General features: G+C 38.1%; 1 protein-coding gene across 1 annotated transcript; it reads left to right on the top strand.

Annotated features, from left to right (window-relative positions):
* Positions 1-84,734: 84,734 nt before the first annotated feature.
* On the top strand, positions 84,735-260,271 carry PARP8 (poly(ADP-ribose) polymerase family member 8). The gene is made up of 27 exons (XM_087958448.1): positions 84,735-84,858; positions 85,648-85,749; positions 86,691-86,745; positions 169,491-169,528; positions 175,153-175,242; positions 177,952-178,022; positions 182,506-182,583; positions 189,980-190,074; positions 196,829-196,889; positions 199,131-199,221; positions 208,314-208,380; positions 209,489-209,614; positions 214,278-214,857; positions 217,551-217,604; positions 217,707-217,802; positions 232,866-232,958; positions 241,168-241,293; positions 242,749-242,814; positions 245,448-245,515; positions 246,220-246,268; positions 250,659-250,771; positions 250,931-251,003; positions 251,846-251,915; positions 253,345-253,421; positions 255,112-255,181; positions 257,763-257,847; positions 259,867-260,271. The coding sequence occupies exons 2-27, from the start codon at positions 85,659-85,661 to the stop codon at positions 259,967-259,969; spliced, it is 2,586 nt and encodes an 861-aa protein (XP_087814574.1). The 5' UTR covers positions 84,735-84,858; positions 85,648-85,658; the 3' UTR covers positions 259,970-260,271.
* Positions 260,272-267,425: the final 7,154 nt, after the last annotated feature.

The following is a 267,425-nucleotide window of genomic DNA, read 5'->3' as shown; positions in this document are numbered from 1 at the left end:
ACAGGAAGCTCAAGGGCAAGGCCCAAGAGAGGGTATAAATAACCCTCAGTCTCACTGCATGTTGTCAACTGCACTCCATGTTAACTGCTTGATGGTTCTGCTCCATTAAACCATCTTTCCTATCAGCCTCCATATTTCCAGTGTCTTTCTCCTCACTTGGAACAGAACCAGATGGATATTTCTTTCAACACCTCAGAATAACTAAATAGGCTCAATTGTGATTTGATGGCAAGTGCACTGTTTGGTTGTGTCCATGAAGTCACTAGGAGTCATGTCTGAATAAAGAAACATTGCCCTTTATCATTAGAAGAGCGTAGGCAAGCAGAGTATATTAGTGTTCATCTCTTTGATGTATATCTTGCTATCTTCCCAAAATAATGTTCATAATGTTAACAGTTCCTTGATCAGCCTTTTAAATGATCAGGAGGGATCCTTGGATTTTAACCCTTCAACACTTTAGCCAAAAACAGAAATACATTGGCTGGATTAGAGGTTTAACTTTTTTTTAAAAAAAATTGGGTTGTACATAATTTCTCAAGTTCAGGCTTGACAGACCTGTTGCCAAAGCTTTTCCACACCTGAACTAAAAATGGCCTTTTGTTTTTCAAATTAAATGTGCAACAGGTACATTTGCCATTCCAAGAAGAAATATGCAATTCTACTTGGCAGTGTAGTATAGAATTCAAGTAATTGCAGAAGTGTATAGTGTTAGTTGTTTGTTTGTTTTTTTAAGTCAACTCTACAGTGAGAAAGTAAAAATAAATTTAAATCCCAGCCAAGTGCATTAATTTCAGGATTAATCCCTGAGAAGTATTCCAATCTGAAACCTGTAGAGCCGGTGCCTGTTGGCTGAGGTGGTATTAAACTTGATTGGCAAATGTCCAGCTCAATATAAGAAATCTTCTTGTATTACTAGTCTAGAAAATGAGAATGTTATGTAAAATTGTCAAGCTTATAGATCAGGTGGCCAAAAATCTTCAGTATCATTCTTAAGGTTGCTGGGCTTGATTTCAGTTATGGGAAATGACACTGAAGACAAAAATAATAGATAGGATATGGGGTACAAAGTATGTACACAAATCCCAATTACAATCTATTTTGAAACCTCCCATATTCCACTGCCCCAGAACAATTGCTGCGAATGCTTGTTTTCCTATGTTGCAATCATATGCATATTTACCCGGATGGAACCTTAATTGTGTCAAATTTGGGGGAATGGGAGGAGAGGATTGTTATCCTGTAACCAGAAATAAGACATTGTTTATTTTACTGTTTTATTAAAAGGTACCACTAAAAAGATACAAACTATACAAACTAAGTGTATAAAAAAGAAAAAAAATAGAAAGTGCAGAAAAGAAAAACATAAAAACAGAGAAGAAACAAAAACAATGAAAACATAGTAAAGAAAAAGAAAAGAAATATATAAATTTCTTCATCACAAGTATGAACAATTTTAATACCTTATCACCTTCTCTTGAAATACAACAAATGAGGCCTTCTTCCTGTATACCCTCACTTGTGGATCTTGAAAAATTGAGCATTGTCTGGTCTGTTTAGACAAGACTTAAGCAAGATTATTTGGAGAAAAGATCACCAGCTTTAGAATGGATTGGGAAGTTAGAAATCAATAGCAAACCACTTCTATATATGGCATGTATTTTTGCATGAAGTTTCTAGGAGTTAAGGGCTAATTGAGAAAGTAATTTATTTATTTATTTATTTATTTGATTTGCCAATTGTTTACAAGATAATAAGTATAAGTGTATACATAGTTGTGAATACATGAAATGGGTACATATAAGAAAAAAAAAACAAGAATAAGAGAAACAATAGGACAGGGACGGTAGGCACGTTGGTGCGCTTATGCACGCCCCCTACAGACCTCTTAGGAAAGGGGTGAGGTCAATAGTAGACAGTCTAAGGTTAAAGTTTTTGGGGTTTGGGGAAGAAACTACAGAGTCGGGTAGAGTATTCCAGACATTAACCACTCTGTTGCTGAAGTCGTATTTCCTGCAATTGGTGCGGTTAACTTTGAGTTTGTATCTATTGTGTGCTCTTGTGTTGTTATGGTTGAAGCTGAAGTATTCATTGACAGGTAGGACATTGCAATGTATGATTTTATATACCATGCTTAAATCAGACCGAAGATGGCGTAATTCAAGGTTTTCTAGTTCTAGAATTTCAAGTCTGGTGGCATAAGGTATTCTACAACGAGTAGAGGAGTGGAGAACTCTTCTTGTGAAATATTTCTGGACTTTCTCAATTGTGCTAATATCAGATACGTAATGTGGGTTCCAGACTGATGAACTGTATTCGAGTATTGGTCTAGCAAATGTTTTGTATGCTCTAGTTAGTAGTGTGATATTACCAGAGAAAAAGCTACGTAGGATTAGGTTAACAACTCTTAATGCCTTTTGGCTATGTAGTTGCAGTGGGCTCTAGCACTTAGATCATTAGAGGTGAGTATTCCAAGGTCCTTTACAGAGCTTGGGTCATCAACGAGATCTTGACTATTCAGCTTGTATTTTATTTTCTGATTTTTTTTTGCCAATATGTAAGACAGAGCATTTATTTGTTGAGATTTGAAGTTGCCATTTGTTTGACCATTCTGATACATAGTCAAGATCTTTTTGAAGGGTAGCAGTATTGTCTGTGGTATTGAACAGCTTTACATCATCAGCAAAAAGAACGCAGTTGCTCTTAATATGATCACAGAGGTCATTTATGTAGAGTATGAAGAGAGTTGGTCCTAGAACACTGCCTTGGGGGACACCACTATTGACAGGTACAGAATTTGATAGGACGCTCCCAATTTTGACCATTTGTTGTCTGTTTGACAGGAATGCTTCTATCCAGTTATGCAGTTGTCCAGAGAAATTATGTTTACATTGTCAAAATAGTTCTCAGGGGAAAAAAATTGCTCCTAGACCATTGGATATTTCTTTGCTTTCCTCCCAGCAATTAACCTAGATAAAAACACTACCTTTCTCTTTTGGCAGCCAAACTCAAAACAATATACATGCTGATTTCTGACAAAGGACTTTTCTACACTGAAGCCTTCAGTGGCCTGTCTCTCATACAAAAGCTGGATGCAAATGAGGTCAACTTAAGAAATTCTTTTTGGATTTCAACCCATTTCTTTATTTTTACTTGATGTTTTGTATGCACCATGCTTATTAATAGCCCTAGCTGGAGATTCTTCTATTTCCTTACCTGACCTGGGAAGAAGAGAAGAGACTAAAGAGACTATAGGATTACCATGTGTGGCTAAAGGGAAAATGGCAGGCTTCCTTTCAATTTCATTGGTTATTTAAAAAAATAATAAGCCAGACCAACACATTCCACCAAGGAATTTGTTCATTGTTTTTTTTTTTTAAATTGAGGACAGTGACTAGTGACTGAAAAGTAAAGGCATTTCTACTACAGCAGTGTTTCCTAACCTTGGTCATTCCCAGGCGTGTAGACTTCAAGTCCAGGAAAAATATCAACATACCTGAAAATTGCCAAGATTGGGAAACATTGCTGTACAAACATCAACTGGATTGCAAGAATTTGCTTACAAGGAATTGTAGTATGATTTGCTTACAAGGAAATGTAGTAAATTATGTGGACCTGGACAACACAGGCAAAAGTTGAGTTAAGAGTTATGTAGTTGGGGATTTGTTGAAGGTGATGTGATATGTTCCTACTCTCCAGAAATGGTGGATGTTTCACTGTCATGTTGGGGTGAAACTGGAGGCATGGATCTACCCAATGATGCAATCCTTATAGCATGTTTAACTTATTCCGGCAATAAGACCAACAGAAAAGTCACACTTTGCTCTATTGAATCCACACATTTTATTAACTATGGTTTATTGAAGGCTGGATTTAAACAAAAGTCAAAACCACATAATGAGTTTCTCTGTTTGGTAAGCACAGTAAAGATTAATGAGTTTCTCTGTTTTGTAAGTACAGTAAAGATTAATGCATAGAAGTATTTGTCAACTGTTGTTTAATGACAACAGACAACAGGATTGAATAACTAACAGAAAGTATTCAATAGACATAGTTTGCAAAGGTGCTGGCTGCCCTTTCTTTCCATAGCCAGATTACCGATTAACAGTCAATGGGAAACTGTTAGGTTTTAACAATGGGAGATAATGGTTAGGAAATAGAGTTCTTAATAGCTGTGGATACCAGTGAGATACCCATCAGAGCTTGGAAAAAGCACTTCCTTCTAGCCTCTCCTTTCTGCCTCTCCTTTGCTGCTAAGTCTCTAAATGACTCAAATATTAGAAAGTAATTTTCAAACTGCAATTTTGTCTTAATCTGAAGAAACAACCTACCAGTGCTGTCTTTAGAAAAACCTCTTCTTAATTATCTTGCCAGTGGGGAAAAAGCAACATAACAATCCAAGCATCTATCAAAAAAAAAATGCAGAAGGTTCTCTCTCTGTTAGATAATCAAGAAGCAATTAATTGGCACTTGCTGCATTTTACAAACTCCAGCAAAAGCACCATGAAATGATACTTGCCCTGTTAAATGATACCAATTTTCTAAAACAGGAGGTGGATCCGAATAATAATTTTCATAATTTTTGAAAAATTTCAGGATGACTGAACCACAAGTTGCTTTTCTGCCTCTTCCTGTACACATGGTTAATTATTAGAGTATTTGGGTGGAAAAGCCATAATTGTGGTCAACAACACAGTTCAAAATGAGCAGGAAACACTCCTGGGGGAACAATATGATTCTTCCACAACACAAAATGTTTTAACACTGAAACAACAAACTGTAGAAAAGTATATGCAGCCTAGGGAATAAAGGATAATCAAAGAAAGGCATTAAAAACAAAAGGAATGCATACTAAAAGGAAGGTACAAGTACAAGAAAACATTTCAACTATTAATTGTGTCTGTCATCTATCTATCTATCTCTATCTATCTATCTATCTATCTATCTATCTATCTATCTATCTATCTATCTATCTACTCTCTCCATCTCTCTCCCTCCCCATACATTTCATCCGTATAATCTATCCTCCCTAAAATACCATAACTTACTACAGAAATTAATGCATATATTCCCTATTACAGGATTGTCGAACTTCATGTTGTCATGGCATTGTCACATGACATATCATAAAATTTTCCTCCCTTCGCTAAACCAGGCATGGGTGTGGTCAGCGCGTGATGCATCTGACCCATGGGCCGCAAGTTTGACAGCCCTCCCCTATTCATTTCAGAGAATGCAATATTATATAAAATCCAGAGAATAACCTGGCCAAAGAAATCAAGGAATGCAATATGGAAAAAGGAAAGGAAGTATTGCTACATTTAGTTTACAACACTACCATTCATTAAAATTTTTAATAATATTCTTTCTTTGCAAAGTATTCCTGCTTCTATCACATTCATATGTTACTGCATATATTGTCTTTTGTTCTCTTAATGATTCACCTCTCTCTTTTTCAGGATTTCATCCAACTGCAACCCTAACCCTAACCTTTTTTTAACCATACAATTTTCTCCAGAATCTCACTCCTAATGCACATCTTATTTTTCCATTTCTCTAATAAAGTCAATTCTTACTTGCATTCAAAAAGTGAGGGATTAAATTCTTATAGACAGAAACATTTGCTTCTTTCAATAATTTTTACTTGCAATAGTTATGATATTATTTATTATCTTTTTGCTAATATCTGCACCATCTTAACATTTCTCCATCACTTTTCCCTATCTCATCTTGAGCAAATATATCATGAAAGTATAGATTCATCCAATTTATTGCCATTTACATATAACTTGAATTGTTCACTCTTTTCCCTATCAAACAGTGTTAGATTTCTTTTTCCAACAGTTTTAGATTCACATTCTTCTCCTGCATCATAATCAATCAAACCACCCATGCTTTAAATTTATATTATTTCTTCTGCAATACATACAAATGACTAGACTTACATTTAAACTATATGCTTGAGTTAAATAGTTTTTTCCTAACCAGATACTGACCATTCATCATTCTCATTCATTCTTAGGACAATGATTGGTCCAATGTCTGGCTTGTCTCATTCCCACCCATGTATTCATTTCTTCTGGTAAAATAATTTTTCTTCCTTGATCACATTGATGCAGAATGATTTTTTTTTCCCAAAACTTATATCAGTTTCTTATCAGCCTTCACTTGAGTGTGACTTGCAACTTTCACCAACTTATTGATTCCTACTTTTATAAACAGATCCTACTTTCATAAAGACATAGCCTCAGCCCTAAGATGTCCTGGTGTTGACCTGTTTATCACTATCTGCTGCAACTTATTTATTTATTTTTATTTATTTTATTTATTTGATTTGTCAATTGTTTATAAGATAATAAGTATAAGTGTATACATAGTTATGAATACATGAAATGAGTACATATAAGAAAAATAAAAGAAAAATAAAAGAAACAATAGGACAGGGACGGTAGGCACGTTGGTGCGCTTATGCACGCCCCCTACAGACCTCTTAGGAAAGGGGTGAGGTCAATAGTAGACAGTCTAAGGTTAAAGTTTTTGGGGTTTGGGGAAGAAACTACAGAGTCAGGTAGAGTGTTCCAGACATTGACCACTCTGTTGCTGAAGTCGTATTTCCTGCAATCAAGTTTGGTGCGGTTAACCTTGAGTTTGTATCTATTGTGTGCTCTTGTGTTGTTATAGTTGAAGCTGAAGTATTCATTGACAGGTAGGACATTGCAATGTATGATTTTATATACCATGCTTAAATCAGACCGAAGACGGCGTAATTCAAGGTTTTCTAGTTCTAGAATTTCAAGTCTGGTGGCATAAGGTATTCTACAACGAGTAGAGGAGTGGAGAACTCTTCTTGTGAAATATTTCTGGACTTTCTCAATTGTGCTAATATCAGATACGTAATGTGGGTTCCAGACTGATGAGCTGTATTCGAGTATTGGTCTAGCAAATGTTTTGTATGCTCTAGTTAGTAGTGTGATATTACCAGAGAAAAAGCTACGTAGGATTAGGTAACAACTCTTAATGCCTTTTTGGCTATGTAGTTGCACTGGGCTCTAGCACTTAGATCATTAGAGGTGATATTCCAAGGTCCTTTACAGAGCTTGGATCATCAACAAGATCTTGACTATTCAGCTTGTATTTTATTTTCTGATTTATTTTTTTTTTTGCCAATATGTAAGACAGAGCATTTATTTGTTGAGATTTGAAGTTGCCATTTGTTTGACCATTCTGATACATAGTCAAGATCTTTTTGAAGGGTAGCAGTATTGTCTGTGGTATTGAACAGCTTTACATCATCAGCGAAAAGAACGCAGTTGCTCTTAATATGATCACAGAGGTCATTTATGTAGAGTATGAAGAGAGTTGGTCCTAGAACACTGCCTTGGGGGACACCACTATTGACAGGTACAGAATTTGATAGGACACTCCCAATTTTGAGCATTTGTTGTCTGTTTGACAGGAATGCTTCTATCCAGTTATGCAGTTGTCCAGAGATACCATAGGATTTTATTTTTAGGAGTAGTTTGTCATGTACCACTGAATCAAAGGCTTTACAGAAGTCTATGTAGATTGCATCTATTGCTTTGCCCTGATCGAGTTGTGTCGTCCATATGTTTTTTGCGTGTAAGAGTTGCAGATTACAGGATAGTTTTTTTCTGAAACCAAATTGTTTATTGGAGAGTAGGTTGTTTGTCTCTAAGTGGAGGATGATGGATTGGTTAATAATTGATTCCATGACTTTACAGGTGACGCAGCATAAGGAGATTGGTCTGTAATTTTCAACTAGGCTGGGGTCTCCCTTTTTGAAGATGGGGATGACCGTGACCATAGGTTAGGCATGGAGCTGGTCCTGAAAGATTTTTCAAAGAAACAGGTTTTCAGCCACGCTTCTCAAAGAATTCATATAATCAAGGACAATATATTCAGTGTCAGGGACATGTGTTCCTGCACATTGACTGAATGATTGCTCCATCACCCCATTTTCAAAATTTCCATCTGGGGAATCAACAAAGGGCAGGAGGTCATTCAAAGAGGCTGAATGGGAGGGTATTCCACAGGTAAAACCAAATGAACCTGTAAAATTGATGGCACAGAACACATTATTTCAGCCTCCCTCCCTAATGTGTATTGCACACATGCAGTGGCTTGGATAATAGGGAAACACCACTTCTGGAACATAACCCTGAAGTCATTTTTGGTAATGAGAACGATCACCCTGAAGCCATCATCAGCAATAGGAGGACACTAAGTACAAGTAAGAGATAGGAAGTCTTGTACCTGGACAACAGTTAATGGATTGTCTTTACAGTGAGGTAAGGAGTCTTGGATTTGCTCATAGAATAACATCCTGGAAGAAGGCAATGGCAAATTGGTCAATGTACTATTGTTAGCGAAACAATATGATCATGAAGACTACAGTTTAATATGAGGAATTTTTGTGCTACCACTGAAGTAGACACTGGAATCAGCCATGGACGAAATTAGTTACATATTTTTAAATCTCTGTTTAACTAAATCACCTCAGGTCAGAGGCAAACTTCAGGCTACACGTAGCACCCAAATCTCTAAAAGTTGCTAAGTAACTTTTATGTGTGTTTAATTGGGAAGATAGGCAAATTACCTCTGACATGCTTAGTTTTTGTTCTCATTTTATTTGTTGGATCTAATAAGTGTTACCTATGCACACTGGGATAGCATTAAAATTAAATAAATAAAAGTAAATAGTGAGATGAATAAAGTTATTTATAAATAACATTATTTATAGATGATCAATAAATGATGTCCCTATTGTAAACTAAAGGAGAAAAATGTTCTAAATATTATATATATTTAATTATATTAAATATAACTTTAAAAATGGAATGTTTTCTCTTTCTTTCATTCTCTTTTTAGACCTACCTATATATTCCTCTAAAGGCATCATATTTAAACCCAACCTTCTGCAACTTAAAAATATATAGATAGTCCTTTTTGGCAATCACAACTGCAATGGTAAGTTCATCGTTAAGAGAAGTGATCACTAAGTGAAACCACAACTGCACCTATGATGCTTTCCTTTCCTGTACAAACTTGTGAGGTTGCAAACATGACAATTGGTTGCGAAGTTACTTTTTCATCACTGGAATAACTATGAATGCTCACTAAACAAAATGTCCCTAACCAAAGACTAGCTGTAGATCAAGATTCCATAGAATGATTGTTTGAAGGATATACATATATATTTGCTATACATTATTTTCTTAGTAAGTTTTGAAGTCATTCTGACATTTATTCAAAAGGATAGCAGTGAATTATTTTGCCATTTTTGGGGTCAGAATCTTGGGTTCTCAAATATAAAAAGGGTAATAGCAGTAAATCAAGAAAAAAGCAAAATTAGTTGTGGGATGGAAATAATAATAATCAGGGATTAAAAATAGCTCATGTTCAGATTGAAATGACTAAGTATTAAAAGGCATACTAACAGCTTATAACCTCAATTAGAGAATAATAAAAGATGTTGTCTTGTATATAGCAGCCGTGAAATTCAACATTTTTCCATACTGGCTCTGAGGGTGTGGCTTGGTATAATAGTAATAGAAACCAGGGGTGATTTTTTAAGATTTTTTTTACCGATTCAAATTGTCCCTACCACCTCTCCCGAGGTATATAGCCTATACACAAATATATACCAATTAATCAAGAAACATAAAAAGGATTAGGATGTCTTATTCAAGTATCCGTGATCTTAATATAAAGTCTTTCCACTGAAATAAATATACTGCTGTTATCACATATACATCCCTTTCACTTTCAAAGAATCATTTGGAGAAGAGATTCCTTAGATCTTATTAAGGATTATGGGTGAAGGTTTGTGTGTATGACAATAAAAATGGATACAGTATGAAGAAGGTTTACGTCCCATTGTTATGCTGTAATGTTTTTTATACTGTAGAAAAACAAGCACTTAAAATGTTCAGCGTGATTCACATTTATGCCACCTAGGGGCCAAATGATACAATTAACAGAAATCCCAAATTGTTTCAGATGGAGGAAGCTAATGCATGTGTTAATTTATTATGGAATACAGTTGAGCAAAAAGTTTTCTATCTTTAGAATGCTTTTCATATTTTGTGAACATGTAAATAATTGTGGTATATGTAAGTACTGCACAATGATTAAGGGTTTAAATTTAAGAAAATCCAAATTCTAGTCTTCATTTGACAATACAGCCCATGGTGTAATTTTGGGGCAGACTCTTTCACTTAGCCTAAGTCGCAAGGTTGAAACATCGCAAAATTATGAGGAATCGCCACCTTCTGTTCATAAAAAGTTATAACATAAATGCAATAAATAAATATGATTGTTCTTACAATCTTAGTCAATACCATTTCAGCCACTGAATTCAATATCCCTCTCAGGGCAGAAATCCAAATTAAAGCAACCCAGGGAGAAGCTGCTCTAGTGTCTGCCTGGATTGTACGAGGAAAGAAAGTTCACCTAAATTACTCCAGTAATAGTTTCTGTTGTCAAACTGCTGTTAGTTCTTATAATTTTTTTCTCAAAATCAAGAGGAATCTATATTCCAATATTGCACATTTTACATTCTGGACAAGGAAAAAAAAAATCAAGCCTGACTTTTTTTCTATCAATTTTTAGACATTAGAAGAGTTATGATTCCAGGTTCTTTCTTCACTGAACTTATTTTCAGTTCTCTTCACCAACTTTTTTCCCTTTTCTGAACTTTTGCCAATCTATTTATTTATTTATTTATTTGATTTGCCAATTGTTTACAAGATAATAAGTATAAATGTATACATAGTTGTGAATATATGAAATGGGTACATATAAGAAAAATAAAAGAATAAGAGAAACAATAGGACAGGGACGGTAGGCACGTTGGTAATCCTTCTTAAATTGTGGAACTAAATACAGTTACTCACTGGAATCTGAGTAAAGCCGAATACAGTTGAACAATTAACTTCCAAGATTTGGAAATTATCCTTGTGTTAAATAGCAGCTTAAAAATTGTATTTGCCTTTTTTGCAGTCAAATCTCAGCTATGACTCATATTCACTTTACAATCCACTATTATTCCAAGTTTTTTATATATATAAATGATTACTGTCTGTCTATATTGTCTGTTGATCTCACATTTTTATTGCCATCCAGGAGAACAGAGGAGGAGGAAAGGAGCCATGTTAGTTTATGGTGCAAAAATTCAAGAGGAATCTGATAACATCTTTTCTAACTGATACATTTTATTAAAGATGCAAGCTGTGAGCCAGCTTAAGACACAAAGGTTTATGCCTTTTAATAAAATTGGACAATTGGAAAATGTGCTACTAGATTCCTTCTGATATTTTGCCATCCCATACCTATTTGATTTTCATTTCATTTATTACATTTATTGGCTCATCTTACCACATTTGTTTCCTTGGTGAAATATGCTGCATTTGTCACTGTTAAATATTATTCTAATATTCTCAGTGCATTTCACCAAGACATTCAAATCATTCTGAATTTTATTTCTATCTTCTAGGCTGTTAGCTACCCCACTCAGTTTTGTTTTATCTTAAAATGTGGTGTAAATCACATCCAATGCTTCACCCAAGCAATTAAAAAACCAAAGGACACAGGATTGATCCCTTTGGCAGACATCCTTTTAGAGTAATTTCATTAAAGGCTTTTCATTATCACAGAAGCTTCTAAACACTATAGAGCAGTGGTTCTCAACATCAGGAACTCCCAGAATTACCCAGCCAGCACCCAGAATTCACTGCCTCTGATGTCTGAGGAAGTCTGGGAGTTGAAAGCCATGCATCTTAAAGTTGCTGAGGTTGAGAAATACTGTTCTAGATGTTTATGTAGGGTGAGAGCTGCATGCTTCCCACTTGAATGCCTAGACTCTATGTACCTATCATATATATTAGAATATGGAGCTTTATGTGGCATAGCAATTACTATATAGCAAGATCAATGACAATTGTTGTGAGTAGACAGATCCAGTCATGCTTATCTGCTTTGATTTGACAATGAATGATAGAGATGTCTTGAAACTTACTCAAAACATATCCATCTTTGGATGATTCCACAAATCATATCAAATATCCATATGCAGAAAAACTGACCATCTCTCTTAATTCTGGAAACATTAAGATCAATACTTCTCATTCTATATCCTGCAGTGAATGACATGAATTAAAAAAACGTTGCAGCTTTATTTTAGCTAAGACAGACAGTAGTTTTAGGTAAAGTTTTAGGAAAATGGGGTGACCAGGAGGTCCTCCTTGGATAAGTAAATACTGGTTGGAGTATGCTGGTGGACTAATAAATAGCTAATAATCATAACATATATTTCTCAACCTTTAAAGATGCACTACTTTCCCAAGATTCTACTCATGACTAATCCATAGGGATGAGCAGATTTCTTGTAAACTCCTTTGATTTATTGTATAAATAAATCCTTTGATATAATATATAAAGAAGAGGGAGTCAGCCTACTCTCCAAAGCACCTCAAGACAGGACAAGAAACAATGGGTGGAAACTACCAAGGAGAGACACAACCTAGAACTAAGGAGAAATTTATTAACAGTTATGAACAATTAATCAATGGAATGACTTGCTCCCAGAAGTTGTGAGTATTTCATCATCGGACGTTTTTAAGAAGAGATTGGACAACCATTTGTCTGAAATGGTATAGGGTTTCCTACCTGAGCACAGGATTGGACTAGAAGACCTCCAAGGTCCCTTCCAACTCTGTTAGTCTTGCTGCAGCAAAGTTGGCAGAGCCAACCAGCTTTGATTGGCTTATATGCTTAACTCAGAGATCTCAGTTTGCTGAAAAGTCTAAGTACAACTCCAAATATCTGTGCAGCTCTTCTGATCAAGGGCAGTCTGGTCACATAAATCCCTCCATGAAAGTGAGAAAAGCACCAGGCCTCTGTGTTTTAAGCAGGTGAAATAACGTTTTGGTGGATATGAAGTAGTGGCACAAAACTTTTAAATCGTGGCCTGGGGATGAAATAAGATCAGAATCCTGGAATGAAACAATACTTGGATTACCAGGGGATTTTATAATTGGGAAAAACTGCAAATGAGAAGTGGGGTAAAGACAGGAATTACATTCCAATGAAACTGGAGGGTTGTTGTTTGGGAAGGCTGCAAGCAATACTGGAATTGGGATTAAGAGCCCTGTAATTAAGATTCCAGGGATCTTGAGCTGTAGATAATGATAGGACTTTTTACAAAGAGATACATTCTCTGAGAGTATCAGAGTTTTCTGTCTATCTGACTGACAGCCAAAGCGGTGCCTTTTTTTATGACTAACAGTTATCCATTAGGCAGACAGATATTAGGTGGAACAAATTAACTTGATTAATTTATCCGCAGCCTTCATGCAGAAAAGAGGAAGCAAAAACCAGCATGAAATAAATCATAGAAGTCATGTTTTCATAAAATTTAATAAAATTTAATATTAACTTAATAAAGCTTTACTTCAGCATACTAGATTATGCTAATCCAGTTGTTTCTGAATTGTGGTTTTCTGGAAGGCAATTCTTCTGGACCAGAAGCTTTTGGCTTTCATTCACATAACAAAATCAGTGTTGCACTGTCACATCGCAAGCTCTATACCTTTAAGACATGTAGAGCACAATTACAAAAGTGGTAGGGCTTGGAGCATAACATTGCTTTCATCATTTGGCCCCTGCTTGATCCCCTGCCCTCCATGAATGCTATATTTGCATATGGCTATGGATTATTAAAAACCCCAAAACCCAAAGTCACCTTAAAGTCTCATATTTATTGCTGCATAATATTTTATGATCTGTAAAAGCAACCTTTATATGAAATGACATTCTTGGGTTTTGCTTCAAAATAACCTAACACATTCAACTCTCTGAAAAACAAAGAATTAATCTGCATTAGAGTACGTTGGTGGTTAGGTAAATGTGTCTCAAGGTAACCTTTCAATTAACCCAAACAACTATTAGAAGATCCTTTGTAGTAAAACTTAGGAAACAATGGTCAATTAACAAGAGACAGAGAAAAACAATGCATTCTGCTGACATGCAGCTTTACATATTAACTTGACAAAACCAATAGAAAAATCCTCCAACTTCTTCAGTTAGCTAAAAGAATCCTAAAGCAATCCTGTCTTCCTTTGATCAACATATGACCCGAGGAAAGTTTGGTCTTTTTACAACAAAACAAAAAAAAAAATTGCAAATCAACCCAATAATCTGTTTTTGCAAGCAAACAGTATCCTTTGGCGAAATAAATCCTATTTACAGCATACCTTTCAGTAAGCAAAACTGGGAAACTCTGGTTTTCAATCAGGCTAAAGTTAGGCAGTCACATTCCTTCACTGCCAAATATAACATACAAAATTATGTGGCTAACAAATATAAACTTAACTCCAATCCACATCCCCCCCCCGCCCCCAACCCAGTCAAGTAATCCCAGCTCTTCTTCAGAAATTTTCTCTACATATTGGGCAGCGTCAAATAGACCTCAAACTTTGAGGTCATGTCCATCATACACAAGGAGGTACCTAAAATAACGGTGTAGGTATCTGTACACTATAAGCTGCCCATTGTCTACATCAGTGCTGTCTTTAGATTATAAACCACTTCCTGCAGAGGAAACCAAGGTTTTCAGTGAAAGCCAAGGTACTTTTGGAGCCAAGCCATCTTAGTCTTGTTATATGAATCTGAAACAGAGACTCTGAAAAACAGACCTACATACTGTACTGTAAGGCTGATGTATTCCTAATGAAGTTGCCTATGGCAGTGGTCACCAACCAGTGGGCTGTGGGCAACTGGTGATCTGCGAGAAAATTTTGGTGGTCTGCAGAGAAATGTCACCCCAGAGCACCCCCCTAAGCAATTAATCCAGACTGTGCGGGAACAAGGCTGCGCCACCCACATGGCCCACGGGAACACAAGGCTTGCATCAGATACAGATAATCAGAGTTGGAAGGGACCTTGTAGGTCATCTAGTCACTTGCATTGTGAATAACACGAGGTAGTGACAGGAGGTGGGAAAGGGCAGCGGGGGAGATCTTACCCCACTCGCTCCACGTGCCTCACCTGGCCACCGGGCTGCTTCTTTCCACTTCTTTCTTCTTCTGCTTTTGGCTGCATGCAAGGAAAGCAGCAAAAGTCTTTCTGCCAAACTCTGCCACGAGAGAAAGAAAGACTTCTGCTACTTCTGCTGCTTTCCTTGCACGAAGCCAAAAGTCTCTCTTTCCCCTGAAAATGGAGCTGGAAATTGTATCATGCGATCCTAAATAAAGAACGATCGATTGGTAGGAGAACGAGGTGGGGGATTTTCCTGCAGACTTTTTTGGGGATTTTCCCAGGGTTTCTGCAGACAGAGACCCTGGGAAAATCCCAAAAAAAGTCTGCAGGAAAATTCCCCACCCCGTTTTGCTACTGATCGCAGAATACTCTCTCCCTCCCTTCTTCCCTCCCTTCCTCCCAACCTTCCTCCCTCCCTCCCCCTGAGAATGGAGCTGAAAAGCAGGTTAGGAATGTGGCTGCCATTTGTTTTCATTGTCACCAGCTACATTTTGCTATTTTTACTAACAAAATGAAATAGATTTAGCATGATTTTGAAAAAGGAGAGTTTCCTTAACCTGTTTTTTCTGCTCAAATGGGAGGTAATGGTTCAAGCTTTAATTAGAAGTGACAGAACAGAGCCCCCTTTTATTACTTCTCCAAATCTCAGCAGCTTTCACTGAAGGCTCTTCCACAAAGAGCCTTGCTGCTATAATGTGAGAGTTATGTTAACTGGAGGAGGAAGATGTTCTTATAGCAGGAGTGGGTAACTATGGTTCCTTCATGACCTGCTGACTTCAACCCCCAGAATTCCTGAATCAGCAAGGCTGGCTCAGGAATTCTGGGAGCTGAAGTCCACAGGTTATAAAGGGCCATAGTTGCTCACCCCTGTTCTATAGGAAGTACATGATAGATCCCAGTTAGTAAAGACAGTTTGTGAGTGTACAGATTGTAACCAGGCATTATTAAACAATATGATTATATAGACTGTTCCTGCACATCATTAAACAAAAAATGCAACAAAAACAAATAGTAACACAATGGTCCACAGAAAATAATAGAAAAACCAAATTCATCTTCAATAATATACAAATATTGACAGACATATAATTTAACTTAATTAACATAAAAATAAAAATATGTTTATAAATGAAAGAAGCACAGAAATTGTTCTTGACCATTCTTGTCAGGAAACCAACAACTAATTCAAATGCTGATGAACAGCATGAGAAAAAAAAAAGTAGAAATACACGATTTTTCTCCCATTTCCATGGAATATAGTTAGCCGGTTTCAGTCACAATACTTTCCTATGTAAGAAAACAAAAACCCACAGAGGTGCCTATATCATCCCACATGAAACAAAACAAAACAACTTCTATTTCTAATTGCCACAAGATGGCATAGTAGAGGTGTAATTGTGCTGGTTTGTAGGAAGTCTTGGTTACTTACAGCTGCCTTCTTCACAGTATAAAAAAAATGTCTCTATTGAGGCCAGAAGTGATACTGTAGATTAAGTATGCATTTTCTCCTTTGAATATATTGTCTCTTGCAGACTCATACTTCTTCCTTTCCCCTTAAAAACTAGAATGAAAACACTGTTCCAGAATCTTGCTTGACGACAATTTATCACTGCCTACACAGGTCTGCAGACTTGCCGGTTGGCTCATTTTGCTATGTCCCTATATAAAATATCAGTCCATTTCTGGCTGAGGGCAGCAATGAAAGATTTATGTCCTGCTTTTATATTCTATTATTGAGTATCTTTGGGATTTCATAGTTAACACATCTCTGTAAATTAGTTCTGATGCAATCTGAATCACCAGCTTGCTTAGAAAATCAAAGTTGATTCAAATAATTGTTTTGATTTAGAAAAAGGGGAAAGGGTTGACACAAGTGAAGAAGCCCATCAAATTGATTGGTAAGCATCCACCTTGGAATTAATTTGATCATTAAATTTGATGGTCACTCCCACCATTAATGCTCACAATTAATTTAACCATTAAATTTGAAAGTGACTTGATTCAGAAATTGTCTACAAACTGAACTTTTCAAGTGAATCTTGCTCTTCCAACTGGAGAAGTTTTGCATTTATGAGGCATTACAGAAGCGATGACAGCGTGTGATGCTGCCCTGTCACCACCTCCTTGTACAATTTTTGAATTTCTACACACATTTTCTTTAGTCAGAAAAGCTATCATGCAAATGCAGGAAAAGGCATGACCTCTTCAAGTTACTGCAGACACTGAGTCAAGAGAGGCCACCTTTGCTACATCAGGATCACCTTTGTGTCTGCTTTAGATTTAAATGCTGCAAAACTGTATACTTAGTATTCATGTCTGAACATATACTATATATATATAATGTTTTCTTAAGTTTTCGCGGCTATTTATATGTATGGTATTCAGCTTTGTTCGGGGTATTTTCCCACATCATTATGGTTGTGCTTTTAAAGTTGTAGCAATGTTTCGGCGGAATTTCATCTGCCATCATCAGGCCTCTGTACTGTGTTCTTCCGTGAGTCAGACTTTTTCCGCCGTTTCTGTTTTAAATTTGGTGCTAGCCATCTGTTTTAAATTTGGTGCTAGCCATCTGCTGTGCCAGAATGGTTTTTTCTTCATCCTGATTGGTTGGGAGTCTTGGTCTGTGTTTATTGGTCTTGGAGTACATCAGGCCAGTACATCAGGAGATGTGGAGGAGGCCGTAGGAGGGCAAAAACCCAGCATCAGGACCACTACCTCTGCCTTTGTGCAAGGAGGGACAGGAGGAGCACTGCCAGAGCCCTGCAAAATGACCTCCAGCAGGCCACAAATGTGCAGGTGGCTGCTCAAATGGTCAGAAACAGACTCCATGAGGGTGGTATGAGGGCCCGACGTCCACAGGTAGGGGTTGTGCTTACAGCCCAGCACCGTGCAGGACATTTGGCATTTGCCAGAGAACACCAAGATTGGCAAATTCACCACTGGTGCCCTGTGCTCTTCACAGATGAAAGCAGGTTCACACTGAGCTAATGTGACAGATGTGACAGGGTCTGGAGACACCATGGAGAACATTCTGCTGCCTGCAACATCCTCCAGCATGACCGGTTTGGCAGTGGGTCAGTAATGGTGTGTAGTGGCATTTCTTTAGGGGGCCACACAGCCCTCCATGTGCTCGCCAGAGGTAGCCTGACTGCCATTAGGTACCGAGATGAGATCCTCAGACCCCTTGTGAGACCATATGCTGGTGCGGTTGGCCCTGGGTTCCTCCTAATGCAAGACAATGCTAGACCTCATGTGGCTGGAGTGTGTCAGCAGTTCCTGCAAGATGAAGGAATTGATGCTATGGACTGGCCTGCCCGTTCCCCAGACCTGAATCCAATTGAGCACATCTGGGACATCATGTCTCACTCCATCCACCGTCACGTTGCACCACAGACTGTCCAGGAGTTGGGGGATGCTTTAGTCCAGGTGGTGGGAGGAGATCCCTCAGGAGACCATCTACCACCTCATCAGGAGCATGCCCAGGCATTGTAGGGAGATCATACAGTCACATGGAGGCCACACATACTACTGAGCCTCATTTTGACTTGTTTTAAGGACATTACATCAAAGTTGGATCAGCCTGTAGTGTTTTTTTCCACTTTAATTTTGAGTGTATCTCCAAATCCAGACCTTCATGGGTTGCTAAATTTGATTTCCATTGATAATTTTTGGGTGATTTTGTTGTCAGCACATTCAACTATGTAATGAACAAAGTATTTCATTCATTCAGATCTAGGATGTCTTATTTTTGTGTTCCCTTTATTTTTTTGAGCAGTGTATATATATATGAATGATCAATTAAGCAAAGTTAAACAAAGCCCCAAATATGAACCAAAAATCTTTGTAGAGAATAGAAACTGTGACATAGTGACCAAAGTATGCAAATTAACTGAAGTGGGTCTCAAATATTTGTCATGGAATTGCACAGTAGGTGTCCAAGTGGAGTCCGAGTCACTGACACAAACTTGTATAAATAAATATATTTTACATCTAAATATACACCAAGCAAGATAGTCAGGCAAAAAGGAGTATCCTGTGGTAAATCATGGAGCACACAGAAGAAGAAGAAAAAAGGGAGAGGGAAAACTCCCCCTCGACAGCAACCAATCATAGAGCATATTGCCTCACACAGGAGCCAGCACTGTCCCATCAATTGGCTATAACTGTGTGTTGTGGGTCACTGCAGAACCCTACTACTCCAGCTACTAAATTTAAGCAACATCTTCAACAAGCATTTTCAGGATCTCCAGCAGATCCAAGAATTGTCTTCCATTTTGAAAACATCAAGGCTATCGGTTCTGGGCCGGAAAATATGGAAAACCACTAGATGGCTGCAAAGTGGCAAAGAAAACTGACTCCATGCTACTACAAGTCTCCTTGCTATCCAGAGCTTTGCAATCTAGAACTTTTAAATTTCACACAGGGTTCCAGAGTCTATATCACACTGTATGCCTGAAGGATACTATTTTTAAAATCTGTTGTTTTGAATAGGAATTTTGATTTATTCCAAATGCTTGGAGCAATACTGACTGGTAGTTTCGTTTCACCATGCCTTAAAGATACCAACCAAGAACATATCCGTGGAAGAAGTGTTCTATGAAACAGCACTTTCATCTGGGCCCTGCCCACTTTAAGTGACCTTGAATAGAATCAACTGAATGCTTTCCAGAGGCCAAGCTGTACTATTTATTTTTATTTATTTATTTATTTGATTTGCCAATTGTTTACAAGATAATAAGTATAAGTGTATACATAGTTGTGAATACATGAAATGGGTACATATAAGAAAAATAAAAGAAGAATAAGAGAAACAATAGGACAGGGATGGTAGGCACGTTGGTGCGCTTATGCACGCCCCCTACAGACCTCTTAGGAAAGGGGTGAGGTCAATAGTAGACAGTCTAAGGTTAAAGTTTTTGGGGTTTGGGGAAGAAACTACAGAGTCGGGTAGAGTATTCCAGACATTGACCACTCTATTGCTGAAGTCGTATTTCCTGCAATCAAGTTTGGTGCGGTTAACTTTGAGTTTGTATCTATTGTGTGCTCTTGTGTTGTTATGGTTGAAGCTGAAGTATAAATATACTGCAAAACATAGTTCTTACTAGCACCCACAATTAATAGCTCACATAGATTCTGTAAACAAAGGAATCAATAGCAGTTAAGATGAAATTAGTTATACAGGACTTTCCTTTCTTAAAGCTACTGTTCTGTGTCTTTGCCAGTCAATCTTCCCTGGTCACTTCCCTGAAAGCAAATTGCTTTGACCATCTGAGGGAAAGAAGCTGGAGTTGCTGTCTGTGGTTAGGGAAAGCAGCTGCAGCCAGGCAGAAGGGATATCCATCCCCAAAGATAGGCTCAGCTCAGGCTTTCTCTCAAAGGACCATAGAGGTTTACAGTCACAGAAACTGGAGAGGAGAAACCTGAGACAGTAAACTGTGAAGGGAGGAGGAGAGAATGAATGCGCTCATTCATTCAATTATTCATTCCCCCTCCCCACTTTACTCAAAGCAACTATCCCGGCAAGTTCCAAGCATCTTGTTCAGTGAGACACACACCTTTAAGAAGATGCCAATTCCATAGGCAGCTTCACCCACCCATCCAAGGCCTTTAGCCTACAAAAGTGTGAGTGTGTAGAACAGGGATGGGGGACCCTGGGTCCTTTTATGACTTGTGAACTTCAACTCCCAGAATTCCTGAGCTAGCCATGCTCAGTATAAAAGGGCCAAGTTTTCCTACCCCTGTTGCAGAAGAAGAAGATAAGAAGACAAAGACATGTAGAGAAGGAAGTGATATCTGGCAATGTATAACTTGTACACAAACAACAGAGCTATCAGTCAATTGCTAGTTAAGTTAAGTTAAAGTAAGCAGCTCATTGTGATGTATTTCCTGCCTGGATTTTGACTTAGAACTTGGCCTGGAGTTTGGTAGCAACTAAACCAGTGATGGCTAACCTTTTTGGTACCAGTGCCCGAAGCACACACATGCGCATACATCCCCAAAACACAATATTGAAAAAAAAGAAAGAGAAGAGATTGATATACCAGTTAATAGATAGCAAAGGAGATACATACCAGGAAATAGAACAGAAAAAAGAAATCATTCATAAATACTTTGAAGATTTATACAAAAGAGAGGATGTCAGTGAAGATAGAATAAGGAATTATCTAGATGAAGTAAAGGATAAGGCAATTGGGGAAGAAATGGCTGAACTATTAAATAAAGACATTACTGAATCGGAATTGAAATCAGCAATAGAGAGCCAGAAAATAATAAAACCCCGGCCCAGACGGGATCCCAGGGGAGCTGTACAAAGCAATAGCAGATCAAATCGACCACTTATGGTGGAAGTTTTTAATGACGTTTTACTAGCAGCCAGGATGCCGGACTCATGGAGGGGGCACTGATTTCGCTGATCCCGAAGGAGGATACAGATCCCAGATATATAAACAATTACAGGCCGATTTCACTTCTAAATACTGATTATAAAATATTCACTTCTATTATAGCAAACAGATTAAAAAGATTGCTAAACTTGTATATACATGAAGATCAAAACGGATTCCTTCCAACTAGGCAAATAAAGAATAATCTAAGAATAGTATTAGACGTACTAGAATTTTATGAAGCCCACCCAGAGAGACAAGTAGCACTCATGTTCCTAGATGCAGAAAAAGCTTTCGATAATTTGAATTGGCAATTTTTAATTCAAAAAATTTATAATTTGAATCTGGGTACCAAATTTGAAAATATTATAACAACTATATATGATACACAACAAGCTAATATAATAGTGAATGGGGAATGCACCCGCCCAATAAAGATAGAAAAAGGAGTGAGACAGGGGTGCCCACTCTCCCCTGCTCTTCATATTAGCATTAGAGACATTATTAACACGAATTAGGCGGAATTCACATATAAAGGGATTAACAGTTAAGAAAGAGGAATATAAATTGCAAGCGTTTGTGGACGACATGATTTTCTTCCTTGAAGAACCAAAAGACGGGACCAAAATTGATGAGTGAATTAGAGAAATTTGGAGCAGTAGCGGGACTTAAACAAAAAAAACACCAAATTAATGACCAAAAACCTAACAGAAAAACAGAAAATAGAACTAGAAGAAATAATGCATATACAAGTGACAAAGAAAGTGAAATACTTAGGAATTTGGCTAACCCCACACTGTAAGACACTTAAAGAAAACAATTATGATAAACTGATACACCAGGTAAAGAAAGATTTAGAATCGTGGGGGAAACTTCAAATTTCACTACTAGGCCGAATTGCTACTATTAAAATGAACATTCTCCCTAAATTCTTGTACCTATTCCAAACGATCCCAATTAAATTACATAAAAAGTTTTTGAAGAACTCAATAGAACAACCCTGAAATTTATTTGGCAAGGGAAAAACCCAGAATAAATGTAAAAGCAATGCAGGATATGAAGAGCAGGGGAGGGTTAGCATTTCCAAACTGGGAGTTATACCATATGGCCACCTCATTAGTTTGGTTGAAGGATTGGGTGAATTTAACCAATAAAAGAATACTATTTCTAAAAGGCCATGATTTACAAAGGGGGTGGCACGCTTTTCTATGGGACGTAGGGAAAACCAGTCAAAAATATTTCCATAGACATTTAATTAGAGACGCACTATTAACAATTTGGAGGAAAATAAGGAAAAACATTATACAAAAGTACCAGTATGGATTTCAACAATGGAGGCAATGATTCACCCAAACAATTTGGAGCTTACCAAAATGATTAAATACAAAGACTTATTAGACCCACAAGGAAATTTGAAACCGAGGCTGGATCTTCAGGAGCAAGGACATAAAATTGATCAATGGGTTTACCTTCAGATTCAAAGCAGATATAAACAAGACAAAAAGAATTCGAATTAATAACAAACTGCAACAGTTAGATAAAATTTTATTAGGATCAAATAAAAAAACATAACAAAATTTTATAACTACTTATTAGAAACAGAACTAGAAGAAGAAATTGTAAAAGGAAATATGATTGCTTGGAGTAAGAACGTAGGGCGCAGCATCACATTAGCGGAATGGGAGAAAGTTTGGGGCAGAAACAATAAGATTACCAAATCGGCAGCATACAAGGAAAATCTTTATAAAATGTTTTATAGATGGCATCTCCCCTTCGAGGTTAGCGAAGATGCACCCCAACATGAGTCCGCATTGCTGGAAGTGTAGGAAAAAGAAGGAACCTTTTTCCATATGTGGTGGTCTTGTGCAGAAACCCAAAAGTATTGGAAGAAAATCAAAACTTGGTTGGAAGAAATCACCAAAGAGCAGATCGAATACAAACCAGAGGCCTTCCTACTAGGGATTTTTGATAAGCAAATTTCCAAAAACCAAATACATAACAATACATATTTTAACAGCGGCCAGATTAGCCTTCGCTCAACACTGGAAAAACATCAAATTCCATCAGAAGAAATGATTATTGAAAAATCTCAAAATGCGCAGAAATGGATAAATTGACTTTGGCGCTAAAAACAAAGACACTTCACTATATTACGATAGCTGGAATTGTTGGTATAATTGGATTGACCAAAGATAAATTATATATCATAAGGCATAAAAGAAAAGTATCAATACATAATAATGAGGTAGCATATAAGTTAAAAACAGGTGTGGTTATATGACACAAGTTAAGGTGATGAAAACAAAAGAAGATCTTGCAAACTGTTAAAATAATAATACTTTTTATCCTGTAACCTCTTTCTTTCTTTCTTTTCTCAAAATTCTTTCCCTCTCTTCCTCTTCTCTCTTCTTTCTTTCTTTTTTTCTTTCTTTTGCTTATTTGTGTATGTATTGTGACTGGTTTTAATTGTAAAAATTAATAAACTATATTTAAAAAAAACACACAATATGTGTGTGTTCTCTGTGCATGCATGTATGTTCTCCACACATGCGCCCCACCTCCTGTGCATGTGCCCCACTCCTGTACGTGTACCCCACATACGCCCTGCCCCTGCGCATACATAGCAGAGACCCAAAGACCAGCTGGAAGGTGGGAGGCGCGTATGCATGCACGGCACAGCTGAGCTGGAGCAACAGCTTGCGCGCCCATAGAAAGGGCTCTGCGTGCCACCTCTGGCATGCATGCCATAGGTTTGCCATCATGGAACTAGACAATGAAGTAAGGTGCAACCCCACCACCAACACAAGAACTTTTGAAGAGATACAACCATTATAGGCTACTTTACAGACTTGGAGACTTTTGTTTGTTTTAAGGACTGAGTATTAAAGCTGTATTTACATATATCAACTTGCAAAGCCTAAAAGCTGGAGTTACCAGAGAAGCAGCCTTTTATTTGGGAAAGGTGTGTGCCACAATAAAGCATTGTGTACAGTTATGTGCTATACTACGATGTGACCAGTCTTTGGAAAACAAAGAACCGTCACAGATCTGTTGTTTCTCTATACCAACATTTTGCTTGTCTGCAGAGTTTCACAAGAGGACCAGTAAAAATAACCATAGCAAGATATTATGGTATCATTTGTAAGTGAAAAGTGGGAGGAGCTTATAAATACAGAAAAATGCTCCAATTTCTGTCCCACTAAGTTTAGTAGGATTCAGGGTGGTATTCTACCGGTTCGGCCCAGTTCAGGGAGAAGTGCAGGACTGCAGGAGAAGGTCAGTAGGAAACCCTCTGTGCGTGTGCAAAGCGCACCCACCAAGCCACGCCCACAGAACCAGTAGTAAAAAAAATTGAATTTCACCACTGGTAGGGTTGATTTCTATTAAGTAAGTGTGAGACTTGAGCCCTAGACTTTTATTCATTCCTACAGAGCTCCAACAATGCACAGTTGTGTCTACATCCCTGGATATAACTTTGGAATGCTATCCAAGTCAAAACATGACTCCTGTATAAAAGTGTGTGTATGTTCATCACCTCTTGTTTAATTAAAATGTATTCATATGCTTTTCTAGCTCAAAATTGATTCTTCAGCTTGAAGAAAATTTAATTGATCTCAGACAGACAGAATCTAAGCATTTATGGAAAGTTTTATATCAAAATATAATTTATGCCTTATACACTGTCTCCATCTTTCCTTAAATATTAACAATCCACAATGGACTGAGAATTAGCATCTCAACTAGATTATTGGCAGTCAAGCTGAAACCAAGTTAATCAAGTAAAAATGCAAATGGGGAAAATCTCTTATTTAAACTTCCTTAAACCCCCAAATAAGTTACCCAGACTTATCAAAGGAGAAGGTCTGTTAACACAAATGGAATTAAAACAGTCTCCCAGTGGAACTACATGTTCACAAGAATAAACATCATACATGACATGTGCCTACACACACCCACACTTTTCAAATGTTACCCTAGAACCAGCACATACACATTTCCACACCCAGGACAAGCTCCCCTACAAAACAACTCTTCTGTACCCCATTTTCTCTGCAGCTGCTCCCATAGCAAACCTCTTTGTTTTGGGGAATAAATAGTTCTCCTTTCCTCACAGCTATCTGAACTTCATTTTTATTTAATCTTGCATAACCCTGGCTTGAGTTGGAACCCCAAATTATTTTTCTAGCACTTCAAATTATGTGGATATAAATGAAGTCTCAGTCTTTTTAAAAAGGTATAAACACAGGTATTACAGGTATAATTAGTAGATACCATCCCATCATTTTTTTGCTTTCCCCCTTTTCAAATACAAGTTGCAGGAACAGATTTAAGTTCTGAGTATTTTTGATACCAACATTTATTGCATGCTTTCTTTTATAACAGAACTACATCTGAGATCAACAGCTTCTTGTGGCCTTTCCATGTCATTATTTATTTATTGCCCTCCTTTTATTATTTTTACAAATAAGTCAAGGCAGTGAACATATCCGACATACCTTCTTCCTATTTTTCCATAGCAACAACCCTGTGAGGTTGTTGGACTGAGAGAAAGTCACCTGGCTCACTTTCCTGGAAAAGTCGGGACTTGAATTCATGGTCTCTTGCTTTCTAATCTAGTGCCTTTACCAGTTGACCAAACTGGCTTTATCATTTTAGAGCAGTGGTCCAAAAGGTAGGTTGGTAACCCTAACCCTAACCAAACCGTATGTTGCTAGCCTGTTGCAATAACAAGGCAGGGCTGGTTATCACTATTCCCACCCAAAAACATGAAGCCTCCAGACCACTGTATTATACAAGAAAGGAGCAAAAGAATAGAATCCATCCTCTGTTATAAATAGGGCTTGCATTTCATATTTGGCAGCTGCTGGCATTCTTTGTAATAATTTCCTTAATTCTTTCAATAAGCACACTTATCAGAGGATTGCAGCCTTCAGATACTGTCCTTCGGGTTTCTGGTGTTTGTATAGTCTGAGAAAAACCTGACACTAACTGTGATTAAGTGAAAATGTAAATGAAATAAAAAAAACAGTGTTAATATTATTTCCCATATCTTTAATGGGGCTATGCAACTGGCATCACCACAGAGCAGCTGCCTGCCTTCTCATGAATACCTGATTGACTTTTGAACTGCTAAACTATAGTCTCAAAAAAGATTTAGCCGCTTCAGGTTATTGCAGATCAGCAATATGTTTATGCTTCTGTTTTCTTTAAAATACGTTTGGATATTGAATCTAAAGCACTGCAAAGCCCTAATATTTAATAATTTTTGACAGGACTCTACGATCTATCCAGAATCCTCCAGGTATGAGGATAGATTAATACATACATCCACAAACCCACTCAGCACTCATTCAGCTCCTCTTGCAACTGATGTCAAGCATTATGCTTACTTCCAAGGTGGAAAACTCTCTTACATCCTATTCCAGAACAGCAAGCTCTGTAATGGCACAGGAACAGCGGAACAAATCTATTTTCTTCTTGTCGGTTGGCAAGACCACCACAAAGCATGTTCAATGTGCATACAGATATATAGTCCTTTTCGGTGGTGGGATTCAATTTTTTTTTACTACCGGTTCTGTGGGTGTGGCATGGCTTAACAAACTACTCCTAAAACTAAGGTCTTATGGTATCTCTGGATACCTGCATAACTGGATAGAAGCATTCCTGTCAAACAGGCAACAAATGGTCAAAATTGGGAGCATCCTATCAAATCCTGTACTTGTCAACAATGGTGTACCCCAAGGGGTTCTAGGACCAACTCTCTTCATACTTTATGTTAATGACCTCTGTGATTATATTAAGAGCAACTGCGTTCTTTTCGCTGACGATGTAAAGCTATTCAATACCACTGACAATGCTGCTACCCTTCAAAAAGACCTTGACTGTGTGTCAGAATGGTCAAACAAATGGCAACTTCAAATCTCAACAAATAAATGCTCTATCTTACATATTGGCAAAAAAAAATCAGAAAATAAAATACAAGCTGAATAGTCAAGACCTTGTTGATGACAAAAACTTTGTCAAGGACCTTGGAGTACTCATCTCTAATGATCTAAGTGCTAGAGCCCACTGTAACTACATAGCCAAAAAGGCATTAAGAGTGGTTAACCTAATCCTGCGTAGCTTTTTCTCTGGTAATATCACTCTACTAACTAGAGCATATAAAACATTTGCTAGACCAATACTTGAATACAGCTCATCAGTCTGGAACCCGCATTACATATCTGATATTAATACAATTGAGAAAGTCCAGAAATATTTTACGAAAAGCATCCTCCACTCCTCTACTCGTAGCAGAATACCTTATGCCACCAGACTTGAAACTTTAGGCCTAGACAACCTAGAACTATGCCGCCTTCGGTTCGATCTAAGTATGGTATATAAAATTATATATTGCAATGTCCTACCTATCAATGAATACTTCAGCTTCAACCAAAACAATACAAGAGCACAAAATAGATGCAGACTAAAGATAAACCGCACCAAACTTGATTGCAGGTAATACAACTTCAGCAACAGAGTAGTCAATGTCTGGAATACTCTACCCGACTCTGTGGTTTCTTCCCTAAAACCCAAAATCTTCAACATTAGACTGTCTACTATTGACCTCACCCCTTTCCTAAGAGGTCTGTAGGGGGAGTGCATAAGCGCACCAAAATGTGCCTACCGTCCCTGTCCTATTGTTTCTTTCTTTTTCTTATTCGTATCCATTTCATGTATTTATAACCATGTTTATACTTATACCTGTTATCTAATAATTGTTTGACAAAATAAATAAATAAATAAAATGGCTTGGTGGGCATGGCAGGGGAAAGATATTCCATTCCCTCCCGACTCCAGGGAAAGGATACTGCAAAATCTCCATTCCCACCCCATTTCTGGGGCAAGGTTACTGCAAAATCCCATTCCCTCCCCACCCCACTAACCTGCTTTCAAGCTCTGTTCTCCTGTGCAGGGAAACCAAAGAAGACCCAGCTGATCAGCTGGGACTTGGGAGGCAGAGACCAGTCAGAGGTGGAATTTGCTTGGAAGGCAGGGCCAGTCAGAGGTGGTATTTGCTGGTTCTCTGAATTACTCAAAATTTCTGCTACCAGTTCTCCAGAATTGGTCAGAACCTGCTGAATACCACCTCTGATCCTTTTGGCTATTGATTATTAAAGATGGGCTGTACAAATCTCTCTGGATGTTCTGGTTGAAGAAAAGACCCTGAGTTATTTTTTGCAGGCTAGTAATCATTTATACTATTCCCACATTTGTTATTATAAATCCAAAGAACACCCTTCTCTGTTTCTTTCTCTTTTTTTAAGCATAGTAATTTCTCTTTACACAACTTTCCAAATTAAAAAAAAAAAACTTCTTTTAGGGATCAAAGAAAGGATCACAAATTTGCTACATATAAGAAACCCTCTTGTACATTTATTTACAATAATTTAGAATTTTGTAAGCTTTCTCTTTTCATGTAATAACCCAGTTCTGATCAAATATTACTGTTAATAACATATATCTAGAGGTACAGACATTAATTTTATCATTATTAAATACTTATAGAATGTTATACCTAACCTGGGAAAATTGACATATTATGTTCCCTAAGATAAAACAGTGCCCATAAAATTGTGTATTCTGTATATTAGAGCGAGCAATGTATAGTCCTCCTCCCCCCAACAAAACCTGTGAGGTAAAACTTGTGAGGTAAAGGGATGCAGAAGACAGTAGGATCATGCTGCTGAAGTTCAGAATAAATCTCTTTCTTTCCAAACTGATGGAGAAAAAGAAAACAAAATAGAAAGGGAGATTTATTTATTGTTTAGCCCTAATCAATAAAAATGTTGGCTGCCCCAGTATTTATCCAGTGAGTAGCCTTTGGATCTCAAACAAGAAGGAGCCTTTAAATATAACATGAGTGTTTGCGCTAGATCCAAAACTGCTTTCCTGCTTTGAATCCGTATCCTATAACCTTCTGGTATGAACTTGTAGATTGCAACACAAATGTTTTGTTTATAAGGCCACTGCTTAATTCCTGTCCTTTTTCCTAGTTCCATGTTTTTTGAGATCCACCAAAATTAACAAGCCCGCATATGGTAATGTTGTTGCTGAGGTTCCATAAATTTGCAGAATAATGCATTTGGTAGTGAATCATTTTATTTTTCAGTTAATTATTTGCTCTTCTGATAACTGTAGATTATATGGGAGGCTTCTGCTCTGTTTTCAGTATCGTGAAGTAGATGGGTGTTTGAACAGATGCTTCCGAATCCCCACTCCCACTCCTTTTGCATATGTATTGGCGGCTATAAAAATTTGCCTGGAAAGGTCAGATTCTTAAACTGGCAGCATATGCATCAAAAATCACTGGAAATCAAGTAGGTTCCCAGGCATTGCCTTCCTGCCAACTGCTTAGCTTTTCTGATTCAGCTCATGAAAACAACATTTCCCCTGTTATGTTGGAAAAGAGAGGTTCACATATCAACAGAGTCATAATTCTACAAGGAAAGGCAGAGAGTGATTCACCAACATACATCCGGAATTATTTTTATATAATTCAAATGAAGCTGCTACATAAAGACAATTCGTCTCACTAGAGTAACACTGTTTGCCCTAAACAAAGTCAGGTGAACATATTTTACAATATTTTACCTGATTGTTCATTTGTTTGTCTGTCTATGTTGCTCTATCAATTTCATTTTTTTCATTAATAGCAATTAATATTGCCGCATCATCAACTGCACTAAACTACAACATATGCTTTATTTAGTTCAAGGGATCAACTCAGCTATTTGCCTTACATATCGTAAACTATGGTTAATGTGATATATGGACCCATGTATAAACGAGGTGATTCCAACTTAGTCGACAATGTTTCATTAAAACAAATATACAAACCTTGTCAGTGTATTTCCACTAACATTTGTCTTTACAGTGCAAATGCATATACACGTAGTCCTTGAGTTATGACTGTAACTGAGCCTGGCAATTACAGTTGTAAACTGTGATGATTGTAAAGTGGGTCATAAGTAACTAACCTGATTTATGACCTTTTTTTCCTGGTGGCATTAAGATGATGCAGTAGTTGTAAAGTGAATGTCAGCCCCGGATCCATCTTGATTCAGATTTAGAGCTGCCACAGCAGGGAGTGGGCAAGCTGTGGGAACGGGAGAGTAGTGAAAAGGGAGGATAGCCACAACAACATTCCTTCACCGGAGCTCAAGGTCAAGTCGCTGGAGTTTGGAGGGGAGTGACTGGACTTGGCGGGAGTTCAGACTTGAAGTGGATATTTAGAGCATGACTGAGGGTCATCGATAGGGGCAGGGTGTGAGTATTAGTATAGAGGGGGGAAATGCAGGAATTCAGATTCAGGTTTCCCCCAGATGTGCCAATATGACTTCTCTATAAATTCTTACTTGGATGGACTTTGTCTCTGAGGGCTGAATTTGGGATGGAGAGTTTGGTTCGAATGCTGACATTGAAACCTTTGTTTGCTATGGGCTGGGTTTTGCCAGAAACTGGAAATAAACACCAGTTTCTGGCAAAAAGTGTCATAAATCAGGGTCACACGACCATGAGGCATTGCAAATGGCCATGAATGTGGGGCAGCTGCCGAATGTTCAAAATGCAGTCCTGGGACCACAAGGGGGGCTTTCATAACTTTAGTTACTAGGTGATCAGTTGTAAGCAGAGGTAAAATTCCAGGCACTCTTAGTCAAATTGTATGTTTCAGTGAATTTTTAAGTGGACAGAAGTTGGTTTAAGTATAATTCTGGTGTTTATATTTAAATATCTAAAGTGTTCCAGTAGCGTTTTAAATCAACATTAAAACACATAAGGCTGGTAAATAATCAAGGGATCTTTTATATTGTTTCCAGTCATGTGTGAAGTTTTCTCTTCCAAAGGCCAAGTGTAAAAGCACAGTTTGTACTGGTATGCTAAATGTTAGTAGGGAAAGGGCCATTTCGTTGCAAGTAGCAACTTGCTCCAAAATAAAACTGCCATTCCCACTTCCTGAAGCAGGCACAGAATCTGTGATGCTTCCTCTAAACTTATCCATACTGGACAGGCAGTTGTCACCTTTACGTCAGCTTGACAAAGTAGTATTTTAATCTACATTGTCCTACCTTGCCTCACCCAAAGGTCTAGTGACATGACAAACACCTATCCTCATAAACTATAAGTTCACTATTTCAGATCATTGGTGCCCTTAAAAAGATTGCCACTTTCAGGGTAAATATCTATGGAGATTCTCAGTCATCCAAGTCAAGGTTCTCCCAAAGGTGCTTTTATTTTCAAGAGGCAACTTGACTTTCTGGTTTTTCTTTGAAGATGTTTCACTTCTCCTCCAAGAAGCTTCTTCAGCTGTGATTGGATGATGGGGAATGGAAGGATTTATATTCCTTACAGACAGCTGGCAATTTGCATTCTTTTAGCAGGTCCTTGAGGTCATGGAGGTTTATCTGTGTTATCAGTGTCACTGGAGTTGTGCAAATTGGTTTGGAGCCTTCTTGGAACTGTTGAAAGGACTGTGTTGTATATTGGAGATAGATGATGTCATATCCATTCTCCACTATCCAGTCAGAGTTGAAGAAGCTTCTTAGATGAGAAGCGAAACATCTTCAAAGAAAAACCAGAAAGTCCAGTTGCCTCTTGGAAAAAAAAAAAAGCACCTTTGGGACACTTTCAGAGTAGTTTCTTCAATCCCATAAGAGAGAAAGAAGAAAGAAAAAGTAGTGGCATGATACACCAGCTGATGTCAAATAAAGCCGATTGTGCATGTGGTGATGCATTGCAATTATTCACACAATGATACAATTGCTGTGCAGCAAAATACGTGTGTTTTTGAATTGGGTGAAGCAGAATGGGCAGCTAAGCCAATTGTTCAGCATAATAAGCACATGCTGGATAACATGGGTTTGAAATTGCACGAGGAAGATTGTAGACATTTGGTGCCAGTTTGCAAGAAAGTGTTTTAAAAAAAGAAAAGAAATAAAATCTTAATTTTTAGAGGTTTCTGCTAATAAGCAAATCAGAAAGTCCTCTAAAATAGCCAGTGCTTGGTATGATGACTTTTCCAGATTGAGAATTTAGACCAGTGTTTCTCAACCTTGGCAACTTTAAGACATATGGACTTCATCTTCCAGAATTCCCTAACCAGCAGGTGAATTCCCCGGGCTGGTTGGGGAATTCTGGGAGTTGAAGTTTACATGCCTTAACGTTGCCAAGGTGGAGAAACATTAGTCTTGAATATTAAAAGAAGGTCAATTGTCCCTTTCTGAAGTAAGAGCATAAATGTCACTTCAGAGTGAAGTTAAAATACAACATAATTGTACCCTACTGAATATATGTCTGCTATTTATGTCCCTGAGGTATTTCCCTTCTCTATCTAAATCCTAAGAAGCTGTTCAGGTTCTAAATCAGTATCTGATGTTAATGATAGACAGGATAAGAGCCAACAAATCAAAGTGAACCCAGATTAAGAAGTAATGTTTTTGGTCAGTTAAAAGACAAGGATTCCATCTTTGTGGCCAGGGGATTATTTGAAACATCTGCACCCTGACATTCTGGCACAGAAGGAGTTATACTAAGTAATAAAAGAGGTGGAGGGGTAGTTTTGTGTCTCTCCAAGGTACCCAAAACAGAATAATCAGAACAGAGCTGGAAGGGATGTTGGAGATCTTTCTAACATGATCTTGATCTTTCTGATCAAACAGGAGATTCTATACCATTTCAGTCCAGTCTCTTCTTAAAAACTTCTATTGATGAAGCACTCACAATGTCTGAAGGCAAGTTGTTCTATTGATTAATTGTCCTCACTGTTAGGAAGTTGATCCTTAATCCCAGGTTGCTTCTCTCCTTGATTAGTTTCTATCCATTGTTTCTCGTCCTGCCCTCTAGTGCTTTGGAAAATAAATTTACCCCCTCCTCTTTGTGGTAGCCTCTCATACTGCTATCATGTCCCCCTTAGTCCTTCTTTTCTCTAGACTAACCAAACCCAATTCCTGCAACCATTCTTCATATATTTTAGTCTCCAGGCCTTTAATCATCTTAGTCATTCTTCTTTGCTCTTCTCTTTTTCCAACGTCTCAACATCTTTTTTGTAATGTGGTGACCAAAACTGGATGCAGTATTCCAGGTGTGGTCTTACTAAAGCTTTATAAAGTGGTACTAATACTTCACATGATTTTGATTCTGTGCCTCTGTTTATGCAACCAAGGATTGTATTAGCTTTTTTGGCTGCTGACTCACATTTAAGTGATTGTCCCTGAGACTCCAAGATCCCTGTCACAATTACTGTTTTTGAGCCAGGTTTTGCCTAATCTGTACTTGAACCTTTGTTTTTCCTGCCCAGCTGTAAAACATTGCTTTTTTGCACATTAAATTATATTTTGTTGGATAGGGCCAATTGTTCAAGTCTGTCAAGATCTTTTTAGATCCTGAGCTTGTCTTCTGGGGTGCTGGCTATTCCTGTCAGCTTAGTGTCATCTGCAAGTTTGATGAGCTCCCCTTTATTTCCCTTTTATTCCCTCATCTAAGTCATTTATGAAGTTACTGAAGAGCATTGGGCCTAAGACAAAACCTTGTGGTACTGCTTGCTTCCCTCCATATAGATGTAGTACCATTAAAACAGATCTGCCCATGCACAAAGCAGGGTTATGACTGTTTCTACCGCTCCCCCAATCTCCTCCATTGCATTCCATTGACATGCCTTGTCAAGCTTTTTAAAAAAAATCTTTTCAGTCACTTGTCATTGAATAGATGAGATAGTTCACTGAAAGTCAGTGGTTGAATTTTATATTTAAGCGGGATTCTGAATCTTTGGACAAAGTGTCCAAAGATTGCCATCAATTTAGAACAATGATAGCAACATTCTTTTTCTGCCAAAGACTAATTTTCCTCAGAGATGAACTATGGAAATCATCACATTGGTCATAAGAAGTTCTGAAGTTCAGTTGTAGGTAGGATATGACACAATTGTAGATAAGATTATCTTTATCTTTTCTCTTTCCCTTCCACCTATTTCTTCCCTTCAATTTCCTTGGCAACAGGTTGCTATGGGAGAATAGATCACTCATTACAAAAGTCTGAATTGTTATTTTACAGATGACTTAGAAAAGTAAGTCAAGGGTAATATGAGATTCTAAAATAGGTGAATATTACTAAACCTCAACTCCCAACATTTCTCATAATTGGCAGTGCTAACTGGATTTGCACAGAATTGTAAGTTGGCCACACCTATGCTAAGACCTATTTTTAGTGTACAAAGGCTCTGTCACCTATTACTTTGGAAAAATTCAAGTGACCTGCAATAACCCAGAACTGAGACAACAGAAGGAAGATAGGATTCATAAACATGAACAACTTTTATTCTGGCACTGACTTCTGTCAATTTGAGAATGGTTGGAAGGCCCTTCACTAAATCTGTATCTGTGATAAACAGTGTTTGTAACAAAACAGCACTTGTCAATATGATGCAAAGAATAAATCCAGCATGAAATAAAGCCTTTCTGAACATAACATTGTGTTACAGCAAGATCTAAAATGCTGCTTTCCTCTCTATTGACATTCATACTGTACATAAGTATAAAATGAATATGTAAATATGATACCTGTAGTGCTATGAGAGCAGTAAGAAAGGGCCAGGGGTGGAACATGTTTTATGAATGGAGATGAGTCATGAAAAAGGCTCATGCCTACAATATTTGAAAAAGGATGTTGCCTTTGGTAGTGCCAAAAGTCTTCTGCCAAGATGGGGGTGTTAGAATGCTTGACTGCAGTAGGATGCAGTCATTATTATTGGTTAAAATGTTACTTAGACTGAGGGCTATCTTTTACCTGATTAAAATGCTTGAGAGCTAAAAGAAACCAGAGAAGTATGCAAAGAAGCTGTAACAATAGGGGATACCATCAGATACCATCCCACGAGGCAGATTTGCTCTTTCTGGCAGGCCCAGATAACTCATTGTATTCTTGGTGCAGAAACTCCCAGTCTCTGCCCATTGCAAATTTACACCTCCCACATACACACATTCAATTCAAAACTATTCTTCAAAGCAGATGCTTCTCAGTGCTTATTCCATTTTAATACCCACCCCAAATTCCAATTAGCTGCAGAATCTCCTCTCCTCCAGCATTTGATTACTACCCAATATAACCATTTAATCCTTGGCTGCTGATTGGATATGGTTTTTTTGCTTTCCCCAACCTTTGCTTCTAGTACTGGGAAGATTTTTCATTTACTTAAAAAAAAACATTTGTAAGGTGCACTGTAGAAGCCTTGCTACTTTGTTTCTACGAAGTTCTTCCTTCAAAAAACAAACAAACACACATTTCCATGTATCTACAAAGCAGCTTATGAATTGTTGGAACAAATGTCCATCTGGGTTCAATTCCAAGTGGGAAGAAAGACACTGGAAACATGGAGGCTGATGGGAAATATGGTTTAATGGTGGACAGGACCACCTGGTTTGAGGTCCTGGATAGCTGACCACATGGAGTGGAGAATGAGATATATTTATACCCTCTCTTGGCTTTTAAACTTGCTTCCTGTTCCTGTGAAAGAAATTACACTGATTGGTTGCCAGACTCCCATAGGGCCATGCAGGGATAACTTTGTAGATTTTCTTGAGTCTCGTGCTTGGTTGAATCTTGCTGGATGATGTAATCTTTCCAGGTGCCATGTGGTGAGATGGGTAGAGGGCTAATCCTATTATGTCCTGAGGGCGAAGGTCTTTTGTGTTGTAGATAAGCTGGCCCAGCCTTTTGTCTTGTAGATAGGATGGCCCAGTCTTTCTGGGACTATTAAAAAAGAGGGGGGCTGCTTTCCAAGAACATGTTTTTCCTTTTCTCATCTAGGAAGCTATAATATTCTGCCTTTTTAATATTTCCTAGAATATTTCTTTCTTCTAGGAGATTGGTAGGTGCTAACTTTCTACAGAATGAAAGTGCCCAGTTCCTTTGATTATTGTAGCACTAGATTGCAACCTTACCATCAGGAGAAAGGAGGAGAAGGGAGAGGGGAGGGGGAGAAGTAGGAGTAGAGAAAGGAGGAGAGAGGAGGAGGAGGAGGAGGAGGAGGAGGAGGAGAAAGGAGGAGGAGAAGAAATAGAGTCTGTGTAAATTTCAAAAGAGATAATGTGGGAAGTGTGTGTGTGTGTGTGTGTGTGTGTGTACATCAAGGCATCCATGAGTGCAAACATTGAGGAAAGCAATGGAAAAGGCTGCGGGCTTATGAGAAAAGACAATTCCTAAAACAAAAATATAGGCAAAGCTTTTTCTATGCAGGGACCTGCTGGTAAAACTGGCTTTCCTTGCACAGAGAAAAAGGGAAAGGAGCAGGGAACCATTAGGTCAACCTTTGTGATCCTAGCTATCTTCAGAAATTCCAATCTGGATTGCAATGGATTGGCTTAAGAAAAAAACAGGGACACCTTTTATCTTTGACCACGATGTGGAATTGTCCACAGACAGTATGCATTCGTGTTCAAATCATAAGGAAGAAACTTTATATCTAGATAATTTAAATGTGCTTAAGAACAGTTAGGAATCAACCAATCAGAAGGGAGGGAGCCTTATATTTAAATATAAATTCAAATGATGTGTGTTGTGAAACAATAGCACATTTTATGTACATCCAGTGGAGTTATTCAACTTGACATGTTGTGGTCTGTTTGTCAAAAACTCCAGTATCCAATTACAAAGAGTAGTGTTAATACCAAGGTCACCAAGTTTAGTGATCAACCTGGAGGGAATGACTGTATTAAATGCTGAACTGAAGTCAACAAACAGCATTCTAGCATAGGTATTCTTATTGTCCAGGTGTGTTAAAGTGGTGCGTAATGCTATGGAAACAGCATCTTCGGTACTTCTTGCTGTAGGCAAATTGGTAAGGGTCCAGTGTAGTTGGGAGGCAAGTTTTGAGATGTGCCAGGACCAGCCACTTGAAGCATTTCATGATTGTAGGTGTAAGTGCTATAGGGTGGTAGTCATTCAGACACTCTGATTTGGAGTATTTAGGCACCGGCACGATGGAAATGGTCTTGAAGCAAGTTGGTACAGTTGCTTGGGAAAGAGACAGATTGAAAATGTCAGTCAAAACCATAGACAACTGTTCAGCACACGCCTTAAGTACACGCCCTGAAATGCCCTCGGGGCCCACAGCTTTACGTGCATTGATCCGGCTCAGAACAGCACAGACTTCAGTGGTAGAGAGTGTGAGGGGCTGTAAGTTTGCAGAAGGTCTGATCTTGGTGACTATCTCCTGGTTGTCTCCTTCAAAGTGAGCATAAAAATCATTTAGCTCATCAAGAAACGACATTAGCAAATGAGGGAGTAAAACGGGCAGGCTTGTAGTCGGTAATATTCTGGATGCCCTACCACATCCGTCGAGGATTGGAGTTAGCAAAGTGATCCTCAATACTTAGCTTATAGCTATGCATTGCTTTCTTAATACCCCTTCTCAAATTGGCCCTAGATGCACTATAGGCCTGTCTGTCACCGGATCTGAAGGCAAAGAGATGTTCAAAACAGATGAGGAGAAGCAAATAAATTAAATGGATTATGTTCACCTCCCTTTTCTACAGGTGACACAGGACAGATATCTGGCTTTTTGAGGAAGGGAACTGGAGCAGCAAATGCTCCAAAAGATGATACTATGGAATATTTGGGGTGAGTTGCATCCCTGGATCCTGGTGGCATTCACCTGACAGTTTTCAAATTCAATTCCAAATATGAAATTGCTGAGTTGCTACAGAACTTTGTACCTTGTCCTTCAAAACAGGCTTAGTGCCAGGGAACCAGAAAGTAATCAATGTGACACCACATTTTTAAAAGAAAAAAACCCCACCCTTTTATTTACTAAATTGAATAGAAGAACAATAGAAAAAAAAAAAGGAAAAGTGGGTAAAATAAAGATAGCTATTCTTCTTCCAGATAACACACACATACACACACACATACACACACACGGCAATAAATGATGCCTGGCCATCTGAATTTTGAATCCAAGTCATAAATCCCTCTTTTCAGGTTAATCATAACTTTGAATGGTTGCTAGCTTACTGGTCATACATCAAGTTGTAATACACAACGATGTATCTATTTATATCAGAGATCTCCAAACTTGGCAACCTTTAAGACTTGTGGACTTCAACTCACAGAATTCCTCAGCCAGCTGGCTGGAGAATTCTGGGAGTTGAAGTCCACAAATCTTAGTTGCCAAGTTTGGGGACCCCTGATTTATATAGTAAGCCCAACTTAATTAGTAGGGCTTTCTTTCAGGGAGGTATTTATGCTTACACTTGGTAATGTATGTCCCTCCATATGACCACAGCTTGTATTATTTACATCCTTTGGCCATGATGGCTGGTTTTCTTGGATGACAAAACAGATCTCTCTTTTGGCATTGCAATATCAAGCTAGTGCCTGGCAACAAAATTTGAACTGAGTAGAAGTGAAACTGTTGAATGTTTCTTCTTTGTTTTCCTTCTCCTGTAAATAATTCCTATCCCTTTTTTTTCTCCTTGCATTTCCCTGTTGTCTAGAAAAAAAATGTCTTCTCCTTTGCCAGAGGCAGCAAAATGTTTACAGTAGACCTGGCAAAATTTTTGATCTAGTCATCTGTTCTGTACAGTAATTAACATACTCGTAAACCCCGCGCCGTGATTGGCTAAAGCGCGCGGTGACCGAATTGGCCGAGCGAGCCGCACTGATTGGCCCGTTAAGAACCTCCCGCGATTGGACAAGCCAAGAGCGGGAGATTCAAGCGATGCCATTGGTCGCAGCCGCCGCGGCTTGGGAATAAATAGCCGCAGTTTTCCCTTCCACTTTAAGTTGTAGCTGGAGCACAATAAAGAGCTGAACTTGTCACTGACTCGAGCTTCCTTCCTGCGCCGGACACGACACTGGCGGCGAAGGTGGGATCAAGGAAGAACCACCAAGCACGTGTCCGGAGGAAGACAAAGACCGACTAGATGGCCGGCATCACACCGCCCGCGCCATTCAACCCGCTACCGAGGACTGGGAATCGTACACAGACCGATTCCTGATGTTCCTCGAGAGTAGCAACTTGAAGGACGCGAACGGACAGAAGAAAAGGGCCGTTTCCTGACACACTGCGGGCCCGCAGTGTTCAAGATGGCAAAAGCCCTCGCAAAACCCGCAGATGTAAAGGCGATGGACTGGGCCGACCTTGCGCCATTACTCCAAAACCACTACGCTCCCACCGTACCCATCCTCATCCGGCGGGACGAATTCTACCGGCGGAACCAGCGGCAGGACGAGAGCGTCCAGCGATTTCATAGCTGATCTGCGGGACCTCGGGGCCTGTGCGAGTTCCAGGAATTAGATGATGTCCTCCGTGACCGCGTGGTCCTAGGTCTCCGGGACCAGGCACTGAAGAGCCGCCTAATGGCGAAGGGCGACATCGATCTCGCCACCGCCATGGCGGAAGCTTCCACAGCCGAAGCCACCAAGAAATCAGCGGCCCGATTGCGGATGGCAGAGAACGGGGACCGCGCCGACAACCCCGAGGCAAACCGCCGAGACCACTACACACCACGGCGACCTGGACTCCGCCTCGGACACCCCGGAAGAAGAAGAAGACGTCCATCGGCTCCAGACGGACGAGACCGACGAGATCAACGGGTCGTAAGTCAGGGACCCAGTGCGCGGGTGCGGGGGCAACCATTTCCGAGCAGAATGCCGTTTCATCGACGCGACCTGCCGGCATTGCAATAAGAAGGGCCACATCGCCCGAGTCTGCCGGCTCAGAAAAACTTACAGCCCCGATGCCGAGAACCGAGCAACCGGAGGCGAGACGGCACACCCCCAGGCACAGAGAGCGCCAAGCCGACAATCACTGGAACCGAGACAACCGGGGCGACGAAACAGGGAAGACCGCCAGAGGGAGGAAACCCATCAGACGGTCACCATTGGCCACGCCGAGACCAACGATGCCCGCAAGGTCTCACGTGGAAGTGAACATCGAGGGCGAGTCCTGCCAGATGGAGGTGGACTCGGGTCCTACCTCTCCATGATCGCCTGGAAAGAAATCAAGCGGCTGGTGCCAAACATCCAAAAGGCAGGACTGGAGAGCCAAAAATTGGTAGTCAAGGACTACCAAGGGAACCGAATCCCGTCATCGGGACCGGACAGTTCGAGGTGACCTTCAAGGGCCGCACCGCAAAACTTCCCCTGACAATCGTGGACCGGAACCGACCCAGCCTCCTAGGACTCCAATGGTTCGCACCACTGGGCATCGAGGTCACCGGAATAAACCACATTGAGGAAGCCGACTGGGAGCAGCAGCTGGCTAAGGACTTCCAAGAAGTATTCGACGGCACCCTAGGCAAATACCGAGGGCCCCCATCTCTTTCAGCCTAGACCCAAACATCGCCCCCATACGCCTAAAACCGAGGCGGGTGCCTTTTGCACTACGGAAAAAATAGACGAGCAGCTTGACAAGCTCGTCAAACAGGGGTTTTGCAGCCAATTGACCACGCCCGTGGGAGACCCCAATAGTCACCCCAGTTAAGCCAGATGGGTCAGTAAGGATCTGCGGGGACTATAAGGCCACCCTCAATTGCGCCTTGCAACAAAGCGCCTACCCCGTCCCAGTAGTGCAGCACCTACTTCACTCACTGGGGGCAAAGTTTTCGTGAAGCTCGACCTGGCGCAAGCCTATCAGCAACTGCCGGTCGACGAAGAAACCGCCGAGGCACAAACTATAGTCACCCACCGGGAAGCGTTTGTTGTAACTGACTCCAGTTTGGAGTCAGCGTGGCCCGGGATTTTTCAAAGCCTCATGGAGAGACTACTGCAGGGGATAAAAGGGTGGTCCCTTACTTCGACGACGTACTAGTATCAGCAGCCAACCGGGAAGAACTAGAGGGTCGCCTAAGGGAGGTACTTGAGAAATTCAAAAGGGCCGGTCTAAAAGTGAAAAGAGAGAAATGCCAGCTTTACACAGAGCAAGTCGAGTTCCTGGGGTACCTCCTAGACCGACATGGCATCCACCCGACCGGAAACAAAGTAAAAGCCATCAAGGAAGCTCCCATCCCCAAGAACAAAACAGAGTTGCAGGCATTTCTGGGACTGCTCAATTTTACAATGTATTCTTGCCCCAAAAGGCGACATGGCGGAGCCTTTGCATAGGCTCTTGGACAAGACGGCAAAATGGACCTGGGGACATGTGAGGACGCCGCATTCAGGAAAACCAAGGACCTGCTAACCTCGGATGCCGTCCTCATACAATACAACGAGACTCTACCCTCGCCGTCACATGCGACGCCTCACCTTTTAGGCGTCGGCGCCGTCCCTCAGCCATAACTCTGCCGGACAGAAAAGAAGCACCCATTGCCTTCTTTTCGAGGACACTAGCAAGCCAGAAAGAAACTACAGCCAACTGGACAAGGAAGCCCTTGCCATCGTTGCAGCAGTAAAGAAATTCCACAAGTACCTTTACGGCCGCCGATTCACCATTATCACAGACCACAAGCCGTTGCTAGGAATCCTGGCGGGAACAAGGCCACCCGAACATCCTATCCCCCAGAATGACGAGGTGGTCCAGTTCGCCGCCTACGACTACCGGCTCACACACCGCCCGGAAGACAATCACCCATGCAGACGCACTGAGCCGCTCGCCATTACCCGACATCGACGACGACCGGCCCCACGATGACCACCTTCAGCATAGAGGCATTGCCCGACCTACCCATAACCGCGTCAGACATTGCCCAAGAGACAAATAAAGACAAACGTCTGGCGCGGTATTGCATTGGGTAGAAAAAGGGTGGCGGAAAAAGACAATGACGAATCGTTCAGGATATTCCGAAACCGCCAAACAGAACTGTCGTTGCAAAAAGGTTGTTTGTAATGGGGGACAGGGTGGTCATACCAGAAAAACTACAAGGAAAGTATTAAAACTTTTGCACGAAGGGCACCTGGGCATCGTATTTAACAAAAGCCTTGGCCAGAAGCTACGCTTGGTGGCCAGGCATGGACAAGGAAATTGAGGCTTGGGTGGCCAGGTGCTCACGCTGCCAAGAAACCAGACCAAACCCCCTGCCGTGCCAATACTAGAATGGGAGACCCCAGGGGGCCATGGTCCAGAATACATATAGATTTCGCCGGACCCACAAGAGGAAACACATTCTTCATCACGGTGGATGCTTACTCCAATTGGCTGGAGGTAAGCAACATGAAAACCACCACAACAGAAGCTGTCACCAGGGTACTCAACAAACTGTTCGCACCCATGGTCTCCCGGATGTCATCGTGTCAGACAACGGGCCCCAATTCACCTCGCTGAATTTGAAAAATTCCTAGCGGAATGGGGCATACGACACGCACTGACAGTGACGGCACATCCGGCGGCCAATGGTAGGGTGGAACGGATGGTTCAATTTACAAAAAACCATCCAAAAAATCGAACACGGGGACATACAAGAAAAAATAAATAAAATGCTCCTAATACAACATATAACCCTAATACAACAACAAACAAAAGCCCAGCAGAATTACTGATGGGGAGGAAACTAAGGTCCCCACTTGACAGACTGCACCCACATACAACCCGGAAAAACCCCAGACTCATCAAGCAAACACCGGCATTTGCACCAGGCGATGCAGTCTATGCAAAAACCTTACCGGAGACCCACTATGGGTACCGGCAACCATAACCCAACTAACAGGCCCCCACTCATACAGACTGCAAACAACGGACGGACAATCATGGAAACGCCACATCGATCAGTTAAGATCAAGGGCAAGAAACACAACCGACACGCAAGCAAGCACAGGCAACCCCATTAACACAAACCAAGGGGGGGGAAGATACAGGGGGCCAAGAAAGAATAGAACATAACCAGCAATACTCACCAGGTAACAGCCAACTCGAAGCCTCACCAGGGAGAAGCAGCCAGGCCAGCTCAACCAACCCGGAAAGACCAGGCGGGAGCGGCGAAAGTCGCAGCCCGACCAACCCCGGTAGACCGGGAGGGAGCTGCAACGACAGGCCAGGCAACACCTTCCAGACGATTCCATCGAAGAGGCCAAGAGACAAAAAGACCCCGACCGAACAGGTTGAAAGCCAAAGAACAACTGACCTGCGCAGGTCCAGTAGACAGGTCGAAGCCCGCCTACTTACGGGACTACGTTCGTAGGAACGAACCAAGAGGGGAGGGGTGTTCTGTACAGTAATTAACATACTCGTAAACCCCGCGCCGTGATTGGCTAAAGCGCGCGGCGACTGGATTGGCCGAGTGAGCTGCACTGATTGGCCCGTTAAGAACCTCCCGCGATTGGACAAGCCAAGAGCGGGAGATTCAAGCGATGCCATTGGTCGCAGCCGCCGCAGTTTTCCCTTCCACTTTAAGTTGTAGCTGGAACACAATAAAGAGCTGAACTTGTCACTGACTCCGAGCTTCCTTCCTGCGCCGGACACGACACATCTTTTCACCTTTACCTCTCCTTGGTTATATCTTGCCATACCAGCTCTCTTACTTCTCTTACTCATTCTTACTCATACATTCTCTTACTCATACACTTAAGCACCTAGCTAGAGTATTTTTCTTAACAATTTTTGAAAGAAACAATGTACCTAACTTCTCTGAAAAGTAATATTTGTTTCTTTGACAAAATCCATCACTCCAATAAAATAAGAGGTGGCTAAACTCTTTTTATTTTTACTCCAGAAGAAGGAAGAGAAGGAAGAAAAGGGAGATGGGGGGAAAAGCAGGAGCTCATGAAATTAAGTTCCCAGGTTAAACTTTAAGAGTTCTAGAAATAAAAATGTTCTATGCCAATTTTAGCTTTGCTTCATGACATTTCAACTGAGTATTGACAAGAGATGTAAAGAAATAATGTCCTGGGTGTTAGAAATGTAATAGTACAATAGTTATTCAGGTAAGATAACAGCTGCATCTAAAATTCTGCTCACTGCCTGTTTTTAAGCTTCACTAAAAATTGCTGAAGTGGTTCTATTGTCAGCAGTTTGCCTCAAATTTTTATGTGTATAATTTATCAGCAGTTTGTTTCTCTTTTAGGTTTGGCAATGATTATTAAAATATTCTTTCCCTAGCAGTAACAATTATTTGAAATTCACTTATATGTTTAACACTCTGGCTAGCAAAATAAATATGGAGTGATGGCGGAGTTAATATAAACTAGGACAGCTGGTATTCCAGATGCCATTTATAAAATGAAGTTGCATTCATGTTGCAATGTGAAACTGGCCTTGTTATCTATTATGCTTCTTGCTCTACACAGAAGAGCTGTCAGCCTTTTCGAGGAGAACAGGTGAGTGGGTTTTTTTTCTTCAAAATGGAGTTATTGGAAACAGGAAACAATTAAACTGAAACAATCTATAAAGATGCTCTGTTTAATCAACATGCTAGTTCATCTGCTAACTTCCACACTACCCCTCAACCAACAAGACTCCTGTCAGTGCGGATGAGACTATCAAAACAGCAGTGCTAAGAAAGTAGTTTACTGGAAGATGCATATTAAAAGTATTTTTTAAAAAAATTGATTAAGAGTCTTTGTCCTTAGAATTCATTCAATATTTTGTTATTAATTTAGTCATGATGATTAATTATGTGCCATTAAGTCGACCTTTAGAAACCATATATATAGATTTTCTCCCTGAAGCTATATATATAGTCTCCGGATTTGGAGCCTGATGCCTTAAACACTTCATCAAACTCTTTCTCTATGTTAAAATATTGCCAAATATCTGTCTGTCTTCTGCTTGCCTGCCTGCCTGCCTGCCTGCCTGCCTACCTACCTACCTACCTACCTATCTATCTATCCTTGGAAGATATGTCCAAGACAAAAAGGTTTCTTGCCCAGATGGGAAAATATAAATTAATATGGGGTAATTTAATCTTTTCATGTAGTACATTAAAAATGGACATTTAGTGGCAATGTTGGAAGACCCCTTCATACTGTCATTAGAGGGTATGTCTCTGACTTGTCTGATTTAAAACATACTTTATGAAAGATGCGATAAATTTTGTTCTCAGAAGAGTTGTGAGTACTAGTGTGAGCAAGTTGGAAGTTGAGAGCATGTATTTATCTAGTTATCTGTTAATTTACTGTACATAGCCAAGCTCCAAAAACTGCTCCCAAGTAATTTATATAACAACAAAAGATAAAAAGCATAAAATCAGAAAAGGAAACAAGGAGAAAAACACAGTACAATTGCATGCAGAAGTTTAAGTATCCCCAGTCAGATTTTACATTTCATTAAATTATCAAGTAGAAACTGGCAGAACCTCCATATGATACAGAATTAGATGACATATTGCAGTATACTATCATATTTACTACTTATGTGTAGTTCTTAACTCCTTTTAAATGCTTTCTATAGCCAGGAATATTCATGCTATTGCTTCTGGATTTTTAGCCTTCACTCTGCTTTGAACTCTTTTAGTTTGAGCATATTCTTGGGTCTCCTTGCCTTAACTGCATGCTTTAAATCTTTCCATGGTTTTTCAATATTGTTCAAGTTTGACGGCTGTGAAAGGCATTTCCAAATCTCCATCCTTCTTTTCTGTAAGATGTCTTATTTGAAGGGGTAGAATCAGTAAAGCTGAAAAAAGATTAGATATTTCTGAATTATACCAGGTAAGTGATGATTAAATAGGGCTAAGATCTTTCACTCCATATAGGGTTATAACTGTCATATCAATCAACCTCCTAACCTTGGCTTACACCTGCCAAGTAGTAGCCATAGGTTCAGGAGGACCTCCCCACATAAAGACACACTCATACACACTACATATTATTTTTTTCAGATGGAGGTGACTTAGTCTAGCATTATCACTGAAGCTTAAAAACAATCACAATCTTCTTTGGGTTTGACTACAGCTTATTTTGTGTCATCCAGATTTCAGAAGCCTATACCAATCAGTTCAAAAATTCTGGGATAGCTCCACTTTAGTCCAGAGTGGAAATACACATCTGACAATCACTAGCGTGTTGATAGTACCTATCAGGACTTTGAGATAGGACTGACAAGAAAACAGACACCATAAGAAATATTCTACTTCACTGATGTAGGCTATAATAAGAGAATCTTGAAAGTTTGCCAGCCTTTCTCCTTCTCTTCCTTTTACGCCAAAGGCTGTCAAGTTAGGGCAGCTTTCTTGTTTTCCTGGGCTGAGCTCATGATTTGTTAATGGTTTCCCTATATCTTCTCTGAGGTGAATTCTGGGCTCTTCTCACTTGAAATGGATCTCTCAGTGCTTCACACAGAGGTTAGCCAGAAAGAAGGAGGAACTTACCCCTGAAGAACTTCACAAGATTTGGTTAATTAGCTTTACAATAAAGTAGAATTAGACATCATCTGATAGGAATACACCCTTTAAGTAATTAGAAATGTATATGCACATGTTTTATGTTTATTGGTTATGTTCTTTCGTCTTGGTTTTGTTTTTAACTAAATGTTTGTAATGGGTAAATACTTTTTAATGTTTAATAAAGTTTATTTTTAAAAATAGACATCATCTGGTCATGTTTCCTATCTGGTGTACCTGAAAGGATAATATCAATCTTGCAAGTTTGAAAGAACAAATCTTTGTCTACTTTATACCTGTGAATATTGGGAATATCCCTTCTGATCTCTCTCTCTCTCTCTCTCTCTCTCTCCCTCCCTCCCCACCTCCCTCTCCTTATTATGTAGCTGTGGGCTTTGCCCTCTCTTATCTGACTGTTCCCTAGGCAGCATCTATCTCTCTCCCTCTCCCTCTCCCCACATCTCCCAATGTCATTCCCACATACCATTACAGATATCTACTATGCTAGTCTTAGTGTAAATATAGAATCTTGGAAACTGCAAAAGGAATTTCCAGCCCTGGTTTATACTAAGTTCATGAAGAAAGAATTGCTTTTATGATTTGAAATGCTGTCTTATACCTAGGCTGTCTTGCAATTTATAAGAAAAACTGCCAAAGATTCATCTAGCTCTTAATTTTTAATGCTTACTTTGCTTTCCATTATTTTCTGAGCCTCTCCACCATCTTGCACACCCTGGGGTTAAAGTTTTAAAGAACCAAAACCGACAAGGGCAAATCTCAGAGAGGGCCACATAATTACCCAACCAAGTTTTGATAATGCGTGCCAGGTCTGATGGCTCATCTACACCAGATTATCAGCTCTTATTGCAAAAGAACCTGGCATTCATCATTGATGGTTTGAAGTCAGAGTAACTAACAATCAAATCTCCTATACTCAGAATGGGGCACTTCATTTGGAAGAGGAAACCCTCTCTAAACTCCCTTCTCACTTAATGTTTTATCCCCCATTTGTTCTTATGAGCTGTCAAAATGAAAACGTATCGCTCTCCATTTTCTATCCTCACCCTACCATGGTCATCATCATCATCAACTGGTTCCTCAGTAAAATTCTGAACCAATCAGCCAAATGTTGATATGGCTTGCAGCTGTGTAACTGGTGGTTGCCTTTGATAGACCAAGCAGTTTTCCATCCTTTAAATATGGACATTTCAATTTAATGTTCCCAGATCCACTCCAAAGTCACAACTTACCATCATCTGTTACACAGTCTTTACCATGGAGGCAACAGAATTCTTCTCTCAAAACAAGGATGCAATTTGAGCTTCTTTGTCAAAGAGTTTTGTATTTCTTGGAAGTCAGTGTTGCTGCCAGTCCATGCTAATCTTCCTTAGATGCCACATTAATTACCAGCACACAACTCTATTGATTAAGCATCTTTATTCTTTATCCTCCTTCTGGAAAATGATACTAAGAGCACCAAGGTTTATAGATGTTTACAAAGAAGCATTAAAATGATATTCTCTCACATAAAATTTTATGTATATATAACATTTTTTCTTTTATTTTAACGACCCACAGAACAATTTGTGTTTCGATCCAAGAGAACTGTGGGCTCCAGCAGATCCATTTTGTTGATTATCAAAGAATGGATGATAGGATAGGACTTGTTGCAATAAATAATGTAAAGCTCTCATACATTTGGGAATATTTATGAATAAATGTAATGCATAAATAGAATAACATATATTATTTGCCTAAACATTAACAGGATTATGCTAATCTCCTGGATCAACTCAGCCATCCAGGAAAGCAAAGGGAGAAAACTTTCTTTGTGGAACTTTTTAAGGGAAAAAAAACTCCAACTACTTCTCCATACTCCCCATCTCTTTTAAGCTCTTTTTGGTTATTGAAAAGAACATAATGGGAGGTACAAATTTTAGCTACAGAAAAAAAAAGATGGAATGTTAAAACTAGTTAGGGCTTGGACTAGAACTCTAGTTTGTTTGTATGTTATGTATGAATTATGTATTAAGTTGTTTATTTGATCTCTTGTACTTCTTTGCTTGTTTTTGGGTGGTCAGAAGCCCTTTTAGTGAAATACCAGACATAGACATGTATTTTAAAGCAGAGATAGCAAAGACTGAAGACCAGTGTTCTGTACTAAAATAGGTCTAGCTGCCTGAAAAAAAGAAGGAAATCATTGATAACTCTGGAAAGTTTGGGAATGGCAAAATAGCAACTGGAAAAATACCAGGACTCAACTGCAAACTTTTAGTAAAGAGCGGTACATGATAGAATGGAGATAGTAAATATTGTTTCCCATCCTGTCTTGTGATCTCTCAGACATAAAATTGTACTTGCAGTTGTATCTAATCTAAGGCTAGTGTGGGGAGAAATGTCCATCTGGTTCAGTTCCAAGCTGGGAGAAAGGCACTGGAGACAAAATGGAGGCTGGAGGCTGATTGGAGAGATGGTTTAATGATGAAGCAGAACCACATGGGTATTTCTGGGTAACTGACCACATGGACTTGAGAGTGGGGGGCTTTTGAGCTTCCTGTTCCTGTACAAGAACAACAGGGTGATTTAGGACAGTGTACCAGGGACCAATTTCATGCAGAAACACTTTTTCAAGGACCGGAGGGGGGAGGAGTCCGAGTTTGGTGGTTTGCTTGCAGATGTTTCATTACCTGACTAGGTAACATCTGATGTTGTTACCTAGTTGGGTAATAAAACGTCTGCCAGCAAACCACCAAGTTCAGGGAGCGCCAATGCAAAAAGAGCCAAAAAACAGACAGAAGATATTAGAGACACCAATCAAGCAGAACACAGCAAACTCCGAGACCAATAAACACAGACCAAGACTCCCAACCAATCAGGATGAAGAAAAAACCATTCTGGCACAGCAATAGGCTGCCCCAAATTTAAATCTGAAACCACTGTAAAAGTCTGACTCACAGACGGACACAATACAGAAGCCTGATGATGGCAGATGAGATTCTGCTGAAACGTTGCTACAACTTTAAAAGCACCACTACTATGACGTGGGAAAATACCGAACAAAGCTGAAGACCATACATGTAAGTACCCTAAAAACTTAAGAATATATATATATATATATATATATATATATATATATATATATATATATATATATATATATATATATATATATATATATATATTCGGCTTGGTTCGGGTATTTTCCCACGCCATTGTAGTTGTTCTTTTAAAGTTGTAGCAACGCTTTCAGCAGAATCTCATCTGCCATCATCAGGCTTCTGTATTGTGTCCCCGCAAAACTTAAGAAAAAATATATATATATATATATATATATATATATATATATATATACACACACACACACACACACACATGTATACATGTATACATGTATACATGTATGTATGTATGTATGTATGTATGTTATTCAGCTCTGTTCAGGTATTTTCCCACGTCATTGTAGTTATGCTTTTAAAGTTGTAGCAACCTTTCGGCAGAATCTCATCTGCCATCATCAGGCTTCTGTATTGTGTTCATCTGTGAGTCAGACTTTTTCATTTTACAGAATGAATGAATACACCCACAGTCCCACCAGACCCACCAACATCTATACACATTCTCTCAGGGGGAACGAAGGAAGTTAAGGAATTAGTGATAGAAATAAAAGTGTTGTTAGATCATACAAAACCTAAGTCATTAGCAAGCAAAGTTGGATTTAGACAGTTTCAGAGATAGAAGGGATGCTGATTCATGGTCACAGAAGAGGGGTTAGCAAAGTGGTTGCTATGAAGGGAGGTAATAGTGCAGCAGGGATTCAAATCCACTTGGGGCAGATTGCAGAGAGGGAGAAGACAAGGATCTGAAGGCTCAAGAGGAACACCTAAATTCTGCTAACCATGAAAAATTGCCAGTTAAATTGTAGCAGAAGTCCTTGATTAACTTTATGGGGAACCTAATAATAACTATATACTTAGCAACAGGCACACACTGACACTGTAGCAGGCAGGAAATTAATCTTAGCCTGGTACACCAAATTGAGCTATATGTAATTTGCTGCATTCTCTTTCCTTCTGAGCTCAACAGAATGAAAGTGGGGAATTTGTTTACCTGTTTGATCTGATTACTTTCTTATGTCCAACTCAATTCCAGGTGACTTCCACTTTGTTTTCTTTGAAAATATGGAAACTGGGTCTCCCATTTAAGTACTAACTAGGATTAGCTTAGCTTAGCTTCTCATGCTTAACAAAGTTAGCTAAGCTGCCATTGTCTTTTCTATAGGCAGAATATTAAACCACATCCATAGTCTTTTCTTAACATCAAGCTTTTTAGACATTCTAGATTTCAGCAACTGGGTTAAGACTAATTTGAATTAACAAGGTGATTTGGGAACATTATTATATCTTATATCAATGCTATACAAGGTTTTCATCCAGCATTCCATTCTGAGGAGTGGTAAATTGGGCAAAACAGAAACAAAAAAAGAATTGTATTTAGTTTACAATTAATTAAGGTTAATTAATTAGTGGTTTGTATGTTTCAAAGCACTGTCTTGTGTCACAGAAGGCTTCAGGAAAATCATCCTTTGAACTATGTTTGAACTATGTTCAACATAGTGTCCTTTCTCTAAATAGCAAAAGTAGAAATGTTTGATGGATCACTTTGCTGGACAACTGTGTTTTGAACATAGGCTCCAGAACCACACACATTCCTAATGTGTAGTAGAATATCCAAGGCAGATCAGGAATATGGTGAAGCACCCTATAAAATCAGATTCCAGGCAAGAAGTAATGTGATTATTCCATCTACATTTCCATTTTCTGTTGTGTCTGAAATTGCAGTTTATGTATAACTTTTAATAGAGGTCTGAGAGTTTCATCTAAGACTTTTGAGAATTCACATATGAATCTAAGGATTCAGGCTACACTCCTGTGTCATAAAATAATAACCATTAACATTTTACTTAAGTTGCTGGCAATAATTTTTGCTATACAAATAAAGATTTCTTTTCTCTCATTTGTGTGGTGTAAGGTAATTGATCCCGAAGGCAAAACAACTGCTCAAATGAGGTTATTAACTTAGCAAAAAACTGCCACAAAAATTAAGTACCCTGGTTAAGTATAATCCAGAAGATTCATAATTAATTTAACACAAAAACAGTACAAGAGTTTAGTACTCATAAACACCAATAACCTCATCTATATTTAAAGAACTGTATATTCTAATTGATATTTATGGCTGTCTTGGTTATCCTTAGCTTGGTTAATTTGTTGTAGGAATGCTACAGATCATTCAGCAGAGGATTGATTACAAATGGAAAATGTATGACCTGAATATGCCATTTCCTGTAAACCTTGTTTAATTCTTAATTAATCTTAATTATAGGAGAAGTGAAAAAAACTGAGACTTTCTGTGAAGATATGCACAATATTTTCATAATTAAAGAATTTCTTAAGAAACAGTAGCATAGTTGCTTATGGTTCATGCATTCCAATCTGTTTGTAGCTCACAGAGAGCCATTAAATATTTGATCATTTGCTTACAGCTTCACACACCTTATTTTAGTGGCAAAATATAGCAGAAAACACACTGTTGGATAGGATTTCTACACACATGGGAAGATGTAATCCAAGTAATATCAGTGCAAGTAGGTTTTAAGACAGAGTTCCTTATCTTAGACCTTAAGGCAGGGGTGTCAAACACAAGGCCCATGGGCCAAATCCGCCCGCCAGACCTCGTCTGATGGCCAGCGTGCCGCCGCCAGCCTTGCAGCCTCCCCCTTTTTTTTCAATGAATTTACTCCGTGCCTGCACGGAGTAAATTCATTTTAAAAATGGCTCAAGTTAAAAAAAAAAAAAATTTACTTACCTTCCGGGACCTGGCCCGACTTCTTCCTGCCCCGCACTGCTCCCTGGGTGTCGGACGTGACGTCATCACGTGGCGTCCGCCCGACATCTCCAGGGATCAGAGGAGCGCGCGGACGCCGCGGAGAGGAGCAAGAAGAAAGAAGTAAAAGAAAGAAAGAAGTAAAAGGTAAGTAAAGTAAATGGAGGGGGCAGATGGCTGGGCACTATAAAAGGGGGCAGTCCAACAGCAGCCTGAAAGCGAAGTTCCAGGATGTGACAGTCGACGACTTTTACCGTCTCCTCCCCCCTGCTTTGATGCCACAGCTCCGACTTCAAGCTGCACGTGTTCTGTCCATGTTTGGGAGCACTTATCTATGTGAACAGATGTTTTCAGTCATGAATCTGAACAAGACCAAGCTCAGATCACACATCACTGATGATAACCTCCATGCTGTTTTGCGGATTGCTACAGCACAAGACCTAACGCCAAACATCGATGGACTGACCTTAGGAAAACGATGTCAGCCATCTAGTCAGTAAAGTTAAAAAAAAGGTAATGCCTTGTGTTTTCCATATGTTTAATAAACAGTGTTTGGCAATATTTGTATGTTTAAAAAAAAATTAATGTTTGTTACCAAAAAACATTTTTCAATACATTGTACAATAATTGTACATTTGAATATATACTTGTCATTATTCTGACTATGTTTCTGCTTTCAGAGCTAGTTATTACTTACATTATTACAAAAAACAGTAATAATTGAATGCAGTGACATTAATTTATGATAATAAAGAGTGGACACATAGACCTACAGATACAACCGGCCCTTTGATGGGGACCAAACTGCTGATGCGGCCCCCGATGAATTTGAGTTTGACACCCCTGCCTTAAGGCCTCTTAAAGCTTTTGGGTGCTTGATAATAGTCTAGAACAAGGGTGTCAAACTCTTGTCACATTGTCGTCATGTGATATATCGAGACTTCCCCCCCTCTTCGCTAAACTGGGTGTAGTACTGTGATCTATATACCAAATGAATGATCCATTGGGATCCCCATATCAAAACAACTTGTCTTATGTGTGGCCAGAATCTGAGAATAACATTTAACACAGCACAGTACTTAAGCAAAATGGTTTGGTTAAGATTTGCGTATGTGGGACTGATTGGAGTAGATTGTAGGGGTGACACTGAAATACAATTTTATCGTATTTTATCTAGATCTTAAATTATTATATTTTATTCCATTTTCATCTTAGATTGTATTTTATTCCAATTTCATTTTAAATCATATGTTATTCCAATTTTGTTTTAAATTGTATTTTATTCCAATTTCATTTTAAATTGTATTTTATCCAATTCCATTTTAAATTGCTTTTATCAAATTTCAGTAATAATTTGTTTCTGGAACTCTGCACTTTGATATGGCCCAAGGGCAACAAACAACAAACAAACAAACATTTCCTTAGAGCAAAATTCTCCTCAGAAGAGCCCTAGCTTTGCAAAGGAAACAAGTCCAGCAACTCAGAAGGAACAATTCCAAACCACAGAATTATTCTTATGCAATGGTGCTGAAAATTAAGGTTTGGGATAGGCCTAAGCAAGGAGTGGCATGTACTGGCTTGACATGACCTCAGGACACTGCAGCCGTCGTAAATATGAACCAGTTGCCAAGTGTCTGAATTTTGATCACATGATTTCAGAGACACCACAATGGTCATAAGTGTGAATAACTGTCATCAGTCACTTTTTTTCATAGCCATTGTAACTTTGAACAATTGCTAAATGAACTATTGTAAGTTGAGGACTACTTGTACTACTATTGTATACTATATAGGAGCCAGGACACATGTGAACATATACAAAAGTCTCAGATGGGTACCGCTCTGCTTCTTTTTTTAAGACATTTCCTCCTGTACCCATCATGTCTTGGGAATAGCCTCGTTGGTATGCTGCTACTGTATATCTCAAGATTAAGAAACTGAACAGAGGTAGAAAATCAAAAGAAGAAAGAAAAAAACATGGAGAGTCTTCTGGAGGGTTGATTTCAATAGGTTTTCCCTAGCCAGCAACATATACAGATAGACGCATCAGAAGAACAATGTGAAACAAAGTATAACAAAGTGAAATAGCTCAAATAATTGTCCATAAAACCCATAAACATTCTCATCTACCTCCAGCCCCGTAATTCCCTAGGTTGCTATTTTTTCCCTCAGGTCTCCAACCACTCTTTAGGTTGGGGCACTACTGCTTGGAGCCAGAGAAGTAAATATAACTTAGTTCTTCCCATAAGAAGAAAAGTAAAACAAAAACAAAATGTTCTCTCTTCTTTTTACAAGTCTATAAACACATTGTTCCTGATTAACTCTTTAGCATTTGACTTTCCCAGACTTTGATTGTCTTTGCCCACAATCCAGACTGGTAGGTTAAATTTGATTGACATGTCAGAACCAGGTTTTCCTTGAACTTTTTGTGTCTGAATCTTTTGGGATGAGATATACTTCAATACCTACATTTACATTTTAGTTAAAATACATGAGTTTTTATCTCATCCCATCCAGTTCTTTGCCCTGTCTCGCCTACTTTAATTATGAAAATATTGTGCATATCTTCACAGAAAGTCTCCGTTTTTTTCACTTCTCCTATAATTAAGATTATATTACAACCACAATATATACTGTTTGGTTGTAACTATTTATTTCTATATTTTATACCTTTTTTATTTGCTTCCTTTTTAATAAAGGAGTGCTTGAACATAATTCTTCAGCAGAAAGTTGTGATGTATGTATAGATACAGATACTTATACAACATATACATTTCTAATCATAACTAAATGTCTAAATCATATTAATACTTTAAAAAGTTCCATATACTATCATCTATCCATCTATCTATCTATCTATCTATCTATCTATCTATCTATCTATCTATCATCTGTCTATCTGCTCAAATATCTTATATAATACCCCATTCTCCATTTTCCCCATAACAACCACATTACTTAATTTGAGCAGAAAGATGCTGACTTTTCTTTAAGTCTAGAAAGTAAATTTTCAATATGTTTAGGGAACCAAAAGCACCTTAATATGATTTCCCACCATTTCCCCACTTTTCTTTCAAGTAGCTAAAAACTATAGCAGAAAATGGTGATTAAAATACTTGATACAGAGCAGAAGCTAACAGTTTAAATAAGTTATTACTATGTCACATAGCGAAAGGTTTGGAAACCAGCCCACAAGTTCTGAGAACAAGCCTTCACCCTCACCCTATACCTGAGTTACAAATATTCACCACTATTGCAAAATTATGTCAATTGTCATGATTAAACTATTTCTGCATTTTGAAGAACCTCTAATAGGATATGTTGTGGTGTCCTCAGCAGTCATAAATAAAATTTATCTTAGTCACTTAGGTTTCGGCGAGTTTTGCCACGTATCAAAAACTGCAGTCAAATACTTTGAACTCAGTTCTTATATAAAATTGTGTCTTAACATCTTTTCTGAAAGCAGAGACCAGTTGGAATTGACAATTGAATAGTGCCAGATGAAGAAGCACTGTTAGGCTTCAAACCAGAATTTGAATCACACTGGCTAAGAGAGATTTGCTATCGATGATCTGTCTTTCTTTTCTGGATTGAATTTTAATTTATTTTTCCTGTCTTATATGACAAACTGCATAGTGCACAAACGTAGAGATAAAATACTTATATATACAGCAGAAACTCACACTTGATGATTTAGATATCCTGTGCAGGAGATTATTTTTTTATTTCTTATTTACACAGACCTTGAAAACAGAAAGCCACACTACTGCTCTTATTTTTCTTTAAAATGACAGCTCAGAATTATTTAAACATTTAAAACCATATATGGTTTAAGATCTATGCATAAAAGCACTGCCTTCCATTTAATGAACCTTGCTAAATATAGAGATCTTGTTCAAAAGCACATTTCTAGGTGTTTCTGTCATTTCATCACAGATGAGGCATCTTTCCTTTTTGCATCTCTTTTTGCATCTCTGTAGATGTTACATCACACCTAATAGGATCATTCATCATGATTAGTATGAATTATCTGATTGATAATTTGAATTCCTTATGCTTTAATGCAATGCAATATTTGTTACTGAAAACTGTGACTAAATAATGAAACCAGGCATACACGTTTTCAAATAAATGAATGCAATTATTTATTGCTTGCAATTTCCATATATCTTTTACAATAGTTGGGAACACTGGTAGGAGCTTTTATTAGTGTGTGTGTGTGTGTGTGTGTATGTATGGGGGGAGGGAGAGAAAAAGCTATATTTTGAAGTATACTCTGTATTTGCTACCAGAATAAAACATAACACAAATTGTCATTTATATAAAAAATGAAAAATGTTGAACATCCACAGCACAATTCATAAAAAAAACTCAGCATGACTTATTTCGCTAATCACAGTATTACAGTATTTTTCTTACATAAAAAAGATTTAGTCCAATAGTCTTATATTTTATCCATGCTTGAGAATTTTATGATTTGCATCTGTTAGCAACTGAAAAGCAAGGAAAATCTTCTGCATGAACCTTGCTGCAGAGACAAAATTAAAGCATGCTCTCTCAGTGCAAATCATGTAGAGAGAAAATGTGAATGGATGGAAATAAAGCTAGAACTGGTTCCTGAAAGAAACCACAGCTTTATTAAATACAATTCCACCAAGACAAGGAAATACAGAGAATGTGACCGCTTGATAGATAAACAAAAGAGTCCACAGATTCATCTATTGGAAAGGCTGGTTATTAAGAGAGCTGTCATGACACACAAGTTGTTGCCTGCACAGTGAGAGGGAGGAGTGAAAAGCAAAGGAGCTGACTTAGCTTTTCTGTGTTTTCTCATTACTGCCATCAAGTGACTGTCTTTTGTTTTCCAAACTGCCTTGACTAAATCATCCATTATTCTCGGTCATTCTGTCATCTTCTTTGAACTTCCATAAAGTCCCAGTCAACTAACTGTATGGAGAGAATGAAAAAGCAATTACATGGGTGGTGAAAATCAGGATGTCAGATTTAGTTGTTACTAAAGGTGGAACACAAAGAACAGTGTCAATGACATAAAGAATAATGAAGGCCATATTGTGGTCCATAACATAATTAACCTGACACTGATCACTGTCTGAAGCATGTATTCTACCAGCACTGCCTTGAAGGTGACTTTCAGTGGCAGGCTTGGTGACTAGCTTACTGTCTCCATTTTCCCCCCAGCTTTTTGCAACATCCTGACTGATGAAGAATCCTTTTGTGTCATTTTACTTGGTCCTTAAAGGGATTATTCCGTTAGAGATGTTGGCCCAATTACACAGCTCATTAATAACATTTATAGAGGTAGTATATTTTATTACTGTATAGGAGGTAACCATAATAGCAACTAAGATTCAAACGAGATGAAATCATTTAGCACTTGACTACATTATTTTACTTTCACTTTCCCACTTGACTCAAGATTAAGTAATTTCCTAACCTAACCTTCTGGGAGTGCAGTTTCCAGCTGTTTTGCTTTTAGCTCAGTTCCTTTTGTTTATGGTCACTCATCTCTATTCTAGCATCTTCTTTTGATTTCTTAAATTCTGCTTTGCCCACTTTAACTTTTCCAAGATCTTCACAGTCAGAATGAAAATAGTGGTTTTCTCTAGAAAACTCTTTAAAGGGGCAACCTTTGCACTTTTACCATTCTCTTGCAACTAGTTATAGTCACCAATAAATTACCAATGTAACAGGTTAGAAGATTTGATTTTCCCTGAACATTCTTCCACATTCTCTCTCTCTGCGATATATCTATAAATACATAAATACTCTCTCTGTGTGTGTGATATCTATAAATACACCTCAAGTAATAGATAGATAGATGGATGGATTCATTAGATAGAAGGGGGGATAGAGGGATAGATGGAGAGAGCAAGAAAGAGAAAGAGAAAGGGGGGAGAGAGAGGGAGGGAGAGAGAGAGATTTTGCGCCTTTGATTCATTGTTGACTCCTGGAAACTCTGTGTGTGGAATATATTTTTTTGGCAGATTCAAAAAGATTTGCCATTGTTTTTCGTAGGATGAGACAGAGTACCTGCTCCAAGCTTACCCAGAGGACTTCATGCCTAACGCACATCATAGTTTCTAGCCCAGTGCCTTAATCATTACACCAAACATACTATAACTGGCTAGTATATCTGTATGATCTGGCAGGATCCCACCCTTTTTAACACTCCAGTAAGCTATCAATATCTGCATTTTACCCAGGAGCTGGAATCAAATGAAGACACCTGGAATTGCTTGGCAGGCATCCCAAGAGGATGACAGAGGCATCATGTTTTTATTTTTACATTTTTATGGTTTTATGGTTCCTGATTTTATTGTTATCGGGTTTTTATTGTTGTGAGCCACCCAGAATTCTGTTTAAGATGGGCGGCCATTCAAAACTTTTAAATAAATATTGTGTACTTTACTGTAGTGTATTTGTACTTCAATCACAACCGTAAAAATGTTCTAGAACTGCATCGAAACTCCAAACCTAAATATATGTTTAAGGATCAAGCAAATTTCATATTTAAATCTATTCCTAAATCCTAAGACTAAACTCTACACCTGGAAATAAGTCTACATCATAACTATCTGCTTTAAAGGTACCTAGAGTTAATTAAGTTTTATACCTGGGTATTTGGAAAGTATTTAGATCATTATTTCAAATATAAGACTTTCCTGTTTTCAGATTTTCTTCTCCTAAAGCTTAATGATTATCAGAACTAGAACTGAGGTGACTAATCTATTCTTACATTTCTTTTATTTATATGTCATGTTTCTAGACCACCCATCTCCCTCAACTTGTGATATTTGCTAGAGCAGGTGTGTCAAACACGATTTGAGGGCCACTTCAGGATTGTGTTTGATCTCAGGGGCCCGGGGTGGGTGTGGCCAGCATGAACTTGTGCTGGGGCACCTGTGGTGTACTTACGACCATTGCAGTGTCCCAGGGCCATGTGATCCCCTTTTGCGACCTTCTGACAAGATCAATGGGGAAGACAGGTTCACTTAACAACAGTGTTACTAATTTAACAACCACAGTGATTCACTTATCAACTGTGGAAAGAAAAATCATAAAATGGGGCAAAAGTCACTTAACAAAATTTCCCAGTTAGCAGCATACGTTTTGGGCTTAATTGTGGTCATAAGTCAAGGACTATCTGTAATAGCTTTCTTGTCTTGAGGAAACCATCTGGAAGACTTGTAAGATAACTTCAGCTCCTTGAAAGAAAAATAAAAGAACATATGAAAAGCACTGCTACATTGAATCTAATTTTATTTACTAAGGCCTTTTGCCATGAACTGCAGTGGCACAATGGTTAGAATGCAATACTGCAGCTACTTCTACTGACTGCTGGCTGCCAGCAGTTTGAATCTCATCAGGCTCAAAGTTGACTCAGCCTTCCATCCTTCTGAGGACCCAGATTGTTGGGGGCAATATGCTGACTCTTATAGGGGGCTGTCAAAGCACTGTGAAGCGGTATCGAAGGCTAAGTGCTAGTGATGATTAGTGTGGTGGCACAGTGCTTAGAATGCAGTATTGTAGACTGCTGACTGCCAGCAGTTCAATTCTCACCAGATCAAGGTTTACTTAGCCTTCCATCCTTACAAGGTCAGCAAAATGAGGATCCAGATTGTTGGGATCAAGAGGCTGACTCTGTAAACTGCTTAGAGAAGGCTGGAAAGCACTGTGAAGCAGTATATAAGTCTAAGTCCATGATGGTGAACCTATGGCACGCGTGCCAGAAGTGGCACACAGAGCCACTTCTGCTGGCACACGAGAGGTCACCCGGAAGACTCCTGCTGTGTATGCATACTTCCCCCCTCCAGCCAGCTGATTGTCAGGTAACTGCCGCGCATGTGTGGGGGGAGACCCGCACATGGGAAATGTGTGCACATGCACAGAGGCATGTGGAAGGTTGTGTGCACATGTCCAGAGGCACAGGAGTCATGCATGCATTGCATCATGGGTGCAGGCACACAAGTGTGTGCACATGCGCACACACACACTTTTGACACGCAACGTGGAAAAGGTTAGCCATCACTGGTCTAAGTGCTATTGCTCCCCACATTCACTTACCCACAGGTTGCCCATTTGAGGTGAAATAAATGGGCTATTTCAAGTGAGGCCTTAAAATAGTTCTTTCTGAAAGGGCCTTTCTCCATTTACATACCAGAACAATTAGCAAAAATTAAAAGCCACTAAAAAGGTGGGTTTAGCTCCTATGTGATTTCTGATTTGCTCCTTAGATCTAAAGCTTTGTAAGTGAAACATTGTCTTTCACTGGAAAACTACAGTTGGTTTCTTCAAGAAACTGACTTCTACTTCAAGTGCTTGAAGAAGGAAAAAAGCAAAGAAGAAAAAGATCAAGGAAGGCCTCCCTGGGAATATCCAAATACAAAGCCCAAATGATGTCTCTCCAAACATTCTCAGGCAAATTAAGTTGAGCTAAAATACAGGACTTTGTTCAGGGAATGAATAATAATAATACTCACACACTCACACGTTAAAGATCACACAAACTGATTCTAAACAATGGCATAACACAATTGCCAAAATTGTGGAGCCTCTGTAAAAATTAAAGATTGGTGGGAACATATTGTTGAAAAAAATTAACATATTGTGAGGTTTTTGAATACAGTTTGATAAAGTTTCATAACATATCAGATATAACTGTGGTTGAAAAGAAGACTTAACTATTGTTGATAAGAAGAACAAAAAAAGTCTGGATAGGGGAGGTAGGAATACCTGGAGACAGCAGAACAGAAGAGAAACAAGGGGAGAAAATTGCAAAATGCAAAACTTGCAAATAGAAGTAGAAGGAATGTGACAAAAGAAAGCAAACATGGTACCAATAGTAATAGGTGCCCTTAGGTGCAGTTTGAAACAACATCATTGAACACTATCAGCACTAACAAAATAATTATTAGTTGGAAAAAGCAGTTTTATTTGGAACAGTTTATTTCCTGCAATGATACCTTTAATATTATTAAGCAACAACATTTGCCTATTCCAGGTCTTTGGAAAAGAATCAGTCCTCCTCCTCCTCTTCTTCTTCTTGTTCCTCTTCCTCTCCTTCTCCTTTTCCCTCTCCTTCTCTTTCTCCTCCTCCCCCTCCTTCTTCCTCCTCCTCCTTCCTCCTCCTTCTCCTTTCTAGTGTGTTCCTGCAAGTGAATGGTCTGCTTTTCAGATCCTTGAATGCCACTTTGCACAATCAGCTGCGTCTCAGCCTGTGGCTTGCATATCTTTGTTGATAGTATTTTGTTTTGGATGCCCACAAGGTCACCGGCCATTGACGTCTAGTTGGTAGGCAGTCTTGGCAATGATGGAAGGTATTGCTCTCAGGACATATCCATACCAGTGGAGTCAGCCTTGAGAAAGACTCAATAGCTAGACACAATGCCAAATTCAGTCTACTCTAAACATCTGGATTACTATGTGATCAACCATAATACTAATTGTTATTTGGATTTCTGTGTATGTTTCTGGCCAAATTCTGTTTCTAATTATGGATACATGAAAAAGTTTGGTAATTATTACTTTAAAAAAAACAAAAACATAATTATGAGGAAACGGGACAAAGGTAGGCAGAATTCACAATGTCAAGGTTATGGAGGAGCTCCCAAATAGAAGTGAATGACAATTGCCTTCTGAAAGGCTCATAAGAATTTTCATTGTTTTGTGGAAACTTCTCTGTGAAAATGTTTGAGAGCAACCCTGCAACACATAAGGTCTTGCCTTCGGTAGTCACTGCTCAGACTCAAACCCAAGGTTTGATGGATGCATTTGTTGACAAGGTTTTCATGGACTGAAAGCTATTTGCCACTCTGTGAGTAATGTCAACATCTGAAGAAAATAAAAGACGGTGGGAAGTTGACTGATGAAAGTTCTTAAAGGCTCTGACTTATGAAACCATGCTGTAAAATTATGCTCCAATTGCCTTGGATACAGAACACAAATAAATCCTTCATAATATTTATGTGTATAAAAGACTGCTAAACAATCTGAACAGTCTCTTTTTCTTTCTTTTTTAATTGTGCATTTTCAATAGCAATAAAAGAGCATCACCATTTCTTCGTGTTTGAAAGCATTATTGCTTGCTAAAACTTTCCAGTGTTATTTTCCCCCAGACCAGTCTTGAAGGCTATATTTGCATCCAATGTAGACCTGACTTCTGCTATTTATACAGTGCAACTATTTTCTGACTGCTTTGTAGCCTGTAGTCCAAAAGAAAGTAAATGTAAAGATATAGTCAATCACGATAAATACTTAAGATCAAGGATATGCAAATTTGGCAAGTTTAAGACTTGTGGACTTCAACTCCCAGAATTCCTGAGCTAACATGACTGGAGGAGGAATTCTGGGAGTTGAAGTCCACAAGTCTTAAAGCTGTCAAGTTTGAAGACCCCTGCCTTAAATGAATATATTACCAAAAGTGTTGTACTTGTTCCAAACAATTCCAATAAAACTGGAGAAAAAATACTTTGAAGATATCAACAAGAATGGATAACTTTAAGAAATACAAGGTTGCCGACACTGGAGGGACATGATTTGCAAATGGGTTTGCATGCATTTCTATGGTATGGGAGAACAGATAACAAATAGTCAGAGTTGGAAGGCACCTTGTAGGTCATCTAGTCCAACCCCCTGCCCAAGCAGGAGAGCCTACACCATTTCTGACAGATGGGAATCTTCTTGAAAGTCTCAAGTGATGGCATTCCCACAACTTCTGAGGGCAAGCTGTTCCATTGGTTGATTTTTCTCACTGTCAGAAAGTTTCTCTTTATTTCCAGGTTAAATCTCTCCTTGTTCAGTTTCCATCCATTAATCCTTGTCTGGCCTTCGGGTGCTTTAGAAAATAGCTTGACCCCTTCCTCTCTATGGCAGCCCCTCAAATATTGGAAGACTGCTATCATGTCTCCCCTGGTCCTTCTCTTCACTAGACTAGCCATGCCCGGTTCCTGTAACCGTTCTTCATATGTTTTTTAGTCTTCAGTCCCCTAATCATCCTGGTTAATCATCTTGGTAGAAGTAAGATACATGGTTATTTCTGAAGACACTTCTTAAGGAATGCTTTATTGTTAGTATGGGGAAAAAAACTAGAGAACATTACTTAAAAATTCCAGTCTGGTTATCAACAATGGAAGCTCTGATACACCCAAATACTGGTAAAATGGGAACTATTGTTAGATATAAAGATATACTGAATGAAAAGGGTGAGCTCAAAACCAAACAAGATTTGAATTAAGGGATTGATATGTATTGGTATTCATGTATGCAAATACAATCAAGATATGAAAAAGATATCAAAGTTGAAAGTATCCATAAGGAGTTGACAGAATTGGACAAAATACTAACAGGAACGGAAGACAAGGTGATTAAAAATTGTACTGTTATTTACTAGGCATAAAACTAGAAAAAGAACAAATAAAGGAAACAATGATAGCATGAGTGAAAAATTTTGGATATATGGTAGAATTAGATAGATGGCAGAAATTATGGGAAAGAAATTATAAGTTAACAATATCAACAGCGCATAAAGAAAATTTGTATAAGATGTTTTACAGATGGCACTTTGCACCAGCAAAATTGGCAAAGATGTTTAAAGGCAAATCAGCCAAATGCTGGAGTATCATCAGACCCCTGGATCATATTACCATATGTGGTGGACATGTACAGAAGCAAAAAGATACTGGACAAAACTCCACACATGGTTGGAAAAAAATGATAAAGCAACACATAGATTTTAAGCCTGAAATTTCTTTATTAGGAATGGTATCTGAAGGTTACAGCAAAGAAAAAGTATATTTGATTATTCATGTATTAACAGCAGCTAGGATTGTATTTGCTCAGAATTGGAAAAGTAATAAAATACCGGCAGAGGGAAAAGTTATAGAGAAAATATTTGAATGTACAGAGATGAATAGATTAACACTGGCAATTAAAGAAAAGGAAGAAACTGAATATTACATGATATGGGACTTATTTTATTAATGGTTGGAAAATAAAACAAGTTAAAACTGAGTAGATCTACTCAGTTTTAACTTGTTTTATTTTCCAACCATTGATAAATATATATAGAGGAATAAATTAAGATTGTTATAAAAGTAATAGATATAAGAAATAATGGCTTATAAATAAAATGTGATTATTATTATATTGATAAGAAAAGTATTAATTACAATTGTTAGTACAAAATATATGTACCCAGTTGACATACTGTATGAATGAAATATGGAATTATTATAAATATTAAAACAAATATTAAAAAAATAAATACCTTAGGTTTTATTTACCTATCCATTTTATTTCATTGTATTTATATCCTGTCATTCTACCAAATAGAAAATGAATAATCAAAATAAAATAAGCCCTATTTTAAAACTTCAGTTAAAAACATGTCCATGTCTTTTAAAATTCCTAGCAAAAGATCTATTTGGATGCCAAGAATTGTTTATCTGATGGTGGAAAGGGGTAGCTTAACTTCCTTTGCTAGGTTGTTGGAAAACCTGGGAATACCCACAAAGGTGAGTCTTACTCATATCTCTGAAGAATGTCCCAAATGTGCTTTTTCAGGAGGCAACTGTACTTTCTTGTTTTTTCTTTTGAAGATGTTTCGCTTCTCATCCAAGAAGCTTCTTCAGCTCTGACAGGAAAGGATGAGAAGCGAAACATCTTCAAAAGAAAAAAACAAGAAAGTCCAGTTGCCTCTTGAAAAAGCACTTTTGGTACAACCATGAGCTGGATGAGAATCTCTACAGACTATCACTGAAGAATGTGCTCTGGTGGAAATAAACTGAAAGAAGAATTTTCCCCCAAGGATTTTAACAGCTGAGCAGAGTTACATCAACAAATATAGTCTTTCAAACAACTTGAAAGTTGGTGTGATGTTTATAGTGTTAGGCTAGAACTGGAGAGATTCAGTTTCTAGCCCTTTGTTAGCTATGGAAACTATTGGATGAATGTTTTTTCTCTGGTAATATCACACTACTAACGAGAGCATACAAAACATTTGCTAGACCAATACTTGAATACAGCTCATCAGCCTGGAGCCCGCATTACGTATCTGATATTAACACAGTTGAGAAAGTCCAGAAATATTTCACAAGAAGAGTTCTCCACTCCTCTACTTGTTGTAGAATACCTTATGCCACCAGACTCGAAACTCTAGACCTAGAAAACCTAGAACTACGCCGCCTTCAGTCCGATCTAAGTATAGTATATAAAATCATACATTGCAATGTCCTACCTGTCAATGAATACTTCAGCTTCAACCATAACAATACAAGAGCACACAATAGATACAAACTCAAGGTTAACCGCACCAAACTTAATTGCAGGAAATACAACTTCAGCAACAGAGAGGTCAATGTCTGGAATACTCTACCTGAGTCTGTGGTTTCTTCCCCAAACCCCAAAAACTTTAACCTTAGACTGTCTGCTATTGACCTCACCCCTTTCCTAAGAGGTCTGTACATAAGTGCACTAACGTGCCTACCGTCCGTATCCTACTGTTTTTTTCTTATATGTATCCATTTCATGTATTCATAACTATGTTTATACTTATACCTCTTATCTTATAATTGCTTGACAAATAAAATAAATAAATAAATGAATGAATGAATATGTACCAGTCATACTTTCTCAACACAACCTTTCTCACTAAGTTGCTATTATTGCGGGGAAAGGAAAGAAGGGGGTGCAGTGCAAATTGCCTTGGAGGAAAAGCAGAATATATATAAAAAAAACATTGCTGGAACTGTGTACAGAAAAAAACAACATAAGTCAATGAGGTCGGAAATAGATCAATAGCCCAGTGACACTCTGTAGAGTGTAAGGGAAACTACCTTGATGGAAATATACAAAAACTGTTACCTTAGGCAAAGAGGTTGAAATATTTCTTTTTTAAGTCCAGCGCAACAAGGCAACATTTGAAAGTGGCTCACGCAGATATCTCCCTAACTCACTGGAATATAAGGAAAAATTGTTTAAAGCAGGACTAGAATTCCCAGTCTTCTGGTTACTAGCCTGAACCTTCACTATTATGTTCTGTGAACCCAACCTATGGATTTCTCTTTAAGTTCATTACATAAAATATGTGTTCCTAACTAAAGCGTAGAAGTTACCACAGCACATTACAAAGCATGATCCAGTCTAGTCTAAAATTTGAAATATTTCATATATTTTGATTTGCAGCTGCTCCCTTTTTTTGGGTGGAAAATACTGGCTGTAAAAGTACATTCAAAACATCTCATTTTGAAACATTAAAGCAGAAAGATCTATTTTTTTCAGACTCATACAGCTGCTTCCGGCTATCTCTGCATATATCATGGGAGCTGCCTAGGAAAGACACCATGGGTTTAACAATTAAAAAAAAAAAGGAAAAGGTTTTTCCTTTGTGATTCCAAAGGTACTTTCAAGGGATTTGCATAGCCTTAAAATATTTCCATCAAACAGGGCAATGAATAAGAACACTCTTCAGCAACATTTAATTCTACGGGTTTGCTCCCTAATAATCTGACAAACCTTAAGAGATATGTGATCTAATTCTGCAGACTCTCGTCCAAGTAAACGTTAAGCTACATCCTTATTACTTTTGTTATTTATATATATTTTTATGTGCTTAAGAAAATGCCTTTGCTCCCCTGTGCTTGACATTAGCAATACATGATTAACATAGACTAGTCTAATGAAAAAGCACTGAGGCAATTGTACTAATGGTGAATAAAACATAGGAGGTGATTAGAAAAAGCACATAACATAATCTACATATATTCCCCTGAATTCTAAAACAAGTATTTCATGATATACTAATTTATTTGCAATTTTTAAAGCAACCACTTAGACAAATAAGTAATTGATTTTCCAGGTGGGAAAGCAAAAGCCTGCTTGAATTTTAAAGATTAATAGTGAACAAATTACACAAGACTATGATGGCACCAGTGTGGATCTAAATACACCAACCATTGAGAGTGAATCCCAAGCCATCTCCATTTATTCCAAAGGAAAACAAGACTGACATGTTACTTCCCTTGTATCTGGCAGGTAAAGGATTTCTGGCAAAGAATAAATATATATTTATTTTTACAACCTTGTAAACTCTTGCTTGAGAGTGGGGTTGGGCGATTCAGTGGAACTGAGAATTTGCTGGCTAGATGTCCTTGCTGATGCCTACATGGAGTTCGCAGCAGATATTTTCTTTGCACAGAAAATCTCTGTCACTGCCTGGGATTTAACTCTCAACCGTCTGAGTGGGAGGCGAGCGTCCTTACCCTAGACCAGTGGCCCCTGGCCTTTTGGGCCCCAGGGACTAGTTCCATAGATAAAGGTTTTTCCGCTGACCAGAGAAGGCGTGGTTTGCATGCTGCCTGCATCCTATCGATGGGGCTTTGCTTGTTTGCGTGGCCCGGCTGCAGGCATGCTGTAGCCCAGTGCTGATCCACGGACCAGGGATTGGGGAGCCCTGCCCTAGGCCATCACATCACACCATTCCTGGAAAAGAATAGAATAATATGATCAATAATAAATAAGGCATTTCAGGAAACGTTCCATAGCCAAAGATATGGAAAATGTCCAAAATTAAAAGCAGCATTTGAAGATGTTTTTTTTTTAAAAAAAAATTTAAATCTCACATTTATTATTTTTTTTATAAACAACTCAAAATGGATTTCATAAACTTATTTGGAATAAAAGGACTATGTGCAAGATATCATCACACTGCCTTTGTCCAATTGCAATAATTAATTCAATTAGATTGATTTGCAATAATAAATTCTGAAGTTGCAGACCATTAGTTTCTTTCCCCAGACTGAAAGAAAATCTCCCCAAAATGCATACAGTTATACTGATCCATCTTATTCTTTTTCTTATCTATTTCTCCCCTCCTTGGTTTGTAAAGTATATTGAGAAAGTCTAATTACACAACTCTCCATCAGAGAGCCTAAACATTTTCATTGAGAATTAACTTCTTTATTCATTTTTTACATTTTTGTAAACCATCTGCTTTTAGTTAGTTGATGGCATGGATACCTTCTCCACCCTTTCCTTTTCCACTTTCTTCTTTTCTTTCATAATAAACTCACACAAATAGCAATATATAATTCTCTGTGCATTTTTATCACAAATACCGTGTTTCTCATATAATAAGGCCAAGTCTTATTTTTTTTTTTGAGCCCCGAAAAAATGGCTAGGCCGTCTTTTTTGGGGGTGACTTAATTCCCTCCCCCTGCATCTTCGGGCGGGCGGGTGGCGACAGCTTGGATGTTGACCTTGGCATTGGTGGGGCACTTCATATCGGGGTCAACGCAGGCAGCACCATAACCGGGTGTGCAACAAAACTACTTCCTAACAGCAAGCCCCCCCCCCCACCATTCCCCCGCCCATTTCGCATGTTTTAATATAGGCCTTAATTTGGGGGGAGGGGCTTAATTTCATTTCATGCCTATAAAACATGCTGGGACTTCCTATTGGGGGAGGCCATATTGTTGGAGAAACAGGGTATTTGGTGTCTATTAATACCTTACAATCCTTTCAATGCTAGATGAAAGGGTCCAAGCACTTGTCCTTGATAAAAATACATTTTCATGATATCTGAAGTTGGTTTCTATCAAGAATAAGCAAAATGTTTCAAAGGAGTGAGACTTTAAATATGTTTTTGCTGTATTGATATGATTTTGTGTGTGTATATCTGTGTCTGTCCGCATGTGCATGTCTACCATTAAATTAACAACTCCTGGCAAATGCCTGGACAAATCCCTACAGGTTTCTAGGCAATGCTTGAGAAATGATTTGCCACTGTCTTCTTTTTCTTCCTAGTGTTGAGAGAGAATGACTGGATCAAGGTCACCCAGATGGCTTTCTGTAAGGTGAGACTCACCATCTGCAGTTTTCTAAGCTGGTACCTGCAAGACACACAACTACCTTTACAGGCTGAGCTTGTATATAATAAGAGAGATAAAATGTGATGAGGGTGAGGAAGTGGAGGAAGAGGAAGAAGAGGAGGAAGAAGATCATCATCATCAAAAATCAGGCCAGATGTTTCAGCTACAAGGTCTGCAGTTCAAACTTAGATATAGATAATTGCATTTTATCTTTCCTAAGGTGTTAGTCCTATTCTTTTTATTCAGTCTATCCATTCAGCTTCATTACTCATCATTCAGAGAGGCATCCAGCATGGCAGTTTTCTTCAACTGAATAGGTCTTAATTGCCCATTCAAGACCAAGCCATCTCAAATTGCTTTGCATTACAATAAGGCTAGCCTTACTGGAAAAAATTCTCCTTTTTCCAAAGAGGATTTTCACTCTAAGATCAGGAAATCAGAAGCTTTGGTGGAGGGAATGATGACCCAGCAACTATGATGGTGGTAATAATATCAACAATATCCAGCATTTTGTCCGTAGCACCACTGGTAAGCCAAATTTAATCATGGTATTCTGAATGAAATTAGCTTTCTTAAAATTATTTGAAGAGCCTTCCAACAATGAGTTAGATCCTAGTTAACAATCAATATGAATTTAATTTAATATTTTAATTTTTCTTATATGTTTCTAATTACATATATATATATTTTAAAAAGCTCTAGTATTAAAGAATCTTGCACTGAATGGCTAGGACTCCACTGAATCCTGTGAGACTGTGTCTATTCTAAGTACTGCCCTTTAAAAGGACCATGGAGAAGGTGGAACAGATTTGGAGAAAAACAACTAGGATGAAAATATGTTAAAAAATCAAATCCTATGAAGAATGATGAAAATTGCTGGGTATGTTTAGCTTGCAAAAGGAAAGACTAAGGAGAAAGATGATTGTGTTCCATGGGTATCTGAAAGGCAATCATGTGCAATCATGGGCAATGAGGGATAGTAGTAGTTTACTATCAAAAACAAATCAAAACTGAGCAGCAGAATGACTTTTAAAAGATAAAAGAGGCTACATACTAGGAAGATTTGCCAGACAACAAGAACAATGCAAAGATCATGGATCATTCTTCACTGGAACTTTCAAAAGGGGGCTGGATTTATTGGTAGGAGCTTAATAGGTTTCTGCAGTAATCAGAGGAGTAGACTAGATATAATAAGGGCCTTCTCAGATCCTACTTTCTACTTATTTTTTAAGTAAACATGTTTTTCACCTTTCTAACTTAGCTAACTTACTGGAAAGCACTAGGCAGTTATTTTTCAGCAACAGTTTTCCATTACAATTGCATGTGTAGAAAGGTACCACCCACCCCTCTCCTAGAAAAATGAAATATTTTGAGAAATATGAAAAAGGCAGAATATTATATTTCCCTGGATAAGAAATGGAGAAACAAGCTCTTGGAAAGAAGCCCCCACCTTCCTTAATAGCCCAAAGCACATGTCAGCACTTAAGAGATAAAGAGATAACTCTATTCATAGGCAAAAATTGCCTGCTGCAAGGTTGAACAAAGGTAGGATTAGCCCTCAGTCATAATAGGAATTTCCCAACATGCTTTAAGAACACAAGCTCCTTCATTGCATCATCTCAGTTGCATCACCCTCTGGGCTTCAATCAAACCTAACTCAGACAACCTACAGAACCAGCTATGACCCCTACAATAGCAAATAGAATATATGTTCTTGCACAGGAACAGGAAGTTCAAGTGCAAAGCCCAAGAGAAGGTATAAAAGCCCCCCACTCTCAACTCCATGTCGTCCGCATACCCAGAATCACAAGTGCTTGGTGGTTCTGTTCATCATTAAAACATCTTTCCAATCAGCCTCCATGTTTCCAGTGTCTTTCTCCCGGCTTGGAACCGAACCAGATGGATATTTCTTCCAATACAAGCATCAACTTTCAGAAATAACAGAACTGTTCTTTGATTAGAATTGAAAAGCAGAAACACAATAATTGAAAGAAACCATAGAAATGCTATTTGTATTATATAAATAAGAACTTTTGAGGGAACCAATTCACATACAGTTCCACTCTTTGATATGATTATATGGACTGTTATGCTTGATCCTGGCAATAAAAGAAATTTGTTAAAATATAATCCCAAGAGTTAATTTAGAATTTCCTGACATACTTCTGTTCACTGGCTTTTGTTGGTAAAAGAACAATGTAAAATATAAAAAAAAACCACTGACTTAGTAAATCCTGAGAAAAATTGAGAAGGTTCAGTAGAAAATATTTTGCTTCCAAGCTCTCAGATTCTGAAAGATTTTACATATAAACAAAGTTTTAAGTAATAAAGCACAGTTTTTCAAATAATTTTGAGACAGCAGTGTTTCTTGCAAAAGGAATAAGACAATAAATCACTTCATCATCAAGTTAAGGAATCCATTATTTATGAAATTTGGGAGTGCTGTGTAGATGCAAGCTCCCAGGATCCTTCTTTATCCTTTCTAATAATCTGAATTTTTCAAAGCCCCAAATCACTTCATTTGAACTTACAACCTGGATAGCAAAATTGAAAGTGAATTCAACAGAACAGTTGAGTTATTACATCAGGTGCCATAAATCAAAATAGAAAAAAAATCATAAGGTAAACAAAGCACAGAAAGAAGAGTTTTAGTGGGATTAATTATACCAGCCATATCTACTTACTCATTGGTGCAAGCTATACCTTGATAGGATGATAAATTGATCAAAATTAATCTATGTCAACAGATAAAGATACAGAGAATCAATCATTGTTTCTTTTTAGGGGTAAAATGGAATTATTTAAGCATTTGAAAACATCAATGACATCAGAAAATACTGACTAGACATCCTACATTGCTTCTAATCAGCTCTTCCCCTTCATTCTATCCTAGTTTGCAAGGGTCTTCAAACTTGGCAACTTTAAGACTTATAGACTTCAACTCCCAGAATTCCTGAGTTAACATGACTGGGGGAGGAATTCTGGGAGTTGAAGTCCACAAGTCTTAAAGTTGTCAAGTTTGCTGTATTGGTTTACCATCTTGCCTGGTGAAAAGTAAATGAATTGCTTTCATAGAGTTGATTGAAACAGCACGTTGCCTTAATATATTTTTGGCTATTTACAGTACAATTAGCTTCTTTAATTGAGTAACCAAACCATTTTATGTGAATATTTATATTTATGGATTGTTTGTAAAAACATATGCTTTCATTACTTAGTTCTTGTCATTTTTAAATCAATTTACAATGACAGTCTTCCTTAAAAAAAAAAAAAATCCTTCCATCAACTATGCCTCAATGAAAGCTGTAGCAGAATCATTAACTGTCATGTCATAATTGAAAGGGTAAAAAAAGTTTTAATTTGCATGACCGTTTCTGGATATTATGATAGATCACCAGACGAATGCAAGCGAACACATGAACTATTTTAGTGCTAACATGAACTATTTTAGTGCTAGCCAAGTGCTCCTTTACTGTATCTGTTGTTGATGGCCAGGAATTCTACCTTGATATCTTAAGTATGACATCTTTTGGTCAGCAAAATGACCATAGTGATTTAGAAAAAACATGCCTTTTTAAAAAATAGCTCAGGATAAATCTATAGCAGGATTATTATTTTTGTCCCAGTCTTTCAATTTTTTTGAACTTCTACAAGTACACTCCCAAAATAGCATGGCTGCTATTGATCAGAAAGTGATCTAATCTCCAGGAATGCTCTCTGCTGTACCCTCCTGGTTGGATACTTAAGAACCCCTAACACATTTTGATAAATAAGTGACTATATTTATACATCACACTTAATTTGGTTATGTTAATTTTTTACACAACACACTGCACTGTGCTAACATGCAGCTCACATCCTCGCTGCCACCAGCTGCTTTAGTTGAATTTCCAATGTCCTATGCATATATTCATTAGTAGCAGCCCAATTGGGATGACTGGAATATGACTCTTTTATGCCAGTGTTTATAGCATTACTATAATTTATATGATCTTTCCTAATCTGATGAAGTGGGCTACAGTCCAACAACTTTGGTAATTATACATTCACTGGAGTGGCATAAGGCATTTGACACTTTTTTTCTGTTATATCCAACATAGACACACCCTGTGTTTCCTTCCTGTTCTCCTAGATTTCCATAACTTCCTTTCAGCTTCCCTGCTAAATTTTATTATCAGCCACTGGGAGACTCAGAAGTAATAATACTTTTACTAATCCCTCAGCTGGGGTCAAAGAACACTGGCCTGAAGCCAGGCATAGAGCAAGTATGGAGAGCTGCCCACATATGTAGTTATGAGCAATAAAAACACGCTCATGAATGCCAGAACTGCTGTGTTGGATCTGATCACGGTCCAGCTAGATCAATTTATCTCCAGCCAGATGCCTAGGCAAAGCCCCAAACCAACCAGCAAGAATAGCTGCGTTTTTCTGCCATTGGTACTCAAAAACACAAAATTAGGAGTGGCCCAGAAGCATGGGATGAAAAGCTGTTACTCAAAATGCCTGGCTGTCAGCTATGATTTCCTTCAATAACTGCATTTCGTTTCTCCACAATACTCAGTCAACATTTCATATTTGATGCTTATTCCTAATTCAATTCTTCAGATACTACTTTCCCCTGAAAGGATTTTCCTGAAATGTTTCTGCAATACTACAGATGCTGGTGTTGTATTTTAAAACCCTAAGATCTGCCTAGGGAATCTGAGCTGGTGGTAACTGGTTAGAAAAAAATGGGAGGGGGGAGGGGGGAGGGAGGGAGGGAGGGAGGAAGGAGAGAGAGAGAGAGAGAGAGAGAGAGAGAGAGAGAGAGAGAGAGAGAGAGAGAGAGAGATTGGAAGCAAGATAGAGAATTCAATGAAAATGTCAATAGAATACAACAATTGAAATGAAGGCAGATTTCATATTGGAATCATCTGAATCAAGGGTATCAAACTTGTGGCCTGCGGGTTGGATGCGTCACATGCTGGCCCTGCCCCCACCTAGTTTAGCGAAGGGGAAAAAAGTCCCGATGCCGCCGTGATGACACGATTTTGACACCCTGATCTGATTGAATGAAAAAAATGCCAATTCCTTCATGCTGTTCTACAAATCTATGGTAAGATTACTCATTTATCTTTTTTTAAAAAAGAATATCAGATAAAGTTCTGATCAACTACACCTGAAAAGTATGTAGATTTGTAAAAGATGTAAAAAGGGTCACTCATATGGTCAGAAAAATTCCTTGATGTAGCTTTATTTAGCTTAAAGCAAAAGGGAGGGCAAAAGCGGTCACAGATAAAGATAGCAAATTATGCATAGGATTAATGAATTCACAGATTTTAGAGTTGAATAAGAACTTGAGCAATTAACACTGATTTTGACCAAGTTTTCAAGTCATGGAAGAAGGTGTTTTTCAGGCCCCAGATAAGTTTTCCTGAAAAGGGAAAGGAAACAAAAGAAAAGATAATTACGATGTCGCAGCCTGGAGCAATGCAGCCATGAACAGCCACAAAAGTGATTGTGCTGGGAAATGACAAAATGTGTGTCATGATATAATCATGGAAATGCTGCAACTTAAATACTGTAATTGCAACAAACCTTGTGACACAAATACTACTGCAGCATTTACATGAGGGTGTTACCACATGTACAGCATCATTTGGATGTCATTGCAATTTAATGCAAAAACTGCTGAACTTCCCAGTGTGAAAACTGGTGTTTTGGATTCTTTCACTTAGAATAACAGCAGATAAAAGAAGACATGTAAAGATATATGTAAACTGTTTATGCAGAAATCTGCCTCTTATTTTCCCTTGCTCTCCCATAAATAAAATTTCAACTGCTGAAGTTAAGGTTGTGGCAAGTTTCTATCCATGGCCTGCATTGTTGTGATATGTGGTGATTTTTGATGTCTGTTACCAATTTCCATGGTTTTAAAAAGGAATTGGCTATCAGAAGATGCTAGAGTTGATGGCATCTGAAATCCAGACCCTTTCTTACCTCCTGATTTACAGGCAGAATAGCTTAAATGTCACAAGCTGGGGGACAACAGTGGAAGAGGGACATCACCAATCCTGTCCATGTGTTAAATGCATGATAAACTATTGTGTGACATGGAATCCTGGTCTGGAATGGTCCTTGTCTGATCAGCATTATGAATCTTCTTATGACAAAAAGTGTGAGAGAAATAAGAGCTGGACTTTGAATGAGTGCAACTATCCAATCTGTGCTGCATAAATACGGGCAAGCATTGGATGCTACCAGGATTTAGTTTTCTGTACCTCTTGTTAGGGATAACATTGTTTTACCCTAACTGTTTTGGGTAAAGATAATAAAATGATGAATCATGGGTTGTCAGATAAAGTGTATGTGACTTTAAGCTAAAGGAATGTAATTAAGGGTGCAGCTGTAAAAGTACTATATAAGCAGCAAAGCACTGTCTGACTCTTACTGGCTGGCTTATTGAAGACTGCGTTCTTGCTGGATCGGGGAGGAGAAGTGTTGGATTACTTTGAAGATATTTCTCAACGGAGAGAAGATAAGTTTTGGACAAATTTATTATATGTGTACTAACACTGGCTATTTGACACGCACTTTGCAATTAGAGTATCCTCGACAAGACTTGACTGAATTTGGTATATGACTAATGCACTGTTTATAATGACTATGCTATAATTCTTAAATGGAATAAATTATAATTTTGATAGCACAAGCATATCTGTATTTTTACTGCGTGTTAACGAGAAGGCTTATCTCACACATTTACCTGTCTTCCTATCTGACTTCGCTGCACATTCTGTTTAGTTTGTTTTCCTTAACACCCGTTGGGGAATCCAGGCTTAACACCTCTTTGATAACATCTAAGAGTCATCTGGATCTTTGCAGGACACATCTGGTAGCACCGTGAAAGAGGCATACTGCAGTTCTTAATTTCCAAGATGACAATTAGTATGGTCAAAATTGTTGCTAGATGAAGAACTAAAGAATTCAAAAAGACAATTATTTTTTTGTAACATAATTAGATGACCCTAGTCCATCTCTTGCATAAAGATACATAAACGGGAGAAAACTGAGCCCAAATATCAACTAAGTAAAAGAACAGTTTGTGACAGTATTAAGTATAGTTTAAGATAAAGCAAGTAGCTATTTACAAAAGCAGTAATAATATCATCAACAATTCCAAGTAAATTCACATGCAACATAATGGGAATATTGGTTGAGACCAGGGTGGGCTAGTGTTTAAGGTACCAGGCTAAAAAATCAGAAAAAGATATCGTCTAATTCTGTTGTCACAAAAGCCAATCTTGGGTCAGTCATTCTGTATCAGCCCACAAGGGCAGGCTCAGGTAACAAGCCAACCAGTAAATTCCTGTTGGAATCCATGCATCAATATTTGGTTAATCTGAGAAAAAAGCAGACCCTGCATCTATGGTAAAAATTCTAGGAAGAAATAAAAAATAGGAATATTTGCTCATCTCCCAATATGCTTTGTGTGATTTGTCAAAAAATGTCCTGCTACAAAGTTTTCAACTTCTATCTGGACACATTTTAACAGAAAACTGAGAGATTTCAAAAAAACCAGCAGGAAAAATGTTGGTTTCTCAACACAATGTCACTAATCAGAACTGTTCTGAGAAGACACATTGAAAAAAGAAACTGACTTTATTGACGAAAAAACAACCACCCTGAATTAGAATTCATCAGAAGATTTAATCCCACTGATGAGACCGAGATATCCAATCATGCTACCAAAGCAGTGGTGGGATTCAATTTTTTTTTACTACTGGTTCTGTGGGCGTGGCTTGGTGGGTGTGGCAGGGGAAGGAGACTGTAAATTCTCCATTCCCTCCCCACCCCACTAACCTGCTTTCCAGCTCCATTCTCCTGTGCAGGGCAACAATCAGCTGATTAGCTGGGACTCAGGAGGCAGAGAATAGATGGGAGCAGGGCCAGTCAGAGGTGGTATTTGCCAGTTCTCTGAACTACTCAAAATTTCTCCAGAACTGGTCAGAACCTGCTGAATACCACCACCTCTGTACCAAAGGTTTTAAGCTCCTGTAGAAGAGCAGACTGCTTAGCAAAGTTGCAGGCATCTGTGTCGCCGTCTTGTCCTCCCATCTGAGCCTTTTCCCCAGCATCAGCTTGGCAGATTGCCAGAAAAGCTGCAATCTTTAAACAGGTGTGGGAGACACAAAAAGAAGCAGCAGTGTGTTTTTGAAGCTCTGCAGCCACCAGCAAACAATGAAAGGAGTTTTTCCTATAAAGGTTCAGAGAAAAAGAAATACAGAGGCACAGCAAGGGGAAAAAAAAATACAAGTATAAAAGCACAACGTTGAAAGGTGCAAGGAGTATATGCTACCAGTAACAGAATAAAATAGCAGAAGGAATTCCAGAGAGGAATTCGGGCAGAACAGTGTTTGTAAAAAGAAATCATTGTTATACAATATTACTAGAGTGTAGTATTGTAATAGTAATTCAATAAATTGTAATTATACAAATTAGAAATAATATTAATACAGGACAGAGCAACAGAAAACACATAGATTTGTACATTTCATATTTTACTCTATCTTAAATAAAATATCTTCCCAACACTATTTCTAGGGAGTTATCAAAAAAGTCACTTACCAATATTTAGGTGCTTTAGATTGGGTCAATCTAAGAATTGGTGTAATTTTTTTTTAAAAAAAACATACGACTGTTTTATTATTGCTGTGCTACTAATTGCACTTTTTTAGTTTTGTGTTTTAAACATATTTTAGTAATTTAATATACAGAGTACTTCAATTATTGCATGAACTATAAACAAACAATGATTAAATGAAATAATAAAATAATTCATCATTGCAAAAAAATGTGTCCTTAGGGTTTTATTAAACTTGTCTTTCATTTTTCTTTCCACATTTTCCCTTCTGCTTTTAAAATTCAGCCATATCTATGTTCTTACTTGCATTCCTGGCAATATTGTTATGTATTGGAGAAATAGAAAGCTTACATTATAATCAGTTTCTTACTTTTTTTAAAAGCACTGTGATATTTTATTTGGTATAAATCAGGGGTGTTTAACAGTGACAACTTTAAGACATGGCCATCTGGAGAATTCTGGGAGTTGAAGTCCACAAATCTTAAAAGTTGCCAAGGTTGGACATCCCTGGTATAAACTTTGATAGACTTCAGTTTTTTCCTATCATTCTATATATGGATTTAACAGGGAAAAGTGGAAGAGAGAATAGAGTTAAATGGCCATCAATGCCCTGCCTGCAATAATATTGAACCATACTTGAAATAATTGGAAAAACTATCATCTCACTAGATAGAGATAAAACAATAAAATGGATTTATATCTGTAGTTTGTCGAACATTGTATTAATAACCAGTAAGCTTTGTTGGACTTTTAGTTGCAGGCGAATGCCAGAGATATGCAAAGTTTAAAACACATCCATTCTTAATCTTAAGCACTTTTATTACATAGAAAACTTTAATTCAGTGTCCCACAACCTTTCTGGCTCGGTGCACCATTGGAGATAGTGGCTGGGGTGTGGGTGGGAGTGGGGATGGTTTAGTTAGTGCACACACATACATGCCACTTTCACAAATGCAGCTGTGCACATGCACACACACATACACAGGTGCCTGCCCACCACTTAGGCAGCCCGGTTCCAAATGGGCTATGGTCTGACAGCAGGCCGGGGGTTGAGTACCCCTGCTTTAATTGATAAAATACCGTAATAAAAATACAACTACCACTAGTTTTTGTGTATTTATTTTATTAAAGGTATTTTATACTGATCAGTTCAATCTGAGCCCTGATAGCAAAGAATAATAACTCCAATGGAAAACTATGTAATTAAACAATAAAACATAGAGTTACCAAATCTAACCAATCACTTAGTCATGAATGCCCAATAGTGTTCTCTTCCTTGCAGGTAGCTAATAGGGTGTGGCAGCTGTGCCTCTAAGGGTGCACAGGAGTATAGAGATAAAACGTGGATCAGGAATGCAAGGAAGAAAATAACTGCAGGCTTTTCTTGAACTTACAAGTTGCTGCTAGAACCATAGGTAAGAACCATGTGGTGCGGATGCCAATTCAGAAAGAAAATAATTCAGTTCTGAGAGAGAAGGTGTGAGAAAGAAAGTCAACGTAAATCTGCTGATTCTGTATGGTGCAAGAGGAGCAGAGGATACCATGGCTGGCTTTCAAGGTTTTTTTCTCCCAATAAAATATCTGTTATTGTACTTTATAACCATAGAGTTCCAGTAATCCTTGTGTTGTCTGCACCCTGGTCTGGACTACTTTAAATAGCTGATAGAAGGCCACAGCAGAGAAGATCAGGCCCTTCAACGTTTTCCAGAGCAAACACACACAGTCCAGCCAGATCCACTTGGACAGAACAGTTCCTAAGGTAGGAATAACCATATAAAGGTAAAGTTTCCCCTCACTCATACATGCCAGTCGTTTCCGGCTCTAGGGGGTGGTGCTCATCTCCATTACAAAGCCAAAGAGCCAGCGCTGTCCAAAGACGTCTCCATGGTTATGTGGCCGGCATGACTAAATGCCGAAGGCGCACGGAACGCTGTTACCTTCCCACCAAAGTGGTCCCTATTTTTCTACTTGCATTTTTACATGCTTTCAAACTGCTAGATTGGCAGAAGCTGGGACAAGTAACGGGAGCTCACTCCGTTAGGCGGCGCTAGGGATTCGAACTGCCAAATTGCTGACCTTTCTGAGCGATAAGCTCAGCGTCTTAGCCACTGAGCCACCACGTCCCTCAATAACCATGTAGGTCTTTATAAATCAAAACCAGAACTGTAAATCGCATTTGTAAACTTCCTGAAAAACAACACAGTAATTTGAGTATCACCTGCTAAAAACCTAGCCATTGCATTTTGTCCTAATTGCAGTTTTTGAATCATTTTCAGAAGCAGACCATTTAGATCTCATTATAATAATCTCCTGGTGAAAGAGGATGAGTCACTGTTGCTAAGGCAACAGATATGTCCACAATTGGCATCTCCTCCCCATGGTTTCTACCTGTGGTTCTAGCAGAAACTGCAAATTTAGCAGGACCCTCAAGCTGCAGACTTGTTTCTTCAGAGGGGCAGTGAACTCTCCAAAACCAACACAGGTATAATTTTGAAACTAGAATGTCTCTTGGCAAACAATAGCTCTTGCTGGAATTTGACCTATCCATCTCATCAGGCTTAGTACAAGAATGATACAAAGTTTCTGCCAAAGTTTACTTCATTTGCTTACACAATATAGACAGAATCTTGCCAGGGTAAAACTATTCTACCCTAAGCTAATAGGTGTACCCTGTGAGATTCTAGAGTGTGATGATTCTAAATCTTTTCCTTTTATGATTCACCTCCAGACTGTGCTGTCTCTTGTCTCGCCCTTCTCTTTGGGATATTTCCTCCTTCCTGAGAACCTGCTGAGTTACTGTAGTCCATAGCACCTCCTCCTTAGTAGACACATTCCATCACATGAACTTCCACAGCACCTCCAGTTTAGCCTGGGGTGGAAACACCCAATTAATTCCTCATCCTAAACGGACTGATAACCTCTTCCCACTTGGTATACCTTAGCCTTTTCTGCACTGTATGCATGTTGGTAATTGCCACAACAGCAATACACAACTTATCTTTCCTTTTGCAGCCCAGAGCAATGTACATAATATACACAATGCAAATTACATAATAGGCAAGGTTGTAAAACAACAACTGGCCTAACACAATGAGCTTCATGTGCAAGCAGGAATTTGAAGCCTGCTTTTCTGCGTCACAACCTAATGTTCTCACCTCTCTCTCCTCACTTACATGCGTATAATTTTCTGATGAAAACCCATTCTGATTAAAATGTGTGTTCTTTAAAAAAATTGTTCTCTTTTTTTCCTAGTTAATTTCCTAACAATGAGGATAATTAACCAGAGGAATCTTCAGAAGTTGCAGGTGCTTCATCACTGGAGGTTGTGAAGAAAAGACTAGATAGCCACCTGTCTGAAATTATATAGGGCAGGGGTCTCCAACCTTAGCAACTTTAAGACTTGTGGACTTCAACTCCCAGAATTCCTCAGACAGCTTGTGGAGACCCGTGGTATAGGGTCTCCTGCTTGAGCAGGGGGTTGGACTAGAAGACCTCCAAGGTCCCTTCAGCTCGTACTCTGATTGAAATAGTTAAATTTAGCAACCTTCCTAAATAGACCTAGAGGCAGACTCGCACCTGCATGTTCAGTTTGCCAACTAGAAACCAGGAAATGATCAGATTTGGAGTAGCTGGAATGCTAAAGTGTTTTTTTTAGTCATTTATGATACAGGGCAGTGGTGGAATTCAATTTTTTTTACTGCCGGTTCTGTGGGCATGGCTTGGTGGGCGTGGCAGTGGAAGGGTACTGTAAAATATCCATTCCCACCCCACTCCAGGGGAAGGATACTGTAACATCCTCACTCCCTCCTGTTGAGGTAATTCCCTGTTAGGAGAATGAGCGCATACAGGGAGACGTATAGAGAGTAGTGTTGGAATAATACACACAGAGCAAACAGATACACTGTACAGTAAATGTAGGTTTTTACTTCCAGAAAAGTTTAAGCAAAGTCCAAAATAAGCAATCCAAAAGTCATTCACAGATAAATCAGTCCGTTTTTCAATCCAGGGATAATCCAAATATCAAATTCCAGTGTCAAAAACAGTTCAGTATCAGACTTACATTAAATTCATGAATATCAGTCAATTAGAAGAAATGGAACAACGGCAATACTTTCCAACAGAAGGAAACAGAGATATTCACTCAGACACACTCTCTTCTGAGACTAAGACTAAACAACCCAGGTTTCTGGCTCTATCTTATGGCTGTTTGAGAAACCACACCCAATTGCATGCTCTTGCATTCCCTTATAGTACTAAAATGTTTATCCTGGTTTATATATTTCTAACCCAAATACCTGTTAGGTGACTTATATTCCTAACACCTCCCCACCTCACTAACCTGCTTTCCAGCTCTGTTCTCCTGTACAGGGCAATAAAAGAAGGCCCGATCAGCTGGGACTCAGGAGGCAAAGAATAGGCGGGGGCCAGTCAGAGGTGTATTCCGAACTACTCAAAATTTCTACTGCCAGTTCTCCAGAACTGGTCAGAACCTGCTGAATACCACCTCTGATACAGGGGCTAAAATGCTGGATTAGGATCATACTGTAAGCAAAGTGAGGTTTTCTGGAGAACACAAAGCTTTCTCTCAGACCAAGTTGGTGGAACTACTGTGCTACTCAAGGAATTGCAGGGGGGGGGGAGGGATCTACCAAAGGATAAATTGGCAGTATAAACTTCCATAAACTTCAGGATAATTGTCGAATGTGAAATGGGTTTACAGACCCAGACATTAGGAAATGTGTTGGTATCATATGCAAAATCTCAGCTGAATCTTAAGGTGCTATGATTCTGAAGTTTCAGATGGGGTAGTGGTGGTTTGAGAAATCTGACCTGACTTTACATTGTCTAATTGGGAGATGGCAGCTCTCCATTAAAAATGAATGTAGCAAGGGAAAACATACAAAGAACTGAGTATATTCAGAGCAAAGAAACACAAATGTAGTGCATCAGGACAAAAAAATATAAAAAAATAAAACAACTCTGTATGAAAAATACATTGGAAAAAAGCAAATGCAAATATTAGAAGAAATGCATACTGAGATGCATAAAGTTTTGTGTGAGTTGTTTCTAACTGTAAACTGATGCAAACAGAAGACAAGTTAAACTGGAAAAATGAGAAACCGAGGAAGCTAAAACTGCCTCATTTGTGCATTCATAATGGAGGCCTGAAACAGATGTAACTTCAACTGCCAACCATAGGTTTGCCACATTAACCCAGCAACATATGGAAACATAACACATCTGCCACCTGGGTTGGCTTAGATATTTGTAGAATTAGTAGAGCAATTAAGTGACTCAGACTGATGATTTCTACATGCAAATGGGTGCCGGTTTAAGGTTTTGAACTTGGGCTGGGAAGACCCAGGTTCAAATCCATGATTTTGGACCAGTCAGTTACTCTCAGTCCAACTTAGTTTGTAGCCATAGGGAAAAATCAAAGAGTTCAAAGTGTGTTACCTTGAGATGCTGAAAGAAAGAATAAAGTAAATATACCAAATGTAGCTTTTCTATCTAAAATGGTGTTAGACATAGCAGAGGGTATTCACTCATTAGATTTGGCTGGTTGCGGCCTTCCACTGTTATTTTAATTCTAGGATTCTGCTTACCTCGTAGTATTTTGCAAATCTGCCTACAGTATTCCCATAAATTCCTTTCCTCTACATATTAGTTTTCCTCAGGGAGACATTAAGATGTAATTGTTATCATACTGATTCATTTGTATCTTTATGTATAGGCAGTCCTCGACTTACAGGTTTGTTTAGTGACCGTTCGAAGTTACAACTGCACTGAAAAAAGTTACTTATGACCATTTTTCACACTTGTGACCATTGCACCATCCCTATGGTGATTTACATTTGCACACTTGATAGCTGAGTCACATTCTGACAAGCCAACTCAATGGGAAAACCCGGTTCACTTAACAACCACGTTGCTAATTTAACCGCTGCAGTGTGGCAAGTAAAATGGGGCAAAACTGACTTAACACATTTCTCACTTAGCAACATAAATTTTGAGCTCCACTGTAGTCGTAAGATGAGGACTACCTATATTATACCAAAATGTTCTCCATTTTATCAAAGGTATCCGGCTGGGGATTTCTTCCTCTTTTCATCCACCTTGCAAAGGAGGATTTTAGCCTTATGACGCCCCTGCAACGTTGGACAGGTTGAGACCACAGGTGAGACCAAGTGACCGAGTGATTTCACGCTGGGCCAAAAAGCCCGTTTTCTCTCCCAGCCCAGAATTTGTCAACTAAACCATCGCCTTAACGTGAACCTTTACGACTCGGCCGCTATCCACCCCCCCCCCCCCCCCACCTCCGCCTCATCGACTGCCGCCGTGCCAAGTCTACAACGCAGAAGCAGGGAGGGCAAAGCGTCGCTGTGAAGCGCCCGTGGGTAGCCGGCGCGAGGCAAGGGCGCGCGGGGGCTGCGCCCGTGTGCGCAGCGCTTTCCCTGCGGCGTCTCACCTTCGGTTCTCTCTCTGCCCCCCCCCCCAACACGCGCAGGCCTAACCTCTCAGCCCGCGAAAAGGCTCGCTAATTTCCATTCTCCTCCCCCGCCCTTCGCGCCGGAGGCCACGCAAGCCATTTAACCGGTTGCCCAGACTGCCTGGTTGACCCCTCCCTTCGGTAGAAGCCGTGGACGGAGAAGCCCAAAGGGCTCCGGCGAAGGAAAAAAAAAAAGAAGCGCGGCTCGGCGTCCGCCTTTCGGCTCCGCTCCGGACTCCTGGGCGGAAAAGCAACAGTACGCGTAGCAGGCGGTGTGTCTGGGGCTTGGGAGAGGCGGCGGCGGCGGCTAGGGGAGGGGTTTGCGGCTTGGCGTCGCTGCAGAAGTGCCGGCCTCTCGGGGAGCTGCCCCTGTATGCGCGCGTGTGTGTGTGTGTGCGTTTGTGTGTTTGTGTGCGTGAGCGCGCGCGGCGGAGTGACTTGCTCGCTCGCTCGCTTTCTCTTTCTCTCTCTCTCTCTATTTGCCTGGAGCTGCCGCTGAGGCTGTTGTGCTACGCCGCCGCCGCGCCTCATCTCCTTTCCTCCCCCCGTCACTCCAGCAGCCCAGCGGTGGCGGAGGGGGAGCAGGAGAGCCAAGAGACGCTGGGTTGTGGAGCTCCAGCTCCGGGCTGCTCCCCTTTCCCAAGCCAGTCAGTCCGCTCGCTCGCTCTCTCTCTCTCTCTCTCTCTCTCGCCAGCCAGCCAGCCAGCCAGCCCAAGCCACTGCCGGCGCCGAAAGCTCCCCCGAGCCCCTTCTGGCTATCTACTGCCAAGCCCGAAGGGAAACTGGCGTCAACATCTGGGCGAGCACATCTGGCCACGCAACGCCAATTTCCCCCGGATTCCGCGCGCACCCAGGAAGGCGAGCTTCCCCTCTTTTCTTGTTAAAAGCCCTCGGTCTTCCTGGAAGGGTTCCATTTTTGAGCCGCTTTTTCACCGAAAAGGAAGCAAAGGAAACGAGCTTAGAGAGAGAAAGACAAGCCGAGGAATCCCCAAGGCGGTTTTCCTTGCCTTTTCCTTTCCTTTCCTTTTTTTTTCCTTTCCCCCAGGGATTCAGTTCATGGGGATGTGTTCAAGGCAAGAAAGGATTCAGAAGGATATTGACATAGTGATCCAAAAGTGCAAGGTGGAAAAGGACTGCCTGTTTGCAGGTGAGTTTTCCCAGCTTGGTCTTTTTCCCCCTCCACCCCCCACCCCGCCACCCCGCTTCCTATCCCGACTCAGTTGCTTTCGGACTTTTTTTTTCTCCAAGGAGGGCAGTGGCTGGAGTTGGCTCCAGACGTGTTGATGGGAGGGTAGCCGAACTCGGTCGGAGAGAAGAATCCTTTGGCGTTTTCTTCTTGGTTTTTTTTTCAAAGCATGTGACGAACCCCCCCCCCCATCACCCTTCCTAGATAAAGTAGCTATTGTGGCTTAATTGTGGCTTAATTGGAGGACTGTTGGATGTCGGGGCTTAGTGAATTAATTCCTAGTTAGATTGGGTTTTGGTTTACCTTTAAGAAATAAGCCACCATCCATCTCAGTCTTTTTCATGCACCCCATTTCCCGCCATGTTTTTAAACCTTTGCCTTGAACAATAAACTGGGGTCCGTCCATCATCATATTTTTCATGCCTGGGAAGGTGTTAGTCAAAAGTATACCTTCTAGGGTGGACTTAGTGATACGGTGCACAAATAGCTCTATCTTTATTACCTTTTATCTCCTCCCATCTCGCCTTCCCTCCCGCTCTGGCCCCTTATTTCAAATTTTCAATATTTTGGCTTGTTACTGTCCTCAGATAATTTCTGATAATGTTTGATTTGCCTTGAGCAGTTTGTCTTGTTTACTGCCTGTTGCCTCCACCGATAATGGAAATCCTTGTTGTTGCCATAGCACTGGAGCACTTGTTGCAGGGAGGGGTAGACTGGGGTCCTCCTCCCTTATATTATGATGATGATAGTTGCTATTTTTATTCCCCAGCTTGAATTAATCTCTGATATGTGTGCATACTGGGGAGGGAGCTGAGGGTGCTGGGAAGTTAACAGACCAGGCAAGACAGATGTGGCAAACAAGCAAGCTTGATCAATAGCAACACATCTCTTTTGTATTCCAGATTTCAGATACGCAGATTCCACTTTTACCTTCACCTACATTGGAGGATCCAAAAGGTATGAATTCCCTTTAAAACAGTTGGATTTCTTTTCTCTGGCTGGTGATACAAAAGCTGTTAGTAAGCTGCTTGTGTAGAATAAGTTGAGACTGGTGGTCTCACTGTCCCTCCCTTAGAAGGTAGCCTATATTTTGAAAGAGTAATGCCTTGGGGCTTCCCCCCCACAAAGATATATTGGCCTGGAACAGGTGTTCTATAGGGTGATTATTAGTCATCAGAGGTTCATTGATTCTGCACTTCCTCCTCTTTGTCTCCTTCCAGTCTGCAGGCATTATGTTTGATGTGTGCAAATGGTAGAGGAACAGGGGCATGAAAAGAAAATTCCTATAAGCTAGTTATGATACAAAGCAGAAGCAGGAGAGACAATATTTGAATGCTACCAATCATGGAATTTAATCTCTGTGTCAACAGTACAGTACAGTGGAAAAAGGAGATTGCAATGTGTGGACCTGTTTATTTATTATTTGTCAATAAAGCAACTGTTTGTCATTAAAAATAGAATCAGTGAACTTTATAATGCATATAACATGTCTCGCTACAGGAATCAAATACCGATGAAATTTCATAGTTTTGGAAATGGTTTTGGAACTTTGCCCCATCACACTAATATGCATATATATATTTCTGTGATTTGTAGTTTTTTTAATGACAATGCTTTGTTATTCAAATTACTCTGAACATTTTAGAATTTTCATCATTTAAATGGTTGCTCATCTTTGTTATTTTACATTAGATAGAATTACACAAAATATATAGAACAGTTTGGATATTATTTTAGTTCTATTATAGTCGCTACAGTCTGTATCCATTGTGTTGAAAAAAGATGATGTGCTAGCTTAGGGCCATGGTAGGTATAAGAGAAATATTCTAGAAGAAAATGTTTACAACCACATTGCTGTCCTCTGCTCTTTTTCCAGCAAAAATATTCACAGGTCTTTTATCTTTTATAGTTGGAACAAGAGCAGAGGTCAGTATTTATTATGATAGTGGTCTGGTTGGAAAAAAAGTTTATGGTGTCTTTTGATATATACTACCTCTTTGTTAAAATTTGTTAAAATCAAAGGTCTATTATCTGTGCCATCTCATCTACTTGGCCTATCTGCTATATATTTCAGGCAGCTCTACATTCATGCACCAGTTGATACTTCTAGTCCCTTTGGTTCTATGCAGCTCTATGCAGAATTAAGTTCTACTTAAATCCATTGATGTGTGTATATGTTTAATAGGTTTAGAGTGATGCACCTAATTTTGCATATAGTAGTACCAGCTTTTGCTTCTAAGATTTCCAGATGTATGTACATTTGAACCTTGGATTCAGATGGGTAGTTTGGTCAAAAGCATTTCTGTCCTTGTGAGTCAGAAGCTGACTTTGTTATGAAACATTGAGGGAATTCTTTATTGAATCAGCAGCCTAGAACTGACCAGACAGTAGATGAGATTAGTTTTGACTTGCTGATTGTTTAACACAATAGATGTCCCCCCCCCCTCCAATGCATCAACTTCAGAACTGGACTTCCTATCTGTTTCATCTATTTTGTAGGTGACGTGGGAACAGCTGGGCTTGTATTAGAACATGCTTATGGAGCCTTGCATGAAGTATGCTTAGCAATACTGAAGTAACTAATATTGCTTTAACGGTTCAGTCACTGAGCTGTTGAACTCATGTGGTAATTGAGGAGTTATCAGTTCACTGCTTGGGGTAGCTTGCCAGAAGACATTACTGCAATTTGCCTAGAGGCTATCTTATCTTTCAGATAACTGCTGATTACTCTTGTAGCAGTGGTATGACTAATGCAAATGAGTTTCCAATATTTGTCCAAGGCCAGCACTGCTGTGTTTTCTTTTTGGACAGCCTTTAAATGTGCTTTAGAACAAAACGAAACATAGAAGAATTTCCTCATAGAATTTGTATCTTAAGCTTTTCTTCCAAGATCTTTTGGTATGCTAGGCGTTTGATTGACACTTCAAGGTAGCTTAAGTTGAACCTCAATTCCAGAGATCACTTGAGGGCTGCACCAAGAATTGGGAAATTGGGAAATCAAAAGAGGAGTCATAAAACATGAGACCTGTTTAGCTAAACTAGTCATGAGGCACTGAAAATTACCCAGTTTCTCCCATTGAGCTTCAAGGAAGGCAATGAACTTGATTTTTTAATATTCTATATCTTCTATAGAAGGTATTGAATAGGTATACCTTGCATACCTGATTTTTCTATACCTCACATTATTTTAGCATAAGCAAATTCATCATCTCATTTTCCACAAAGGCCATATTATTATGGTTTATTGCTTTTGTGTATAAAATATTGAAAGTTCTTTCCCATATACAATATGTGTGGTTGTACACACACAAATACACATATCCTAAAACAGCAAAATAAAAATATTGAACTGGAGCGGGCAGCCTTATCAAACCATACATATTTATAGAAAAACAATGCTAAGAGTTACCTGAATCAAGTTGAATGAGAAAGGCAACCTAAATCTCTTTCAGAATGAAAGTTTCATACTCTGGGGTACAAGGCCAGTGCACAATAAGACTTTCTTTGTCCATGAATCATTATTTAAATAATACTCTTTATTTCAGAGATTCTCTTAGCAGCTTTAATTCCAACTTTCTCTTTTTGAGCTATAGCAGATTGAACACAAATAAATACAGTACCATGTAAGAAATTTCTTTAGACGTATCTCTTTGTCCATCTAGTTTATTATTGATTGTTGTTGAAATTACCTGCAGTTTTCCAGTCAGAATAGATATAATCAATTAAATAGGTAATGTCAGAGGACTCTTTTCCCTTCATTTCCTGCCAGCTGTTTGTTTAAATACTAAATTTTGAATAGAGGAACTTGTAAAGGCAAGGTAGCTGATTTACCACTTTGATTCTTCTGGCTGTTATTGACCTGACTTCGACTGACATTTCCTTCAAAACCATCAACATTGTATGTCAAGAAGGGACATCACCAAAGGTCTTGATAAATTGTTCATTTAGCTTTGCTGAAATATTGTCTTCCTCAGAAGATGGATTTCTCAATTCTTGAGTTAAACCAAGTGCAGATACCTAGTAGAGGCCTCAAACCTCCATTGACTCTTCAATATGGATAGATGTTTAAAAGCCCAAATCAAATTTTGGACTGTATGGATGTGGTATAAGACTTGATTTGCAAACTTGAGGTCTAGATTGGAAAATGTTTATTCATTATGTTATGTCTGTATATTTAGCTGTGTTGGGCTGACACTTTGTTTCCCTTTCTTTTCACTTATATTTATTTAAACAGTCAGTTTGATTATTTTCCCCTTCCTCAACAAAAATAATACCATTTAATAACAACTTTACAAGATTTAGTGAAGGTTGGGAGACAGCAGATAGCCCAGTGTGATTTTGGATTGTTAAGTATACTTTTTGTATATTCATTCAGTAAATAAAACTGAAATTTTAATTCAGACATGTTGCTTTATCCTTCATAAGTAAGGTAAGTAGTAAGGAGCAAGTAATGAATTAATATGCTTAATTCAGGTGGAGTATAGATTAGCCTATGTGTGTGTATAGATAAGTTAATGTGAACGCAGTATAGGATTAAAACATGTTTATTCAGTGAAAAATAAATTAGCTTTGGTGTTAAAAAGCTCAATTTGGTAGTTTGACCTAGTAGCTCAGGTACTGCAGTTCTAAACAAAAAACCCAAAACAATTTTAAAGCCAAATTTACAGCTAAATATTATAAGTAAAGAAGTTAATGAATTTGTCATGTCCCAGTTAGAATCTGATTCCAAGGGAGATGTGGAACAGCTGACAGGGAGTGGGAGTGTGGCTCCGGTGGCTGGGAACGAAACCGGGGAAGGGCACAGGCCGGCTGGGCATTCAGAGGAAGACCCAAGCCCACCCCCTCTTCATCCTAGGGCAAGCAGAAAGGAACAGATAAGGTGGTTCACGGGAGAGGAAAGGGGCTTGATCCCCTTCATAGGCTGCAGCTGGGAAGACTGTTTAAAAGGGCAAACTGTGCATGGCAAAGTTGCTGGAAACAAAACACGCTTATCTGGGTTTTGGCATCCTCCCAACTATGTGTGCCTCCTTATCTTTTGAAAGTCTGCAAGATTATCCTGGTCTGTCTGTTAATTACTTCAGCGTGGTTTGTGTTGGGTTTTTTATTTCAACTTTATCTATATTTTGGGTTTGGACTGCATTTCTTCCCTTTGTAGACTGTTTTTGGAAGAGTTTGATCCCCCCCCCCGAAGATAATTGGACATTGTGGGCCAAGTTGGAGACTTGGAATTTATCTACTTTGGTGACTTCGTTATTTTTGTGCCACACCCTGGGTCATCACAGAATTTGCTTTCTCATCAGTCATGCAAAGATGATTCATAGAAACCCTCACGACCAGGACTTAATGAACTTTTAACACTGTATAATTATTAAAATCAACAGTCTTCAAAATTTTCAATGGATGTATGGAATCCTAAGAATTTAGTTAGCTTCTTAGTGTTCTTGTTTTAGATGTACAAAGTAACAGAATAACAGAGTTGGAAGGGACCTAAGAGGTGTTCTAGTCAAAGCTCTGCTCAAGCAGGAAACCTTATATTTTTTCAAGGGAAAAGTTGGTTCTTAGACATGATAGTTAGAAACCAGAATTTCATTCCTTGCATCTTTAATGGACAGTGACACTTGTCTATTAAATCAAAGCATCTTCAGTGTTGGTTCACATAGATAAATATGATAATTTAATGTTTATATGCGCACTTTTTGAGAATTTATAGTACTCCCTCTTTATCTGTATATCTACCTATCTTGATTAATTTTCAGTTTTGTAAAAGAGATTAACCTCATGGTGGAAATAGGAAACTAAACCCAAGAGGAGGCTCTAACTTGACTATGACCATGTAATTAATTCTTGATTCTAATGAGACTTGAGAGGAGAACTTTCCTGCTTACATTCTTAGTCAATCACTATATTGCAATTGCATCACTTCTGTAATTTGCTCCCATGTGAGCCGTTTACTAAGATATGTTTGCATGGAGAATGATAATGTATGAACTGGGTAAGTGCCGAGAATGCTGACAGTGGTTTATGATTGTGAAAGCAGCATAAGTTCTACAAGTCTCTTACTTTACAAGTTAAGAGATCAGTAGACCATGCCAGGGCCGAAACCTAGACTAGGAAGTCACGAAATTCACCACAGAAGAAAACAATGGGAAACCACTTTTGTATGGCTGCTGAAAAAAACTATGGGGATGTCTCCATGAAGTCATCAGAAGTCAAGCTTGTCTTGGCCAGGTTAAAAAATGAAAAAGACATTTATAAAAGAGTGAAAACCTTATATGGTTTTGTTGAAAGAAGAAAAAAATTGAATTGATGATTTATGGATTGGTGGATTAAAGAGGATTAAAGGGGAAGAGGAAAGAATAACATGGCAATAACTTGATAGAAGAGCACATGTGATAATTGTTTTTTCTTTTTCTTTTCTATATTTTTATTTTTTTACTCTTTAATGTTTTTATAGTATAGAAAAATTCTAACAAAATATTAAAGAAGTCAGGTTTGACTTGAAGAAGACTGGTTTTTAACCAATAAAAATAACTGTAATTTGCAATGGAGTAAGCAATTTTATCAGACATGTCATTGCTCTATATATTATTTCCATCAATTTGGGTTTGTATAGAAAGACCTTGGAAATATGCACTGTTAATAATTTTTGCACACTTTCATTTTTCTCTTGATATTTGTGTTGACCTGTGTGGGTGTTCTATATTGTTGCATTTCACATTGCTGCCATTTTCTAAGCCTTTCTATCTTAGGATGCATGCTTATCTCTTGGAGAGAAGGTCAGCATGTGTGCATAACCAACCAGTGATATTAAGAGTCATGGTTCATTCTTCTGCATAGAATTAAAACATGGTTATCATTCTAATGGTGTATCATTCCAGGAGAAAGAAAGGAATTATTTTCAAAACATGGCATTTTTATTATTGCAGGTGTAAGATGTTGAATTGTTGGTGTGATAGAGCAAAACTACAAACATTGCTTTGCTTAGGTACAGTTTTTTGTAACCTTGGCAGCTTTGAGCGGACTTCAACTCCCAAAATTTCTCAGCCATCTGGCTAGGGGTTGATGTTTAGATATCTTAAAGTTTATGTGGTTGAGAAACATTTGCCTGGTACTTTTATTAGGGTGAATCAGATTAACACAAAAGAGTATGAAAGCTTTCTGGTCTTCTCGAATTCTATCAGATAAATAGCAATAGCAGTCGCACTTAAGACTTATATACTGCTTCACAGTGCTTTACAGCCCCCTTTAAATGGTTTACAGAATCAGCATATTGCCCCCAATAATTTGGGTCCTCATTTTACCAACCTCAGAAGGATGGTAGGTAGGTTGAGTCAGTCTTGAACCAGTGAGAATTGAACTGCTGGCAGTCAGCAGAACTAGTCTGCAATACTGCATTCTAACCACTGCACCATGATGACTTTTTAAAATAACACTCCCTGAAATGTTATAAAAAGGAGAAAAGCAGAGAAATTTGACTTGAGAAATAAGAGGCAATTTTTTTAGTCTTTAGGAAATAGTATCAAGAACCTCAGTCCCTCTGTTAGAGTACAGTACTTCAAGCCACTTCTGTTGCAGCCAGCTGCCTGTAATTTTGCAGATCGAATCTCACCTCAAGGTTGACTCAGCCTTCCATCCTTCCGAGGTAGGTAAAATGAGGACCCAAATTGTTGGGGGCAATAGGCTGACTCTGTAAAACCACTTAGAGAGGGCTGTAAAGCACTATAAAGCGGGATAACTCTAAGTGCCATTGCTATCGCTATAGTAGGGTTTTAGGGAGCCCCACCAATTGTCATCTAGTCTCCATTTTGGTATATAATAGTGGTTACAGCACTAGGCTAAAACGTGGGAGTTCTAGTCCTGTTTTAGGCATCAAGACAGCTTGGTGGCTTTAGGCCAGTCATTTTCTTTTGGCCCTAAGAAGGCTGGGCCAAACAACCTCTGATAATTGTGCCCAGAAGCATGCACCAACTTATATAGGCAGCCACCGAGGTCAATCATGACTTGAAGGTATGCATGCATGTACACAAATACTAGTTTCCAGATAACATTTTTATGGTTAATCCAGGCTTTCTAACTTCTAACCCTTAATGTTAAAAATCTTTTTTTCTAGTCTTGTATTTTCCCCTCTAGGTTAAACCAGAATGCAGTATGTTGTTATCAGTCCAGATGGTCACTTTGTGTTTCTTCAATTATTTTGACAAGTTGGGATTCCCCAAAAATCAAACAGAAGAAACATTCTCTGACCTAAACTTCCTTTTTTAAAAGGTTGCTATATTTTTAGTCTCTTTCCTGAGAGTTCCTCTTTAGGTACATGAGAGGAGTTTAGAAGAAAGGACAATAAGATAGGAGTTATTTCCTTCTGTGCATGTTGAAATATAAATTGACAATTAAAAGTTTCAATATGATGGAAGGTGAATAATTTGAGGAAGAGTGTTTGCCAGTAATGTACATTCAAGCTAGCTTTCCAAATACAATAGAAGGTTATCCAAAAATAATCTATCCTGTCTAATCATCAAAACCATAAATCATAAGGTCACATTTATCTATTTTATAATACACACACACACACACACAATTTACATTTATTTCTGACTGAATGTGTGTGTGTATCTTTCCAGTCGGAATAAATGTAGATACTGTCTTTTATCTGATCATAGAAGTCAAATTAGCCTTCTGAGCAAATCACCAACTATTTCTCCATTATGAACACTGTCAGATCATTCCATCTTTGTGCATACAATAATCTCACCACAGCTATCATATACAAAAACAAATTTCTATATTTTTGTTTTCGACTCTTTGCCCAAAGAAAAATCTCCAGTCCCGATTGTATATTAATCTTTAAAATCTTCTGAATCAGTGCATGTATTTGAATCCAGAATTTTCTAATTTTTTTACACATCCACCAAAATAATATCTTCATGTTCACATTTCCATTATTTATTTTAGACAATTTGTCTTGTGGCATATCAACAACGCTATGCATCATTTTATAAAAAATATTTTGAAGGTTATAACAAAGTATATGTTTAAATTCTTTCAGCCACATATTTTTCCATTGTTCCAACTGTATATTATAAATCCAAAATTTAAATCCACTTTATCATACATTCTATCACTTATTCTGCCTCTGTTTCAAATTTCAATAAAACTTTAATTATTTTTGCCATTGCATGTTCATCATTTGTTCATAGTTCTGTTTCAAGCTTAATCTTACAATGTTCAGAATCATAAATTATTTTGTCTACTTTAAATCTTTCTAATATCAATAAATAAGCGAATAAATAAATAAGCTTACAGTATATTCCTCTGTCACTAATTGTTGTCTAGATTTTATTTTATATTTCCCTTGACCAAATTCTGGTATTTCAAAATAAGTTAGCCAGTTCAGTTTTCATTTCTGACTATGTTCCAAGAGGCAATCTGTCAGGTGTGTGAAGAGGAACGATGTGGGGGAAAAAAAATCTGAAATTATGTAGCTTCTGTTCCTACATGTAAGAAAAAGTTTGTGAACTTTATTTTACTTTCACCTTTTGATCATCACCTTCCCCTGAAGGCATGCCTGGTGGAAGGACCTGCTTTTCTTCTCTTCAGCTGTAACCACCTGCCAGGTCTTCAGAAAAACAAAACAAAAAAGAAACTCTTGAAAATTAGTTAGGTTTTTGATGTCAGAAGAAATTTTGAGCCCATTAACAAATGATGTTTTTGCTATGATAGATGGTGTTGACTATGTAAAGACATATTATGCCTCATGTTGACAAAACAAATGCAGGCTAGTATGTGACTTTGATGTGAATTTTGGATATGGGTGAATCTTCTTATCACAATTGATAGGAAAGTGGATTAATTTCTATTTACTGAGCCATGGTGGTGCAATAGTTAGAGTGCAGTACTGCAGGCTACTTCTTTGACTGCTGGCTGCCTGAAATTTGGCAGATCGAATCTCACCAGGCTCAAGGTTGACTCAGCCTTCCATCCTTCCAAAGTGGGTAAAATGAGGACCCAGATTGTTGGGGGCAATATGCTGACTCTGCAAACCGCTTAGAGTGGGTTTAAAAGCACTGTAAAGCGGCATATAAGTCTAAATGCTATTGCTATTGCTACTGTCTTTTAGGTGGAAATCCATAACCTATCTGAAAACTTAGGGTCAAAAGATAGAAATAGGTGAAGCTGCTGAGTATAGGTTTAAAGGTATATGGTCTGGTGTCAGATGGATAAAAATGACTTTTTTTTTCACAAGATGTTAATGGTATTTGTATTAATTGTTTTCCTACAGCACTTCTTTGAATCTCAAGAACAATCCCAAGAACGTCTTTCATTGTGCACTGCAATTCAGTGAAATTAGGATAGGCTTGGAGCTGCTTCTGGAATCAGTTGCACCCTTTACCTAGAGAAGGAGGACTTGGGCAATTGTAGCTCATTTCTTGTCACCACCCTTTTGGACTACTGTAATGAACTCTAATTGGGGTTGCCATTAAAAGAATTTTCAGAAATTGCAGTTCAAAAAGCAGCAGCCCACGGCCGTTGGGTCTCCTGATGTTGGGAGCACATAATACAATTGGCTTGACAGAATCTGCATTACATATCTAATCCTCAGCATATCACCGTTCATTTAGCAAAAGGAGTGATTTTGAACTGATCCCCACATTTACAATCAGCAGCATGCCATGGTCCTTGATCAGAATGCTGGCACTTGAAAACCGGAATGTATTTATGGCAGCAGTAGTATCCCGAAGTCATCCGATCACCTCACAAGCAAAGTCAATAGGGAAAATTGAATTCACATTAAAAAAAATGCATGATTCACTACCATCTCCTGTGATTTGCTTAACAATCATGGTAAAAAGTCATTGTAAAATTGGGTGCGATTCATTTAACAGCTGCCTTGCTTAATAGAAATTCTGGTCCCAATTGTGGCCAAAAGTCAAAGACCACCTGTGATTGTCAATTAGTTTCCAGGTCCAACTTAAGATGCTAGTTTGGACCTATAAAGTCTTCCTAACCAGGATATCTTCAGAACCAGCTTCTCTATCCGGCTTCAGCCTGATTGATTAGATTGATTATATCAGGGAGAATTTATTGCAAATCCCACATTTTTAGGAATTCGAGGGTCTGAGGCAAAGAGGCACTGCTTTTTCATTGCAGAATCAACATGGTAGAACAGCCTCCCAGTGAAGAAAAGGATTGTTCCTTCTCTGCTAGCCTTTTGTTTCACAGGACCTTCCCTTGATTTGATTTTTTGTTAGTATCTTATTTTCTTGGTATTTTACAATATGGTTCTATCTTTATTTCTTATGGGTTTTGCTTTCTGTTGTATTTCTGTATGAGTCCTCAAGAATTGTGTGTGTGTGTGTGTGTATATGTATTATATTGCATTCTGCCAAAATCATTGGCTAGAATGTGATTAGAATATTAGGTCTTCAAAGTTCATTTTTCTACTACATATATGATGTGTGTGTGTGTGATATAAAATAAAAACATTTTAGATGATGTGGAAGAATGCATACTTTATGCGTATCAGTTCCTATGTTCAATCCAGGGCAGTGTTTCTCAACCATGGCAACTTCATGATGTGTTGATTATATGTGGCTGGAGAATTTTAGGGAGCTGAACTTCACATATCTTAAAAGTCACCAAGATTGAAGTGACTGAGCAAGGTGCTGGGTAAGGCCCCTGCATTAGAGTAGAAAATATTGGGCAAGAGGCAGAAATCTGTCCAACCTGCAGATTATCATGTTCTATCTCTGCCAAGAGAGATATTTTCCTCTCTGGGAAGAGGAAGATACAGAAAAAAAGAATGGTTTAGCTTTTTCCACTTTTGGCTTTGCCTTCATCCCAGTTGCTTTGATCCCATTCATTGTCATGGTAAGTTCAACATGACCCTGAAAAGAACGCAAATTTTGAAAGAATGGTCCCTCTTATCCTGAATTATTTTATGGGAATTTTCTTATGGAGTAATATATTCTGAAAAAATTCAACCATATAATCAAGAATTATACTTTTGATGTTTCCCTGGTAGGCCTTTTATAGTGAAATTTTAGTATCAGATCTTGGAATGCTCATTTCTTCCCAAATGATATTGAGTGTAATGTTGTGAAAATTGTGGGACAATCACCTTCTTGGATGGATATAGATAGCAGAGTTTTCATTTCAAGTACTTTAATGCTCCAAAATCATAGCCACACACTTCAAGTAAATTGTCTGGATTCACATTGTTTGAGCTGGGCAGCCTTATAAATGTAGTTAGTAAATAGAGACAGTATAATGGTTAAGGTGCTAGCCTAGAAACTAGGAGACTGAGTTCTAGTCCTGCCTTAGGCATGCAAAAACAGCTGTGTGACTTTGAGTTAGTCACACTCTCAGCCCAACCCATCTCACATGATTGTTGTTGTAGGGAAAATAGAAGGAAGATTTATTGTATGAGATGTCTACTGCCTTGAATATGACAAAATGAATAAAAAAAATGGGATAAAGATGAAAAAAATAAATGCAAAGGAGGGAAAATGAAAAACACTGTAAGTAGCTCAAGTGTGTGAATTGCATAGATTATCATAAATAATACATGTGCTGTGAGGTTTGAAGGATTATTTTGAGGGTCTGGGAGTTGAGCTGAATGATTACTATTTCATTTTTTCCTTCTAGAAAATTATCTATATTCATATTTCTGAATTATTGGAACTGTTTGATTGTACTTCATTTTTTATAGGTTTAGGAAAACTAATTAGTAATGTACAGGTTAGGAATAATTTTATGTGTAATTTGGGCACTAAACACGGAACAGAGAGTATAGGCATTTGAATAATTTTAATTATTTAACCTTAGAAAATTGAGAGACATTTTTCAGTAATGGGAAGTGCTCCAGTGTAGTTATTACCTATGTAGTTAGGCATAGTAGTACATTGTTTGATGCAGAATTGTATTGTATTCAGAGTACTTTCTTAATAGGGAACTTGATTCTACTAGAGCAGGGGTTGGCAACCCACGGCTCTGGAGCTACATATGGCTCCTTCATCTCTCTGCTGTGGCTCCCTGTTGCCTGTCGGCTCCACAATTGATAGGACAGGTAGAGGAAAAAGGATGCCGTGCTAGGAGGAGACTCTGTGGTGGGGGAACTGGACTTCCAGTTGGCTCCAGAATTGAATGGGGCGCTTCCAGTTAGGACCTTTGTGGCTCTTTGAGTGTTTAAGGTTGTTGACCCCTGTACTAAAGACTGTTTAGGTTGCAGGTGTTTGAACTGTATTTCTCACTTCTCCAGAAGCAGCATTGCACCTGCCCTTTTCTTTTAATTATTTTCTGAGAAAGGAAGTCTAGTCCTCAACAGCCACAATTGCAATCAGAATTTCCATTGCTAAACAAAGGCATTTAAGTGAATTGCACTCAATTTTATGACTAATTTTGCTGTGACTGCTAAGTGAATCACTGCTTTAAGTGAATCATTAGTCACTAAGTGAATCCAGCTTCCCCCATTGACTTCTTGGAAGCCAGTTGGGAAGATCCCAAACAGTGATGCCATGACCCCAGGGCACTGTAATTGTCATAAATGCATGCAGGTTGCCCAGGCACCTATATTTTGATCATGTGACTGCAGGGATAGTGCAGTGGTTGTTAGTGTGAGGATCAATTGTAAGTCCTTTTTTTTCCAGTGCTCTTGTAACTTCAAATGGTCACTAAATGAATGGTTGTAATACCTGCATAGCAGCATCATTTTTTTTCTTGTCCCAGTAATTTGGACATGGTCCTATCTAAACAACAATGAAAGGTACTGTTTAAACTGGGTACCTTTCTCTTGTGGTTGTAAATAAGAACTTAGAGGCTATCAAATTATTCCTCCTCCTCCTCCTCCTCCTTTGCTGTTTTTGCTTTGTCAGCAAATTTTTTTAGCCTTGGTCAGTAGCTTTGGATTGTGGTGTTCTCCTGTTTCTACACAACTCCTTGTGTAGAATGATAAGAACAGTGCAATTGGCTATCAGGCTGCATCACATTTTTTTCTTAGCTATCTCTCATGCTTTGAAGAGAGAGCATACATGGCACATTTGATTATTATTAGACTTTTGTTAACTGTGGGGAATTCTGGGAGTTAAAGTTACCAAGTTTGAGAAAAATTGCTTTGGGAAATTAATGTTAAGTAAATCTTGACAATACTTTCTGATCTGATACTAAATGATGCTTTTAGCAAAATAGCTTTTGTGCTCTTCATGATAAGCCTCAGCCCACACTGCTTTTAGCAGTGGCTGCTTCTTGTGACTTTCAGTAACTTGCTGCAAAACTATTTGCCCTGAAACCAACATAACTGGGAGTTTCTTCATCTTTAGTATACGATCAGGTGAACAGGCAGTGTTATGAATACACTCTAATTTGTATCAGGACCCTGGACAGATCAATAACATATGTAGTCTCTTGGCTGTTTTGGAGCAAGATTTTCTGCTACAGCAACTTCAGGACAAGTGGATTCTCATCTGCTAATTTTCTTGTCGTCAGTGAGATACTGAGAGGATTTTTAAGGATCATCCATTACAACAGCTTAATTGAATTTGCCATGTGATCTTACATGCAGCAGATTAAGTGCACTGAAACAGAGAAACCTATCGTCTGTGCCATGGTTACCATGGTAAATCAAATATTTTCAGAGACCTCATTGATCAAGAGAGCTTGTATAGTTTTTCAGTATGTATAACAAATATATATGCCATCAGCTTATGGTAATGTAAGAAAAAAAAGTGTTTTCAGTTCTTCAGGAAAAAAAAAGGTGGTTTGCCACTATTGCCTCCCTTGTCATTTCCATATGGGTGATATGTACATCATCAATAGTCATGAAACAGTGTGGTTAGGAAAAAGGAAATTACATTTACCTGGGAAAAATACTTGGGCTTTATTTAAATACAGGAGAGTTTTATTTTTGCAGAGTGTCATGTGAAGAACTGAGTTCATCTTCTTGGAAATACATATATGTGCCTTTAAGTAAGATTCAGGTCTTGTATTCCCTTTGCAAAAATTTGGAATGACATCATGGGGCTTTTTGACATTTACTTTCACTTCTTTATTTTTGCTAAACATTTCCGGAATAGATTATTTTCCTAAAATTTCTAGAGAACCAGACATTGTCACAATTGCTCATATTTTAATAAAATTAATGCTAAATTATTATATTTTTGTGTGACACTGTCCATAAAAATATACAATATTGTGGGGGAAAATCTAAATAAATCAAATATACACGCAGAAAGGAAAAAATGGCTGCACAAATGAGAGGATAGCCTGTTGCTTTATTTTAGGGGTGTGTGTGTGTTAGTTTGCAAAAGTTTCAAGTTTCATTTCAGGCTTCTCCAAGAAAAAGACTCAAGAAACATGATTCACAGAAAAGTGGCCATTGAAGACTGACCTTCTCATGTTCATATTCAGTAGTAGATTCCAACAGACTTCCACAAACATGTTTTTGTTTGGTACTGTATACTCCATTCATTTTAGATTTTGGTCCAGGAGTGATATGGTTATGACCTAAAACTTAACCATAAATGGTAAGTTGGAGTGAACTGTCATATATTTTGCACACTCAGTTAACTTGAAATGGGAATTAATGTGGCCTCTTCTATCCTTTTTTTTTTTTTTTAGTTTGCTTGGAATTCAAAGGCAGTGTTCAGTGGTTTTTGTTTTTGTTTGTTTGTTTTCCTTGTTTTTTTTTTCAGAATGAAAGCAAACATTTTTATGTACATAGACCAAAACAACAACAACAACCAAAGATTCTAGTATTTGGTCAATAGTCAGCAAGAGGCTAATTGGTGGAGTACGTACTTCTGGGTCATTGTTTTCATTGCATTCTAGATACACATCACGTATTTAGTATTGTTAAATTGAAATGGTGAAAGAAAGAATAAGAAACAGAGAGTGAGACTGAGAGAGAGAAATGCTAATTAGAGAAATCGAGTTAGTTAACTGCCCATATGATAAATGGGCACAATCAATTCTTATTTATAGCTTACTGTATAATACAAGTATGCAAAAGGTATTCTAGAGTCTGAACATATCTTCTTGGCTATTATCCTAGAAACTGAGGTACTAGCTAAAACAGTTACAAGAGCAAAACTTGTTTCAAAATGAAATTAAACAAATAAAACATATAGGAAACCATAAAAGAGAAAACATGCATTTGTGAGGTATTAGCATAATGTAATTCAAGTGATTTAAGCAAACTGAAAAAGAGCAAATGGGAAGAAGTCAAGTTTTATCTGGGAAACACAAGCATTTGCACGTTGTACCCTTCATAGTTCTAGTGCTACTACAGGGGCAAGGAGTCCATCTCTCCAGCAGTCTATTCCCCCACTCCCATGACAATCCCCCGACCCCTGAATCAGCACATTTGCTAAACCTAGAGAGACACTACAACCCAATCCCTAAATTGTAACAGCCATAAAACAAAGTCAGGGGGGGGGTGTTTTTTTTTTTTTTTTTTTTTTTTTTTTTTTCGGGTTGGGGTGTTTTTTTTTTTTTTGTTTTTTTTTTTGTTGGGTGGGTTTTTGTGGGGGGTTGTTTTTTTTTTTTTTTTGTTTTGTGGGTTTTTTTTTTTTTTTTTGTTTTTTTTGGGGGTTTTTTTTTTTTTTTTTTGTTTTTTTGTTTGTTTTTTTTTTTTTTTTTGGGTTAATATATAAAAAAATAAAATAATAAATATATATAAATATTAATTTTTTTTTTTTTTTTTTTTTTTTTTTTTTTTTTTTTTTTTTTTTTTTTTTTTTTTTTTTTTTTTTTTTTTTTTTTTTTTTTTTTTTTTTTTATTTATATTTATATTTATTTTTTTTTTTTTTTTTTATTTTTTTTTTTATATTTTTTTTTTTTTTGGATATTTTTTTTGTGTTTAGAGTTGGATGTAAATCAGGGAGAAATAGACATGGGGGGGGGGGGGGGGGGGGGGGGGGGGGGGGGGTTTGGGGGGGGGGGGGGGGGGGGGGGGGGGGGGGGGGGGGGGGGGGGGGGGGGGGGGGGGGGGGGGGGGGGGGGGGGGGGGGGGGGGGGGGGGGGGGGGGGGGGGGGGGGGGGGGGGGGGGGGGGGGGGGGGGGGGGGGGGGGGGTGGGGGGGGGGGGGGGGGGGGGGGGGGGGGGGGGTGTGGGGGGGGGGGGGGGGGGGGGGGGGGGGGGGGGGGGGGGGGGGGGGGGGGGGGGGGGGGGGGGGTGGGGGGGGGGGGGGGGGGGGGGGGGGGGGGGGGGGGGGGGGGGGGGGGGGGGGGGGGGGGGGGGGGGGGTGATGGGGGGGGGGGGGGGGGGGGGGGGGGGGGGCCCTTGGGGGTTTGGGGGGGTTTTGGGGGGTTTGGGGGAGGGGGTTTGGGAAGAACAACCCAATCTGCCACTGCTGATAATCTGTTACCTTAAAAATGTTATTTGGTTGAAGAAATTGGTTTTTACCAACTTTAATCTATATGTACTTGCATAAAAGTAAACAAATATTCAAGGGGGAATATTCCAGTTGAAGTCTACACATCTTAACATTTATAAATTTGAGAAACACTGCTTCAGAAGAATCATGTAGAAGAAAGTGGAAAAGTAAAATAGAAATTTCCTCTGAAAGAGTTGCCTGTCATGCAGTTTTTAAAAATACAAATACTATGACAAAATAATTTTCATAAAACCCATTGCCTAATTAATAGCCATTGGCTCAATGATATAAAAACTACTGTCTACAATCCTAGGGGATGTGTTTCCGTTGATTCCCCAAAAGCTTTCAAGTGAATAAACAAATTCATTGATTAAATGCTGTAGATTTGGCAATAATATACTCATTAAAAATAGTTTAGTAGTAGATCATACAGCTTACTTAACATTGGATCATTTTACCCTTAGTAGGATAATATTGAATGTCAGAGCTGCTCTTAGCTGAGAAGCATCAGTTCCAGTTGGGGTTGAAAAGGGCAAGCTACAAGGACTGGATAATTGATTCAGAGTAAGGAAGCTTCTCGTGTGATTATATTTTATTTAATTAAACAGTACAAAAAGAAAAAAAGAAAAGTCAAACAACAAGAGTTATTTTATGATATCTGAATATTTATGTATAAAGCTTTATACAAGTTTCAATTAAGTCTGACTATCCATGTCTTCTAGACTTGACTAGTAACCAGAAGTGAGAAAGAAAATCAGAATCTCTTTGGGTGGAACATTAAAAGAGTTAATATACATTAAGAATTACAAGACTTAACATACATTTCATATATATTTCCTCAGAATGAAAATTAAACAATCAGAAGGCCAAGAGAAGAAATTGTTATGTTTTGGCCTAAAAAATTCCTTAAGTACACAGGCGAAGTGCTGGAGATTCACATAATTTCTCCAAACCTCAAACCCAAACCCAATATATTACAAGCACAAGCTTTTTATTTGAGATTTCCTTCATTTGTATTTTTGGTCACATGTTTCAAACCACTTTTGGAAATTCTGTTTAGTGAGTTGTCCATCTGAACTAGAAACTAATATTTGAGGGTTTTTTATGTGTAATGTTTTATTTATAAATCACATATTAAATAACTGCTGGAATCTGGAACCTCATTCTTGCTTAAATTGAAATGATCAATCTTGCTTAACTACACTATCCTGCAAGGTAGTTTTGTACTTCCCTTATTTGTATTTGGCATTATGTGTAAGTCCCCTCTTAATTATTGAAGTAAAAAAGAAAGACTGAAAAGGAATAAAATTTGCTACTCATATTTTTAGAACCTGCAATGGAACAAAAGTATACCAAAAATGCAGGTTCTCTGATTAAGAAAAAGTATTCCATGGATACTGTAAAATTAGAAGTATAATTTAGGCATGGATGTGGAGGTAAAATTTCAGATGAGAAAATGGGGCTAAATATGATAAGGGAACTTGCAATGCTTCAGTTATTGTTGCACCCTATCACAAATTCTAGTCCATCTGTAATGTATTGTTAGGTCTACCTTACTTCTGATGTGGACTAGGAGGGAAAGTGAGTAGAGATATGAATAATTCAAAAGTACGCATTTTTGGATCCCACTCAATTTCATTCTGTATTGTGTATAAGCGCTGGAAGCAAAAACTGAAATTAAAATGCATCAAAATGTTAACTGGACAATAGTCTTCATTATTTTTTATGCAGATTGCTTCAATACTATGAATATTACCAATTCCTAACATGAACGTGTTCTCATTCCCCCCCTCTCTCTTCCTCCTCCTCCTCCTTCTCCTCCTTCTCCTCCTCCTCCTCCTCCCTCTCTGTATCTTGAGAGAGTACAAATGTATATATTTATACATTATTACTGTCAATCCTTCTTTTCTGTTAAGGGATTTAAGATAATTTAGGAAAATCTATCATTTTATTTCTTCAAAGAATTTACAAAGGTAGATTAGCCGAGAGGGAGTTTATGTTTTATGTTTAAGGTAATCTTTTTTATATATATAAAAGGAACTTATTTGAATCTAATATTTTTGATAAAAAAAAATCATTTCTCTGGAAATGGGGCGGCTAGGCTAATTTTGAATAGCAGAGCAAAAGGTAATAAAGAATAAGCAAACAAACTTTCTCAAGTGGGACAGCAAAGTCAATTCTGAATGGAAGCATCTGTTCATGGTATACTTTTTAGAGAGCAAGCTTCAATTAGCTCCGGGGAGTTGGGAATGCTGAAAAATATTTCCAGAATGATGAAAGGCAGGGGAGAAAGAAGATAAAAAGGCTGAAAAAAATAGGCAGAAACACTTTTTTCCAACAGAGATTGCTCCTTATATTTTTAAAAAATGTTGACCTCTTAGCTGCAGGACACATGCCTGCCTTATTTTGTAGTTTGGGCAGAAATGTAGCTCCAATCTTTGGTGAGATAAAAGAGAAAAGAACCAATGCCATAATTTAAATTTAGTAGTGCAATCTGGGGATGCTTCTGTGGGGTTCAGGTGAAAGCTGAGAGGACAAAGTTTGGACAATGCATCTTGTTTTGCTGACATAATCTTCAAGAATTGCCTTATTAAGTTTAACTATTGACTGTTCTTAATTTTAGTATGGAAGTAGATGGATCAAGATTGTTTACTGAGGTTTTGGGGTGATGATTTTTGTAGTTCCATGTGACAGGTCTGTCATGAAACTTTTTGCTTGAATGTGAACTGATTGCACCCCATGGGTTTTTTCTAATAATTTTGTGAAGTTTGTTCACCTGGTCAAAAGTTTCTTCTCTGAAAATTCAGACAATACATGGGGATTCACTCTAATTCTGTAGACTAAATAGTTGATATTAATTCTGACTTGAGTGCTGTTATTTTACACTGGCAGTAACATTCTTCCCCAAGGAAGAATGGATTTTGGAAATTCTCTTGTGAAAGTGCAAGTCATGTTAGAAACCAAGGTTCATTTTAACGGACTTGGATGATTTTGCCACTGTATCCTTCAACAGAGGAAGCAGATCTTGTAAAATCATAATTCTCTTGATTATATCCAGGCAGGACTTGTATAGAGTTCTCAATGCTATAAGAGGCTATTTTTAAAGATGGTTTAGAAGTTCAGCTTGGGAGAGTTGGCTTCTTTGTGGTGTTTCCATCCTCTGTGGTAATTATGCTGACTGGGAATTTTTGATAATTGTCATTCCAAGCCATCCAGGGAGCATCAATTTGGGAACAAATGTATTCAACATTTTGATAAGATTATCAGTAACTAGAATCAGATGTCTGAGTGTGTGATGGCTTAAAAAAGAATTTGAAAAGAGCTTTAAAAGAGATGAGCAGGAAATGAAACACAGGCTTCTCTGTCTACTTAAACTCTTATTGATAGCTTCTCTTAAGGGCAATACTTTATCTTGATTATCTTGTGTCAATGGCACTTTGTTATTGCAATATACATTTTGAAATGTGAATTAAAACACATAAAAACCCCATTTATTATTTTAACCTAGTGGAAACTAAACCAATTCTTGTGAAATGTCTAATATGTTATTTTTGCAAGACTGACCTAATTATTTGCTTCTGAATAAGGATATTTTCTCTGCAGTTTTCTTTGGACTGCATTGAAGGCAAAAAGGAGCTAATATAGGAAATTCTTGCATGGAGCTCTAAAAACCCTCTGCCAGAAAAAATATTTGATAAAACCAATGGATAGTAATAATGCAATTTTCAGTAGCTCTGTTGGGTATTATGTTTTGTATGTTCAGTCCAATATGGGGTGGGGGGGGGAGCAACGATGAGCATTGTTCACCTGGGTGTGGAAAGTGAAATGATTGACACTATGCTTTTAGCATATTTGGAGTCTAAAATGTATATGCACAATTTCTTTTGTGTAAGCTGGATTCCTTATAGTGCAGGCAGTCAGCTCATATGAAACAATCATAGGTAGAATTGGCTTCTCACTAAAGATAACCATAGTGGAGCTGCACACACTGTTCCTGTTGGTATAAACATACAAAGGCAAACTTGGAACATAAAATTGCTTTTGTATCATATCACAAGAAGGATCCTCAGTCTTGACAATATTGTAAGCCTAATGGAAGGGAAATGATTCTTTGGTCTGAAATTCTGCTGTTTTGTTATATGAGGAGTGGAAGCGTAATAGATTTATTCTGTTATAACGGAATGGTGTATTTGACCCCCCCCCTTAAAACTCAAGTAATTTTTCACAGTGGTACAACCAATATGACTTTTGTTCTCTCTCTCTTTTTAAAACTGCTATCTTTTGAGACAGGTTCTTGTTTTTGTGCTTTCACAAAAATGACAGACATGTAATTTATCTGAGGAAGCAGATTTACTTTCATGCATTCTTAGCAACTTTCTTCTATTTCAAAGGACAGAGCTAGCTGGAGAAGACACTTGTGAAAATTATATTTTCCTTTTAATAAAAGTTTCAGTCTTAGTGCTTGAAGAATAGGATATCATAAAATTATTTTTGAGGAAATTAATTAAATGATTAAAGGAAGTTAAATCACCCATTGGTAATGATTTGTTACTTAATATTAAGCTAAAGACTCATAGCAGGTACAAATTAATTTCTGTAAATGGAATTATAGTTCAAAATGAGTCTTACAATTGGAAGAATATTTGTTTAGAAAAAAGTATTTATTTCATTTAGCAAAATTTAAATAGCTGTTCATATTACAAAACATGACTGGGCAGCTTACAAATATAACGGCAGGTTTTTTTTTTAAAGAAAACATAAAACACTGAATCATAAATAATTAAATCATTTATTTATGAATCATAAATAAAAAGTAAAACCCACTATTGTGTGAGAAAAACAGTCACATGACATCATACAGATACCTTGCATGCTCACAGTGAGTCCCACAAGGTTGATGAAAAAAAACCTTTTTAAAAGGGCTTTCTGGAAGGCAAGCAGGCAAACTCACCTCAGGGAGAATGATTTTCCAGCGGGTGGGGGCCACAGCAGAAAAGGCACATTGTCTTGGTCCCAGCAGATAGAACCGCTTCTGCAAAAGATATGCTTGGTTCTTTATGGGTTCAGTTTGAAACAGAACATTAATTTTGTTGAATAGAGTCTTGTAAATGAAATCATAAAGGTAACCTTATGATACATAGAAAGACTATCTCAGTCAAGGAGATACCTTAGATTGGGGTCTTAAAGAAGGACTTATTGACGCAAATGTGTTAAGCTTAGCATATTTTGTTAAGTGTCCTATTTTAAAATAAACACCATCCGTTCAAATGACAATATTGGTGCAGCTTTTAGGGGGTGGTGCTAATGAAAAACAAAAATACCAATACTTCAGGGATTGCTAAACTGGAAAATTCTTGTACTCTGTAGCCTAAGGGGGAACATTTCTTATATTAGTCTAAAGTGCTGTGGAATGGAGCCGAGTTAATGAAGCTCAGTTCAACTGAAACAGTTTCAAGAGAGTTGACTGTGTAATATATTCAAAACTGCAGGATTATTATTCACCCTGATGGAAATTTTTAATTTTTCCATCCCATCAAGATCTGTTACATGGGAGAAATGGTTTTGGTAGCTATGTTCCAAGTTACTCATCTAATTTATTCAAAGCCATTGGCAGAAACATTTTGGTAAAATTTCTCTGCATTCTTTGGGTGGATGAGACTTTATAATACTGCCTGTATATGTAACATATCAAAGCAGAGGTAGATGATGTTGGGGATTGAACCTAATAATAATGTACATACAACAAGTCCAGTTCTAGCATGATAATTGAAGATAAGGTGACACTTTGTCACGAAGTATTGGCAGATTCAAAATTCAGAAGTTAATATTGTTTTGGTTGGATTGCAAATTTCATAGGGGCTCAAAGTAACAGTGTCATGTAACTTGTATCCTCTATTCTAACTCAAAACTATGTAATAAATTAATTTAAATGGGATATTAGCCCATTTTTATTGCAGTTCACCTTGGGACATCATGCAGATTTATGTACTTTATTTAACTCAGCATGAATAAGATTTTGACCATCGCTGCTGAAACCTTACTTGTTTACTGTTCTCCAAATACTTTTCCTATCATACTGCTTGTTTGTTTGCTCCTAGTGAAGAATGATTTATGATACTGCCAAAGGGAGAATTTTGAGAAATTAGGTTACCTGAAGAGGTGTAAAATATGATAGACTTTGCAGTCATTAAGCTACAAGGTCTGCATTGTCGAAGCTGGTGGCAGCGGATGAAGCTCAAGGAAAAACTCATTAAGAAAAAAAGACTTCAAATTATGGCTTAAGGCCATCCAAAGCATAAAGACAAGCAAAATTGAAAATGCTATTTATTTCCAGTTACTATGTTTAGGACCTTTGGATGTATTTTGTGATATTAGATATCATACTGTCTAACATTAGGAATTCCCATTTTACAAGCCTGAGGATGGATCAAGAATATTCAAAGGGAAAGAATGTTCAACAAAGCTATGTTTCATCTTCTATAACCATTAGATTGTTGAGTGACTCCACCGTTTGGTTCCAAAAATCGGCATCGCATGTTGATGATAATCAAGATATATTCCCTTATTTGTGTTCCACATTTTTGAGTGCTAAGCTTGGAATATGTTTATACTTTTGAAAATGAGGGATGAGAGTGGGGCAGAAGAACAGACTGAATTATTTGCTTATTTCTTTATCTTGTAACCTAATAGCTCTATTGAACCTGATAGGACTTAACTGGCATATTTAGAGTCACTCCTGCATTCCATCTAGAGATGTAATTGATGCAAATATGAATTAAACATCAGTAACATCTATTTTTCTTTCCTCTGCTTTTCAGCTTGAGTTTTTAATCAGTTTATTTAAGAGTTCTTCAAACTGTTGAACATTTGATATTAAGGATATTGTTTCAAGTGATGATTAGGTAATAGTTTTGATAGGCAATGAGATTCCTATAGGGTGTTTATGGGGAAGTGTTTTTCTTCCCTGGTTCCTAAGGAAGTTGAGGAAATAATTAGGAAAAATAATGAGGATAAAAAGGGGGGTAGATTGCACTGACTGATTTTCTTTCCCTTTTGTTTAATCTCATTACTGTGGTTTGTCCAAGGATGTGTAAACTCTTAAAAGTGAATCTGAAACTAATTACTTTTTTCCTTTTCCTTTACTCTTTAGTTATTAATTTTTATGTGAATTAGTCATGAGCCTTGAGCTGGTGGTAAGTTATCTGTCTTTTTCTTAGAGTTGTATTCCCCACTACTGCAGGAACTTTTTTGATTTTTAATAAATGGACATACAAGGAACATGATCCTGGATCCAATTAGATACCTCCCAAATATACTAAACTAATGCCTTGGCCAGGGTAGGAGTTGTGCTCCAGCACATCTGAAGCAGACTAGTTTTGGAACATCTACTAGGTAGTCCTTGACTTACAACAATGCATTCGGTGATTGTTTGAAGTTACAGTGTCAGTGAAAACAACTGTCAACTGTCTCACTTAGCAATCAAAATTTTGGGCTCAAAGGTGGTTGTAAGACTCCCTGTATTATTCTGTGTAAGTTGAGAGTGAATGGCCATTGGCCATCCTCCATCCAATTAAAATGTCATCATGGCGCAGTGGTAGAATGCAGTATTGCAGCTACTTCTGCTGCCTGCCGGCTGCCTGCAGTTCAGCAGTTCAATTCTCACTGGTTCAAGGTTGACTTAGCCTTCCATCCTTCTGAGATGGGTAAATGAGGACCCAGATTGTTGGGGGCAAGATGGCGACTCTATAAACCAGTTAGAAAGGGCTGTAAAGCACTGTAAAGCAATATATAAGTCTAAGTGCTATTGCTATGTGAGATTTGAACAAGTGTTTTCTCTTGTTTGTCAATTAGTTGTCTGTCATCACTACCAAACTCATTTTGTATTTAAATTGTGCAGTGTCTATGGACAGAGTACACACTCCATAGAAGGTGAGCTCTGAGCTCTGGAAATATCAAGAACAGATTATCAGGTGGGATAAAATCACAAATGCAACAGGTTTTTTAAAATCTTGTATTTGTTTGGATATGCAAATTGACATGAAGTAGAATCTGCAAAGGTCAATGAGGTCTGGACTAGTTGCCACATATGGTTCTATCTAAACTCTATTCCTCAAATCCTATTTTGTGCCCCCTCAGAGAGGTCAAGTGATATCTTGACATCATTGTTCTCCTCTAAATATTTGGATTTGAAGTTACCTCTTACCTCTTTTGAGACCTGAAAAGTTTGGGAATTTGTTGATAGAAAAACTCTTAACTTTTTGCATTTGTTAGGATTCAGTTAATTGCAATGTGCAACCCTGACTGTAGTTTTGTAAAATATTATTATTATGCCCATATTGGCAATAGGGAATTGAGAGGAAAGCATAATGACGAGATTTGAATCAGCTGCTTGCAAATTCACAATTCTAGTTTCTCATCTTGTCTGTGACCCTATGAATAGTTCTAAAAATGTTTCTCCAGCAATAAAAAAGCAAAACATTGTTTCAGAAAAAATGAGATATTGAAGCCAATAAAACTTATATGGAGAAGGCACACTGTTTCAGCACTAACTAACTGAGTGAGTTAAAAATAGCAAATAATTTACTTATTTATGTAAAATAAGGTAAGAGTTTATTTGTTCATGTCCCATGTTATCATACCTTGTTTTGGTTTAAAATGGGAAAATGGGAACTTCTTGCCAAGAATGATTTGTGAGGCATTTTAACATTTCATTTCTGAGTTGCTTGATATGTTAGACAGCCCCAAAATTTCAGACCCGTATACTGTATTGTTAATTTTTTATTCGATTAATGGATTTTACAGAATTCTAGGGTAACAATACCACTGACAGCTATCGCCATAGCAACAACTGTACCAACTAGAAAACATCAAGCTTATTACAGCTGGTAGCAATTACAATGCACTTGTGATTAATTACCCAGGACACAAATCAGAAAAGAATAAGCACTGCTTAGATCCTGATGATATCAGTAAAAGATTTAAGCACAGTCTTAGCAATGTAACCTTGTGTTTTTTTGCAAACAGACCCCATTCTCTTCAGTGGACTTAAAACTCTGAGATTCTATGTACTTGTAGTTGGAATATAGTCCAATAGTTTCTGAACACATATGCATAAAATTTGTGCTGTAAAATGGGTCCATTGAAAAAGTTTTCCTTATGCAGTCTGATCTGCATTTTTCTTAGCTTTTTAGAGAATTTCAGAGTATATATTGCCCCTTTCTTCAGAATACTTAACCTTAATCTGTTGTCATATTCATTCTTGGAGAGTCAACTGTTCTTGTCTAATAAGATATATTTTGATGTCTTGGAAATTGTGAAACATTTTTTCCCTATACTATATTCTCTTATCAGGATATAAAAAAAGGAATTTATGATAAAATGTTATTTTATAGTAATTAATATAAATACTTTACAATTAAGAAAGATAATTAATACAACTTAAAAATGCAAGAAGAAAAAGAAGATAAAAAATAGAAATTTTGGCAAAGATAGAAAAATACGTAGAAAAGACAAATATGAATATAGTAAAGAAAAAGAAAAGTACTATTTACAGAAATGACTTTTTCCTTTATAACAACAGGCATAAACAATTTTAGTAATTTAGGACTGTCTCATAAAATACAACAAACAATCTTCCCATATCTCAACTCTTTATCTATAAACAAATCCTTAAAATTGCTTTGTTCAATCCTAACCAGCAAAAATTAGTTAAAGTTACCAGATATATTGTTATCTATTTTAACCTTAATCATATAAACCAAGTATATTTCTTACTTTTACTTTTAATAATCTTGATCTTTAATGCCTTCAAATACTCTTAGAACTTGATTTCTTTTCATTTTTATCTTTTCCCATCTTACAAATTCTATTAAACTTTAACAGGACTCTTTTGTAAATCCAATATAGGGAGATTATCCAGGTTGCATCTTTGGTTTGTTATTTTTATATCCAGAAATAAGACTGGCTTGATTTTATATTCAGAAAAGCATCTTTTCCTATATCACTCCTGTAGCCTGTCATTTTTAAAACACTTTTAAACCAGTCTCAGTCTTGTCTTATAAAACTTGTTCTTTTATGTTGCATCTTTTAAACATAGCGTATTTGTAATGGCAGACTTAATTTCTGAAGTTAAATTACAGATCCATTGTTGACAAATAATCTTCACTATGTCTAACATAAAGTATTTTGCTCCATTTTGTACTTGTAAGTCAAATCTAGGTGCTTTTCTCCTTTAATTGCAATCCTCAGTTCCTTCTAGTTCCCTTTTTGCCACATTTAAAGTCCTAGCTCAGGATTTCAACTTGTCTTTTTAAGAAGCTGTTTGGATGAGAATCTAACCATCTTCAAAGAAAAACCAGAAAGTCCAGTTGCCTTTTGAAAAAGCATCTTTGGGACAACCATGACCTGGATGACTGAGAATCTTTATAGACATTTACTTCCATGTAGTTTCTTTATTGTTGGTTTCCTACAGACAAAATCTTGCCAGACTAAAGTAACTCATCGACATAACTGTAGATATACTTTGTGGACTGCTATGGAGGGCCATCTTACCCCAGTCAGTCTGCCATTTCGGGTCCTGCTGCCTTTTTGTCCTCTGGGGGGGTGTTCCTCCCTTCTGGGATTCTAGTTACCTTCCTCCACAGTATCATTGAAAGTACTTTTAATTGAATCAGATCATGAACTTTTTTTCTTTCTTCTGGGAACTTTTTGATATGACAATCTTGCTAGAAGTCTGTGGAGATGCTCAGTCATCCAGGTCATAGTTGTCACAAATGTGCTTTTTCAAAAGGCAACTAGACTTTGTTTTTCCTTGAAGACATTTCAGTTCTCATCCAAGAAGCTGCTTCTGTTCTGACTGAACTTCAGAACTGAAGAAGCTTCTTGGGTGAGAACTGAAATGTCTTCAAGGAAAAAGTCTAGTTGCCTTTCAAAAAAAAAAAAAAAACACCTTTAGCACAATCTTGCTAGAAATTCCCAGTATTTCATTGAACAAATATGTTTTAGGCCACTCAGACGTGAAGCTCCTGAATAATGCTGCCCTTTTACCTATTGTTCTTCCATATAAATATTTAGGAATTTATCTGCAGAATGTGTTGGACAAAAATAGCATTTAGGTATGCTGAAAGACTCATTTGTAATGTCCCTACGTGCTTCAGAGATTTTCATGGTAAACTAGAAAAACCTGAAAAGCATGTACCACCTGGGATCATAAAGGTAGGAAAAGGCCCTCTTGGAGCTTGGATCATATTTAGATGATACTTCTGGGGACTACTGTATTGTAAAAAAAAGAGCTATTTATATGCAATGTTGATGTGCCCAGGGCCCTAACCTATCTCCAGGATAGCTGTACCTAAAAATAATATATAAAATGTATTTAAATTTATTTCAATTATTATTTGACATGCTCATAGGGATTACAAGGGCCACATTGAAACTGAGTTCTGGGAGAAAATTAATGCAGGAGATTTATTTCATGAAATTCCCCCCTTTTTAATTAAAAATAGTTTAATTTATCAGTTACAGAAGATTATTTGAATTTAACAGGCATAAATCTATAGCATAAGTCATAGCTTCTTTCTCTGGGTCTTGAATATTTGTTTGGCTAATCAAATTGACCTTGTACAAGGACAAACATCTCAGAACATCATTCACATTTTATAAATTGGAAGATGGTAGATTCAAATAATTTTGAATTTGTAAGCGTGGGATTTCTGTAACATCTTTAACATTGGGTGTGATGCTTGCGATCTGCTGAATTAGCTGAATGGGAGAATACATACATTTTTTGAGGAAGAAATCAGTGAAAATGACTGTTTCTTAAGAGAGTGATATACGAAATGACATAATCATGTGCTAACATGGTTTCTCTTTGGATAAGAAATCCATACAGTAATTTTGGTTTCAGAGATTTATTGGGCTGCTTATGGACTTTTGTAATATATACCAACACTCTAGATATTAACAGTAGGATAATGGGGCTGGATATTCCATGCCTTTATAGTCATAAAGAGATTGATGCTACAAGACTAGGAGATTTTTTTAAATTATAAAGGGGTCTGAGGAATTAATTTCTCTTTCTGTATTTGAGCAAGATTTTTCTTGTTTGAAGGGAAATATGGATTGCATGTATTAGTATAATTTCTCTCTTTTAGAATAGAATAGAATAGAATAGAATAGAATAGAATAGAATAGAATAGAATAGAATACTTTATTAGCCAAGTGTGATTGGACACAAGGAATTTGACTTGGTGTAAATACTCTCAGTATACATAAAGAAAAGATACACTTGTTAAGAATCAAGAATCATAACGTACAACACTTAATGATAGTCATAGGGTGCAATCAACAATCAAATCATACTAGGAAACAGTCAATATAAATCGTAAGGATACAAGCGACAAAGTTTACAGTCCTACAATCACAAACGGGAGGGGATGGGTGATAAGGAGTGATGAGAAGATTAACAGTAATAGTAGTGCACACTTTGTAAATAGTTGAGTGTTGAGGGAATTATTTGTTTAGCAGAGTGATGGCTTTCGGGGGGAAAACTGTTCTTGTGTCTAGTTGTTCTGGTGTGCAGTGCTCTATAGCGTTGTTTTGGGGGAAGGAGTTGAAACAGTTTATGTCCGGAATGTGAGGGGTCTATAAATATTTTCACAGCCCTCTTTCTTACTCGTGCAGTATACAGATTGAAGGCAGGTGGGTAGTAATTGTTTTTTCTGCAGTCTCTTAGTCCTATTGCTATGTGATCTGACTTAAAACTTAAATAACTTAAATGGATAATATACCCTATGGGATGATACGCGTGTGTACAATTTTTCATAGGCTGTTCTTTTTATTCCTCTTTGCAACTCTTAGGGAATCCAGCTTCTCATATTCCAGTAGCTAAGAAATCTATCTTCAGAGAGATCATAACAGGGAAAAGAAGGCAGAAATGTTACAGTCTTGCCCATGAAGTCAACTCAATATTTTTGGGCTACTACTTCTACTGCTACTAGCATTAGCCACTGGTAAATCATTTGTCCTGGATTTAACTGTCTGAACTGCTGACCATGAATACTTTTGAGACCAAGAATTCTGTAGATACCATGTTATGTTATAAGGCTGTACTTTGGACTTCACTTGAGCACAATACCTTTTTTCTGCATTAAAACAGCTTTTTTTTTTCAAGGTTGCTGCACAAATTATTAAAAAATATAGGTGATTAAAAGTCATATTAACTTCATGAGCAATGACAATCTTTTTAAAAGATTGTGCAGAAGCCTGAAAATGTTGAGCTGCTTGAACAAAGATGAGAGAAGTGCTTTGGTGATGTGCAATTGGGAGATGAATCAATTTTGAAGCAGGCATAGCCAGATGGGAATGGGACAATATGCCACAGTCAACTCTGAAGGACAATTTAACAATACTATGTAATTATTTAAAATAAAAATTACTTTGATTTTTGCTCTAAAAAGTAAAACATTGCATTCTGTCCCTCATTTTGCATCCTTTCTTTAATGATTCTATTTCACCATATCTTTGATATTAGTGAAACTCTTGTTCCGCATTGAGTTGTTCTGCAGCGAGTTGGCCGTGGCAAGGTGGCCGTGGCAAATTGACCACAGCAAATTGTAACAGACTCTAGTCAGATTGTGCATTTAAAAAGTTGTTATTTATTTAGTGTTCTTTTTATGAGGCAAGATGGGTGAGGGAGTGTTTCACATTAAAGTTCTGGTTGTAGAAAGTATTCACAGTCCTTTAACTACAAATAGTGTGCAATTTAAGTACAATCTAGGAAATTTGCAGAACATGGACTTGGTACTACTATCCGTCTGTTTTAGTTGGCTAGCTGAGTTACTTTTATGAGCGAATGACTATTATTACTTTTTCTTGTTATAAGGCAACCTAATCAATAGGTTACAGTAAAAAAAAAAAACATTGTAGAAACAATAAAACAAGCATCTGCCAACAGATTCAACTGCCTACTGCTCTTGATGGTCATTTAGCAATCCTTTAAAACTCCAGAAACTTGAACGTTTATCCTAAAGTTCCAGTTGCGTTCTTGGATTTATTTGCCCTCGTACAATTGAATTGTTGGGGCATTTTGGGATTTTGAAGTTTGAAGTTTTGTAACTGTTCAGCTAAGAGATTTAGATACATTTTTAATCAAAACTCTTTGTTTTTCCAATCTGAGATTCTCCTTCAAGTACAGGTAGTCCTTGACTTACGACCATGATTGGGAGCAGAATTTCTGTCACTCATCAGTATGTTTGTTAAGTGAGTCAGGGCAACTGTTGTAAATATATGCCTGCTACCATGCACCTGGATTTTGATTTCATGGCTACAAGGACACTGCAATGGTCCACTCCTAACTCACATTTTTAGTGCCATCATAACTATGAATGGTCAGAGTGGTGCGGTGGCCTAGTGGTGGAGCTCTTGCCTCACAATCAGGAGGCTGTGAGTTTGATCCTAGGTAGAGGCAGATATTTTTCTCTCTGAGAATATATCTGCTGAACAAAACTCCATATTGGTGACAGGAAGGGCATCTGGCCAGTAAACACTCGGCTAGCTTCATTTCAGTTGCCCAGACTCCACTCCACAAGGGATTATGGGATTGTTAAAAGAAGAAGATGATGATAACTATGAATGGCTGTTAAATGTTTAGGAATATCTTGGCAATGTGATCTCATCTTGCTTAAATTCTAATTCTCATGAAGGTATTTGCTGGAGTAGCTAATGATAGCTTGGAAAATGATTTGGAAAACAGTTTTTAATGCATAGAAATAACCTGCTAAAGCCTCTTGACAAGGAATTCAGAGTTTCTTTGTTTTGACCCTTGGAAGTTAATAAGATAGAAGGAAACAGCAAATCAGATTTAACTTCATTTCCATTTACTCTCATCTGATTGGAATATCATTAACAATTTTCTGCCTTGTCTCATTTGTGCAAACTGACTTTTATTATTAAGATTTTATGTAGTGCTCTTCTTTCTATTTCCCTGGTCTGAAAATTATATTCATTATTTCATTAACAGCAGCAAATAAAGTAGAACAAAATCCAATAACTCTCCCCTTCAGCTTAGCATGCTGTGATAATGTTTCCTATATTCACACAAGCTTTAGGATGCTAGGAATTTTAGTTAAGAGCACTTCCCTTAAAAGATTATTTAAACAGGGTAGATCTGCTATGGTAACTTATGCTGTGCTTAATTCAACCTCCACCTCTACCTTAGAACTGCGTATGGCTGTCAGTAGCTGAATGCCGCTGACTTCTAATGCTAAGATTGTCCAGGGTAGTGACTATGAGACTGTGGTCCATGGACAGCTGGCAATCTACTGCCTCCTTTCTGTATATTGTGCCAAATCAAGTGAGCAAAGCCTACCTCAACTTTTGCTTTCCTGCCTTCATCACTCTTCAGTTTTTATTTTTTTGAAGTGTGTATGTGGTCATTGGTAAATACTGGCATACATACAACTAATACTGCAAGCAGCAACATGACTACTAATATTGTGAACTGGTTTCAAATACACATAATAGAAAGTGATGTTTCATATTCTAACTAGTCAACTGGTTTCAAATACCATCCATATGAATGCAAAGAAACTTAACATATATATTTTTTGCACTATAAGGCTCACCTGACCATAAGACGCACCTAGGTTTAGAGGAGGAAAACAAGAAAAAAAATTCAGGTGGAGCCTGAGAGGACCACAGATAGGTGTCTTCTCGTGTGCCAGCTCTGCCTATTGACTCCTGCACTGCGGAAAAGAGACAGAATAGTCAGGGAATGACAAAGACAGAATAGGTGGGGTTCAGCACTGTAAAAGGACCCCGCCGCCATGGCCCTGTTGCTATTCACCAAAGGACTGGCACTGGCGCACAGACATTTCCATCCACTTTGGGGGGAGGGGAAGTGTGTCTTATGCAGTGAAAAATACGGTAATATCCACTCAGTTCCTGGGGAGGGAACATGATTCCATTCCATTCCATCACCCAGTTGTGTGGCTCCTTCAGTCCAACCAAGGGTCCCCAATCCACTGTTTGTGATAGGCAATCTGTGCAGTGGAAGCTACTGCTAGATAACAGTTCCTCTACTATGCACGTGCCAGTTCCATTTTTTTTCCCTTGACAATATAAGAGTCCATGACAGTTTTTAACAACCCCTCGTCAAAAATTTTACAATTAGGGCAAAGCACAGTTAGATTGGAGTTGCACTCACAGCGGGTGCAGGGATAAAGTGTCTCGTAGATTTCTTGAAACCTTGGCCAAATATTTGGACTTGGTGGGATCTCTTGTACAGTGTATAAATATAAAGAAGCTCAACCCTATTTGTCACCATGTCTTGAGATATTAACCATGGAGTCTTTGGTACTCTCTGAGTTTGGTTGCTCACTTGCAGACATTTTGTTAACCAGGCTTGGGAATCTACAATATATCGTTAGTTATCACACATAGTTATCAGATTAAGGATACCATGAAGACCAAGACTTCAATTGCTTCACTGTCAGGTTTTATTTAGTCAATTAATTTGATCAGACAGTATTATTCTTTAGTAAAGGACTATTGTAACTGCTGTAATATTCTGTGGGAGATTTGTGTCTAATCTTAAACCATATCAAAATTAATACAACATACTGAAATCAATATTATGAAAATATTTTTGTAATACTATTGCTACTGTGTTGTAACACACTGCTACACAATTAAATGGTTAAAAGATGCCCAAATTTACTGAATAGCAGCTTTCTGATCAATAATCATGATAAATTTTTGATTTGATTGCCTGAATAGCAGTTGTCTCAAAATAAAATTATGATTTTTTTAAAGATAAGTATGAATTTTTTTTGAGATAAGTATGAATATTTATTAGAACTTAATTCTATTATATTGCTATCTTAGAATAAGTATAAGAGTAAATTAAACTAGTCTATTTGTTCATGAACTTGATTTCTAAGGGAGGAAGCAGAATATAAAGTTGAGTTTTGAAAATTTTTCTCAGGAAAATGATAGCATATAAGTTAAGTTTATAGACGTTGAAATATGGCAAGTTATTATTTTTGAAGGATGGAGTAAAACATTTGTGTTCTCTACTCAATCCATTATTGTATATACCAATTCACATTTTGGGTTGCATGAATTTAGAATGCTAGCAAATATATTACCTTTCATGAAATGAAAGGAATAGTGTTTACAATGTACAGTACACAATCTGAAATTTAGATTGTGCTGCCTCCTCCTTTAATAATATTACCTTATTCATAATAGATTATGTTCCACATGCACTGGCATTCTCATTACTGAAATGCAAATGCAGAAAGACATTTTTATATAACCTGCTAAGATGTACATAAAACTGTATGTAAAAACTGAAATCTTGAAATTTAAAAAATACTTATGGCATTGTAATCTTTCAGAGGCAAACAGGGATTTTAAAGAAATGCCTTATAATGTTTGTCCTGACCTGCTGCAGTTTCTTCATTCTAAGGATGCTACCGTACTTAAGGTTTTCCATATTATAAAGTTTAGTTTTTGAAACAGTACATTACTAACTTGTATTTGTGAAACTGTCAAGCTCATTTGTGTGTGTGTGTGTGTGTGTGTGTGTGTGTGTATGTATGTGTGTATTATTTTATACATACTTATTTCCCCTATTATGGTTTTAAATTAATTCAATGAAGACCTTTAGGGACATTTGGACTTCTTTTGCTAAATCTCATAATATTAAAGCTTATATTAACTCAGGAGAGTCCCGACTATTAGAGACAGATTAGAAACAGTGGTATTTCTGTTTTCCCTTCATTACAATAGCCTCTAAGAGGTTAATCTTGAGTTTTCTGATCTCATTTCCCTATGAGTTTTCTGATCTTCATAAAAACATGTCTATTTTCTAATTCTTGTTATGTTCATTCGTTTGATAGTGCTCTCTATTTGAAATATATTTTCCTGTCCTTTCTTGAATCATGTTGAAAGTCAGCATTCAATTTTCCTATGTTGCCTAAGGCTTTCATTGTCCATTTTTCTTCATGTCCGTCTTCCTTCATGTTGAAAGTCAGCATTCAATTTTCCTATGTCATTCTTGTTGCCCAAGGCTTTCATCCTCCATCTTTTTCTAGCTCTCACGATAGCTTTTTTTTTTTTTTGAAAACCACTTGAAACTATTCCTCATTTAATTTTTGTATCCTCACTAATGCCAAAACTGTAGAACTTCTCCTTAAAAGGTTCTCTTTTAAGAGCAACACTCTTGATCTTATCTTTTTCAAAGAACAATCAAAAGAAGAATGCTTGGTCATGGATGTATTTGAGGTTGCATGGATACTTTTAAAGAAAATTTGATATATGATTCAGAATACACATGCTTACTGGTTCATATGAGTATTCATATTACTTGATTTCATTGGATTCAGCTTATTTCTCCAAAATTTTATAAGCTTTTATTCAAACCACATTCTGTTCCTCTTGGATTTGAAACAAACAAAGAGAACCATGTAAAATCCATCTGTCCGTTCAAATTTCATTCAGTTCCCTCTGTACTGATATTTGTTCTATGCCATCAGTTGTTTTGGAAAAAAATCATGCTGTAGGTATAGTTTTTGCCATAGAAGCTACTACACTAGAAATCTCATAATACTACTCCAGATATACTACAATTCTATAATTTGGGAAGAAATTAAAATGTAGCAAGTATACAAATTATTTGTTAAAATATGCTTAAACCTAAAGTGAATACTTATTTCATATCCTGGTCTAAGCATAGAAAGAATATACAGAAGGAGATAAGGAGAATGCACATTAATTTTCCAATACTTCCATAGTTTAATTTTGTAGCTACTTTGATATGGCTTCCAGAGCTTTTGAGAAATAATTTCAGTACCATGTCCACTGCTGCCTTCAGCCAGAAGGGAAGCTTAGCTAAGTGAAAAATGTGTGCAAAGACAGTTTTAAAAAAGAACAAGGACAAAGCAAATGACATTGACAATTAGAGGAAGCATCTTGGGTGAGGGTTAGTTCTTTGGATGGGTCAGAAGGAGTTTAAATGACTTGTGATACGTTGAGCAAATTGTTAAAGAATAGGCTGTCTGAGTGGAGTGATTTTTTTTTGCAGAAAAGGAAAGAACTGTTAAGAAGTCAATCATACCTTAGTAACATTTATTACCAAACATTTGCAAAGAAAGGCAATTTGAATACGTTCAAATATTGCTTTGCTTGTTTATGCTTCAATTCTGAAGTTCTATTGATATATCATTCATCTTAAAAAGTAGCTTCATCTATTAAACAAAATGCTTATTATCCTGTCCCTAGCCTAAGCATATTCAGTGACCAGTGTAGATATGTCACAATAAAAATTTCCAGAATTAGCCTCTAAACAACGTTTTTAAATTTAAATTTTATCTTTTTCTCAGACATAGCTCATAAATTGTTGGAAGTAAGCAATATAGTACAAGATAAAGATTACATTTCACAGATGGACAACTACATTAACGAGTGGCATAATTCAATCAGGAATTTATGAAACTCAGAAACCATATGATACAAATGCAGTCACTTATGTTTAAGATCTGTGAATCATTCTGAAGATGTTTATTTCTGGTGCACAAATTACATTGTATTGTATCAGTATGGACATCTGGGCCTCTCAACAGTGAATGGCATCATTTGGTCATTTTCTGCTGCAGATCTTTAAAAGTCAATTTGATTATGCAAATGTTGATATAATTTGCATTGCTGTCTGGTGTGTGTCTTGACTGAGTGTACTTCACATTTAATTATATGGTGTAAAACACTCAGGGATTGGTACAAGCATCATAGGAAATACAGGGTATCATTGCTACGTTTTAGTAGTAGTCTTAACAACATTTTTTCAAACTTCTTGAAAAGATTCTTCCAGATGATTCCTTCTAACTTTTGGCAGCCACAGCCTTCCATGACTCTCCTCCTACATTACTGTATCTGCCATTCTTATAGGATTACAATAAACCAACATTTCACTGTTTGCTCTGGATGTCCTCTAGGAGCTAAATACAAACTGAAAAACCAAATTTGGAACTACCTATAACTCTGGTCAAACACAAGAAATTGCAATTTTGTATGTAGATGTTTGAATAGAACCAGTGCTAAAGAATGATGTATGGAGTCTGCTAATTGAATTCTACTTCTTACCACCCCAGCCTTTCATATGGAAATAAAGGGAAAATCTGACTTCTTGAAAAATGCATGATACTTTTCAATATAAAAATGCAATATCAGCCAGATTTGGAATTGCTGCTTTGTTTTTAATAATCTTCTCCCTCTTTTAACAGTGTAAAACAAAAAAATCAATATCTATATAAACAGTGTGCTGTCTGAGTACAATTAATTTTGAGACATAGTAATAATAACAATAATATTAACATCCATAATAATCATATAGTAATAATAATATTTATTTATTCATTTTGTAATCTTCAAAATAATCTTCTCCCTCTTGTATGCACTGTATCCATATTGGGCTCCACGAGGGAGGATAAATAAACAGCACAAGAAATAAGGGTAGGTAAGACTCTTCCCCCCCCCCAAAAAAAAGTGGAACTGGTATATTTTTTATTAAACCTCCCATTTCTAAAGAAAAACAACTTAACGTAGACCATAATATATGCAAAATTCTCTGGTTATTTTAAATTGAAGGAAATATTTGGTACTACTGTGTTTCTCATATAATAAGGCCGGGTCTTATTTTTTTTTGAGCCCCGAAAAAATGGCTAGGCCGTCTTTTTGGGGGTGACTTAATTCCCCACCCTTGCATCTTCAGGCGGGCGGGCGGCGACAGCTTGGATGTTGACCTCGGCGTTGGTGGGGCACTTCGTGTCGGGGTCAATGCTGGCAGCACCATATCCGGGTGTGCAACAAAAGTACTTCCTAACGGCAAGGCCCCCCCATTCCTCCCCATTTCGCATGTTTTAATATAGGCCTTAATTTGGGGGGGGAGGGGCTTAATTTCATTTCATGCCTATAAAACATGCTGGGACTTCCTATTGGGGGAAGCCGTATTGTTGGAGAAACAGGGTAGGTAGATATTATCTTTGAAGTTAGTTCATTATGATTAATGTCGCAATAGGAAAAAAAAATTGATGAAGTTTCCAAGGAATCCAGGATTCTCTAGCCTACCCTGTACTTACTGTCATTCTCCTAGAGGTAGATTACATGGTAGACTTTTCCAAATGTCAAAAAAGAGTGTTTAATTTTCTTTAGACAGCCTCCTTTGATTAATTGAATCACATTGATACATAAATCACCAAAAGAATTGGCTCCAGCTTTTTTTATTTTTCTCCTACTGCAACTCTTGCAGTTAGTAGTGGAATTCTAACAGGACAACCTGATTAAATTTTGAAAGCAACTCAAAGCACTTTTATTTCAGGTAAAGAAATTAAATCTGAACTTATTAAGAACTGGACTTGCAAAACTTCTTCTCATTCTTGGCTGATCAAACAGACTATCAGTCTATTGTCACTCCCATTATTGGCAATTAGTGAAGAATAATTAGGTGATTGAAACAAGGAATGGGAGGAAGTGGCAGGTCTTATTCCAATGAACACTAGTAGAAGGCGATGAAGGGATCATGGGCTCCATGGCTTTGAATACTCCTTTGATCTCAAGAAACATATTCTCACTTAACATTTACAAGAGTCCTAAAGTGCAACTAGATCACTGAGAGGTCATTGATCAGACACTAATGAATGTTAATACTAGGCTTTTGAGCACAACCTCTGCCTATTCAGAAAAAGAATTATTATATATATTCTATGCTTATTATATATTAACAATGTATGAGGGAGAAAATGTTTAGTACAGCAATAGGGTATAGTAAATTTCTGTCCATTCCTAATAGCATTCACTGTCACTTGTCTAAGTAAATGTTAGTGGCTGAAATTTTGCAATTTCTTGCGCCTTCTTCATTGCCTGGAAAATTGGAAAGGTGCCAGTCTATCTTCTTGGTTTTTATTAACATTTTTTTCAACATTTAGAAACTATTTTTCCCTTCCCTCATCAGTGTTCTGCCATTCATGTTGCCTTTTAGAGTTTTTGAATGCAATGCTGTTATTTTCCAGGTTTTATACATATAGTTTGCAGAGTTGTCCAAATACACTGTTTTGTCACAGTGATTGTTGTCATCACGCTCGAATTCAAACACTTTGCTTTGCTTACCTATTTAACAATCCGCGTCTCAGAATTTTTTTTATGTGACTGTGACTCTGAACTGATATTGCAAAGAAAAGAAGCTTTTGTCTAGTAATAATAGCCCTAGTACTGATGCTGGAAATACTGGGAAAATTAGCTCAGCCGAGAAGAACTTGACATTATTGCTTGACTGAGATTTTAGATTATCTCAGACTCAGATCCTTGTGCTTGGCCATGAATATTAAACCAGTCTTTTGTGGTTCATTGTGATACGCGAATGTAAGATGGATAAAACTTTTCAGTTGCATATTATGGAGATAGTTTAAGTTTTTTTTTTTTTTTCCAAAAAGAAAAGTGGCAGACAATGCATAGAATGTTTTTGAAAGCCTTAATGGAAAGAGGTCATTATTCAGTCCAGCGTGTTGATTAATATATTTTTAAGAATATTAAGTGGAATTTTTGATAGTTAAGAGTCCCAGTGCCTGACTTCTGCAACTGGGCAAAGAAAGAAATGATGTTAATGTATTTCACTAACACTTGTTTTGGCTATGAGAACTTGAAATTCTGTGACTAGATTCAGTGCATATGGAGGCTCAGAAATTGGAGATATTTTGACTAATAAGATCCTTCCAGATCTATTGGTCTGCTACTTCCATATTCCTCAGCAAGTGCGGTTGACATGGGACTTCTTGAAAAACTATTAGACATTTGAACTGCTGCAGAATTAGGAGCTGAACATTTATGTGTCATGAATACAAAAGTCAGGTGGAGTCCTTTATCGAATCAGCTTTTTCTCTTGGGTTACCTTTAGTGTCCTGAAAGACTTCTTGGATTATTTGAAAGATGATTTCCTTCCGTAGGAATCTGGCCATCGTTAAAGATTGGAATGCATCACCAAGATTCCTCGGTCACATGGATGTCCAGTTTCTTGGGTGTGGCCTCTACCAAGGATAACTTTCAATGAATTGCAAAGAGAAGGGGCAATTGCATGTAAAGTGAAGAATAAAAATAATTCCAATTGTTTTCAAATATTGTTTTAAAACTGGATTAATATTATTTTTTGTCACAATACTAGGCAGAAATTGGGGTTATGGCAGCCAATATGTTTTTTAAGGACCGATTGATCCTTGTTCTGAAAAAAGGATACACAACTTTGTTGCAAGATAAAAAGCAGGCTTCTCTTGTTTATTAAATTATATTCAGCGGTGGCGTTAATGGCAGTGCACAAGGAAAAAAAGAGGTTACTGTCCTGACATAGATTACCTTCCTCTTTCTCTATGATTTTTCAATATTTATTTTTACAGAAATGTTGGATTTCGATGTTGCTTCATTCTTTTTAAAAATTAACTGGCTATTGTTTTACCATTTATGTATTTATATTGCATAGACATTTGGGGGGGTGCTTGGACAAATGATGAAATTTGCATTGTGATACAGATTCTGCCACTAACTACTTATGCGCTCTCTCTCTCTCTCTCTCTCTCTCTCTCTCTCTCTCTCTCTCTCTCTCTCTCTCTCTCTCTCTCTCTCTCTCTCTCTATATATATATATATATATATATATATATATATATATATATATATATATATATGTTTTCTGAGGTTCTACATATTTGTATGTGGATCTTGTTTCTCCAACAATATGGCTCCCCGAAGATTGGAAGTATCTAGCAACGTTTATGAGGTCTCATTCATCATCTTCAGGCTTCTGTCTTCAGCTCTGTGCTTCTCAGAGTGAGCAGATAGATAGCAGATAGATAGATCACTGAATGATTCTGTGAGCAACTCAATCTGCCTGCTTTGCCTGATTTTGGATAAAAGTTGCTTTTATATAAAAAAATTCACTCTGAGAAGTCAGAGCTGAAGATCAGAAGCCTGAAGATGATGAATGAGACTTCATCCGAAAAGACGCTGCCATTTTCCAATCTTACGCTAAAAAAACCAATAACCAAAGATCCATACACACACACACACACACACACAACATACATACATACATACAAGTTGTAGCAACGTTTCGGCAGAATCTCATCTGCCATCATCAGGCTTCTGTATTGTGCTCGTCTGTATGTAAAATATATATATATATATATATATATATATATATATATATATATATATATATATATATATATATATATATATATTTACACACACACACACACACACACACACACACACTTTTAGTGGCTTATTTTGAAACAAAAAGTTGGCTTAGGCTTTTCTTTAATATATTTAAAGCTATTATAAATCAATAGCTTCCCATCTTTCTAGCATATTGTCTAAAAATAACTACTACATATCAGGGGTTGCATTATTGATGATAATACTGATAATAACTTAGCTGAGACTGTTGAGATGAGGAACTAGAGCTTTCCAAATGTTCTGAACCAGGGGTTGCCAACCGGTGGGCCGCAGAGAAATCTCATCCCCAGAGCACCCCCCCCCTCCCAAAACAATTAATCCAGGCTGCACAGAAACACAAGGCCGCGCTGCCCACATGGCCCACCGGAACCCTCCCCACTCACTCATTCCTTACCCCGCAAACTTGCCTGCTAAATTGTTATTTTTCCTTTTTCCGACCATCATCTGTTCTGCTGTGCCGGGAGATTTAGATTAGCTAGGAAGCAGGAAATGGTTGGATTTCTTGCTTTCTAGATAAGCACAGCTGAACCTCCTTAGGACTGAAGGTTTGCTTGCAAGCAAATTCAGTGCAGACTCACTGCAAGCAAATTTGAGAGACTGAGCTAGCCGATGGCAGATAGATAGATCACTGAATGATTCTGTGAGCAACTCAATCTGCCTGCTTTGCCTGATTTTGGATAAAAGTTGCTTTTTATATAAAAAAAATCAAATATTTACATACATGGTGCATTGTGAGTTAATTTTGTGAGTTTGCTTGCAAGCAAATTTTATGTGACAGACTGAGCTAGCCAATGGAAGATGGATAGATTTCTGAATGAATCTGTGATTCTGTGAGCAACCCAATCTGCCTGCCCGCTTTGCCTGATTTTGGGTAAAAGTTGCTCTTTTTTATGAAAAATTCAATATTTATATAAATATTTATAATATTTACATACAAGCCATGCCCAGCCAGTCACATGACCATCAAGCCACACCCACAAATTAGGCCATGCCCACAGAACCAGTTAGTGGTTCCTGGGATCTAAAATTATGAGTTTGGTGGCCCCTGAGGTCCAAAAGTTTGGCGACCCCTGTTCTGAACTACATTTTCCAGAATTCCCAACCATTGGCACTGCTGCTGAGAGTTGTAATTCAGCAGCATCTAGAGCAGGGGATTACCCATTCCCTGAAGACAGATATTGACTTCTGGTATAGTGACATGATAGAAGTGTTCCAATACTTAAGGGGCTATGACAAAGAAGAGAAGGACAGCCTATTCTCCTTCACTGAGCTCAGAATCAAAATACATTCTAAGAAATTGTCTTATATTCTATGATTCCTAAAAATGTTGTGGGTTCAGTCACTATGAAAGGAAGGCGAACTTAAAATTTCTCCACCTAGCAAATTCTTTCTGGAGAGCTGTTCATTCCTTTGATCAAGCAGGGAAGATCATTCAAGGGCAGAAGATTGCTGCCCCATAATATTAAAATGACACCAGCAGTTCTGGAGATATTTGGGGAGTGTTTAACATAAATAATACATTTTAGTCAACTGCTGTAGTATTTTAGAATGTCATAATGATGGATATCATTTGTGATAAATTATAGGATACTGAAATGAAAGTTCCAAAGTTGGAAATTGACTTTCTGGGGGCATTCAAACACTAATGAAGTAGAAGGGAATGCTAAGTCATTGCCTGCCCATAATTTAGACCCATTTCTCAAATAGGTTGCTAGTGGGTAGACTGGACATTGATTTAAATATTTCAATAAAATTTCAATTCCACTCTCTCAGATGATGTCACTGGTCAGGGTGCCTACAAGGTATAAGTACATAGTGTAGTCTGAAAAACAGCCATTTTCCTATCTTAATGGTATTGATCTTTGAATATAGCAATAGGTATTATTGACATATTTCAATTCCTTCTTCAAAAGTCAGACCCGGATTTCTGGGACTAAATCATGTACTAAAGGAAATATTGATGGTACTCAAGAATTATTCTCATATCCTTTCAACAGAATGCTTATCTTTTCAAAGCAGCCAAATCTTTGGTTGAAAGCTGAAATGGCTTAGTGTGGTAATGCAATTTTCCTATTCTTCAAACCAAAGAGTAGCCCTTGGCATTCCTCTTTCATGCATCCCATGTGTTTCTTTGGCACCATGTTTCTGTTAAGGAAAGAAGGGGTTCAGTGGTGGGATTCAATTTTTTTTTTACTACCGGTTCTGTGGGTGTGGCTTGGTGGGTGTGGCAGGGGAAGGTTACTGCAAAATCCCATTCCCTCCCCACCCCACTAACCTGCTTTCCAGCTCCGTTCTCCTGTGCAGGGCAACAAAAGAAGACCTAGTCAATCATCTGGAACTTGGTGGCACAGAATAGATGTGGGTGGGGCCAGTCAGAGATGATATTTGCCAGTTCTCCAAACTACTCAAAATTTCCACTACCGATTCTCCAGAACTGGTCAGAACCTGCTGAATACCACCTCTGAAGGGGTTGAATGCATCTGAGTTGAAAAAGTGGTTGAAATTTTCAGCATTAACAAGCAATAAAAAAGGAAATGAGAAGTTTCTTTTAACTGGTGTTTAAACAAGACAAATTGTTTTAATTTTAAGCATATTTGCTTAGAAACAAATCATTCTTAAATTTAAAGTTGCTTGCTACCCTAATACATTCATGGTTTCAACTTCTTTAAAATGTCTCCTGAATGGAGTTCAGAAGACTCCCAACAGGTTTACAAAAGCGTGTGGGAGAAATTAGATTTTGTACCTGAGCAAGCGTTCAGTATGCTGGTGGCTGCCCTTTCAACATTAGTAAGAAGGGAATGACCTATTTCAGACTTCATATTGAGATATGGTCCATTTAGCTATGGTTTGTTGAACAAGACAGAACCGGCTGAGTGGCATGCTAGGCCATCCATCAGAAGTGGACAAATTGAGGTTCCCAGATTGAATGCAGCACTTGAGACTGCAATACTTGGGGCCCATAGTCTCAAGTATGACTGCTAAGCTGGAAATCATGCTCCATTGATATAACTTATCAATTTATATGATTTAACATAACTTACTTTGCATCACCTTTTTGTTCACTTTTTCTAAACCCCTCAAATTAAATTATGCATGGTCCCATCAATTAAAAAAAAAGTTTGTCCACAGATGTCATGACCAACAAATCACAAACATGTAACTTTAATGTCTGAACCAACTACAAATGCTCAACGAACAAGCAAGAAGCTGCTGCATTAATGGGTACTTGTGGGACATTTGCTTGAATATTTTGAGGTTTTAAAGTAGCAAAAAAACCTAAAATGGACTATTTCCTCAATGGAGAATATTGATTGGTTGATTGATTGATTGATTGAATTTATATTGCCGTCTATTCACCCATGGCGACTCTCTATATCCAGGCTACTTGGAAAAACTGAGACTGAACTGAAAACAAGAATACAAATAATCTAACTGGGCGATCCGCACGGTTTCATTAGAGTATGTATCACTACATTAATACTGCAATATATTGTTCTTATTATGAAGTGCAGAATAAGATTTTTCCTAGATAATTCAAAATAATGGTCTATGAAGACTTTCCACTTTATGATGTACATCATTTACATAAAAGTGGTGTCACCACATATAGTGATACATTACGCACAAACATATAAATCCATTTCTTTTCTTTTTTTTTTAAAACTTTTTTTTTTTTTCTTATTTTATTTAAGTATGGTTATCTATAGAGTTGATCAAAACACTTGGAAATATCTCATCCCCAATAGGTTTGAAATCTTCCATATTACTCTTGTCTCATAGTATCTAATCGCAGGCGAAGCGCAACAATCAGGCAGGGCGCGCGAGCGCCGAGGCACGTGAGAAACCGCTCCAAGGCGTCTCGGAAGTCCTCAAATCCCACCCACCCCGAACTCAAGAAAAGGAAAAAAAACCTCTCCCCACCCCACCCCCGTCCCTCTTCCCCCGCCCCGCCCCCTTTTCCATGAGACGATGCACGCGCACCTTCTCTTTCGATAAATCCATTTCTATATGAGTCGGAAACCAAAGCGGAATAACCAAGGTGCAAGGGACCTTGGAAATCTTCAAGTCTAACCCTTTGTTCATATAGGAGACCCTATATCATTTCAGACAAGTGGTTGCCCATGTCCAACCGCTTCTTAAAAACCTCCAGTGTTGCAGCACCTACAACTTCTGGAGGCAAGTCACTCCATTGATTAATTATTTTAACTGTTAGGAAATTTTTCCTTAGTTCTATCAATTAGTTTCCATCCATTGCTTCCTGTTCTGCCTTCAGATGCTTTGGAGAATCCACTACCTCCTGTTTCATTGTTGGAGTAGCTTTTACTATGAAGAAACTGCATGTCTCTCTCTCTCACACACACACACACACATACATTCCTTGCTAATGTCCAATTTTCTCTTTGTCTTGCTGATTTTTATCTATGTGTCATGTTCTCAAAATCCTTTGGAACTTAATGTGCTATACATATTTTGCCATCTTTCTTCAAATTGAGTAATCATGTTTTCTAATGACAAATCCAAATAATTCTAAATATATTAAATAATATAAGACCTAGAATTGAGCCCCTTCACCTACTGAAATTAGTGTTACCTACTAACTTGGCTACAGTGGTACAGTGGTAACTCGGTTATTGACTGCTTCAAGATTTGTTGAATTTGGTACTTGAGGCATTGTTGGTACTCATTGTTTGCTATTCAATGTGCTGTGATAGGAAAAGGGGGACAGCCATGGAGAATGGACAGAAAGACGGTCATGCTGGGAAGGCCAAGTATTTAGCTCCTGCCCCCTCTGTAGATATCATTGTTTCACCACAATATTTCTGTTTTACAAAATACAGTATGCATTTTGCCTAAAAAAAGTCCTAATGTAAATTCATTCCATTTTGTGGCACTCAAAACTAAACAGGTATTTCAGATGATGCCTGACTAAATTTGGGGTTGGGAATTAACTCTTGCAATCCTAGCCACTTTCTCTTACTGCAACTAAAACTGACAGAATAAATCAAGAGCTCCTGATCTTTAATATGGAGCTCAAGACGCTAAGGTTGGAATGACAGCTACTGCAACCATAATAGTTTTTATGTTCCTAGATTGTCTAATATTGACATGATGAATTGCTTCTAATCTACACTGGTCCAATTGATTTTCAAGTGACTCAACAACATTTGTGGATGGAATTACTGGGTGCCAGGGAACTTCTAATCTCTCTACACTTGAGAGGAATTGAGTGTTTCTGGTATGTGGACTTTCTTTTCAGACTTTCCAGTAGTTCCAGCATACGTTTATTTATTTCATAGGTTTGGGAAATTGAATGTACTTGAGCCAAAAGTAAATCTGCTGAATAGAATTCTTTATACAGGGACTGTGGTGTGGCTTTTTATAGGGAATGATGCAGACCAGTGGCAAGAGTGGTAGGTTTTCCCATTTCTGTATTATACAAAACTTGCAACTTTTATTTAAACAAAAATTAGGATTTCTAGTACTAATTATTTCTAATTTTATTGCTGTGCCTGCTATTTACCTATGTACTTATTTCTGTATGTGCTGTGTATTTATTTCTAAGGCTTCTTATCTGGTTTTATGAGAGGTTTTCATAACCTCTAGGGATGTGTAAAAAAAGCCACTATAGTGGCCCTGATGGTGCCTCCTCCTCCTCCTCCTCCTTCTTCTTTAATGCACATCTAGCCTATGGGTACCTCTGACCTTTCCTCTGTCTCCCCTGCTCCTTTGCAAGCTGGCTTGAATTGCCTAAACTGCATGAAATAACTGAAGTAAACTTAGCTGCTTTCTAAGTTGGAGATTGTAAGCAAAACTTCTCAACTGCAGTTATAGCTACCTCTTAGCCATTCTTTAGCCACCTTAGATTTGCTGGTCTTTTAGGGTTTTCAGCCAAGTACCAGTGAACTGGCCCGAACTGCTGCAAATATGTTAGTGTCTCACAGCCTTTCAGTGTTTGCCAGGAGGAGAAGAAATTGTTACCAGCTACTGGCTGACTTGGCGATTCTGGAAGAGTTAGTGTGGAGGCTTCATCTGAATCTCACAAACGCTTTTGCCTACATTGCAGGTGACTGATTTTGACCTGCATCCTGTTTCATCTGCAATATCTTCTTCTCTCCTCTTGCATACAACTACATCTTTTCTCTCCACACACATATTCACACTCTGCCTCCTTCTCTTTTAATTGGAGTACAGTTGTGGTCCAGCTATTATCCTGTGTAAAGGCTGGGGCAGAGAAGAAGGGCTGTCTACTCTGTGTCTCTTCTTCCACAGGAACCAAACCAGGCTACCTCTTTTTATTCCCCCTACAAATAAGATAATAATATTCCATTGTATACGGTAGATACATCAATTCAATTTTAGCTTACCTCTTAACTATGAGGGAAGAGCTTCCAAGTTTTTTTTTTTTTTTTGAAGGCATCTGGCTGGCTGATGGGTCAAACAGGTTGGTGGGCTAGCTAGATCTGTGGAGAGATATAAGAGGAATCTATTGTTCTTATGTTTGTATCATATCAGACCCAGTGTGATATGAAAGCAACCATTGTTATAAAAAACATTGTATATTATGGAGGGTCCTCGCCTCTCGCAAAATACATCATTCTCTGCAAAGCAAATATAGTTAGCAAACAGGAAGCCTCATATTCTACTTGCTTGTGTACACTGACCCTGTGAACATCGTAGTTGGCAATACGTGGGTTGCTGTGTTGGCTTGAAATATCAGTTCATGCCTCAACAAGCAAATTTGCCTCTAAGCTGCAATAAGAACATTTTGTTTCTCTTTCTTTTTAATTGCTATATACAGTCTAATAAGGGTTCCCTTTGTAATGTGGCTTTCTGAGATAATGCATCTGCAGTATGTATTTACTTACATTTCTGCATAATACCAACATTTTCGAAGTGGTAATTTGCAAGCTATCATAATTTTTCACTGGTCAGACCCAGACATTACCAAAGGGGGAATATTTATTTAATAAATAAGCAAGAATATTTTAATTTCTCACTGATGAATTCTTGGAAGTATAGCTACTTGTGGATAAAAACTGCACCTGTCAATTCTTCATCCTATGACTTTGTTTCTTTGTACTCATATTCCCTTCATTGTCTTCAAACATATGTCTGTCATATGTTTAAGATAATTTTGGAAGTGAAGTAGATTGAAGATATATACAGTATGTTGCAAATTTGACACAATTTGACATGGAAAAGGTTGTCACACTTCAAATTGTTTTTACTTGCTGACACGGACTTCTCATTTTATTACACAAAATCATATATTTTTAGTTACTTTATTCATCTAGTATAGTTTTGTCACAATTAAAGGTATGAAGTGTTATATTTGTAGTTGTAAAACCATTTGGAATTTGCCTGACTATAACTAGATACAGAAGTAGGTGATGGATAAAGTAAATGAGATTGCTAGGAGATTCATGCATTGCTAAAAAAAAACAGTAAAAAGGTCACCTATCATCTTAGGTGTTGGATTATGAACCTTTTCAGGTCTCCCAGGGAATTAAAAATGCACCTGCATTTGTAATTTAGTAAATAAAGCCAACGAATATGTATACAGTCTTGCTGTGAACATCTCCATAACTGTATCAAAGTTATGCAGATATTTTTTCTCTGCAATATTCTACTGATGCAGCTTTCTTTGGCTTCTTGAAATTTTATTGAGTTTTAGAAGAAAAATATAATGCAAAGTAACAGAGTGGTGAAAAATTGGATAGGGTAAAAAAAGAGGGAAATTTAAAAGGTGACAAATGACATAAAACAAATATATAAAAAGAGTAACTTCTGACTTTTTCTAGTACAGATACCAAGATACTGTATATTATAAGAACTTCTTACTTTAAACTTGTACCCAAAACATGCACATTACAATATTAATACTTCACAATATTTTTCTTATCAAAGAATCCCAAAATCAAAATTTAATTTTTATTTTTCTCTTAAGCCTTTGACTTGATTAAAAAAAAAAAAAACCAGCACTGAAAAGAATCCAAATATTGCAGTGTGCCCAGTCTTGGCTCTTCTCTCCTTTACTCTCCTGAGTTTCTGTCTCAAAAAGTGCTCCATCAAATAATAGAACCACACACCTGTATTAGTAAAGCAGGAGTCTTACTTTGGTGCATTTTACCGTATTTGCCGGCGTATAAGATGACTTTTTTGCCCTGAAAACATGCCTCCAAGTGGGGGGTCGCCTTATACGCCGGGAGGACTCCGACTCCCACTTCGAGCTTGAGTTGCAGCCGGGAGGAGGCTGGGGGAGCGGTGTGTGTGGGGGGCGGGTGTCACTGCCACGCGCTGCGCAACCTTTCCCCTCTTCCTTCCTTAGCGGTGTGGGGAGGAGAGGATTCAAGATCCTCACGTGCGGCGTATTTTTTTTTTTTTTTTCTTTTGCACGCAGGTTTTGCATGCGGGCGGCTGTAGGTTAAGGATGGGGAGCCCCGGGTGGGTTATCAGGTTTTACGGTGCTTCCAACATGTGCGAACGGTGGGAGAGTGGAGAAGAGAGCGAGCGAGCGCCCGCTGTGTGAAATCCTGCCACAAAGCAACACTGGGGGAGGCAGTGTATAAATTTACCAGGTTAATGTAGCAATGGTGATTAATGCCCAGAACATTGTTTGCGGGTATTGGGGTGTGTGTGTGTGTGTGGTGGTGGTGAGGAGAGGTTGTCCTTTGAATGCGGAAAAGTAGGTGTGACCTTGTGTAGGAAAATAAAGAGATCCTTTTAGCGTGTTTGGCTTCTTTGCCTCCCTCGTTCGCTTTTGACGTGGAGATAATGGCCTTCGGGCGTGAGGGGAAGAAAACGGTAGCTGGATCATTTCAAATTTCACTTACTCTCCTGCCTCACTTCAATATGTCTGAGCGACTCCAGATACTGGAAGACTTTTTGAATGAAAGTGTTACCTCCATTTTTTTTTTTTAAAGAGGGCCACTTGGGGAAAAAAAAAGATTCTAAGGAATTCCTTGTTTCTTGATTAAAGAGAAGGCATTGAATATACTGTTCCTTGGCAGCCTTTTCAGTGTCCGGTTTTTGGTGTGTGTGTGTGTGTGTGTGGAGAGAGAGAGAGAGAGAGAGAGATCAGCTGTATTGAGAAGAGAACGTTTCCTGTGTTCTCATTTTATTTACAACATATTTTACGCTTAATGGTAAGCAATGAAAAATATTTTTAAAACTCATTTCTAAACTCCATAGCTATTTGCATATTCTTGGTTCAAAATTGGATTAGCTCATTTCAAAATTGTCCAAAGCAGAAAAGTGCAAAAAAAAAAAAAAAAGTGCAAAAGTGGAAGGTGTGTGGAAGAGGGGTAGTCTTATACGGCGAGTATATAACAAACTCTATATTTTGAGTGGAAATGTTGGGGGTCGTCTTATACGCCCAGTCGTCTTATACGCCGGCAAATACGGTATATGCATTCTGTCAAAACAAGATGGATGACTTGGATGTCATCCTCCCCACTGATGGAACCGGCAGTTCACGTATGTTCATGTATAGTTCATATTTCTCCAGGAGACAAGTTGTACACATTTGTGTTTTGAATCTGGGAGACAGCTTTCACATGTATAGCAAAATAATTGAAGATTCCTTCCCTATTGACATTTGCAGTGTACGAACAGATGCCAGGTTGTTTTGTCAAAATAACATCAGCTTGCTTGAAACAGTATCCTGTTAGAAAACAATCTTTTCCTGGTTTTTAATCCAAGTCAATAAGAGAGTTAATGTTTTATGGTTATAGATCAAATCAATTCAGAGTTCTCACTCAAGACACAAATGATCAGGCTCAGATTATCATATTTGCAAGCATTGTGTGAGGAACTAGCTCTCTAGAGAAGTCAATAATACTGGAAAAAGTGAAAATAGAAAGAAAAAGTGGACGACCAACAGCAAGATGGGTGGATCCACTGGAAGATCTGCAGGATCCAGTTCAGAGGTTCCCTTAAGTGGAATGGCACTGATTACAAGGAATGGCTGAAATCTTTGATTTCCACATTAATGTTTAATAAAAATGTGTTTTTTCATTAGTGTTGGGCTTCTATAGGGGTCATTATAGAGGTGTTAGAGTCACTATGGCATCTGTAGATGCCACGGTGATGACCTCTGCTGTACAATTTTGGTAGATTTTTGGAACATTAATTTAGCGAATTAAACAAAAACATGTATCTTACTACAGAGAACAAATTAAAGACATTCAGGTGCAACATATTGCTTGCTGGTCTGGTTTTTTTTAACAGTTTCAGTAATGTGATTTCTGTACCTGCCAGTTGAAGTGAACCAGTTTATGCTAGCAGTTCAGGAAGAATTTTGCAATAAAATTCTAATGGCAAACATAAAAGGCTAAAGTTTATTAAGATATAAAAATATTCTAAGTAGGATGAAAATACAAACATGGTTGGAGAAAACATATAGATTTAAAGCCAGAAAATATTTTTGTTAGGTGTTTTGCCAGAAAAATATAATAAAGGGAATGCATATTTAATACTACCATTTTGATGGCAGCAAGAATTGTATTTGTACAACATTGGAAAAATGTAGACTGGTGTATGATATGCAAGTCATTCATCCTTCAGATGAAATATAATTAAAAAAATAGATTGTGCGGAAGTGGATAGGTTAACATTAAAGATAAAGGATAAAAAAGACAAATATTTTTTTTAACTTGGGATTTGTTTTACCAATGGTTAGATAATAAAAGTAGAAATTAGAAGTTGAAAGAATACTATTATATACAAGTAATATTATTCTTACTATTATTATGTATATGTAAAATGACCCAGACAACACACTGTTTATTAAATACTTATATATGTTAAAAGAAAAATGTATAAATAAAAAAAAAGAATATTCTAAGTAATTGGAATAGGGATAAAGAGGTGGAAGAGTATAAAGCACTGCTTTGCACACACATCTTTTCCTAGGACTACTGTGCAGAGAAACCAGGTTTGACAATATCCGTCATTAAGAACTTGCACTTTACTTTTGCTGAGTATTTGCAACATGAAAATCTAAAATCCATATCATATTGGGTGAAAATTTGCACAGATTGTTCAATAAATCAAAATGCTTGTTTTTTAAAAAAATCCCTATATCATGTAGACTGGTGTATGATATGCAAGTCATGAATGCATGTTTTGATGGCTGCAAACAGGAGGAAAAGTTTGGGTGACCTCACCTGCACTTATTCTGAGGTTGCAAAAGTGTTTTAAGTTATAACGTTGTCTCACTGTGCAAGCAGGACTGTGCAGGCAGGATGATTCATTTGTTAAAAGTTTGTCTGTGTTTGTGAACAGTAAAGGATAATTCTGAATTAGAATTCGTGTATGTAGCAACAGAAATAGCACTTAAAGTTATATACCACTTCTCAGTGCTTTACAGCCCTCTCTAAGCGGTTTACAGAGTCAGCCTATCAGCCCCAACAACCTGGGTCATTAGTTTATCGATCTCAGAAGGTTGGAAAGCTGAGTCAACCTTAAGGTGGTGAGGATTGAAGCCCTGGCAATTAGCAGAATTAGCCTGCAATTCTGCATTCTATCCACTGCACCACCACAGCTCCTGCAAGCTATATGAAGTTGTATAACAGGTCCGGATGAGAGCCAATTCTGGCCTATCTTACCATACAACATTTACCGCCACCAGGGTCAAATGAGACATCTTTCATTGGACTGTTATAATTTCAGATTCCATCTTGGATCAGTAAGCTTAAGAAAAAGATAATAAGTAGTAAAGAAAGAAAGCTTTTTCGAATCCATAGAAAGTTAGTACAGTAGATGATACTGAATTATATTGCGATGGTTAGGAAGGCAATTTCTAGTTCTCAAGTCGGGGTAGTTTTTAAAAAGACAGGCTTAGAAAGATTCTAGCTCACTTATTGAAGGAGTTATTGTGGTGCTGAGGATTTAAATGTTTTCTGTTCTGTCCATGGATTGAAAGAGGTACAGGCAGTACTGTGAAGACTAGCAGAAGATATAGCACTCTTTTACCTGAGGGACTGTATCAATGGCCATTTGTCATTAGAAAGTTTCGATATTTTATTTTTACAATTCTTTGAACAAAGTTTTGTATGCAGCTTCCTTCTCTTCTTTCTCTACCCTCCCTTCCCTTCCCTGGGGAATAACTAAATTGTACAGTATGACATAGAGGAGTATATCTCATTATGTGTTTTTTATGGCAATGCCAAATTTTTAATTCATAGAGGTCAGGAGTATTTCTTTCAGGACAATAATTCAGCCTTCTCTAGCTCTTTAGGAGCTTTGCACAATGATTAATGTGCACATAATCCTTTCAGATGTAAGTGAACTCTCCAAGCCCTCCTGTTCTTTTGTTTTACCTATGGTATGATAGAAGGGTAGAAAGCAATTTAGGAAAATTGTTAACCCCCCCCCCCAACTGCCACATTATTTCTGTAAAAAGGTTGTCATAAATCCTCAAAGTTGATTAATTTTTGTCTTAATATCTCAGCAGTAAAGGCAAGTTCGAACCATAATAATATTTGAAAATATCTCTGCTGTTTTATACATACGTGAGACTATTTGTAGCCATGCTGTTTCTGAAAACTAGCATTGTGAGATACCCAATTCAACTTCCTGGTAGTCTGACCTTTCTTTAAAAAAAGAAATAGTAGATTTTAGATTTTACTAGATGGGACTACAGTTTATTTATTTATTTATTATTTATTTATTGAATTTATATTGCCGCCTATTCGCCCATGGCGACTTAAGGTGGCTTACAGAATGTAAAACCATATTTAAAATTAAAAAAACAACAACAATAAAAACTAACAAAAAATCAAATTAATAAAGTACAGTAGAACCAAATCTGGGAAACCCCCCCCCCCAAAAAAAATAACCCACAACTCCCACCCCTGGCACCGCCGACAGCAGATCACACGAGCCATTTGATGGGCTCCATCCCGTATCCTTAGTTCTTGACTTAAGGACTACAATTGAGCCCAAAAGTTCTATTGCTAAGTGAGAAATTTGTTAGGTGACTTTTGGGCCTCGTTTTACGACTTTTCTTGCCACCATTGGTTAAGTAGATAATTTCAGTTGTTAAATTAGTAACGTGAATCTGCCTTCCCCTTGTCAGAAGGTCACAAAAGCGGAGCACATTATCCTAGGACACTGCAATTGTCATAAATATGAAGCACTTGTTAAGAAGTCCAATCATGTGGCCATGGAGGTAGTACAGTGGCTGTAAGTGTGAAAAATGAGCATGTGACTTTTTTTTAGTGCTATTGTAACTTCGAATGGCCACTAAACAAACTGTTGTATGTTGAGGACTACCTGTATTAGACATTACAGAGATAGGTGGACAAGATTTCCAATATTTAAATGTACAGTTGGTCCTCCACTTTAGAACTACAGGTAGTCCTTGACTTATGACCACAATGGAGCCCAAAAGTTGTTAAGTGAGACATTTGTGAAGTGAGTTTTGCCCCATTTTATGACCTTTCTTGTCACAGTTGTTAAGTGAATCACTGCAGTTGATAAGTTAGTGACATGGTTGTTAAGTGAATCTAACTTCCCCATTGACTTTGCTTGTCAGAAGGTCACAAAAGGTGATCCACATGACTCTGGGACACAGCAACGGTCATAAATATGAATCAGTTGCCAAGCATACGAATTTTGATCACATGATTATGGAGATGCTGCAATGTTCATAATGGTGAAAAACGGTCGTGAGTCATTTTTTTCAGTGTGGTGGTAACTTTGAATGGTCACTAAATGTACTGTTGTAAGTCAAAGACTTCCTATATTCATTTATTTTAAAAAACCTGATAAACATTGCAGAAATAAGATAATGCATGGAAATATTGTACCATAACAGTTGAATAAGATTTTAATAGAAATCTCTCCACCATTGTAGTTAGAGGGTATGCCTTGTTACAAAATTTCTGATATGTAGTTCTTCACTGTTTGTTTAGGATATTTTAATGATAGAGAGTGCCCAGTTTTGAGTTACATCAAGCTTCATCAACAACCGTTTGCTAAATTTTTCTATAATTTGAGCAGAATGGTCCTGGATCTACAGAAAAAGAAGCTACGCCATCTGTGTGATATCAGCTGTGTTCTGATCCTTCAAAAAGCTTTTACAGACTAACCTTATCCAGTTTTTTCATTTTTAGTTCTTCATAAACTTTTTCATTCTCCTGTAGGCAAACACGTGCATTTGTATAAATTGGCCTGAGTTTTCAGTGTTGTGCCTTGATCCTTTTATATCTATCCAAGATTCATTGCATGTTTTTCTTATCTGTCTAAATGTTTATCCTTCCATCCCCATAATCTTCTCTATAATACCTAAATGCTGTTCCTTTCCTTCAAATGACTCTTCCCTATCTTTATCAGTTTACTATAGACTTAACAGTGCCTCCCAGAGTAACTGAGTAATGCCATCTCTTATGTTCTTCAAAACCCCTATTAGCGTTATGCATTTTCTAATTATTGTAGCTTTTTGAATTTCAGTATTCCCCAGTTTATCTTCCTCCTGTAATGTTGAACTGTAACTTTCTTTCTTTTTTTTTTTTAACCAAACCTGGGTTCTAAAAGATGTAGTTCAGCATATCTGGAAGACAACAGCTGTCAAAAAGCAACCTAACTTATTCTATACCTCAGCATAACCACATCCTCACTTCCTTCCTCTTTCTGAATGTTGAATTTTAGATCTGTCTTTCTTCACTCTACATGTGATTGGTGCAATATAAATTAAAATGAACAACTCAATCATAGGTATGATAGTAAACTTCACTTTGTTGTTAGATAGCAATATCAAACCTAAGAATACTATCTTCAGTTTTTAAATTGACATTCTTGCAAAAAATGGAAGTACACTACCTTTTATTACACATGTGTAGGACACTATATAAAACATGTGCTCAGGTATTTAAATTATGTTAGTGTTTTGTGTTCAGAACTTGCAGGTGCATAGTTTAGTAGAAAGTTAAACAGGATTCTTTGAGACATTAGAAGTTGTTTCTAGCTTCTAAATTGCTTTGCAAAGTGTTGCTGATGTGAATAAATTATATTGCTTTTCTTCTTTCTAGGTTTGCATTTCTGCTGGTGCAAACATTTTGGTGCCTCCAAATGAAAGATTGTTTGCAGACTATTAATTTCAATTATTTACCAATATTGCTGGATAAGAAAATGTGTTTTCCTTTGTTGGAAGTCAAAACAACAATCAATATTTTTAATGTCCTCTTTATTTATATACATATTGCCTTTGTATGGAATCTTACTTATATTGCCAATCAAGTCCACAGTTGCTCATTTTAAATATTGTCAAACTTCTTCACATTTCCCAATCATCCACTGGGTTGCTGTCAACATTTATAAACTTATAATTTATTATAGTGCCTCAGATATTGAAAAATATCCTGAAGAAAGGAGTGGCAAACTACTTCCTCATTGTTGCTAGGCTCTCTGCCCAGACATGCTTATTAAGACGTCAAGAGTCAAGCTAACTAGAGTCCTTACCTTTCACCTTAGTAAGACAATGGTCCCATTAATATAGGAAGGCTTTCTTGTTTACCTTCTTTTCTAACTGTTAGTTTAAAAGTACAGACAAGAATAGTCGTCTTGTTTTTAAAATGCAGGATGCTGCCACTTTGGAAATAAATGTTAATACAGGGAAATTTTCACTACCCATTTAAGTACCCAATTAAGAAGGACGTTTTCCTAGGGCAGGGCAGGGCAGGGCACATTTTATGGGCTCTGAAGTATCTGAAGATTTTGCCAGTGAAATTTGATATACAACTGAATTTCACTGTAGAGATATGGGGCTATAATTTTTGAAAATAGTATGGAAATACAGCTGCAATTCAATTTTGTGAAGCAACCTATAGTAAGTAGTTCCCTTCATAAGATGAAAAGCTGCCCCATTCACTTCACCAAGCAATTTTATATTGTCTGGAAATCTCCTTTGGCACTTTTAAATGTCCAGAAACCACTTCTAGCAATTCTAGTAGTTGAATTGGCAATACAAGAAAAGATTCCTGCATATACATTGCAAAATCTGTTTTTATGCTAAGTGCTGGAGAAGGCCTTGCAGTGAAATCTTATAGTGAATTACCTGTACTCTTTAAAAGGTGAGAAAAAAACATATCTCAGGGACATGAAATTCTCATACTCCCACCCATAAGCATTCCCATCTACCATGCCCCTCCCAAATTTAATCCCAAACCTTTAGAAAAACAGTAGGCCATTATTGGCCTGGCTCAGAGGAAAGCAAGTTGCAACACCCATGCTGGATTTTTTTTTAATCACAAGCCAAACTTCAGGTTATTTGGGTGTGTGTGTGTGTGTGTGTGTGCGTGTGTTAATAAAAGAAAAGGGGAAAAAAGAACCCAGTCTTCAGCATCTGTGTCTTTATAAAAGAGGATACTGTTCTGTTCCCAACTTTCTTATAGTGAATTGGAAGATTGGCTTGCTCCTCTAGCTGGAATGGGTGTAGAAAGTAATTGGGAATCTTGCTTTTTGGGAGCTGATCATACAAAGTGTCCTTTTTTACATTTAGATGGATGATACCTCCCCATTCAACAGAGAGGGATGGAGTATCTTTTCCAAACAGACCATATGTACAGCAGTGAGGGTTAACCCTTTTGGGCGCGGAGTGTCAAAACATCAGAAAATGCCTAACCTGACTCTGCTGGAATGTCATACCTGCCGCCCCAAGAAACCATTCTTTATGTCTCTCACACCAATCTAGACCATCCTGGATGGTAGCACTTGGCAGTGCCAAGACTGGGCTCAACTCCTGTTCCTGGTTACTTGTGCCCGACAATTATTTCTTTCCATATTTTGTGTTGTTTTGTACAGTACAGTACAGCAACCTTGTTATCCTGAAAGGTGGGAGTTGGCCATAGTAACTCAGAAAGATTTCCATGGCTTGGGTTGAAATTAAAACCTGATTCTCTAAGGTTCTAGTAGTTTAATCACTATATGTTGGTTCTGTACACAGCAGATCAATGGATATTAATTTTATGAATTGATTCTGAAACTTTTATGGTTTGGCAAATGTTTATAGTCTGCATGATTAACTCCAGTCACATCCAGTGAAGCACTGAGCTGTCACAGTATATGTTGAACATAATAAATATTGAGAGCATAAAGCGTAATTGAGAATATGCGGACTGTTGCATTTGATGTAGAAAAAGTATTATTTGATGAATATATAAGTAAATAATGAATCATAAAGGTGAAAAAAATATCAGTCCTTCTGAAATCTAGCTGGACTTCTAGCTAAGCAGTCATTATGTATGCGAGTAGAAAAATCTCATTATGAGGTTTTTTAAGAAAGCTTTTTTTGGTCCTTTGCTATTAATAAGATTGCATGGAAAAGGTATATTTCTCACCTTGATTTTCCTGTGCAAACAGTGAGTACTATTTTACTGTTTCATTTTACCCGAGGCAGCAATTCTAGATACTTTATTTCTATCTCTCATGAGTTTAATGATACTATTGGATGATGAGAGGTTAGTGACCTTTTTAAAGCAGAGTGCCAAACAGGGAACTTTGATTTTTTCCCCCAGTCAGAATGAAAACCAATCCTAAAATAATCCCAAATGTTAACTGGACAAGAAAAACTTTATTAGGCAATTCAGTCTCTCTTGAAAAATGTTTGAGAGTAGGTAGATATAAACTACTAGAAAGTTTTAACTCCAAAATCACTCCATTGTTGGAATCTTTAAAGTATTACTTCAGTTTTAATACTGTTTTTCCAATAGGTAATACTCAGATTAACAGAGTATGAAGGGACCTTGTAGGTCATCTAGTCCAATCCCACGCCCAAGCAGATCCTACTCGATTTTTGACAGATTGTAGTCCAGTCTCTTCTTGAAAATGTCTAGTGATGGAGTTCCCACAACTTCTGAAGGTTCCATTGGTGGTTGATTGTTCTCACTGTCAGAAAATTTCTCCTTATTTCCAGGTTAAACCTCTCCTTGTTCAGTTTCCATCCATTATTCCTTGTCTAGCCTTCAAGCGCTTTGGAAAATAGTGTGACCCCCTCCTCTCTGTGGAAACCCCTCAAATATTGGAAGACTACTATCATGACCAAAACTGGATAATATATATCGTCTGTACAGTATTATAAAACAGGAGCAGTAGAACCCAGGGTATATATTCAGTGCTGGTTAAGTAGGGGAAAATAACCCAATGGTCAAAGGCCCAATTCAGTCCCTATTTTATTCTTTAGAATCCATTCACCTGCATCATCATCAGAAATATGTCTTCCTTGAAGTAGGTAACAAATGAAAGCCTAGTATCTATTATTTAAACCTTAAAATGAGCTATGCAGTAGTTTAAACTAAGAAATCCAAGTCTCTAAAATAAGTAGGGAATCCTCCCTCAGAGAAAAAAACATCCACAATTCTTTGATCCCAGTACTCTTTTCCTCAGTAGGTCTGCTTGTGAATTCACCTTTGATGATACTGGACCGATTACTGAAAGTCACCGAACCATTCTTTCGCTTTCTTTATTAATTCCATGGCTAGCAATAAAATATCTTTTCTATGTAGCATAAGCATTTCCTATGTATATATGGGATTTGAGACATAATTTTGGAACCTGTATTTAACTTTTTAATCCTTGGCACTGTTGCCAAATATTTGCCACTTGAAAGAAATGTTCCTGGATTTGGATACACTAAATACTCTAGAAAAAAAAAGTTGCTTCCACATTTAGCCCCATCCAGAATCTTCCTTAGATGACTAAGAGAAGATATTATTACAAGCTTGGGGTAAAAAAATTCATTTGCAGCCTTCAGAATAATGACTTTAAGTTTTCCTTTTTTTACCCATATGCCAATCAGCAGATGCTAATCTATATGATTTTCATTGACATAAATTCATTATGTCAAATTTCTATCAGATATGCTTTTTAATCCTTGGCACTGTTGCCAAATATTTGCCACTTGAAAGATTGAAACAACAATTGCTAACAATTGCTTTGGGTATACATCTTATCAGAACAAAACTTTAGGCTGAATGCCAACAAACAGCCAGTGCTTTTCTATCATTTCCAAATGTAGCCCTGTTTCGTGTTGTGCAATTAGGATGACTGAAAAGAATCAATACAGCATTTCTGGGACAGATTTTGCATGTTTTCCTGTTGCAAACATGACATTAGCTGCCCAAACTCCTGACACTTGTATGCAGAGTCATTTCTTGTAAGTAGCGTTCTCCGAGCTTGTGATTTGGTTTTGTAACATCTTCAGTGGAGTTTAGGGAATGTCTAGTGTTCTTCTGCTTATAAGGGCATCATGTGGTCAGTAGGTCTTGTGATGGGGGGAGGGGTCACGTCAGGGGAAGGTGTTGTGATGGGTCTGGGAAATTACAGAAATGATTGAGAGAAGAGAATATATGTAGAAAACTTTGGGGAAAAGCCCCAGTTCTCCAGTGAGCAAAATGCTTAGTCAGTTGATGCTGATTGTATTATGGATATTTGTGACCTTAAAGGAAGTGCAGCTGGGAAACTAATTTGAAAGCTGTATACCAGAGGTGTCCAACCTTGGCAACTTTAAGACTTGTGGACTTCAACTCCCAGAATTCCTCAGCCAACAAAGTTGGCTGAGGAATTCTGGGAGTTGAAGTCCACAAGTCTTAAAGTTGCCAAGGTTGGACACCCCTGCTGTATACCTTCAAGTGAACTGGCAATGCTCTTATTTAGAATTAGAATTAGAATTCTTTTATTGGCCAAGTTTGATTGAACACACAGGGAATTTGTCTTTGTGCAAATGCTCTCAGTATACATAAAAAGAAAAGATACATTCGTCAAGAGTCAAGAATCATAAGGTACAACACTTAATAATAGTCATAGGGTACAATAAACAATCACATCATATTAGGAAACAGTCAATATAAATTGTAAAGATACAAGCGACAAAGTTACAGTCATACAGTCACAAGTGGGAGGGGTTGGGAAATAAGGAGTGGTGAGGAGATTAATAGTAATAGCAGTGCAGACTTTGTAAATAGTTGGACAGTGTTGAGGGAATTATTTGTTTAGCAGAGTTATGGCGTTTGGGGAAAAACCTGTTCTTGTGTCTAGTTGTTCTGGTGTGCAGTGCTCTATAGTGTCATTTTGATAGCAAATGGATTGTTTATGGTGTGGGTGTATAGAGTTCTGATAGCTAGATCCCTATTTAACACAAATATCATGAAATAACTTCTCCCATTAATTCTACACGTCTGCACATTTACATATATCCATCTCTTGGAGTGTGTTATTTCTACCACACTGTGAACATCTTGAGATAGCAAGCCAACAATTAGCAATGCATAGCAAACTCAGATTTTCAGCCAAGTTTCATTTCAGGTTCAAGAAGTTTGAGTAGAAAGCATCAATCAAAATTGGGGTATATTTTTTTTTTGAAGTAAAGGTAGAAAGGTTTAAAACACTGCAACTCCATATATTTTATGACCAAGTAAAACATATGTGTACTCATTGTGAAGTATATGCTGGAATAGCTGTAGCACTGCTCACAAGCCAAAATGCAAGGTGCTACTTTAGGAATAGAAGGGGATAGAGAGAAAGTATTCTGATTAGGTCAATGCAGCAAAATAATCTCTTAGGAGCCAGGGTCCTTCTTTAGAAAGAAAATGCAAGTTTTCTGCTGAGAAAATAAAAATGCTCAACAATAGCAATAGCACTTAGACTTATATACTGCTTTACAGTGCTTCACATCCCTCTCTAAGCGGTTTACAGAGTCAGCATATTGCACCCAACAATCTGAATCCTCATTTTACTCACCTCAGAAGGATGGAAGGCTGAGTCAACCTTGAGCCAGTCAGGATCAATGTCTTGACAATGGGCAAAGTTAGCCTGCAGTTGGCATTCTAACTATTATGCCACAATGGCTCAATCTAAGGAACATGTCTATGGAACTATTGATTTTTAAAAATCTTTTCTAATATTTCTTTGTCCAAAATGTGATTGATACATGAGACATCAAATAAGCTCCACTGGTTTTATGTCATTGTTTATTTCCTTTTATTGCTTAACTATAATTTTCCACCAGACTGTTTGGCCCACTAAGGCAAGAATTAAAGCTTTATTTGTAGGTGGGAAAAGCTTGAAAAATCAGATTTGGATGTTTATGTTTCTGTGGTTATTTCTTTACTTCAAAATAATCTTTTATTTTTTGTTTAGAATATTTTATATATTACTTTTAGGGAAGAATAGTTTACAAACAGTAACAATAAGAACAATAAATTGCAGCTCAACTGTTAGCAATAAAAGTGTAAATATTACAGAACCAGAACAACAACTAAACAACAGGAATGAACTATCATGCAAATGATCATTACACTGTACATTGTAGGAGAAAGGTTGAAAATTTTCCACCTGGTTTTTATCACTTTAAAGAGTGATGGGATTATTATTTTGTTCATGCAAACTTCTTGTGTTCTTAACATTTACATCAGGAGTCCACAAACACTGCTGGCTGGAGAATTTTGGGAGTTGAAGTCCACAAGTTTGGAGAGCTCTCATCTATATAATAAGCCAAAACTCAGACCTCTCATCTATATAATAAGCCAACTTTGTTACTGGGGTATACTGATTACAGAAAGAATGGATCTAAAAAAAAATTCACCTGGTGCCATAAATCAAGTGCTGTACTCCTTTCGAAAGCTTGGCAACATGGATTTTTGTGGTGTAGAAATGGTAACAGTAGTTGGTGGGCAGGATTTGAGCTGGTATTGAATAAGTTTAAATATGACAATTATGCCATCATAATTGACTGTTAGCAATCACTGCAGATGTGTCCCTCACCTGGTTCTTTGGGTCTTCCAAGAGTGGACCCATTAACAGTGGACATGAGCCCATCCACCTTGCTTATGGTCATCCTCTTCTCTTTCCTTCCATCTTTCCTAGCATAGAGTGTGTTCTACAGAAAGCTGGGTCTTTGTGTAAGATAATTTGAGCTTGGTCATTAATGCCTCTAGTCAGAACCAGGGATGGGATCTGACCGGTATAGCTACGGTTCTGTTGCTCTGAGTTGTGTGTGCATGTGCGCTTTGTGTGTGCGAATCACGTGAGTCGTGCAATTTACGATTTCTGCTGAGCTGCCCAGACAGCTGAGCAGCGCTGCGTGCAAGTGTGCAGCGGTTGGAAAAGCCCTTTTTCCTGCTTTTTCAACAGCAGCTGTGTCGCGCAAAGCAGCTGCGGTTGAAAAAGCAGGAAATAAAGGTCAGGTAAGAACCCAGGTGGGCGAATGGGCCAAAACAGCCGCAGACATAGAACAGGTTCTATGTATGCTCTCTGTCTGCTGCTCTTCAGAACTACCGGTTCTACAGAGGTGGACAGAACCGGTAGAATCCCACCCTTGGTTAGAACTATGGGCTGATTTGTGCAATGATACATATATTGCCTGGGTATGATATTCTCAGGAGTCTTCTCCAACATCAGAGTTGATGAACATCAATAATCTTTCTAGCCTGCTTCTTCAAAGTCCCAAGTTTTGCTTCAGTAATCTGAAAGTGAAAATGTAGCTACTACTATGGGTCATCCTTCCTGAAGAGACATTGCAATATTCATATTTTCTAAGTAATTTACCAAACACCCAGGCCATACAGACTACAGGTGGTCCTTATTTAATGACAATAATTGGAACCAAAATTCAATCATTAAGCAACATGGTCATGGGTCACAAAAAAAAAAAAAAAACACATGACCATGCCTAGCAATGGTATCTCCAGTCTCAGTTGCTGTCATGAAAACGAGGATCTCAATGAGACTTGCTGCAGCTTCCCCATTGCTTATGAGAAGCCAGCAGGAAAGATAATAAATCATAATGCAACTTGCCCCACCTTGTGCAACCAGATGGTGGGACGGAGTGTGTAGGATCTTAACTAGGGCTTATTCTGAGGGTAGGACTAATATTAGGCACACATGTAAAATCAAGCTAAGGCTTATTTTTGGGATAGATCTTATTTTTTGGGAATGATGGTACCAGTGCCCATACCCTATAATGGTGCCAAGTTCTGAGTACTGGCGTGCAAAATCTTCTGGTTATTGACTGCCAGCTAGAGCCAATGAGGTTATACCCAATTCATGTCTGTTACGCTATTGTTATTAACCGCCATTTATTCAACTTTTTTATTTTTATTGCTGTAGCCATTTCTTTAAATTTTTTAGATTGATGTAGTCAAATCTCAATTTTATAGCAGTCTGATGGCATTTACTTCTCCATATTTTAATTTTATAGTTACTGTCAGGCATGATATTCTTCCGATTAAAATCGGAATTCCGATTTTTTTGGGAATCGCCCCCTCCTTTCCCCCCACCCCTTCTTCTCCTCCTTCCCCTCCCCTCGGAGGCCCCGAGTCAGGAGTTGCTGGCGCGGCTCCGCACGGCTCCAGTCCCGCGTTGCCTCAGGAAGGGAAAGGCAAAAAGGAAGAGCCGCGGCGGCGCTTTGCAACGACAGCAGCGGCTCCTGGTTTTGCCTTTCTTTTCCCGAGGCAACGCGGGACTGGAGCCGCGTGGAGCTGCGCCGGCGGTAGCAACTCCTGACAGCCCCAGCCGGATACCTGAGCGGAGCCCGGGCGGTGTGAGCGGAGGCCGCTGAGCGGCAGGAAAAGGGAGCTGGGCCAGCCACAGACCAGCCTCCGTGCAACACGCCGCCGCCCGGCCCCGGCGAGGGAAAGCAGCGGGCGCTCCCTGGGCGCGTGGCGGGGGGTCTCTTTTGTCCGGCCCCGATTTTTTTTCCAGAGCGGAATATCATGCCTGGTTACTGTCCTTATGCTTTTCAGGCACAGGCTGTTTTTATGTTGTAGTTGTTCATTTCATTACCTTTTTTACTCTGTGTTGGTCAAATATTGAAATAAAGATGTATTACAAATGGTAGAGATATTGGAGAGAAGCATCAACTTTCCCACTTCTCCCCTTTGTTTTGTCGCAATTGATTGCAAAGTAAAGGATGCTTGAAACAACACGTATGATAAGATTGAAGAATTGTATTATTTTGTCTATTACCACATATGGTCCTCCATTACCATTCCTGAAGCCTTTTAAGAAAGATTATGCTACCAAAACTTGGCAGCGTTTTGTCAGTGTTTGGTAGTATAACTCTTATATTAAAAAATATAAAATAAAAAGCAAGCTGTAAAAGGCTATCAATTAATATACTTTACATTGAGGCAATCAGATTCTGTAAAAGGTGAATTTATGCTTTTGTCACCACAAATTTCCATTCTCTTGCAGTGCTCAAAGGCTAAGAATTTTCTTTGAAAACCATGTACCTCCTGCTGTCTTCCCACTCCCTTAGCTCTTATGTATAAAGCACAAAAGACCAGGGTCAAGTTCCAATTACCCTGATTTATTATTTCTCATGCTTATACACACTCAGGAATATACACAATTAACAGCTCTATTTGGGTGCTAGATCAGGGTCAGCAGAATCAAAGAGGTTGAATCTAGTCCATTTGTGGCTATGCAGCGATTCCAGGCTGATTCCTTCTTTGACTCCGCCCCCAGGTTCTGCCACTCATCCTCCTGCATCTGCCAAGTATTACAAATAATATTATCAGAGCCCAAATGATATTCTGTCTATTGCTGAGATATTGCTGAAGGTATTGTTATTCTCCTTTTAAGATTTTTGTTCCAGAACAATAATTTCTTGCAATGTTTCCAAAAGGAGCATCCTGATGGGAATCATCCTGATTCATGGACTCTACTTGTGCTGAGTTAGTTCACTAATTATTCTGAAGAGCATTTTCTATTTGCAGTTTTAATGTGATTGAACGATGCCACTTCTATCTTTTCTCTTGGGAAGGCTATTTTCCATCCCACGATTGCTCCCATCAGATCTATTATGCTTACCTTTAATTTATCCTTTGGGGTATCTGGTAAATATGCTAAATCTTTCCTGATATTCATATCAAGGTTGGCAAATTTGTTCATCACTTAATCCCACATAACAAATAGATCATAAGCCAAAGAGCTGTAATTTAATTTGCTTATTTTATTAGCAAGTTTTATATCAGGAGATGCCAAAGTAATATGAGGTATGCATATAGCTATTGTAAAATGCTTACTCTTAGTAAGAATAGGGAAACAATTATCACTTGCTTCTCCCCCCTCCCTTAATTACTGTATGCATGCCAAATTAGGAAGGTAGCAGGATTCTTGAACTGCACCTTCAGATTGCAGTAACAAATTTGAATTTTGAATGTTGTTCCGCCCTTAATAAGAAATTAGTAATAGGAGATACTTATGTGTGTTTGATCTCGGGGGCCGGGGGGACATGGTCAGGGCGCATGGCCAGCTTAATGTCACTCGTTGGGGCTCCATTTTTTGACCGCGATGACCTCCTGCAGCCCTCTGCCAGCAGAAACTGAGTATGCGACCTTCCCGGGCCTCCATTTTTGCTGGCAGCCGGCTGCAGCCAGTCATTGCAGCCAAAAACCGAGCCTGGGTGGGCCTTGTGTAGCCTCCCTGAGCTCCATTTTCACTGGCAGAGAGGCACCACAGGCTGGGCCTTTGCTGTTTCCAGGACATTCCTGCAGGCCAGATCTAAGCACCCTGCAGGCCGAATCCAGCCCCCTGGCCTTGAGTTTGACACCCCTGCTGTACACGGACATACAAATCTCCCTGCTTCAAACATATGGAAACTAACCCATAGAGGAATTTTTTTTTACTTTAAATCTATGAATTTATCTTACTTAGGAAGACTTTATATGGGGAAGCATTTGAAATTATTTTATGTATGTTATGTAATCATATATTCCCCACCTTTATTATTTTGATAAATAACTCAAGGCAGTGAAAATACATAATATTTTTTTCCTTCTCCTAATTTTCCCCCACAACAACAACTCTGTGAGGTAGATTGAAAAAAAAGTAACTTGACTGGCCGAAACTTGCCCAATCAGTTTTCATGCCTGAAGCAGGAGTAGAATTCACAGGCTGCTGCTTTCTAGCCTGGAGCTTTAGCCCCTACACCAAACTGGCTCTCTCTGTATACCTCTATATAATTATACCTATAATTTGGACATAAAACAACAGCCAGTTTGCAAAGAGGAAGAATTCTAGAAATTTATGTAATATGGTTTTAACACAAGACCATCAAACAAAATAATCAGCTAAGGCAACCCTAAAAGTGCTTTTCAAGAGGCAACTGAACTTTCTAGTTTTCCTTTGAAGACATTTTGCTTCTCATCCAAGAAGCTTCTTGATGAGAAGCAAAACATCTTCTTGATGAGAAGCGAAATGTCTTCAAAGAAAAACCAGAAAGTCCAGTTGCCTCTTGAAAAGACACCTTTGGGACAACCATGACCTGAGTGACTGAAGATCTCCATAGACATTTGGAATTTCGTTCTCTCCAGAGTGGTTGGACTATAATCTCCATCATTGCCACAGACATGTCCATTCTGGACCAAAGCATTTTTGTCTTCGAAAAGAAGTAAGCTTGAAACGAACATTCTCCTAAAGCAACGCTTTAGCATGGAATGAATTCCATTTGAACATATCAATCTATATGAGATGGGGGCCAAATTTCATGGTGAATACAAAATGTACCAGAACTGCTCTAAAGAATGCATAGCACCCTCCTCCCCTCCCCAAACTACAGAATGACGATGCCTTGATAACACAGTGGCTGTTCATGGCAATCAGTGGGGACTTTAATTTTTCCTTGTATATCACATTTTCAGAAACATGGGAGAGCGTAAAAAGAAAAAGGTTAGATTTCTATTATTATATCATCTCTGTTTCTATCTTGGCATAGTCTACCACTTGACCCATGATAGTTGCCTGCAGGGCCCATATTTGTCTTCTGGATTTATTCCCTCCTTCTCTGATGCCCCCATTGTCCATCTCATAGTCTGAGAAACATTTCCCTTTCTGCTTTCTGAATTATGTCCAATTGTCTTTGACACATTGCTTTTGTTAGTGGGGTATCTGGAATTTCCTACAAATATTTTAGACAATATTTTGCTTCATTCTTGCTACCTGGACTGTCTTTATAATTTATCTAACAATATAAAGCAGTGTTCCAATTTAACTACTGCTGTTGGGCCCTTTGATTGTAACACAAAAATAATGCCATTCCTATTTCTTGCTGAAGTGAAAAGCTTGGTGTTTGAAGGGACTTTGTGCTGCAGCCAGAATCTTTAAATAGGCAGAGACTTCAGAAGTAGTTTGCCATTGCCTGCTCCCTAGGGATGAGAGAGAGAGTTACTGGCCCAAGGTCACCCAACCGGCTTTGTGTTTAGAACTCATGGTCTTCCAATTTCTAGCTCAGTGTCTTACCCACTATACCAATCTGGCTTTCTGGTATCACTTCCCTTTATATTCTCTGTTGGTGGGACAGTGAAAGTTGTTTCTTTTTTCTCTAGTTAGGTTAATGGGCAGGTGATCCTACAGGTATTCAGGTACCAACAAAAGGACTTTACAGGTCAAGATCAGAACTTTAAATCTGTAGTCAGAAGCTAATTGAAAGCCACTGCAGGAACCACATTGTAAAGGTAATAAGTTTCCAACAATAGGAACTAGTTAGCACATAGGCTCTAACTTTAGCTTTCAAGGCATCTTTAAAGGCAATTTATATAAAGGGAGAGTAAATTGAGTGGTAATATGATATAAGTGTTGGTTATTGTAGTAAATGCCTCTTGTTCCAGGTAAGATTGCAACTGGTACATCAGCTGAAGTTGAGCTACTGCTGGTTTACTTAAAGTTTCCACTTGCTGAACTAGTGACTCTAAACCCAGGCTTGAATCAAAGTAGAGAACCAAGTTTGTTAACCAGAGGTTTTTTTTCCTATAAAGTTTATCTCTTGGCTTGCACAGTTTATTTAGATTTTTGTCATAATAGAGAAAAGCATCGTTTGGAATACTGGCTCTATTCGATGTCATATAGGAAGTTATTTTATTGAGTGATATCCATTATGCTATTTATGTCCACACTAGTCTGTATTAGTCTTATGCAGAAGTATTCCTTCCTTCCTTCCTTCCTTCCTTCCTTCCTTCCTTCCTTCCTTCCTTCCTTCCTTCCATCCTTCCATCCATCCATCCATCCCTGAGTGATTTTTCTTCTTTTTTCTTATAGGTGTAGGCTTGAAATTATTCTGCAGGAAATTATGTACAACAGTATTACAATATTATCCCTTTTGATGTGAGCAGCACTATGCAGAGTGCCTCATAGGAGTGAGAAATACTAAGCAAAAGAAAACAAAGCTATAATTTAACTTCTCACCTTTTTGTCTTTTCCAACAACTCTAACCCTTGCCTTTTCAGTCTACCATGTTCTACTCAACCCATTTACTCTTTCTTCATATTTGTGTCCTGTGATTTGATCCACATTCTTTCTAAATGACCAAACCACACCAGCATAACTTATTTTGTGCTGGTTACCCACTTTTGTCTTCAATCCATATATTTTCAGGGCTTCTTCATTCTTGATTCAAATACTTCTATCACATATGTGTCTGAAGCAACACATTTCCACTGAATTCAAATTTCCTCTTGTGTACCCAACTCTCATTTCCATATATAACAAAGCGAGCAAAAAGATGTTCTTGTATGTAGCAACTTTTGCTTCTTTTGACTAATGTTTGTCTATTCCCAATAATGTATTATTGTGTTTCTATCAGCATTTTTGTGTAAAGCACGAGTTCCTTATTGTTTGGGACATTAATTTTCAGATCCATATTTTGTTGCATGACACAATCTTCATCTCCCAAATGTTACTAATAATTGCCTCATTTATTTTTTCCAGTTAGAATTCCGCCAGACATCTTCCCAGAATTACTTAGACTGTAATTTTGCTTTCTGTGGTTTTGCTTTCATTCTTATTAACTTTCTCATTATATAGGGAAGCAATGGTATTTCAACCATCAGTCTTCACACATGCATTGAAAAAAGCAATGCAGACACTCTACAACAGGGGTATCAAACTCACTGCCCATGGGCCAGATGCTTCACACATCGGCCACCCCACCCCCAGTTTAGCAAAGGGGGAAAAAAAGCCTCAATACGTCACATGACAATAACGTGATGTCACGGGTTTGACAACTGTGCTCTACAAGCAAGTCATACTCATGTTGTAATGCTTTTCAGTTACTCCATCTACACCGGTAGTCTGAACTTGTTTTCAGCAACCCACCTACACTTATTGCTTTTTGAGGTCAGTCTTTTAAGCCAACATATGGATAGTCATTGTTTAGTGACCACAATTAGGGCTGGCAACTCATTTGTTAAGTGAAACAATCACTAAGTGAACTGTGTCTGTGTTTATGATTTTACTTCATCTTTTCTTTGCTTTACAGACCTGCAAAGGTAATAATGCAAAGTTTGGTTGCAATGTTACTTTTTCATCCCCTTTGTAATTGCAAGTGGTCACTAATCAAGGCAGTCACTAAACGAGAACTGTCTGTTCTGTTGTTTATATCCTATCACAGTGATCCCCAACCTTTTTTACGCCGCGGCCCGGTACCGGCATCAGCTGGGCGCCGCAGCCCGCATCAGCTGGCGCGGCCCCATCAGCTGGGCGCCGCCATCTTTTTGATGAAAAGTGCTTCCGGTGACCTCACCGGAAGCACTTTTTCATCAAAAAGATGGCATGCTCAGCGCTCGTGAGCTTTTCCGGGTAGAAATGGCTTTCTACCCGGAAAAGCTCACCGGAAGCGCTGGCGCCGCCATCTTTTTTTGATAAAAACGTGCTTCTGGTGAGCTTTCTACCTGGAAAAGCTCACCGGAAGCACTTTTTCATCAAAAAAAGATGGCGGCACCCAGAAAGCCAGCGGCCCGGTAGGACTTTTTCCACGGACCGGTGGTTGGGGACCCCTGTCCTATCAGATACAGCAAGAGTTAACATCCATTATACTTATACAGTGCTTAAAATATATGAAAGGAATAATATCATAGTACTAAGTAGCTGATCACATTATATATGTATGTGTACAAGCGTATAGGTTTGTTCATTTCCACATGTGCAGAATGTTTTCTGAATGAATAGAATTGTAAAGTCTCCATATGATCATACTGGCATTTTTTAAAGTCCATCTGGGTAAAATTTCATAGAAACCCTCATTAGCACAGCTCATTATTGTGAAGAAGATCTGCATATTTGTCCCTGTGTACTTTTAGCTTTTGTGTGTTAAGTTTTAATGGCCCAAAGTTTGCTTTGGGCAAACTGGTGCTATGTCATTTTCAAAACATCCAACTTGTGTTTTTTTTCTTTTTGTCTGTGGCATTTTGAAAGCCTATCTTTAGAGCTGAGTGCTAAATACTTCTGAGATTCTTAAATTGCTTCCTTTTGTGCAGTGTTGTATTCTGTGGCGCAGTTGCTGAATTCATATGCTCCTACTGCAGACTGACCTATATACACTGCTCAAAAAAATAAAGGGAACACTTAAACAACACAGTGTAACTCCAAGTCAATCACACTTCTGTGAAATCAAACTGTCCACTTAGGTAGCAACACTGATTGACAATCAATTTCACATACTGTTGTGCAAATGGAATAGACAACAGGTGGAAAGCAGAGGCAGTTAGCAAGACATCCCCAATAAAGGAGTGGGTCTGCAGGTGGTGACCACAGACCACTTCTCAGTTCCTGTGCTTTCTGGCTGATGGTTTGGTCACTTTTGAATGCTGGCGGTGCTTTCACTCTAGTGGTAGCATGAGGCGGAGTCTACATCCCACACAAGTGGCTCAGGTAGTGAAGCTCACCCAGGATGGCAGATCAATGCGAGCTGTGGCAAGAAGGTTTGCTGTGTCTGTCAGCGTAATGTCCAGAGCATGGAGGCGCTACCAGGAGACAGGCCAGTACATCAGAAGATGTGGAGGAGGCCGTAGGAAGGCAACAACCCAGCATCAGGACCGCTACTTCTGCCTTTGTGCAAGGAGGGACAGGAGGAGCACTGCCAGAGCCCTGTAAAATGACCTCCAGCAGGCCACAAATGGCATGTGGCTGCTCAAACGGTCAGAAACAGACTCCATGAGGGTGGTATGAGGGCCCGACGTACACAGGTGGGGGTTGTGCTTACAGCCCAGCACCGTGCAGGACGTTTGGCATTTGCCAGAGAACACCAAGATTGGCAAATTCGCCATTGGTGCCCTGTGCTCTTAACAGGTAAAAGCAGGTTCACACTGAGCACATGTGACAGACGTGACAGGGTCTGGAGACACCGTGGAGAATGTTCTGCTGCCTGCAACATCCTCCAGCATGACTGGTTTGGCAGTGGGTCAGTAATGGTGTGGGTTGGCATTTCTTTAAGGGGCCGCACAGCCCTCCATGTGCTCACCAGAGGTAGCCTGGCTGCCATTAGGTACCGAGATGAGATCCTCTTGTGAGACCATATGCTGGTGCGGTTGGCCCTCAGTTCCTCCTAATGCACGACAATGCTAGATCTCATGTGGCTGGAGTGTGTCAGCAGTTTCTGCAAGATGAAGGCATTGATGCTATGGACTGGCCCGCCCGTTCCCCAGACCTGAATCCAATTGAGCACATCTGGGATATCATGTCTCACTCCATCCACCAATGCCACGTTGCACCACAGACTGTCCAGGAGTTGGGAGATGCTTTAGTCCAGGTGTGGGAGGAGATCCCTCAGAAGACCATCCGCCACCTCTTCAGGAGCATGCCCAGGCATTGTAGGGAGGTCATACAGACACGTGGAGGCCATACACACACTACAGAGCCTCATTTTGACTTGTTTTAAGGACATTACATCAAAGTTGGATCAGCCTGTAGTATTTTTTTCCACTTTAATTTTGAGTGTATCTCCAAATCCAGACCTCCATGGGTTTCTAAATTTGATTTCCCTTGATAAATTTTGTGTGATTTTGTTGTCAGCACATTCAATTATGTAATGAACAAAATATTTAGTAAGAATATTTCATTCATTCAGATCTAGGATGTCTTATTTTTGTGTTCCCTTTATTTTTTTGAGCAGTGTATTATGATATATATAAACTTGTAAATCCCTTTTACTGTTTTTATTTTTTATTTGCTTTTTGATGACTACAGTCATGTAACACTCAATAGCCAGGGGTAGGATACATAAGCTCCCAAGAGAATTAGTTTAATATGCCCCTCAAAGGCTCTAACTGTGGTTGTGTCACAGCTTTAGAAAGTTAATCATTCCAGAGTGGGATCCTCAGTATGTACTACTAGAAAGGCAGAGTTTATTCAATTAGAGTAAAAATTATTAAAGAGACATACCAAGATTTTCTTCACACCACCTCCACCCATGAGAACCTCTTTGATTCTGGCTCTGTAGTGTAGTGAATTGGGCTCTTGTCTCAGAATGGCAGCAGCATATAGCCCTAGCATCAGTATATGCAGAAAATGGATATACTGGGGCCAACAATATTGACCTTGCAAAATGGTAGAATAGATTTGGGAAACAAAGGACAATGGCCTTACAAAATTGCCTTTGTTCTGAAGGAGGAAGGAAGGAAAAAAAATTGTCAGAAGGGATAATTCCTAGGTTTTTTTTAGCAGCTCCACATTGCTAAGGTTGAAATATTTTTAGAATCAATTCGCTTTCAAGTCCATGCTGAGATTAAGCCAGAGCCTTATATTAGCCATATATTAGGCCCAGAGGTGGTATTCAGCAAGTTCTGACCAGTTCTGGAGAACCGGTAGCGAAAATTTTGAGTAGTTTGGAGAATCGGCAAATACCACCTCTGACTGGCCCTGCCCCCATCTAGTCTCTGCCTCCGGAGTCCCAGCTGATTGGCTGGGTCTTCTTTGGTTGCCCTGTACAGGAGAATGGAGCTGGAAAGCAGGTTAGTGGGGTGGGGAGGAAATGGGATTTTGCAGTCACCTTCCTCCAGGAGTGGGGTGGAAGTGGAGATTTTACAGTATCCTTCCCCTGCCATGCCCACCAAGCCACACCCACCAAGCCAAGCCATGCCCACCAAGCCACGTCCACAGAACTGGTAGTAAAAAAATTTGAGTCCCACCACTGATTAGGTCTGTGTTAAATATATACGAACCATATAACATGTATACCTGAGCTAGCAGGAGATCTCAGTTTAATTCTTGGCTTTTCTACAAAAGACAAACTCTTTGGAAAACTGCTGTCTGTCAGGGTTGTCTGTCATCTGAACTAAGATGACAAATGATCGAAGTAGGAAATGGCCTTCTATCTTCCAGTGATGCCTTTCTTCTTCTTCCCCCACTTCTGCTTTAATGTCCTTGTTTTAGTGTTGGCATTTAGTAGTAGCAGCCCTTCAGATTCAAAGGGAAAAAGCTGCAAGAGATGCTTAGGAAGGGACTCGCAATAACAAGGATCTCCAATTCTTTAAAACAGCAGTGTGTTTTCCTCAGATTATGTGATCCTGGGGAAAGTATGCATTTAGTTTAAGGAGTTGCAACAGCTACTGCATGAATATTACTAAGTACCTTTGCCCCTTAAATCCACAGGACTGCATAACCTATATTAAAGTTGGTCACACAGTCATCTGGATGTTTAGACTGGATGTTTATCCAGCTATCTAGTCATTCCTAAAACCTGGGTTAGGCAGATGTTATTGTTTGATTGTGTTAAAAGTATCATTGCAGAATATTTCAAGTAAAGCTACCTTATGCAATTGTCTGGTGATAATTTTGTCAATGCTGATGGTTTTCAAGTGGTGCTCCAGTTGGTTTAGGATTGCATGCAAGGCTTCTAATACTATTGGTACCACCTTTGCTTCCTTTTGCCACAGTCATTCTAATTCTGTTTCTAGGTTTTTGTATTTTGTGATTTATCTCCAGTTCTTTCTCTTCTCTTTTGCTGTCTCCAGGTACTGCCACATCCATTTATCCAGACTTTTTTTGTCTTTTTTATAGACAGTTGTTAAGTTTGGAGTGTTGTGTGGCAGGTTCCCGTATGTTTGAATTCTAAACTCCCAGAGCATTTTAGCGTTTTCATTTTGTATTACTTATTTTGTGATGTCACCAGTTCTTGCTTGCAAATAAATGGTATTTCTTGCATAAATTCCAATGCACCATTGATGCCATTTTGTCATGCCATTTTTGTAGATAGTTTGTGCAAACTTCTTGCAATTAAATTTCTTGCAACTTTCTTCTAGCTAATTAAGTGGTCTACTAGTTAGGTCTACCTTCCGTTTCTTTGTACAGGCAGCACTGCTGTCTGTTGCTGTCTTCTAGCTTCAGTGCATCTTCATTGTCCTTCAAATATTTTCCAATGCTCTTTTTTTTTTTCTCTTGAACTATTTGGTATAGTTGCAGCATTCCATGTCCAACTATTTGCCTTGGTAAGTAGACTATATCAACATTGCTGTGTGGATAAAGGGCACTGGTTCATTGTCATTGTTTTTCTGGTTTTCCTATTCAGGACTTTTAGTTCTATTTGAGTCCAATCCATTATTCCAGCTGCATATTTAATTACTGGAATGATCCAGGTGTCAGGGTTCCAAGTTATAGGTCTGCTGCAAGCAAAACTCCATGGCAGGTAGATTCCTCAAATAATAGCTTTATTGGAAATATCAAATTGGCACATATTTGGTGAAAACCAACTCTGAAGGGGCCCTTGATTTTCGCCTAATTAAAAGTAAATGTTCCCCCCCCCAATCCCAAACAATCAGTCTCATGGCCAATAATGCAGCATCTGTTGGTCTGGAGACATCACTCCTCCTTCCTTTGGCCAGGTGTGAGAACGTCCTTGGCTCCCAAGAGAAAGTATTTTATTTTGACTATATATCCCCAGCTATCTCTAATCCTCCCCTCCCTATCTCTCACTCCAGTGTGGCAACACTGAAGCTCCAAAATGGCTTTGGCAAGGTCAGCTTCAGGGTTGAAACTAGGTGTTAGTTGCCAGTGGTGTTTCTTTAAGTTTGGACTTCTTTACTCTCATAATGTATTCACTTCTAAGCTTCTTCTTGTCTTTATGTGCCTGAAGTTGTCAACTTGAAGGATGCTGAGGGATTTGTAGTGATTTTCTTCATCCAGATTGTTGGTGCTTTTTCCACAGGGTATATCGATCCCATCAGTTTTCAATCTTTTTCTTCTGTTGTTGCTAAGGGTGGAATATTTGACCAGTCCAAATTCTACTGCAATATTTTGCCTTTATATATGGATAGTTTTTAAGCAAGGATTCATTCTATTTCAGACAGTGTTTTTCCATACAGCTTCAGCGACCATGAAAAGGAGTTACAATAGTCTGGCAGATGTTTTTGATGTTTGATAACAATGGCCTGACTTGTTCAGGATTGTTGACAGAAGGCTCAATACAATGACAAACAGGAGTGGTGATAATGAGTCTTCTGGAAAGATTCCTCTTTTGATATTAATCTCTCCCAGTTTACTGCATTAACCAGCAACTCTGTCTTCTGTTGTACCATTGACCTTTGCACAAAGCTCCTGATGTTTCTACTAACTCCTGTTATTTCTGGGCACTTGATTATCCAATCACACGATAGGAGTTGAATGCCTTATTATTGTTATATACACAACAAAGTGAAATCACAGCTGCTAGTTATTTAGATGGTGTTGGCCTTTGAGCTCTTCCGAAGAACCTAGGATGTTGTAATGTACGATAGTATATGTACGGATCCAAGCAGTGTGGCCTTTTGTAATTGGCAGTTGGAAATTTTGTCAATGCACAGATTGCATTGTCCAATATTTTTTTTAAGTATGAAACCCAAGTGTGCCAGTAATCACTGGGACCACTACACATTTATCAACCTTTAAAGATTATGGTTTATGCCATAATCTTTCAACTTTGATTTTCAGATGTGATCTTCTCCAATTCTTCTATTCCACTTTTCTCTGGAAAGTGCACCTCAATTATCCACACTTTCTTCTGTTCAATCGCAGTTATATATAAAGACTTTTACCAGTCTATGTTTGGAAGTCCCACAATATTTTAACCTACTTATTTTCCAGTTAAATGTTCCCACCAATTTTTTTATAACACTTCTGGCACAGGATAATTTTTACAGATGTTCAGTGAATCATTTTGGCAGCTATGTTGTGTCATTTGTAACTAGTTTGTGTGATCTTCTTGCATGATCTAAACATATGGACTGTTTCTTCTGCTTCTTTGTACAATCTGTATTTTGATTCATTTGATATTTTGTCAGTTCTGGCCTTGATTGCATTAATTGAAATAGTTTGCTCTTGACCAACCAAATTCCGTTTCTTTATTCCATTATAAGCCTTTGCCAGGTTTTATCTTTATCTATTTTGTCCTTGATCTTTTATAGAAATTGACCATGTAATGCTTTTCCTTGCCAGCATTTTGTTCATGTTTTTATTTCATCATTTCACTATTCATGTTTTGTTTCCAATACATTCAGTAAGATCAATTTTTAACTTCTATCTGTGCTTCCTCTTAGTTGTCTTTGACATATTCATCCAATGCATGCTTTTCTTCTTTTGACAGTTTGACTTGAAATAAACCCCTCTTTCTGTAGCGCAGGTATAATCAATCAATATCACTGCCAGGATGCAATGCCTAGTGAATAGGCATCAGTTTTCTTCTTTTTTGGTCCAAATTGTCCAGTTCAACTTGCCCCTTGTATCAGCAGTGTATCTTGTCACAGGATTGGCCCCTCAGGCTCTGATGGTTTTGAAGGTGTTTCCACCATTCAATTTTGTCTGTATTATTATTTTCTAGAAATTAATTCTTACTAATGATACTGTAACATATCCTTGTTTAGATATAGTTAGTAGACAAGCAAGTTGCTTTAAATGATGCTTAAATATTTTTCAAGGCAGAATGTATTGAGGTTTAGAGTCATACAACAATATCTGACCTACAACTAACTCAGGGATCCCCAAACTTGGCACATTTAAGACTTATGGACTTCAACTCCCAGAATTCCTTCTCCAGCCATGTTAGCTCAGGAATTCTGGGAGTTGAAGTCCATAAGTCTTAAATGTGCCAAGTTTGAAGACCCTTGCACTAACTTCAGATCTTTTTTTCCCCCAAGGAGTTCACTTGCAGTGCAGAATTTTTAGACATTTGTCCTTTTTTTACCACTGTGGCCAACCCTTTCAAGTGCATTCATAAGACTTTTTGATTTGAAAAATATCCTGAATGAATGATTTAGGAATGCAATATAATACAATATAATCTGGGTGTTACCATAAAAGAGGACCTGACCTGGGGTGCTCACATTGCAGCACTGGTCAAAAGGGCGCAGCATAGTTTATACTACCTGAGACTTCTCAGAAAACAACAACTGAATGAAAAACTGCTGGTGACCTTCTACTGCTGCACCATAGACAGTATCTTAACATACTGCACCTCTGTATGTTTTGCCAATTGCACAGTGGCAGATAGGATAGCACTCCAGAGGGTTAACATCATTGTCCAGAGGATCATTGGTTGCCCTCTCCCCTCTTTGGAAGAGCTTTATAGCTCCCGCTGTCTTAAGAAAGTTCAAAACATCCTCAAAGATCCATCTCCTCCTGGGAACCCGTTTTTTGAACTATTACCATTTGGCAGACGGTACAGAATAATTAAAAACAAGGACAAATAGGCTGAAAAACAGCTTCTATCCCAGGGCAGTAGCTCTTTTGAATTCTGCTGTATAGTGCAGTGTTGGTGTGGTGTCGGGGGTTTCCGGTTCAATGTGTGAAGGGTGAAGGATGTGTGCTTGTGTTTATTTTCATGGTCATGGTCATGATGTGCAAAGATGGTGTTTGATTTTGTTGTATGAGGTGCAATGACAATAAAGTAAACTAAAACTAAAAAAACTAAATAATATATAGGGTGGTAAAAGAAAATCTGCAAATGAGATAGTTTTGAAATGGAAACTTTGCAAAACATAGGTAACAGTATTGCAAAGTCTTGACACCACTTTGTTTGCATAGCAAGCTAATTCAAGCATCAATTTACAAATGATATTTGCTGTTGGTTCATTTGTGGTTAAGTCACATGGATGAGCTAGCTGTGAGAATTATTCTTAGTGAAAAATGCAAATATTTATTGCCTTTGACTCAGCACCCAAGCGTCGCTCAAAAATCTGTAAGAAAGATGAAGACGTGAAATCTTCAGTGCATGACTGATTGTTCATATATTTTATACCGTCTTCTTTCAGTTCACCATTAAATCAGTCAAGCCAAAGTATTTCTTTTGAATTGCATAATATTCTATATTTTGCACTCTGTGCCATCTGAAAATAAGGACTTACTCAACTCCTTGTACTAGAGCTATGATGTCAAATTTGTGAGACCTGTTCAGTAACATTAATTGCAAAGGGGTTTTTTTCTGATTAGGAAAATTTTCATACAGTATTTGTTTACTGAGATTGATACTGACTTTTTTTATCAGGAAAAGAAATACAGGTTAGTCCTCAACTTGCAACGGTTCATTTAGTGACCAAAGTTGCAACAGAACTGAAAAAAGTGACATGATCATTTTTCATGACTGTTGCAGCATCCCCATGGTCATGTGATCAAAATTCAGAGGCTTAGTAACTGACTCATATTTATGGTGGATCCCAGGGTCATGTGATGACCTTTTGTAACTTTCTGACAAAGTTAAGTGAATCCAGGGTCACTTAATAACAATGTCACTAACTTAACAACTTCAGTGATTCATTTAACAACTGTGGGAAGAAACATCGTAAAATGGGAAAAAAATCACTTAACAAATGTCTCACCAAGCAACAGAAATTTTGGGCTCAATTGTGGTTGTAAGTTGAGGACCACCTGTAGAATTGTCCCATTTAAAGCCTGATAATCTAGTCTGGCTCTTTGCATTGAACAACATAGCTGATCTGTTTAGCTGATGTCCAAGTGTGCCCAAATATATTTTGAAAATTGTTTCAAGCATTATTTACCTAGGGCAGAATAAGCAATGATTTTTTTTCTACAAAAGGGAGTAGTTTTCCAATTTTATATCTGAATGAATTGGTTGGACCGATTGATGGAAAATATAGCTATTAGTGCTTTCTGGTACCGATGGCTTTTAATATTGGAAGCAATATGACTTTCACTGGGAAACCCAGCCCGAAAGATGCTTATGTTCTGCTTTGGGGCTTCTGTATTTCATTATTCAATCAGAATATTATTAATAAAAGAAGAACCCATCCCCTATAAAGTGATCAATGCAAGTAACTTTCATTTTTGTAAGCATAGGTGAGATTAAGGTACTGTGCTGTCCAGACAGTTTAGAGTTAATGGGATTTGGGATAGTTAGTTAGGATTTGAGACCTGTCCCCTTAAGGGAATGCATCATGGTAAATGTAGTTAAGGTATCCTGGGAAATGTAGTTCATGTCATGTGGCCACATCTGTAATCCTGATTGGTCACTAAATTGACCCTTGTTGGGTTGGGGGAGGCTCCCTCACTCTTGCCTGAATCCTTTACCATGCAGCTGCTTCAATCATCATGGGGATGAGACTTTATTATCTTTCTACACCATAATACAGATATGCAAAGGATTGGACATTAAGAAGAACCTCATCATAAATGTGAGTTGATCAGGATGCCTGATGAACCAATAAAAAAGACTTTGTATGGATGCTTTGTGGAGTTGCTCTGTCTGCTTTATACCCATCCAGAGTGTAATAAGCAGAACAGGTACTGAAATAGCAAAGTTTTCTTTGATGAGAAGGGGAATTCAATGCATTATCTTGATATTTAATGTATAGAATTCTGTGGGATTTCTAAATAAACACACACTGTAAGCACAGTGTTCCAACTAAGCAATTACAAGTCTGAACAACAGCAAAAATAGAAACGGTGGCACCCAGCAGCTGTATAATAACCCATGCAGAAAGAGTCAGCAGTTTTAGGCCAAAGAGTGGGTATCATCAATTTTACAGTCCATATAATTTGTGTTATTTAGAAAAGCTACTACAAATTTTAGCAAATTTTAGCAATTCTTGGATTTAATGTCATCTGTATCTTTGAAAATCTCACTGAGCAAATGCATTTTAATAGATTAGGAATATTTATTTTCATTACTGTTATTAATGAATTATTCTGGAGTGTCAACGAGGGGAATAAACATTCTTACATAAAGACCCGTTTGCAATGCAGTTCTTTTTCACCATTACATTCTTGAAACTAAAGCCTATGAGTGGAGATTGGGAGAACTTGTTGTTGTTAGTTGCGAAGTCATGTACGACCCAACACGACCCCGTGGAGAACGTTCCTCCAGGCCTTCCTGTCCACTACCATCCTCTGCCGTTTAAGCTCACACCTACTGCTTCAGTAACTCCATCCAGCCACCTCATTCTCTGTCGTCCCCTGGGAGAACTAGAATGTCTGTTTACTCTTGTGAAAAGAATGAATTGAGATACTGTCTCAGTCTTCACCAGCCTAGAGATGTTTCACATTAAAGAGAGCCAGGCTGTTTCTACCATCCTAGAGTGCAGAAAAAGAAATTTTAAGGACCAGGAAAGCAAATTCTAGTTAAGTCGATGGAAAAATGGCCTAATACTTCAATAGCATACTAATTATGTAGCAAATTGATGGGCTCCTTTTCACTAACTATCTTCAAACAAAAAATGAATAAAACTTGGCTGTGAAGTCTTTAAATGGGATTGCTGCACTGAGTATAATGACCTCAATGGCCTTTCCCAACTTTTTAATAAGGGTGCTCCGAACATATTGATTTAGATCAAGATTGTGTAGTCTGTGAACTCTGTGATCATTTTTGACAAAACTTGGCTACCAAATGGTCAGTTTTCAAAACCACATTTAAAAAAAAAATATAAGTGGCAATGGAACCAAATGTTCTGGGAAATAAATAACCTCCATTCCCACCCATATAACCTGCCAAGAGTCCCATCCTCTCTCACTTGGTTTGTCGATATTGTTTGAATGCAGGGGAGAAGGATTATGGTTATCAGTGGATAGTGGTTACATCCTAGGGGCCTCCCACTTGCATTCCCACCTTAGCCCCACTAAATACAAAAAGAAGCTAGAAAAAAAATTAGAATTGGCCCTTCACTTCAGAGGAGAAGTGAAACGTCTTCAAAAGGAAAAAACAAAAAAAGTCCAGTTGCCTCCTGAAAAAGCACTTTTGGGACATAAGTATATAGTTTATACTTTTTTGCAAATACAAGTAATCCTTGACTTACTACCATAACTGAGCCTGAAACTTTGATTGGAAGTCATGGTAGTCATAGGTACTGATGTGACTGCACCAGATTTTGTTACAATTTTTATGGTGGCCTTTAAATGAATCATGTGCTTGTACATACCAATCTATTTTGAATGGATTTTTTGGGGTGGTGTGGTGGTGGTGGGTGAAAACTGGCAAAAAAACACTCCAAACTAGCAAAAAACATCACAAATCATGGTCACAAGATTGCAGGTCACTGCAGCCAGTCATAAACATGAGCCAGTTGCCATGCGTTTGAAATTCAATCGTGTGACCTGTGGGGGCATGGCATCTGGATGAATGGTAAAGCACCCTTTCCAAGATTGTTGTAACTGTTCCAAAGTTGAAGAAGTTCTCTGTTTCATGGCTATTCCTGAAATGATTAGAGAAGACTTAAGATCATGGATGAACTCTTTTACATAAAGAACTGGTGTGAAACTTTTTTTAAAAAAAATGATCCCATGCACATTTCAAAATAGCTTCTCCATTTGGTCAAAATAGTAATAATAATACCCTGAAGGTACTAAGCAACTTGATATTATCAGCAATAGAACAAATCATTCTTGCATAAAATAGATTGCAGTCTTTCTTCTATAGTCTGCAATAGGCAAACCCAATCTTCTAAATTGCAGGGATGTAACCCTAAAGGACTTCTTCAATAGTCTTAAGAGATAATTTGTAAGTGATTTGTACATTGCAAATGTATTCTGGTTTTTGTTTTTGTTTTGGAATAGAAATGGAGACAGATAATGGGAAGCAATATTGCAAAAATTGGACGTTTTGAGTGTTGATTCTCATTTTTCTGTTTCTCTCCTCCCAAAATTCAATTTTATATTGCAGAGATACTTCTTTGAGATGGAGGGAAAATCTGGAAGAGCTTTCCTGTTATGTTGGGTTATTTTTTTTTATTTTTTTGCACTAGGCCCTTAGAAATCTGGTAAAGTAACTGCTTTGTTGGATTGTCCAAAATTTGTAAATAAATGTGGGCAGCACAATTATTTTTCTGCTTCTCTTATATTATTCTTTATCCTTTTCTTCTTTTTAACAGCATATCCTATTCGGTGCACGTCTCTGAGGATTACCCAGGTAAAGTGTGACTTTCTATGCTGCTGACAGTAAAATAGTTTTCACGTTCCATTACTGTGCCCTGGGATCACCTCCATGATAATCACATTTCATTAGCCACCTCATTTGCACCCTTTATTTTCTCCTTTTTAGCCTTCCTCTCTTAATCAGGGTGAGAATGTAAGAATTCAGTGCATCTGGGAAAGAATGCGGTTTGCCTGGATTTTTTAAAAAGGCTTTTATATAAATAGCTGATGTGAATCAGGTTTTTAATATGGATATATAAAATCACATAGAGGCAAAAGGGGGAAGGGGGGAAACCAACCCAAAAAGATGTTCTTGGCTTTCAGCTTTTGCTGATGGGATAATGTTCTAACTCTAACTAAAGCATGTGGACTTTGAAGAAAGGGGAATTTCTCATCTTCATGGATTGTTAAAAATAAAACGGTGTTGAAAATGGCCTTGCAATTTCTTAAAAGTTTTCCTACCTTGCAAGAGAGGCGTCTGTTTTTCTGCCTTCTTTCTCAGAGTGATTAAGAGTCTGATCCCTTAACCCCCATTTGCCTTTATTTGTGAGATGCCTTCCTTGTTGGAGATGGTAAAGGATGCTCTCCCTAGTAACATTTTTGGGGGGTTGTTGTTGTTGTAGGAGATGTTTCCCTCACTCCACTCACTGAAATAGCTCAGTGGGAGATATTTCCTTGAAATAATTTTCCTTGAGATTGAATTGAGTTGGTGAATGGGTTATCCAAGGGGGTCTAGGATAACTCACTATGGTCAATTTGCCACAGCCAACTCGCTACGGGACAACTTGTCGTGGGACAAAAGTTAATATTATCAAAGAAATGGTGGAATAAAATCATTAAGAAAAGGATGCAAAAGCAGGGATAAAATGAAATATGAGTGACAGAAACTAAAATAATTTTAATTATTTAAAATAATTAAATAAAATGGTTGAATTGTCCGGCGGCAATTGGCAGCAGTCAGTTGGCTGCAGAAAGTTGGCCATGGCGAGTTGTCCTATCCCATATCTAAGGAAAGATAAAAGGACTTTATGTAGTCCAGGACTTACCTGGACATTCGTAAAAGAACACAAGAATATCACACTCCTCTCATCTGAATTTTTATCAAAGTCTCTTTTTTTGAGAGAAATGTATACAGCAATCTCATTGAATGAAAATCGATGGGGAAACAATGCAGGACAATTATTCTGTCCAGCACTATCTGAAGGTTCATGAGCCAAAGGCTGGTCATCAAGAAGGAATCCTGTGTGTTTCAAGTCTTTTGTGCAAATCCCCCCTCCATGTATACATGTGTGTTTGTGTTATTGTCATTAGGACATTAGCCCTAAATGTAGCAGTTTCATCACAATCAGCTCTCTCTTTCATACTAATTGGAAACCACTTCTAAAGTTAGAAGGGGTAAGCCCACCTGGAGGTAGGACAATTGTCACCAATATTTAAATAAAACTATCCCTGGTTTCGGTTCTACATTTACCATAAAAATCTCAAAATACAAGAAAACGTTTCTAATATTGCATGGAACCTAGAATCTCCTCTTTAAAATGTGGCCTTGAACCTGTTCTACTAGATTAAAATCAAGAATAGGATCTAATTTATAGGCTGTCGTAATTGCTAATGGTTATCGTGTTGAGCTGCTTTTCATTTTCTTTTCAATCTTCTCACTGAAAGAGGGAAATAAAAACTCTTTGAAGTCCTTCTATATTAAAGCAGCATATACACACACCAGCAAAACCAGCACAAAACCAAACAAATAATAACCAAACAAATAATAAGCATGTCCTTGGTGCATGCATAGGAATGTTTTTACATGAAAAATCTTATGGCAGCAGGAATGTAATTACCATCTTTGGTTCATAAAAAAAATACGAGAACAGGGAATGTGGGCATTATGAACAGAACATATAATATACATTGACCTGCTGACAGATGAATGAAACATTACTCTCAGTTACTTAAAACATGTCACCTGTTCAATTATGCCCATATATTTACCAGCATGAAATTTAGGTCTCCTAAAGAATGTCATAATTTTTTGGGTTTTGACAATTAATTTCCAACTTCCTTCTTTGTAATAACTGCATGAGGGCCCTGAAGGCACTTCTGAGACTTACAGGATGCAGGAGAGCTGCATTATCTGTGTATAATAAGATGTTAACAAATTTATCCTTCATCTTTCCTTCCTTTAGGAGAGGGAAAGTTCAGATTGCTTAAATAGTTTACCTAATTGTTTAAATAATGATTAAATAACAGTGGGACTAAGAGGTCATTGTGCTTAGTTTTCTTTTGATGGGTTCATGAAAAAGTGTAGTTACCATAAATAGAGATTAAATATCAGATATTAATAAGCGATTAATTAATCAGATATTATGGCACCAAGAACAGATCTGTGGTAATGTCAGCCTTCCTAAATCCAACATCCCCTGCCAAATGGTTCTCCTGTTCAGTCCTGTCCTTCAATAAATATTTAGCCAAAAGCTAACTAATCATATTAAGCAGGTCAATAGATCAATAATTGCCCCCAAAATGACAGCTTTACTAGCGCAGGAATACTGTTTTATCAAGGATAGGCTTTAGAAAACATGCTAAATAGAGAATGATGTAGTATTTGGAGTTCCCAAGTCAGCTGAAAATATACCTACGAGGAAGAATAAATGAGTGAACAACAAGCCTATACATTCAATTAATATAGCAATAGCACTTAGACTTATATACCACTTTATAGTGCAAATTTGGTGCATAAAGAGCTTCTATGGCACAGTGGTTAGACTTATATACTGCTTTATAGTGCTTTACAGCCCTCTCTAAGCAGTTTACAGAGTCAGCATATTGCCCCCAACAATTTGGGTCCTCATTTTACCCACTTTGGAAGGATGGAAGGCTGAGTCAACCTTGAGCCTGGTGGGATTTGCCGAACTGCTGAATTGTAGCCAGCTGGCTGCAGAAGTAGCTTACAGTACTGCACTCTAACCACTGCGCCACAGAGGCTCCTTACGCACCAAATTTGCACCAAATTTGGATTTTCTTGATGCTGCAGATGGGGAAATGATAACCAATGATTTTGTGATGGACAGCTGTATAAATCATTTAAATAAATATACAGCTAAAATAACCATTCCCTTAGATCAACTACCATCTATATCAAGGGTCTCAGACTGCGGGCCACCACTGGGCCGTGGCCTGTTCACAACCAGGCCATGTGCGCAGTGGTTCATTGTACATGTGCATGTGCTTTCAGCTCAAACTTGCATGAGCAGCGGGCCCATGTGCATGTATGTGCAGCTCCACTTACAGTGGAGCTGCAGGTATTTGTGCATGCGCACTGGTCCACCACTCACACAATTTGAGCTGCACATGCACACGTGCACCAGCCTGCCACTCACATGGCCTGGTTTCCCTCTGCCTCCTAGCTGTGGTGCCAAGCCGCAAAGTTTGGAGACCACTGATCTATATCATTATCACTGCAGGTAAAAATAGGGAGACACACATGTGTTCTATACCAGTGGTCCCCAACCTTTTTTGTACCAGGGACCGGTTTCAAGCAGAAACATTTTTTAAAGGACCGGGGGAGAATCCGAGTTTGGTAGTTTGCTTGCAGACGTTTCATTACCTGACTAGGTAACATCTGATGTTGTTACCTGAGTCGGGTAATAAAACGTCTGCCAGCAAACCACCAAGTTCAGGAGCGCCTCGGCCCTGCCTCCCTCAGCCCTATCCCTCAGGTGTCTGCCTCCTCCCTCCCTCAGGTGTCTGCCTCGTTCCTCTCTCAGTCACTCTATCGCTCCTACAGCAGCCCAGGAAGAAACTGCTTCAAAAAGCCGGGGGTGGGGTGGCTTTCCTGTCGCCACAGCTTCCCGGCGCCGTTCACCCCACCCGCCCGCCCGCCCGCTCGTGGTTCAATCCACAGTGCTCCGTTCTACCTGCCTGCCTGCCTGCCTTCTTCGTTTCGAGCAGCTTCGGCTGATAAAAAGAGGCGAATAGTTATTATTCTCAGCGAAGCTGCTCCCAAACAACCAGACAGGCAGAGCGGGCACTGTGGATTGAACCGCGAGCGAGCCAAGCGGGCGGGGTGGGTGAAACGGCGCGGGAAGCTGCGGCGACAGGAAAAGCCACCCCACCCCCCGGCTTCTTTGAAGCAGTTTCTTCCTGGGCTGGTGGAGGAGCGAGAAAGCGACTGAGAGAGCTGAGCCAGAGAGCAGGATAGGCTTCGGTTGCTTCCTCCCTCCCCTTCTTTCATTTGTGTCCTTGATCCCCGATCCCAGCAGCATTCACCGAAGGCGAAGAAAGCCGCCATTTTTTTTAATTTTATTTTCTTTGCGGCCCGGTAAAGAGTGCTCCACGGCCCGGTACCGGTCCGCGGCCCGGTGGTTGGGGACCCCTGTTCTATACCTCTGCGTAAAATGCATGTGTGTTGTATGTTGTCTGTGAATATAGTCAAGGTAGATTGCAAAATGATGATGATCTCTGCCTCTACTAAAAGTTGAGGCACGGCGATTCCTTATCTCTGTTTTATGATAGTGATTTCTGTGAATGGGAGTCACTTTGCTTTATCCCCCATTGAAGGGATTTTTCTGGCAAAGCTTGCATTAAAATGGCCTTTGAGTCATTTCCATGGCCACCAATCCCTTCTTCCAATACACACTGCAGGCATATTCTAGAATTCTTATTGCATCTCTTGACTGAATATATGCTTGATAAAGAAGCCAATGTTCTAAAAAAAAAAAAAGTTAAAAAGCTTTCCAATACACAGTGCAAAGATTAAAAGTTCCATTACTGGGAATCAATACAATACACAACACAACGACTCCTTTAGGAGACATTATAGCTTAAGGAGTATGTTTCAATGAGTAACAGCATGAAGTAATGGCTAGCCAATAAATAGTCTATCTGAGCTTACTGAGTTACAAAGAACTGTTTAGTGCTTCTCAAATTTGGGAACTTTAAGGTTCTGCGGACTTTAATTCCCAGAAATCCCCAACCAGCAATGCTAGTTGGGGAATTCTGGGAGTTGAAATACACACACCTTAAAGCTATGACAAAGCCTACTTAGCTTTCTATGCCCCACAATGAAGCCCCGATTGATCAGCCTCTGGTTCGGGTGGAAGCGGATACAACTTTCTTGTTCAACAACCAGGTTCAAATGATGAATAATGGCCACTTGCCCACTATTGGTCACGACCTCATGGAGATGAGATAAAGTAAATAAAAGGTAATCAGCATCTTTGTTGTTGTTTTTTTTTACAGCCTGCTGAAGGGTTAAGCAAATTAATGGTTGCCAAATGAAAGAGAAATAGGCTAGGAAAAAGCATGTTCAGGTTTCCAAATGGGACTGAAAATCAATGAGCAGTTAAAAAAATAGTTTAAGGCCTTGACTAAGTGGGTTATGGATTACAGCCTAGACCCATAAAACTGATTATTGAATACATTTTTATCATTAATTCATCACAGGCAAAGCAACACTTGCCCTTTTGACTCTGGCTTATTAATGCTGTGCCACAATCTGGTCTCCATGAGACCAGTGAATATTGATATTTGTTGGTTGCTTGCTTTTGCAGTTTGTTCTCACGCTAAGATTTAGAGGTTTCTGTGTAAGTTAAATGTAGTGTTTTCTTTGCCTTATTGCAGATAACACTTATGTGTCCAGCTCAGATAATGATGAAGATGTACTAGTAACAACAGAGCCAATTCCAGTAATTTTCCACCGAATTTCTACAGGTGATGTTTTATATTATTTAATTTATTATACCGGGCAGAATGTAGTGTATTTCTCCTACAGCTGGACTACACCTGATTTCACCAACAGACATTTCTGAAGCCAAGGAAGTTATGTTGAATATTTCCTAAGGCTGATCAGTGCAGAAGAAATCACACCTAATCCCACAGTAAAAATGGATTGTTAAGCTACAAAACTGTCAACAACCTTCTGTTTCCCTTGTATATCAAATCTCAGCAATGCTAAGAGATCTCAGAGTTGTAATCTTAATAGATCTGCAGAACCAGAATGGGGAAAGCATGTTAACTATTCTGTCTGCCCATTGGTTTGTATGATTTTCAAAAAGACTGAATTTATGTATTCCTATGCTCTAGCAAGGCACATGGGCGCTATTGGCAGGTGTGGCTTAGAAAAAAGCTTAAGAATAAATAGAACAACTAGAAACAGAAAATAGTAGTTAGGGTCTTACATTCTGCTAGACTCCTTAGAACCAATGGCGGGATTCAGCTGATTCGCACCGGTTCACACAAACCGGTTGTTGAATTATTTTAATCCAACCACTGCTTAGAACATTTTATGATCTATATGGAATGGACAAAGATGACTAATATTTTGGTGGCTAAAATTACATATTTTAAATTTTTACAGGCAACATCATTACATATGTCACCAAACATGGTCGGGTTAAGGATGGAAATGTGGACTATTTTTTCTTATCGTTTTGGCCAGGATGTAGGCATAGCTTTTCACTTGTTTTCTTTTCTAATCTTGCCTAATTTAGCACTAGTTTTTTGTTTGTGGACGTGATGTTGTAGTAGTTCCTTTTAAAGCCAACCATTATTTGGTGATTCCCAAGGGGTGTTTCTGTGGGCTGTAATCAGAAGTGCCAACAATACGCAGTAGAAACAAAGGCCTCAGATGCTCTGGTGGTTTCCCCAGAGATCAAGCTGGACACTCTTTTTTGTCTTTTCACATCTTCCTTTTAGCTTGTGGAGGAACGAGGGGTCAAGAAGAGGCACATTACCCAAACTGAAAAGTCCAGATGATCATTATATGAGCTAGAGCTGTTTTTACTTGCACTGCTGCTAAGAAACAGGGAGTTTTCTGAGGAAGGTAGATGGGTGCAGAAGCTCAAGCTGGAGTGGGAAAGAGATGTTTTGGGTGCCCAAATAGAGGGGGGGGGGGAGACCTTCATGCGATGTAAGACTGGCACAGTGAGGAAAACAAAGGATGGCATGATCTTTCTCATCATTTCCTGTGCCCTCAACTAAGCTGTACTTATGGTCCTGGCCAAAAAAAAAAACAATCAAATTTAAGAATGTAAACCACTAAAACATCAAACCTTGACTGGACTGTTGAGAAGTAGCTTTTTTAGTTATCCATATGTAAGCATACTTTTAGGCTTCGTCTTTCTCTTTCAAGAGAATGGCTTCAGAGAAATGCAGCATCTTTATAGTAAAGCGGTCCTTTGATCACTTGATACTTACAGATACTTACAGACGCTAAATGATGCTAAATGATTTTGGAGAACTCAGTCTATCCCCAGTAAACATAGGCTGCTCTTTATTTGCAAGCTTATTTGTTTTATTTGGACTTCTTATCAAGGGTGATCCAATGGCTACGGCGTCATGCTAGTAAGCAAGAGCTGATGAGTTCAAGACCTACCTTAGCCATGAAAGCCAGCTGGGTGGCTTTGTCACTTTGTCTCAGCCCAACTCACCTCACAAGGTTATTGTGGGGAAATAGGAGAAGGAAGGTGTTTTGGATATGTTCTCTGCCTTGACATTTTGTAAAAAATAATGGGATACAAGTAAATAAATAACCAGTTTTTTTGTCATAAATAAAAGGTCATGTTACATTTGTTTAATTTAACTCTTAGATGAATGGGAGTTAAAATATGCAACTTGGATGAGATGGCAACTTTTCTTAGAAGTAATTTATTAAATAACACAGCAGAAACTGGTGGGCCAAGGAAAGGAGAGATTTTTGCAAAAATACAAGATTAACATTTTTTAGGGCATCTGACATACACGTCAGATGACATTATCTAGCTAGATCAGGAGTGCCAAACCCGTTCGCATTGCGGGCTGTATCATGATGTTTTTTGCTTTCATGGAGCTGGCATGGGTGTGGCCTGCCTGGGTCGTATCCGGCCCATGGGCTGCCAGTTTGACAGGCCTGAGGTAGATCATTGGAACCTTCTTTGTTGTGACATTTTGAATACACTCTCACAGAGATCATCATTAGATCCATTATGTCTAATGTCCCAAATTTCTGACAATTCCAGGGCAAACAGAGTAGAGCTTCTAATGCAGAATTGTCAAACTCAAGCCCACCTCCGGGCTCCATTTTCACTGTCAGAGGGCTTCAGGAAACTGCCCAGATTGAAAACGGGGTGCGCACTTGGCCACCACAGGTGGTCCCGACAAGAGTCACATGTCATACCCACCATGGCCACACACATCCCGGGGACACATAGACACACACTCTCTCTCTCTCTCTCTCTCTCTCTCTCTCTCTCTCTCTCTCACACACACACACACACACACACACACACACACACACACAGGTTCTACAAGGTCAAACACAATCCTGATGCGGCCCTCAATGAAATCAAGTTTGACATCCCTGTGCTAATGGATGACGTATTTACATACATTTCAGAAATGCTTTAATTTGCTAATTTTATCGTTTTTCTTACTTTTCTTTAGAATTGCGAAAAACCAATGATGTCAACTGTTGTTTGTTTATAAAGTCAAAGTTACAAAGAGAAAATGGAGAGGTACAGTAATTTTTTAAAAAATTGATAATACTTGTTTCCAAGTGCCAGGACAAAAAGGGAATCAACACTGGGTTCTTCCAAGATATAGATGGTCCTCAATTTATGATTAGTCACTTAATGACAGTTTAAAGTTCTGGCAGACTCCCTCTCCCAAAAGGCACTTCCCTAAAGGAACTTATATCTGGTTCCAATGTACTGGTTTCTATACCCTCCCTCTTGTAGTCACATGACCGCATTTTGGGGGACTTGGCAAATATCCTGTATCTATGACTGTTTGCATCATGCCACAGTGATGTGACCACAACTTACAATGTTTTTTTGCTGAAAATTGTCATTTACTTCTGGTTTTCCGTAACCCCCAATTGCGAACAATGGGTTTGTTTAAGAACTACAGATTTGTTTAATGACCATGGTGGTTTGCTTAATGACTGCCACAAAATAAAGGTAGTAAAATCAGGTTGGTCACATGAATGATCCGTTTTATGAAAGTCATGACTTGAGGCAGGCTCTATTACCATCATCAGTGAGGAATTACATGTATCCCACTGTGATGACCCGTAGTCTCTCAAAATAACCCCAAACCCAAAACATATATTAAAGTCCGGTAAGGCCTTCAACTTAACTTCACTGTTTCATTAGGCACAGTTTAAAGTCACAAAAGTAAATAATGAGGCAAACAGAAAACCAAAACAAACCACATTGATGAGAGTTCCGAAGCAAGCCAAGATAACTAATCATAAACTCCAAGAAAATAACCGAGAAAAAAGGTAATGGGAAGAACGGCAGCAAAGATAAACCTCTTTCAAGGTGAACACTAAATTGACTCCTGCAAATTCTAACTGCGCAGTTGCAAACTTATATACATAGCTCCCACCTGCAAGCAACGAGAAGGATCATGGTAATCTCCTCTTGGGTAGACCTCACTTTTCCCTGACCCTCTCCTCCCTGCGTGACCTAGGATGGATAGGGGATGGGCCTGGATCCTCCTCTGACTGCTCAGCCGGCCTCTGCCCTTCCCCAGCCTTCTCCACCACCTCTGGAGCCACACTCCCACTCCCTGTTGGCTGTTCCTCCTCTTCCTCAGAGTCAGTCTCCACCAGGGGCATGACACCCACTTTAATCATATCCAAGCTACTTCTGTGATGTGAACAGACTACTTTTATGCTTGTTGGAATCTGTATGTGTCCTAATTCCTATGACTAAGAAATCCTCCTAATAGTCCCATTTGTAATAAACTAAAATGATGCCAGAATTATAGTATGAGATTTATTATGTACTGATGGACACACATCTGCTACATAAGTCACACCATTTGATGTGATGCCACCCAAGTCATCATTTACCACTATCTGAGAACTTTGTCAACTCGCAAAGCTTTCCTGACCTGTTCCCGAGTTGCCATAGCCAGGGGGATGGGAAATGCCTGACAACATCCATGCTTGACACTTTGTTGTAAGTAAGGCTCCATGATCTAAACATAAATGGAAACAGTGTTACAAAGTCATTGAAATTGTACATCAAAGGTCTAGACTCAACTAAGTGCCTGCAATTCAGCTAGAGACAAGTTCATATTACCTATCCACTGGTAATGAAAGGCACCTATGATCTTGAGTGTAGAAATTAATCCTTGCTTGCTTAAACTTTTCTGCACAAATTCATTAAATTTCTTTCTGAAAGAATCTATACTGGTGGCCACCATCAACCTCTGCCAGGAAATTTCATTTTACGTATTATTTGTTAGGGTGTAACAGTCATTTCATCTGAAAGAATCTGAAAACAGGCTAATTAGTAATATTTCAATAGAAATAAATAGAAACATATTTTCCTTCCAAGATTTTCCCATTAAGTATGCAAAATATTTTACTTGGCTATTTTAATTTTGTAAGTTTTCATGTATTAAAATTAAGCCATCTTTTGTCATAAAAAAGCCCTCGGAAGATTAAAAATTATGCAAATATGAAGATTAGAGCATACAGATGTAACAAAAATACAGATGTAACAAGAAAACAAACTGTTATGCCTAAAATATTTTAAGAACCCAAAATGTTGCAGTCACAACCATTAACAATTCTATAAAAAGCACAACTCAGCAGAAGGCCATGGAAAATAAATGAGCCTTAAAGCTTTTCTTGAAGGCCTGTGGTTACATTGTATATTATTCCTACCAAAGAATTTCAGAAGAAATGAGATTGCTCATGTTTTTGCAATATAGCTTTTTATAGCTGTCTCATGTTAGTTGTGTTCATGGACACCAACAGATGAACATTTCCTGTACATGTATTCAGTAATGGAAGGAACATTGTAGACCCAGAATATGTTGCTTTCTAATTTAATAGCCAAAGTATAAAGAATGTGTTCCAAAAGTCATTCTAGGCCAGAGTCTTTTTAGATTTGACCTTTGAATAATTTGCCAAGGCTCCATTCTGAAAAAAATGCCTACAAGCAGGATAATTAAATTTAAATTTAATTAAAAGCAAATATAGTTAAAATCAAATCAGGGGTGTTTGTGGTGCTGATGTTACCTATTCAAGTAACAAAGCATCTGCAAGGAAACAACCAAGTTCAGAGTGCGCTAAGGACTTCACAATTCAACTCTGATTTTACAGATTTTTTCCTTCTGTCCTGGTAAAATAGGGGTCTCCAAACTTGGCAACTTTAGGACTTGTGGACTTCAAGTTCCAGAATTCCTCAGCCAGCCATGCTGTCTGGGGAGTTGAAGTCCACAAATCTTAAAGTTGCCAAGTTTGGAGACCCCTGTGGTAAAAAAAAAATACTTTGAGCTTTTAGTCTTTGTCGTTGACATGCTGGTCACAGTATTCAAGAAAGTTGGCAGAGTCTCTGGACAAATATTAAATTTGTCTTAAATTAATTCAAATTGAATTATATGAATGTCTTCATATATTTAATGATATCATGGTTCTTAACATTAAAATTTATAATTTGGGCACAACTTTTGAAACAGATCCAGGAACTACAGCAAAACATTTGCAATGACTTTATTCCTCAGTGCATTCAGACCATTCCTGCAAGTCAAAACTTTAGCATGTTAAAGAGCTTTGGTTTAATCTGGATTTCATAGCCATTCATTTTAGTCTTTAGATCCAAACTGCCTTATCAAGTAATGGATCTGAAGATCTTTGATTTTTTTCCCCAACACAAACTTTTTCTCTATTTCTCCTACATTAAAATACACTTTGTGCTGCTGTGCAGTGGTAACCCAAACAGGTTTTTGATGGGACATACTGCTTAATCTCAACTGCTTGACAGGTGGGGGCATTTAAACAAGGGGTGGGTAATCCATGGGACATATGTGGCTGCAAGCACTTTATTTGCATGTCCCAGACTATTCTTAGATTGCTTAGTTAAAAGTAGTAAATATCCAATTTTGCCAGCATAACTGGTCCAAATGAATATGTTGAGTCTTACAATATCTATTATCACCTTTATAAAGTGCAGTCCCACAATTCCGTACCTGTCAAGCTTCTCATTTAATGATGTCATCTCATAACCGAACAATGCTCAATTGTTCTTGCATTGCCATAAACAATTTATATAACTCCTGATCTAAATAGTTCAAAGAATTGACACATAAGTAATAACACAGTATCAGCCCTCCAGGTAAACCAGATAAATAACATAACCAGATAAGCCAATTCTACTTTAATGTAGGGCTACATTAAAAGAATCTTGCAAGTTGTATCCTTTAACAGCCTGATTAAATAGGATGAGTCCTTCTTAAGTTTTTTCTCTGACCATTAAGCAATTGCAGACTTTGCCCCTTCTTGTCTCTTCAATCGCTAGGTTGCATCTCTTCCCCTTGTTCCTCAAAGTCATTCCTGTATACATCACACATAACCATCTGAATGACTGCATTATTGCCAATCAAGTATATCTGTCAACACTAAAATTGACCTGGCTGTGGCCATTTTCTTTTCTGTAGCCTTTTCTACAGGGATTTTTCTTCACATGGCTTCAGGCTTGACACAGCCTGGAGCTGAGGGGCAGGGAGGGGTGGGGTGTAGTGATAACTGGGTTGCTGTAGCCAAAATAAAATTATTTCTCCTGGGAATCAAGGACATTGCTGCAGATGTTTGGAAGGTGGAGACTGAAGTCACCCAATAACTAGATTGTTTGGTGATTGGATCATGTGACTGGTGACAGTGGGGGAAGTTATAAACTTTTACTTTTAATTGGGTGTAAAACCGGTATAGCTTATGAACTAACTTTGATTTAGAATTATGTACCACTATTCTTTGTCTTTTCTTCTGTCTCTACCTACCTCTTAGATTATAGAATGTGAAAATTACTGGAAAAATTTAAACAATTTATAGATAGAGCAGCTGCCACGCAATTCTGGAGGAAAATATGTTTGATTTTAGGGCTACAGCTTTTTTTTCCTTTTCAAACTGGAGTATTCTGTAGCCTGGAATAACACAATCAAATAAAAACTCAGTTCCTCTTCTTTCTTTTTTTTTCTAATCAGGAATCAAGACACGGTACTGTGGTTGAAGAAGATTCAGAAGGAGACAATGACTCTGAAGAGTTTTACTATGGAGGGCAGGTAAACAAGAGTTATCAGTCACCTAGATGGAATTTAAATACAATATCGAATCTACACATAATAAGATGGACAGTCTTCATATCCTACTCTGCAGTTCTCCTTTTTTTTCCTCTTACCATTACACAATAACATGTAATTTTCCCAATGAAGGTAGACTCTTAACTTCCATAATAGCTCACAATATTCTACCACTTCAGAACTGTTCAGATTCGTAATTCAAATGAATGTGCATTGCTTATTCATGTTTTAGGAAGAAGCATTTATATTAGAAAGTGTTTCTGAAAACAGCTATTGCAATTTAGTAGAATTTCCAGCTGTTAGAGATTGTCTCCAAATACTAAAAGCAACTGTCGTTTTGTGGCCATAAGAACCCCCCAAATCAGCTAAATGTTAAAGATCAACTTATAGGGAATCCAAGTTGGATATCAATTATCATTTAAAATTAATTGCATCACTGCAATATCCAGATTGTTATTGTTCATCACTAATGGGGACTATGCAGTTTGTACAAAACAACTGTTGTCTTGATTTTATTATAAACTAGGTTCTTAGTTCATATTTAGATTTTTATTCCATATTACAGAATTGCATTTTTATGTATGTTTGCTTAGGGCAGTGAAAGAAAATCTATACTTCAGCCCTCTACCGTTCCAGGCACTTGTGGTACTCAAGTTGCTTTCTAAAGGGTAGAGTGTTGATAGTGTGAATTGGATTCCTGTTGTGATATTTACGCTTTAGAGTGCTTTTGATCTTTACTGTTAAAATATGTGCATGTTTGGAATTTAAGTATGTACATGATCAAAGATTAGGAAAGCCTACTTTCCGTTTAAATAATATTTATTCATCAAAAGTCAGCCAAAGGTGTTTTAGCCTATCCTTCATTAATGTGAACCTTAAAATGTCAGTATATGTCTCTGATATTTCATATATTGACCATCACAGTTCAGCTTAGGAACAAATTTCAACACTTTATATAGATATTAATAAATGAAAGTAGTATGCAAAGAATTGAAGAATGATAAATAACATTCAGAGAAGCATGACTTTCACGACCTGGATATCTCCAGGACTATTCCTAGACCAGTGGTGGGATTCAGCCGGTTCGCACTGGTTCAACTGAACCATTTGTTAACACCCCTACCTGGCTATCACAATGCATCCTGGCTGCTGTGCTGCAATGGAGAAACAGGCAATGGAGAGGCTGGCATGAGGGAAGGAGAAGGCTGCTCTCCCTCTTTCTTCTCTCTGATCCCCCTCCTTCCCTCATGCGGCTGCTTCGTTGCCCATTTCTCCATTGCAGCACAGCGCCTAGGATCCACTTTGATAGCGGAGGTAGGGTAGAGGTAATTTAACAACCGGTTTTCCCAGGGTCAGGTTGGTCATCGTGGGAGGCTCATCCCGCATGTGCGGCGGAGCTGGAGGACAGGGATGGGCTACGCCTCCCACGACAGCCAACCTGACCCTGGGCAAACCAGTTGTTAAATTATTTGAATCCCGCCACTGCTCTATCCCTACAAATTCCTGAATATATTTCATTTTCTAGAAGAAAATCGATTCTGTCTTGTACTTTGCATGTACATGTTTGTAAACATAGTTTTCAAGAGTGGAATTAAATATTGAAGGCTTTGTCCATTTCAAGAGATTCATCTTACCTCAAGTCTTCAGAAGTCAATTTAAACAATATTCTGGTAGATGTTTTTCTTAGTAAGCTGCTGTTTGAGCTGACCTTTCTGCTAATTCTATTTAGGTGTACTTTTGGGAAAGTTGTGGTATACATAGTTTATTAATGAACTTACCTACCAAGGTAATTCATCAATTTAAAAAAATTGAGATTAAAAGAACAAAACAATTGCCAAAAGAAAGAAAGAAAATTAAATGTATGCTTATCTCTAATAATGATTGAGGAATTTTTGTATGAATTAATTGGATTTAATCCTCTCAGGATTGTATGCAAATGGAATATAATAAAATAAAAACATACTTAATTGTATTTTGGGCTCCTTAACTTTCCCAAAATTGTGATGTCATATATACATTTTATAAGTATGTAACTTAGAAGTGTTTTCTATTTTCAAACAGTGTTGTAGAAATCCTGCTCCATTATATTACCAAATATTATATTATTATGAAAGTACATTTACATGCCAGTAATATTTACTTATGTGGAAGTTAGTTCCATTAAATTCATAAAGATTCTTGATTAGGCAGAGACTTGCCTGCATATTCATGCTACTCCTTTTCAGGGTGAGTAATGTTATATAAAATCCAGAAAAACCATAAGTAATGAGCAAAATTAATGAACGTAAGAGATAAAAGGAAAAGAAATCTGGTTAAATCTAGTTTACACCAACATCATTCATTATTGCACTCTCTAAGCCTTTCTATCCTTGCACATCGTCCTGAGATTCTCTACCATGCACCTCATTGCCTTTGTCCTTAAATTTCTTGGCCAATAAAGAATTCTATTCTGTTCTGTTCTATTCTATTCTATTCTATTCTATTCTATTCTATTCTATTCTATTCTATTCTATTCTATTCTACAACTTAATCAAACCACAATTTTCTTAGTCGTCTTTTGCCATTGACACACCATTCAGTGTCCTTCATACGTTTACTTTTAAAATCTGATCACAGTTCATTTTGCCTATGTGACCAAACCACCTCAGAGTACTTCTTTCAAACTGATCACCTATTTTTGTACTTGATCTACCTTCATTTATCATCCTATTCTTTCTTGACCCTACCTCTTCTTGCCCTATCACACACACTTCTGAAATAACCACTTCCTGCTGCATTTAAATTTCTCCTGGCACACCAAATTTCCACTTCCATTTAATAAAGTATGGTCTTATGCATAGCTATCATTCTCAACAAGACAGTCTATTAGTCTATTCTATTATCCATCCATTTTCCCACCTTTGTAACCATTTTATCAAAGCATATAAAACTTAGTTACTTGGCTGTTTTTTCCCATAACTTTCACTCCATTTTCCCTTGCAATCATAACTACTTTGATATTTGATATATTTATTTTTAGACCCATATTGCTCATAGTGTCATGTACTCTAACATTCAGTGCAAAATATTCATATTTTCATGCAACAACATGTCATGATTTGTATATAAAAGTACATGCTCATTCAAGTCCCAACCAACATATGTCTAACATCATTGTGAACATTCCTTCACAATTACCTATTAATAAACAACCAAAGAGACACCAGACAGCTTTGGCTTATTTCTGTGTGAAACATTTGCATTTAATTTGTAAACACACACCTTCATTTCTCTTATTGAATTCAGTAAGAAATGTCAATTCTTTATTCACACCAAGCATTCAATACTCCAAGGCTATCAAGTTTGTCATGCATTTTGTTCTGTTCAGCAAATGTTCAGTATATTTTCTCATATTCATACATTCCTCAATGATCCACTAAAATGCAAAATTCTTGTCTGCATTTCACAGAATAAAGCCTGGTCGTATTTCCAATATTTCACTATCACCTCTTGTGCCCTTTGAATCAGAATTCTGCCAAACAGTTTTTTAGGCTCACTTTTCAAATTTAATTCCTGTAATATATTTTTAATAATCATTCTGGTAACATTTATACTATTGCATTTTCTGAAACGTATTGACCAATGAACATAAATAATCATGAATTTAAACATATTCTAAAAATTGTAATTAATGTAGAAATGGGTTTAAATGGATATAAGAACAAAGCCAAGTAAAAGTGATAAGGAATGGAAATAAGATGGCTCCATCAATCTTTCTTACTAAATAAGTGTTGTGCTTATTTAATCAGAGATGAATGGTTGCGATCAGTTGAAAGATTAGAAGGCAGAGACGGTAAGAAAGAAAAGAGCTTTGAGCTCTGATAGTTTTGTTTCTCCTGTTAGACACCTGTACAGAGTTTTACAGAGAAAAATGCCTTGTTCTTCACAAGCGACAACCTGAAATCTATATCATGCCTCAATTTAATGGCACATCACTTTTAAGTACAATTTTTTCAGGCACAAAAAAAGAGATATTTTTTATCTTTTTGAGTACTTCACTTTTCATTATGATAATGTTTCTGGAAATGAAAGCAAAACTGCATTTGCTTTTTTTTTCCTTGAAAGAACATTTCAGTGAAATGTTTTCAAAAAAAAAAAAAAATCAAGATAGTTCAGTTACCTTTTGGAAAAATATCTTTGGGACAGCCAATACCTGGATGATTAGATACTTTGAGCTAATTGCTTTCTCTTGCCCCTGTCTTCTCTGTAGGGTTATTGGTTTGGGTGGAGGGAGAGGAAATATGCAGATTGTTAGACAGATACCATCTTGAACTTCTGAAGAGGCAAGATATAAAGATTAGAAACACTCGACAGAAACAATGATTTAAACATGAATAGGGAGGAAAATATATTAAAATCTGGTAATATATCTTTCTGTGTAGGTGTCCTTGGCAATCAGAATTCAATGTGAATAAAACCAGATAAGCTATACCCATAGAGAAATCTTTTAGTAGGACAGATGCATTCTCTTGAGTTCCATGGCCTTGAGTAAATTGAGTTGCTTTGTAAAATATGATACTGCAGGATTGTCGACAGCTGTCAGGTGTTTACAGCTATTTAATTCTTCAGATAGCTTGCTAGTTCACACACACGCACACACACACATGCACACACAGAGTTCCCATTCCAGTCTGGAATGTTGCAATTTACCATTCAACTGTATAGACCTTTCATTATACCTAGTGCTTCAACAAAGCCTAAAGGAATTTGCAAATGAGTCTAAAAGCTAAACATTCAGACTCCAATAAAATCAATGCAAATTTTTAATATTGCTAGAGAGTAAATGGGAAGAAATGGTCCCTTATCTAGGGGAAAACTGGACCAGCATAGTGCTAATGCTTAAGTCTACCATCAGATAACAACTTCAGCATTTGATAGTCTTTGCCTTCAGTCAGAACCATTTACAGGTAGGCCTTGGGTTACAAATGGAGCCTGCCCATTCCATTCATAACCAAAGGATTTGTGGGAGTGAATCTCCTACCTTGAACGCAATCACTCCCTCCTTTTGCCCACACATCCACTAATCGAATGCACGGCTTGTTAAGTACACTTGAGGTATCTTGGGATGGGGAAGGGAGCCTGGTGATGGAACAGGCCACCTGCTTCAGACAACTGACCCACAGTACCTCATTCTCACCACCGCTACCCAATCCTGCCATTCCGGGTCACTTACCTGATGAAGATCTGTCTCCTCTCCAGCCTGTTTCTTTTCCTGTTCTCTCCTTTTGTCACCGAAGCCTTCCTCAAGCAGTTTGGCGGCAAAAAAGGCAGCCTGGAGGTGTGCACACAGCCCTTCCCTGCCTCCTTTTTCATTGCCGAAGCCTTCCTCAAGCAGTTCAGGGGCAGGAAACAAGGCCCAGAATGGTGCACCTTCGTGCCTTCTTCCTCACTGCCAAACTGCTTGAAGATGGCTTCTGCAACAAAAAAAGGAGGCCCAGGGGGCCGTTTGCACCATTCTGGGCCTCCTTTCTCATCGGCAAAGTGCTTGAGAATTATGTCCCTGTAGGCTTCGGCAGCCCTTTTGAAAAAAGCCTTTGCCAGTAGGAACAGAACTTTGGAAGGGTGGGTCTGCCCTTCCCAAGTTTCGCTGGTGCCGACCAAGGCTTTTTGCAAAGGTCTGCTGAAGCCTAAAGGGATGTAATTTCCCTGCAGTTTCCGCAAGGAAGCAACAAACAGAGGGAAGGCCTGAAGGACCGACGCCTTCCTTCCATTTGTAAATGTCCAGACCTCAATTCATAAGAGAATAGAGGCCTAACGTGTGAGACCATGCAAAATCAGTAGCACGAGATCTCATGCTACTGATCTCGCATGATTTTGCAGTACGTTATACCTCTCTTCTCTACAAATGCACCAAAAGCCTGAAGCAACAAAGTAGGCAAAAAACCAGAGAGGAGATCTTCGCAAGGTAAGTGGAGTGCCTGTGAAGACCCAGCGGGAGCATGAATAAGCAGGGCGAGTGCTGCAGAGCCTCTGCGGTTGTCGTAAGAGCGAACAACTGCTGTGGTGCTGCAACATTTGTAATTATGGAACTTGTTCGTAAACATTAGGGGGTGCTTATTGTGTTACTTTGAATATTCACTCAGGGAATACTTGTAACCTGAGGATTACCTGTATATCATATAGGTCTCCTACTCAGATGCCAATAGATTGGTATTTAAAGAAATCTTATTCAAGTTTTCTTGGCATCATACATCCTTTTTTTTTTTAAAAAAAAAGTTTATTTTATTTACATATAAGGACAAAACAAAAACAAGAAACATCATACATCCTGAAGGTCAATTCTAAGATGAAATTATGAATGGTAATTTAGCACTGGCTAACAGCATATTTATGAAATAAATGTATTAGACCTAAGTAATATTACACAAACTAGAAGTATGAACAACTGCCTGGGATAATGTTGATATATGACAGTTTATTGTGGAGTATGCAATTTATTAATATTAAGCATTTTCTAAATATAAGTTTTATTAAGAATTTTGATTATAATAGTAAAATGAATACAAACTAAACTTAGACACAAAAAAGAGTGCAGAAAAAAGAAAAAGATAATATAATAAAGAAATGCTTAAAAAGTGACTTCCAACATTCTTCACAAGTATAAACAAATTTAATCACTTAGATGTAGTAGTTCAGTAAATACAAATTAAAAGAATCCATGTGGTGTACTGTGCCTAGCTGAACGACAATTTAGAACAGTGTTATGCATGTTCAGTACTGAATGAAATAATAAAAATATTCTTAGTATTATATTTGTGATACCAATATTTTCAGTTCTGGTCTTTTTAATAAAGAAAAACAATAATTTTTGGACCATTTATATAGCATCTCCATGTAGGATTATTTTTTAACAATGAGTTCTTAAATGCTATCTTGGTTTACACCTATTACATGAAGACAGTCAATCAAAGATTACATGTTCTTGTTTGTCATGAGGACTAAGCACAATGGCCATGTTGACAGATCATGTAAGTCTGAATAACAGTTTTGCCAGGAGCAGCAATAGTAAAAGGATGTTCTTTTTATACTCTTCCTGTTGCCAATGGAAACAATTAAAATTTTGGCTTCTTCTACTAAGAAATCCATTGGAGTTTCCCATACAGGACTTAGGAGCAGAATTCTAAGACATCATATAGCAAAATGAGTTCCCGAGGGGGGAAATGAACATTCAGCAGAATTAAGTGTCTTCCCTTTTTACAGATATACTTTTTGAGATAAGGCTACTTTATGTTTGGACTAGACACTCAAAAGAAAAATGAGACATTGGAGAAGGAAAGCTTTGCTACTCAATTTGTGATACCTTAAAAGAAAATATTTCTTATTCCCCACTCCTCTGCAGGTTAGTTATGATGGAGAACTTCACAAACATCCACAGTTGGAAGCTGACTTGGCAGCAGTAAGAGAAATCTATGGGCCAAATGCAGTATCTCTCAGGTTGGTCTGTCTGTTTCGCTATTTAATCACCTATCCAATGAATTACCTACATTCCTATCAGGGGTGTCCAAATTGGTTTGTTCAAATTGATTCAGAAGAATCTCCAAAATTCTTCTGGTTCAGAAATCTGAATCAATTCTGTTCAAATCTCCAAACCTGATTCAATTTGGGCTAGTTTAAATCATTAAAATATTAGTACATATGCTATGTTGTCCCAATCATAGTACATATGCTATGTTGTCCCAATCCCATGCAATAAATTCAAGTATGATCGGTTTGACTAATGAGTTCAGTTCTTTGGTTTCCTTTGTTAAATGACTTCATTCTTTCAATCAGTTCAGTTTTTCATTTTTTTTCTTTCAATATTAAAGAATATCTATGCCAGCAAGGAAAAGTAAATTTTTGTGGACAATTACATTTTAACAAAAAAGAGAAAACATTTCATCAGAAACCTGATGAGAACAAAAGAATGAACATACAACTCTAGCTATGAGATGGCAGCCATTTGTTTTAAACAATCCATCCCCCAAAAGAAATGTAATTATAATTAAATAGAAATATAATTCTCTTTACTTCATAGCGATAATTCTAACTAGGTGATCTAAAGGCTGACTTGAGACACACCTCAAAGCCCTGATTTTCTTTTAAATTACACTGGAATTGAACCAGGCAGTCATTCAAAACAGAATGTTTTCTATTTGGCCATTATAATGGAAAATAGTCAAATCAATATAGGCAGAATTGGTTGCAGGCCTGAAGAAATTCTGAGCAAAAATCAGAACATTTCTAAAATCCACTTAAATGTCCCACAATGCCTCAAACTGTTTGTGCATCAAAGCATTGTGGGAAGCAATTATAGTAACAAGATCTAGATACTCATTGCTGCTTAAAAAATTGGCGTTTTTCTTCATTTTTGTTTTAAACTAATTTGAAAGTAGCTACACAAAAGTCCTATTTGCTGACTCTAGCCTTCTATGAGAAATCTGTTCCTTGGATTATTTACTGGAGTGATGAGATTATTTAAAGAGCAAAAGTTGAATTGGGTGATGAGTATTGTAGCTTTTTAAATTGTAATTGTTAAGACTATCTATATTTAAAATGTATTTTAACTTCACTGCCAACTTAGGTGAGTCAGTTTGTTGTTTCTAAATATATTAACTGCAGTTAAATGATTGTCTTAAAGCCACAATCCTAAATAGATTTAGACAGAAAGTGAAGTTCTGTTCCTGTAAATGAGGCTGACCAACATTTCATGAAACTGGTAACATTTCCTGAACATATTAGAGGCTGCAGTTCAAATATCATAAATATAGAGTCTAAAAATGACCTTTATTTTCCCTCCCTGCAAAATGCGTGGCTAGGATTGCACCCACAGTTTCAGTTCCTGCCTAACATCTTCAGCATACTGTCAATAGACAAGTCAATAGACCTATATACTGTGTTTCTCCAACAATACGCCCCGCCCCCCAATAGGAAGACCCAGCATGTTTTCTAGGCATAAAATGAAATTAAGCCCCTCCCCCCAAATTTAGGCCTAGTTTAAAACATGTGAAATTGGGGGGGAAGACGGGGGGGGAACTTGCCATTAGGAGTGCCCCTTGGACAGCTACGCCTCACCATCAGCCGCTCCTAACACCATGGTGGAGCACGGAGGGCTCCCTTACCCCTCCCTTACCTGGGTCAGCAGGTGGGCGGCATCGGCGTGGATGTCCGGCAGCGTTTCAGCTGCTTCTCAGGCCTCTGTAGCTTCCATGGTTCCCACCGGTGCTGGCGCCTTTCTCACCAGCGCTGTCTCCAACAACAGCGTCTGAGTCGCTCCCGCTTTTCCCCTGTCCCTGTAACAACAGGAAAAAAAAAAAGATTTTGAGGTACCTGGGAGTGCTGCGCGCTGTGTTTTGGTTTAATCCTGAGCGGCTGGGTGGGCGTGAGAAGAGCCGAGCGAGTGTCTCTGCTGCTGCTACCCTTGGTGCTCCAGCCTCGGGCTCTGCAAGCTTGCAAAAGTCCCGGTGCACAGCCTGTTCCTGCATTCCAAGCGCCCAGGCCGAGCTGCAGCTGCCCCTCTCTCGCCAGCGCCATCTCCAATAACAGCGGCAGTAGCAGCGGGAACTGTGGAAGCGTTTTAGCAGCTTCTCGGGTGGGGGAGCCACCTCCGTAACTTCCACGGTTCCCGCCGCTGCTGCCGCTGTTATTGGAAATGGCGCTGGCAAGAGAGGGACAGCTGCAGCTCGGCCTGGGCGCTTGAATGCAGGAACAGGCTGCGCACCGGGACTTTTGCAAACTTGCAGAGCCCGAGGCTGGAGCACCAAGGGTAGCAGCAGCAGAGACACTCGCCGGCTCTTCTCACGCCCAACCAGCCGCTCGATTAAACCAAAATGCAGCGCGCGGCGCTCCCAGGTACCTCAAAATCTTTTTTTTCCTGTTGTTACAGGGACGGGGGAAAGTGAGAGCGACTCAGACACTGTTGTTGGAGACGGCGCTGGTGCGCAGGGGGGGGGAGAAATTAATTCACCCCCGAAAAGACGTCCTAGCCGTTTTTTCGGGGCTCAAAAAAAATAAATAAGGCCCGGACTTATTTTGTGAGAAACATGGTATAAGTCAATAGACTTATATATAACTGGCTTTCTTCTTTATCCAAGTGTTTATTTCACATGATTGCAGCAATTGGTAACTCTCATGTAAAGGCTGTCCCAGAGTTTTGATAATACAGTACATTCATTTATTCATAAACATAATTGCACACTTGTATTCCACATGAATCAACCAAAATAAATCACTGCCAAGGGGAAAAATGGTCACTGTGATTGCAAAAACTCCCTTGAATAATGCCCACCCTACTTCTTCCAGTTGCTTTATATGGCACTTAATCTTTATGGATCAGGTTTATAGTGTACCTTACAATGGAGTAGTCCTCATCAGAATTCCAGATACATACTGTATAACATCATTGCAGATTATGGCCTTCGTCTTTCTCCTAATCTGAATGATTTGTCCGTTTTTGAGCATAACCTTCCAAGACTATTTCATTGGTACTCACTCCAGTTATCCAGATCCTCAATGGACCAAAAGTTACCTTAACATTCATTTGTTTCATTTGCTCAGTGACGTGCAAATTGAATTGCGAGTGTACATTCCAGCTCCTTAGACAATATGGACAGGGGAAAAATATTTTCATTACATGCTGTTTGAATTAAGTGGAAATTCATTGAGTATACAGAATGTTTGAGATTAAAGTCCAAGGAGGAAATGAGTAAGATAATCATTTAATTGCATATCCTGATAACTGCTATGGTTGAAAAACTGTACATAGCTTCATAATAAGCTCCCATTGGGTTTGCAGTTACGAAAGTAAATTTAACTTTTTATTTTTTTTAAAAAAAACACCATGCTTAATTTCTTCAGTACCTGCTTTAGTGTCTTTTGAGACTCAATTCATTAAGAAGCTGACTGCTTCTGGCTTGGAACAAATAAATGAGGAAGCATCACTTTCTTTCTTTTTTTAAAAAAAGAAGCCATCTCTTGTGTGCAAACTGTTGAATGTGTTTTAACTTCCTTGGTGGTCAAAAAAAATGCTCCCTTGAATACTGATTGATTTTTATTCTCAGCTTTATGGCTAGTCTCCAACCTCCATAACCTAATCTGGCAACTGGGACATCACTGTAAATTAAACCAGGGTCACCTTCATAGGAGGCCTCGTTTCCACTTTCCATTCCAACTCATCCATCAATAACATGCAGTGCTTTTTCAAGCTGCCATGACATAGCCCTGTAACATAAAGATATTTCTATTTAGACAAGAGATGGGCAAGGAACTGCTTTTTCTTGAGGCTTCTCAGACTCTCTGCACTTCTATTATTGCAAGAAACAAATGAGAAGCTGAAATGTTCCAAAACAAAAGGCCAGTTTCTAGCAACATCTGTACAGGTAGTCCTTGATTTACAACAGTTCATTTAGTGACTGTTACAACGGCACTGAAAAAAGTGACTTATTATTAGTTTTCACATGTATGCATGTTGTAGCATCCCCATTGGATGTGATCAAAATTCAGAAGCTTGGCAACCGGTTCATATTTTTGATGGTTCCAGTGTCCTGGGGTCATATGATCACCTCTTACGATCTTCTGACAAGCAAAATCAATGGGGAAGCCAGATTCACTTTAAACAATTGTGTTACTAACTTAACAGCTGCAATGATTCACTTAACAATTGTGGCAAGAAAGGTCATAAAACTTACTTAACAAATGTTTCATTTAGCAACATAAATTTTGGGATCAAATGTGGTCCTAAGTCAAAGACTACCTGTATTTACAAGAATGACTCATGGGCTTTACAAGTCTTCTTTGACAGAGATTGATTTGGAAGTATGTTTAGAAAACCAAAGTAATCTAGGCTAATAAGGAAAATTCTGGGGAGGAAATGGTAGTGTATGCTCTCTACTTAAACAGTTTTGGTTTATGAATATTTTGTAACTGGGGCTGATATTTGGGAATAGGTGAGCCAGTTTTTGATTGGCGTGTTTTGGAAACTCCTGTAACACACGTAAGAAGATTCAAAAATTAATACTGTGCCAAAAACTGCCCTGCAACTTTTAAAAATTTTATGGAGGTGTCTGCTTTTCTACCTAATTTGCGGGAGAATGTCTTTTAAAATTCTCTTGGTGATGTTGTTTGGGGTTGTTGTTGTTTTTAGAAATGATAGCAGAGGCAACTGCTGCTGGTGTTCTTTTCTGAATATTGCCTATCTATCAACACATCATAAATCCACTCCCCCCCACACACACACACACACAAATTGGAGGGGACTCTGCTTATGGTGTCTTCTCTTGGCTATGAGTGAACATGAGGAATCCAGGAAGGCTGCAGCTTTCCAGAGGGCTGATTGCACAGAGATGAATTGGACACTTAAACTGTCTCCCCCCCTTGCACAAAAACACACACACACACAATTTGGCCTTTTAACTAGAATAAGTGCAAGAAGACCACCCATGAAATTTTTACCAAAGTTCCTTCCTTCTTGAAATGAAATGTCAAAAGCAGTGTCTCTTTCATAAGTTGTAGATGAAAAGAGAACGTGTTTGCTGAACATTGTGATTCTAAATGAATTTAACAGCTTAAGAAATTTGCAGCCTAATTACAACTGTTATATGGATTTTTATCCAGAGCTTGAGCTTTTTCTTACATATAAAAGATAGCTTTTATAGCAATTGTCGAATACTGGACAGCATCCATAGGAGAATACCTTTACCTTGGAAAATGATAGGTAAAATTGTTGTCAAAGAAGTTAGAACACTTAATATTTCTTTCTTTTGAAGAAATAACAAAACTCTTGGTTTCACCCAGATTCATTCTAGAAGAGGAAGGGGGAGGGGGGGGGGGGGGGGGGGGGGGGGGGGGGGGGGGGGGGGGGGGGGGGGGGGGGGGGGGGGGGGGGGGGGGGGGGGGGGGGGGGGGGGGGGGGGGGGGGGAGGAAGGGGGGGGGGGGGGTTGGGGGGGGGTTTCGGGGGGGGGGTTTCAAGGGGGGTTCCCAAAAAAAAGGGGGGGGCCCGGAAAGGGGGGGCCGGGGGGGGGTTTTTTGGGGGGGGGGCCGGGCGGGGGGGGGGGGTTGGGGACCCTTTTTTAGAAGATAAATTCTAGTTTTCTTATGCAGTATATGAAGTCTGTGGGAATATAGTATTGATTCTTCAGATGAGCTTAAACAATATTTATAATTGATGAGCTTAAAAAAATAGTTATGTTCGCTTGATGTTTATTATTAACCTTTCACTACCAAACTACATAACATCATCAGTGCAGTGATATTACCTAGTTTAGGAATGAAATGTCTGCAAAAAAACTAATAAGCTCACACAGCATGAAGGACCCTACATTCAACCCTGAGCTACAAATATTCCGTAGGCATATATCCTTTTATTATTAAGCAAATATTGAATTCAGTGAAATCACATTTCCAAATTTATTTATTATTTTATTTATTTATTGAATTTATATTGCCGCCTATTCGCCCATGGCAACTCGAGAAAGTAAATATGGTTTTACAGAAAACCATATTTAAACCATATTTAAAATAAAAAAAAACAATAAAACTAACAAAAAGTATCAAATTAATAAAGTACAATAAAACAAAATCTGGAATAAATAAATAAATCACCCCCCCCCCCCAATTCTCACCCTCCGCCCCGACGACAGCAGATCACATGAGCCATTTGATGGGCTCCATCCTGCTCTGGGTCCCTCGGGCCTTCTGGCAGAACCAGGTCGTCAGTGCCTTTGAGAAGAATGCTAGAGTGGGGGCCATTCAAATCTCTGGGGGAATGATGTTCCAGAGAGAGGGAGCCACCACAGAAAAGGCCCTTCTTTTGGGTCCCACTAGGTGTATCTCCCTCGGGGATGGGACTTGCAAATATTATTCATTGGCTATATTTTTTCAAAGCTTCTTTATTGGAAGAGATGCTTATTCTATTAGCACATTCATTCTTTGTGCACTTTAGTGTTGACAATTTTTTCGTCCAGTCAAATTATATCTATTTTCACTAGCAGGCAGTCTTCATGGTTTTGCTGAACTATGAATAGGGGAGTTGCAGCAAATAGAACATTCATTCTATCACTAAAGAATTATTTATCCTAATCCATTGGCAAACGAAAACCCTTTCACTATAAGAGCACACTTTTTCTGTTTAAACTGCTCTTCATAGTCAGTTAGCTTGAGAAGTATGATCAAAAATATCAGACTTAGATATAATGTAATGTTCTTTCCTTTCAGGGAATATGGAGCCATTGATGATGTAGATATTGATCTGCATATTGATGTTAGCTTTCTTGATGTAAGTAATCTAATAACAAGGTTGTATAATGAAGTTTGAAAAGCAGCTGTCTCTGTTTTTCAGTAGGATATGAAGTCAATTGTTCACAGGCAGATAGCACTTCTTTTTTAAAATTCATAAACCTTTCTTGAATGTGGGGGAATGTGTTTCTATTTTCAGTGTAAATATTTGCAGAATGATTTCCAAAGGTAAATGCCTATAAAAGCAATCTGCCCTAGATTTCTTTGGAATAACATTTGTGAGATCTGGCTAAACTAAGCCCTATGTGACACACCTGGAATTACAATGAGCTAATTTCATTGGATAAAAACATTATCCCAGTTATGTCTGAAAAAGAACACATCCCTGAAGGTTTCTGAAATTTCTATACAAAAACAGGATAGTTGTGTTCTTGAGAAGAAAAAACGTGCTTGGAAAATGTATGTGGTTAAGAATAAGAGTTTTGCATTATCCTTGTTAAGAAAATATAGTAGAGAATTGATTTTAAGAATGCTACATTAGGCAAAAATTTGTACAAAAGCTCCTTATGCATGTTGTGGCCTGCTGGCGGCTAGCAGAGCTGGCAACTGAGTCGGACAGTGAGGAGGTTGGGAAGGAACATGGGCCAGTCCTGGAGGCTGAGGAAAGCTTGGATGAGGGCTCTGCGTCAGAGGCAGAGATGGGGCTAGGGTAGTCTGGCAGTGGCCAGCTGCCTTCGGAGTCGGACAGCAGTGAGGTGGGGGAGCAGCTGGAGCCAGTTCCCAACCTGCACATGTGCAGAGCTGCCAAAAAAAAAAAGAACAATTACGAACTAAGAGTCGACATGGGAGTAAAGCCTCAGGTGGATGGTGAATGGCCCCTCCCTAGAGATTAACAGTGCATCTCCCTAGAGATGCAACAGTGTGAAGACCTGTCTGTGCATCTGAGACTCTGTGCTGAGTCCTTCCTTGTCAGCACTGTCTTTGAAAATATTTACTTGGCAGCTATCCAAGCTAGATAAGGTCTGTACTCCTAATTATATTTATTTATTTTTATTTTTATTTGATTTGATTTGTCAATCGCTTACAAGATAATAGGTATAAGTATATACATAGTTATGAATACATGAAATGGATACATATAAGAAAAATAAAAGAAACAATAGGACAGGGACAGTAGGCACGTTGGTGCGCTTATGCACACCCCCTACAGACCTCTTAGGAAAGGGGTGAGGTCAATAGTAGACAGTCTAAGGTTAAAGTTTTTGGGGTTTGGGGAAGAAACTACAGAGTCGGGTAGAGTATTCCAGACATTGACCACTTTATTGCTGAAGTCGTATTTCCTGCAATCAAATTTAGTGTGGTTAACCTTGAGTTATACCCTTGAAAGACTGTTTACCAGGCCTTTGGCTGAATGTGAATGCAAGAAATTCAACTTTGTTTAATAAAACAAAGGGTTCGTGCTTTTTGGGGAAGCCTAGGTCAGAACCATGCAAATGAAAATATGGACTTCAAAACAGATTGGATTTGTACTGATTCAACCATTCCTGATGGAAGTTGTATTATCTAAATTAGATCACTGATCTCCTCAGCTGCTTACATCACAGATGGCCAATCTCTAGTGCAGTCCCTGACCCCATATTTTGTGGCCCTCAGACCCACCTCTGAAGGTGATGACTAAAGATCTGTGGTAGGAAACCTGTATTCTCAATTAGCCAGGTGGAAAGTATACACAAACTATATTAATTCCTTCAGATAGACCAAACATAACATTTAAAAAATTCTTTTCCCAGAGGAAAATGAAATCCCTAAGTGTGGTTGGATGTTCTTCTATTATCTCCCAAATATTAAGTTACTACTGATTCAGAAAAGTTGCACATTCCCAGTTTACAGTGATTTATACTGTCACAAACATGTGGTTTTTTTCTGTAAAGATTATCTCTTCCCAAGTGTAAAAGATGGTTGTTGAGTTTGGTTTCATTTCTGGAAGCTGAGAGAACCAAATCTTCCAGAACAAAGTTTAGATGCTGTTACAACTATGCAAATTTGGCATTTCTTTCCACTTATAGAGCTAGTTCACATTCAAGACCCATTTTAGTTCTACTACTGACCTTTTGTATATTAGATAGTAGCTGATACAACATTTGTCTTGGCCAGTCAGTTTAGAAAAGAACTTAGGTGGAGACCTTCAATTCCTTTGCCAGCTGTGAATTTTTTTTTTTAAAAAAAGTCCAGTGTAAATTTGCCGATAATGGCTAACAGGTTTTGTTGTGTCTTCATTCAGGAAGAGATTGCAGTGGCCTGGGATGTAATCCGCACAGAGCCTATAATTGTGCGTTTGCACTGTTCACTTACACAATACTTAAATGGACCTGGTAAGTTACATTTGTCTTTTTCCTGTATAATATCTTCATAATGATTTCTAAGTGTTTATGATGAGCTTTCTTCACTAAGGTGGTACATAACTGTACTCTTTGAAAAGATACATTGAATTGTTAAGAATTATTTAATATGTAAAACTTGTATGGGTAGATAAGCAATACTCCAAAGCCAATCAGTGTGGATAGTTAGTGATCAGAACAGATTGTTAATAAAGAAAAGTGGTAACTTCATTATTTTTTGCTGTCTTCTAATTAAATTTCAATGGCAGTCCCTTGTCATTGGAAGTCCCTTGTAGAGAAGGAAGTGTGGATCTGTCTTATTAGTGAAAGAAAACAAACAGTAGACTCTGCAAAAATGTAGAGCTATAGTTTATTCTCCTGAGATCTTAAGAATTCAGTGTTGGGTTTGAAAACAAGGCAGACTCTTAGAGTGTCAGCAATTCTAACCACCAACTCAAAAGTAAATTCATTTTTTAAAAAAAGAAAGAAATCATGCCAAAAAGAAAATGCAGCAGTTTGAAGCTTGTTATACTCACACACCAACAGACTCAGTGGACATTCCACTCTTGTCATAAAAGCATTTGCTTCTTTGGAAGTCTTTGGCTCAAGATTTCTCAACTAGGGTTTCAGTGAACCCTGGAGTTCAGTGAGAGGTCATAGAGGTTTACTGGAAGAAGACAACTTATTTTTGAAAAAAGTAGAAACCAAACAAAAACCCTCCACCCTCTGGAGGCTCTCTGGAATGTGCATGAGCTAAGGAATAAAGGAGGAGGGAAGGAGAGATGAGTAACAGGGAGTGAGAGACTGCATGGAAGAAAGACATCACAGGGCCTCCATGCTGGAGCTCTCCTTAACAGTGTATGCCAGCCTTTCTGCAGGCGCAGCAGCTTAGGGGTTTCATGTCCAATGTATGCACAGGAGACACTTCATGTCCAATGTGTGCACAGGGTTTGCCTGGCTTGGGCACCAATGGTGGCTGGAGCCACAACAAAGGCCAGGGGAAGGGTGTAAGGAAGTGAGGGTAAGAAAAAAGTTATTTATTTTTAAGAACTCTGTTAATTGTGTTTGTGTGTATGCATTAGTCTACACATGGAAGTAGAGTAGAATAGAATAGAACAGAACAGAACAGAACAGAACAGAACAGAACAGAATAGTTGGAAGCGACCTTGTAGGTAATCTAGTCCAACTCCCTGCTCAAACAGGAAACCCTATACCATTTCTGACAGATGGCAGTCCAATATCTTCTTGAAAGTTTCCACTGTCCTGGCCTTCTGAAAAGAAGTTAAAACATGGCTCCATAGCCTCATGTGGGGAGCCCAAAGGAGCATGCAGCCAAGGGGCTGTTTAAACAGCCCACCCCTCACCTTTTAAATAATTTAAAAAATATTCAATTACTCTTGCCTCTCCTAATTTTTTAACATTTATAGGCCCTGTTTCAAATTTTAACATTATTTCACACCTCCCAATTTGAGAGAGATGGACGAATCACAAATGTAAAAACTAAATAATTTTGTAATTTTGGGCCTATATTTGAAGGTGCAGGGGTTCCTTGAGGCCAAAAATATTTCAAGAGTTCCTCTAGACTCAAAAGTTTGAAAAAGCCCATCTGGCTCCTTCCTCTTAAATAATGTTTTCCAGTATGAGGGATTAGTTCTATTCTGTGCCTGTGAAATAAACTGAATCTCAGCCAGATAGCATAGAAAGGTAGGCCAGTCTGTTTATATAGGTCTTGATAGCAATAATTCCAGCTGGTGCTTCCTCCACAGGCTTCTTGTGGTTATTGTTGTTGTTTGCTGGTATCTGTTGTTTCTTCTACCTTTTTCTCCAGCCCACACATATGCCCTTTTTACAGAGAAGCCTTTACATGTAGCTATCCCTGAATCTGCAGAGACTTACAGTCAGGAATTGTGGCTTACTTACAAGGAAGCTGCTGTTTTCCCTTCACCACATTGTCTTCCTATAAAATAATGGGACAAACAATTTCTAGCTTCTGACCCTCCAGAAGGCTTTTTCTATTTTAATTTGTCTTCTTGGGAATAGTTGAGTCATGCAGGGAACTTTAAGAACTTAGCTATTGGTTGCATATATATCTCAGAATAACAGAGAAAGGACATTGCCCCGTGTTCATCCCTAGCAAGTGTGTTTAATGAAAGGTCAAAAGTTCCACTGGTGTTTGTTTGTTTGTTTTGTTCTGAACTTTACAAGCTTGTGTGTTTTTCTAAGGCCAGTGGAGCCATGAATTATGGGCAATAGCATGTTCCCCATTTGCAGTAAGAATTCTAATTTGATATTCCAAATTTTAGAATTTTTACCTCCCAGATGGGGGAACTATAGAAATGGGTGAGATGGGTGGCTATAGAAATGAACTAAATAAGAGTCAGGGAGGGGTTTTCTTCATTATGGTCCCTGAAGATGGCCTGACAGCTCTAGGGGTCCTGGGAATATCATTTGAACGCTTTTGTGTAATGTTATCAGATAATAGAAATAGAAATAGAAATAGAAATAGAAATAGAAATGGTATGGAACGGAACGGAACAGAACAGAACAGAACAGAACAGAACAGAACAGAACAGAACAGAATTCTTTATTGGCCAAGTTGATTGGACACACAAGGAATTTGCCTTCATTGCATAAGCTGTCAGTGTACATAAAAGATATAAGTGATAAGAATGGTCACTAAACCAACGGTTGTTACTTCAAGGACTTATTTGATGCAGGAGTGCCTTCCTGTTTTGCTTGCTTTTGAAGTAACTATTGGTATGAATGTACAGCCAGTAATAAATATTTTATTGGTATTCCCTTCATTCCTATAAGAGCTTAAGGAGTTTTCCATAGGTTTTCTCCACATATTATCCCCACAATGATAGCCTGTGAAATAGGTTGGCTGAGAGTGAAAGTGGTCAAGGAGTCATATAAATCGAACCTATGTCTCTCTCCCATCCATGTCCTTTTCTTCAAACTTTACACCATCCTAGAAGAGAAGATGAAAAACAAAATAATAATCAGGGTGCTTATGTGAATGCAAGCTATGCTTTCCATTATACATAACTTCAGCTTAAAGGATATCCAATATTTCTTAGTAATACAAAGATTTCTGAAATATTGTGGGTATCTAAAAGGAAAATATTCTTTGAGCTCAATAGTACGGAGCGTTGGAAGGGGAAGCTAGACAAAACAGAATAGTGAAAATTATTGAAAGGGAAATGAATGTGCAGTAAAAGTTACTGGAACAGATTGGATGCAACAGGAAATGAAGGAACTATGAGGTAGGGATTTTTGAGGGCTTGGTGTATATTGGATGGCAGAAGAAGAAAAGAGAGAAAAGAGGAGAAGATTGATTGAGATCTGGGCCACATGACGTGTGGAAAGTGCTTGAAGCCTTGGACTGAATGGATGGTGGTGTTAGATGTCCATGAGACGTTTTCAAAGATTGGGCAACATGAGAAGCAGCCTGAGTTAACAGCAGTGCATGGGCCACCCAGCTTAGATGAAGACATTCCAGGAACTACCAAAGAGCTTGTCAACAGATTTGTAGCAGCCAGAGGGCAAGAGACATTTGCAAAAATGGCTGGGGTGACCTTCTGCCAGATGGTGTCAGGCCTTGGAATATCTTTGGCAGCAGGTTATGCCCAAGAGTTTTAACAAAATAATAATCAGGGTGCTTATGAGTTTCCCAGTTTCTCTGAGCCCTGCTGCTGCCACAATTAAATATATTTGCCAGCACATATACTATTTTAGAGACTAGAGATTTTGAAACAGATTTGATCTATAGAAATTGGGAACTGGGCAAAGTGTTATATGGGAACATAGTATGGAAGGCTAAAGAGTTTTGTTTGGTGCTTGGTCCATAGCTACAATTTCAGTTCCAAATGTAAATGGCTTCATTTGTTTACTCTGATTTTTAGCCTTCTTATTGTAAAAGAGGAATGTAAACCACTCAGAGTCCTTTTGGATTAGTGTGGCATATAAATCTAAGTAAATAACTTAAGTAAGTTCTGGGGACTACATAGCATGTGCACACAAAGGTTGCCTGTTTCCAAGACATATTTCATTTTCTCAGTCTAATCAACTGCCTGATATTCTCTGGTAGTCTTCCTCCTAAGTAAGATCTTTATAGACCTTCACTAATCTTGGAAGTTAATAAAGATTGACCCTGGTTAGTGCTTGGATGAAAATTCTAGAGCAATGGATTTAGATTTGGAAACTAAAACAAAAACAAACCCTCCCTGAAGACAGCAAATGGATCCTGCCAAGAGAACTACATGGATATAGTAATTAGAACTCAAGCTTGTCTCAAGGACGTCTATTAGTCTATTGCCATGAGTCAAGTTTGGAAATTGGTGATAAAGATTTGACTAATTGTTTCTAATTTTTACTAAATAATTCACTTATGATGGTGTATATTAAATTATTGTGTTAATTTATAACATTAGATCATCTGAGGCTGCAAGTAATTTGTCCAATTAGTACAGTATGATTACTTGAGGCAAAAATTAGGGTTAATCACTAGATACTCCAGCAAAAATTATTGTATTCTTTGATACTGTTCCTTAACAACAACAAAACTTCAAAAAGGCTGCATATAACCCTCTAGTATTTTCTTTTCTTATATGATTATTCCAGTGGCTGTTATGGTGATTTGGATTATAGCCAAGCAATTAAGAATGCAAATAATACTTGTATATAAATATATTTATAAATATTAATACTGCAAGGAAGAACAAAAGAATAGACAAAATTATAGTTCTCCATTAATAGCAACATATGGCATTAGAGATTCAGTAAACTAGGTCCAATTAAGTAACACTTTAAATATTTGCTGAGATAAAAGTCATTATAAGCCTTTTATAGAGGACTGTTCTTCACTCAGTTTTACATTTTGATAGGCTATTATTTTAATTGCAGTAAACCAAAATTTCAGTATCATAATTGGTTCTGTGACTTGATAAAATGGTTCCTTCTGCTTTTACTAATTTTCATTTTTTAAAATTTTTCTAAACCAGCTGTTATAATTTGCAGTATCTAATTATACTAATGCAAGTATTTTTGAAATGTAACCCTGAAGGTTGTTTTTGTTTACATCCAAGTGCTGATTCAATGCTGAGCTGCTCTAAAAGTATCTAGCTATGATTTCCAAACAAACCCCCGTTGTATTAAAGAAATCAGCTGTGTTCTTTTGATAAGTCTAACCTGTCTCTTGTTTTCATAATTGGACACTTTTTTCAAGGGACAAGAGCTCATTGTTATCACCGTGGTCATGCACTTAGTTATATAACATATATATGTACATGCCATCGTTATATAACATACTTTATTGCACAAATATAGAAATTCAAAAAACATCTGCATAAAAATACAATACTAGCCTTAAAAGTATTCAAAGAGAGGACTTCCATAACACCAGTTCCATAACCTTTTTCCTTTTAGAAACTTTATACTTTCCTAAAACTTTATACTTTCCTAAGCCTCTTTTCAGCCCAGATTTCTAATTTTCTCTAGCAGTATTAATACTTCACCACCATCAAAAGAAGACCCTTCTTTTTCTTAAAAACAAACCAGGGGCTCTTTTTTCCTTTAATACTTTTTCCAATTTTAATAATACTCGCACACATCATAGATGGGCAATGAAATACTCACAAAAGGATAGCAAAAAAAAGTTTCTGCTTCAGATGGCCTGTTTTATAAATTATGCATTGCCTTTGTGCATTGTTATCTCTCTTTCTGTATTCTCTGCTCTCTTTGCTTTCATTTCTCCAACAGCTACATTAAGTTTTCAGGCAATGTCCCTGCAAGTCAGACTCATTTTATTGCCAAGTAAGGCTTGAAATAAAATTCTACAACGTCCAATGTCAGATATATCTGATAGGCACAAAAAGTACAAACCTGCCAACTACTAAAAATGGCAGTCACCACACGTATCATGTTCCTGTTTCATTTAACTCCTTATTCAGTGAAAGAATATGAAACTGTTCCAATGTTTGGAATCTGCATAATTTACAGAACTTGCAGATGTTTTCATCCACCCCATAACTGCGGATTTTGAATTGTATCCAATAGCAGAGTTGAAATACAGAATGGTAAGATGTTTAGATCATCCTACCGGAACCAGAAGTTTAGTCTTCTGGGGTTTCAGACTCATGCTGAACCCCATCCTCAGGGAACTTCTCTGTCACCAGAATTTGTGAAATATTTCAGTGAGAGAGAAGTTCCCTGAGGATGGACTCCAGCATGCATGCAAAAGCTCAGAAGACTAAACTTCTGGTCCAGGTGATCAACCCAGACTGGATCCTGCCACATTATCCTGGGACATATATATTTACTCTCATTCATACAAATCATTTCTGCCTAACTTGCCATCACTGAATAGGCTGATTCATCAACCAAGCTGCTCTCTTTTTCTCAGTTGGTATCATATCACTTTATCTTCAAGGGAATAAATATCCCCATATCTCTTCCAAGCCCTATGATTGCCAGAGAACAGGAAATAGTTTCAATCTTGCAGACACATTCAGAGGATGGCAAGAAAAAATGCAAGAAGGGCCAACCATTTCTTTCCTTCTCCACAACTTGCCACAGGTCCGAAAAGCAATTGCCCCATCCCCCGTTCCATATTGGTAAAATAGGAATGATCTTAAAAAAGGCTTTGGAGAAATACTAGCAGAAGTCTTGATGCTTTATTCTGCATCAAGCAAAGATCTCAGGCAGGTAGGGTTTTTGTCCAGGTACGAAGGGAGTGGTATAGTCAGCAAAGTAAAACTCTTTAGTGAAAAGAGGATCTGATTCCAGTGTGGGAAGAGAAAAGCCAGTAAGGTGAATTGATAAATGAGCTGCTTGGAAAATCCCATATGGAGTTCAGGTTAAAACATTATTAAAGAGCTGCTGCACTTAATAGTGTTAACAATCATTAAAATCAAGTTCTTCTGCATCATCATTTGTGCCTCTGTCTATGGAGATTCTGAGTCATTCAGGTCATGGTTGCCCCAAAAGTGCTTTTTGAAGAGGCAACAGGACTTTCTGGTTTTTCTTTGAAGACATTTAGCTTCTCATCCAAGAAGCTTCTTCAGAGTTCTTGAAAAAGCATCTTTAGGACAACTGAATTCCAGTTATGATCAAAATTTCAACCTAGAATAATTTGCTTGGTTTCAGTAGCAAATTTGAATTGGACACATCATTGCAAATTATTCTCATCACTCATTCTTAAGATTTATCCTACTGATAAAGTGAGAAGAGGAGGTATTGCTTTGTGAGCACTAAGATTGTAGGAATTGGAGTTTCTCATTTGATTGGAATGGGTATGAAATGGGTATGAGATTCAGCACCTGTCTGAGTGGAGTCCAATTAAGCAACTTATTCCAAATCAGCTCCAGAGATTACTGGAGCTGTCTAGATGTGTTGTGGTTACTACTGGAAAAAGTTGCTAGCATGGAAGCTACAGGAATTTTTTTAATCCATTGTTATGCACAGCTCTAAGTGTTTTTTCTAATACATCATTTACCTTAGTTGTATCTAGTACTTCATTCTGCTCATATAACAGGAGTGGGAAAACATTAAAGGCTTTAGGCGTTTTTCCTTTTTTGGTGGTGGTGGCTTTTTTAACAGCTTCTGGGAGGAATGAGGGAAATGTCTCTGATGATGTGGCAATTTCATCAGAAGGGCAAGGTTAAAAGGTTTTCAGTATTTGGAAATGGCTCAGCAGGAGTTTAGATTGGAAAATAATGTTTTGTCTTGCAGAGACGTATATTTTTCACTATGAGACGCTCCAGACCATAAGACGCACCTAGCTTTGGGAGGGGGAAAAAACAAGCAAAAAAAAAAAAGTCTGCTTCTGCCTCCCAGCAATTTGCCTCCTTGCAGCAAACAGCAAACAGCCTGCTCAGCTTCAGCTTCAGCATCAGCCTGATTTAGCACGAACAGCTGATTTGCGGTCGGATCGGCCTCCCAGAATACCGCCAATTAGCTGTTCCAGGCTGCGGGGATCGGTGCTGCCTCTGCATACCCCATTTTTTGGCCTCCGCGCATCCCTGTTTTCATCCCATTCCAGGCAGTGCCTGGAACAAGCCCAAAACAGGATGTGCAGAAGCCTAAAATGGGGTGTGTGGAGGCCGAAAACGGGATGCGCAGAGGCCGAAAAAGGGGCACAAAGAGGCGGCGGCAGCAACGATGGGCAGCACCGATCCCTGCAGCCTGGAACAGCAAATCGGCATTATTCTGGGAGGCTAGTTCAACCGCCAATCAGCTGCTCATGCTAAACCAGGCTGTGCTGAAGCTGACAAGGCTGTATGCTTCAAGGAAGCAAATTGCTGGGAGGCAGAGGCTGAAGGGTAGGGGGCCGGCAGATAGGCGGAGCTTCGGCAACCTTCACTCTATAACAGTGATCCCCAACCTTTTTTATGCCGCGGCCCGGTACCGGCATCAGCTGGGCGCCGCAGCCCGGTACCGGCATTAGCTGGGCGCCGCCATCTTTTTTTGATGAAAAAGTGCTTCCGGTGACCTCACCGGAAGCACTTTTTCATCAAAAAAAGATGGCGGCGCCAGCGCTTCCGGTGAGCTTTTCCGGGTAGAAATGGCTTTCTACCTGGAAAAGCTCACCAGAGCAAGCGCCGCCATCTTTTTGATGAAAAGTGCTTCCGGTGAGCTTTCTACCGGAAAAGCTCACCGGAAGCACTTTTTCATCAAAAAAGATGGCGGCGCCCAGCAACCAGCGGCCCGGTAGGACTTGTTCCGCGGACCAGTACCGGTCCGCGGACCGGTGGTTGGGGACCCCTGCTCTATAAGACACAGACATTTCCACCGACTTTTTGGGTGAAAAAAGTGCTCCTTACAGTGCAAAATATATGGTAATTTATACTTTCTCTTCTCTCTCTTTCTCCCCAATAAGATTAAAAATTCTACTGAAAATATATATATTTTTGCTGCCAAATTTAGAACTATAATCTTGGAGTACTCTGGGTATCTTTGAATGAGAATTGGAGCACCTCGTGTTTTAGAGCCCTTGATTGCCCAACTATAGCATCAACTACAATTAATTATAACCTTTAAACAACATGTTTGCCCCTGTTTTTTCAACAATATCTTTTATTCGACAGTGCCCACCATTGATGTATTTCAGATCTCTACTAAAGAAAGATTTGGACTGGGGCATCAGCTAAAGAAGTAAGTTTTCCCAAAGAGAGACATGAATGTGTTATGCATAAGTATTAGCTTCTAGTTGCAAGGTATTGTTTCTGGCTACAGTATTTTCTAGTAAATGCACTTTGAATTATTAACAACTCTAGCAATGTTTCTGACAGCCCTTAAAAATGCGCCAAGATTTACCATTTCGTTTTATAATCTATGTAAAAAAAAATTACTCTCTTTTGCAGTTTTCTCCAGTTAGATAAACCATATTAACAATAGTTATCTTTGACTATTACAATGCCTTGCATGACTGTAACAAATTGGAATAATTTTGTCTTTTTATTTTCTCAGAATGTATGAATGGATATTTAAGGTCAATCTTATACAAATGTTTTAGGCATGAACAAACCCAAAAGCTAAATCAGCAATTCGTGAATTGTATTTCTTAGAGTTGGTCTCTTGAAAAATTTAAGAAGCCAAGACTTTTAGGCCACTTTGAGATAAATTTATGAATTTTATGCTTTAGACAGAAAAGAAAATCTGAAGAATCCTGTCTTATTTATCGACCTAAAACAGGAACCTTGTTACTTTTTGGAATGGGGGTTTCGGATATTTTAACTGTAAGGATTTGAATGAAAAGCTGTAGGAAATATCAATATAGTGATATTCTGCAGAATAGATTACAAAAGTGAAAAATCTATTCCTTATCATTTGCAAGAATGCTATCCATAGATTATATTCAGCAGCATGGAAGATAAATTAAGGGTGATTAAATGGACTACAATGCATGTTGCATCCTCCTTTCTGAATTCTCTCCTTGTTTTTCCAACTGTTGAAAGAGTTGCAGATAGCTTTGAGCATACAGTAGATGTGTTAAAATACCTTCTGATATTCTAGACTTTTATACTAGCTTCTAGTATAAAAGCTAAATATAGTGGTTACTAGGAAAGTATAACAGCGAGAACATTTCAGTTCAGTCAATCTAATCCAGTTTGAAACAGAACATCGATTTCCAGGACTCCCATTGTCAATTTAGACTTAAATTTCCATTCTGGGTTAGGTATGCACGCACTACATAGATTGATTGATTGGTTGTTTTATCCAGTCAGATTCTCAGAGTACTTGTTTGTTTCATATTTTGCAGAATTATGCAAACATTTGTTACACAGCAATGGAAAAATGGCAAAGAAAAATCAAACAGTACGCACAACAAAAAACTGTCAGAAAAGAAAGTGAAATCTCCCCTGCACATCTTTTCTACATTGCGCAGGTAGGAGGAAGTGATAAAAATATGTGTGTAGCTTGTTGCCTTGTCAAAAAAGAGAGATAGTTGTGCTGTACGGTTTAGTGAAATCTTGTTACATACTTTCAGCGCAAGCATGATGACTTTTTTTTTTCCAACTTGGGATTTAAAAAAACTTTTGCCATGCATTCTGTTAGCAATTAATTTTGCATTTTTTTTGCTCCCAAGGCCTCCCAGATAAAGAAAAGGAATATAGTCCACTTAGTCTGTTGAATTTTTTTGAAAAAGAAAGCAGGAGTGATTGGTAGTTGTGTTTATTTCTGAACAGTTTTCATGTTTGCCAAAACGTCTCTTCTTTATATATGATAAAAGCACTGCCAGTTTCTTTGCAAAATAGAGGCTCATTCCTTGACGTATCCTGAAATTGCTACATGGGAATGTGACATTTTATGTCCATTGATCAAACCTGGATAATGCCTCCAGAATGTAGAAGACTAGTATGTTTGGGGTGAATGAGAAGTAAGAAGCACCTCTATCTGTTCTCTGATTTGGTGAATATTTCTCTGGATGTTGTTTCCAAAGAAAATAAATATTAGCAGTATTAGAAAGGTGATGCAATCTCACTTCTGCATCCCAAATTGGAGTGGTCCCCTCTATTAATAGATTGGGATAATTTGGAGGGGATCACAGCTAAAATCTCATTCTTCTTGGTATCTTCCACTTGACACTTCCTAGCGCGAGATCATTTATATCCAAAGGCTGAACTGATGCCGCACAGAAAATGCGGTGGCTCGGTGGTTAAGCCACTGAGCTTGTCAATCAGAAAGGTCAGCAGTTCAGTGGTTTGAATCCCTAGAACCGCATAATGGAGTGAGCTCCCGTTACTTGTCCTAGTTTCTGCCAACCTAGGAGTTTGAAAGCATGTAAAAATGCAAGTAGAAAAATAGAGACCACTTTGGTGGGAAGGTAGCAGCGTTCTGTGTGCCTGTGGTGTTTAGTCATGCCAGCCACATGACCACGGAGACGTCTTCGGACAGCGCTGGCTCTTCGGCTTTGTAACGGAGATGAGAGCACCGACCCCTAGAACTGGAAATGACTAGCATGTATGTTCAAGGGGAACCTTTACCTTTATTTACTCTGCGAGGATGTTGCAGGTTTTTTTTTAAATACCTACCAGCTATCTCCCACCCACAAGACACACAATCTGCAACCAAAGAAATTGATTTACATGCAGTCTTTGTAGCTGATTTCATTTAGATTCTAACTCTTTGATTTTAAAAGTATACCTATAAAGGAATTCCCTATGCTATTAGAAATTCTAGGCCAATTTAAAATAGCCTTTAATATTCATTATATTCACAGATCTCAAAAAATATGCAACTTTGTGTGTCCAAAATATCTCAGTAGTTCCCTTTATTGTAAATGTGTGTTCACCAATGTGTGTGTCCGTCCCTGAATAATTCACACTGTCTAGAGATGTGACACATCAACTAAGGAGAAATATAGGTTTGTTTGTTTTTTTGTAGAATAAGTTCTGCAGGTCCACATCATGCAATTTTCTTCCCTGGCCTTCACCCACTGCCTTGCAGAGATCTATTAGTAGCACAATAAATATAGTAGACACTACAAAAAACACACTTGTAATTTTTCAGTTGTATCTGGTAAGATCTTACTGCTAGGTGGGTTGCTGATCTGCTTAGTGTCTTGATGGAGAAAATTCACAGAACCATGAAATAACTATTAAGCTGTGTTCATATTTGAACATAGATATTTGTATAATTGGTGAAGCACCTTGTTTCTACTCTTTTGTTCGTTCAATTTAACAAACTTTTGATTTAAAAAAGGCAGCTGTGTAATTTAATTGTTAATGAATTGAATACCATCCAACTGAAAAGCTGTTTTCAATTAATCAGGCAACCCATTCTTTTTTTTTTTTTTAAGGATTTTTTTATAACAGGGCTGTCAAACTTCCCATGCCCATGCCCAGTTTAGTGAAGGGCAAAGAAGCGCTGATACATCAGGTGACGCCGCCGTGAAGATGTTAATTTGACACCCCTGTTTTAGAAGTTGCATCACTTCTCTCTATTTTACAGAGTTAAAAAAATAAATTCTTTTCTGCCTCCTACAAAGTAAACATTGAAAACATGTTTTTGAAATTACTATATTATCTATATGATAATTTATAAACGTCATTTTCCACTGATTAACTGAAAGTGAGACAATTGTAATGTTATTTGGAATCCTTAGTGACTTTTCTTTCCACAACACAGTCACTAACTTGGTCAAATTAACTTATCAGTGGTTCTACAACACTCAATCATACTGTTTCAGTTTTAAAAGGCTTAATAGTTTGAAAATGTGGGCAGCCCTATACACTTTGTCTAGGATTTTGATTTTGTATGATTTTTTGTGTCACCAAAATATTGAAAAAATATCATTAGCAAAAATATCATTAGCTTCTCTCTATAAAAGCAACCACTGCAGTCAATCAGTTTTTGAGAGAGATGTTCATTGGTATCAAACCCCAACAGTTTGTGCCAGTCTCCCAACTGCAGTATATAACTCAAAAGGGTAGTTTTTCACCGTCTCATTAGTCAGGTCAAGAGAAAGATTAGATTATCGAATTTATATTTTAGCTCTCATTAGTCAGTGAGTAAGATAAGGCAGGACTTCCTTGATGCCTTTGATCCTCTTTCTAATTCTCTCTTGCCTTGGAGAAGGTTATTTCCCATTAGAAGATATAACAAATAATGTTAATCTCTTTTGGTTGTGCCAGATTTCAAAAGCACCTAGTCTCAGAATTCCATTACAGCTCCACCACAAGCTAGATTTTTCAGCTTTTCACCTTTAACAAATTTAGAATTAAAATTAAAATTTGGAAAATAGATCAATCTATTTTCCAAAGCACCAGAAGGCAAGGCAAGAAACAATGGATGGAAACTAATCTAGGTGAGAACGAGGAACTAAGGAGAAATTTCCTAAAAGAGAACAATTAACCAGCGAAATGGCTTACCTTCAGAAGTTGTGGACGCTTCATCACTGGAGGCTTTTAAGAAGAGACTAGACAGCCACTTATCTGTAATGGTATAGGGTCTTCTGGTTGAGTATAAGGTTGAACTAGAAGACTTAAAAGGTCCCTTCCAACTACAAGGTCCCTTTCTGTTATTCTGCTAACATTTTATTTTCGGGTAGTAGGGCTATTTTAGATGGTCTTATGAATTGATTAACCAGGTGGAATTTGTATGTACGCCTGCATGTATTTTAGGTGAAATTCCATCCCTGTATGATAGTTAATTGGACAATTAAATCCTTTTTGGTTTTCTCACAAGGTACTAATCTCACCACTGACTTTATGTAAGATATATTGTAGAGCCAATGTTTCAACATCAATTTTAGAAAAAAGGCACTGGACAAAATAATCAATATAGCTTACAAAGGACATGAGCAGATAGAACTTTTTTTATGTTATCCGTTCTACTATCATTGATTTAATAAGGAAGAGATGAGTGATTGGTTTGACTTAGGAAGACTACATCATTTCTATTATTTAATAAATTAGTTGAAGTAATAAACAGCAGTTAGAGGCTTGGTGAGTATTCACTATCAAATATTTGAGAGCCAATTTGGTGTAATGGTTAAGGCACTAAACTAGAAACTGGGAGACCATGAGATCTAATCCTGCCTTTGGTTTGAAGTCAACTGAGTGACTTTGGGCTAGTCACTCTCTTGTCAGCTCAAGGAATAAGGTAATGGAAATCACTTCCAAAAATCTTGCCAAGAAAACTGCAGGGAAGAGTCCAGGCAGCCACTAAAAGTTAAAACTGAGTTGAAGACTCACGCACATGCACATGTGAACACACACACACAAATATTTAAAACAATTGCAAGTTATTTAGTCTGCTGCTTGGCTTTCTACAATCTGGCACCTATTATAGTTTTGGGACTGCCAACTTATTTGCTGCTCGTAGAGTTATTTTAATTGATCTCATTATCATCGCAACCAATCATAAGCCAATCAGAGGACGTTCCATCTACTTTATATGCAGCAAGTTCCAACCAAATAATGCAAAAAAAAAAAAAAAAAAAAAACCTATCTTAAATTTGGGGAAATATTTTCCACTCAGTGCATGCAACTGAATGAATTTTTGATGTTCCTAGGTTTATATTCTTGCCAAACTGGATAACAATTAGCTCCACAAATTTACCAAAAATTAAGAGATGTGTGTATATGCGTTCATTGCTATATGTATTAAAGTGGGGGGGGGAGAAAAAGTGGGAAGGTTGAAATAAAGAACCATTGTGAAGCTATTTCCTGCAATCAAAGCCGAGTGTCTATTCTTTTGGGTTTAATTTTATCATTTAATTCAGGGGTCCCCAACCCCCAGTCCATGAACCAGCACTGGACCATGGCATACCAGAAACTGGGCCGCACAAACAAGTGACACCCCACCTGTGGGATGCAGGCAGCATGCGAAACCAACCTGTTTCTTGTCAGCAGAAAAACCTCTCTCACTGGAACCTTTCCCTAGTGCCCAAAAGGTTGGGGGCCGCTGATTTAATTGGTGACACTGGTTATATGGAAAACCTACAGTTTGAAGCTGAAGAAAAGCATGTTCATGTTGGTGTTTCTCATAGTTATCTAGGGCCTACATGTACGCTTAATTAATTCTTCTCTCTGATTGTCTTTAAGGTCGCCAAGTTATCCTCCACCAGGCTGTGGGAAAAACAAATCAAAGCTGAAACCTGAACAAGATGGTATCTCAAAAACCCACAAGTTATTGAGGAGGACTTGTTCTAGCACAGTTAAATCTGAGGACTCCTGTGTAGCAAAATCTCACAGAACCTTTGGTCGCTCCCTGTCCAGCGATCCTAGGGCTGAACATACAATGACCATTAAGTCACACAAACTGTTGAACCACTCTTGCTCGGCAACCATCAAGCAGGATGAAAGCATCACGTTAAAGTCCCACAAACTGCTGAATAGACCATGCTCTGGGGATATGCGATGTGAGCACAACAGTACTTTGAAGCCCCACAAACTTTTAAGCAGGTCTTATTCCAGTAATCTTAGGATGGATGAATTAGATGGGTTGAAGAACCACAAGTTACTCAGCAAGAGTTATTCCAGTGCCCCCAAATCATCTAAAATGGAACTTTTCAAAGAACCCACAATAACAGAGGGCAGGAGACTCTCTCTTACCTCAGGGCTTATTGGTATCTTAACACCATCCACATCTTCGCCATCCGCTGTGCGTAAACAGTTTTCTTCTGTGAGCTTTTTCTTTTCTTCCCACATAGAATGGTTAAATGCACAAGCATCTTAGGAAGTCAGAGTGTCTTTGCTCATAAATTTGGTGTGTGGACCAATTCCGCTAAAGCTCAGGGAACTTCACCATATTAAAAAAAGTTGAAACTTTTAGAAAAGTAGAAACGTTTTTTCCTTCTACATATCCACAGACTTGGTAAACATTGCAAGCCTTAAGCATTACTGTAGAATTCAGTATGATGGCCCAGTTTACTTTTGCTGATGAATGACCTGAGATTTTATGGGAGAGGCTGGTTTATGAGGTTTTTTTGCACATTTTAAAACTTCATTTTAATTTCATTGAAAATTATTTGATTATTACTTTCAGGATTGATAGATAACCTTATCTGAATTACCAGTCCTTGATCTATACCAGGGCCGCATCAGGGTTGTGTTTGACCTCAGAGGGACAGGGACATGGACAGGGGGCACAGCCAGCTTGACATAAGTCGTGTCAGGGCGCCTGTGATGGCACAAGCATTCTACCAGTGAAAACGGAGCTCAGGTGGGTCACATGCGACCCTCACAAGCTCCGCTTTTGCTGACAGAGGCACCACGGGCAGGTCCTTCGCTGTTTCAAGGGTGGCCTCATGGGCCAGTTCTATGCACCTCACAGGCCAGATTTGGCCCACGAGCCTTGAGTTTGATACCCCTAATTTATACTGATATACCTTTGCTGAATTAAACTATAATTCTTGGAAATAATGGGATATAATGGGAAATGTTTAGTACTAAAAATAAAATGGCCCACCTTCTTTCCTACAGTAAAAGCAGAAATGATCATTGAATAATCTGTATCATGTCTTACACCAAACAATCCAATTTTAAATTCCCATGATCTAAACTATTACTTCTTTGTGGCAATTAGTGTGTATAGGATATGTGAATGGAAACGTCTATAAATGTAGGTGATATTAACATAGATACATCAATATAATCCCTATCTGTAACAATTAAGAAAAAGACAGTCTGCAGTTTCCAGAGTTCCCAGACAGCATAACCTTGGTCATATTGACTGGGAACCCTGGGACTCATAGTCCCAATGCTTCTGGAGCAATGTTTCTCAACCATGGCAACATTTAAGACATCTGGACTTCCAACTCCCTGAATTCTGGGAGTTGAAATTAAGACTGCTTAAATTCGCTAAGGTTGAGAAATACTGTTCTGGAAGGCACTCAGCTAAGAGAAAGCAATTTAGCCTTGGAGGGAACTTCAGGAATCTGTATTCAATTATAATAGAAGGATCTCTCTAGAAATACATTATTGCTGGGTAATCCAAACTAGAATCACTACTAATTACTACTAAGATGAGGGACCATGGGAGCTCATGTGATAAGATGCTGGGCCTGCGTACTGCTGAGGTAAGCAGCTCAGCGGTTCAATTCCAGTGAGCAAATAAACCGCAAAAGGGACAAGAAAGGAGCCTCCCTGATTGCCTACCAGCACTCAGGCATCCCATGCATACAGATAACACCACCCGGAAAAATTCCTTTCACAGAGGCAGCCAGCCACCTCGGTGATCCCTGGCTAACATGCTAAATAATAAATAAATAAAAAATAAATAAATAAAACAAACAAACTAAGATGTTGATATACAGGGAATAGTGTCTCTGTATCCCTAATAGAATATTGACAGCTTCTAATTCATCTGTGGCCCAATAATATATATGTATTACTATTCCATAAAGTCAGAATAGTAATGTCAGGGCAAACTTGAGGTAGTACATTAGTTTGAAAAGCTGAAATAAGAGAATACCACAAGAACCTTAAAGTGTTCCACTTCCTAACAGGGGTGTTCTTATCCTAATAATGTCCTCCACAAATTCTTTTGTGGCTCCTCTGCCCACTCCCAAGTGATCTTATAGACCATTTTAAGGTGATTGGGATATACCTCCTCATACTGTATTTGTATGTTGTCATCATTTCTGCATTTGGTTTTCTTTGAACACGTTGATATCTCCTTGCTTTTCAGGTTTCTTTCAGGTTGTGTTGTTCCAATATAAAGAAGGAAAGGAAAAGAGAGGAAAGGAAAAGAGAGGAAAGGAGAGGACAGGACAGGACAGGACAGGACAGGAGAGAACAGGAGAGGAGAAAGGACAGGACAGGACAGGAAATTATTATGTATTAAGACACTGGTTCTTGTCACCAAACTCCAAACTCTCAATAAGTCCAAGAATTTTTTAATTAACAATGGTGGTAATGAAATGGGATTTTATGTATTCAAAGCTGTTCACAGCAGGTACTGTATTAGCATAGGACTTTCTTTTTTTTTTTGATAGCTCTGTATCAATATGAGACCAGGCAACAGAAATGCCAGCCTATTGGTCTTAAGTTTCTCTTGGGGTTTTATTATTTATGAATATTGAAGTGGCATTTTGAAAAGGACATATTGTTTTCACTTTTTTTCTCTCTTGCAAATGAATTATTTTCCACTTCTTCCCCATGTGCATTGATAAATGAATGCACTGGGTAGAGAACTATTTAAAAAGGTGCAACTGAATTCCAGTGAAATAGCAAATAGTTCTGAATGTCCTCCAGGAACTGAATACTATTTAGTTTGCATCGTTATATTATAGGTAATACTAAATTATATCAAGGCTTATATATATTCAATTTACAGCATTCCTGATGTTAGTTTTTTCTTTTGTTTTTAAACAGCCAAATTATGGTGCAAAATGTGTTCCAATAAGAGACCACGGCTTTCTTGTGCAGGTAGGTCAGAATGCCTGATGAGTTTTACAAACTTGGAGGAGGTTGAGCTGCTTATTAATTATTTTAAGCAGATTGTATTATTCTCTTTTCTGTTGTTCTCAGACAATTGAATTTGCTGAGCAGCGGATACCTGTGCTAAATGAATACTGTGTAGTTTGTGATGAACCGCATGTATTCCAGAATGGACCCATGCTCAGGGTAAGTTCAATAAACTTCACAATAAACTATGCAATATGGCGTGATATACGTGCATGTGCTCCTTTTAGAAATTTCCAGGGGAGGATAGAGTAGAATTATAATTCATCTCGTCTGTCACTGTGATTTAAAGTTTGATTTAGCAAGCTTGTCATGTTCTTCATTTGGATTCAGTGATTCTTATTTGAGGCAAAGGAGATAATGTATATTTAAAAATGAAATAAAATTATGGTTGAAACAGGTAAGATCAGATTTTTTTTGTGCCAGTTTAGTATTAGGTATAGGAACATTGGACAGTGAAGTAAGCAGGCATGTATGCCCCTATGTATCAGCTATAGTCTTTTTTATTGTGGATTTCAGATTGCATGGAATAAGCCTGGAACTTTTGTGTGCACGAGTAACGATCACTGCCAACTCTTAAGCTAGTTTGTTCATTCTGCTGTGGTAATAACTTACCGCAAGTTGAGATAGTGTATAGGTAGGTAGTTTAGCAACTTTGCAGATGAGTGTGTGTGGGGAGGATTAAGCAGTGTCCTATTTGATTAATACTTGGATTGAAGGATTGAGGACATCTCACAAGCTATCATTCCCAGGATCTTCTCAAAGTGGTACTGATAGGAGAGCCTGTGCATCTTAGGTGGCTGTTTGGCGTGATGGTCTGGTAGAAGCATAACTCTAGTTTGACATCTGTTTCAGTCCATCTATCAAGATGACTTATTCATTGAATCTCAGTATGTGGCCCATCTTTCTGAAAATGTAGATAGATGCACCATAGACAGGCACTGGATCAGCCTTGAAAAATGCTGTGAAGTCCCCCCTCCTCAAATTGTATCTTCGGTACATGTTATGGAAAAGAGGAATGAGGCATTTCTATGGGTACTGAAAGAATTGGAGAGGGCAAGAAGTCCTGCCCTTTGGTTCAAGTCTCGGAAGAAAATTTAAATGATGGTTTTTCAGAGAAGGAAAAATAACGATCAACAGGGATAGCTATATGATGTTCAGAATTCTCACATTCAGTCAGTTAATGCATTATCCAAGGGTATCAAACCCGATCACATCGCAGGCCTTATAATGACATATTGGGCCGTATTGTGACATATTGGGATAGGTTTTTTTGCCTTTCTGCCAGTTTGACAGGCCTGGCATTATGGATGGCTGTTTCAGAATTCTATATTAATACTATAATATTAATATTATAACATTTCAACACTAATGCTTTGTTGAAAATTTCTTCTGCAATTTTCTTCCTTCACTTAAATGGGGGAGGGGGGAATGTTTTCAAGTTTTCTTTCAGAGGAAAAGAAAGATTTGGTGAAGCCATAACGCATCTTAAGGTCTTCATAAGTAAAAGGTCTTACGTGCTAGTAGTTTCTGGCTCTAGGAGGTGGTGCTCATCTCCATTACAAAGCCAAAGAGCTAGTGCTGTCCGAAGATGTCTCCATGGCCATGTGGCCGGCATGACTAAATGCTGAAGGCGTACGGAACCTTCCCACCAAAGTGGTCCCTATTTTTCTACTTGCATTTTGACATGCTTTAGAACTGCTAGGTTGGCAGAAGCTGGGACAAGTAACAGAAGCTCATTCCATTATGCGGCACTAGGGGTTCAAACCGCCGAACTGCCGACCTTTCTGATCGACAAGCTCAGCATGTTAGCCACTGAGCCGCCGCATTCCCCTTCATAACTAACCTGCCACAAATCTCTCACTTCTCTTTTATTCCAAAGAAAAGCCAGCTAGACTTACAGCAGTTGTGTTGTCAACCTTCTCCTGCCATTTTCCATCTCTGTTCAAGCATACCTTTCTGAGCTGTAGTCATTTCATTTCTGCCCATTGGGAACAGCTTTTTGTGTGAAACTTCAGGGAGGCCAGAGCTTTATTTCAGCTTCTTAGCACATCACAGAGTGAGCTACTTGTTGCCTTCTCTTTAGATAAACAGCTTCAAAGGAATCCCAGAATAACAATGAAGGAGATTAGGAATTGAAGACCTGAGAGTTCACAGCTAGATCTAAGGAAGGAAGAAAAAAAATAAAGACCATTGATGGATAGTGGATTTCCATCCATTACAATAGATTTGGATTTGGACAAGCCCAGTGGCCTATGCTTTGAAGATATTTTTTTGGGGGGAGTGGGATTTAGTTACTCTTCCACTCCCTCGTTACCTTCAAATTAGGAGAAATAATAGGATGGTTTTCTATAATGCATGGTGTAATTTTGATTCTAGCATTGAGCAGGAAACTCGACTTCATGCCTTTCATAATTTCATAGAAGCATGGGGTTGGAAGATTCCCCTCTCTGTTCTGCATAAAATAAAATAAAGGATAATATCTGTAGCTCAGAGTTGAAATGAAAGGTCCTTGGTGCTCTCTGAGTTTGATTGTTTTCTTACAGACTTTCATTACCCAAACTAGGTAACATCATCACTGATGTGCACTGATAATGTTACCTAGTTTAGGTAATGAAAGTCTGCAAGAAAACAATCAAGCGCAGAGAGTACTAAGGACCCCTTATAAAATAACCTTACAAACATAAGAGAATTTGAAGATTAGACCTTAATGACTAATTGTAATAGATCTATACTAAATAAAAATGAATCCCATTATTATTTTCCAGTCTCCTTTTGGATTCAATGAATGCACACCCTTAATTCCCACTTGCTGAATTGTTGTATCACAAAAAAAAAAAAAAAAAAGCTTGGCAAGATTTGGCATCTGGCTGGCTATATGACTAATGTGACTTATTTTTAATGATGATAATAATAATAGACATATGATTGGATAATGATGTATTTAAAAATAACAGGAGTCAGAAGAAACATCAGAAGTTTTGTGCAAAGATCATTGGCACAATGGAAGACACTGTTGCTGATGAATGGCGTCAGACTAGACAAGGTTAACAAGAAAGGAATCATTCAGGGAGATTCATTATCACCACTACTGTTTATTGTTGCACTATTTCCTTTGTTAACAGTACTGAACAAGTCAGCCCATGACTATCAAAAACATCTGCCAGGCAATCCCACTTCCTTTATGTGAATGTTCTGAAGTATTTGGAAAATAGAATTGCTGCTCAATGCTATCTGTAAAAGCAGCCAAGATATTGCAATGAAATTTTGGACTGGATAAATGTGCCACTCTTATCAACATGGGAAAAAATAGTGAAAATGAAGAAAATAAAATGTCCTAAGGAAATAATACCAAGAATTTGGATGAAGAAAATCCCTAGGCATCCTTCAAGCTGACAACATCAAGCACACTGAAGTCAAGAAGAAAGTTAGAAGTGAATGTATTATGAGAGTAACGAACATCTTAAAGTCCAAATTCAATGGATTTTATATCATCAAGGTAATTAATACCTGAGCAATTCCAGGCATTAGATACACAGCTAGAGTAGTGGACTAGGTTCAAGCAGTACTAAAAGCTAAGGTTAGGAAAACCAGAAAAATAATAGCAATCAATCATGTCCTTCATTGATGCAGCAATATTGACAGAGTACTTACCAAGGAATACAGGCCAGTGGGGAATGTTGCAAGTACACCAGAGAGTTGAAGACCAAAAAAGAGCATTGGAAAAATATCTGAAGGAATTGAATAATTGTAGAATATTACTACTGAAGCTAGTATAGCTTTAACACGATACAACAAACATCTGTATTCTAGGTCCTTGGGAAGGACTTGAGAAATAGATAAAAATGTCAAACCCAGACTAAACATCTGACTGATCATGCAACCAACCATTATAATAACACTCAGCTTTTGCAAGCAGATTGCACAAACTGGTTATAAATGATACAATGCATACAGCTGTCCAAATGATTCACTGGAACATCTGTAAATATTATCAAGTGCCAGCAATGAAAAACTGGTGGGGACATAATAGGGATTGGTCTAGTTCAGCATTAAACTCACCAAGTAATTACGAGTTGGGTATGCAAAGTAATTATTTCTTCCAATATTATTATTTCTAAATATATCTAATAGTCAGAATAGAAATAACAGGATGAATTTGATGAAATATAAGCAAGTTCAAAATCTTTATATCTGAATTTCATGGCCAGTATATAAATAGTCCATGATATATGACCACAATGGGATTGGAATTTCCATTGTACGTCATTGTGGTTATAAATCAAGTCCAACCTGATTTTATTAAGATTTTTACGGTGGTTGTTAAAAGAATCACCATGGTCATTAAGTGAGTCGTGTCATTAAACAAATCCAACTTCCCCGATGGGCATTTTTTTTTTTTTTTTGCTATTTTTTGCTGGAAATTTAGAAATAGAGATCAGTAAAAAGGATCACAAATCATAGTCAAAAGATGCAGCAATTGGTAGTAAATGTGAACCAATGTCCAGGTGCCTAAATTGCAAGCACATAACCATGGGGCTGGTGCAACAGTTATATGTGCAAATATAGGTCATAAATCACTTTTTCTGTTACAACTCCAAACCATCATTAAACTAGCAGTCATAAGTCAGAGACTGCCAGTATGAGATACATTATTCCCATGATATAATTTCTCAGTTTGCCATTGAGTTCTTCTTTAAGCCCCAGTGTAAGGTAAAGGTAAAGGTTCCCCTCATACATACATGCTACTTGTTTCCTGCTCCAGGGAGTGGTGCTCATCTCCGTTACAAAGCTGAAGATCCAGCGCTGTCCGAAGACATCTCCGTGGTCATGTGGCCGGCATGACTAAACGCCAAAGGCACATGGAACGCTGTTACCTTCCTACCAAAGTGGTCCCTATTTTTCTACTTGCATTTTTACATGCTTTCGAACTACTAGGTTGGCAGAAGCTGGGACAAGTAACAGGAGATCACTCCGTTACGCAGCGCTAGGGATTTGAACCATCAAACTGCCTACCTTTCTGATTGACAAGCTCAGTGTCTTAGTCACTGAGTCACAGCATCCTTTTGCCCCAGTGGCTTGCCCTTTATTCTTTAACTTTGGGGCATAGGTATACCAGCACTGAAAGTTTAACTAAATCATCCTCTCCTGCTGGCCAGGCTTTTTGTAAAGCTATTATCTCAAATTCACCAAATCATTTTCTGTAGACTCTTTCCAGGCAGCTATTTTCCAAGTCTAGTTTGTATAAGTCTGTCTGAAATAAAGTAGATGATGAAGATTTAGGCAGTTAGTTGTTCCTGGAATTGGAACTTCATTGTCAATGCTTCCAATATAGACAGCTATTAATTCAAATTTCAAATTCAAAATTCAGCTTTCCTCTCTCTAAATAGTGACTGCTGCTCTTCTTTATTCTAAAATTCCGATCAGATACTGGAAATTTCATATCTGTAAGCTACTGCCAGTGGCAATAAACTCAGTCCCTCCCTCTCATTTTCTAATTGCTGGGCTTGAGGGCAAATAGCACCAAGTTGATTACAGAGAGCTGATAAGAAAGAGTCAATTCAAGGCTCCTGTGGGTAGAGTTAACTTGCGATAAGGAATGGCAAGTCATAGCTCCTTGTGGAATGGAGCCAGGGTTAGGGTTTATGCTGGAGACAGTGTCTCTAGCATAGAACCTATGCTTCATTCAGTTTCATGGTTGACAGACAGCTGATGAAAATTGTGTCTATAGTTGTTCAGACTGATCCTAGGAAGCTAGCTGTAATAAATCATCAGCTACAGACTTATTCTCTGAATCGTTATGTGACATTTGCGCTACCTTGATCATCTGGACATTTTCTAATTTGTAATTTTTTTTAATATAGTTTTCGACTAGAACACTTTTTATTCATTTATGGGGAGTTTTGTGGTTTCAGAGATTGGGTTTACCAACATTTTCATGGAGGAACAACAACAGAGAAGTAAGATGTTAAGAACTCCATTACAGCAGTGACTGGCTGCAAGATAGATGTATCTGTTTCAAGCTTGCTTTAAGATCAATTGTCACTCCTTGGGGAGAAAGTGTCAAATAACTGAGTTAAATCTTCCTCAGCTTCTAAAAACTCATCTGAAACCTGTATCTTTCCTTTAATTGCATCTAAGATATTTCTTTCCTTGTGTTCTTCCTATTCTGACCTTGAAATTGAAGGAGTTATCCACCTTACAGATAGTGGATAGTTATGTTTAGGAGCTCTAGAGCTTATACCATCCTCCGTGGCTTGGCTTTCCTGCCAGAAATTAGCAAGGGCTGGATACAGCTGTTGTTAAATTACACATATTGGCAGAATGTAAAGCCTCCTTAAAAAGTTCTTAAGTTTGAAAACTTGAGGGGAAAATAAACTGCCTGAAAGTTAGCAGTATCCTTTTAGATCTATGCCTGCTGGGAAGCCAGGAAATTTCTTTAAGCTTATTTGAGTATACTTGTAGAACAAAGAAGCTATGAAAGGGAATTTTCTCTTTCATTGCTTGTTCATGGCTTGTTTATTCTGTTATCTGCCCTCATTTGAAAAACCACGAGCAACCTGAATTAGGATCTCCTGTCTCTACAAAATCAGGTTTTCCTCCTTTTTTTTTCCTGAGAATTTTTGTACAGTATGTACGCTGTACAAAACATGGGTTTAGAGGTAGGTTTGGAAACATATGAATTGCTGTTTAGTTCCATAACCAATTGGGAAATGTAGTTTTCCACTGAAGACTTTAATTCGTCTCTTTTTTAAAAAATTGGCACTCAGAAACTGATCAAATATAGCAATGATTTGATCTGTTAAAAGGCAATTCTTAGCAACCAAATCTGAGTCTTCATTTAAATTACTCCTAATATAAATGGCACCATCCTGCCTATTAGAGCCTCATCTTCATAAAAAGGGCAATCATCCCAGTCTAATGATGGATAAGAATTATTAACTGAGGTTACAGGGAGGGAAGGAGAAGGCAGGAGAGACTTTCATATAGCAGTGAAACAAACAAAATGTTAAAAAGTTATGATATTTATGCAGTTACTTACCAAGCATATCTAAATTATATTAAAGTAAATCAAAATATCTTTACAATCTCCAAGGCATGTCACAACTTTTGAGCACCCCTAATGTTTGGAAATTGAAAGTTGAAAAATTCTATATGCCCTGTAGCATGCTTAAAACTGGAATAAGTCCTTTACCCTTGGTTGCCTAGAAGTCATCACAACCTTATCTTATTTGGAATTTTACTTCTGTTGCATGTCAGACTTACTTTTCCCTTTTGGATATCTTTTCAACTTATTTCTTAGTCCTGCTTTAAAGTTTTACCATTTTCTATTATCATTTAAAATTGTGTACAAAACTCTGCTATGTCCTCAGATCTAAAATCTACTAGATTAAAAGATTATATAAAATAAATAGAAAATCAGGAGCTGTCCCCCTGTCACCTGCATGAGGTGACAGATTGTTGGGGACAATATGCTGTGTGGAATAGTGGCAAGATTTGCCTGAGTCTCTCTATTCCATTTCTTAATCTTTGGAATGAAGAAAAAAATGGAAGAAGTCAAAAAGCAGTTTCATAATCTCCCTTCCCATTTCTCTTTCAAAATCTCTGCCATGCATCTGCTCTTCCATAGCTAGGAAGAGGCATATACCTTTTCTTTCATGGGCAGAAATGAAGACAAAACAAGAAATTTTGAAGTCATAATCCAGTCAAAAGAAAACCTATGGAAGGGAGTTGCATTCCTCCTCTTAGAGTTAGGGATATTCTCCATACATAAAGCAAACACACCATGTTCACATAATAAATCACACCGTGGCCTGCTATGATTTCAACAGGATTCTGGTTCACACAACCTGTTTAGATGACGGTTGTGGAATGTACAACTGGAGTACATTCTAGAGTAGGGCTGTCAAATTCGTGGCCCACGGACCAGATACATCACACACTGGCCATACCCACACCTGGTTTAGCGAAAAGGGGGGAAGTCCCAATACATCACGTGGAGCCACCGTGATGATGCGAGTTTGACACCCCTGTTCTAGAGTATCAAAAAAACGCAAAGTTTGTCTGGGACGAAGAGAAACAGCCTATCCTAGGAGTTCTCAAGAGTATTGTTTAATGGTGTAAGACTGTAAGTAGTGTACTTTAATTTGGTAAAAATTTTCCCTGTAGATGAGCAATTCAGGAAACTGCTTAGAACCTCACTATGTCCTCCTTGGTTTTAGAGCCTGACATCAGTACATAGTACAGTAAATTCTCACACATAGTGGTTCACAGACAGATCAATTCCATTAGCCTAGCATCATAGTTGGTATGAATGCAACCATAGAGTTGGAAGAGGGGTTGTAGTCAATTGCTTCCATGGTGACAGTGCTCTGTTGAAACCCTTTCTATTTGCCAATTTCTCTTTATGATCCCTTGGGATCATCCAAATCCTACATCAAGATAAAATTTTAAGCCCCAAATTTTCTTTCTTTTACCTATTCTTCTCCCCTACTGGCTTTTGAGATTTGCAAGACATGTTGTTTCTTTGTTTATGTGAACCTCACTAAAATGCCATAGAACCAAGTAGTTCTGACATCATCATATATCTGATAAAGGGCCAAATATAATTAATTGATGAATTAAAACGTGGTCTATAACAGAGGTATCCAAACTTGGCAACTTTAAGACTTGTGGACTTCAACTCCCAGAATTCTCCAGCCAGCTATGCTGAGAGATGAGACCACCCCCTTGAGTCGGGAATACTAGAATACTGCATCCAGTTTTGGTCACCATCCTATTAAAAAGATGTTGAGACTCTAGAAAGAATGTAGAGAAGAGCAACAAACATGATTAAGGGACTGTAGGCTAAAACATACGAAGAATGGTTGCAGGAACTGGGCATGGCTAGTCTAGAGAAGAGAAGACCAGAGGAGACATGATAGCAGTGTTCCAATATTTGAGGGGCTGCCACAGAGAGGAAGGGGTCAAGCTATTTTCCAAAGCACCTGAATGCCAGACAAGGAATATTGGATGAAAACTGAACAAGGAGAGATTCAACCTGGAAATAAGAAGAAATTTTCTGACAGTTAATACAATCAACCAGTGGAACAGCTTGCTCTCGGAAGTTGTGGGTGCTACATCACTGGAAACTTTCAAGAAGAGACTGGGAAGTCTAATGCTTGAGCAGGGGGTTGGACTAGATGACCTACAAGGTCCTTTACAACTCTGTTATTCTATTCTATGTAAAAATGACTAGCAGAGTAAAATCCACAGGGACTCCTTTACCTTTTTTATTACAAGTTCAAAAGCATCTGATTAAAACTACAGGTCATGCCAACTGTAGTATACAGGTTTCATTAAGGTGTTTTGTGGTTGCCTCTGACAAAAAATTGATTTATTTTGCTGACAGTAATCACCGTTTTCAGCCTGCACAAACTGGTGTTTGGTTCACCACCATCAAATGGTGGCTGTCTCTTTCTTTATAATTTTTCATACTTCAGGACTCCCCCGCCCCCCAAAAAATCATCTTGTTTGGCCTGCACTGAACCAATACTATTTTAGCTATTTCCTTCTTTAGAAGCTCAGTTTCCCCAAATTCTCCTCAACAAGAATGAATTGGGTCTGACCTTCAGCTCCTTTTTACCCTTAAAAATTCTATTTATTGTACACAGCACCTCTGGAGGGCAAATAGCACTGATGGGCAGGGACAATGAGAGGGATCTTTACCAAGTAATAGATGCAGGAGAAAGCTGAGAAACTCTGGGAGTTGAAGTCCACAAGTCTTAAAGTTACCAAGTTGGAGACCCCTGGTTTAAACTGTGTAATACAAAAGCATGCAGCTCCCCTGGTCCTTTGCACAGTCTTTTGTGGGGTGAAGCGTAATACATAGGAAGAGAATACCAATGGAAAGCATTTAAGAGTTGAATGAACTCTCTCTTGCTTCTGTTTCCTACTTCCCAAATTTGCATCTGGGCTGTGTTTGTTTGTTTTGCTTAAACCATTCCCATTCCTAAGGGTTCTTCGAAGGCAAAGAAAAGGCAAATTTCAGTGTTGCCTCTGAATTCATTGCCAGGGGCTCTTACGCGCTCGGATTGTAGTGTTTTTACCATCATGATGGTATAGGTTGGCACTGCAGTTTTCTTTCAGGCCTCGTATGCGGTTTTTGTGCTTAACTCTTCTCTATCACAGCGATTTGGGCAGACAGACATAGGGTAAAATTTTCATTTTGTTTTATTTGGCATTCTGCTTTTATTTAAAGGGAATTCAGATGCACCACATCTCACTGGGATCTGTTTAACCTTGTCTGAGTCTCCTAGAAAGAGGAAGTTTCAAAAGTTGAATTCCAGATTATCATAAATCAATTATATTTCTTGCCTGCCTTTAAAAATATACAATCCTAAAACACAGTGCTTTAGTTATGCAGTTTTCAGACTGAGAGAGAAATGATTATCTCCTAAATAAAATATGTTGAATTGTAACTTCTATTTTCTCTGGGTATGGTTGATCTATAAAGTGTCAACCAAGTAAATCAGATTCCACTCTCATACAAAAAAGACAAAATAAAAGTAGCTGGAATAGTGTTTCATTAAAAGAATCCTCTCATAAACATTTCTATCCAGATAAGAAAATCTGGAAAAAGGACACAGTGGCTCAGTGGCTAAAATGCTGAGCTTGTCAGTCAGAAAGGTTGGCCATTCGGCGGTTCAAATCCCTAGCGCCACGTAACGGAGTGAGCTCCCATTACTTGTCTCAGCTTCCGCCAACCTAGCAATTCGAAAGCATGTAAAAATGCAAGTAGGAAAATAGGGACCATTTTGGTGGAAAGGTAACAGCATTCCTTGCGCCTTGGACGTTTAGTCATGTCAGCCAGATGGCCATGGACAGCGGACAGCGCTGGCTCTTTGGCTTTGCAAGGGAGATGAGCACTGCCTCCTAGAGCCGGAAATGACTAGCATGTTTGTGCAAGGGGAACCATTACCTTTTACCTTTAAGAAAACCTGAAAAGGAAAAATAGCACTGAAAAGACATTCTAATTTGGTAGCATAACAGAGAAGATAAAATAAATTACTTTTTATACAAATTATTGTCTTATTTAGTTATGGCCATATCTTGTGGCATAGTGTATGTAATGTTTACTATGCGAATACCCTTATATATGTGTCTATATCTCCAACCTCTGCCACTTTCTCTTCAACTTTTGCTCATTCACTGGCCTGAAATGAAATTTCAGGTTTGTTCAGCTGAATGCACTTAAAATAATTCCTTACAATCAGGGACTTTCATTATTAGGATTCCTAACTGCAGAAAGATTTCTAAACTAACTCAGCTGATCTGAGTTCAGATCTCTCTTCAAACATTCATATTTTATCCTTCAATGTCCATCAAGGAGAATTGAGATGCTTTGACTAAGGTTTTCTACACTGCTTCATATTTTTTCACATCTTTACAACAAACGTGTTAAGAATGCAGTATTATGAGAGAGGCAGGGCATAAAACTCCTCCCGTCAATGACCCATTTTGTTGCTTTTACAGCCCCACAAACGAAGGGAGTTGCCTATTACAATTGCTATTGCTTTCCTTTTCCATACTAAATATTTGGAATTGTTAAGTCACCAATTTTTATCCTTAAACACCTTCCTTAAATCACCCCCCCCCCCACCAAAAGGGGGGAGGGAGGCAAAATGTAATTCTTGAAGATATTATGGAAATCTGTTTACAGCCCCCAGCTGGAGTTTGATTCCATAGTGCAGCCTCCAGGTTGCTCACCTTTGAGAGCAATTATATCAGCCATCACTAAAAATAAACCTTCCCTGTTTCAGTATGTGAGATTGTAGCCCTGTATTTTAACCATTTTCTTGGTTAAAAAATAATGACTTGGAGGCAGATAAAATTAGGGAGGGGAGGGAGAGAGAGAGAGAAAAGGAGAAGGAGATGAACAATTAGGCATTGCAAAGGTGGTTGATGTGACCAAAAATGAACAATAGCCAGCAATAACATTGCCTTTTTATAGCTATAGCCAGCAATAACATTGCCTTTTTCCCATGCATACTGTACTGTACACAAAGACATAAACAGACACATGATCATATATAAGCAAATATGGATATAATCCTTCACTGAAACTCATACGCTCATTCACACACAAAAAAAATTTACAAGGATATGTTCAGATGGGTAAAACTTCAGTACATACCATTATCCAACTGAATACACCTGCGCAAGCCCACCCAAAGGCTGTTTGGTGGCTTGATTGGAGCATGTTAAAGAAAGCAAGGAAGGTGCTGAAGGTGTAGTTCAGGCCTGTCAAACTGGTGGCCCCCAGGCCAGATACGCCACGCGCAGGCCATGCCCACCCTGGCTCTGCAAAGGCCAAAAAACACTGTGATACATCACATGACATGATCGAGTTGGACACCCGTGCTGTAGCTGGTGGAGAGTCTCCCTTGAGTACCTTTCTTAGGCAAATCAAACCTGTATTGGTTTCTCCAACTATATGGCAATCCATGTTAGGAGCATAAGGATTTGGGAAATAAAAAAATAGTTTATGATAGTAGTTTGTGTACACACAGTATCTATCTGAATGGAAAGTCTCCATAAATTAAGTATGTCCCACAGGCTGCAGTCTAATTGCAGATGGTATAATGTCCTATGAGAACTAGTTCTATCTAGCGAGGGAGCTATGTATAGTTGCTCTTCAGTATGTTGTGCAAAGTTGGACCTAGAATTGGAAATAGGATCATTCGGTTTTCAAATACCATGTTCTACATCTCACTGTAACTTTCCCCAAAAATATTGTGAATCTTGGTGCCTGTTTTGTCTTTCATGCCTGTAAAACATACTGGATTCATTTCCCTATTAAGTGGACAGCTCTCTAGCTGACAACTTCAAGACCGAACCACTGAAGTGCATCAGTCAAACTTTCCTAAAATGTGCCCACAAGAGAGCCAGTGAAGTTATTATACATTATTTCATTTGGTCTAGAGTGCCATGGTACAGTGAATTAGATAGTGTTAGGCCTCATCTGCTGCCTAATTCAATGTAACATAGCAGATGAGATATATCAAATGAGCAATGCTGTGTTGGACTTGAAAGAAAATGGACCTTCTAAAACCATCACTGCAAAAATATTTCAAGCCTTGTAATCATCATATAATCACTGAGACTGCAAGTAGAGGAAGAGGAACAGGATAATGTTCCCAACAAAATGGATGGAAAAGTTGTTGATGCAAGTGCATGCCCAGTGAAGCATTTTTTTAAAGAAAAAAAGGAAAGAAAATTCCTTCTATATATTTTTTTGTATTTCCTATGGTGCTAAGGACAAACTATTGTTTAGCTTTCATTTCTTTAGAAAAAAATAACCCAAAGAGAAAAGGAAGATTGATTCACTGGTTATCTTTGTAACTAGAAAACATCATGATGGTAGACTATTCAGTTCTGTATATAAGATATAATATAGTTCTTTTTTAAAAAAATGGCAGAGAAATGAGATGAGCAGCAGTAGCCCAACCTGAGCTCAGCAGGATTATCTGTGTCTCTGTTTTGCAGATAAAGCGAAGTTCAAGAGCAAACTACGTCTGTCTGTCTGTCTGTCTGTCTGTCTGTCTGTCTGTCTCTCTCTCTCTCTCTCTCTGTGTGTGTGTGTGTGTGTGTGTAAAAAAGATTCTTAAAATGGCATCTTTTTGAAAATCACACACTTTAGCTGAAATTCATTTTGATTTGAAAAATGTTGCTAGAGATGATGGGGAATGCTCTTTCAGCACCACAAGGAATGTCTTCCAACTCAAAAGTTGGAACTGTACTTCTGTATGCCAAATGTAGAATTGTGTCCTACTTAGACTTTATTTATTGAATGCTAGCAGTCTTTCTTGCTGTGATCATGACTTTTTTACTAGTTTTATGTAGCAGCAACAGTGAAAGATGTAAATGAAGTCTACATTTATTCTAAACTTCATCTCTTTACTGACAATTGGAACCCTGACCAGGTTCTGTATTTCTCAACGTTCCTGATGCCAAGAATATTGCTCAGAAAAGTATTTGTGCCTATTAGAGTCTGATAGAATTCCTAGCGGTCTTCACTTCCAATCATGAGCTTGGAAGCAAATAATGTGAGGAGCAGCAACTTCATTTATTTATAAGATTATCCTTTCATTTCTTTTGTCATTAGTCTTTATTAATGGGTCAGGGAAGATAGAATTGTGTGTTTAGTCATTCCCATAATTATGGGGAGAAGTAAACTGTGTTTTCTAACTTTCTCCTACAACCTTGACCCAGTAGTTAGGATGGCAAATGTCTAAAACAGAGAGCCTGCACTATCTATTTGGGGTTCCTAGACATTAAATGTTACCAGAAGCACAAACTGAAATAATAAACTGCTTGCTCAGACTTCCATCCTCTAAGATTTTAGAAGATAGCAATGAAGGCACAGGAAAGGCATGGGTATGGCCATCTGATACAAGCTTTTATCCCCTAATCACATGATGAAATAAAGTGAGAGAAGCCCAAAGGCAGAGATTTAGTTTATGTATGTATGTGTGCTCAGATCTGCCTTACAATTTTGCAAACATTTTTTACGACTCTTTTTGCACAGTAGGCTTTGAATTTTATATCTTATTCTCAAAAAACTTCTTGAAAGTGTTGCTGGTGTAAGATAAGGATACTCTTTCTAGTAATTGCTGGGGGGAGAATTACACATTTTCCCAAACATTTTGAGGCTTCCTTGACTCTTCATATTTCCAATTTCCAAAAGCCTCAGTGGGAGAAATGTCCTCGTGATTTCTTCTCTTGGGATTGGTTTGAAATAGAGAAAGTCAGGGAGTGCGCAGACCACTGCAAATGTGATTGTCCAATAAGAGATGGGACATTCAAGAACAGCTCTTAGCTACCTAATCTGCAAATAAATGTAAAAATACAAGAATAACACCAAACTTTTATTTCCTTTTGAAATATCGGATGAAAGCTAATTTTCTTGCATTAAACTGAATGGGAATTCAGAGGCAAAAATAAATAAATAAACTGAATATTTTTTCACATGAAATTAGGAGAGAGAGGGGGGAGGGAGGGGGGCAGTTCTACACGTACGAGACATCAGTTTCTTGGTTGGAATTACATCACCCAGAGCCCCAACTAGACTTTGGACAAATTACATAGACGTTCTAGGAACGATACTCTCAATATGGGTAGAATGTTATGGTTGGTGAAGATTGCTAAATATAAGAATAACCATTTTTTCCCCTTTGCTTTTAGCCAACTGTCTGTGAACGGGAACTGTGTGTATTTGCTTTCCAAACTCTAGGCGTGATGAATGAAGCCGCAGATGAAATCGCAACAGGGGCTCAGGTAAAATTCAAATAATTTACTTGTACCAGAATGAATTGCTTTTGTAGAGAAAATTTGTATATCATTTTGTTTCATTTTATTGTCTCTTGATTAGTACAAAATATTCATTGTACTTAGTTTTACAGGATAGCTGGCATTTTTCAAAAACACCAAACTTTTATGTTACAGCAGATGAAAGTTAGAGTAAAGCAACTTTTCATGTTTTTATTACAGAACTGTATTGTGTCATTATCAGATAATCCATATTAGATACATGATTATAGGTCGTAAGTTGTGATGATCACAAAGCAGGTCATCAAATAACTAGACCTTACTTTATGACCTATTTTTTGAATGTTGTTAAGCAAATAGCGTAGCTGTTAAGTGAACCCATTGTCTACAATGGGGAATTTTGCTTAAGAGCAGAAGTAAATGCCAGTTTTCTGCAAAAATGGTAATCAATCAAAGTCATGTGACCATGGGATGCTGCAAATGGCCATAAATGTGGAGCAGTTGCTGACTCTACTGTGGGGAATGCCTATCAGAGCCTGCCTATCAGAACTTAGGAATGAGTTTGTAAGTACCTTTTGCAGGGGGCTCAGATCTGGTATAACTTTGACTGGTTGTAAGTCAAAGACTACTGTATGTATACATTAGTTCTGTGCAGCAATTCAGTCTCCAAAAGGTGCTACAAAAGGCATGTAGTGATGAAAGTTCACTGCCTGGAAGCATCTGTGCCTTTTCCTGAGATGCTGAATGATCCTGGAAAATGACCCAGCTACCATAAGGCGTTGCAATCAAGCTTTCCATTTGTATTCCTTTTGTTCAGCAAAGCATTTTCTGGAGATCATTGTACTGTGCACTCTCAGTATGTCAGAACTTTATTCTAAAACTATTCCATCCAAGCTTCCCTTTACAACACCACACAGAAACTTCTTCATTCCTCCCCGTGCTATTTCTTCCATGCCTTTATTCTCCAAAGCCAATTTTGTCAAGGAATCAGAAGTATATGTAGATAGGCAGCCTTCAGATGAGTAAGCTTTAGGACAACCTCAACCTATGCTGATGGCAGGAATGAGAAGTCAGTTTCTTTCTAGGGCTGCTTTTATCACAATTCCCACCAATTGGAATTCGACCCTGGCAAGGGCTGCAAGTTCCACACTGCTGCCTTCTAGCAGTGATATTGTGGCTAGACAGATACTTGTGTATCCTTGTGTTGTGGGTAGGAGGAGCAATTAATCCAATGCTCAAATTCTCCGAACCACACTTGCTGACTGGCATTAAGATTGCCCATTCATGCCAAGTGTGAGAAAAGGAGGGAAGGGAAGGCAGCCTAAATATATTTTGCTCCCTGATGTTTCTTTCTCACTGCCCTTTTTGAAAGAATCCTCTTTTTTATTTCCCTCCAGGGGACTGAATATAACAATTTCAGAACTAACCTTGGTATGAGTCAGAGCCCATCTGGGACTGTAAGGAGGAATCAGAGGGTTGCATTAATCAAATCCCCTTTTTTTTAATGTTATCCCTGAATGAATCATTTTAAATCAAAGATGTGTTATCAGAAAGATGGAAGGGTTGCAAACTATATAATTCATTTCACAGCACTCCATGAAGTAAAAATATGTTTACTACTTCAAGTGTTTGAATAGTTGTTGAACGGTCCTTTTAAGGTGTTTCTGTGCTACAGTAAATATCACGACAAATAATTTTTAAATGTAATCTTTGTTCGTAGATTGTTGCTGATTTTCTTACTTATTTCAGAAATAAATAACTTTCATTTGCATTCTGAAATATTCAAAATTGCTTGTTCAGGATTTTATCATTGACTCCAACAAAAAGGACTATTAATAACATTAAAGGGAATACTTTAACATTGTTCTTTTTAAAGAGAGTGAATATCAGAAACATGGCTATTGTCTGAACATTTATAAAGTAAATCAGATGCTTTTTCAGTGGGATGTTTTTTCCCCCCCAATGCATTATCCAACGATGCATTAGGGTGTTGTTTAAAGGCAGTTGGCAGATTGTGTAGCTGAAGGTCAGGCACTAGTTTGTTTCATGAAATGAAATCAAATGAATAACAAAACACCAGAAAATTGTCAATCAGGCAAAACAAAGGCAGGCTACTAATAAGGGGTTAGAAACCAGGAGAACAGCTAATACTTTTGAAGACCAGGAGTTTGGAAAACAGAAACAAAGACATGGATTTCTGCAGCACTGTCCTTCACATGACTAATCTAGTTCTGTCAGGCTCCTTATGTCCAATCATCACGGGGAAAATTCATGTGTTTCTGGCTCATGCTTTTTTCTGGAAGTGGTTTGTTCAGAACAAGAAATGATTTGTAAGTATTCTTGTTAAATTCTGGCCCCCATTTTAAAGGCACAATATATTTAGGACTGTTCACTTAACTTAACACTAAAGAAATTAGAAAAGCTGAAACCAATTCCTGAGCTCCCAATCCAGTTCACTCACTCTATAGGAGAAGTGTTGTATCACTCCCTCATGCAATATCTGGAACATGGTTTGTTGCTTCAACACTGGAATTGAAGTCCTCAAATAGAAACTAACAGTGCAACCTTGCTTACAACATTCCCCCACATTCCAGGCAATGTGGTTTCATCCTATTCATCCATTGGTGATACAGCAGTAGTTTGCCATTGTCTTCTGAAAACCCGTCTGAATACTTGGGAGAAAAGTCATAAATTATTATGAGTTCTATGTAGCTCTCAAATCTTAATTAGCGTTATCATTTTTTGAGAAAAGGGGAGGCATAAGAACAAGAACAACAGGTCTTTCCTGATGACACAAAAGTACACATAAGTTCTCATAGTTATCCACTGAAGGTTGCTTTTTTTGACATTTTTAATATTTGCCTTTCCCAACAGTGCACCTTCCAGATGTAGGGCCTCCAGCTCCTATTATTCTTTAGCCTACATGGTCATTGCTGGAAGTTCTGGGAATTGAAATCAAAATATCTGGACAATGCCAACACTGAACAACAATAGTTTTAAGTGTTAACTCTTTCTGTTTCTGTTGCAGAAAGTTTTGCTGTCATCCTGTTCGGGGGGGGGGGGTAATTTATTCCATTTTATGATGCACACGTTGTATAGGAAAAAGCAAAATCACCTGAACCACAAACTGGGTAGCAAATAAATTTGATAAACAAATGAATAACCAAAAAAGCATATTGCAAAATTAACTGTAGACCAAAACTATTATTTACGCCCTCTCAAGAGTATGCACAGTTTTATGAGCTTCAGATTTCCTCACTAAGCAGTATTATGACAAAAAAGCAAAGTTCAAAGAAAATAACATTAGGAAATCTGCATTCTTTTTGACTCTAAAACCCTAAGGTTGAAATTGTCTGATTTATGTTCGAGGTTTCTGTGTTTCTCTGGGACTAAAACTCTCCTTTCACCCTCTTCCCTACCAAATCCTGCTAAGAACAAAAGGGAGAAAACCACTGGTTTAAAGCACTTTGGGGGACACATGTGGAAAGCAAGAGAGAAGATAAAAAAGCCCATGGGCAACAGATTACCCATTCTTGCCCTGGCTATCTGGAAAGCACCCAACTGAAGATGGTTGGTTAATTAATTTTTCTGGGAATCATTCCATCAATAAGCATGCATCTGGGAAGGCCAGAATCCTCTCCCCTTCTTCACCTCAAAATATTTATTGAATGTATAATGGTGCATATCAGATCATATCTAAACCTACATGATGATGTGAGCCTTTTATTTTTCAGCTTTTACAAAGCTGAAGGTCCTATCTGTTTCTCAAAGCAGCCAGAGAGAGAATTAAAACAGTCTTTACATAATTACCGGGTTGTGAGGGTAGATAGACAGGTTTTTTCTCCAATCGGTATTATCATTTATCATCCCAGTCAGAATGGCATGGGAAAGGAATGGTTTCATGTAGGCAAGAGAGAAGAGATGGATTGTTTGGTCATTTGTGTCATGTTATTGCTCAATCTTTTATCCTGAACAATTGTATGATTGGGCTTTTCAAGGTGCATTGACTGCTGACCTGGTATAGCAAATTAATTTCTTAGGGCTGTAGTTTATCCACCAGATAAATTCAATTAATATGTACAGCAACATGTTTTATAATGAAAGGGACAAGACAGAGTTGTATTCTCTCACCTTTTATTTCTGTTCACTTTAGAAATATTGCAAAAAAAAAGTGACAAGAGAATAAAATTGGCAAATCAAAAATAAAACTTAAATTATATGCTGATGGTGTTGTTCTTAAGAGTTACCCATCCAAAGATTTTTTTTAGAATCAATAATAGAGCATATACAGAAATATGGATTGGGAGATCAATAAAAAGGCTCAAATGATAGCATGGGATTTACCTGAAGAAGAAAAACAACATTTGCAGAAAATAACAAGATTCGGTATCTTTGTTAAACCAATTAAATACCTGGGAAATTATTTAGCAAAATATAATGATAACTAATTCAAGAAAAATTATTAACAGACTTGGAAAAATAGAATGGCTGATACCTTAAGACAGAAGTTAGACTTGTTCAAATTAGGAAGAATATAGTCAGTAAAAATGAATATTTTTTACAAAGATCAGCTTTCATATGATTTCAATAAGAATTGAAAAAAAAAAGACATTAAATGAATGGGCAAGGTCAACTAACTTTATTTGATGAAACTGAACTAAGGATTAAATTGAAGGTTTTGTAAGATATAAAAGCACAAAGAGAACTAGCTATATCGCACATTTCCAATTATATTATTGAATTGAATTGGCATCCTTCAGTCTCAAGAGACTGTGGTATCGTGCTATGAAACCGGTAACTGCCACTTCCTGTGTTGTTTCAATGCTGTATGCAAAGTTGCAGAGTCCTCTCCAGAGCATGGGTAATTTAATATGGAGGATAAACTGTTACCCAAGCAGCAGATTCCCCCCTCTCCACGTCACTGTAATAGTCTAATGGAATGGCAGAGCCGATACGATTAGTTCCACCTTTGTTGCAGGAGTTACCAGAACGTGATTGTACACAGTCACAAACTGCTTCCGGGACTCCAGCTCTGGATTTTGACTCCTGGAGCGAGGTTGGCTCCTGAAGCCTTTTCCAATAATAGATATAGCTACAAGGCAGTGGAGGTTTGAAATCAGAGTTTCTCTTCTCCTAAAAGATGGTTCTACCGTTTTGTCTGCCATTGGGGTATAAAGCCCTCTTCCGCCTTCAAAACTGTTGACCATCTTCTCCTGTAACCCTGGAAAGGGGCCCTAACAAGGTGCTACCAGCCGGACCAGCTGGACCAAGATTTTTTAAGGAGTTATTAGTCCTCCGGCAATCCTCCTCACTCCAGGACACCCAGCTCGGCTCCATTTACAGTGTCCATTATCTTCCAACTGGAATTGGAATATACAATTATAACGCAGTTTAATTTGGAATACAGATTGGACTCAGTTGAAGAGATAATAATTTGTATAGAGAGCAAGATTAAAACTAAGGTGAAATCTTTCAAGACAGTTTCTATAGAACATTCAGAAATTCATTGATTTCAGTATCTTCAAATAAGTAGTATAGTTTTTTTTTAAATCACAAAAACAAAGTGGAATGCTCAGGAATTTGGACAAATTTGAAAAACATATAGCACAAAATGCCAAACATCTGTTGTGACTTATTTTAACTTCTTTTGAAATATGATCAAATAAAAGACTGTACGAATAAACTCTGATGCAGAATTTAAAGAGGTCAATTGATATGCCATAGTGGGAATACCAATGGAAAATAAAATACCAAATTCATGGAGTTATTACATTCAAAAAAAGATGGGTACACGCTGTTTTTATTTGGCATATTCAGTGATTCAAAAAATAAATAACTCATATTTTTTAAAAATGCAATTATTTTTTCACACATACTGGCTACTGCAGTAGACAGGAGCTACTATAGAGCAGAGGTCTCCAACCTTGGAAACTTTAAGACTTGTGGGCTTCAACTCCCAGAGTTCTTCAACCAGCTGGCTGAGTAATTCTGGGAGTTGAAGTCCACAAGTCTTAAAGTTGCCAAGGTTGGAGACCCCTGCTATAGAGAACATCCAACATTGGCCCATTTCCCACCATAAGAGAATGGCTAAGCAAATACTCCCTGGTTATCTGAAAAGGACAGGCAAAATATACTGAGAAAGATATTCCCCTCCATCCACAGGGGATTTAGTAGCTAGCAAGTAGCATCTTGAATTGAAACTTATTGCTAAACTGTGCATCTCATGCAGCATTGGTTTAACCTACCATAGTAGTACTGTAACTGACCTCTGAGCGCACATGCAATGCATTCCAGACCAACTGAAATTTGTAGATAATCTTCAAAGGCAACCTCATATAGTCTGAGATTGCAAGTATACCGGATTAGTATATGTTAAGATAAAACCATTTTTAAAGGAAATTATTATTAAAGGGCAGCAATAGTATCAAGCATATTTAGGAATTTTTGTCAAGTGTGGAATAATGATTTTATGAGAAGTTGTGTGTATGTGTGTGTGTGTGTATCCCATTTAAAAAAGCAGATCTCTATCACTTATACCTATTAAATTTTAGCCTAAATAATTTTTCACACATTTTATAAGGTTTCCATCCATTTTGATTGGAGAAAACTATTTTTGTCATCTACATTTTTCCTATGCTTGACAATGGGAGAACTGAACATTTTTCTCAATCTCACTTCAGTTCTGTGTATAGGTAGTCCTCGACTTACAACTGTTCATTTAGTGACCATTCAAAGTTACAACAGCACTGAAAAATGTGACTTATGACCATTTTTCACACTTATGATGTTGCAGCATTCCCGTGATCAACATTATTTACATTGGGATGCTTGACAACCAACTGACATTTATGACGGTTGCAGTGTCCGGGAGTCATGGGATCCCCTTTTGTGACCTTCTGACAAGCAGAGCCAATGGAGAGAGCCAGACTCAATTAACAACCATGTGACTAAGAACTGCAGTGATTCGCTTAACAAATGTGATGAGGAAAGTCGTAAAATGGGACAAAAGCTCAACTGTAGTTGTAAGTTGAGGACTACCAGTGTTGAGTTGGCCTGGACTCTCTCTGGGGGATCAATCCGTCCATTACTGGACTCCAGATCCTGCCTCAGATCAGGCGGCCTTTCAACATTCACAGAGACTTTGTATCCAATGCCATTCATTGAGTCACAATTTCATAAACAGAAGCTCCCATATTTTTAACTATATACATTTTGGTGGAGTCCAAAATGTACATTATATACACATTTTGGTGGAGTCCAAAATTTGTCATATGTGTACATGGAAGGAAAGAAAACCAGTTGGTATACACCTTGTACATTTATGGAATGAATAATCTGAATCCTTGAATGGATTAATAATTTGAAGAAGTAAATGTGTTGCTCACAGAAGAGAAGTTGCTCAAATAAAGGAACCAAAGTAAGTTCTACAAAATAAATCAGACACTGCCCTGTGGCCCCTGCACATCATTTGACACTCTTATTGAATTGCTGTTAAAGTGGGGACATTACAGCCAGGGGTGGGATTCAATTTTTTTAATAACCGGTTTTGTGGGTGTGGCTTAGTTGGTGGGCGTGGCTTGGTGGTCATGTGACTGGGTGGACATGGCTTGGTGGTCATGTTATTGGCTGGGCATGGCCAACTCAATATCACTCACATCGAGGCACGCATCTCCTCCCCTGGCCGTTCATGACTGTGGGGATGCTGCAACAGTCGTAAGTGTGAAAAATGGTCATAAGTCACTTTTTTCAGTGCCATTGTAACTTTGAATGGTCACTCCACACAAGCAAAGTACCAGCAAAGGAGGGGAAAAAAACTCCAGAGACGTTCCTGAGACAGGAAGTCTAGTCCTTCCAAGAATGTAATAAGGGTTAACGGAGAGGCAGTTTCTGTAAGCAACCCCAGAATGTTTACTTCCTTCCTTCCTTACAGGATTAGGCCAGTAATTTCTTCTAACAGCTGGTTCTCCAAACTGCTTAGAATGTTAACAACCGGTTCTAGAAAATAGGTGCGAACTGGTAGAATCCCACCCCTGATTACAGGAGAACAGATCCAGAACTTCTATATAAATTATCTCAGTCCTGCTGGTACAAATTGTATTTGAAACCCTGTTAAATTTTAACAAGGTTCTGGTCCAGATCTGTTGGTGAATCATTTATATACTTTTTTGGGAGAGGGAGTCTTCGTTTTGAACTTTCTTTTGTCTTTTCTTTTTTCTAGGTTGTAGACTTACTAGTATCTATGTGCCGTTCTGCATTAGAATCCCCAAGAAAAGTTGTCATTTTTGAGCCATATCCTTCAGTAGTAGATCCTAATGACTCTCAGATGCTAGCCTTTAATCCCAGGGTATGTATCATTTGTATTTGGAGGGAAGGGGTATTGTTATGGGCAAAGAATACTGCTTTCTTCTTTTTTCACATCCTTGGAAGATGACTGAGTTCAAGGCGTAGATAAAAATTATGTACCCTATGAGGTTACTTACAATGGCATCACTCCTTATGGAAACCAGTAGATTTAGGTGGTATCAATTTATTAATCAAATGTCATAAACATTCAATTCACACATTGTGGCAAAGCTATAAAGTGGTTTGCTGCTTAAACTAGATCTTTTCTGATTTGTATTAAGCCATAGTTTACAGATCTCAGTAACTGTGTTCATATAATACAGTAAACCAAAACCAAGCAAACCACATTATGGCGTAGTTCATTCTTACATCTGCATTTTAAAATATCAAGCAAAGGCATTTGTAAGACATAAAATATTTCTAAGTAAAATTTCGGAGCAAAAATGTGTCTTATGTCCGAGCTATTTGGATGTTTTCAAACATACGCCTATAGTAATCTAGTTCTGAATAATTAATTACTGAAATAATTATTTCAAGATAGAGTTTTGGATACAGGAAAAATGACTTTATACATACTTCCATTCATTTTTATTTCTAAACCAAACACGTATTATTTGTTATCACTAATTTTAGTTCCCAATTGTTTATTTGTTTTCCCCAGTCTGGTTCTAGTTGTTTCACACTAGAATTTCCAGCAGCCCAAGTTCACATTACCAGTTGTTAGGAATAGTGTGAGTTTCAGTTCAAAACATCTGAATATAATCTGTTTGGGACAGGAGGATAATCTTCAGATGTTTTGGGCTAAAACAATTGGTTGATAGACATACTGTTAGAAGGTTGAGTTTCAGATAGGTTTTTGATATATAATCAGCAATTTTTTTCCAGATAGGTTTTTGATATATAATCAGCAATGGATTTTAAACTATTGGAAAGTAGTGGTATCTCCGCATGTGGTTTCAAGCAGTATCTTACTATTTGTAGGGAGAGCAAGGCTGGGGAAATGTATCCTCATTAGTCCTTGTGTAAATGATGCAATGGAGGAGTTTGTTTCTGATATCATGACAACAGTTGACACGAATATGTCAGTTGCATTATTTGCATGATGATGTTACGTGTACAACATTTTGATATAGTTAGGGCTTTTAATGGTGTAGGAGTATAAGTTTCATATTCTATATAAAATTATAGATAATTATTATGTTAGCTACAGTGACAGTGAAGCTAATTATTCAGAAAAGTCATGGGCTTCCTTTCACAAGATATATTCCAGCAGGGAGTTTAGATTAGCTATCTGCTATGGATTCCTTGATTTGAATACAGCCTGCATACAGTTGAGGCTTGGATTCAGGAACTAAATGGATCTTTCCAATTCTATGATTATAAGAGGTATATCTGAAAGTTAATATATTTAAAACATGCAATGGGGAAAAGTAATATTTCATTTCTTTCACCATAGAAGAAGAATTATGACCGGGTCATGAAAGCATTGGATAGCATTACATCCATAAGAGAAATGACACAGGTAGGCAAAATAAATATGTAAATGAATTGTTGTGCTCTAAATTGTTATTACATGATACATCTGTTGATTAGTTTTAGCATTGTGTGGTTATTGTTTTACTAGAGCCATGCATGATAGGAAAGCCTATCAAAATAATCTTTGTGTAGATAATAAGTTGCAAGATAAAATCAGTGAACGAGAACATGGACAGATCAAGCTTGAAAGTTGCCATTGATATCATATGCCATTACAAGGAACTTTTCATTCAAAATAGGGACAGGACTGCCTCTGAGTAAATAAATTGTTTTGCTGTTTGGGGAATATGGCACTGGCCAGCAGCCCTTCCTGCATTTTTGTGTGTTTATTTCTTTATTTGAGTGCATTCTTAGGAACAAGCCAAAGCAAACTGCCAAGGGAAAAATACAGATTTGTGACAATCTGCTGCAACGACAGTGATGGTTTTGCAAGTAAAAGCTTGTTCACTTAAGTGAAACAGGAGAGCATTTGGAGATGGAAGAGGGTTACATTCTGACTCTACCGAAAGTTCTGCTGAAGCTAAATTTGATGTGTCTCTTCAGATTGGGCAATCAAAATGATGTACTAAGATGTGGTGACATTCACTCAAGGTTTAAAATTGGGCCATAGTACATAACTGTGAATGTGCAGATTTATTGGCCCTTCTTGCCACAGTAAACCCCAATTCCCTAAAAAAGCACCCCTCTGAATACAGTAGCTTACAGCTCAGGAGCTGCAAGGGGATGGACAATATTTTGAAAATTAGAGGAAGAGGCACATTCCTTGAACAGAATATTTTGAGTTGGAACAAGAAGAAACTTTATAAGTCTGCTGGTACTACGGAAGCTATGCATAAAATTCTTCTTCCCAATGTGATAGAAATTTATCTTCTCTTTCTCTGTCTCCCCATTCCCCAGTTTATCCTATTCAGGAACACACTAAATACCATTTTAGAGGATTTTGAGATCGCATTATTGGTGACACTTACAAAGATGTATACCTGGATAGAACGTATTGTATTTTATTGATCCCTGCGTTTTGGCACCAGTTTTTAAGAAGTATATATTAGCTGCTTGGAAAGCATTCTACATAAAATTGCTGTGAATAGTCTCCACAATGCGCCAATTTATCTTAAAGTTCAATCATGGTTTTAGCAGTGTATGAGCAACATTAGGCATCTCTTCCTTGTTTCAGCACAGATAGGACAAAGAGATAATCAACATCTGATCTTAAACTAACCAAGGGTTTTCACCATCTGAGGATATTTTTGTCAGATAACTGAGGAATGGGGATACTATTTTGGAAATATACCAGGATCAAACAAGCTATGTTTAACAATTGCTTGTGCAAATAATTATTCTTCTCAATAAAAAGAAGTCTTTTTACTAAAAATAGAAAGCAAAAACCTCTGATCTCATGGCCTCTGAGGAGGAAGAGCAGACTTGAGGACATGCAACATTGTGCTCATAAAAACATAAGATGTATACATTATATTGACTGGCAAACATTGCAGTCATTCATTCCATCAGATGTTTCTCTTTAAGTAAACATATTTTGTTTACTGTCAGTACTATCTCTACTTTTTTTTAATTAAAGCTTTTGTGAAGGGATATCAGTCAGTTAAACTGTAAAATGTCTTTTTACAAAGATTAATAAAGTCAGAAAGTTATGGGGTATCACTGTGAACGAATCACTAAGATGGGCTTCTCAAGGAGGATGTTCAATCATTATTACATTCAGTAATGCAATTTTTAAAATGAAGTAATATTTCACTGACGTTTGTAGGTAAGGGTGAATTATACTCATAAAAGGCATAGTGAAGATCAAATTTCAACTTAAAAGCTCCACTAACACAAGGGGAGGGAGCTAGCGTGTGAAGCTCCATTCACGCGAGCGGAACTTCATGCTTGAGCACTTTCCACTCGCACAAGTGGAGCTTTATGCATGCATGCTTGATCATCTCTTCCACTGGCAGATTCCAAACATGCCATGGCCTGGTAGTGGATGGCAACTCGGGAGTGGTGGATCTCTGACTTTTAACGAACCACTGAAAAATAAGGATGCCATTAGCAGGTTCAAGAAAATTTCTTAAAACACCTACAGAGAACAGGTTGGGAAAGAATCCCAGAAACCAGTGACGGGATGCAATTTTATAAGGAAACATGCTATTGTTGCTAGAGTTTTGATCTACAGTTCATCCGAAGCCTATCAATCACAAAAAAAATCAGCTGAATTTTTTGGGGAAAAAAATCAGTTGAATACTACTTAGTGTTTGAGTGGGGAATTACCAAAAAACCCTTAAGAAGGCAGAAAAAAAATCCCAGAAGATGACAGTGACAATCCATTTATTTATTTTTTCTTGTTACCAAAGAAACTACATGAATGTGCCCATGGAGGGTCCCTAGAAGCTGAGCTTTACAAAGATGTATGCCTGGATAGAACGTATTGTCTTTTATTGATCCCTGAGTTTTGGCACTAGTTTTTAAGAAGCTGCTTGGAAAGTGATAGCTTTTTCTTTAGGTGACTTGCTAAACTGATCTACAGTTTCTTGGATTAGTAGAATTATCAAGATCAACACTAGTTTGTATCTAGTTTCCAGCATTCTCTTAGTTGATAATTGTACTGTTATTATTTCATAGGCACCTTATTTAGAAATAAAGAAGCAGATGGACAAACAAGATCCACTTGCGCATCCTCTACTACAGTGGTAAAGATCTTACATAGATGTATATGCTGTCTGCTTAATACATTCATTTGATAAGCCCTTCGTTATTTTATACCTTGTTAACAAGATGGGCAATTTCCTTAATGTGCCATTTCCTTACTATCTAAGATAGTAAGTATCAGCCCAATGCATTATATTATATGGTGTAATAGGAAAATCATTTAGCATTCTTGCCTTTAAGTGGGGCTAGGGGCATTAAATGGTCTGTATGAGGGACTGGGGGCATTGAATGATCATGTGGACATTGTAACACAAAATAGGGTTTCAGAACATTATATCTTGGATGGGGATAGGCAGAAAGGATCAAATTTACGCTGAGCTAATTGAAGATGGATTGTGCCTTTCCTTTATAAATATTGATTAAAGATAATTAAAATGACATAGATTCCTTGAATTCAGCAGAGTACAAAATACTTTTTATTTTGAACTCTAAGATAGGTTCCTTGAATTCAATAAGGTACATTTTATTTTGTGACTTACTATAGATTTGGTAAACTCTCAATTTTTACTTGATTGATACAAATAACTAGGCTTACCATGGGGGAGAAAATATACCTTGCAATAGTTGAGCTTCTCTATATAAATGCAAGGGAAATGGAATAAAGACTCCCAACAGTACTTTTTTGGTGTTCAGGGCTAGCATGAAAAACTGTGATTTATTTTGTTTCACATATTCTCTATTTCAGGGTTATTTCCAGTAATAGATCACATATTGTGAAGCTACCTGTGAACAGGGTAAGTTTAATGTTAGAACAAGTTGGATTTTGGAAGAATATGCGTTTTAGTTCATCAATCAGTAGATTTTGCTTTTCTGTGCTTTATCTTTTAAAAAATTGCAACTATTCAATTGTGGTTCTATTCATTAGCTAGAGGTAATGGGGTAGTTTTATGTGGAGATCATCAGGCTATGAAAGATGGTCAAAATTGGGATAGTATGCTTTTTCAAAGGAAGCAAATTTCCCTACAAACGATTATAGGGATTTACATTCTTAACTTTTTCTGTGTTTCAGTGCTGCTGGATTATCTAATATACGATTGGCTCAGCCTTTGATTATATATAAAATAAGATTGGCTGAATATATCAATGATATCAGATTTTAAGAATGAACTGTTCAGTATAGGAAATCCTTTAAGTCTAGAAAAATTTGCCTTAACTTCCCAATATATGCAGTTAGTACAAAGTAATAAAACCAGTATAAATTATACATTGAAAATTAAGACAAAACAAAAAATATAGCTTAAGTATTGATCATCAATGAAAGTATATTATTATTATTATTCAATGTTGAGGCATTTCTTTTCCCCAATATACATCTAAACTAGAACAGTATTAGTGCTGATTTAATTCTGGAGATACATTATTACAGAGAAAAGGAGATAGCAACCAGAAAGTCACTTTTCTGGTTGATTCCTTAGAAGCATCCTTAGATTGTTGCTCATTGGATTCATTGTTCTCAGAGCTTGTGGTTTTCCTATGGATGTTTTGTCACCAGATTCTATAACATCATTCATGTATTTATTTATTCATTCATTCTATTGGAACAACCAGGTTAGTATGATCACATATAGGGAAAAAAAATGTTCTCTCTGATTTTTAGTTGCAATCTGTTTAAAACCATTAGCATCTCTTATTGGTTTGAAGACAATTTCAATTTTAACCCCATATTTAAAGCATGTCTTTTATTAGTATTTATAATATTTTTGATCCTTTGGAGCAAACAGTATCTGTGCAGAGTCAGAGTTCAGTCCAGGTAAATGTATGGGCTAGGAAGGATTAACTCTTTATTTTTTCAAGATCAATTTAAGACTGTGTAGTTTTCAAACATAATTTTTACACAGTTTGGCCTTGGCACATCAAAGTCTGTGGCTAATGAATAGTATCATAGAATTAGAGTTGGAAGAGGCTACTTAAGCAAAGCCCTTGCTCGGTGTAGGATCCAAATTAAATGTCCAAGAGAGATGCTTTTTGAACATGCCCAGGGAAAGGGGGTTTATAACCTTCTTTCTCTCTGGTTCCACTGTCAAAGTTTTTCTAAAAACTGAAATGTAATCTGCCTACCTTTGATCTAAATCCATTATTCTCTATCTTTTTATTTTATTTTATTTTATTTATTTATTTGATTTGTCAATTGCTTACAAGATAATAGGTATAAGTATATACATAGTTATGAATACATTAAATGGGTACATATAAGAAAAATAAAAGAAACAATAGGACAGGGACGGTAGGCACGTTGGTGCGCTTATGCATGCCCCCTACAGACTTCTTAGGAAAGGGGTGAGGTCAATAGTAGACAGTCTAAGGTTGAAGTTTTTGGGGTTTGGGGAAGAAACTACAGAGTCAGGTAGAGTATTCCAGACATTGACCACTCTGTTGCTGAAGTCGTATTTCCTGCAATCAAATTTGGTGCGGTTAACCTTGAGTTTGTATCTATTGTGTGCTCTTGTGTTGTTATGGTTGAAGCTGAATATTCATTGACACTATACTTAGATCGGACCGAAGGCGGTGTAGTTCCAGGTTTTCTAGGTCTAGAATTTCACGTCTGGTGGCATAAGGTATTCTGCAATGAGTAGAGGAGTGGAGAACTCTTCTTGTGAAATATTTCTGGACTTTCTCAACTGTGCTAATATCAGATACGTAATGTGGGTTCCAGACTGATGAGCTGTATTCGAGTATTGGTCTAGCAAATGTTTTGTATGCTCTAGTTAGTAGTGTGATATTACCAGAGAAAAAGCTACGTAGGATTAGGTTAACAACTCTTAATGCCTTTTTGGCTATGTAGTTACAGTGGGCTCTAGCACTTAGATCATTAGAGATGAGTATTCCAAGGTCCTTTACAGAGCTTGGATCATCAACAAGATCTTGACTATTCAGCTTGTATTTTATTTTCTGATTTTTTTTGCCAATATGTAAGACAGAGTATTTATTTGTTGAGATTTGAAGTTGCCATTTGTTTGACCATTCTGATACATAGTCAAGATCTTTTTGAAAGGTAGCAGTATTGTCTGTGAACAGCTTTACATCATCAGCGAAAAGAACGCAGTTGCTCTTAATATGATCACAGAGGTCATTTATGTAGAGTATGAAGAGAGTTGCTCCTAGAACACTGCCTTGGGGGACACCACTATTAACAGGTACAGAATTTGATAGGATGCTCCCCATTTTGACCATTTGTTGTCTGTTTGACAGGAATGCTTCTATCCAGTTATGCAGTTGTCCAGAGATACCATAAGATTTTATTTTTAGGAGTAGTTTGTCGTGTACCACTGAATCAAAGGCTTTACAGAAATCTATGTAGATTGCGTCTATTGCTTTGCCCTGATCGAGTTGTGTAGTCCATATGTTTTTGCGGTGTAAGAGTTGCAGATTACAGGATAGTTTTTTCCTGAAACCAAATTGTTTATTGGAGAGTAGGTTGTTTGTCTCTAAGTGGAGGATAATGGATTGGTTAATAATTGATTCCATGACTTTACAGATGACGCAGCATAAAGAGATTGGTCTGTAATTTTCAACTTGGCTGGGGTCTCCCTTTTTGAAGATGGGGATGACCGTGGCTTGTGACCATAGGTTAGGCAAGGAGCTGGTCCTGAAAGATTTTTCAAAGATTATGCTTAGAGGTTCGGCTATGGCAGTGGATAGCTTTTTAAAGAAGTAGTCACATATTCCATCCAGTCCAATAGATAGAGATGGTTTTAGATTGCATAGTGCTTTTTCAACATTGTCTTCTGTAAAATCGATATGTATTAGATCATTGTAGTTTTCTGTGGTTTGACTAGGAAATACTGGGCATGATCCATTGCTGTTTGCAAATACTGAGACGAAGAATGTGTTAAAGATGTTGGCTTTAATAGTGTAGTCGTTGCAGTCTTTACCATTAGGTCCTATCAGGGGTGGGATGGACCTTGAGTCTTTTAGTTTGTTGTTTACAAAATTGTAAAAAGCGCAGGTGGAATTGGTGCATAGAAGATTTTCCTCTTGTTTAATGTGATAATTGGTGCATTCAGTCTTTATCTGGTGGCATAAATTTTTGTATCGGCTTTTAAAATTGGCAACGTGACCAGAATTGTTTTTCCGCCAGAGTGATCTCATTTTGGATTGAAGTTTCCTTATTGTTATGAGTAATCTGTTTTTTGTTTTGTTTTGGGAGTTGTTGTTGGTACATATAGTTTGATGACTCTTTTGACTTCAAGTAAAAATATGTTGTAATGGTCTTCAACAGTATTGCATCCAGTGAATAGAGATTGCCAATCAAGGGATGAGAGATCGTTGTCTATAAGATCATAGTTGCCTTTTTTGAAGTTATAATTGGGGATTACGTCATGGTGATGATTTTTGTGTGGGTGTATGTTGAGACAAAAGTCAATCATATTGTGGTCACTGCTGGAAAAGGGTTCTTTAGTTTGTATTCCATAAATTAAATTCAAACTATTGCAGAAGATGAGATCGGGTAGTTGTTTAGTGTTGTTGGTTACTAATTGTTCCAGTCCCAGATTTGTAACAGCATTGTAGAAGGTTGTGTGTATGGGTTCAGTTGTACATTCATTTAGGGTCCAGTCAATATGAGGTAGATTGAAGTCACCAAGAAAGATAAAAGTGTGTTGGCAGGATGCTGCCCATGTTAGTAGTGTATTTAGCTTGTTTACATGTTCAATGTCATAATCAGGTGCTCTGTAACATAGTAAGAATCGAATTGTGATATTTAAGGATAGTTCACAGATGATGGTCTCAGGAAGAGCAAGCTCCTGGGTAACTTGGATGTTTTTTAGATGTAAGGACTTTTTATAGAAGATAGCAACACCACCTCCTCTACGAATTTCACAATCTGATCGGTAAACATGATAGTCTCTTACTGTGGTATTGGAGTCAGGGAGAGATGCGTTGAGCCATGTTTCACAGACAAATATGATGTCAAATTTAGCCATATTTAGTAAGAGGAAAAATTCAGGTATTTTATTCGCAAGGCTTCTTGCATTGAGTAGCTTGCATTTAAGGCCAGCAGTAGTTGGAATTGAGGTAGTTAGGGGCATTATTCTTGAACCACAGAATAACGAAAAAAATTAACAAGTTCATGAGAATGTCAAAACTGATATAAAACTACCCTCTTCTGCTTTTGTTCTCATATAGCAATTGAAATTTATGCACACCCCACACCAGTTTCTTCTGCTTAGCAGTCCACCAGCCAAAGAGTCCAATTTCAGAGCTGCTAAAACTCTTTATGGAAGTACCTTTGCATTTCAGTAAGTATTAAAAAATAGAACTAAATATATCTCTGAATCCTCATTTCACCAAGTAACAGAGATAGCAACACAGATCCATCCTAATTTCATTGGTAGCGCTTTTTAATCATACTGCTTTCCTTCCTTTGATTTCTGCTTCTCTTGTCTTTTGTATTTAAGTGGATCGCACATTGAAAACTGGCACTCGATCCTGAGGAATGGCTTAGTGGTTGCTTCCAATACAAGGCTGCAGGTAAAGAAGTAAGAAGTAGTAGCAAATATATCAACATATTTTGAAAGGCATAGAGGCCTAACTTGTCAAGCTCCAGGAAAATCAAGAGATCCAGGCAGTTCAAATGGATATAAAGATTAATTGTAAGCTTAAGCTCCCTACAAGAATCTGAACTACTAATGGCCAAGGGAAATTAGCAGGATATAAGACTAGAAGGAATTCAAGGTGGACTGTACTTAGATGGATTTCTTGTGGGCGCAAAGAGACTCATGACTGATGACACATTTGACCCCTCCGTCATGCTCAGCCTGATCTCCTACATAATCTTCAGTTTTGTAGAATATCATAGAATGAAAAGATGACTATCAGGTTGACATTATCACCATTGTTATTAGAAGACTAAGTAAAAATGGCCTCCCTATTCCTCTATTATTTATTTATTATTTCATAAATATTTTAGGCAATTCAGTATAATCAAACAAAAGCACAAATCCCTAACATACAATCTTAACATTTCAACATAATATGGTAAAGTAAAAACACATTCAACGAATAACATATAGAGTAGCCATCATTTCCAGCATCTTGTGCTGTAAAAGTTGAGGCGATCAAGAGCATCTTGAGATGTCAGATGGTGTGTGTGTGTGAGTGAGTGAGTGAGTAGCACCTCATCATCCTTGCTTTCTGATAAATAGAGGCTTTGTGATTGGTCGTAATCACCATAGCAAGCCTTTTGTAAATTCAAATATATCCACCAGCCAAAACTGGTCTTAGATTAGCAGAAGAACCACATTCTGAGTTTATCTTTCATAAAATGGAACAATTGAAGAATTTACTAGCTTTTTGTTTATTTCAATTTTCAGCTCCATGGTGCAATGTTTGGAAGTGGTATTTACCTTAGTCCATTATCAAGCATATCTTTTGGTTACTCAGGTGATGTATATTAATTCCTTTGTTCATTGGGGGAATACTACAGGGAGTGGGGAAGTAAATAATAGTCACCTCTGGACAAGATGGGAGGCATATAAATTTAATAAATAAAAATAAATAAGTGCCTACATTTCTAAATTTTATCTGTTGAATAAGGCCATTCTGGTTTTATTCTACATATGCATCATGCCAAAGTTTAGGAGAAAAAAACATGCATAGGGTAGAAGAAAGTTGGTCAAGTAGCTGAATGTTTCTCAGCTTTAGCAACTTTAAATGTGTAGGCTTCAATTCCTAGAATTCAGCACATTGCTGGCTGGAGAATTCTGGAAGTTGATATCTACACATCTTAAAATTGCTGAGAGCAAGAAACAAAGTAGCTGAATTCAAAAGTGGAATGCAGAAACTATTTCTTGTTCTGTGGGTGGTATCTTTCATACATAGAATGCACTGAAATAAATACAGCAGGTAAAATATAAATTGATACAAGGCTGTTCTTTATTAATCTAGCAGAAGTCTGAAGTTAACAGAGCAGGCAGTAGCTAAATTCTCAGTTTTCATGAGCCGTGTCATTTTATCTACACACACCAACGTTATTCATTTGTTATTCTATTTGCCCTCTATATTCCCATGAGCTGCTTGGATAAATTAAGATCAAGATTCCTCAAGGGGTCTGCTCATACAAGTTTTACTTCCTTACTAATTACATTTAACCTTCCAGCTGTAATTAAGAAATGTCAAATTGTTTTCTACTGTCCCAAGAATATCAGTAGAAATGATGAATTTTTGAGATTCCAAATGTTTGCTGGATTACAATTCCCAACATCCCTCACTATTGGCCATTTTAGCTAGAAACTGTAGTTCTCAATGTCTGAGGAGGTATTTACTCCCGAGACTCCTGACACATTTGATACAAAAGACAAGAGACAGAAATACACCCCTCTCTAAAAATGTTATGTTTAGCTTCTACAGGAGACCCAGCCAGGTGCAAAATCTGGGGAGGGAGGTCTTTCTGATGCAGTGGGCAGTAATAGCATTTTTCTTTTAAGGCAGGTAGTAAATTTCATTCAGGTTCCAAAATATATATATATATATTAGCTAGGCTAGCATTGTATGGTATCCTACAGATTAACCATCTTTATATATAAACCATATAAAGGCTCAGCTGATATGAAATTCGGTTTTGACTGATTTTTAACCTGAGCTTAGCATGCAACTTCCCATTATTTATGGGGAACAGAAGTGGTTTTTAGAACGCTGTATGATTGGGTCATCATTGTTGCCTACATAAATGTACTTAACTACTAAACTATAGGCTGCTGGAAATGAGAATCAGCAGTGGCACTCATACCTGTCTGCATTCTCTATATGAAGTAGAACATCTCATACAGTATTTTATGCACCACTATATCTGATGTAAATCCAATGTCTTTAGGGATGAACAAGAAACAGCAGAAGGTATCAGCTAAAGATGAGCCTGCTTCAAGCAGTAAAAGCAGCAGTGTATTACAGGTAAAGAAATATGTGAAGCACTTCAAAAAAGGAATTTTCTTTTTTCCCTTTTTTATGGTTCTCCTTGCTCAAGGCAGGTGCCAGATACAGTGGTAATCTACCCCCAGAGCATCCTTGTTCACATAGGGTGACTCATCCAGGAAGGACAGATCTAGAAAGCCAATACATTAATATTTGACAAGGACATATCATAATTTTTGTGTGTGTGCTGTCCTTCTATTCTTATTCTACCTACTAATATATTTTGATTTAGAAAGACATTTGGCAGCTAGTGATGCAGCTGACACATTCATTCATACAATTCCATAGATAATTAAAGTTCACTTATCCTGTGTTTGGGTGGCAGGCTATATATATGGAAGGAGAGAGGGAGAGAAAGAGAAAGCATTTTGAAGGACCAGCTTAGTGGGAAGAACAAGATCCATGCCATCAAACATGGGCCCTCTCAGTCATCAGATTCCCTGTTTCTATAGTGAGAGATGGCCAGAGGAGGACAGGGAGGCTGCCTCATAATGCACATAAGTTCCCACCCTAAGTCCAACACCCAAAGACTGTAGCTGGCACAGTCTGATGAGTATCAAAACCAGTATCCTGGACAAAACCCAGAGCATCCTGGAGCATATCGGTGAAATGGCCCCCGAAAATGAGCTGCTGAGAAAATGCCTGAGGTAGCAGCAGACATGGGAGGAAGCAAATGAAGTACACTGGCAAGACCCTTCATGGAACGAACCATCAATAGATAGCTAAGGAGGCAGACATTGGGAAATCTAATCAGTGGCTGGAAAGGACTGGACTAAAAGGCACACTGAGGTTCTGATCATAGAACACAAGAACAGGCACCAAGCACCAAAGAAGCAGGGGTCTTCTGTGGATTTGGTGCTTAAACAGGATTAAGCTGCAGAGAGGTCTTGGGGACATAAGATAAAGGCACTGAACAGCACAACCAAGCAGCTGGCATTATGTATAGGAACATCTGCACAGTGTACAGGCTAGGTTCTCTTTAAGTCCAGAAAGTCACGAAGGATAAAAAGCTCCAGGCAGACAGGCAGGTACTGACCACACAATTGTGGCAGTAGATAAAAGGACCAAAGGACAACAGTGATGATAGATGTAATGGTGCCTAGTGACAGCAACATAGGCTGAAGGAGTATGAGAAGGTAGAGAAGTACCATGGTCTGAAGGAGGAACTAAAGTGGATATACAGAGTCAAGGCCAAAGTGATTCCTGTGGTGGTATGAATTCTCAGGATTTGGACTCCTAAACTGGGAGAATGGCTACAACAGATCCCAGGAATAACATCGAACATCCAGAAGAATGCAATACTAGGAAATCTAAGATACAATGAAGAACCCCCATATTCCCAGGCCTCTGGTAGAGGACATGAGAAGGGAATTTTATTTACATACATATAAATGGTCCTAGCAGATACAATCTCATTTCAGAAGCTTTCACTGGCCCATCAGATGAAAAAACATTCCTTAAAGGAAACTATTCAGCCCCCATAATGTCTGCAGAAATTATCTGTATTATTGGAGCAAGGTCTTGAATAGACAGTTATGACTAATATAACAAATGATTGTGTGGTTTTGACTACAGAGATTATATCAGTATTCCAGCAATAATAATTCATGAACCAAAGCATTTTTAAAATATTTAATATAATGCTTCCAATATTTCTTTTCTTTCACAGTTACAAAAAAAGGGGCAGCAGTCCCAATTTTTGCAAAGCCGAAATTTAAAATGCATAGCCTTATGTGAAGGTAAGCATTTCTGGAAAAAAAGAAAAGAAAAATAAATAGCTGAATTATATTTGATTTCCTTGCGGTTATCTCAAACTACATAAAAAAGAATCTGTTGATGTTGCTGATTTTAACTTACTTGTTTTAAAACACATTTTTTTTAAAAAAAATTAGTTGATTGTATTTTTATGTATAACTTATTCTAGATTTACAGATCTTTTATTTATACTTGTGTTTCTGTATATCTGTTACATCCTACATACCAGGAAAAGGAAGAAAGGAAAATGCAGGATGGAAAGTAGAGGTGGAATTAGGGAAAGGTTTACAGTAATATTTGATCTAACCAGGAAGGTCAGGTGCAATATCAAAGAGGTGCTCATAAGCACATTATTAATGTACTCTTTAATGAGTTATTGCTTTCTTTTAACATATTGCCTCAATATTCTACCCAATTCTGAGCACCCCACTTTTTAAAGATTCATAGAAATTGATAATACAGGTAGTCCTCATGTTAAAATTGCAAACTGAGCCCAAAATTATGGTTGTTGGTTGTTGCAGTCATTAAACTGCAACTGGACCTGACTTTATGTCACTTTTGCATCGGTCATTAAGCAAATCCCCATTGTCATTAAGCAAAGTCATTATACCCAATGGACTTTTTTTGCTGGAAACTGGACGTAAATGCCAAAAACTAGCACAAAACATTGAAAATTGTGGTCACGCGACTTTGGGATGCTGTAAATATGGCAGCTATAATGGTGAGCCAAGTGCCCAACGTGAACACAGGGGACATTGCAATATTGGGTTGTGAATATCTTTTGGGGGGAGGGTCTACTGTAACTCTGACCAGCCATTAAGTCAAGGAATGTCTGCAATTGGAAACTTAAAACTGTAGTATGGCCCATGAAAAGAGACTGAGGGATTGGGGCATTTCTGAGCCACCAGAACAAAAAGTCAGCTATATAGCTTTTTTTCAAATACCTGAAAGTGGAATGGGATGGAATAGAAATAGAAATAGAAGAAATAGAAATAGAATAGCAGAGTTGGAAGGGACCTTGGAGGTCTTCTAGTCCAACCCCCTGCTTAGGCAGGAAACCCTACACCACTTCAAACAAATGGCTATCCAATCTCTTCTTAAAAACTTAAAAATCTAGATTCATTACAATGCAGATTTAGGCCTGGATATGGAATAGGGAAAAATTAATTGCATTGCTTGAAATAAAATGAAAAAAAATATATACAGTATGTCACACACACACACACAAACATCAAACTCATTCCAGGAGGCATTCCATTCCAGAAGGCAAGACATGGAATAAAGGATTTAAATGCAAGACAGCAGATAACTAATTGAAAATCTTTTTTTAAAAAAGAAGGAAAAAACTTCATAACTGCAAGTTGTAGAATCCATTCCCCAGAGTCTTGATTCAGTTTCTTCAAGCAGAATCCTGGGAAACTTTGATTTCAGTTCTTGCACTGAACTGATGATGGGATTCTGTGGCCCTTCCACATCTATGATTCTTTAGCAGATTAATTTTCTTTATGCTATTTTAATCTTTAGATGAAGACTTATGTTAAAGATTTTATTATTTCACAGGAAATACTGTGTTCAGTAACCTATCCGGCTGTTAGTTTTGAGGTCTCCAGCACGGTACATCTGAGCATTAATGGAAACATTAATCCTTTTATTCTTCCATGCCGTCTGCCTGTCCTCATTTGTTGAAGTTTATTTAATTACAAATATTAACTAGACGGCTGGCGTCCTGCAGAGTATCTTCCTATTTTTAAGTCCAATGATTTTCTCTGAAACTATGTAGACCACACCAATATTCTGAGACAATAAAAATAAAGCAATCATTTAGAATTAGGTCCTTTTTGTCATCTGATTTATTATTTTCATTCTGATATGTAGCATGAATAATAATAATAATAACTTCATCAAATCATAATCCCTATGGATTATCTAAACATTTCTTTATAGTTGTTTTTAATAATAGTGGTTTATCATTCCTTTCTTTTTTCAACTTCCCAGCCTGGTCTGTTACCATGGCATTTCCTAGTGATCTCTGAATCAAGCACCAACCAGTTCTAGTCCTGTTTAGCTTTTTGGGATTAATTCAGGTCTGTTAGGTGTAGCCATTGTTGCTATTATTATTATTGCCTTTGAGTCAGTGTGAAGTCCTTGTGACTGCCTGGACAGTACCCTGCAGTTTTCTTGGCAAGATTTTAGAAGTGGTTTGTCATAGCCTTATTCCTATGGTTGACAGAGAGTGACTGGCCCAAGGTGACCCAGCTAGCTTTGTTCCTCAAATGGGCTTAGAACTCATTTTTTTCCAGTTTTCAGTCTGGTGCCTTAACCATTATACCAGACGGGCTTTTTACACGATGTAATTAAGTAAGTAATAAATTACATTGGCCCTTAATGTTGATGTTTACAAAGTTGACATTCACCCATAAGAGTTTTGGCTGCAATTAATAAAGTGAATGAATGTCAGATTCTGATAATCAGCCTGCTTATTCGAATTTAGAATACATTTTATTTTGAGTGCATCAAATCATCACATATGAACCATTCCCCAAATCTCTCTCTCTTTTTTTTTAGTGATAACTTCACCGGATCTGCACAAACATGGGGAGATATGGGTAGTTCCCAACACTGATCATGTGTGTACGAGATTCTTCTTTGTGTACGTACTGCGGTTTTTCAGTTGAATTATTTTTACTGAATTGAAGTTTATTGTTATGCTAAAATGTACAGAATGCTATCATTCTTTTCATTATATTCTAATATCTAGCCACATTGCTTTCTGTTTAAAAACTTTTTGCCTACGAAAAAAAAGTTAGCCAAATTTTTCATTGAGCCAATATTGTATTTAGAAAAAATTAACCTAAAGAGATGCTTCTGGTTTGACTGAGCAAGAGTCCAATCTGAAATTTGAGTCATTTCCCCCCTTGGGAAAATACCAAATAACTATAACTGCAGAATAAGAGAAATTTCCATGTATTGAATTGAAGTCCAATTGAATGGAAAATGGTACAGAAAATGTTAGTTAGGTTCTCCTTTATATTTTGATTCTTTAAAAGGAAGAAATTACTTATAACTTTTAATGATTAAGATACTGACTTGGATCAAGAGGTTCCTTCGTGTTCTCATTTATATATCAACCTCAGTTGCTCTGTCATTCTCTCTCTCTCTCTCTGCTAACATATTTTGCAAGGTTACTGTACTGAGGATATGCTTGTGCAAGCTGCTCTGAGCTCTCAGATTTATGGTAGGATTAAAAATGCTAATGGTAATACAAGATCTCAAGAGTGCATCTAAATTTGATGTACACCTCTACTAGGAATCTTCCAGTTCCCTCCCCCCCCCCCCATACTTTTAATTTAACTTAAACTTTCTCAGAAGACTCAATTATTTCAGAAACTTTTCAATAATTTTTAATTGACATAGCTACCACTAAATAATCTTTCTTGGCAATATTAAATGCAGAATATTTTTCAGTGAATATGGAATGAGAGAAAATATGGATCATTAGAACCCAGTTAGAACTAAAATAACAATAGAGTAACAATTACAACAACAACAACTACAATATCAGTTCTCTGAATTTTTACAAGTTTCTTGGAAGTTTAATACATTTTAAAAGAAGTGCCCCAGGACTAAAAATCCATATATTTACATAGAATGTACATAATGTTAGTAGCGATAAGTCCAGTTAAAAGGATTAGCCAGTAACATATCCACTGCCCAGAAGATGCCCAATTGGGGACTCCTTTCAGGTCCCCATTAATGTGCCCACTGAAGACCTATCAATCTACCTGCAATTACATGCTTTCAAACTGCTAGGTTGGCAGGAGCTGGAGCGAACGGGAGCTCACCCCACCATATAGTAGCACTTGGATCTTGAATGTTTGTCAACCCAATATCCTAACCACCAGAGCTACCTTGCTCCTATTAGTCCAGGAGATAGATTAATATTTGTCTTTAAGGAGAAAAAAGTTTATCATCATATGCTATTAAAACATTGTTACTCTGATCGTCTTCTGTCTTCCTGGTTAAGACCAAGAGCAATCAAAGATCTCCATAGAATCATACTGGTCAGGAAGCAACAGAGAGAAACCTGGGAAATATCCCCAGTAACATTGACCAGAATGATAGGCAATGATAAGTCTATAAATGTACCCCATTTGTACTAGAACTGTTACTCCAGCATTGCTTTATTGTCAAGGCAAGAATCATTGGAACAGCCTTTGGGATAACTGCTGATAATTTCTCCCTTCACTCAGCTTCTTCATGATAAAACCTGCAGACACTACTGCAGGAATGTCAAACTCGAGTCATCACGGCGGCATCACATGACATATCTGGACTTTTTCCCCCTTCACTAAACTCGGCGGGGGCGTGGCCAGCACGTGACGTATCCGACCTATGGGCTGGGAGTTTGACAGCCCAGCTCTACTGCAACATTCTTTGCAGAATATGACACAAATTTGTGATGTAATAATACCTTGCTTCTCTGTTCTATTTTCACCAATAGTTATATGTAGAAATCTGATGTTACATCTTCTCTTTTCTTTGCTAATAGAAGATAACAAAAATGAAAGCTACATACAAAAAGGATGAAATTTTAAATTTGCCTATCATAATATGGATGAGTTCAAACTATTAAACACTTTTTTCCTATATACTTTCTGTTTTTGTTTAGCTATGAAGATGGCCAAGTAGGCGATACAAGCATAAACACTCAAGAGCCAAGCATCCACAAAGAGATCCTCCGAGTCATTGGTAATCAAACTGCTACTGGTTGAAAGGACCTCTTAATTACTTCTTGTGTTTTGGGAGCCTTCCTCAGTCTCAAAGCTGGATTTTGAACTGAAGAAGACATAGTGTAAAAAAGTATTTCTTTTTTTTTTCTTGAACAAATTAACCCTTTGAATACTTTTTTCTTACTTAGTTTTTCTTATCACAAAAATTTATGAATATATATATATACACCAAAAGTAGGGAGTATATATATATACACCAAAAGTAGGGAGATATGTTGATACAATGCAGGTGATAATTGAACAGAAAATTTTGATTGTTCACAATAAACATACTTTGAAAAGGAGTTTTGTGCTGCTATTTTTATATTAAAGATTTGAATTGGATCATTTTACTATTGTATATCTATATTTCTAAATGCGTGATGACTACAGAAAGGCATCTACTACTTTTTAAAAAGTGGAATCCTACCTGAAGGGAATTACCGAAATATTTGCATTTTAATATACCATAGAAATCAGTTGCTTGAAATTTAATAAATAAGATGGGAAAGGTTAACTGCAAAAGATGTATGGGATCCAGAACATTTACAGAAAAAATACCTTTCTGTTCTGTTGACCTAATATATATGTGTCCTAGCTTAAAATTATTTTATTAATTGTGGTATAACAGCATGTATCTGAAGCTGTACAGGTTTTATTCATTTAGAGGGGTGTCAAATTCGATTTCATTGAGGGCCGCATCAGGGTAGTGTTTGACTTTGGGGGCCCATGGGGTGTGTGGCCATGGGGGTGTGTGGCCAACTTGATGTCACTCGTGTCAGGGGTGCCTTTGGGGGCCTGAGCACTCTGATAGCAAAAATAAGCGCCTGAGCTCCATTTTCAGCTGCAACCCTCTGCTAGCAAAAACGGAACTTGAGAGGACCACCCGCGGCCCTCCTGAGCTCCGTTTTTGCTGACAGAGGCACCCTGGGCTGGTCCTTTGCTGTTTCCAGGGCAGCCCCGCAGGCCAGATCTAAGCACCCCGTGGGCCGGATTTGGCCCCTGGGCCTTGCATTTGACACTTCCAATTTAGATGAAGGAGCTTTTACAGAAAACATTCCTGGTGGATTCCATCAATGCATCTCTCTTAAATTCTTGGGAAGACATTTTTTGCCTCCTGTAAGTGCATAAGAGTTTAGTTAATGTCTAATCTTGTCCATGCTACCCTTAGGAAAATTTCAAATTATTATAGGCAAAGCGCTGAGTTTTTTACAGCTCAAAATATTCTGAATTTTTGCCTCAAATATGTAGCAATATTCACGTGACAAAAAATGTGCAGGTGTTCTAAAACCTAATTGCAAAACTTTTAACATTTTTTCTTTATTTCCCCCAATGAAAACATGCTTTTGGTTGTGCAATCTTTTCAATTTCACAGTGCACACATAAACGGTAAAAATCACATCCTATTTGCAGAGCTGTTTCACATGGAACATGTAGTTTGTGCATATATTTGTACAGTGGGGCAGCTAATGAGCCTTCGATATGTGCCCCTTTTCCCACCATTTTTCAATCTCTGTGTGAACTATACCCATACATACACAGAGCAGTTTGTACTGATTCATTGCATTTCTCAGGATACAGAACAATTTGTGGCTACTTGCAATGATCTTGATACACAAAGAAGAATCTATGCCCAAGGCTACTACTCATTGCATACATTACATGTATTTCTGAAGAATGTGAGAAACAGCATATAACTTCTATCACATTAAGAGCTGAGTTTGCTGTCTTGTTACTGAATTGCGTAAAACAATCACACCTAAAGGTCAACTCAATAGGATGGTGAGCATCTTTTTCTCATTCATCCTGAGGGTGGTGGTTCTTATTATCTATTTTGTTTGGACACCCATGAACTATCAGTGATTCTTGTCTACAAAGTTTTATCCTAATGTTTTATCCTTCACAAAATGAAGTTTTCCTAACGCAAATAAGAAACCCAGTGGCTGATAGCAATATCAATGTTGCCTAGTGAAACAGTTCTAAAACGTCTTTTATCTAATAAACCCTGTAATAATTAGTTGGCAAATCTGTAACGAGAAATTTCTTTGAAGTGTCATTGCCATTCATTTTCTTAAAAACAACAACAGGGTTAATTTAACATATTTAAATTTTAAGTGACTTAAAATGGGAATAAACCTCTAACCAGTGCAATAAATAGGACAGTGCTCCTCTATTGACTGGTACCCATGGAAGCAGTTATTTTGCAATATGTATTGTAATATTTTTTTAAAAAATATTGGTCAAATAAAACGAACATTTAGACAGGAAGATAACAAGTTTGCTGATTCAGTTGATGTTTACAGTAATTGTTGAAGAAACAAGATGAACATAACTATTGTAGCAGAAACTATCTGAATGGAAGCGCTCCTTGTTTAACATCCATTCCCTCGGTGACCATTCAAACTTGTGAGGGCACTCAATAAATCGATACTTATGACGAGTCCTCAAAGTTTTGGCTGCTACAACACTCCTGTGGGCACATGTTTATGATCTGGGTGCTTGGCAATTGGCCACAATTTCTGACCATATCAGGGTCTTGCAGTCACATGATTTGTGACTTTCCCAGCAGGTTCCCCACCAGCAAAGTCAATGGGAAAGCCAACAAAGAATCTGAAATCACAATCATGTAAGGTCCCTGCTTAATGACCTATGGTGATTTGCTTAACAATGATATAGATTGGCTACAGAATAGTCTTTATTGGCCAAGTGTGATTGGACACATAAGGAATTTGTCTCGAGTGCATGAGCTCTCAGTGTACATAGCAAACAACAAAATGATATGATAATCATAAGATATCAATAAGAGAAGCTAACAGGAAAGAAGGATAATAACTGGAACTGGCATTTTAAGTGGTGCTGTCACATGATGTATAAAGTGATGGGAATTCTGATCCCAAATACCATAAATAAGTAAGGACTACTTGTAGCAATAGCACTTAGACTTATATACCACTCCATAGTGCTTTGCAGCCCACTCTAAGTGGTTTAGAGAGTCAGCATTTTGCCCCCAACAATCTGGGTCCTCATTTTACTGACGTCGGAAGGATGGAAGGCTGAGTCAACCTTGAACCCATGAAAATCGATCACCAAATTGCAGTCAGCCGGCAGTCAGCAGAAGCAGCCTGCAGTAGTGCACTCTAACCACTGCACCACCGCGTGTAGTTCTGTTAGGTGTGTATGTGAACAGTGTAGACATATTCAGGCTTATAGTTCTATCTGGATTGCAAATATCGACATAGCATATATGAGGACACATTTCAAATTCTACACATTCAGTGCTAAAGTATCTTTATAAGCAGTTGAGATTCATGAATAGGCCTATATGTCCATCGATGCAAATGACCAGCTGTCTGCAAGGAATAGAAATCCTTCCATTCCCTATTATCTTGTCAGAGTTGAAGAAGCTTCTTGGGTGAGAAGCAAAATGTCTTCAAAGAAAAAACAAAGTCCAGTTGCCTCCTGAAAAAGCACCTTTGGGATAAGTGACACTACTATACCTGGCAGGATCAACCAATTTTACAGCTACGATGGAAGAATTTAGCTGGGCAACAGATTCTTTATTTCATTGTTTAGCCATTACTACTTTCAATAGTAGTGGACTATTGGCAAAATTCTCATAACAGAGATTAAAACAATGCAAAATATAGATGATGATAATACATATTGATGCACCACATAAACCATCAGCCATATAAACAATCACTGAAGGAGGGCCACCTTTCTTCAATCTTCAAGGACTTGGAACACAGATCTCAATGGCATTTCAAAAGTGAGAACCTTAATTAGTTGTGTTCTGTACATCAACTCAGTTCATCTGTCTAGGACCCCATTCTAGTTCATTGTTAAAATGTGCCTTCTATATATAACTTGTCTCTCTGGAGCAAACATAATATGCCTCATTATGCCTCTGCTATATGTTTTATACCGTCATGATGCTTTTATGCTGTGGACCAAAAGTCAGACAAGATTCCAGCCTGCATTCTATTTATGGACATTCCAAAAGCATTTGCTTTGTGGTAGAAAAAAGATGACCAGGGGATTTGATGATCCAGGGGGACTCTGCTTCTGTTCCTATCACTAGGAGCTAAAATTTTCTCTGACCTATGCCAGTGCTGCATTACATATTGCAGCTTCTGTGTCCCAGTTTCCAGTTTTGTACAACATGGCCAAGTTTGAAGACTAATAAACTGTACAGAAAATGGCAATTACTCTTTTCCCATAGTTACAGATGCACAGATTATATATGTCTCTGTGTAAGACAAATAGAAATTGAAATCTGGAGCAAATTTGTAAAGGGATTTTAAAACATCTAGGGATTTTTTTTTTTTACCAAAGATAAGAAGGATTGGAAGTATCCTCCAGGCTTAAATGCTTTCTGCAATTTCATGTCAGGCATAAATTCAAGATGGGCAGCACCTCCGCTGGGAAGGAAATTTTATTGAATTTGCAATTGTCATTCAGCATATTTAAATTACAGGAGCCCGGAAATTATGACAAATCTGCTGGCATTTTTAGAATGTTGTAGAGCTTTTTTCATTTACTATACATCAATGTTTCTCAAACCTGGGGACTTTAAGCTGGGGAATTCTGGGAGTTGAAGTTTGCATAGCTTAAAATTACTAAGGCAATTTAATAGCAGAAACACTGCTTACAGATTCTATCTCAAAATGTCCAGCTGATGAGAAAAGCCAATGTAATCCTAAATTGCATTACTAGAGGAATTGAATCAGTGGTGGGATTCAATTTTTTTTACTACCGGTTCTGTGGGCATGGCTTGGTGGGTGTGGCAGGAGAAGGATACTGTAAAATCTCCAGTCAGAGGTGGTATTTGCCGGTTCTCTGAACTACTCAAAATTTCCGCTACTGGTTCTTCAGAACTGGTCAGAACCTGCCGAATACCACCTCTGAAGTGAATCAAGATCATGTGAGGTACTAGTACCACTCTATAAAGCCTTAGAGGTACTAGTACCACTCTATAAAGAGGTACTAGTACCACTCTATAAAGCCTTAGTAAGGCCGCACCTAGAATGCAGCTTCCAGTTCTGGTCACCACCCCCTAAAAAAGATGTTGAGACTCTAGAAAGAGTGCAGAGAAGAGCAACCAAGATGATAAGGGGCCTGGAGGCTCAGACATATGAAGAATGGTTGCAAGAACTGGGCATGGCTAGTCTAGTGAAGAGAAGGACCAGAGATGATATGATAGTAATGCTACAATATTTGAGAGGCTGTCAAAGAGGAGTGGGACAACCCATTTTCCAAAGCACCCAAAGGCCAGACAAAGAGCAATGATTGAAACTGATTAAGGAGAGATTTAACCTAGAAATAAGGAGAAATTTTCTGACAATGAGAACAATCAACCAATGGAACAGCTTACCTCAGAAGTTGTGGGTGCTTCATCACTGGAGGCTTTCAAGAAGAGACTGTCAGAAAGCCACTTGTCAGAAATTGTATATGGTCTCCTGCTTGAGCAGGGGGTTGGACTAGATGACCTATAAGGCCCCTTCCAACTCTGATATTCCACTAATTATGTTTCTTTGTACTGGAGAAAGAGAAGGAGTAAAATTTGGCACCTTAAACTTTTCTTCTTGTGCCTTCTGAAAACTCTGAAGAGCCACTAGTTTCACTCACTCTTGGAATATGGCATTGACATTTCACCTAACCCAATTAACCAGTGGAACAGTTTGCCTTCCCTTCCAGCTCTATTCTGATTACTGTTATAGCTTTAGTCAGTCTTCAAACTAATGGAAGTTGCTCCTCTGCTCCACAAAGATGCTTCAATCCATCTGTAATATGCTATATGTATTCCAGTCATCTCACAAGTGTATCATCTCAGCAGGGACACCACTGACTGAGCATGGCCTTTTCAGTAAAGAATTATTTTTCGCATGCAGAAAAAAGCAATTTCATGTTGTGCATTATGAAGTGATATTTTTACAGATATGTTATGGCAAGAGAAGTATATCAGATCAATAAGTGCACCAGCAGCTTATGGAATCGTCAAACAGATTTTTGAAGGACTTCTCAGTTGTAATCTTTATTGAAACAAGTGGCAATGGAGTTAGAATGGGAGGAAGAAAAATGTTTCAATTTTTGTATAGAAGCATAGCAAACCCAGTGATAAGAATTCCATACAAGGAACACTTTGCAATTTAAATACTGGGCTACTGACAACATAGAAGCATCAACAACCTTATAATGGCCCTCCAAGTACTGAATTTTTGGTGGCTGCTACACACACAAACAGCTCAAGCTGTTGATCCTATGCAATCTGGAAGATACCAGAGGATACAAAAGTCACATTTTTGCTTCTCTTGTTCTAGATGAAAAACAGTCTGAGATTTGGACTGCCACCTGCACTTGCCAGTGAACTGATCTAATCCGAATCTAAGCAGGTAGAGAAAGCTGCTTAGATCTGAAGAATATGCAGTTGGGGCTAGGTTGTCTTGCCTGATCTGTTTGAGTAAGCAAATAGTCTAGCCCTGGTTGAATGATTTTAATAGGCCTTTTAAATAGTGTATTTCAATGGACTTCCTTGTCATGAAGTACTTGCAGAGGCTTCTGAAAATAGTACTGAATTGTGTAGTGCTATTTTTGGATGTTTATCCTTGCTTGCTTAGCTGGCATCTCTGACCTTTCCTGAATTAAAAATTCAAGAAATAGGACTTTTTCCAGTGTTTATTACTATGAAATATCATCCAAAAAAAGACCAACTGCATTTGTATTGCAAAAAGCTGAACAACCATTACATGAAAGCAAATAATTAAGAGTTTTCCATATCCTTTTGCTGCCAGTTCATTATGAATTTTAGATTTTTTTCAGCCTAGATTTGGTACAGCTATCTTAAGTTCAGAAGTAAGCATTTTGTAAGCAGCTCCACAAGTCTTTTCAAAAAATCTGTAACATAATTCTTACAATAAGAATAGCAAATAAAGGCATGTCAAGTAACTATATTAATAGTGTTTTACTAACTATATTAAACCCAAGTTACATTTAGCTTCAGTTTACATTTGGAGTACAGCTTTGAACATGAAATTTTAAGGTCAATTGTAGCCTTTTTAGCAAGGCAAAATTGTTAGTCCCTGCTCTAAATAGATTTGCTTAAAATAATATATTAATTACAAGACTGTTCCAAGGTTGGTGGTTTTCACACGTTGAAATGGTTTGTAAACATTCAAATTTATGATTGCAATTCCTACAGAGTTTACACTGGCTAGACTCAGTAATTAAGAGCCATAAAATAGTGGAGGTTTGATATGGCTTACAGTAGAGATTGTAGCTACTTTCTGTTACAATTCCTTTCTTTTTATTTCCTAAAAACAAAACAAACAACAAAAAACCAATAGCAAACTTGTATTGAATTTTGTGCTTAACATATATTGCAGTTTCCAATTTTAGCCCACGGTGCCATCAAATTATTACATATATTTAACAGTGTATACAAACTATAATTCTTTCCAAA

This window comes from Notechis scutatus, chromosome 2 (assembly GCF_049901735.1).
Source record: "Notechis scutatus isolate UNSWTSFEM ecotype Mainland chromosome 2, rNotScu1.2, whole genome shotgun sequence".
NCBI lineage: Eukaryota > Metazoa > Chordata > Lepidosauria > Squamata > Elapidae > Notechis > Notechis scutatus.
Note: the sequence above shows the minus strand (reverse complement) of the source record. Positions and strands in the feature narration are given on the sequence as shown.

Excerpts from the sequence above, each read along its gene's own strand:
- PARP8 (XM_087958448.1), top strand. The coding sequence starts at position 85,659 with ATGGGGATGTGTTCAAGGCAAGAAAGGATTCAGAAGGATATTGACATA. Across the intron at positions 175,243-177,951 it reads TTTCCACCGAATTTCTACAG|AATTGCGAAAAACCAATGAT; the intron begins GTGATGTTTTAT and ends ACTTTTCTTTAG. Across the intron at positions 178,023-182,505 it reads TACAAAGAGAAAATGGAGAG|GAATCAAGACACGGTACTGT; the intron begins GTACAGTAATTT and ends TTTTCTAATCAG.